Genomic DNA, 288,358 nt, shown 5'->3' with positions numbered 1-288,358 from the left:
TGATGCTAACACACCACCCAGAGAAGCCAGATGAACTACTCCTCTAGGAACACATCATTTGGACCACTCGCACATGTATCTGCCTCTGTCTCTGTTACTCTTTCATTTCACTCTACCACAGCAACACATAACAAAAGCTTGAACATCAAATTGGACTGGTATATACATCTACATATGGATAGACAAGAACAAGAGTATTAAAATAATTGGGAGAGACACAGCCAGAGCGATCCCATTCTTTAGAGGAGACAGCATGATATGGCCACTGCCATTGTCTCAGACTGAGTGGCCACATTCAGAGGCTTTGCAACATGTCTCCATAGAATGACTGATGACAGATTGGTCTGCCTTCTGCAGAAGTGAGTCCGACCACACTGGATATGAACTAGAGAACCATGCTACAACCATGCTATATGTTTAATTTGTATTTCCATTATTTCTTTTTATCTCCTAAATTGTATTATAAAGATCTCAATTGAAGATATCCAGAACCTCAACTTTATTATACAACTTATAAAAATCTTATAATCCTAGCTAATTATTTATAATTAAGATTAGTATTTGTTTCAATACAAAGAAAATAAAATTTTAGATTGGTTTATTTCTCTGCAGTGGAAATTTATTAAGCCTGTAGCTGCTCATTATCTTTTCATAGTAATAATGAACCTTGTCAACCTGCACAGCAATTGGAGGCAAATGATCAGAAATCACATACATTAGACCTTCTAGGACAGCATTCTTTTAAGTAAATGCAGCAGTAGGAGAGCCATTTTCCCATTGCACTTCACCCTCTGGGGTACTTTACCAGGATTTAGCAAGACAGACATCAAACTGTCAAAGAAAGTCCTTTGTAATTAAGCCATAGGCACTTAAGCTGCACCAGTAGGGTACCAGTCTATCTCCTGGGATAATCAAGGATGCAAGCCTTGTGCATACTTCATTACTCAGGCCCCCGGACCTGACTTTGCCTTTCAGCATTCTACAGAGGATGATTACCTTAAGCAATGAGCTTTCTCCAGATTCCATGGAGCAATGTGTAGTTCCTAAATCACCTGCCAGGAAGGAGGTGAATTCCTTTTTTCGAAGACCTGCTGGAAATCAGTCTTAGGTAATTAACCCCTTCCTCTCACTACCAAGGTTAAAAGCCAGAACTCACTTCCCTGGCACGACTGCAGGTAGATGTATCTGATTGGCCTGGTACTATTACAGGCCAAGCCAATCAGATACATCTACGGAAACTTTAAGTTGGAAACAAGCAACATGAAGACACAGCCAGGATAAGGAATCCATCTTCTTTCTGCTCAGAACAATGAGAGAAAAGTCAGGCTTTAGGAAGCAGCATGCACTTTTTGCACTCCTAGGCCTCATGTCCGCAGTGCAAGCCAGGGTCTGCCTCTCAGGGCCGCAGCCATGCTTGTGTGCTGAAGCAGAACTCACAGCACCATCTGTACAGTTTCTCTGGCTGTGCAGCTGCAAAGCCTGCATGTCTCACCTCTGAAAGATTACATAATCCACGTAATGCGCTTTACCAAATTCTTTTTCTGTTTAAGTAGCTCATCTTGTTTCCAGCCAGAATGCTAACAGACACTGAATGAGCTGCTGGCACGGCTGCAGATACCACATCTGAGATTGGTTAGATGGACAGGTTGGGTTTGCAGATAGTAAGGGTCAGCCTCTGGCATCCCATAAAACACAGTGATTAAACATTTAATTAAATTATCAAGTACAGTTACCTGAAATAAAGAGCTAATTGAAGTCTGGCTTCAGAGCACCAAGAAACCACTGCCATAGAACAGTATGAAGGACATAAAAATACAAACCCTGTGGGGTGAACTGTCTACTTCTAATTACATGAGGGAATTACACACACAAAAAATGATACTATAAGCTCAAAATCCAAACTTCTCAGCTCGAAGTATAATGAGAGAAGCAGGAACTTTCTCCATCACTAGCACAAGAGAATCTCTTATCCCATGTAGTCACAGGGGGGAGGTAAACAAATAAGTCAATTTTGTTAAATGACATCATCTCATTGTACATCCTTCCCAAGTCTCTTAGGTAAAATTCAGACCACTGACTGGCAAAAAGCAAAACCCAACAATTAAAATAGGGTCACACAAGAGGACTCAAATGACTGAGTACCCTGAGTTCCCAAACCTTGCTGAGTGCCCCTTACTGGTGAAAGCCCTTTCTCCTCCCCTTTTTCTAGACAGTGTTTCTCTGTAAAAATATTTGTCAATGCCCTGGACTAGGACCCTCGCCTTGGGGGAAAAAAAACAATTCGCATGTACCATCACCCCCATTATCTGCATGTCTAAGACCAAAGTCAAACCCTGCTTACTTACTCTGTTGGGGTGGGTGTGAGAAAGGAGAAATGTTCAATTCCAGGTAAAAAAAAATTTACCCCATGAGGAAATTCCAAATCTTGCTAATTTATATCAGTAAAATACTGGAAAATATGTGGAGGTAGATTCTGATATTATACTAAGAAAAGAAAATTATTTTAAAATAATCTAAATTTTTCATCGCAGCTACATTCAGCAGAGATTTATAAAATCTAAGTAAGCAGCTGAAAATTGGTCTAAATGTTTCCAGGTTGACTAAGTGAAAATGAATTTCATGCTAGTAAATAAAATTAAAAGAAAAATAAATTTGGGTATGCACTAGAAGAAGGAACCCAACATCTTAGGGAGTTACTAAAATTGAAGTGGATTTATTATATTGTAGCCTGATATCTGCTTCCCTGGTGTCTGCAAGAACCCCAAACCATGTCCCTTATGGGGATCCAAAAGAAGAGCCCTTCATGAAGGTACTGATAATAACATTGCCCTGAAGAGCATCAATATATCTTAAAAAGTACCAAGGTGACTATTTTCTGTTGGCTGGGAATGCATAGATATGCACCTTATGCATAGATAAGGTGCATTTAAAATGGGCTATTTCAAAAACTGATGGACACTCTGGGTGGCAAAGACGAAGTGGTGCCTTGTAAGCAGAAGAGGGAATGCGAGGTTACGCACACAAACATCAGGGTCAGTATGGTTATCAGGATGACCTGACATAGGGTAGATGTCTGATCACTGGATTCTTAGGACTTCAGGAAAGCGGCAGTTCACTTGAGTAAGTTCACAGACTGCGTACCTTTCATAAGGAAAAATGTATAATTAGAGAATATTTTACAATAGCATCAAAAGTATCTACTTCAAAGTTTCCTCCAAGAGGCCCACAGCCAATAACCAGGCTTAATGTGCACTGGGGAAAGGAACAGAGCAAGGCATTTCAGGGATTATTAGATACTAGCTTTCAGCTCACAGTCCCCAAAGGTCTTCTACTAGTGAGAATAGAATTTTTCAAAGAATAGAGTTGTGACACGAGAACATTTCAAGTGGGTCTGTGGAATGCTAATCCTATCCATTCCAGCAACAAACTATGCAAAACATCATGGCTTACTACAATATTTGCATGCTCAGAAATTTGCCTCTTGGGCAGGATTTGGCAGGGAAAACTCATCTCTACTCTATTCAGCATTAGCTGGAGGCTAATTATCTGTAGACTTCTTCACTCATATCTGGCAGTTGATGTGAGCTATTGGCGGGAACTTTAGCTGGAGCTGTCAGCCAGAGCATCTACAAGTGGCTGCTGGATGTAGTTTGACTTCCTTACAAGATGGTGGTTGTGTCCCAGCCACCACGAGCATCCCAAGGAAGAAAGCCAGGAGGAAGCTGTATCTCCTTTTCTACACATCCTTAGAAACAGTGGTGCCATTTTTGTCATATAGCACTCACGACAATCTGAATCCTTTGAAGGAACAGGGTTCTGGAAGAGCATATGGAACCAGAAATATAATTGCAGTCACTTTGGAAAAACAAACTTTCACCCCTCTTTCCATTATTTATCTGGTTCCACAGTATATGGATGTACTCAGTAACTAGAAAACATTTTATAGTTGCTCCCAAATGAATAAATATTTCTGAATGACAGACATTATAATATACTCAATCAGGTGATTTGTCTCATTGAAGCAGTTACCTTAAATCTGGACTCATCTGAGGAGCAAATAAACACTGCCCCTGCTTGCCTGCTGGCTCTTAAATATTGACCTGACAATTTTTTTTAATTTTTGCTATCCCAATAAATAGAGAATATGAGAAGCAGTTTGTTTTACAGGGTAGGCCCATAGTACATTTTCACTGTCTCACCTCTGAGCTAAGTCAACTCTCTGGCTCTCTGTGACAATTAAATATAAAAACCTTGATTTCACCATCTCACTGAACATTGTACTGTCCACTATACTGATAACATATGTCTAAGTCCTGATGAACAGAAAGAAGTCAGTACTTCAAATTTCATGGTAATACATGGGTACTAGTGGCTGAAAAAACAAGCTCAGAAAATTTCAGAGACCTGTCACCCCCGTGAAATGTCATGTGTATAGCAGTAGCCTGCGGGCAGTTAAAGAGTGGTTGCTGTGTCTTACAATACTAACCTCAAAGAAAGAGACATGACACTTGACTATTACGAAATTTTAAGGAAAAAATCTTCACAAACCATGTTCTATGTGCTGTTGACAGTCGTGTGCTCAGGGATCAGGAGTGTTAACTTGAAATGAGGTCATAGTCAGGGGTGGTTTCCCAGGTGGTCCAGACTTCTGTGGGAGCAGATCTTTCTCTTAGCCCATATGACCCAACAGATCCCCTAGTGCTCGGAGTATCTGCAGGAACTCATACTGCTGGAAATTAACCCCAATATGAAATTCACAACTCAAGCGTTAAAGAGAAAGGGTGGCTTTTTGGCTAGAAATTAGTCTTGATTGGCTTTATATTGGTCTGCATTAGGCACTGAACACCGTGCCCATAATACACCAAGGAGCACTGCAACCTGAGCTCCCTATGACACTCTGGACATTTGTATTATATGATACGTACCCATCTACATTCCATCAGCAAATATAGGTCATGTGGTCATGAGTTTACATGAATGAGGGCTTCATTTCTCAGCTGCCTACTCCTATAGCAGTGTCATCACTGCCTCAACCTTCATCGCTCCTATGACAACATGGAAAGCAGTTATTTGTGTCAACTTGATTACAGATGGAACTTTGTGAATCTGTCAACCTGATATGCTGGCTTTAGTTTAAAATAGACTGCTGTGGCTTTATAGCCACATTTGGGGTGGCCCCGGGGAACTGAGAGAAGGATAATGTTCTCAGTGGGCAAACAGTCAGGGTACACATAGAGGTCCACAAGTGGAAGAGAGTGCATGAGGAACAGTTCAAAGGCAATGACTTATTGTTTAACCAGATAGTCTAGGACAATTAAAAATATTTTTTCCGATGCAAATATTCAGCAGAAAGTTCCCAATAAAGAGGAAGCCTCAAAAATTAGGGAGAGAAGTTGTTCTAACATGGGGATGCCACTCAGTCTCTCTAGCCCAGCTCCAGTAGTATTTACTCAACAGACTCATTTAAAAAGTGGCCATGGTGGCATAAAGATACTCTGAATAAGCTCAACATACAGACTTCCCCTCACTCATGCTGACTTGGCTATCCTCACAACTGAGTGCCTTGTTTTCCAGCAACAGCTGCCGTCTCTGATCCCCTGATAGGTTCTCATTTCCCAAGGAGACCAGATAGCCACTTGGCAGCAAGTTGATTATTTTGGACCCCTTCCCCACAGCGGACTTTTCCTTATTGGTACAAGCACTTATTCTGGAACTGGATTTGACTTTTCCACCTGCCATGCTTTGCCAGGTACACCATCTGGTGTCATGCTGGATGTCTAGTTGTCAGGTTAAACCAAACAATATAACTTCAGACTAAGAAAGCTCCAGTTACAGTGAAAGAAGTAAAGCATTTGGTTGATGTTTGTGGGATTCCCTAGCCTTGTGCCCCAGAAATGATTGGCCTTATGAAATATTGAAAAGGTTTTTTTGAAGACTCAGTAATAACATCGACTGAAAGACAATAACTTTGTTAGATTTAGATGCTACTTTATAATATACTGTCCAGTTTTTGATATTGTTCTCAGCCAGTATATAAAATCCACAAAGCAAGGGAAAGAAATGAGAATGGTTCGTGTAATCTAAGAATATGATTGGTAAAACATCTATTTAAGTTGAAGAGTTAAACTTTAAAATTTATTTATTGATATCACTGCACTTAGTCACATGATCATTGATTAGGAAAAGCTGTTTCAGAAAACACAATATGATTACAGTGTGTTTAAGCTCTTTATATGCATATTCTACCTTATGGAACTCACACTTACATACATTAAACATAAAATATTTATATAAGGATAGGACTATTTTACCTGGCACATAATTACTCTATAGAAGTATACTATATCTGATAAATATATATTATTCCTGTAGAAAATAACTGCTTTATAGTAGGTTCTCAACAAATACACAAACTCATCCAGTTAATTCTCAATATTTTCTATAAATTAAAATTCAATTTGCACATGACTTAAGAACATATCTAGTGTGTTAAAATATTGTTATTCAACAATTCCTACTTTATTTCTTTTGTTGAAGTGATTTTAATCATTTCTACAGCTAACGGTCTCTAATATTAACCAAAACTTGTATTGCTATAAGCAGTAGACTACTTCAATCCATATTTTATAGAAATAAACTATATCTGATGGATATTTATTATTTCTAGTCATGACACATCTTTCTGTCCAAATCAAAACAAGTCAGCTCGAGAAACATGACAGAATTTCTTTGGAATGGAAATAAATGTTATTCTAAGGAAATAAATATATTTTATTGCCATTCCCATACAGTAACTTAAATGTGTTTACCCTCCTTAGAATTATGAAAAATCTCTACCTTGTTCCTGGGTTTTATTTTTAAGGGTTTAACCTGTGAAGTAAACAAGACTATCTTTCTCTTTGTGGCAGACCTTTTTAATCCAGGTCCTATAATAGCGAAACTGTAGGAATCTCAAATGGATATGGGCTTACATGTTTTAATGGGAACTGATCTCATGAGATAAGATTTTTGATTTCCCACTTGGCTACCAGGTAGGAAAAAGAAAACAGAAAAGGTAAAACTAAACTCTATATGTAAATTTGCATCAAGTTTTTAGACATCTACTAATTTCATGCAACAAAAACGACAGCCTGTGAATAATGCTAGTTCTTATCAGAGAAATAGATACACATATTAAAACATTTGTTTTGAAGCTCAAACACCCATTTTTGAAATGGTTCACAAAACTCCAATCTCCAAACTCCAAACTCCAAAACTTCCAAGTGACGGAAGTTTTGTTACAAAAGTAATAAAGAAAAAAAGCCATGTAAAAGTTGTTAAATTACTTAAGGATGAAATATATTCAAATTTTGTGTATTAGAGTAAAAAAGAAAAAGACATGGCATATATATAAAATTACTAGACATCCTAAACAAACTATATTTTCTTCATATAGTGTAGTAGTCATAACTCAGACAAAACTCCACTCCCATTAATAATACAAAAAAAATACTCAAATTAAATAAAAGAACCACACATCAAAAGCTCACATTCTTACTTCAAGTAAACATTTCTTTGTCACCCAAACATTCTGACATCCTCAAAATTAGAGTTATTCTGATGATGTAAATTAAATCTGTATATAACGCAACTCTACCATTTATGGATTTTTATCTCTTACTAGATAATAATCATTTATTTATTTCATTTACTGTGTCATTACACTTAATCAAAGCACTAGGAAATACTATTGAAAATGCAAGGCCTTAGCCCCTGGCTGGCATAGCTCAGTGGATTGAGCGCGGGCTGGGAACCAAAATGTCCCAGGTTTGATTCCCAGCCAGGGTGCATTCCTGGGTTGCAGGCCATAACCCCCAGCAACTGCACATTGATGATTCTCTCTCTCTCTATCTCCCTCCTTTCCCTCCCTAAAATAAATAAATAAATAAAAATCTTTAAAAAAATAGTTAAAAAAAAAAAAAAGAAAATGCAAGGCCTTTCTCAAGAAGTCTAGTGGAGAAGACAGATGTATAAACTACTAATAATAATATAAGAAAAAATAAAGTGTGTCTGCAATAAAGTTATAAGTTAAGTACTCTGAGAACTAATCAATATATTCTAATTTGATTATTAAGGAATGTTCCAAACAGGTAGCAATTTTTAAACTAAATTCTAAGACTATTCTACATTGTCATATGTCCCAAATGTCTAACACTGTTTTGTGTATGTAATAGTTACTCAGCAAATGGTTATTGAATGTATTTTTTGGAAAAAAAAATTGGAGTATATAAATATTAAGCTTTTACAAACAAAAACAAAGTCTGTCTTACCTAGTTACTAACAGCCGTGGTTAATGTGATGGAAACTGATCCCACAATGCTGTGATCGTGATACGCAAAGACTCAGGGCCACTCCTCCGTGGGACACAACTTGACCTGAAATGCCACACTTTGAGCACAGCAACGTTAGCCTTGACTCAGTGAACACAACCCTCAGATTTTAATGTCTTCCAAGCTAAGTCCATCAGAAAGCTTTATAAGAGGTGTTAACATCTATCACTGCACCAGAAAATATTGCTTTCACATGCTAAAAAAAAAAAAAGAAGAAGCAGCAGCAGCAAGTCAAAGGAATGTACTCTGGCTCTCATCATAGGGCTTTAGCAGCTCTTATGGTCTGGCAGCAGATTGCCTTTTCCCAGAGGCCCCTTGTCTTTAAACAAGCATTTTTGTAAAAGTATGACTTAAGAAATTTGGTCCAGGCAGAGACTAATGAGTAGGGTAGATAAAAAAACATCTACTCTCAAAAGCTAAATGTTCTTCACCAAGTATATGTTTTATCACCCCAGATTGTCAAAATCCCCTCACTTGACCTTTCAAAATTTCAGAAACATGAAGGGACAAAGCAATCCCTAATAATCTACCAATCTCACCGCATCTGCTGACACATCTTGGTATCCACCATTAGTGAGATGGATGATGGAAGGTGAAAATCAGTAGCTCATCTGAGAAGGATCATGTTCACTCCTCTGGTGATGGATGGCAGCTATTTCTTTGTTAGCAGCAATCCTCCTTTATTGTCATGCAAGTCCTGTAGTGGGAACCAGCCATATTTTTTTCCAGTTTACCCAAGTAAAGTGACACATTCATCCCACCCAGAACAGATTGCTGCAGGGACTACTCTATGCCCCTAAAAATTGTATTTCTCTGTGTGTTGTGGATTCTTCCTCATGCCCCTCTGGCTGAATTTAAAGACTGACTCTCCTTGAAAAAATGTAGGCAACATTTTAAATTCCTAAACTGGGAGTCAGGAGATCTGGATTCCAGTTGTGAAAGTCTCTAGCAAATTAGGTAGTTCTGTAAAAGTAATTTGGTCAGGCTGTGAATCTGTTTCCCTGTATACCTGCTTTTAAGGGCAGCCTTAAACATATAAAATTGATACCATATGTGCAGGTATAGGAAGTAAAACAAAACTAAAAGAAATATTAAACTACAGGTTGAAATAAGTCCTCCTTCAGCTTGTGAAAAGAAGAGGATATTTAAGTCAGTTTTGGAAAATAGATATCTGTGACTGGTATGAAACTATCAAAATCAACAGCTTCAAATAAAGGAATGGACAATGCTGAAGACCCAGATGATACACAAGCAGAACTTTAGGAATTGCACTTGGCCTTATCTAACTCACCTTCAATATTAAATCACTTTAATATACTTAAAATTTAATTACACCATTTTGCTTTTAATAATTCTCTTCATTCAAATATATATATAAATCCCAAAAGAGTGTGGCTGTACATTCTAACCCATACTCACTATTGTTTTGTACCTTCTCACTTTATCAAGAATAACCCACAGACTCTCCCCAAGAAAGCCATTCCTATCTAGAACTACACACAAGACATACATTTCTCTTTCTCTTCTGCCTACAGATAAGGTTCAGATCAAGGAGGCACACCTTTCTTAGTGACATAAGATATCACTCTAAGTCTCAGAGACCTCTTCCTCTTTTGTAATGAATAATTTGCAACTGGTCTGGGTGCTGAAGAAATGTATACAAGAAAATGTATACATAATAAAGATAAAGGTCTTACAGGTAACATAAAACACTGCCTAAGCAATAAAAGAAGTAGGTCACTCTAATGAGGGATCCTTGAGACTAAATGGGAAAACCAAGATTCATTAAGATTGATCATGAGGGGGAAGAAAAGTACTTATATACTAACCAAGAGATGAATCTGAAATGAATAGAACATTTTCTTTCTGTAATTCTTCATGATTTTCCCTCTTTCCCATATTTTGCTTAACTTATCATGCCTGCAGAATAGAAGTAAAATAGAAAATATCTAAAAATATGAGTCAAAGTCAATGATGTGCCAAAACCATGCCTAGTGCAAGCGGAATATAGAATTATAAGGTACTATTCCCCACCAGAAAGTAATTTATAAACTAATTTTAAGTCATTAAGCAAGAAATGACTATAAATTAAATATTAAAATCAAAATGATGCGATACGGACCTCACATGTTGCTCTATAGGCCAGGGCACTATACAGAAGAGATGTGCATTGATTTTGTGAAGAAGACAGGACGGACTGGTGCCCAAGAGATGAGGAAGATAAGGAGAGGAGGAAGAGATGGCATTTCAGGTTCAAGAACAGTCTGAACAAAAGCTGAATCTGAGTGCACAAGCCATTGTGCAGGGAATTAAAAGAGGTGAGTAGAGGCTACCATCCAAGTAGAGATAAGATTTTCATTTCATTCATATAGTATCCGGAGGATAAGACTCCAGCTAAAAGATGAGAGTTAATCTTCTACTGGGAAAATTGGCTTTTTTTTACTTTAATATCTTCATTTATAATATGGAATAGTGTCTAGCTTTCAGATATCACAAAAATAGAAATAATATGTTTAAAGCACCAAGTTCAGGGCCTACACATGGTAGGCCACAGAACTTTAGAAATTATTTTCATACCAACAGAGGCAAGAACTTCCAAAAAACTTAGAGTTGTTCACTCTTACAGAATAAACTAACTCTGAGGAATTCACTCCCCATCACTACAAATGTTCATATATAGCCTGGACCACTAGTTCTTTCCAAAAATGAGTTTTGTGCACAAATGATCTATTAAGTAAAGAAAAAATTATATTATGGTTATTTTTATTTTACTCTTTTAAATTTCTACTTTTGAATATAATCTGTAAGGTATATACTATATAAATAAGAGTATACTGTTAATTATTTTTAAAATAAATATACATATAGTAGCTAATGTTCTCAAAACTTGTTGAGTAAGAGAAGAAAGTGATACAAAACTATTTTATTGCCATGCATCAAGGATGCTAAAGAAGGAGCAGTAAACAAGGATAAGGAATGGGGTAGAAATAAATCTAGCTTGGTATAAAGGACTCAGACCATGGAAGACTTTGAAAGCTAAGCCAGCCATCTAACTTGTGTGGCTTTACATTTCCATAAGTTGGATCTTTATATGCCTCTGTTCATGATGTTTCCTCCAATTAGAATTGTTTTCTGTTATTTACCTGATAAAATGGTATCCATAATTGCATGCAAGTTGATTACTGAGCACACACCCCTCACATGCTAAACTTCTTATTATCTACACACAGCTTTAAAATCCTCCATGTCTACACACATGCCTTCTGCAACTATCTCCCTCACTTGCTAAATTTCCATAAATATTTCAAAACCAACCCCAAAGTAACTTCTTCTAGGTATTCTTCCTGATCAATTAGTCAGTTCCCTCTGTGGTATCTCTGTACCTTGTATCATAGACACTTGTATAAATTCAGCACTTCATAATTAATAAACTTACATATTTTTCTCTTTCCTTAGATTCTGGGCTGCCATAAGTAATATTGTTTTGAATTTATCTATTAACAGTGCCTGGTATAGTGCTTAGCAATCAGTATTTTTTAAATTGATCCTGTGCTAGGCATGGTATTCATAGGAGATAGATAAAAAACTCAAACAAGACATAATTGTAACATCCAGGAGGCCAGAATCCAGAGAACCAACTGAACAATGTGGTGGGCTACAGTAAAGGAAAACACTGACATCACAGGGAAGAATGCCAGGAAATGGAGCCCTGGGCAGGACATTAAAACTTCATGAACACAAGACACAGTAAGAATTTCCAACAGAAAAGATCACATAAAAAAGACTCATGAAATAATGTAAGCTTTGGGAAAATACAAAGCTCAAAATGGCTAGAGTAGCTGATGATAGTATAAAGAGATATGGTTATAAAAAGGTTGGAAAAGTGAGCAGCAGTGGATCATAAAGGGCCACCCTCAAAGAAACTCTCCATGAATAGGCAATGCTTTCCTTGAAGCAGGATGCTGTCATTTCATGCACCACAAAGTCAGATCCACTGCATCAATGTACTAATAAAGAGCATTTACTGAAGATTGTATGATTAAGTGATTACTATAGGGATTAAGATGATTAAACATATCAAACTATTTTATAAATGTTCTTTAAAAACTCCTCTAGGCAGTAAACATATTGTCACCTGAATGAAGGCACACGGATAATTTCCCTGGATCAATATGCGTATAGCAGAACTGTTGAGAGAAACCAGGGATGTTTGCTCACCCTGCCCCTTTAGGCAATTCTCTCCCCCAGGCTTTCACCTTGTGCACTGATCACCTGTTGTCTCTGTCCCCAGTCTCCCTATGACACCTTCCCCAAGTCTTCCCCTCTGTCACTCTTCCTTCCATGTAACTACCTTTTCTTCTTCCACCACCTATTGTGTGTGTCATTGTCTCTTTTATTTCAGGATGAGACAGTTAGTTCTATATTCTTTTCTTCCATTTATATCCTTATACTCAGTAACCTCTGAGCAAGGAAAGGGCCATTCTTAGTGTGTATTCTCCTTGAAAGGTAAAAAATACTGAAACAAAAAGTTTCCTAATGACAGATTCTTTTTCTGACACCTATGAGGAAAAGAAAAAAGAAAAAGGAAAAGGAGAAGAGGAAGCTCTCATTAGGACATATACAGATGAATAAGATAACATGAAAAATATTTCATGTAAATCATAATTTTAAAATTATCAAAAAAAATCAATGTTGAAAATATTTTTGCTAATGATAATATTTGGTATTGAACAGGGCATGGAAACCCCAGGCCCCAAACACTGCTGGTGGAAGAACAAAATAGTGCATGCTTTCTAGGGAATGATTTGGCAATATACGTTTTTTTAAGTCTTAAAAAAGGAGACGAATTTAAGATGGTTGTGGAACAGGTGGAAGCTACACTCACTTCTTTCCAAGACCAAACTGGAAAAAAAAATAAAATATAGAACAATCAACCCAAATAACCAACTGAGGACTAGCTGAACAAAAGTCTTAGAACTAAGGATTTACAGAAGAAGCCATATTGAAACTGGTGGGAAGGACAGAGATACACATGGGGCTAGCCCTACTCCCACTGGTAGTGGCTGAGATCCTGGAGGGACATCTCGGTTGCAAAGCTTCCCCCTGGGGAGCATGGGATCTCAACCCCACCTTGTGCCAGGCTCCCTAGGCCAAAGTGCCAGAGCAAGGAACAGGAAATCACATAACATATGGCTGTGAAAATCAGCGGGGATTCTGTCCAGGAGAGACAGTATTCTGCTAGAGACACAGGTACCCTCTTAAAAGGCCAATGCACAAAATCTCATATGCAGCTACACACCATTGGCTCTGGTTGGGGGAGGGTGAAGTAGACTAGAGTAACTTGAGGACAGATTTAGATTTGAAGCTCTGGAGAAAGCTGAAGGGACAGCCACCAAGAACCCTATGCTAAGTCATTCTCCCATACTGTAGATGGCATCTTTCTTAGGTGTAGCATTCCCTTCCTTACAGCATCAGCCTGGAGGAAAGCAATACCCCCATGCTTTGGACTCCCTATTGCCGCACTCTGTGGAGCTCACACTCTGCTGAGGAGTCAGCTGCCTGGGCAAGGGTATAGAGACCCAGAAAAATACTAAGTTAAGTGGTTCTGGGATGGGGGTCAGGGAGCTATTTTTCCCTTGCATGCCAGACTAGTGCAGAGGCCTCCCTTTACTCAAATTTTGATCTGTTTGGGCCTGATAAATTCTGCTGACTTCACTATGACAACTTTCTGAGACCCTTCCCCACCACAAAGGTCTGCAGGCATCCAGTGGGTGGCATTTAGATTTGATACGCCCTGGGACTTTTGCTGAGTGTCCTCAGGCACTGGCACTGAGGTCAAACCTGTATCAATCTGGTGAACACTACTCTCCCCTTCCCAGAGACTCACTGAGAACCTTACTTATGAAACTCAAGTACTGCCAGAGACCCTTTCAGTGACTAAGCCTCACAGGCAGCCAGCAGACAGAGGCAGGCGGAGGAGGATCTCGGGGTGCTTTGGGCCTTTTTCTGATCTGCCCCCAGACTAAATGCTACTGGAAGCCAGCCTTGGTGCACACCTTGGTCTTTCCCATGCACACCAAGGCCCAGCAGAAGTAGCCACAAACTGTGGATTGCTTTGTAAGTCCAACCATGTTGCCTAGGACCAGTCACAAGTAGTGTCTGACATTGAACTATACCACAATCCCTCTAAAAAAACCTCAGAACCAACACACCCACTGGCCAGCTTTAGATGACATCAGAGCAAGATCAGATTAGCATATCCAAAGGGAGATCTCAGCAGGTCCCAGACCCTGATGAGGTAGAGTGCTGTGTAGTCAGCACCTACATGGAAGCCTGCGTTCTGTGGTCAGGGCCAATCCTCACAGCCAGCCAGCCCGAGGGTCAAACCCACACATGAATGGACCAATAGTAATCAAGGCTCAATTATAACAGGAGGGCTCACATGACCCACACAAAGGACATTCCTGGAGCATCCAGCTCAGGTGATCAAGGAGACTGAGCCACTAGATCCCATAGGACACCCATTGCACAAGGCTACCCTAGCAAAACTGGGAGAGAGAGAAAATGTCCATAATACTTAGAAACAAACACAAAGAGGCAGCCAAAATGGGGAGACAAAGAAATGTGCCCCAAATGAAAGAACGAGAGAAATTTCCAGAGAAAGATCTAAATGAAATGGAGACAAGCAACTTACCAGGTATGAGAGTTCAAAAAAATGGTTATCAGGGTGCTCAGGGAACTTAGTGAGAACTACAACAGCATAAAAAAGGACATAGCAACTATTTTTAAGTCAGAAATGAATACACTGGAAGGAATAAAAAGTAGGTGGAATGAAGCAGAGGATCAAACCAGCAATTTGAGATGCAAGGTAGTGGAAAACACCTACTCAGAGCAGCAAAAAGAAAAAAGAATTTTAAAAAATAAAAATAGTTTAAGGGACTTTGGGACAAGATTAAATATAACAACATCCACGAGAGAGAGAGAGAGAGAGAGCGCGAGGGATTAAGAACCTACTTGAAGAAATAATAACTGAAAACTTCCCTAACCTGACAAAGGAAAAAGACACACAAGTCCACTCTCACAATAAATCTGGACTTACAGATGTCACCAACAACAGAGTATTGGTATGTGACTTCTGAGGCTAAAGCATTAGAAACATTGGAGCTTTCACCTTTCTCTCCTGGATTGCCTGCTATAGGGGAAGCTGACTGTCTTCCCTTGAAATCACTCATCTATGTAGAGAAGCCCACATGTAGAGCATCCTGGATCACAGAAAGCACCAACTTACTAGCCATGTGAGCAAACCCCCTTGGGAATGTATCTTCTAGCCACAGTCAAACCTTCAAATAAGGGCAGACCCTGCAGCCCCAGCAGCCCCACCATATGTCTAACTGTAACTGCAAGAGGTATCTGAAGAGAGGACTGATAAACAGCCCTCCCCAAGTTCTGGCCCAAAGAAACTACTGTCCATGGTGATGGTGGTTGTAATTACTAAGTTCTGTTGTGATTTGTTGTAAAATAATAGATAATGAAAACACTCTTTCGAATTCATTGTGACAGGGAGTATCTCCCTGAATCTCTGATTCTCAGAAAATCCTTAAACCTCTCAATAATCTGAACTTGCATCATTTCTGCCAGAACTTATTTAATACTCAGTCCTTTGCACTATTGTACATTAACAAAGTCTGGTTCCATTATAAAACTGAAATATCTTTCTCTCCCTGTCACACAGATATTTAAGAGCTTATTTTTTAGTTCTTGGCCATTTATGGTTTTCTGAACATATCAATCACCAATATTTAAAATGACATTCAAAGGAACAATTGATTTAAAAATAAGAAAAAAAAACAAAAGCAATTATCTAGATGAAGACAAGGAACATTATCTGCTAAACGTGTTAAGGCTTCTGAAAGGCAAGGATAAACAAATGAAATGACACTGACATACTGGAAACATTTCTATTTTTTCATTAGGTTGTGAGATTAGGAAACTCATGGAGGTGCTCCCTACTCAGGAAGCTGGTTTTAGTTCCTCTCAGCTGCTTATCATCTTCTGCTGCTCTTCTCCCAGGATCGTATCAAAACCTGTTTAAAATGTGTTACTATTTTTGTTTGATTATTTGTTTAATTAGGATATCATTTCAACCAATGAAATAGAATGGCTCAAAATTAAAGTATTTTCAACAAGATACATTATTTCTCTTTCATATAGCAAGTCTGAGTTAACAAGGCTACTCTTCTCTGCAAAAGTATTAGGGCCCAGGCAGCTTCCCTTATGTTTTAGGCATCACTGAGGTACCATCTTGTCCATATAGTCCACAGTACAGCATAGCGGGGTAGGAGGAAGGGGAGAAATTGTTCATGTAATACTTTCACATCCAACTGGGCTGGAACACAGTCACATGTACATGAATACCTCAAAAGGCTGGAAACTTGATCTCTCTCAGTATTTTATCCCTCTGCAGTATCTGTCATACATGAGAGGCTCTTCAATGGCTATATATCAGTTTTCAAAATCCCTCCTTATAATCTAGGATCAACTTCAACTCTTTTTACTCTACATCCCTTTTGACTAATAGTAAAAATCTCAATCAGCTCCCCCTCCTCTTCACTCAGCCAGGTATTGAGAATCACTACCTCAAGACAATGGCCAGTACAATCGCATTACAATTGCTGGTACCTTTCAATGATTAGAACTACACCTAGGTTATATAGATGGAATGTTGTTAGTTGATTTCTTGTGCAAGAAGTTTTTTCTTCCCACACAAATGCTTCCTAAAACAACACTGGCCATTTCATTGGCAAAGAACTTGAGTGGGTATTTTCTCCATCTGTAAGATTCACATTAAACAAAACAACTGGGGCTGTGTTATTTTTAATTTGCAAATGATGATTCAATGATCCAATTACAAATAGTGTAAGTCACTCATGATCTCATCATTCTGCTTGGGTCTGTAACTGCTATTATAATAAATATCTCTAAGAAACAGTCCCTATAGTAGAATGTGATAAAAATATAAATTCAATGCAACAAATATTAATAGCATTCACCATTCGATGGGCACCGTAATTTGGGAGCTATGAATAACCACCCCACCCCTGAAGCATTTCAACTGAAATCTGAATAAAGAGGATTTCACCAAGCAAATACAGATAATAAGGGCAATCCACTCAAGGCAGTATTTCATCAAAGGTACAGGGAAAAGAAACTCACGCATTCAAGTATGCTCAGTACAGATCCTGGAGAATGAGAGATGGGCAAGGCCTGAGGCTGGAGACAAAAACTGTCTGTATCACACCGGGGCTTTGGGGATTTTATTGCAAGCTCAACTGGAAGCCACTTAAGAATATCAGGCAGGAGACTGAAATAAGGAAAAGTTTTGTGGAAGAAATCATTCTGTCTCATGAGAACAAAACTTATGGAGGTAAAAACAGATGCTGGGCATGAAGACGGGAAACACTATATGTGGAGAAGCAACTGCAATAAACCAACCAAATGGTTAGACACAATAGTATCTTAGACCAGGGGTGTGGGAGGAGAGAGAGAAAACGTGAGTGGATCTGAACATTATTTGGCAGGCAGAATAGTTAAGACTTGCATAGCAAAAAACAAAATAACTGAAAAAAATAGATGTTGATACAGTTATTCTGTGTAGTTTTATAGGAAACTTTCATTTGTGTCTTTACTCTAAAAAATGTGTAGAGTAAGCAATATGAATCATGAAAACTGAGCTAATTGGAGCATGCCATTTTGTTTATATTAAGTGATTATAATAATGTAAATAACACAAGCAAATAAGCCTGCACGACACACCAAAAAGGGGTACCAAAAGTGTGACAAAAATACTAATTTATTTTCTTCTTTCTTTTTTCTTTGCTGGACTTTGCAAATACTCTATGATTTATCTTTTATTTATTCAATCATTCATTCAACAAATATTTATTTAACACCCTCACAATGCCCATCACACTGTTGGGCCCCGGGGATAAAGAAGCAACAATCCTAACAACCCCTGCCTCCATGAAGTTTATATTCTTGTGGGGTGGGGTAGGGGAGGGGTGTCATAAAACAACAAACAAGGTAAATAAAATATATAGGGTGGTATCTGGTTATAAAAGTAATAAGTGGTAATACCTACCTATTTAAGAACTACTAGAAGTTGAAACAAGATGGATTCATTTGCCATCTGCTCATTTCTTCATTGTCCCCTCCACCCAATAATAAAGATTTCATCCCTACTCACCGACCTCAAAGCACTCTGCTTATACAGCTGTGTCACTCACTTGGTTATGTTAGTGTTGCTAACCATACCCGCGTTCCTCTTTTCAAGCCTAGGCTTGTGAACAGACAATTTTGGAAATAATGGAGACAGTTATTGTTCTTATACTTTAGTAGTAAATAGTACAATAAAGCTGATACTGTGCATAAACACTTGATGTATGAGCAATATTCATTTATTATTAATTAGGCAACATCCCTATTTCTCAAAGAATACACGTTTATACATAGAACTTTCTATTTTGAAAATGTGCTCCCAAACATTATCTATTGAACCTCACAAACCTAATGATACTCACATCTGACTGGTTGTGAATTTTATTTGGAAGTTATCTCTGGAATGGACAGAATTTACCTGTGCATATGACCCACAAATAAATCACCCTGCCATCCATTATCATACTGCAAGCTAAGAGGCTGAGAAGCAATTGAGAATTTACTGGGGCTGTGAACGGTGAAAAGCAGATGTCAGTGAAGATAATCACAGTTGTGCTGAAGTTTTTGAATGCCTTTAGGTTTTACGGAGAATTACCTTGTGGTTAAGTAATGGGAACCATGTATATTCTCCCTGTCTTCTGATTCATACTGTGAAGATGAAGTGTCTATCTTAACTACAAATTAATGTGTGTGTGTGTGTGTTTAAGGGCAGAACAAATGTGTTCACTTAATATTCATGACCCATTTGGTAATGCATCTTAAAAATTAATAGCATGTATAACATTGTGTTTTCAATGAAAGGATTTGAACATTCTTTATAATGTGTAATGACTAAGTTTATTTTATATAATGAAAGTAATTCACCAAGTATAGTATGATTAGCTGTTAGCTGCAAAGAGTCCTCACAAATCCCTGTGCTAGTGGAATTATGATTTGGGGTAAGCTATTTCAAACCTCAATAACTTCGTTCCCTTTGGGTTATGGTAGGAATGTGGTATATTGATTTTCTCAAAACATCCAGTGCTTTTCAATGAGGCAAAAGTTTTAAGTATCTTCATGATGCAGTAATTTTAAAACTCCCCTCAAACTATAAACAATGATTTTTCTCATATAGATTAGTGACTGAAGCAATACATATTATAATGAGGAGAAGGCTCTCTGTGACAGCAAAAAGGAAATGTAATTATAGATAAAAATCGTCACCCGGAGTAATACCTTTCTCAGAGAGCCAGGAGCATGCTTCCACAGCACATGGCATTTAACCCTCGCTTTCCCAGGACACGCAAGTTTTATAAAATGTAAGTCCGTATGACATTGAGGAAGAACAAAACAGATAAGGCATGCTTCACGCAAGTGTACAGTCTTTCCACTAGACTGGGAAACAGCAATGAAGTAGTTGTCCTTTCACTTGCACCTTTATTTGGGAAGAAGAGGAAAAACAGAAACTTGCTGTTATTTATTAATCTTACCAGAGGTTTTGATCCAGTTACTGTCCAGAGCACAATAAAATGTTATTACCAGGTACAGTGTAATCACTACCTTTAATGTCTTATTTGCCCCAAGGAAGTGCTGTATTTTGAAAGAAACCCTAAAAATGCCAAGTAACATAAGTATGTTGGAAAGACAGGTTCCATAGCCATTTGTCTTGTTTCAGCCCAATCTGAACTTATATGGTGATATTTGTGTATAAAGAATAGTATGTGCAAAAATTTTATACATACTTTTTATTACTAGTAAAAAGACCTAGAAAACCAAGATGGAGAAGGGAAAGAGGGAGGAAGACTCAAGATGAGACTCCTAATACTCAAAAGGATTTATGAATTACCTGGCAATTACTCAGGTAATTCATAAATCCAGGTAATGGATTACCTGGATTCATTCCATTCATAAATCCATTACCTGGATTTATGAATTACCTGAGTGAAAAAAGGACCAGATTTCCCCATCCCCTCAATTTCATTTTTGCTCGATTATCAAAAACAAAATATTTTCTTTCTGGCAATGGATAGTACCTTCCTACTCTTCGAACATCAAGAAGTTAGCAAAGATGTTGCATAAGTCAACGTAACAAATTTGCTAAAAAAAAATCTCTTAAAGAGACAAAATAGGTCCTGGAACAGTAAGACCAGATTGGGTCCTGCTTGAATATATTACCTTGTCTTAATAAAGAATGTGACAGATAAGAGAGAGCAGAATGCCTGCAATGAAAGAAATGAAAAAGATGAGTGAACAGGCATATCTTTCATTGACCATGCAAATGCTGGCCCAGGAGCACTTAGTGTATGTGACAGAGATGCAAGCATATGTACGGGTAGATGGGCATGTATGCCCATCGTGGAGGTGCATCAATCATAAAACAATCAAAATCTGATACCATTAAATATCCTTGTTACATATTATCCCTAGTTATAAATTTATGGTCATTAAGCAAATTTTTTCAAATCTGACATCTTAAAGGAAACAATAAACTGTAGTGACTTTATAATGGCCCATTGGGCTAGGCTAAACTACACTTCCAAGAATTCTCATCTCTGTGTGTTTCCTATTTATTGTGGGCCATCCAATCCAAGATTCTTAAGGCAGATCTGAAGGATGGAATTGAAGCAGTGGCCATTTTGCTGGTTGTACATACCAGGTATCTTCTGACTCATGTTGTTGCGTGAGACTGCAGCCAGGCCTGAGACTGTCCCACCTTCCCTGGTTCTCCTTCAGCAGCAACAACTCCTCCTGGGCCAGGTGTGTATATTTAACAACATGATATAGGCTCCTTGATTTTTGCAGGAGACCCATACTATCAAAGTCAGAGCAACAAAACTGACATTTCAATCAGCCCTCAATGATTCCAGTTTGTATGCAACAGCCTGATCTTATTCTCTCCCAGGTTATATCTTCCTGTCCCAACTTCTTGTCCTGTGAACTTGAAGCTCCCACATCAGATCAGATGTAAAGACAATGAGCAGTACAGAGACTACCTAGTAGATTTTAAAATAGCATAAGGTATAATTCATGTGCATATGTATATCCCAATGATCCTGATTCTCTGACTAAACCTTGACCAATTTATATACTGTCCAAGTCAACTAACATGGATACCCAGTCTAAGAATTCATTCATTTAACCAAGAGTTATTTAGTGCCCACTATGTGTCAAATACTCGGAACACATGGAACACAGCAAGTAACAATACAGATGTCCCTTCCTTCATGGAGCTTGCATACTATCAGAAAGATTAAAATAAATTAGCATATAAATAAAAGAGCATAAAACTTTTTAGATAAGGTACTAGATAAGGAAAAAATCCCTTTTTCCTATTGCTTTTACAACAAACTTAGTGGCTTAAAACAATACAAATTTATTATCTTAAGTTTCTGGAGCCCACAATGAATCTTGGCTAAAATCAAGGTACCAGCAGAGATTTGTTCCTTCTGGAGAGTCTAGGGGAGAATCCATTTCCTCGCCTTTTCTGACTTCTAGAGACCATCTGTGTTTCCTGGTTAATGCCCCTTTGACCATCTTCGAAGTGCATTACTCCAACCTCAATTTCCATTTGCCACGTCTCCTCTTTCTGACTCTGCTTCCCTCTTTTGCAAACCCATGGGATTACATTGAGCACACTCAAATAATCCAGGATAATCTCTCCAAGTCCAGATCCATAACTTAATCACATCTGCAAAATCCCTTTTTTCCAAGTTAGGTATCATTTGCACAGGTTCCTTGGCATTGTTCAGCTTATCACAGGTAAGTGATTTTTGAAACATTTGTGTTTCAAAAATAAATAAAGGAATAAAACATAGTTTACTTTATATAGTATAGCCAGAAATATCTCCTCTTAGATAAATTTGTTTGACCAGAAACCTGAATAATAAGGAGAACAGTATGCTAATCTAGACAGAAAGACTAGGGAGTATGAAGACCCTGAGGTAGAAAAAGTTGGATGTGTTCAAGGAAGGGAAAACCCACTTTGGATAGAACATCTAAACAAGTTATAGTAGGAGCAGACATCACAGAGGTTTGAAGCCATATTTTATAAGATCTTTTGTATTAAGCAAGTTAGATTTTATTCAAAGTACAATGGGAAGCCAAGGAGGTGGAGGGTTGTGAGGAGGTTAGACAGGGAGATAGAAGACCTAATATACTTTATAAAGAGAATAAAAAAATAGACTAAAGGGGATTATAAAGAAGTTATTTCTATTCTTTGCCCTGTTTTCTGTTCCTCATAGTCCAATCATTATCTGAATTTTTTATGCTTGATTATTTATATTCTAGTGAGGTCCTCTGACTAGCAACAGTCACATTACCTAAGAGCCTGTTAGAAACACAGAATCTCATGTCATATTCATGACTGACTAAACCAGACTCTGCATTTAATATCCCCAGGTGATTCACAGGTATAATTCTGTGATGCAGTTTTAAGAAACATAGAAGTAGTCCTAGAAAGAAAAGACAGTGGCTTGGGCTAGGAAAGAGCAATGGGAATTGTGAAAAGTAATCATATTCAGGATATATGCGGAAGGTAGAATAAGAATTGCTGTCAAATTGGTTGTAGTTGAGCAGAGGGAGAGAAACATCTGCCTAGCATATAAATCTGGGGCCTGAGTAAATTAGACTTCATCATGGCTCTATTTGCTGAGAGGGAGAAGACTGAGAGAATAATAGGTTTTGTTTTTTAGGGAAGTTATAAGGTGCCTATTAAACATTCAAGTGACAATGTAAATCATTCAATTAGCCACATTACCATCGAGTCACCCCTAGGGCATGTGTGACCAAGGGCAAAACTTTATTTCAAGTGACTAGTGACAGTTAACAATGAGCAATAAGTCTATGAGTGCCTGTCAAGAAAAATGTCAAGTAAGCAGAATCTTTCCCAGGACTCTTGCTCTGTAAAGAACCAAAGATATCAGAATCTGGAATGGTCTGGTCTCATCCAGAAAAATTAGGTGGCTTAATTTCAGTGTCTCCATATCCTATACAACAAACATTGTATGAGTAAGTACAGTTGGCTTGGGTGTGGGGGTCATTCATAATTACTTTGTTTTATTCTTGTATTTAGGTCTAAGACTATTGCTGAATGATGTGAAATTCAAAGATAATGTTACAACTGGGGATACAAATTTGGAAGATATGAGGGTTTAAAGCCTGCATTCCCCCATTTAAAGTTTTGGGAGACTGGAGCCCATCATTTTGTGAGAGAAGGTAGACAGAGATATTTTTTAAAGCCAAGAAATCATTCCAGGAGGACACCGCCAGGTAGAGGCCGGAGAGAAGAAGGAGAACCATCGAAGAAGGAAGATGTACAAAGGACACATGGAGAAAGCCAAAGAGGGGTAGGATCAAGGGTAGGGGGTGGGAATGGCTGGGGTGGGGGGAGCAGTGAGGGGAAAATGGAGATAACTATACTTGAACAACAATTTTAAAAAGAAAGAAAATTAAAAAATAAAACAACTCTGCAAGTCCTTTTGCCATGAAAGGTAACACATTGACTGATTGGGGACATCAGGGCTTAGACATATCTGGAGAAGGGCATTGCTATGTTCAAAATACCAGAGGAAAATCCTCTTGCTTTTGTCCCTGAAAACGGACTTTTTAACTTTATTTCCACAAAGTATCTCTGTATTTTCAGATTTGTTTATAATTACATCAGCAAAAATAAATAATAAAATTGTGATTTACTTATTTTAAATATCTCTTTTTACAGTTCAGTCAAGTTCTCATGTTTTATTTTCCTTTTTAAGAGCTAAAATAGTAAATCTGTGTCTTTAGATGCCTATAAGCAAGTGGCAATTTCTTAGAACAGCTATAAAAATTAATATCCCTGATAAAATTTCCAAATTAAGAACCAGATACAATATTTTGGCTCAAATACAAATGGCTATGAAACTTAAGACAATTATGTTTGATGCATACATTTTTAATTCTCTCAACTGTAGTGATCCACTGGTCTGCAAAGTCTGTATAGTAAAGACCACATTTCACAGACATTCATGAACCAAAAATGTGAATCCAAATACCTACAATTAAAAGATCAGATAAAATGTAAAAGAGAGAGAGAGAGAGAAAGAAATGAGAAACAGTGACCAATGAGGTTATTTGGTGGCCCCAAGGGGGAAAAAAATGAGTCAAGCACAGCAAATGCTCTTAAGATGTTAAATAAAATGAGAATAAAGAATTTACCTTTGAATTTGACAATATGAAAGTTGCTGATGACCTTGAGTGGAACAAATCACAGAACAGATAATGACTGACCTGGGCTCAATGTTAGCAAAGGTTTTACCATTGCGGCACTCCATAGGAAAGCCTTTTTCTAAGGCAGCATTTTCAACCGGTGTGCTGCAAGAGATTCTGAAACATTCAATGCCTGACTACTTAGTCAGGGGCACTGACCTCTTTTCCCTTAGGCTGCCAAACAAAAAAATGACAGCAGCCAACACAGCAATAGCTGTCTAGCATGAATGAATCAAAATTATACCTATTTTTTGTCAGATCAGCAAAAGAAACGTTTTTTTTTTGGTGTGCCACAGAATTTTGGTAATTAGTTTATAAGTGCCATGAGACGAAAAAAGTTGGAAACCACTGACCTAAGGCAAAGATGGAACAGCTTCAGAAGTGAGGCAATGAGACTTAGATTGTGCAAACAAGCATGGGGTTTATTTCATGTCACTGAATCCAGGAAAAGATCTGTAGGCATCAGGAGTCACAAGACTAGTACAAATATCTGCATTTCACACATTTCGCAGCTGGCTAGTTAGCAAGCTGAATCTCTGCAAGTAGCTCTCAGCAAACACAAGAAGCTTAAGGAACAAATCTTGACTGAACTTCTATCCAGTTCAGCTAGGCTATTAATTTTTTAAAAGTAATGACCTTTGTACCTTCAAAGGCAATTTGAAATGAGAATTATTTTTATAATCTAGGTTTTCCTTTGGGGAAGAAGATATGCCTTCACAATGCTAGATCTTTTTGTCTTCACACTTTTCTATTTTGTTCTAGTGTGGTGATGGAAGGGAGATCCTATTTGGAGCAGGTTGAAGAGAGAATGGAAAGTGAGGAAGTAGAGACAGGAAGTATGTATATTGCTTCTTCTGAGGCATTTTGCTAGGAAAATAAACAGAAAAATTGGATGATACCTGGAGGAGAATATAAGATCTAAAGAGGGTTTTGCTAAGATGGAAGGTATTACAGTATGCCTATTGATGATGGAATAATAATGAGGGGAAACGCTGACGGAGGAGAAAGCAGAAAAATCACAGGGGCCAAGTATTTAAAGCCAGTAAGAAGGAATAGGACATGTGTGCAGGTGAAGGCTTCGGCCTCGGATGAGAGGAAGGACAGTTAAGTTGAAAATCATATTTCTCATTAACTAAAGGATTGACATTCTGTTTTTGTACCTTGGTCTCTTGTGAGTTTTGCTGACAGGAAACAGCATCATGAATCAACCCATCCAGACACGGACAAGACTGAGTTTCTAAGTCTGTACGACTGACAGCAAGATAGGGAACTGCGGCAAACGCACAGAGGAATTTGTAGGGGACCCATCTAGGAGGCCAGCTGGATTTCCTATGGTGACCCACCTTCCCTCTCTGTGAGGTAAATTCATTACCTTTAGATTTCAATTCATACAAGCATATTTCTTAAATTAGGTGTGCCTTTAGCAAATAATTATGTGCATTTTTAATTGATACACTAAATCAAATAGAATGAAAGCAGCTACTTTTCTCCACTCATACTTGTTGAGTAGGAATTTTGGAAGTGTCATGATTAGCAAAGTAAAACCAAGTGGAAAATGAAGTGACAGTAGGCTGGCTTCTATAGTTCCACAAAACTGTGTAGAAAGGGATTTCACTACCAAGCGTATTGTTGAACTTAATATATAAACCTTGTATTTAGTATCATTTTATTGCTGATTTCTGAGCTTAGTTGGTAGTTGACATATTTTTTTAAAAAGGAGTGAAGAGATCTAAGCCAGAATGTGTTAAGGAATTGCAAATCAAGGTTCTTTTTTAGTGGGACTTGAGCAAAAAAATTGTGGATGATATTGATGCTGTGGGTTATGCAAATCAGAAAAGCATGAGAAGTGAGAGTTGTATCATTTCCATGATGGACAGAAATGGCTTTAGGGTTGGCAGGCAATCTAAAAATTACTATTACTTCTCATTATATCCCTCCAAGCATTTCTGTGTGTGCAGAATAGGATTTTAAACACCTTGATCAAGGCACAGGGATCTGCCTCATCTCCTGACACTGATGACCATCTAGCAGGGCAATATTGTTGCTCTAACTGGCATCCTGATGCTGTTATGAAAGTGCAGGAGGCATTACTCAAGAACTGGATTGTGACTGAAAATAGCCAGCATAAATTTAAAAGGAAGTATCATTTTGCCACTCATGAAAATGATCAAAAACTTCACATTAGAGTTATGCCTATTAGGGATGGTATACGGTTTAAGATTCTCTCTGATATTCCAATCTCAAGATATAAATCGAATTATCTCCAGCCATCTTAGATTCATAGAGTTGTAGGGCTTTAGAAACTGTCCGGTTCTGAAATGTCCAAATGAGAAAGCGGAAGACAATTGTAATACAACCCTCCCCCTATCTCAAGGCGAATGCTGGATATGGAAATCAGTTGTCATGAGTCACAGACCATTGCTCTTTCTATCTCATAATTTTAGGGCAAAAATATGATAGGTGATTCTTCGATCTGCAAATTCAATCTCCTACAGTTTTTAAAATAATTTTGGGATAATTTATTTAAAACACTTGAAGCCTTCTGGCAATAAAGTGATACCAATCCCAAAGTATATCTGAGAAGAGGAAGGTTGACAACAATTCTCTCCAAGTTTTATTTCCTTCACCTGTAAAATATGAAAAGTAATGTCTACCACCTGCCCCCACAGGCTAGTTAAAAGGAGTAATTGGATTGTAAGTGTAAAATATTGAGTTCAGAGTTTGCTATATGGTGATCCATCAAAAAAAGGTGATTGTCATTGTCTTCATTATTCTGTATAAAAATCAAAAGGACAAGGTTTACCATAGACACAATGCCTAAAAGGAAGTTTTCAAAGATATCTATCTATTCATCTCTCATGTTTTGTGTACGAGGTTAAAATCCTGCTTATCCATCCTGACTCATCTTTTAAAGGATTCTAAGAAAGAAGATAACACTTCTTAGTGGATTATTATGACTATGTAAATAATGTTTAATTTTTATGATTATATGTAAGTGTTTTCTTCAAAAGAGATTTCTGTCATCTTAAATGACAGCAGCTGACAGCTTCTAGGGACACTATCTTAGTTAAGGATCATTGTGCAGAAATCTTTTCTCTAACTATGAAAGGGGAGAGAGGTTGTTAGGAGGCAGGCAGAAATGTATCAGAGATATCCAAAGACCTAAGGGCCTTTGTGATCTAAAGGGGTCCCCTCTTTGCCTAAGAATGCTCTCTTATTAGACAGAAAACTGTCACAGAAACATAAAAGCCATTTTAGCACTGTGTAAAGCAGTCTTAAAAAAACTTTAGTTAAGCCAGTGAAAGCAGGACACCTCTGCAGTTACAGCTGCCAATTATTTAAGAAGAGGGAAACTCAAGAAAGTTGGAATTAAGTCTCAAGCATGAAATGATAAAGTTGCAGCCAGAAGTGGGTACAGCTGTGGTTGGTTTTATGTTCTTAAGATTGAGCTTCAAGAAGCCAGAAATAAACTCTAACTTTAGTTAGTTGGAAGTAGATACCTTGATATGGGCAAGAGAGTTCTATTTAAAATTAACTGTTGCCAAGGATGCAGAAGACAAAACTCACTATGTCTCATCCTTATCAGGCATGGACACTAATAAATGAAAGGTGGCACTTGAAAAAAAAGAAATCAAACTCAGAAGAAAGACATGAACTCAAATACAAGGTAGATTAAAGATCCTAAGCACAGCTGGGAAAGAAATCTAACCAAAAGATAAGATTCAAAAAGGAGTTGTATTCCTAGGGCCATCCCTAGCTAAACTGTAATGGTGGATTATCTGAGACCCTCTACTGGATTTAGGTTATATTTGTCATCTGTTCTAAATAGGTATGATATATTACTAGTGTTATAAAAGCATAAGTGTTTTAATCACTGATAATATAACAAATATTTAGGACATGCTCAGTGCAGGCCAGATACTGTGCATGGCACCAGGGTTACAGAAGAGGCAAAAAAGCACACAATCCTTGGCTTTAGGGAACCTCAAATCCAGTGAGAGAAATGAACATGAGACAAGACATACAGCTTGTCCCAGTAAGTGCATGACAGAAGCTTATAAGGGGGATACCTGCCTTAGACAGAAGAAGTAGAGATTTTAAGCTCCAACCAGAAAGACCAGTAATAATTAGCAAATGGAAAGTAGAAAAATAAATATCGTGAGGCCAAGGGCTTCAGGTAGAAGAAAAGTCAAAATAGCTAAAGAATCAAAACAAGGACAGTGAGGCTAGTGTTGACCAAGTCAAGGGACAAGAAGAAGAATGTAGCTGGAGATGTGGACAGTGACAAGGTCATATAGGTCACAGGAGGAATTTTTAATATATCCTAAGTGCCATTGCCAGTACCATTGAATGGGTTCAGACAGAGGGAGAGATTAGAGTTACATTTCACAAAGAATAACTTGGCACAGTTCTGCATACACTGTCACAGCGTAAGACAGCATAAGACAGCAACAAGTTAGAGAACTGCCGTGGTCTCAGTGAGGCATGGTAGCTGCTCAGGTGAGAGATATGGAGACAATTGGATGTATTCAACACCTACTCTGCAGGCCTGGTGTTCAATCCGATGTAGGCTGTGCCTGAGAGTAAGGTGGGATATTTCTCTGGCTCCTAGTTCAAATACAAAGTAGTGGATGGTGCCATTCACTAAGATGAAAAACATGGTGTCACAGAGTTGGAGGAGAATTAAGGAAAGAAGAGGAAAAGTTCAAGTAGAGGCGGACTTCCTTACAGACTTTTAAAAAAGGAAAGGAAGAGAGTGGTTCCGGGGCAATATCAGAAACTTTGGGGGTGGAAAATACTTTGAAAAAGTATATCCAATTTCATAAATACGTGTAATCTTATACACACACACGCACACGCCTTTTGTTTTGGAATACAAGCCACAAATCTCAGAAGTTTTTTTGGCTAAAGGGAGCAGCATGTCCCCTCAGGGGAGTGAATCTAAACCTGCAAGGACTGATGGTTATCAGCAGGGGACATAAAATTTAAAAGATTAAGGAACTCTAAGTAGGAAGGGCTCTCGGGACCAAGCAAATAGTCAAAAACAATTATGAGGTTTAACAAAAAACAGAGGCAGTTAAAATTTGGATAACATATTGACAGAAAGCATAGGCATTCAAAGAAAGAAAAATTAAGAAAGACAATTGTCAACGATGGCATCGGGATCGGGTATACAAGCAGAAAGAGAACTTTTTGTGATTATTCAGTCTTGAAATGAGAATGTGGCAACAATGCACAAATTAGTGTAAAGCAAGGTGACATGGGGCACACTGAAGAGATGCCCCCAGAGCCATGGGAGGACAATTAAGGTCTCCCAAGGGGAGCCTCCAAGTACGGGTTCTCACCCGTCACTGAGTGAGGACGCCCTGAAAACTGGTTACAAAAATGACTGTTTGCCTTTACCAAGTTCTGTGTAAAAATAAGCCTAGGGAAGTGTGTATAGAGTATGGGTTCAATCAATCTCAACAAAACCTTTATTTGTCTTCATAAAATCCAGGCTTAAAGAATTCCTCCAACTGTTCTTTTTAAAGATGGGGACTGAGCAGATACTACCTGATTACTTCAATCAAAATGTGAGTGCCAGAAGGGGAAAATTTATATAAAGCTCATCCTTTACAGAATACTGCCTTAACAATGTTTAACGGGGTAGTCCTGTGGTGCTACCCCAATGCCTCATAAACTGTTTTAGAGCCTGATATTTCTTCAATTTCCTGTTTTCATCTGAATGCCTCCACCATGAAATCCCCTCTTTTGACCTCAGTGGAAATGGCTGTCCTTTTTTCTGTGAAATAACCTAAAGGCTTTTGCGTCTGGTCTATAAACAAGGTGGGGAAAGAGTAGGTTTACAGCTGTGAGTACAGGAAACACGGAGTTTATTCTTACATTATTATTTACTATTTTATTATTTTCCATATAAACAACTGTAAACCTACTTTTGCCTCACACTGTATATTAATTAATTTCCTGTGTCCTTTCTTCATAAGTTCCTGCCTTTAGGCCCATTAATCATATTTATTATTCTTCTCTAGTTTATCCCATGCAGCTGTGGAGTCCAAAAGCAGGCTCATTACCAAGCGTTGGTCAAGGGCGAGTCTAATGACATGGCATCCTCAGGAACCCTGAACACGTGAGGCTGACATGAAAAAGTGACATGATGGACCTCAGGAAAGCTCTTCAGGTGCTCTCTGAATCCCAGCTAAAAATCAGTATGTTCGCTAAAATTGTAAAATTTTGGCAAACAACCAAACTCCAAATCATGTACCTCGGGTTCTAAGACACCGATCACCACTTCAATCCTGTCCGTACACACATTTATTCTTGTCAAATTTCTATAAATATAAGAATTCCCAGTTGGATGGGAAAGCTAACGTCTGCAATGATCAGGGCCTGGAACCTAACGTGAAGAGGCCAAGGCAGAGTATGTGCAGTGTAAACCACAGAGGACTTCCAAGGGAGAGAGGAGAGTGTGGCCTGATTACAAAAGAGCGTGATGCTGGAACCAGACTTCTGGGTCTGAACTCTGACTCCCCGCTTACCAGTTGTTTGATGTTTGGCAAGCTCCTCAGCCTCTTAGCCTCAGGTGTGTTTTCTGTGAAATGAGGCCAGTGGTGGCACACACGTTACTGAGTTTTACAATTAACTGTGTCAAATATTTGCAAATATTCACTACATCTGAGACATAGTCATGTTATATATTCATATGTTTACACTTTCTGAATAAATAACTACAAGAATTATTTGTTGAGTTGATTAATGTAAACATTGTTAGGGGAACTTAGAACTTCTTTGCTGTCGAATCATTGGTGACATCCCAGGTGATGGTCAGCTCTCTGTAAGTGTGTGCCAATCTGTAACTAACACAGTAGCCATGCCATTGGTGTCAGGTTGGCAGTTGATATAAAGCAATTCAACATACACACTAGGTGGCTGGGGTGAAAAACAAGCACACGTGACACAGAACAAACGAAACTCCCCACCCGTGTCCTGTGAGTCAGCATTCCTATCTGCAAGAAATAGCATTCACTTAACCCATACCTTCATTGAAGTCATTTCAGTCAACTAAAAACAAAGTTGAATATCCATAAGTATTTCAAATTTCATGTTTTCCACAGAATGTTATATTTCGTACAGAAAATACAGGCTCATTACATTTTATATATGAATACTTAAAGATAAAACACTTCCCTTTTAAGCCTACAAATGATTAAAGTCAGTAGAGTACATCAAAGCAGATATTCATAATTTTCTATTAGTACTCAGCTAAAATTGACAATGTTTATTCATAGACCTTAACATTTAAAGTTAAAATTTTATTTTCTGTGTCATTTAAAAGTCATAGGAAGTGTGAACAAGGCCCGATACAAATAAGTGTATGTGTATGAGTCTGTTTATCTAAAATTCTAGAAAGCGCAAACTAATCTATAATAACAGAAATCAGGTCAGTGGTTGCCTGGGGCTGGGGCGGGGTGGGGCAGACAGTGGACTACAAAGGGTCACCGGGACACTTTAAGGTGATGAAAATGATCTGTGTCTTTATTGTGGTGGTAGTTTTAGAATATACAACTGTCAAAGCAAACAAAATTGCACAATTTAAATGTATACAGCCTATTATATATAAATTATATCTCAATAAAGTTAACATGAATAATAAATGTCACAGAAAAATGTTTAGAACCACACTCAAAATACAAATGAAAGTAATCACAAAATGTCTCTAGCTCAAGTTCAAAGTCAGTTATAGCTGACTATCTAAAATATAGATACATGTTTTTGACCAGCACAAATTAAATTAAAACCAGCATCTTAAAAGGAGTTTTAAAAATCAGGATGTTATCTAAGAGAAAATAAAAGTCTGTTTTTTTTTAATAAACCTCACACTACGGGGTCTATAACAAGGAAATGAAGAGAAGTTAGAGGTGCCTGCCTGTACAGAAATGAAATGGGCTATTGTATGCAGGGCTGTCAGGAATATTATTGTTACTGATGATTCAACCTGAAAGTTTTATGGAATCAGATGTTGAAACTCTTCACAAAACTGTTCATGGAAACAGCATAAATGATACTTGCTGAGTATTTTCCTTGTACTTCATAAAATCCTCCATCCCACATCAAAATTTTAGAATCTGCATTACAATTAATTATGCCTACAGAATGTTGGCACAGGCAAGAGGTCACAGAGAGAAGCTTTTATACCTGACATAAAACACCATCACAGGATTACAGCCTACTATCTCACTTGTTACAATTTACCACAAGCCTGATAAAATAATCAAACCACTGGATTAAAACTAAATTATTTTTCTCATTTAACTAGTACAGCCTGCTTCACAAACTCAAAGTTTAATTATGGCTATATTTCTTTACCCTCTTCCAATTCATTACTCAATTCATTATGTACCAAATAGCTATAAGGCTAGTATTTTTCACTTGGAGTTTCTCCCTCCCTCTAAATTATTCAAGAGGAAAAAAATTGGTTAGAGCACTCTAGAAGCAAGGTAAGGGGTGTGCAATCCAGAAGAACACATGGTCCCCAAGAGTCCACTGCTGCTGTTGTTTCTTGCGACCACCCTGTGTCGCACCATAGTACAACTGTTTTGCCTGTCCGGTTCATTTGCATACACACAGTTCCTTAGGGATGATCAACCCTTCTCAGGCTTGGGCTCTCAAAGGAGTTGACACGCTTATGCTCAGGCATTCCCCCCCACATCGTTCAAGTGTGTGCCTCAGTGACAGACTCAGGGGGAGCTTTCATTATTAGCTATGTTTTCTGCCCAAAGCTGCCTCCTTCATTCACTGCAAAACTCTTGTTTAGAGCCTGAAGGCATCCACCTAGAATCTGCCTCAAGCTAATTTTGCACAAGACCGTTTTATTTCTGGAGCCTCATTGTCCTTTTTTGCATCTGAGCCTTGTGCAGAGCCACTCTAGTCCAGCCTTACAGGTTTTCCTAGCATCATATCTTACCTGGGAAGGAGAGGTTGAGGTACTGACTCCTTCCTTTCCAGAAGGCCCAATGATTCTGATGCAGAATGATCCATCTCTTCTTCAAAACATTTTCATACCAGAAATTTCAAAGGAAGAATACTCTTGGGGAAAAAAGGTAAAACTAATCTTTCTAAACCCTAAGCACAAGAAAATGAGTATTCACGATCATGAATGCTGCTAGTACCCTCTGCATATCCCCTTGGAAGTCACCATTTCCAAGAACACCTGTCTTCCTTTCAACTGCAAGTACGTTTCCTGATGGCTTTCGCTGGACACTGGTGGGTACTCTGCCCCTACACCAGACAGGCCAGAAGTCCTGGGGAGTTCCATGCTCTCAGAACAGCCAAAAAATGTTATGCATGTAACCACGCAGAAACTCCACTTCTTTAATGGGACACTTTCTTCTGTCTGTGCATCCACTCCCTCCCTTAATCATTAAGCCTTAGGACATCAAATTCTGATAAATATCAAACTGTCTTAAGAACAAAGCCTCAGGTCTGTTGACCACAGAAACAGTTTCAGTCTAGCTAAAGATAATATCTCGACTTCAGTTGTGTTTTAGCTGCAGGGCCCTGAAAGCAGAATGACCCTTGGGACTGCACCCTCATGAAACTAGACAAAACAATGCCATAGCTGGCATCAGGACCTAATATAATAATCCACCAATTTTTAACAGGTGTGCCACAAGAATTTTTAAAATATGCAACACCTGATTATTTAGCCTGGGGGACTGACTTTTTTTCCCTTAGATTGTCAAATAAAAAAAGAGATAACAACCAACACAATGACACCCATCTGGTGTTAGTGAATCAAAATTATACCTATTTTTTGTCAGATTGGCAAAAAATACATATTTTTGGTGTGCCACAAAATTTTAGTAATTAGTTTATATGTGCCATGAGATCAATAAGGTTGAAAATTGCTTCACTAATCAACTACTCCCTAACCTGGCCCTGACCAATCAGTAGATCCCACAACCCCAGCTCATCATGATGAATGATTTTTCCCCCAGGTAACTTATCCCCTGGAAGCCAAAGGAGAGCTAGGTCTCTGAGAACCAGCTCGCCTGTGACTCCAGGAGTTGGAATCCTCAACTAATAAATTCTTATTTTCCTGGCTGCAAACTCCTTTTCACATTTGATTGGGCTTTGATATGAATAGGTAAATGAACTCCTTTATTCTAGTACCAGGTGGGGCTCGTTGGATACATAACACAGCTCCCTTGTCCCACAAATGGGGTACTCAAAATGTTCCCAGCATTCCACCAAAGAATTGGGCTTCCTTTGCCTATAGTGATAATTTGCTTGAGAAGTCACTTTTATTGGCTTCCCTCATTTAATACCTTCCATGGTCCCTTACCAATGTTTCCTGAGATCATCTCCCAGTGAACTACCTGCACTCAAACCCTTCTTTCAGAGTCTGCTGGTAGGAGAACATGAATTGAGACAGTCACTGGTTCAGCACAAGCAAGAGGGCCAAGGCTGAAGAGCACTCAGAGAAAGTGTTAGACATACAATCTCAGAACATGCAGGTCATTTGGAAATACAAGCACAAAAACCAAAGCAGGACATCTTAAGGAAAGCAAGGCAGGTGGTCAACAAGCTCTGGTCATCACTGGAGAAGTTAAGAGAATGGCTGAGCACAGAGGCAGCATGGAGAAAGAATTCTTTCATACACGATAAGGGCTGTTAGGACTATCCCCAGTTACCAGGCAAAAGAAAGCCCTAGGAAAGAGTGCAACAGGCTCCTTAATCCTGAATTCATGCTTTTCGGAGCAGCAGTAATGAGCTACCTTTGTAAGCAGGAGGAAGAGCTGCAGCGAGTTATATCTGAATTGCTTCTCTATATTACCAAAGTGCGCTCTCTCATATTGTCCCCAGAGACCTTTGAAAATAAATCTTTCCTGTAAGATTATACACTTAAATGGATTCTTTGTCCTAAGTATAGTCCAGGGTATTCAACAAAATTGAACCAGACATATAATCGGATGTGGCTTGAATGTTTATGTGGATACCACTGTATAAAAACAAACCAACCTCAAATAACAGCAATTTGCTATTTTGTCATTTATAGATAATTATAGGGAGTTATTTAATCCTCAGAGTCATTTTGTAAGGTAGATAAGAAGTATCATCTCGCCCATTCTTGATGTTATATATATAGCATCTATGGGTTTGTGTGGTGGTGTTAAATTACTACGTACAAACTAGGTAACTCAGAATCACTGGAATCACAGCAGAAGTCTAGCAGTAAACCCTGGCCTAAATCAGAAATGCTAATATGCCTTCAATTGATATTGACCTTCACCAATCTGAACTTCTGAAATCTGAGATACACCTCCAGCTCAGAATAATATAAAGACAACCTTATCTGGGGAATTTAAAAATAGAAAGCCTCTCCTTTTACTCCCTCCCCTTTCTCTTGAAAATATAACTTATTTTTTCAAGCACAAAAATGCAAATTATTCTTTAGAAAATTTATTCTGTTTATTTTTCTATTTTTAAATCACTAGACATGTTTGATGTGATTGTCACCAGCTAAGGACTATCACATCGATAACTATAAAAATCTGGTCATGACAATTTCATAGGTACAAAAGCAAATTAAGGCACTTGAAAACTGAGAAAAAGGTGAAATGATATTTGCTTAATGATATTTATACAATTGTTTTGGCAATCTGTAATGTAACTATTTAGATAAAATTAAGGTACAAATACCTATTAATGTCTGTGGGTTTCTTAATGAGAGTTAAAGAAAATGATTCTTAAGTGTTTAGCCTTGGTCCTGACACAGGTTGTGTTTATTAGTGTTCAGTAAAACATGGTTTTAGTATAAAATGGTTAAGCCACATAATTAAACTCATAAAGTTGAAAAAGTGGGTTTCTACAGGACTCAACGAAAAACAACTTTTTTATCCTTACCCAAGGACATTTTTTTCATTACTTTTAGAGAGATGGGGAGGGAGAGAGGGAAACATTGACACAAGAGAGAAGCATTAATTGGTTGTCTCCCATACATGCCTGGACTGAGGATCGAACCCTCAACCAAGGTATTTGCCCTGACCAGGAATCAAACCTGCAACCTTTCACTTATGGAATGACACTCCAACCAAGGGAGCCACACTGGCTCGGGCAAAAACAATTGTATTATTTTCCCTCACTCTACTTTTAAATTCAGTATTTGGACTTATACTTCGTTGTCTTTACAATAAGATCTTGGCCCAACGTCAAGTTTTTCCAATCAATCTTAGATCATTTTTAAGTCCTCTGGTCACATTTAGTCACAAAACACTCTCATACTAGTATTTAAAAAAATGTATTAATCATGTCATAGTCAAAACTCCAATCTTCACTGACAGTCAAACTCTCCCCCTCCCACAGTTTGGGTCAGCCACAGCCGGATGTCTCCAGTGGCAAACTGCCCTAATTTGGGATACCTTACTCCCCTACTTAAAGATCTCCAGCCCGGGTTTCTCAGCCAGTCTTTTGTCCAGAGGTAATCAGGTTAACATCGAGTCGTTACGGTGGGCCCTGATCCAACGTAACAAACATCTTTATAAGAAGGGAGAAATTTAGGCCTAGAGACAGACACACACACCTGGAGAACGCTGCGTACAGATGAAGGCAGAGAGAGAATGGTGCTTCACAAGTGAAAGAAAGCAAGCCAAAGATGGCCAGCAAAGTACCAGAAGCTAGAGGCGGGGCCTGGGACAGATCCTCCCCCTCCGCCTCAGAAAGAACCGACCCTGTTGACTCCTTGATCTCAGACATCCAGCCTCCGGAGCTGTGAGATAATGAGGGTCTCTTGTTTTGAGACACTCAGGTTATGGTATTTTGTAAGGGCAGCCTCATTGTTATACATATACATACTACTTTGCATATATAAACACATAAACATGTTTCACATATATATACATGTATTATATAGAGATTATGTATATAAAATAAAACAAAAATACTTTCAACTCTTGTTAAATAATTTTGTAAACAATCTAGGAATTTTCTTATTTTTAACAGAATTTTTTCAAAGTATTGTCTCAGCCAATACTTTTAAATAGTTGTAAAGGAAGAAAATCAAACTCTGGAAGAAATTTGTCATTTATGTTACTTATCACTTTCATGTCAAAGTTTTTAATTTGCTTTTAAGATAAAAGTTATGATTTGAAATGGGAGTGGCAGACATTAAAGTTTGATGACATAGAAGGTTCTCTTCCATATTGACAATCTGACACCACAAAAAGCATAAAAACCTGCACTTGAAGAACAATTCTTGAGATTCATGGGTTGAAAATTAACTAAAATTTACTCTGGGAAGCCAGGGTTCACTGCTCCATATTAACAGGAATACATCACTATTTAAAGAGATAAAATAATGGGACTGCTATTTTCAAAAAGTGACTGAGTTGAAATAATTTCTTACACCTTTATTCAAGCTTTTCCTGCTAATGTAGTGAACACCATCCAAACACAAGTGTGGAAAACAGCCAAATGAGGAATAATGAGGTTCTGGAAAGTCCAGATGGCTCTCCTTACCAAACCCCAACTTCAGATCAGGCATTCTAGAAAATCACTTACTAAGAAGCCGTCATACTTATCTTCCCTGAGGTAACATCAGTCATTTATTTTTCCTAACTTGGCACATGTTATTTTCCCAAGAAAGACACACAAAGAATTAATTTCTTACTTATTTAGATATCCACTCTAATCATGTTGAACTTTCTTAGCCAAATAGAGAAATCATTTTTCTAGTCTTAAAATAAAACAGCAGCTTCCCACACCCCCTGAAGAAAATTAATTCAGACCACAAAAGGGTTGCACTCCAGTTCAAAGGGATGTGTGAGTTAATTAGTGTGGGAAGAAAAGTCCTTTTTTGTATTCACATACCATTTGTCTTGGTTCTCCCAAACAATGACTACTTTTGTTCAGTGTTTAAAAGGAATGGGCAAATATTTCTCAGGCACATTTGGCACAGAGAAGAATAGCATTACATCTCAGAGTAATTTCTATATGTTTGATTTAATAACTTTCTCAAGACATAAGTCATAATCTGAATTCTCAACCAATCAAAACTGAAATTACAACTAAAAACTTGTTCTGATAAATCAATAGTGGAATTTAACAGAAGTCCTTCAGGTGTTTCCGACAAGACCAGCCCAGCCTCATTAAAACAATCAAGTCCTAGTGTTTCATGTTTTGTTTTGTTTTGAATATCTGTGGTCCCCAGGCACATAGAAATTAAGGAATGGAGAAAAGGCATAGAGAATAACAAACCCAAGCAAGGAAATTTGGTACATTATCTCAAAGGATTCAGCAAATTACCAGTATGAGTGCAGCATCTAATTTCCCAATAAAGTCTCAAATACACAGGGCTCCCAGGAGGCTTTGGTTTCTGAAAACTATTGGCAAAAATCAAACGTTGTAAAGTTAAGTCATTTCCATGCTAACTCATTTCAAAGTCCCTGAGAAAACAACTTTTGGGTATAACACATGAATGAAAATTAATCTTATATTACTTTGACTCTCCAGGGCAGCTCTAAACCAGGGAGAGTTAGTGGTTCCTCCTTTCCCTAGAAGCTGCCTGTGCCCATGGGGAGCACCACATGCCTATGCGCTACCCATGCTGTTTGTAAGACTCAACCCAGGATTATACCAATTCCAGACGAGTTCTTGGGGAAATCGAACATTACTTACCTCAACCACCCGAATTTCAGCTGCTCTTTACTGTAGCCAGAATAATTCTAGAGAAAATAATGTTTCCCTAATAAAAGTTAAGAAACACTTGGCTTTTTATTGCCAGTTATGCGTAACTGCTCCTACATAAAGCAAGAGAGTACAATGGCCGCTCCCAATGTTTGCCAGAATCATCTGGGGAGCTTTAAAACTCTCAGTGCTCACATCCCAGCCCCTATCAATCAAATTAGAATGTCTAGGTGTGGGGGCCAGGCATCAGAAGTTTTTAAAGATCTTTAGGTGATTCTAATGTGTAGTGAACTTTAGCAAACAATGAAGTACAATTTTGAAGGAAATAGCAGAAGCACAGACAAGGGCTAAGGGGGATAAAGGACAAAATTAGCCTATGTAGAAACCATAGGCCCAAATATTTGGATAGGTTTTCTTTTGGAAAGGAGTGTGAACATGCATTAGAAATATGATGCACACAGCTATGTCCCCCAAGCCAAGTGAAAGTTAAATGCCCTTTTATAATTCTACAGAAGTTGACCATAAATACAGAGTGCTTGGGCATACATTTTATGGCGTATCAAAATGCGACAAGAAATACAAAGGGATTGATTGGTAAATCAATAAATGAATGACCTAGAATAAATGACCTTGCACATTTTTAGTATTTAGTTCAAAAAGTTGCAGCAGCCACTTAGAACTACTGATACTGTTTGCACCTTCTCTCCTCTCCCTGTGAAGAAGGCATCCTTTGAGACCTTGGACCAGAGCACAGTTATAATCAGTAGATTAATTTCCAAATACAACCAGAGGTGATCCTAATTTTCAGAGCATATTGGCAAGAAACAGGAAGAAGAATTGCACCCAGAAAAACATGTTTCCCTCTTTGAGAACTATCTCACAAACCATCTTCCCTCTCTACAATAAAGGTATGAAGCATTGTAAGGACCAAGACCATGTAAATCAAGTAGACCAAGGGTGTCAGACTCATTTTCACCTGAGGCTACATCAGCCTTGTGGTTGCCTTCAAAGGGCTGAATGTAATTTTAGGGCTGTATAAATGTAACTACTGCTTAACAGTTAAGCGAGAGTTCACCACTGCCACCGGGTAGAAACAAGGTGGAGGGCCAGATTTGGCCTGCAAGCCTTGTGTTTGACACCTGTGAAGTAGGCTAGTCCACCATTTTATTTTGGGGTGCAATACAAAAGTAAATTTGTATTGCAGTAAAAGAAAAGAAAATGATCAAGCCATACAGAAGTAAAAGAAAATGATCAAGCCATACAGAAGAAACAGAGCTAAAACAAAAATCTCGTATAGTAGATTATCAACCTAGTTTTGCAAATTGGTTATAGAGTCATCAGAATTAGTGACCTCTCTAATGCATGCTGGTCTGCAGTGAGACAAACAAGCTCTGATGATGCCCCCTGTTAGCATCCCCTAAACCACTGGCTTTCCTCCCTAGCCTCTAGTCATACAGACAGCACCAATGAGCCTGTGCCATGGCCAGGGGCCCCTCCACTTTGGTTGCTTCTTGGATCATGTAAACACTTGACTGCTCCTAGACCCTTTTGAGTCTCATGGGGCCCATGAAATTTCCTCAGGACTTTCCGCATACATCCAACAAAATACTCAAAGGCAGGACTTTCTACCTCTCAGGCCCCAAAGAGGAAGCAGGGAATAGGTCCCTTCTACTCTTCAAACGTGTTCATTCAGTCAGTCACACGCTGTTGACAGCTTCCCTCTCTATTTGCATCTCTACGTGGTCTCCCATGTCATGGGCCGAAGATTGTTAAGGGCTCACTCTGCTTCACTTGCTCACCTGACGACCAGTCATTATGGTAAGGCTGAGAAGTGGAGTAGGTGAGCTCTGACAAGTGGGTCAGTAGGAGCATTCCAAACTTCTGGAACATATTTGAGGTCACATACTTTACAGACTCAAAACCCCTGGCATTTGGGCTCCTTTTTTACCCTACTACTTCCCTTAGGGTCAACTTTTTCATCTCCTGGGCAATGCCATAATGCTGCTGCTATACAATACAAATCAGTTTGTACAGCCCATTCTCATTTTATCATTTTTATATGATGGAGAGTAGTTTAGTTTCCTAATGAATCATGACTGGCCCCTATGCAATTCTTGGTTGATGATACTCATGATGCCAGTTTATTTTTTCATGTTATTGTTTACAAAATATACTTCTATGACCCAAAATTTGGCAAATATCAGCTATTTACTTTTTGTTATGTCTTATTTTTTTTCAACTGGCATTAAACTGACCTAATTTTTCATGTCCTTGTAGTTCTTGATCTATCTTTCAGGAAAGTCCTTTTCTTCCATAGTAAAGTCTACTGGTTTCTAAGATTTGATGTAATTTTGATTGTACTGACATAAACTTTCAAATTGCCTTTATTTTTTTAATCTCACAAGTTACTAAGCAAACATATATTGAGCACATTATATTTGCCGTAGGAGGTATCTGTCTACAGATACAAGTTTAGAAATCACCAGCATACAAATAATGATTCCTTCCATGAGACAAGAAGGTGTCACCTGAGAATAAAGTGTTGAAAGAGAAAAACCAGGTTTCAAAGTCTGATCTCCAAGCCACTGGAATGATCAGGAGATCATCAAAATGAGAACACTCTACCAAAGGACATTGAGACAGAAGGCTAACCAAAAGATAACAGTATCTTCAAGGCAAATGAGAGAAAAATTTTGAAGAAAGCTGGAGTGATCAGCTGTGGAAAATGCTGCTGATAAGTTGAGTGAAAGGAGAACTGAAACTTGATTATCAGATATGGCAATATGGTAGCACTGGTGACTTCAATAATCATAGTTTATACAAGGAAAGAGAAAAAATGAGTTTTATATGTTCTGGACATACAGAAATAGTGAAATAGTCTCTTTCCCATTCTCAACTTCTCACTTCCAATCGGTGATATACTTGATATTGAATGAAAGATACAATGCTCAGCTCTAAGGAGTCTGTTTATTAACTCAGAATGACTTGTCCGCACTCTGTGCTACAGACATTTGTATCACAATTCCATCTGAATAGGTTCATCTGATCCAAATGGCTTATGCTTTGCTACCTTCTGTTCCCAACTCCTGGCAATGCTCTTGACACTTAAGAGAACTCTACACTCCAGTAAAATGAAACATAGATAGCTCCATGCCCTACAGCCCCTCCATCAACTTCAAAGGCTGTAAGATCCCAAAGTGCAAAGGCCATAGCACCAGAGAAGACAGGTATTCTGCTTTTGTTGTCATCTAGACCATGACACTGGGACCAAAAAAGTGCTTAAATTATTATGGGAAGCCATCTGCCCTTGGTGACAAGAGGAAATTGATCTAAATAGGCTTACTTCAGAATGTGATAAATAATGTACTTCCATATCAATATAATTGGAAATTATTCCTCTAAATCAATCACATTTTGTGATGCTCCAGAACTGCATTATACAATGAGACACACCCTGTGTCACAGTCAGGAGCCAAGAATTCCAGCTCTGCCTTTACCACTAAATTACTGAATGACATTGGGCAGGTCACTGAACTGTCCTCTGGCTTCACTTCTTTATCCATAAATACATCTGTAATAATAGTTGCCCCCCCTTCTTTGTAGAATAATTGTGAAGATGCTAAAATAAAATTAATGTGAAAGATTCTATAAAAAGCATGCACTGCTATACAAACGTAAAGTGGCTATAAGATAATGATTAGATGCAAAGACATTAATTCTAGAGACAAAAGTATATAAATATTATAATCTATAAATTACTTCTTATATGCCAACAAATCCTTCAAATTATGGCAATACAAAATGAAGAAAACTCTCTAAACCAAGTTTGTATGTCTGTGGATTAAATATGTTTGTTCTAAGTTTTTGACAAGCTTCAAATGTTAAGAATATATAATGAGTTTAATATTGTAACTATGAGAAAAATTTCAAGAAAAACTCAAGATAAAGATGAAAATTTAAGATAACAGACAAAACAGATTAGAGATGGAAATTTTTGATTAAGTAAAAGCTTATATTTGGGTAATGAAGAAAAACTTGTACTATTTTAACCAACATTGATATTAGATTTTTAATTTATGAATCAGTTCTATATTATATGTTTTTTATTTTATTATACAAAGCCTTGAGGTGCTTGCATGAAAAGGTATCCCATAAATTATACTATGTAACTTTATACAGCATAGCCATTAATCACCAGCATTAAACTTCTTTTCCTTTTATTTTGGCATTGAACAAAGAAATCTTAGAAACATAAAACAGGTCAGGATAAGCTGCCATGACTATTTATTTCACTTTAAAGAGTTGCCTTGGACCAGGAAAAAAGGTGTCAGATTTATCATTTCCGACATCACTAACTATCCTAGGTTTGGGCAAGAGCTTTCTAAAACATCTCCTCCCATCCTAAGAATCTTAATTGCTGCATGAGGTTTTCAGCATTCAACTGAGAATAATTTTTAAAAATTGTTTTTAACTAAAGATTTTCACTCTTGATGTTTTGCTCTCTTGGTGTTCCGGGACACAGAAAATTACAATTCACATAATAAGAACAGACACACAATATTAATTTCTCATGGACCAGTTTTAATGGAATACCCAAGAATATCCATGTCCCTTAAGATCAAAACACGCCATTTGTGCCTTATCCATATATGAAGTGTGCTATTCTATTTCCTCACTGGTAAGGAAAGGAATGAAATTTCTGATGCTTGAATGTTTCAAGATTATTTTGATGTTACCTTTTTGATACCCCCTGGAGACAGTATTCCACATTGTAAATCCTCATTTAAGAATACATGTAACAGAAAATAACAATTGTTGGTGAGAATGTGGAGAAAAGGGGGCCCTTGTGCATTGCTGGTGGGACTGTAAAATGGTGCAGTTGCTATGGAAAAACAGTATGGCGTTTCCTAAAACAAAATAAAAAAAAAACTACCTTATGATGCAGCAATCCCACTTCTTGGTGTATACCCCCCCAAACTGAAACCAGGTTCTTGAAGAAAACAGGTATTTACACATCCACATGCATAACAGCATTATTCAAAATACCCTTGAGGTATAAGTAACCCAAATGCCCACTGACAGACAAATGGATAAACAATGCGTGGTGTATGCATACAATGAAATATTATTCAGACTTAAAAAGGAACAAACCCTGTCACATGCTACAACATGGATGAAACTTGAGGACATTGTGTGAAGTCAAATAAGCCAGTCCCCCAAAAAAGGGAAATAATATATGATTTAACTTACATGAGATAAAGCAGTCAAATTCATAAAAACAGAAAGTAGGGTAGTGATTACCAGAAGTTTGGGGAGGAAGAAATGGGAGTTACTATTTCGTGAGTAGAGTGTTTCCATTTTGCAAGGTGAAAAAGTTCTGAAGATCTGTTATACAATAATGTGAATACAGTTAACACTAAGCACTGCTGTTCTGTACACTTAAAATGGTTAATAGAGCAAATTTTATGGTATGTATATTTTACCACAATAAAAAGAATATACATAGCATCTATTTTTTATAAACATTGCTACTTCAGTCCCCAGCATTATCTTGTATGAATTTCCTAAATTTATATTAGGATCTGAAAATGAACAATAGATATAAACAATTTTTAAAATTACCCAAGAAAAGGATAGGCTTGATGAGAAAGGAATAGAAGCTGAGCTGGGGAAGGAAAAAAACTATTTGGGTGATAGATAATCTAGCAAATTTATTGTAATAGCCACTGCCTTAGGCTTTACAAAAATAGAAGTATATATATTATAGTAGCAGTGCAAAGGATAGCAACCATGTAGTTTTTATATATAATTTTAATTATTTGGTTGTGAAACTAAAATATTGTTTGTAGAGGGTTGTGTTGTAGCTTAGACAATATTTTAATGAAACATTAGTAATTTCTTGGTAGTTTATTAATTTGCATATATGTGTATATAGATATGTAAGACAATAATTTCCTGATTGTTATTTGTTATAGTACACATATATAAAATGATAAACATTTCAGAAAACAACTTTTAATTACTTTGTGAACCTTCTTCAGTTCCTTTATGGCTTGCTATATTCTTTAATAAATAAAATATTACCAAGAAAAGGATAACCCTCTAGCACTAGGGAGCCAGGACTTGATTATCATCAACCATAACTGCAGACTATCCATAAAGAATGAGAGGACTGTGACATAAAATTCCTTTTTTTGCAGAGATATTTTAGGGAAAGGAGCAGATGGGAAATTAATCTTCCTATATGAGAAAAAGCACTGAAATAGGAAGTTTATATTTTCATACAAGAAATTTTACAGTAAAAAAATAATTAACAGGTGATATAAAGATGCAATAGAGTATAAAATATAACAAAGTTTGAAGGTCTAAATATTCTTTAGACAATAAGAAGAATGGTAAGGACAGAAGTTAAAGAAACATAGTTTTTTAATTATAAATTTAAAAAATATAAGGGGAAGACTAGAGTAGGAAGTTACAAGGAAGGAAGGGAGGGAGGGAGGGAGGAAGGAAGGAAAGAAGAAAGGGAGGAAGGCTAAATCACAAGGACAAGTCCTATCAATTACCAAATCATCATAAGGTTTGCTCCATATAAACATGAAGGATATTTTGTGCTGTAAATTAAGCAATCATACATAAAATAAAAGATGTTAGAGCATGTGTAAAGATGGAAATGTCAGTGTGTGATTCCTAATAGAATTTACCCAAATCCAGTGCAAGGCATTTCTGGGACTGGGTAAGAGGTGCTGTTCTCAAGGGGATACCTAACTGCTGATGGCCATCCTTCCTGCCTGGTCCTCCAGAAGCAACCCCAGGAGATATCTGAAGTTCTCCGCAGCAAGTGATCATGCAGCTTTTGCTGGCTTCATCTTCCAGCTTGGATTCCATCCCATCCTTGCCACTGGAGAACACAGCAGGGTTCCCCAGACACTTGACTCACTTGTAAATAAAGCTGCTACTTTGGTCCTTGATGTTAATCTTATTTAAAGCATCTTAGTGAGACTACAGAACACATACACAGAGATAATGTCTTCCATAGGAAGATATGGTTACCCACAGCAATCACAACATGTTAAACTCTGATTGGATACAAATGAAACTCCATTTCTCATTTTTTCAATGTCTCTCACCTACTAGGAGCTGACAGTGATTTTGTGAATCTAGGTACCGTTTTCTCACGCGTTTTTATGACGTTTCACTCCAAGTGTCCAGATAGAAAATGGGCTTAAAATAGCTATAGTTGGAACCACCATTCTCAATCATTTGATTGTTTTATAAGTACTTACTTTTACAATTCTTTGAACAACAGAACACTAATCAGGATCAGAAACATGATTTGTCTTCTCAGGCTACACCCCTCCTCAAACATACTGAATAAATGTGGGCCTATGCCTGAATTTCTTGTTGGCCATGCCTCACTCTTGCTACATCTGGTAGAACTGCCATAGTCTAAGAATGTATCACATCATACGGCTATAGTAGGCTTCCATATTGCCACATATTTGCCCTGAGTATTCTTGAAGTTTTTCTTTTAATACCTGAGGAGTTCTGGTAACCATACTTCTACTTCGGCATGGTGGTTATAAAGGAGCAGATGCAGAAAACAAAAGGACTTTGTTTGGAGTCTTAGTTCCGTCGCTTCCTAGCTTTGTAATGTACATAGCTCTGTCTTCCCAAATTTTTAAATGAGTCCCAGTTTTCTCCTGTGCCAAACAGAGGCAGTAATACCCATTTCAAATATCTTTTGCATATTAAATGATATAATGTATATGAAGCAGTTAACAGGAATTTTAAAAATAAGTTATTGTTTTTTATTAAAAATTGAAAAATAACTATTACTCATAATGTAACTGAGGCAAAGAAACATCCCACAGTGTTTTCAAATTATTAAAAAATAATAAAATTACTTTTAAGTTTTAAATGTACTTCAAATACTTTCTTATTTTTTTCCTTTAGAATTTAGCAATTCTGATAAATTATATCAGATAATTTTGGGTAAGCCAATATATTTGACAAATTAAAGTAAAGAAATGTTTATTCACACAAATGGTTGGTTGATTAAATATTTTCCTCTACTTATTCATGAATAACTGTTGTTATCATTTTTTTAATATAAAAGCTCAATTCTTCTAATCATGTTTTTAAATGTAATGTTTCTAACTTTACATTCCCAGATACTAACAACACAGAAAAACAGTCTTGTCAACTTGTGGGAAGCAGGTGAAAACGAGAAAAATAATGTAGTGAAATTATAGAATTTCAGAACTAAAAGGTAACATAAAAATTCTAGTTTCCTTCATTAAATGTTGTATACTTTTATCTAAATGAAAGGAGATTTTATTAATGTCTTAATTTTTAAAATGACAAAATTTAGGTGATTTATTTTTAATCCCATGTAACTAATAATTTGCTAAAAAATATTTTAAAAATTATTATGGGTGAATTGTATCCCCCTCATAACACATAGGTTGGAGTCCCAAAACCCAGTACCTTAGCATGTGGCTGTTTTTGGAGACAAGGCCTTTAAAGAAATAACTAGTAAGTTAAATTTGGTTATCCCTAATTTAATATGACTAGTGTCCTTATAAGAGACAATCAGGACACAGACATGCACAGAGAGAAGATTGTGTGAAGACAGAGAGACGGCAGCATCTACAAGTCACGTAGAGAGGCCTCAGAAAAAAAATCAAGCCTGCAGGAACCTTGATCTCAGACTTCCAGCCTTCAGAATTGTGAGAAACTAGTTTTCTGTTGTTTAAGTTGGTAGCATTTTGCTATGTCAGCCCTAAAAAATTAATACAAACATACAATACTCCAATGCTCTTAATTTAATTAATTGATTAAGTTAAAATTTTGGACTTTTATGACATATTAACTCATATCAAATGTCAAGACACACACACACAGAAGTAAGACTCACAGCTTTCTGCAGTACAGCTAACCTCGGGTGCGTGTGAAATGAAAAGACTTATATAATTACTCCATATGGTGAAGGTCAAGTAAAAACAAACTATTGAAGTTTGAAACTAGTGTGATACAGATCTTGAAGCGGTACTATCCTATAACAAAGAGGTTAAAAATATATATAATTCTAGAGAGCAGTAATTCATAGCTGCAAAATTTCATATAAATTGTAAGTAATGTTTTAGGTGTTAACAAATACTAACAAAATATAAAATAAAACTAACTGAGATTAAAAGGTTGTTTCTGGACAAAATTATTCATTCCAATCAGTATGGAATTATATGTATTCTAAATACTTAATACATTAATTTTAACATCAAGCATTTACCTGAACTCCAGTTTTCATTTACACTTAAATTTTACCCATTCTATTTTGATTAAATTTTACTAATTAATGTCCTTTATTCTTTCTATCAGAGGTCACAGTTAATGTTTTAAGGAGCATCTGTGATAATGTCTGTGTCTGTTAGTTGTTGGCATCTTACAAACTAGTCAGAAGCAACAACAATATGAATATGTGCATATGCCATACTGACTGTTCTGTACATTTCAGATCTGCTCTTTCTACAGATGTGCAAAAGCTAAATGAAGAAATAAAGGTAAGCAAGCCCTGGCTGGCGTAGCTCAGTGGATTGAGCATGGGCTGGGAACCAAACATCGCAGGTTCAATTCCCAGTCAGGGCACATGCTTGGGTTGTAAGCCATGGCCCCCAGCAACCTCACATTGATGTTTCTCTCTCTCTCTCTTTCCCCCTCCCTTCCCTCTCTAAAAATAAATAAATAAAATAAAATCTTTAAAAAAAGAAATAAAGGTAAGCTTTGAACAATCTTAATTTTATCCTTATATACAGTATGTCTAAATACTGTGTAATGCAGTATAATATAATACAGTATAATATTAAAAACATTTTTAGAATTCTCTACTTCATAAAGCCATTTTCATTATTTGTGATACACACACAGGCAAATACATACTCAAAAGTTTGGAACTGGCACACTCATCCGTCCTTGCATAAATAATTTGACCTTTATCAACAAGGGCACAAAAATTCATTCTTAGACTAAGGAAATGTATGGGAGACACTTTATGAAAGAGCCAAGTCTCTGATGTTAGATCATACCTGCCATGCCTACTTCTGACACCAGTCACTACTACAATAATGCTGGTCATTCCAGACTTTTTTAATTTATAATCTTATTCTTTTGACTTTCTACACTAATTACACTTCAGTTTCTAATCTGTACTCCTATAGATAGGTAATTACTACTGTAATAATAATAAAGCAGCATATTGTATAAACTTAGTGTATGTCATTAAGGCTACAAAAGATATGGAGTCAAACCTAGCCCCACAATTTTGTTGCGAGAAGACAGAAAGAGCATGTCTCCCTTACATACTTAAGTCTCTCTCCCTTGCATGCCTCAGACTAAAAAGAATTATATGCCTAGCAGGAATGATAGAGAAAAAAAGATGTTTAAATAAGATGAATTGAGCATAGTGTTAAAAAACAAGCACCCAGAAGCCTAACTTGGAAATACTCTAAGTCAGGAACAAGGTGGGAAGATTACCAGTTGTTGGAGGAGGGAGAATAGAGAAAGAGACAATACAGAGCATAAGAGGGAAGACGGCCTTCCCCCAAGGAACCCCACAGAACTCACACACAGAGTTGAGGCAGAGTTTACCCCAGAAATCAGTGAGTGGTTCGCAATGAGGAAACCTAGCAACATAATTCATTATCTTATAAATTAAAGAAAGAATATTTTTTCTTTAATAAAGATATTTTATTACTGGATGCAAAAATGATATTTGACAAAGTTAATCAAACAATCCAATGTAAACCAAACAATAATAGAGAGAAATTAGTAGAAGGGGTTTACCAAAATACAAAAGCAAACTTAACTTTAAATAGTAAGAGTTTATTATAATCACAAACAGGAATGTCCTCTATCATCATAACGATTTGGCACTGCTTTTAAGTTTTGAAAATACAATAAAAAATTAAATATTCAGTATGAAATTTAAGAAAAATAGAATTACATTTGCTGATTATAGGAATGTGTATGTGTAAAAACTCAAAAATTATACAAGAAGGAAACTTATGAGAATAAATAAAGGAATTTGGTAAGATGGCTGCCTCAATTTAAAGATATAAAAATACTTAACTCTCTGCCTTCCCTCTTTTACTGTCTAGATGTGTAATTAGAAAGAAAAAAAAATGTATTCTTCACATCATCATGCAATACCTAGGAATATATTCAATAATTAAGGGGCAAGATTTATATAAAGAACACTAAAGATTTAATTGAAACATGTAAAGCAAAATCTCAACAAATGAAAAAATACAGTTTTTAATAGTAAGATCAGATATAAAAATATTAATTATCCTGCACTATAAGTAAATATAATAGAATTTCAAATATAACCCTGTGGGTTATTATGGAATTAGAGTCAATGATATCAACACATGTGGAAGAAGTAAATGTCAGAAATAGACAAGAAAACTAGAAAACACAAGGCTAGTCGGGGCAGGATAAATGTAACTTACCATGTATTAAAATATATTTTAAAACCATTCTAGCAAAGCAATATAATATTAACATAGTAATAGCCAAACAATTCAGGAAAACCAAAGAGAGAGCCATGGAATAAATGCCAAATACCAGTATGTGAATGCATGTGTGTGTGCTTGTGTGTATATACAGCTGACCCTGAAACAATGCAAGGGTTAGGGGTACCAACCCCCCTACACAGTTGAAAATTTTTGTATAACTTTTGATTCCTGTAAAACTTAACTATTAATAGCCTACCATTGACCATAAGCCTTACTAATAACAAAAACAGTTGATCAACACATATTTTGCAGGTTGCATTACATACTGTAAACTTACAATAAAGTAACAAAGAAAATGTCATTAGGAAAATCATAATGAAGAATACATTTATAGCACTGTACTTAATCATTGAAAAATATCCTTATATAAGTAGACCTAAGCAATCTAAACCTGTGTTGTTCAAGGATATATACATATGTATTTAATATATCACAATATTAGCATTTCAATTCAGTGAGAAATGGTTTCCAAAAAACCATCATTATGTTTAATAGAGCTAAAGGAGTAATAACCTTTTTATATGAAGAAGTGTTATCAATGGCTATAAAAGGCAAAGAAACCAATAGAACTATGGGCAATAGACCTGAATATAAAAGTCACAGAAGAAAAACCTCAAAATGCAATGTAAAAATGTCTCATTCTCTATATTAATCTAGAATTATATTAGATTACCAATAATATATTACCTGATGATCATATTGTCAAACTTTGAAACTGTAAGAAAGGAATTGCCATTAATTGAAATGAAAAGAACTATATAATGAAGAGGTTTGGCAAGAGGAGAATATCCTGAGCTGTGCCAGGAGCTCAGAGTAGACATGCAACATTTGAGGCACATGTCGGACACCAAAGCTGGTGGTGTCATTAAGTTGGCAGCTGTACATAATGGTCTGGAGTTCTACACATGGGTTTAGATGCAAACACTTATAGAGTAAGAAGAGATACAAGGATTGACCCCTCTAGAAGATGTGGTTTACAGAATCATAGATCAAAATACCAAAAGGTAAGCTTAGAGATGTAAATCAAGAGGTAAATTAGCAACACACAGTGGAATAATACGGTTATTAAAAAGAATGAGTTGGTACTATGTAATTTACTTGAGAGGAATTTCCAGGAAGTATAGTTAAGTGCAAAATCAACATGCAGAATAGTTAAATATTATGCCATTTATATGCAATGAACTATGACACCCACCCAGAAAAAAGCTATGTGTGTGCATTCACATATAAGTATGTGAGCAAGCAGCAGAAAGAAGAGAAATATGTACTAGATAGTTAACTTTAGTCACCAAGAGAATATAGGAGAAAATGGAGGGGGAAGAAGCCAAAAATTAATGTAATTTTCATATAATAATTTCATATAATTCTAAGAATTACCTGTGATTTTTCAAATTGACTTGTATGACATTGTGGTAGAGGCTGTGCTCATGCATTCCTCCATTTGCCAGGAGTGATGCCTTCTGACACGTCATGGCTGATTCTTCTCCCTGGAATGGCCCTTAGCAGAGTAAAACTGCCTCACTCCAGGTGTGATATTGTGATACCATAGGAACTGTATATTGTAATCTTTGTCTTTGGTTCCTGGCACACAGCTCCTAAAACTCTTGTAATTTCCTGAGCAATAAGAGTGTTAGAAACATCTTTTGTTCTAATATTTGGCCTTTGACCCACTTCTGACACAGAGCCCCTAAATCCCTAAAAAATTCCTGGATGTTTTTTGTGTTAATGAGGTAACTTCTGATGGGCTCCTGGATAGCTTTGGATGGAAGTTGGTCACCAGAAGTACCAAGCCATGATTAAAAGGGGAGAGGTGATGAAGACTGAGTTTATTAACAAACGGTCAATGATTTAGTCAACCACACCTACATAATGAAACCTCCACAGAAAACCTTAACCAAAGGGATCTGAAGAGCTTCCAAGTCAGTGAACACACGGAGACACTGATAAAGTCACGTAACCCGAGAAGACTCTGCTACCCTTCTCCATCTCCTGTCCTTCACATCTCTTCCATTTGTCCCTTCCTGAATCGTATATTTTAAAATAAATGCATAATAGTAATCAAAGTGTTTCCTAAGTTCTGTGAGCAATTCTGAAAAGTTATCCAACAAAAGAAGATTATTGTGGGAACCCCCAATTTATGAATGGTCTGTCAAAAATATGAAGGGCCCAGACTCACAATTGGCATCTGAAGTGTGGGGGCTGGGGACAGCCTTGTGGGGCTGAGCCATAACCTGCAGGGTATGTGCTAACTCCAGACAATTAGTGTCAGAATGAGTGGAATTATAGGACACCCAGTCAGTGTTCACCAAGAACTGGAAAATAGCTTAGTGTGGGAAAAACCCATACTTCTGGTGTCAGAAGTAGTGAAAGTAGAAAAAGAAAAAAATAGTGTTTCCTTTTACAGAATTATATTTCTTTGGGGACCCAGTGAACAGCTGATAAACGGGTAAACAGTCCCAGCCCTCCTACAGCTCCCTCCTGACTGGTTGAGTTCTTTGTGGTGACTATATGACAGTTAAATTTCCCCCACTGCCCCATCCCACTTTCCTTGCTCCTTCACGTTGTGTCTAATTAATTTCCTGCACACAAACCCCTTCTCAGAATCAGTTCCCCAGGAAACCCAACCCAGGGAACATGTGATGCTAATTATGTGAAAATAAGCATATAGTTGTTTTTGAACATATGTGTATGTTAATCAATGACAAAGAATGACATGAAATATAGCCCCTAAATATTGATGTATGCTGTAATAGAGACATAAGATTTCAGGTGACCTTTTCTTCTTCCCTATAGTTTTACCTGTTTTTTTTTCAATTTTGCAATGATCAGATATCATTTTTACAATCAGAAAGTATATATTTACTATAAAAAGTTATATAAGTAATCAATAGAATAATTAAAATCATATAGTTGCAAATTGAGAGGAGAATGAAAAAATAAGAAACTAATAACATTTAGTCATAAGGTGCTATGTAAGGATAATTAATCACAAATTGGGAATGGTATTTTTTTAAAGTTACTAAGGTAACCTCTAGACAAAGCAAACGCTAGAGTTATTAAAATTATTACTTCTGTATATAAAGTTTGGAGTATGAAATATGAGTAGTTGTAGAGCATTTTGTTTTTCATTTATGTTTTTCTGTACTGTTTAAATTTTTTAAATCATATATATTATTACTCTGGTATTGATTTCTTAATTCTGAAAAATTGCACACATTTAAAAAGACAAGAAATATTTTTTTAATTATAATAGTGATATTAGTGATATAGTAGAACTGTGGGTTACTTATGTATTTTCTGTCAGACTGCCTATAGTGTTATTTCCCATAATTCATATTAATGCATAAAATTTAAAATCAGTCTTTGGCACCTACTAACATGGAATCTTGGAGAAATTATTTAACATCCAGAAGCCATATTTTCTTCATTGAAATATGGCTACAATAATAACCACATTATGTGAGACTGAATTAAATGAGAAAATACATGTTAGTAGAGTCCTTGCTATGTAGAAATGTTTAGTAAATGATAAATTAAAATCAGGCCTGATTTTTTACTTTTCTTACCAACTGTAGTTATCCATGTAAATTTATCAATAGGTACCTTCTTCAAATCTATATCACTCCTAAATAATTATTAATACCATTTTCATTTGTAAAAGTGTCCCAATCTGGTTCATAAAGTATATGGTTCTTTACTTATCAATAATGACACTAATGTGCCCTGGCTGGTGTAGCTCAGTGGATTGAGCACGGGCCTGCAAACCAAAAGGTCACTGGTTTGATTCCCAGTCAGAACACGTGCCTGGGTTGCAGGCCAGGTCCCTGGTGGGTGGTGCACAAGAGGCAACCACACATTGATGTTTCTCTCCCTCTACTTCTCCCTCCCTTTTCCTCTCTCTAAAAATAAATAAACATAGCCCTGGCTGGTGTAGCTCAGTGGATTGAGCACAGGCTGGGAACCAAAGTGTCCCAGGTTCGATTCCCAGCCAGGGTACATTCCTGGGTTGCAGGCCATGACCCCCAGCAACCGCACATTGATGTTTCTCTCTCTCTCTTTCTCTCTCTATCTCCCTCCCTTCCCTCTCTAAAAATAAATAAATAAAATATTTTAAAAATAAAATAAAAAAAAATAAACAAAATCTTAAAAAATAATAATAACACTAATGTAAGAAAGAAAAAGAACTCAAATACTCTTTTCAATTCCATAAGGTATTTCTCTCAGCATATTACTTAGCTAATATATAGTGAATGGTAAGTGGAGATTGCCCATTATATATAATCTATATTTTACATATAAGTCATATAATCATTGCAAGTTTCAACTCAACAGCATCTTTGAGCAATCAAAGATGACATCACTATTAAAGTTGCGTAACAAAATGCATAGTCTTGGATTTGAGTTTACTGTCAACAACTCTAGAAAAGGTTAAATTGAACAGTCATGATTGTTTTTCCCATCAAAGAACATCCTGAATCGCCCTTAGTGAGAGTAATCACTCACAGGAATGTAGGATCAAATCCCATTATTTCTGTCCTCCTCACCATCACTAAATGGTTTACAACATTGTTTTGCAGCATATTTCAGCTCACTGTGATACAGAATTATAAAATGAACTTTTTTTATTATGATGAAGCCCTATGTGAACACTAGGACATTATGAATTAACTGTCTCCTCAATTTAAATAGACTGCATCTTTTGAAAGATTTTATTACCAATTTCTTATTTTAAAAGATAAGCTACATTATCTAAATACTAGGATTATACTGATTGAAGAAAGAAAATCAGAGTTTTATCTACACATTTTTAAGTGACCTGCCTGTAATGTCTAATTACCTCAGACAAAGATATTATGTTCCAACAAAGTTGTACCTGGCGGTGGCTCTGCAATGCTGATCTTAGTAATTAGGACTCAATCTTCCAGCCATTATGCGCACAACTACCAACGACCCAGAAAACTCCTGCTGACATTGGAGGAGCATAATGAATGTATAATAGGCCATTTCCAATTAATCCCCTTTTCAGAGTCTGTGTACCTCTTCTTCAAATGCTGGAATATATGCAGCATAAAGAGAATAAAATTATAAGGAGACAGTGACAGTAAATGATCAATGCGATTTAAGTGGGTCTCAAATAAGATTTACTCTGAGCAGCATTAAAGGTCCTCTGTTCCAGTCCAACATCTCTACTCATCTTTAATTTTTTAAACTCTAAAACAACTCTGCCATAACCAAGCAGATGCTCTCACTGCCCCTCAAACAAGTCAGAGTCATTTCCGAACGTTTGCAGCCAATGTTTCCTCCAACAGGAATATTTGTATTCACAATTTCTATGCATTCACTCTGTACGTTCTACTCATGCTAATCTTTCCTAACACACAGGGTCCAGCAGAAGTGAGGCCCACTTGCATGTGGTTGGTAGGGTAATAATATGGGTGTAATAATCTATAGTTGTAATTTGAACATTTCATCTAAAATGTCACATGGTGTGCTTGAGTGTGATATTGTTACAGAATTAAAGGCTTATGATTTTGTAATAAAACAGGGGCGTTATTTGTGCCAGACCCTGTATATCATAACTGACATCTCTTGCCAATCATTTCTCCAGTCACTCACAGGCTGAGCTCATCCATCCCTATTTCTGGCACTGTCACCTAGTGCCTGATACTGTCTATGGCAGGGGTGTCAAAATCATTTTCACTGGGGGCCACATCTGCCTCGCAGTTGCCTTCAAAGGGCCGAATGTAATGTTAGTTCTATATAAATGTAACTACTCCTTAACAGTTAAGCAAGAGCTCAGCACTGCTGCCGGGGAGAAACAAGGTGCCAGGCCAGGTAAAACAAGGTAGAGGGACGGACTCGGCCCTTGGGCTTTGTGTTTGCCACCTGTGTTCTATGGCGTTCTGCTCACCTGTGTGTCAACTTTTGTGCCTGAAAAAACACAACTGTGCTAGCTTTTCATCAAATTCATTTCCTTTTATTCCTTAGCTAATAGCTATACCACATTTTCCAGGCTTCTTGCAGATTTCCCCATATGACTGAGTTATAGCCAATTAAATACAAATGGAAGTGATGTCTGCCATTTTAGTTAAATAAATAAATAAATAAATAAATAAATACCTCATGCAGTTCTCTAAGTTCTCTATCCACAACCCCCAGCTTAAGTCAGATGGTCATATCAACCTTGAAAGGCAGGTATTAAAAATAGTGGAGTCACATTATGGATTCACCTTATGGAAAAATGGTGGTCACTAACCAGGAATGCCTGCTTAGATGGTTAAACAAGTGTAATATAAACTTGCATTATATTAATCCAATGGCATTTTGTAGTCTTTGCTCCAACAACTGGCATCACTCAAATTAATACAGCAACTGGAATCAAAAGTGGGGTTACCTAGTGGCCAGGCAGTAAATAGCAAAGGAATTGGTATTGGGGGTTGAAAATATAGAGACCTATGTTATACAATGACAAAATAGCAGAATCATCACCTACATAATCTGGAGTGAGTATAAATAACATGCCTATTGAGCCTGCATCTCAGGAAAAATGGTTACAAAAGAGAGTATTACTCTTCCTTTCTGCTTTTTGAAATGTGTTATCACTTATATATGTTTCATAACAATATTCACATTTTGAAGCCCTATTCCTCAATGTGGTAGCATTAGAAGACAGGGTCTTAGGGACATGGTTAAGCTTAGAAGGGGTTATGAGGGTAGAGCACTGATGATGGGATTAGTACCCTCTTAAAAAGAGTATAAGACCAGAACTCTCTCAACCATGTGAGGACACAGAAAGAAGGCAGCCATCTGCAAGCCAGAAAGAAAACCAGCGCCCTGATCTTGGACTTTCCAGCCTCTAGAACTATAAGCAATAAATGTTTGTTGTTTAAGCCAACCAATCTATGACATTCATTATAGCAGCCTAAACAGACTAAGATCCATATATAACATACAAGAGAAGGAAAAACTTAAATGGTTTGAACACAAAAAATAAAGGGAAATAGATAATCCAGAAATGTGTGGCCTTGAAGTATTGAAGCAGCTTTTATACCTCAACTATAAGAATAAAAGATTGAAAATTATTTTTTGGACAAAATAACTCACCTAGATAGTGAAGCAAAGTGTCTCAGCCTTTATTTAGCAAATCTGATTGAGAATATTTCCTTCTTATACAAGTGTATTGGGTTTCAGATGCCCCAAAGATCATCCTATTAAATACATAACTAGAGGCAAGAGGAATTGAAGCCCTCTCTCTAATGCCGCCAGGAAGACCTAGTGATCATGTCAAGATGAGTTTATTAAACTTATTGCAATACATTACAATGCCAAGTTGACTAAGTCTTAGTAGGATCTCAAAAGAAGGAAATTAGGAAATGATAGGAAAGTTTTAGGGCCTAGGCTGAGTGAGTTTAAGGCAGATTTTGTAGTGCAGAGATCTGGTTCAGAAGGGGTAGACTATGACATACTAGCTTTGAATTTATGGGCACAGTGGGGCAATGACCTTGAAGCAGTTTTGATAAGCAAGTTGTTGATCTTAATGAGCATGTTGGTTGGTTTTAGTCTTATATTCCAGGAGAAAGTATTTTCTGGAGAAAGAACTAACTTGTGCTTGGTCTCAGTACTATGTAAATAAGGAGAAGGATATATGCTTAGTTTCATCATTGTTAACTCAGAGTAAAAGAATTATGTTTACAGGCAGAGGAAAGTCTGGTTCAAGTATTTTTTTTAAGATTGTTATAAGAAATTTTGTTGGTTTTAGTTATCAATTCCCATTTTTGGTCATTCTCCAGCCTATTCTAGATCATTTTTCATCTCAGGTCAAGATCAATTCAAATGTGTATCGTTATTTGATGAGTCATGATTATTTGTTGTTTTCTTGTTGAATAATAATGTATTGGATTATTTGACAGAAAAGTGGCTATACAGGATCATTTAAGATCCTGAAGATAATACATTTGAGCACTAAAATACAAGTCAATACTAACAAAAGAATGATGATCAAAGTATATAATTCCCTTGTAATCCAAGAGCAAAGAATGCTCAAAATAAAACAAGAAAATAGGTCAAATTCCCAATGTGAAGAGCCTATATTAAATAATTTAGTTACTTGTTTGCCAGATGTTTTAGAAATAATAAAGATTCTAGAAAAGTCTGTAGGACTAAAGAGACTAATATAATACCTACACCATTCTCATCTCATGAACTTTTTAGGCAAAGAAATCCATGGCCTCAGTGGCACTGTCCTGCTCTTCTGTCAGTGTGTGAACTCTCCCGTGTAGCACACACACCCTCACTTTACAAGACACAGCATTCATAAAGCGGGAAATGAGGACACTTTAGGAAGGAAGAAATAAGCCAACAATTCCATCTAACTAGTTAAGTTTTGGGGTCTCAAATTGATACCCAGCTTTTCTTGTTTTTACTAACCTAAAGATTTCCTTTAGGTTATTTTTGGTTTATTTTTTAGAAAGGAAAAATGGCACATTAAAATGGACCCCAGGTGATTTCAGGTACTGCACTGAACATAGGCATCAGGTACTGAGATAAGACGCTTGTTCAGTTTTGCAGGTAGTAGCCAATAAACTTTCCATGCACAAATCCAATACCATGTGTTGGGAGTCACTCAGTGTTTCTTTCTGCTGAGCCCAGACACCCATGGGGGTTGTGTCATTCTTTTGTAAACTTTTAGGACCATTCAGTAATAGTGAACCTGAGTCAGTTGATGAGATTTAAATTAGGTAGACCATGAGTTAAATCCATAGTAAAACAGCATGAGGTTAAATTTGAAAAGTAAAGCCTCTTGCAGGTTTGTGAAAATGAAGTTGTGTCTTCGTGGTCTTGGGCTGTCACATTCCAAGCTCTATTTCTGTGTAAGTTTGTCACAAAGACCAACTACTATGAGAAGTTCCTAGATATTTTAACAAACACAGAATCCTCCTAACCTAGATGTGTTCTGCAAGAGTTTTAGACTTTTAGCAAACTGGTCTGTTACAATTATTTGTAAACAAAGAAGTTGCATAGTAGTTGATTCAGTCAATCAAGTCACTGCCTAATTCATTACAAAGAACTGGCACTAATAGCCAGGATCTGTTTGTTTTATCTTTTAGCCAAATCACAAGAAGATTACAGCCAGGCACTAGACACATAGCGAGGAGTTGCTGGTGATACAAAGAGCAGCATTAATGACAGGGGCTTTATGGATATTATAGTTAAAGGACAAGTAAATATTAGCAAATACAGAAACTTAAACAGGCATAGACTATATAAAACAGCTGGATAAAATAAAGAACAAGAGCATGCAGACTAATCATGATAATCTGTGGTTCTGGTCAGCTGGATCTTGTTCTGTGGTTATCAAGCAGAAACTATCTATTTCATGCTGTTGTCAACTTGATCCAAATACCTAGAAACTGTCTCTTCTCAAACATCATCTGCTGCTGGAGGCTACCTAAGGATCATCAGCTTGAGGCCTTTGGCCAGAAGTCTTCCAATGAGCTATAGATGGTTTATATCACTGACTTTGGCAAATATAAATCAAGGATCAACACCCCCCCCAATGTTTTTCCATGGCAAAAATGGCAAACAGTGGCTGATGATGTTTATTCCACAGGAATTCAAGGACTGTCAGTCTTTGACACCTCCCCAGAAAACCAAAGCTCCACATTTTAAGTTAAGCTGGACGTTGAGAAAAGGCTGTCTATACCTGGTGATGATAAGACTGAATGTAGTGCACAAATCCCATGAGGTATTTGGCCATGTATGCTTATAACAGGACAGAGTATAAGATTGAAGGTAATACTACTAAATTCAAGCATCAACCTGTTTCTAATCCACAAGAAAAAAGTCAATTATTATGAAACCTCTATCCCATTATCATTAAAATCATTGGAAATACCTTAGACAACTTTTTTGGTGCCAGGGGCCAGTTTCATGGAGGAGTGGGGAGGGAATGGAGGCCGAGCTCATGCGAGCCTCACTTGTCCACTGTGGTTGCGGTGGGGGAGGCAAGAGGCAAAGCTCAGGTGAGCTTCACTCACAGCCAGTTCCTGACAGGCCAACGATGGGTACCAGTCCACGGCCAGGGGTTGGGGACCCCTGCATTAAACCATGTCCTGTCATGGTCTAATGCTCAAAGGACTCTGAGAACTTTAACAATTTTCATTTTAGAATCCCATTTGCACTTTCCTCCTTTCTCAAAGATTGAGGGTTTGAGAGACCATGAAGCTTCTCAGTAAGTAAGAAAGCCTTGAAAATCTCTTACATGAGAGCTACAACAAAATGGGTGCTTCATCACAAGAGATCGCAGATGAAAATCAAGCAGTTCTCTCTCTATCATCACAGCTTAGCTCTCTGAATACAAAACCTCCTGAAAATAAACAAATGATTACCAAAATATGTTTAAAATTATATGAGGTGTTAGCTAAATAAAATGTGTTTGGGAATTTCCAAAGCTTCAGGTTGTTGGGTACGGTGAGGTAAGGGCCTTGATGAGCAAGCTGTGAGATGTGGGTTCTTTAGCTGACATATAGTATTATCTGTCAGGAGCAAGAATGTCCCAGAGCAAGCAACTAAGTCATTTCTGCTTGATCTCAACATTATTCAACATAGGAATAGGAAAGTAGGCTTGATCTCAATAATAATACTCTAAGGACAAGAAATTATGTGGTTTCCATTGTTCAGGAGCAAAGAAATAAAGCAAATGAATCAAATCAGAGAACTATGTCTAGGAAAAACTTTGGGAATTGATCCCTGGCATTGGAGCCTACTAGCAACAAAAAGATCAGAAGCCTACTATATTTCTAAGATAAATACATTGCCAAAAAACTTTGAGCTAGGTTTTTTAAATACCTTAATTTCTTTAAAACTTAGTGTATACCTTTGGCACAGTAAAATTGCGCTAGCCCGTAGTGATTGGAAAAGTTGTATAGCCTCCAAAAAGGATATACTCCCCAATTCCCTATTCTGTTATGATGATGAAAGATAATGGACAAGGAAGAATTCTTTATCAAAATCTAATAAATAAATTTCCTCCATGGGTCAGATTGAGGTAATTCACTATGCCTGGCACTAGAAATCATTATGTGTCTTTCCCAATATTCTATTTTGGTAACGGGTGTTTTCAGCATCCTATTGTGTCTCTGATTTACCATTGTCTATGAGACATGTAGAGCACCATGGATATGAATTAGGGGGTGTCTTAGTTTTTCTTTTTAGTTCACAGACCATCAGACAACATGGAAGCACATTTGGATCTGAAAGGAGAGATGCTGCCTAAAGAAATCCTGAAGTTGAAGCTGGGTGACTCCTTAGGTGGTCTCCTTAGGGAGCTGTAAAAGCACAATTTCTTGTCCACGTATTATACAATGTTGAGACGGTTTTATTTTTCTGTCCCCATGTTAAACAATATTGAGGCCAAAGCAAACTTAATTGAGATACTTACTCTGGGACATAGTTGTACCATAAAGTTAAGATTGTGAGGTAGCTACCAATTGGTATGGGGATATAGATAGATATACAGGGAGGGGGAAAAGAAGGTTTACAGTCGGGAGTACAAATACATGGAACATGGGGTTTATTCTTATATTATTATTTCTTAGTTATTGTATTATTTCCCATATGAACAACTGTAAACCGATGTTTGTCCTGTCCTCCATGTATAGACATAAATATTGACATAGACACAGACATGGATGCAGATGAGATATAACCAGAAAAGCAGAGTGTGGCAGAGACTAGCCAGCTGCTCACCAGACCCATTTCCTCTTCTTCGCAACCTCACAGCCAGACTACATTTCCCATCCTCGCTGAATGGTGGGAGCAGCATTGTACTTAGTATTAGCCAACGGAACACAAGCAGAACTGACGTGTGCTTGGGCCACTGTACACTTCCTACATGATCCTCCATGCTCTCTTGGCCTGTGTAGCTTGAGGTGAACAACCACAGTGATCTTGGAAATAAATCATTTGGTGAAAATGGTAAAACCACAAGATGTAAAAAGCATCAGTACCAGAATCATTACCTGAAAGAAAGCCACCTGCTGACCAGAAATAAGAATTGGATGGCCTTGTAAACTGGAAATAAACATTTACTCTGTTAAGCCACTGAAATTTAGGAAAATGTTTGTTACAACTGCTGGCACTGTCCTAATTAACAGATTAGTAAAGAACCCGTAGGGGCAGATTTAGACCCAGTGGCACCTGGCTTGACAAGCAGAACAAAAGCAGTTTCCTCCCTATACCTCTCTCAGATGTGCACCTTGTGCTGGGCTCTCTGAACAACTATACACAGTGACCCTAGTGGGGGATTAAAAAAATTAATACTTTTCCTTCAGTCTTCTCAGTTCTTCAGGCTGGGCCAATAACCAATAAAACAGAGACAGATTAACAAAAGAAAATAGAAGCTTAATACATGTGCATGGGGAGTTCACACAGATCTGGTAATTCCACGAAAATTCCAAAGACAGCAAGGCAACACTGGGTATATAAAACATTTTGGAAAAAGGAGAAAAGAGGGGGAACAGGGTCTTAGATTTCAGACATGAGAATGGGCGACGCACGAGAAGTTGAGGAAGAGCAGTAGGCACAGAGCAGGAAAATCCTTCAGAAACAATGGGACGCGGGGGGTATCCATCTAACAGGCCCACGACTAAAGCCCTCTAGTTTACCATCTTTAATTCAAATTAGACTAAGGCAGCATCTTAAAATCTTCTTCCTGAAACAGCTTTCTCTGTCTGATTTTTGTAGGTAGGAGAGTGGGAAAGGTCAAAGGTTCTGAGTCCTTTGTTTCTTAACAAACAGTTGAAAATCAGTATTCCCAAAAGCAGCTTTAGGATGGCAGAATTTCATTCCCTTCACCCTCTAGTCTTCTTCATTCACCATCTGTGGTGCAGGAGCCCCAAACCAGGGAGCTGCTCAAGTGTTCATGATATTCCAAAAAAAGCACCCAGAGGACCAGCACATGTGGGCGTGCCAGTTACTACTCACGGAGAGGGGAGTGAGATGGCGGTAGGTGGGTGCAAGAGAGACCGCACCCCCTGTGTCCTCTGTGTCCAAGGCTTGTTTAAAGGGGTCCCAGATGAAGGAGGCACTTTTCCTTTGCATGACTCTAAACTACATTACTTCAGTGTAAAGAAAAGGTCAAGAAGCAGTCGCAGGACAGGAAACCACTCCCAAAAGGTGATAAGGAGGAAGTTACAATCCATTTCCAAAACAAGACACATTCCTTCTGGCCAGGGACCTTCTGACTAGCCCTCAGTCAAGGGAGGGAGAAGGGCCACGTATTGACCCCACACCACCCCTCTTCAAATCGGCTGTTGGAGCCTACAGGACCAGGCCATCAGCGTGCAGCATGGGCCAAGGTGTGCCAAGAGTGCCCATCTCTCTTGGTAGGTCTGAGTAGCAAAGTCAAGTTCCCACTGACTTCACTGTTTTACATTTCTATTTGTATTCTGCCCAGGAAAGTACATGGTAAGAGCCCAATAATACCACTGAATTCCATTTAATTTCTCAGTGCTTACATTATGTCAACATAAGAAATGTTAAACCTGTAAGAATTTTTATGAGTTTATTTAAGCCAAACTGACAACAGCTGTTGGAAGCAAAATCTCAAAGGATTGAGAAAATGCTCCCGAGAATGGCAGTCTTGCTCCTTATTTTATTCATTACAATCAAAGGAGGAGGCCTGAGGGGATTACATAAAATTCATTGGTGGTAGAGGGATGGGAGAAAGCAGGACATTTCTAGGATTGGGTTCAGGGGTAAAATTAATACTTCTTTTACATAGATGGGTATAGGATAGTTAACAATTAACATGATAACAATAACAATGAGGGGCTTGGTCTCCTGCTCTGGTGGGAGACTGAGCTCTGAGGGGTGTGGAAAAAGGAAATTACTATCACATTCCAAACGTATGTTATCAGAGATGCAAAAAGACAGTAAAACTGGTTCAGTTAAGGTAAAGATTGACCTTTTTCAAGAGAGATATATGCCCAGGACATGACTACCTACCATGACCTACTTTTAGTCAGAAAGTTTTCATTTCAGACCATCCTATGTGGTTACTTTAGCCTCTGAGTTTGTAAGGCCACCACGCAGGCCTCTCCCAAGCCTGCCAGCTTTGGTACGTGACCCCTCTTTCATCCACACATTCAAACACAAACTGCTTCTCCTTATCAGCTTGAGGCCTCTCAAACCATCTGTCCAGCAAAGACTATGCCTCACTCAAGTTCTTCTACTTTCGGGAAAACCATGAATTCAAAAAATTCTAGTAGAGAAAAAAAAAGAACACCTTATCAGGAAAACAAGGCTTTCAAATTGTTCCTGGTGGAAATGGGGTTCTTTCAGTGACACACAAAAAAAACATTTCAGGGACCGCACATGGGAGGATGGAGCGTACTCGTGGTGGTAAGCTTTACTGAGGCTGGCGCAAACTCAAAGCACTGCCCAGAGCATGCGTCTCATCCACGGCCAGGAAGTTCAGCTTTGTCCTGCTATGGGAGAAGGCCAGCCTTGACTTCAAGCCTAGAAGAAGGGTCAGGGTCCAGAAATTCTCTGTCATTGTTTAAATCCATGCCAGTCTCTGTCCCCACCCAGCTAGCTTAGTCTCTGTTCTCAACATTACTCTGTCCTGCACTGCATTGCTGTACCCAGGTTTGCACTTGGAGCTGGTGCCTGGGCCCAGCCAGCTGTTGGCCACATTGCTGCTATGGAGAGAGTATGAGTGAACAAACTGAATGTGTGTTACCAAGAGACAGGCCTTTGTTAAACTTTGATTATATTACTATGGGCTTTCAAATTGAGCAATCTCTTTCCCAATCCTTTGGATGCTTGTGCTGGGCCCTCCCCCTAATCAATCTCATCTTATTCCCAGATTAGACTCCTCTCCATTATGGTCACTATCTTGGCTCTTACTGCGCAAGTGCCTATGAGAGTAATTTTTCCCTGCTGCTTTATTCCTCCCCCTTGTTAATCCTGGCTGATAACCAGTAAGTGGTTCTTCCTGCCCACTTCAGGGATTAGGTCCTGAGGGCAGGGGATGTGGTTCTCCCTGAAGTATCCTATGAGTGCTGTGGCTTCTCAGTGAATGAGGCTTAATGTGTGACTCCCTAGTTTATCAGGCTTGTCTAATTTCCTTTGCTGCCTCTCTTTCTCTCTTTCTTCCTCTCTTTCTTTCTTTCTCTTTCTTTCTGATTTTATTTTTTATTTTTAAAGAGAGGGGAAGGGAGGGAGGAAGAAAGGGAGAGGAACATCAATGTGAGAGAGAAATATTGATTGGTTGCCTCTCGTATACACCTCAACAGAGGACCAAACTGGCAACCCAGGCATGTGCCCTGACCAGGAATCAAACCAATGACCCTTCACTCTGCGGGGTGATGCCCATCCAGCTAAGCCACACAAGTCAGGGCTCTCTTCCTTTATTTATAACTAGCTATCTATGCTAACAAATACCTGAGCAAGTACTAAGCTGTCAAAATCCACCAAGCAGTTCAGAAAAATTCCCAATTCTTATAAGTTTTGTAATAGGTGTCCGTCTCAGGTCAGCATACTCAGGTCACGATTCCTGGAAAGTGAATGTGCATCAGGAATTTTCTACTTGTAACCACAGGAAATTCTCTATTTAAAAAATGAGTCAAAAATCCATAGATATAGGCATTTAAATTTAGGTTTAAAAGTCTGGATCCTTCATTTTTAACATATTTTCTATTACCTCATAGGTCAATAGTTTGTGAAGAATGGTACTTTAAAAGGTACCAAGCAGAACTAAAAATTTATACCATGTAACTGGCTCTGAACTAGTTGCAATAATAAGAAAATACAGCAAAACCATAGTTATAATTAGTTAGCCATTTCTGTAAAAACATATGCCTCTAGAATCAGCCAGAATCCTTTTCCACTTTTTTTGTAGTCTTCTAGCAACCAAATATCAAAAAAAAGCTATTTTAGTCACAATATTTCATCTTATTTCTAGCTTTGTGTATCAACCAGATAATATAAGTAAGCCACAACTTGTATAAGCATTCTGGGGAAGGCAACCACGGAATATCAAACTATCTATGCCTTTAAACTTTATCACATTAGCCAAGAATATTTATAAGTAGTCTGAAAGGAATTGGTTGTGTTTTTTTTTTAATGCAACAATTCACACTTCAGCATTTATGCAAATTTGGGTAATTTAAATGTATGAGATGATTAAGAAAGAATCTTTCCTTTAATTCCCCAAAAGTATGCATGTTATTTTCTCCTTATGCAAATTTCTAGGATAGTCTGTTCTTTGATTCTTTTCTTAGATCACCCCACTGCTTAAAATAAAACATTGTAAATATACACAGTAGAATCAGAATCTTGCCTATGGCTTCATATGAGACTATGTAAACTCTTGGCGAAAGTGGTATTTTAACTATTTTTGAATTGTGACATGCTTATTTGGAAAAATGGTGATGGAGAAAATATAATGGTAAATATCTATGGAAATGCATCAAGATAATTTGTCAAGTCTGATAAATGTGGTGGCCTCATCTAAACGCTTAAGTGCTTTACTGCTTTGTTCCCTTGCATCAATTAACATTTAATTTGACTTAACAACCTCACTTATCACTAGTTTTTTCATACCTGTGAAGCTTACAAATGTTAGCTTTTCAAAGCTGACAGTTTATGATTGCTTATAACCTACACAATTTCAGGCTAATGCAATAGGAGATTAATGGACCACAGGGATGAGGCAGTCATACGGCTTGTTACAAAAAGAGAAATGAACTACAATCCTGGTGAGTGCACCTTTTGAATAAATATATTTGAAAACCATCTAAACTAATGTCAAGAGGGAAAACTTCAACCTAATTATATCAACAGTGTTTCTAATGGTATACTTCGGAAGTGATTTCAGGCCCTTGTTTACGAAAAGTCTTTCGCCAAATAACATAGCTGGCATTGGAAGTGAAATGGAAATGGTGTCAAGGAAAAGTCTGCTTAAATTAACATAAAGAAAAATGATTTTAGATTCAAATTAATAAAACAGGGTCACTTTTGCTATAGGAAAAAGCAATAGATTTGAAATTATTGGTTGGTGTTTAGGAAACATATTGAGGTATTAACATAAAACAACAATTGGAGTCCTAAATTAGTTCATGCCTAAGAGGAGTCACTTAGCTGTCTTTTCAAGGATGCTCAGAGCATTTTCCATTTCTAAAGGAAATTTCTTAAATAAAGGACCAAAGTTACAAAGAAAAAAGATTCATGTATGTATTTGGATATCACCTACTTATAAATATATAAACAGCATTATTTTATAGGAAATCAATTAACTGGTATAGCCACATGTTCAGGTTTTTCTTATCCTTCACAATCTATCCAACGAATATTAGCTTTTCAATGCCTTTTCACTACCTCTCTCTCCAAAATACCTAGAGCTTTTTACCCATTCTTTCTTTGTATATTTTAACATCTATCATAATTATTTATGCACAGGTTTTCTCTCCATTATTAAACTGTAAACTGCTTTTTTCCAGGGCCAACAATATTAATTGTTTTATGAGTAACAATTGATAATATATTTTTGTTAAATGAAAGAAGAAATATATATGATATATTTGAAATATATATGAAATATATATAATTGGATATTCAAATGCATGTATGAGCACTGAGTACCAAAACTCAAAAAATGCCTATACTGAAAAAAATTTTAATTAAAAAAACATGGTTTAATTTAAATGATCTGAATAGATTTGCTTTAGCAGTTTATAGCATGTATATGCTATATAAAACATTGCACATAGTCATTCAAAAGGATAAAAGAAAGATAGTTGTTTTCAACTTAGACATGTGTTGAATGTCTATTATCAGTTGTGTAGAGTGGTGAGCACTAAAGGATCTAAAGACACATAAGACAAACTCCCCACCATCAAGGAGTATTGTTTAGTTAGAAAAGAAGTCATTGATTTATATAATTAATCAAATCCCCCTCAAAAAGGACCCTCTCCCCAAAAGTCAAACTTTAGCTCAGGGAAACTGGGAAACTTGTCATCACAGATAAAAACAATGTGCTCCTTCTGAAAGCTGTATTGTGAATACAGAAAGGCATAAAGAAAGCAGCAGTCTCGAATAGGAAATCAACTTGTAGCAGTTAAGGGTACAAATACTGGTATCAAATGACCTAGGTTCAGATTCTACCTCTGCTACTCATCAACTCTATTATCTTGAGCAAATTCCTTGTGCATTTTTTTTGCTTCCAATTTCCCATCTGTAAAATGGTATCATTATAATATTAATTAACCATTTAGCTAGGGAGCTACTAAAATTAACTCTAATAATAAATACTTTCCATAAAAGCTCCCAAAGAGTAAGTCCTTATATAGTGGTAGGTAATATTATTATCTATTAGTATTTTTTGTCATCATTTATTTGGGGAAAACAATATCTTGGGAAAGACTAGATCTTCCCAAAGAACACTAGAATTGTCCCCGAATCAAAGAAGCAGTGGCCTAGAAAAGGACGTGGCAGAGACCGTGACAAACAGGAGCCAGTGCTGGATCCGAAAGACAGCTTAGTTCCTGCCAGTTGTCTCCACTCAGCAAGACAGGCCCCGATTTGCTAGAGCTCCGCATATTTTAAGGAAAAAAATAAAAATAAAATATCTAATTTCATATAAAAGCTTCTAATTTTTACAGCAAAACCACTAATTTTTGAGTGGTTTGTGACCTCTGCCATGAAGGAAAACTGACTGCTATATTATGCTGTAGGGTTCAGGGTCCACTACTCCAAAATATGGCACCTTGGCATATTGAATATTTTAAGCTGAAGGAGTCTAAGAAAACAGCAGCAGCTTCCCATGCCCTTCTCTCTTGAGGAAGGTCATAAGACCCTCATGTGAGAGGTGCCCTCTCTGTGCCTAGAGGACAGGAGCATCCTTACCTACGTGATGAGGGGATACCAAGAGGAATCCAAACTAACAGGCCTTGCTAAGGTTCCTCTGGTTTACTGTTTACTCTACTTAACTTATATTCTTTGTCCTCTCCTATTTCTCCACCACTTTCCACTCTTCATCAAACCTAGCATCAACACACTCAGGTTTAACCATTCCTTTGGGTCTTTGTTTCCTTATGAAAGTTCCCATGCCATGTAGAACTTATATTAAATAATTTGTACATTCTTCTCATGTTAATCTGTCTTTGTCAACTTAATTTCTCAACCCAGTCAGGGATATTAGGAGAATTAAGAAAAAGGTTTTCCTCTCCTCCAGCTGCAGGAATTTTCCTGTGCCTCACACTCATTAAAATCTGCCTTTACTCCCAGAAGACTAGGATTCTCACTGGAGTTCTAGAAGTATACACCAGCTACTATTAGTAGGTGTGAACAAACAAGTAAGAATCACCAAACATGTGAGAAAAAGCAACTGATGGTACCAAACCTCACAAAGAGAAAAAGTAATTTCTAAGGGAGCTTTATTATTTCAGAAAAATTAAATATTCAATAATAATAATAAATATATTTAAAGATTTGGAAGAATTACAAAGAAAAATAGGAGGAGTAGATAGAAGAGGAGAAGGAGGAAGAGGAGTATGAAAATAAGAAGGAAAATGAGAAGAGGATTCTGCGAAAAAAATGTAATGAGAATTCTTAGAAGTTATATATCTGATTTCTAAAGTCAAGAGATCAATAGATAGATTAAATTGTAGAAAAATCTAAGCTAAAGATAAATTATTTCAGCTGAAAAAGCAAACACAGAGATAATAGTCAAACACATTATAAAAGGACAAAAAATTGGAAAATTTTAAAGTATTAGCATTATGTCTGGGAAGTTTGCAATAAAACTAATTGGAGCTCCAGAGAAAGAAGGCACAGAGAGGGAGGGAAAGAAATAGACCGTAAAAGAAAATTTCCCTGACTTAAAAATGATCAAAGACTTCATATGGAAAAGCCACATTTAAGTGAAAAGCCACAATTAAGTGAAAGAAGTTTACCTTAGACATATGAAGGGTAGCATAATATACCACCTTCAATATGTCTCTTTATCATAAGGATTATTTTCAGCTGATGGTTTTGAGAAACAGGAGATGCAGGAGAAACTCTGAAAACAGAGATTACCCTTTGGAAGGGAAATTTAATTTGTAATGGAAATCTCCATTTATGAGGAAAGGAATGACCGTCAATCATGAAAGATTCTTATCAATGGAAAAGTCACAAATTTCTATCTACATACCAAATTTTATTCTTGTTTACCACATTTTTTCCTGCTCAGCTCTCTATGACTGGCCTCTCCCACACCATTCTTTATTTTATCTTTAGCTAAAGTTGATATTTTAGCCAGAGGTCTAAACTATCTTGAAAAGCTACTCATTTTTCCCTGGGTATCTTCTATGTATACATGAGGTATACATGTTAATAAACTTCTGTTTGTATTTCTCCTGTTAATCTTTTATTAGAGGGCTCTCAGCCAAAAACCCAAAACTGTAGAGAAAAAAGTACTTGTCTTCCCCTACATATATCTTGGAGAAATTACTGAATTCAAAGGATAAAGAGAAAATTCTGATACAATGTATAAAGACAAAACAGGTTTTTCTAAAAACTGACATCACGTTTTTGTCCTGGCTGGTGTGGCTCAGTGGATTGAGTACCAGTCTGCGAACCAAAGGGTTGCAGGCTTGATTCTCAGTCAGGGCACATGCCTGAGCTGCAGGCCAGGTCCCCAGCTGACATTTAAGAGGCAACCACACATTAATGCTTCTCTCCCTCTCTTTCTCCTTCCCCTCTCTGTAAAAATAAATAAATAAAATATTTTTAAAAATAAAAATTGATATCATGTTTTTGAAGAATATTAAGAAGAAAATAGATGTCATCAAAATTCAAGTATAAGAAAAATTTTAAGACCTTTTTAGATAGTTTATTGGATATTAACTCTTGTAGAAAAATTCCTTGAAAATTTATATTAAGTATCATTCTTACCCAAAATGATAACTAAACACAAGAAAAAGTAAGACATAATTCAGGAATATAGAGATATGAAAATATTAATAATATAGTCCCATATATCCATTTATTACAACACATGGAATATAAAAGTTCAAATAGGTTGTTAAAATTTCAAGATAATCCACTGGGAAAGGAAAACAATTATAGAAAGAAGTACAAGTAGAAAAGAAAATAAGCATAACAAATAGATAAAACAAAAAATATGGGGTTTTTTTGTTTTAGAAATTACTTTTTCTCCCTTAGAAATTACCTTTTCTCTTGTGAAGTTTGGTACCATCAGTTGCTTTTCCTCAAATGTCTGGTGATTATTCGTTGTTTGTTCACATGGATGAGAGTTTTGCTTACCAATACTAGCTGGTGTATATTTCTAGAACACCGGTGAGAATCCTTCTGGGAGTACAAGCAGATTTTAATGAGTGTGAGGCACAGGAAAATTCCTGCAGCTGGAGGAGAGGAAAAACTTTTTCTTAGTTCTCCTAATGTCCCTGGCTGGGTTGGAAAATTAAGCTGACAAAGACATATTAACATGAGAAAAATGTATAAATTATTTAATATGTTTTACATGACAAAAAAGAGAATAAATGTAGAATGATCATAAACATTAAAAATGTGAATGGGTTATATTCTACCATAAAAATATTGTCACCTTTGATTCAAGCTACTTATATAAATGTAGATGGATAACAAGAGATGATAGTAAAAACCAAATTACACAGATTAAAAATAAAGAGATTTTAAAAATATAGGTATATAAGAAAAATATATCTCCAGACACATGCATAGCTCCCACCAAAAAAGGTACTGTGGTAAAATAGAATTTAATGTCTAGGAATTATTTAAAATGGTTGAAACAACTTACAAAAAATATTTTAGATAGTTACAGGAAGTCCTCCCTTCATGTCGTCAATAGGTTCTGCAACTTTAAAAGAAGGATAATGAAATCAATTTTACCATAAGCTAATTGATGTAATCAAGAGTTAAGTTCCCATGGCATTTCACCAACAAAATTGGATATATCAAAGGTTGTGACAAAACAACATTGAATGAAATAATGTTATTTGAGGACCTGTTGTAGATACCTTCATGTACCCAAAAAACTAGCATCAAAATATAAGACAGCCTACAACTATATGGAAATATTTACAAATTGGTATTCATAGTTGCAAATTTACCACATATGTCTCAAAAAAATGGTCAAAACAAGGTAACTTACAAACATGATATAAGATAAAGGATTTTTTAGTCATAAAATAGAGTGTACTATTTACATAGAAACAGAGTTTTCAATGATCAAAAAAACTCTACAATTTCAAAAGTACAAATTATAGAAAACTATAAATCATAGAAAACTATAAATTATTTGTTATTTGGTAACAAATTATAGTTACTAGAAACTAAAAACTAAAGGACAGACTGAAAGATCTATGCATTTGTAAATTTTAAAACATTCGTCTGTTTTTTTAAATCATCTCTCATTTACATATTTCAATTGCAGGGAATGCTTAGAATTTGAAAACAAAATCTATTTGACGGTGATTCTCAACACTTCGGAAACTTAAAAAAAAGGAATTAAAACCCATGCCCCAACCCTTGAGCAGCAGTATTTTTAAAAGCTTCCCCAGGTGATTCTAAAATGCAGAGGGTTTTCAGAAGCACTACGTTATGCAATGGCCTGTAGACAATCTGCCATGTGGGGTTGAGGCTTTGGGGAACGGCCAACTAGAGATCACAGATTTGGGAATTGAAAATAGGAAGTCAGATGCTAAGGGATAAATTCATCTGGCAGACCCTTTTACGGTGGGTTTTTATTGTGGCCCAGTATGGCGGGATTTTTTCCCCCTGAGTGTAACTTTAAATGTCTTTAGCTATTTTCAATGTGCCACAGGCCTCATCACTTCCTATTGCTTGCACTGATCCAATTCACATATTTAATTACTTGCTAGTAGAGGTAGTAAAAATCATGAGAGGATGTAAGTTCAGAGAAAAGGAAGAAAGCTGGAGAGTCCTACAACTACTTTAAATTAAAACAGCCTGAATGCATTCAAGCCCCTGGTTTCAGCTTCTTCGTTTCCATTGCTGAGTTGGGTTCCAGTCACTTGATCTGCTAGAATTCCGATTAACACATTATTCTTTACCTTGTGAAATGTCAACTGTGAACTTTATTCATTCAACAAATATCTGTTTAGCATCTACAGTATTTCAGGCGCTGCAATAGGCACTACAGATACAAAGGTGACAAAGCCATACTCTTTGCCTTCAAGTTGCTCAACATTCAGAAACATGTATGTGTCAAGATCATTACGAAATAGGATATTAAGTGCTTGAAAGAGCTGTAGAAAGAGTGTGATGAAAGCACGTATGGAGGCTATTTTCTCTAGCACAGGGTGAAGATCCAGGGGCTAAGCAACAATTTCTCAAATGGGATGACAAGTAAAAGTGTAAAAAGACAAACAGAATTTAGCCAGGGAGATTCCAATCAGGAAGTAACTGGATCACCAGAACTTAGTGCCAGTTAAACAGGAGTCTGAAGTAAACTCTACTTTTAAAACTTGGCTTGACTACTGCCTCCATTACTAACTTAGAAATAATAGAAAGAGAATAGAAGTAGCTTGTGGGAGAAAAGGAGATAAATTATGGACACCATGAGTTTCAAGTACATTTGAAAAATTCAAATGAAAAGAGTAGGAACTTTGATATATGGGCTGGAACTAAATTATTTAAAAGTGGCTCGGCCCACAAATATATATTAAGGACTTATCAGCATATAGATGACAACTGGAGTCACAAAAGTGAATGACACTGTGAGAAGAAAACGTGGAGGAGAGAAGCACAGAAAGGGAACCCGAGGGAACACATCGTGCCTCGCATACCAATAAAGGAGAATTTCAAGAAGAGAGTGGTCAATAATTCATACCCAGAGAAAGAGTAAAGTAAGATTAGTACTAAAATATGTCCTTTGATTTTAGCAACAACCTTGACAATAGCAGGTTTAGTTAGTGGAATATGATTATATGAATTGAATAACGAACATAAGGTATGCAAGTGTGGACAGGATTGTCAATTACTGTTCCTGTTTTGAGAGGCTTATCAAGGAGAGGAGAAAGATCAAGTAGTACCTAAAGGTTTTGATTTTGTGGTGTGTTTATTTAATATAGTCTACATGCTTGAGCATGCTTATATGCTCAGAGGAAGGTTCATTAAATAAAATAAAAGATGAGTCCAAGAAAACAGGGCGGGAATACTGAGGACGAAGATGATGTCAACAGGCATCAGATCAAGCTGGGTTCAGCCACTCCTCTAATGTAACCCTTCCAGTCTCTGAGCAAATATCACCTCATCGGCGAGAGCTTCCATGACCACCCTCGTATATAAAGTAGCAACAACATCCTTGTCCTGGTGCTCACTGTAACCCTCTTAACTTGTTTTATATTTTTCCATAGCTCTAACCACATTCACACATACTGTAAATCTGCTTGCTTTTGTTTATTGTCTGCCTGCCTCCCTTAATACTTAAACTCCATAATAAAAAGTAAATTTATTTATTTTTAATACCATATATCTGCAGTGGCTAAGCAGTGATTGGCACTTGATAGGTGCTCAAATATATAATGCTTAAACAAATAAATGCATGATTGAAAAGGATTTTTCAGAGAGTATAAGATAATTAGAGGAAAGTGCAGGCATAGCGCAGTGTCAGATAAAGAGGAAGCAAAGGAGTAGGTAACCAAAGAGCAGACCTCCATGAAGTATGAGACTCTAAGCCATGTAGAGAGATCACGGTTGTGGCCAGAGCTTAGAGCGCTCAGGTTTAAGATCTCAGAATGCATATAGTTATGGGAGAAGCCAACATCCAGACTGGGTCCCCAGAAGTGGATACTTGGAGTATGGCGACAGGGAAGCTTTTCAGGGTTCAAGGAACCAGGTTTTTATGCTACATCATTGGATGGGTTGTAGTAGCATAAGTTTCCAGGGGTAATAGCAGGAAGTACAGTGGAGAAGCAGACATCAAATGAGTACCTATCATTCCTTAGTGAACTAGGGATGTCCAGGGAATAAGTGATTGGAGCAAGGAGTGAGGTGGAGGATGGGGCAGAGAGTTTTGGGATGCAGCCACCCAAGAGAGACTGGAAACAAGGTGAGGATGGTTGGTCTGGATTTTCTAAAAAAACACAGTTACTGACGTAAACAACTAAAAGTCTAGTAAGACTAAAAGTTCTTTTTTTAATTGTGGTTTTTGTTTTTACCATGGTTTCTTTTCTTTAAGTTTCAAATAAAAGAAAAAGAATAACGTATTTTCTTGGTTCTCCTATAGAATAGAATCCAGAGGAACCTCGTGTAACAAGAAGTCTGACCCTATCTGACCCTACTTTTCACCTTTGAGTGTTGACAGCTTTTAACTTTTCTCCTGCCTTTGTGACCTTCATCTGAGCATGCTGCTCAGAAAGCATGGGTGTTTCTTTCCTTTGGCACCAGCAGGAGATTCAAACCAAGAAAGCCCCTGCCCACAGCTGCCCTCCATGCATCCCCATGCCCTGACCAAAATAAAAACCTCACACCAGTCTCCTTTTCCTTGTTCTCACAGCTGTTTTCTGACCAGCTTGGAAAACCTGCCCTTCTCTCCCCCAAAAGGCTTGTTCTGTAAATAATAAACCTCTTCATACCTGCTGTGTAGTATCCTTAGCCTTGCCATTAGATCCAAATTTCCTGTCAGGGTCCATCCTGTTTCCGCAACGTGCCCACAAGAACTCAATTACCAAGGAGAGTTTTCAGCAAAGCCCTCACTGACCTCATCAGGCAGCATTAGTCACTCCTTACCTCATGCTCTCATTTATGTTTATTTATATCTTTAGTGCTCACTACAGTCTAATATGTATTATAATTGTGCAGCTATTACTTTCATTAAGATTCTTGAGGATAAAAATTATATCTTATATTCCATAGAACTGTATGCAAGAAGCTTAATAAATATTTGATTTATTGAAATTTTCAGGAGATGCAAGGGCAGAGTGGCATCCCATTGGGGAACTGAAGTTGCAGTTTTGATCTGAAGCTTTAAAATCACCTCCTGAATGTGTTCTCTCTCTCCTGAGCTTTCAGAGTTCATGATGTAGATTAAATCATGACATACCAACAGCAAAGAACAATATAAAGATCCCTTTAAAAAGATCAATTCCTTCCAAACTGCTTCCATTCCCCTTATGGAATTACTAAACAGAAGGCTTAGTTGAAGATTGCTGAAAGTTCATTCATTTTCTGTGAGAGCTATGAGAATGCTCATAAAACCAGTTTTAAATGGGAACCCACCCATATGTTTTATGCTGTTTTTCAGGCAGTTAGCCTAATTAAGCCTTCTAGGCAGGTTAGAGTCCCCCTGTAGAAACTAAATAGAGTTTAAATACAGAATTATCTCAAAATCTATGAGCTTTTGATTGATGCCCCAGTTAACTTTGACAATTCAAGTGGCTTCCTGCTTATCTTCACTTTAAGAAGATGAATAATTATGGAAATGACCTCATTAACTCTTTGATGCCAGTCTGTGGAATTTATAGAAGTTATTATGCCTAAAGTCAAGGTCTAGAAGAGAAAAATAATCAGTCTATGAGGCACATTTTCTTCAAATTTTTTGTCTTGCTCCACTTCACTGTCATATCTGCAGACACTACCAGAGATGTTAAACTGCGTGTCCAATGACTTAAGAAGGGATTTAAAAAACAATAATCTCCATTCAGATGAACATGCCACTCACCAGTACCAGGACCCCTTACATCTCAAGATTTTTTTTTTAATTTCAGGTTGGAAATAAATGTCATCCTCTGTGCTCTCATGTCATTTCAGTCCTCAGTCACCATAATAGAACCTTTACTCTGAAAAAAGGAGTACTTTATAAGCCATCTAGAAGAACAATGTTAATACATACATGCAATTTGGGAGATAACAAAATATTTCTTAGAATTAATTTTGAATAGCCATAAAAGGAGTGACAAGGTTAGACAAGGAACTGAACCAAATAGTGCAACTGAGTTTATATAACTAACATCTTGTATGTTAGTTCATCAAGGTTAAACTGCTAAAAGTTCTCCAGATATTTTATTCATCCTTAACTCCTTATAAGTAAATATTACACTCATCTTACTTTGTTGAGAAAGGAAAGTGTATTAAGGGAGAAGATGATTTCAACTAAAACTCTCACATATCATATATGGTCCTCAATTTTCTCATTTAAGAAATAATATCAATAATAATACTACACCAGAGAGGTTCAGGACTGATTTTAATACATGTGAAAGTATTTTTAAATGGAAAATTACTGAATCAATATTTGTTATGTAGAATAATCACTAGGCAGATCTGTTTATTAAATACTCAAATCACTGAACATGCAGCTGGGGGAAAGGTAAAATCTTTGAAGTAAGATTTAGAAGATTTAGATCCTTTTAAACTTCACCCTAAGAGCAAGTCATATACCCTCTCAGAGCCTCAGCTCTAAAGAGAGGTTTGAGTATCATAAGTCCTGTGGTAGATTCAAAAATAGTCCAAATTTTTCATCTTCATGTAACCATGCCTTCCATCCTGGTAAAACTTTCCCTTTCAACGTCTAAGACTTTGGCTGTAGGACTTGATTTGGTCAACAGAATGACAAAGAAGCAATAATGTGCTAGGTCTTAGCCCAGTTCCCTAGAGGCCTTGCATGCTTCCGTTCGCTCTTTGGCACCCCCATCATCACTCTGAGAAAACACCAAGACTCGCCTGCTGAGGGATGAGCAACACGTGGAGCGGAGTCCTACGGAGCAGCTTGCCCAAGCCCAACCCATTCTAGCTCAGCCGACAGCCAGCCAACACCCGGTCCTGTGAACAAGCCCAGGCAAAATCAGCAGAGCCTGCTAGTTGACCCAGATTCATAAGCAAGAAATGATTATTGTTACTTGCCACCGAAGTTTTATGGCTGTTCATTCTACAGCAATATTGTGGAGACAGATAACTGACACAGTCACCAGCGTCCCAGGCAAAATCATAGCATTATTCTGTATCTCAAATAAAAGTACATAAGTAAAAACTGCTTTAGAAATCATAAAACTTTTCAAATGTATAATTAATAGTTACCTGGATGGTTTATCATATTAAAAGTGAGGTAAAAGAAAAGTCTACAGTTCCCCTGGCATGTATTTTATCAATATTTCATAATGCAGTTTTATAAAATTTATTCATTTATTTCTTCACGTATGAAAATTCCAGAAATATTTCAATCCTGGAATTCCAATAAAAATATAATAAAATTGCCTATAAAATAATTTTATGGGACTGTTACCTACTTTTTGGATTGGAAATAAAATGGTAATTCTAGAGAATGATGACTCCCCTCTCATGCATCCTTCAGCAAGAGTGCGTGTAATCCTTCCAGACAGTTGTCTGTCTGTTTCTTTAAAAGTCATCTGGGAACAGAGTCTGTATCTCCTTGTAAGTTAAGTCAGGTTTAACAATCCTTTCTTTCAGATATATTACCCACTCATAACTTAAATTTCATCTGCATGCATCTATGCTACAAATTTTTTTTCAATTTCAAATTAGAAACTAAAATCACTAAGTAAATTCTCACTATAATTATTTTACATATGCTTCAGGACAACCAGCTCTTTTGTCTGTAGGTTTGCAACTAACTGATTTTATTTTCATTGTGAAAACATGTATTCAAACATCTATAGATATGAATCAAGAGAGGTTTTAATATTCTATCACCTCTATAACCTCACATTTCTAGTTCTAGAGCCCATTGATGATAAGATGGAGATATGATGCTTCCAGCAACCTCGGAAGCACAGTACCTGCTCTGATAGTTAAAGTGAATGAGATTCTCTAATGGGGAAACATAATGTGCATACTCACAAAAAATTTGCTGGAATTTTTGGAGCAGTTCTGTTGGCCCAATAGCAAATCTCAAGGCCCCTGCCATAGTCACGATTCATGAACCTACTACCATCGGCGCTCAAGGACAGAGTGGCTGTCTTCTCCCTGTGCATGGACACTCCCCATGTGTTTCACTTTCAGGAATGCTTGCTGCTTCTTACTACATTAAGGGCCATTTTTCAAGGAGATGATCCAACACTTGCAATGAGAGATTTTGCTTAATGAAGGCAAGAGGAGTTAAAAAGAATATTTCTTTTCACTGCAGAGCGTGGGATCAGACAGAGTTTTAACAAAAGCATGTTAAACAACAGTGTTGAACTCAAATTGAATTGTATTTAAAATTTTATTCAACTGGTTAAATGGCTTGCTTTATGTAAAACAGAATACCCCAAAGAAATATAAGCGAGGATAATGTTCCCACCAAAATATTTAGCTTGCTTTGGGCAACAGTATAAGAATTCATAGAAGTGGTAGAATTATACTTTAATGAATCACACAGAACATCAAAATTGTTTTATCACATTAGAATTTCACTTAAGCAGAGAATTACAATTGCTGGTGTATAAAACAGGATGTTTCTCTCGACTTTGGATTGTTGGGTTTCTTTTTTTATTTTTGCTAAAATAGATAAAGCAAACTCTTCCCCACCCCATATCCTCTCCCTAAATACTGAAAGTATCTTGAATCAAACTCTGTTGTGTGCCCTATAATATCTAAAAAAATAGAAATGTCAGTTTCTACAATATTTGTCAAGCTTCAGCATTCATGTCTGCATCAGTAGCCCTTTAACCTTCTTGTAAGTTCCAAACCTATATTTTCAAATGTCTGCCTCTGCCACTGACTAAATATGTGATTGTAGAGGAGGACATTTATCTTTCTGGGCTTTGGTTTCCTCATCTGTGAAATGAAGGCAATAAATAGTGAAATAATTTTTATGACCCCATACAACTTCAGTAACCTGTGATTCTAGCACCACCTCAATGATGTGAAAGATACCTCACACCCAAGAAGACCAAAAATACAGTTAGGTATTTTATAAACCTGATCATCCTCAGTTATTTTCAATTTTGATGGCAACCAGGCATTGCTCTGTGTTTAAAAAAACTCAGTGTGATGGTTGATTTCTTGTCCTCTGACAATTCTAAGGGGCCACAGTTGTTACCAAGCCACAATGGGGTTTTGCTGCCTGCCACCATGAAAAGGCAAATTCTCGAGGCAGCGGCTGATGAGAAAGGAAAGGGTTTTTTATTCAAATGCTCAATGATCTAGGAGGACAGGGCACTCCCCCTCTCCAGGCTCATCAGGCTCATCTTTTCCACAAAACACAGGCAAAACCCAATTACTCCCAGCAAGACCAAAACCAAAGGCAGTACCCAGAATTCCCAGTCCATTTTAAAGTACTGTCCTCTGGAGCCCTAGGCAGCTAAGTGGGCTGCTGTCTGGCTTCCAGCTCCTTCCTGGAGGCTGTGTGTGGTGCAGGTGCCACCATTGGCCATGCAGCTTTTAGTAGCAAGGTCCCTGCTCCTGGGCAGTGGAGCCGGTGAAGACACTAATGAATGCTCCAGGAGGTCAGCAAGACAGAGAGGCTCCCTCCTAGAGGCCATGGAGTCGTCGGCCCACAGAGGGAACAAGCCAGTACACCGTCCATGCACAGGTCTCAAGCAGCAGCCACAAGCCCCTTGAGCTTTCTTTGTTTATATTAGTTTGAGGTGTATGTCTGGCCAGGTGCTTTTTCAGATTCCCCAATTAACTTTCCAAACTCCCACATGCTCCAGGAGGGTCTACCCCTGACCAGTCCCTTCTTTTCCCCAGGCTAGACTGACAGGCAGGCTTCTTCTATCTGGCATCTCCTCTCACTTCCATTCTGATCTCTGTGGGGCATGTGCTTGCCTTCCTCTGGTCCTGCCCCCAAACAGGTACTGGAAGGGGATAGGAAGGCTTCCCCCCCCCCACCTACTCAATTACTTTGTGAGCCTTGAGTGTGCTCAGTGTAATGCTTCCTCCTGCCACCATCCTGCTGGGGGTAGGCATCTGCCACCAGGAGCAGGACACTCTGCACTGTGGCAGCGCACCCATTAGGCTGCAGCTCGGGTTACCCACCCCAACCTAACCTAACCGGGATGCTGCAACCCTGCCTGTCGCTTCAGGCAGTGCAGGATCTCCCCCAACAGGCCAGGCTATTGGTATCATCACGTCCCTCAAATGCCACTCTCTTTTCCATCTTCTTTGGAGAAACCTACTATGTAGCGAGTGAAGGAAAGCAGAACACATGACTCTGAAACTTCCACTTGGGCATGTGGATTAAGCTGAAGACAACGAAGACCCAGCAGACTCCAGGAAAACTTTTATAATTACCTTAACTACCTAAAAGAATACAGATGGAAGCCCTGGCTCAGAAAGACAGCAATTATCAAAGTTGTTGTTGTTGTTGTTGTTGTTTGTTGTTGTTTTATCTGAATGGCCTATCTGTATGGCAGAGCAAACATCTAACTACCAAACATTTGCTCTCCTTACTGTCCTATGAGTTACCCTCCTCCCCTCAGAAGGCCCAGGTCCCTGTCCCATCCTTCACTCAGGATGGCATATAAGCCTCAACTGCCCACTTGCCCTTGTGTCTCAGGAGCCCCATGTTTTTATGGGGCTCCTGTTTGTGTGAAATTAAATCTGGTTTTCTCCTTCCTGTTACTCTGTTTTATGTCTATTTAATTATTAGACTAGCCAAAGAACCTCAAAAAGAAGAAAATTTTCTTTTTACCAACACCAGCATTGTTCAAGGTTTTAGATGTTGCCAACATAAATGTCCAAACCTATAGAAAAAATTTATGAGTTTGAGCCAAACCAACAATTGCCAGGAAGCAAGAATCTCAACAGACTGAGAAAATACTCTAGAGAATGACATTTTTGCAGTTTATTTTATATATTACAGTCAAAGGAAGAAGTATAAGGGGGGCTACATGAAATTCATTAGTGGTAGGTTAGGGAGGTAGGAGAAAGCAAACCTGGGAAATCTCTGAGATTGAATAAACAGTATAAATGAAGTAGTCCTTTTACATTGGTGGGTATTTAGATATTTAACAATGAACATTTACAGCATGTGGAGATGGTATTTGGTACAAGATAACAATGAGGGTTTCTGTGCCCTGGTGGGAGATTGAGCCCTGAAGGGTCTGGGGGTAAAGGGGGTTACTCTGACATGTCAAAGGTATGTTATTCTAGATGCACAAAGATAAAGGACAGACTCAGTTAAAGTAAAGACTGACCTTTGTCGAGGCAGATACCAATCTAAAATATGACTACCCACCATGACTCACTGTTAGGTAGAAAGTTTTCATTTCAGACCACCCTATGTGGTTACTTAGGTCTCTGAGTTTATAAGGACCAGCATGCAGGCCTCCCCTGAGCTTGTTGGGTTTAGCATGCGGCCCCTTTTTCATCCACAATATAAAGGAAAAACAACAACAACGAAGTGTTTTCTGCTTTCATCGAGCTCACATTCTAATGGGGAGACATGGATAACCAAAAAAGTAAAGATACAATACCACATACGTTATGAAATGGCCAGGGAAGAAGCAGGACTAACTATGTATATCCACTCACTGCTTCTACACTGGAAGTTCCTGTGTCCTAAAACCACCTCATTCTCCTTCCCTGCCTGTCATCACCTGACTGGGTTTGGCATCGTGTGCAATGAATGTGCATTGGATTGAACTTAAGTTTGTAGTGAAAACAACATTTTAAAAAATGCCTAAACTTTCTACTTCTGAAAAAGAAATTGGCAGTACATATTTACATGTTATTAGGAGAAAATATCTAGAAAATACTGATATTTTATACTGGCTATAAACAGGCTTTATCAGATACCATTATTATTGTTTTTAACAAATATTTATAAAGGTCTCATAATAGTTGACTCACATAAATATGATCTGGTAAAAATATTGATTTTAGAAACTATTTTAACACTTTTTAATGGAATTCAGTAAAATACTGTAATTCTGGGCCACCTGTGAAGATGTGGAGATGTTGTAATTACATCAGACTAGACATTTTTATGGGGTTTATGAAAACCAGATTCTCCTAAAAACTTAAATATTTCTATCAGATTTTAAGACAAAAATAATCAAAATTTATCTTTGCAATAAGCTAGTCAACAAAATGACAATCAAGTTCAGGAGTAACAGGAGATATTAACATAGATCATAGCAGAAAAGCAATCCACCCACATCAAGGGCTATTTATGATGAAACAAACCTTAAAAATCTTTTGGCCTAACCTTTTATTTTACAGATGAAACCTATAGAGAAGAAGTGACTTGGCAAAAGTGTCACAAAGTGTTGGCAGAGCCAGCACCAAGCCTAACTTCCAGCTGTCCCTTCAAGGAAAAAACAAAAAACTCTGCTTTTTCTCCCTCCTGACTAGACAGGAGTCTGTTGCCTCACAGAGGAAAACTATTTCAGTCCACCACATTCTAAGACTTTTCCAAAGTACATGCGTATATATTTCTGTAGTTCCCTGTCCTTGGGTACATGTATAACATTGAAGAATGACTTTCTATTATTACCTAACTGATCCGTTCAGGTGTTTAAAGGTTTTTTTGAACTACTCCTACATGGCAAGCACAGTGAACCATTTTTCTGACCAGGGCTTCATGTAGCAATCCAGCACATGTTAACTCTAAATGTTCTTTATTAGGCAGCGTTGCTAGACACTGCCTCACCAAAAAGCCAGAAAATCGGCTCGGAAGGACATAGGCCTTTTACCCCCATAATAAAACCTTGAGGAAGAACAGAGAAGCAAATGAAGTTTAATATAGATACTGGATCACAGATGAAAGAATCCAATCAAATGCTGACAAAACAAAAACATCTGAACAGGTAGGTAAGTAACAACCTCCATAAAACACCATAACCACCTGACAATTGAGCTTTCACACCAGCTCTGGGGAAATTCAACACCCCATTAAAGGGGCAGGAAGCAGAGGTCCTGAAGGAAAACTCTATAACCAGTGAAGACAGGATGATGAGACAGTTTCAGAATCATCACTACCTACATGACAAGGAAGATGTTTACACTCCTTCTTTTTCTGAGTTGTTTGCGGATTTCATAATAAGGAAATATGAGAAATCACAAAAGTAATAAGTCTCACTCCCATATTGCTATGAGAATAAAATATAGCCACTTCATAAAATTTCTCCTGTATGATACTTACCTTTCTAAAGTACCAAAGAACCTCTTCAAAAATATTATTTTGGAAAAGGTTAACTTGTGTTTGTGTTGCTGTGAGTGAAATGAGAGTTGTTCCATGCTAACAATATTACAAGGTATAAGAAATAATACCAGTGACAATATTTTCAGTCATCGGTCACAGTCACTTCATCTCCATCGGTCACTGCCATCATCATTTGCCTCATTTTCTGAAAGAGATCACCCTGGTTCCAACCCAGCCCTGCCAATGATGGAGATTTGAACGAAAATCAGATTATGGTTTTCCTGTTTACATATGAAGGCAACCAGAAGTTACCACCCCAAAACACATCACTTTGGAATGAGGATTATTTTGAGCTAAAGGAAAGTAAAACCCAGCAGATTTGGGAAAAGCTCTTTACCTCCCCTTCAACTGCCTAAATTTACATTGGTAAGGGGGTGGAGGCTATACTGGGAAGAGAGCTACTACCTATTTTTAAACTAAGAAATGTATCTGCAGGCCTGGCTGGTGTAGCTCTGTGGATTGAGGGTGGGCTTGTGAACTAAAGGGTCACCAGTTTGATTCCCAGTACAGGCACATGCCTGGGTTGTGGACCAGGTCCCCAGTAAGGGGCACACAAGAGGCAACCGCAATTGCTGTTTCTCTCCCTCTCTTGCTCCTTCCCTTCCTCTATCTCTAAAAATAAATAAATAAAAATCTTCAAAAAAAAGAAATGTATCTGCATAACAAGACAACCTTTGTTTTCCAAAATTCTCCTCTCTCACCTTCCTATGCCTGGCCTTCCTTCCTGTTGTATGCCCAGTTCCTTTCCTTAGCTCCAGGTAGTATATAAGCCTAAGTTACCAAGGCTGGGAAGCCCTTTCAGTCTCTTTTTTTTTTGGAGCTCCTGTCTATACATAATTAAATTGGTTTTTCTCCTGTTACTCTGTTTTATGTCGATTTAATTATTAGACCAGTCAAAGAACCAAGGAAAGAAGGAAAACTATTTCTTCCCTGCACACTTTGTAATGGCTCCTACTTCTCCTTAAAAGAAAGCCCGGCATTTTCCCCTGAATAGCTCAGTCCTGCCTGACCTCTCCCCTGCCTGTTTCTCTGATCCCTGTCCTTCCCCATTACTTGCCTCTCTCTGGCCACACTGGGTGGTCCACTGTTCTTCACAGGTGCAAGCTCTCTCCCATCTCAGGGAGAGGCTTTAGCCTTGCTACTCCTTCTGCCTGGAATACTTTTCCTCCCAGGGTTCTGAGCTTCTAATTCTTCTCATCTAGTCTCCAAATAAATGTCTTACCCCATCCAAGGCCACCATCTCAGCCTTCGACCACCCTTCAGTCCTTACCCTGGCTTTACTATTCACCGGGCTTCTCACCTCAGTGCACTCATCACTATCTGACATTAGACCACGTATGCATGAGTTCATGTGTTTATCACGTGTCTTTCTGCACCCTAAGGTAACCACAGACTGGAGGGACATGTCTTATTTAACACCATCTCTCCAAAATCCAGAAAAATGCCTGACTATAAATAGTTACAGAATGAATCAGTGAACAATAATAATGATTTAATAAGTATGTACTATAGACTGGCTAATTTACTTATAGTATTTCTAATTCTAAACACAAATAAACCTGCCAAAGATCATTATCATTTTCTTATCTGGAGAGCATAGAATTCAAAGAGGTTGAGTAATTTCCCTGAAGTCATACAAATAATAAGTGGTGAGCCAGGAATGAAATCCAGATCTCCCTGATTTAAAAGTTCTTTCCATTACACAACACAGCATTGAAGACACCAATAAAGTCAGTTATGATGACAGTAAATATTTATAAGGTACTCACCAAGTGCCAGACACTGTTATTAGGACTCTACATGTATCAGCTCATTTAAAGCTCAGGACAGCCCAGCAACACAGGTGCTTTTATCTCACCTCATAGACAAGGAAGCTGAGGCTCAGAGAAGGTACGTCCTTTGCCCAGAGTAACAGCTTGTCGGTGGAAGAATTAGAATTCAAGCCTAAGCCATCTGATTTAGAATCTGCATTTCTAACATCAGCCATAAAGTGAAATCAGATGTTTCCTTTGTGTCATTTCCAAAGTCAAACAGGAGAAGCACGAAGTGATGTCAATGTGTCCACGAAGGTCACACTGCCACGCTCCTGCGGCTGCACTGTGCCCACCCGGAGGGCCCAGGACCCAGAGCACACACAAGCGCTGGGAACTACCTGGAGAAGGTGGCATCCGCTGTGCTGGGAGCCAAAATGGTAAGAATAGTAAATATTTTGGAGAGCATTCCAATGTATATTTTACAAAGCACTTTAGCATAAGCTTCCTGAACTAATTCTGAGAAGGTATTCATTTTAGATAAAATTGTCATACCAACCAACCTACTCCATAACAAACTGCTCTGATTTGTGCCAAATCACTGGTGGCTGGATTGCAAACCCATTCTCCAGATGAGAAAGTTGAGAATTGAGGAAGTGAACAGGCAAATATCAACTATGTCTGCAGGACTCAAAACTAAACTAAATCATTGGTTTCAACACAGCCCATAACTGAAGTAAGACAGTTTGCAGGATAGAGCCAAAGGGACCATCCTGAAGCTGCCCTCTCTAGAAGGTCTTGCATTCACAAGATGCCTTCGGCTGGCATCTGGGGACTTGGTTTTTAAAATGTTCACTAAGTGGTGAGGTTTGACTGCTTGGCCAGCTCGCTTACACTGTTTATGCAACATTTTTTTATAGGAAACACCCTGTTTCTGTCTGAGAGTCTGCAATTTTGGTGGCTTGGGTGTCTCTGTGATTTGCCCCCAGTGAACATCCTGAGCTTGGAATCACAAACAGCCTTCCCTGGGCAGTCACAGGGCACATGTGCGGATGCATTTTTGCTGCTAGGAGAGTGTGCTGTAAGTGTGCAACCCTTCACCGGAGGGAAAGGACACGGGAAGACTGGGCATGGATTTCTCCTGACTCTGCCTGATGCGTTCTTTCCCTTATTGATCTGGCCGTGTATCCTTACTGCGCTGCTGGAATAAATCTTAACTGTGAGTGTGATGCTGAAAATCTGTGAAAACTTCTAGCAAATTGTCAAATGTGTGAATGGTCTTGGAGGTCCACAAAACAAACAGGGCAATAGGAGAGAGAGGGGAGCCCCTGGCAAGGGGAATGGAGACAAAGGGAGCGTAGAGGCGCCTCTGTGAGTGGACCAGGAAGCCAAGAGATTCACTGGGGTGACACAGGCCCTGTAATCAAAACCTAAGTTAGAGAGCCAACACTGATGACTATGGAATTCATGGATCCAAAGATCAGGACTGTGTCTCTACTGAAGAAGGGTTAGTATTTATCCACCACCAGCCAAAAGAAGAGAGGAGGTCACCTGAGCAATTGAAGTATAAACCCCAACACTTTCCAAGAGAGTTAAAATTATAGGAAAGAAATGAGCTTTCCTTGGCTAAAACTCTGCATACTCATTAGCAGCACAAAGAGGCAAATTTATTCAAATCTACCTCCCTAAAACAAATGTCATCTCTCCTAAGGGAGTAAAATGGTGTGGAACTAAATATAGGGTACACCATTAAAATTCCTTTTACAGAAAAATTTCTTGACATACTTCTTTGCACTAGATGCATTTGTAACTTGGATAGCAGCTGAGCCTCATTTTAAAAGTGATGGCTAACTGATCCTTCGGGTCTCATCCCGATAACATGCTGATAACATGCTGTGAAATCTATGCACACGCTATACAATTTATGTTTTGCAATCTCATAATAGATATCTACCTGATGGCAAATTCATTTTGGCCTTTTAATAATCAAGCTCATTTCTTATCCAAGACACACCAACTTTCTTTTAACACCTCTACTGTATTAAGCTTTTCAGAAAGAAACTGACCTCCCCACATACTTACACACATTTACATGCAGGTACACATCTCTTTCATCGGGAGAGATTTGGAATCAGAAAGCACTGAAGTAGAGTTGGCACCACCCTTACAAAACGGTTAAGAGAGAGCCAGTGAGAGCTAGAATGGGTGACTCGTGCAGGGTGAAAAAGACCTAGGAGTCCACAGCCCCCACCTCAGTATTTACAGGGGTGTTACATCACAGAGAGCGAGGCTATAGGCATGCCAGTTGGGGAAACATTTTTTCCATATTTTAGAGTACACTAGTTTTTCTTTGGGGGAAAAAAATGGATGTACAAACTGAAAACATGTGTTCTCTTCTTAGGTAGCTGGAAGGAAAAGTGAATGTAATTCAGGTCATAACACCCCCTTTACCCACAGGACTGTAGCCTGCTAGAACCCTCACCCGACCTTTGGAGTCATCGAACCCTGTGCTGTGGACCGCGTGTGTTTCCCCCGCCCACCCAAACATTCACACGTTGAACTCCTCACCTCCAATGTGATGGTATTGAGAGGTAGAGCCTTTGGGAGGTAATTAGGCCAGGAGGGTAAAATCCTCATGAATAGGATTAATGCCCATATAAAAAGAGATACAAGAACTTTCTTCCACTTTTAGCTCTCTGCCAGGTAAGGATGCAACAAAAAAAAGTGCTATGCACGAGTCAGGAAGCAGACCCTCGCCAGATACAGCATCTGCCTTGATCCTGGACTTCTTAGTCTCCAGAAATGTGGCCAGAGGCAGGGGGCCATGGGGGGAATACTGTTTAAGCCACTGATCATGGTGCTTTGTTGCCAAAGCCCGAGCTGACTAAAACACCCTGATCATAAAAGGAATATCAGAAGCTATGAGAATGTTCAAAAAGAGAAAGCCTTCTCCTTCAGTGAGAAGAAGTGAAACTCCCCATGAGAGGGCCAAGAACCAGGCTCCATGGGTCTGGACATGGGGCTCTGGAGAAAGAAGGGAGAACTGAGAAGTAGAGACATCAGAGCTGGAAGGAAATGTCCATGGCTCACATTTTTGTAAAAGGTCCGTTACCGTCAGTGTTTAGCTAGATAATGATAAGGAAACAGAGCAAAGGACATTGGACGTTGAGTTTAATAAAATGGGGAACACAAGCCTGCTTGCTGAGCCAGGAAGCTACAGCCTCATACCCTAGGGCAGGGGTGTCACACTCATTTTCACCGGGGGCCACATCAGCCTTGAGGTTGCCTTCAAAGGGCCGACTGTAATTTTAGGACTGTATAAATGTAACTACTCCTTAACTAGGGGCAAGGAGCTCAGTGCTGCCACTGGGTAGAAACAAAGTGCCAGGGCCAGATATAACAAGGTAGGGGGCCAGATTCGGCCCTTGGGCCTTGTGTTTGCCACCTGTGCCCTAGGGGATGACAGCATTGCTCTGTCAACAGGATTAACACTCCTCCCTTAGCCCCTCTGGTACCGGATTGTTGGGTGGAGGGGGACAGAGGGAAGTAATGGACCACCAAGATCTGTCAGTCTAACTTAGGAGTGTGGGCCCATCTGAAGCCCGCAAAAGTTTCAGAATTTGATTGGTTCTTTGGAGAAAGTACCTGGTCCATCCCAAACCAAACCTTCTGGGTATAACCCCAGAGGAAAAAAGAAGCTCTCTCTCTCTTGCCCACCTGCTGACCCAGTGATCAACTCGCCCGTTCATTTACATGCTGTCTTATCTGAGAACACGTGACCATGCAGGTCTAGCAGCTCCCAGGCCTGCAGCAGATGGTGTGGACTCCAAAAGGACTAAGCTCTCCAGCAGCCACATGGGCTCTGCCACCAGAGCAGCCAGGAACAAGCTAAGCTACCGTAACAGGGAGTGCAACCACTTAGCAGATGCCTGTGGCCTCCAAAAGACTAATCCATAATATGAAGCAGAAACTCCAGACACTGATTTTGTCTTGGCCTTGCGGAAGACATGGTTGGACTTTTTTCTTGGCAGGTCAGAGAGAAAGGCTTCACTGAAAACCCAGGGGACAGCTTCTATCTCCACACAAATAAACCACACCACACCACACCACAGTCTCCCTCTCACGGGTCCTCAGACAGGTCTACCTGCTGTCAAAAAGCCTCCTTCCCATTACAAATCTCCATTAATGTGAGGTAACTGGTTTTAAGGAAAACTAGTGAGTCAGGACATAAATTGGATAGAAAGGCTGAGAGTTTCCCAACCATCTTATGAAAACTTTGTAGGTGGGAAATGGAAGGATTTTCCCCCCATTGTAATTACTTGGGGTACCACTCCAGCAGCATAGATCCCCAATAACAGAAAACACACCTTCTGGAACACAGGCACAAGACAAGTCTGCTGGGATTGGAAGTTTCTAGAAATCAGAAATCATGTTTATTCATTTTAGGGTGCCGTTTCCACCCAAGGCATTGTATGCAGTAGATGCTTAACTATTTGTTATGATTCCTATGTCTACAACACTGCCATCTCTACCTCTATTTTGCTCAGTTAAAAATGTATCCACGTTGTAAACACTTAGCAAAGTTTTCTCTGAGTCTCCTGTCTATAATCAGTTTCTTTCTCCTTAGAATGCCAACTGCATTCTGTTTTCTTGGTGGTATATAACTTAATTAAGCTTGAAATAAAGTTGTGTTTATTTCATTCTCATCCTTCTTGCCACCTTACGCCATCCTTGTCTCTATACTATAAACATCTTGAATATCATATACATCTTCTATTATGGTGTAGACCAACATGCCTTACCTATAAGGAGTTCAGATTTTTTTAATTGATTTTATATTCACGCAATAAAAGCTGCAGGTTATTTTTGCTGTTTCCATTTCTCACATGACAGAGTTATCATTAAATAACATCACAATATTCATTCCCAATTTTATTTTTAAAACAAGTCATTTCTGTCACATTTATTATGCATGTTCCACAGTTGTATTATAACATTGCACATTTTTCTATTTCTTCCCACTAACTACAATCTCGTCATTTATGAACATTTTTACCATTCTGGGAAAGATCTATCTCTTTCATCCTGCACTGGATGGATATGCACATTTTATCTGCTCACCTGATGTGACACCCCAGGTTGGACTGGATACATTCTGAGGGGATCCTGGGGAGAAAGGTTGACTTGCTAGATACCTCGTTAATCCGCGTCAGCCGAAACACTTCTGACTCCTCATTTGTAATATGAGATTTTAAAAACCTTCACTATTATTTATTAAGCATCCACTATATCCAAGGAATCTAGTAAAGAGGCTACACTCTAAAAGCTTAAAAATAAGACCTCCACTTGCAATAAGGGGATGTGGTAGGAGCTCACCTGGGATTATTCCATTTCAAGTGCTTTACATATTAAAAGGTTCCAATCATATATGGGTTTAGATGCACACTTTCTAGGAAGGATAGCAAATCATTCCTAAGGGAGAAGTTGTATCCTAGCGACAGAGAAGTTGCCAGTACCAGAGAGCCTACAGCTGGAGTAGCCTAGTAACAGAGGGCAAAAGGGAGACAATAATATTAGAGGTTGGTTCAGAGTATTAAACTTTTGCAGGAAAAATAAGGCCTTTTCCTTTGCAGAAATACAAACAAGTTGTATAAGTTAAGATAAATACTCTAAACCCTCTCTTGTGTCTCCTATAAGAAGAATCTGTTTAGTTTATACTCACAATGAGTACAATAACCATCAACTCTTTAATCACGCCACAAAATTCCACCCAGAACAAATCATGATCAATTCCTAAACAGGCATATATATTTTTTTAAATCCTAATTTGTTTATTCCTGAAATGAGGCGGATTCTTTATACCTTTAGCTCGTCATATTAAATCAAGTCAAAGAGTGTCAGCTTTATTTACAAAATTGATTCATTGAAAAATCTCTCTTATAATTGATAACTTATTTGTATCTTTAGTCTTATTTCCTTTATTTCTTTCCATTTACTGAGTGAGGTATTTCTTATTTCTTGTAGAATGACTTCATTAAACCTAAGGTAATTGTTTTCATGTAGGCAGCACCAGTGTTGCAAGCGCCAGATCATTCTAATAAGCATCCATGGGGAAGTCAAAGTTTTTCAATGTACAACTCTTTTTACAGTTTCCTTTTCAACTTATAGCTTAAAGAAGATCCATTATTTTTATTGTTTCTCCCCTATTTGTTTCGTAGTCATAGAAGTAGAGCTCAAGGGGACTATGGATATCATATAATCCAATTCATTCATTTTAGAGGTAAGATAAAGAAAAGCATTTAATAGCAGGACCTGGTCCCGTGATCCCAGACCTGGGTTTTTATTTCTTTATTGCACCTCCTCCTGCTCTGTAGTGCTCCTAAGGGACAAATCTTGAGCTTTATTTCTAAGTCCCATTTGGAATGCAGCTTTCAAAGACAACAGTGACTAGAAGCCCCACATAAATCATATCTGAATGATTTGGAAAGTGCCAATGGAGTTTCACCTAGAAGGTTTACCTCTAAGTCTATACTTCATATTCAGTAGTGTTTCTTAGGCAAAAACATTTCTTACTGAGCAATTAATTAATCCTTATTATCCAAATCCTGCTCCCCAAAACTTAAAATCACACTTATCCAATAGTTTAACTTAAGTATCTGATTTCCTGTTAATTACCTCTTAAAAACACTTACCTGATTATAAAAAAATATTAAAAGTTTCAGTAAAAACTCCAGGAAAACACATACAATTTGCAAAACATAGCTTCTGATGAGATATTATTTTCTATTTTCTCAAATGTAATTTGCAGCTGTGTATAAACAACTTTCTAAATGCTATAGAAAGTCTAATTTTTCTTGTCCTTAGATAAAATTCATAGAGTATGAAGCAAACAACTAAAAGGAAATATATCTAAAAGATGCAAATTTTTATTATGTCTTTGTAATACTTTTCTCAAAATAAAGCATCTTGTGTCAAACTCACGAATTAGCATTAACTTTAAAAGGCATTGTTTACTGCTGAGTAGTAACATAGTGTTCCAGAAAGAAATAAAACCATAGTATAAAAAAAGTAAATCAAAGTTAGCATTAAAAACTATTAAAAATACTCTAAGTGATCGAAATGTTTTCTTGCCTATTTATGTCACTGTCTTTGTTTCTGAATTAAAATGAAAATAGTTTCCATTATTAAACATCTTATAAATAAAATACACACATTTACTTCTGAAACAGCATTTCAGAATAACTAGCTTTGTGGTATACATGATTAGTATACACTAAATATAATGGAAGGTAGCAGAATATGCCACCCCAAAATATGCCACTTGACATAAGAGCCATTTTGAGTTTAAGGCAATTAAAAAGTAACAGATTTTTTTTAAAAAAAACATGCTCTCTTGCCCTTCCTCTACTTGCCTATAAGCAGGACACAAAATTTATAAAGGTGTCCACCCCTCCTCTTTCTACCAGGAGGACAGTAGGTAATTGATGGAGAAAAACGTAGATCCTTATCAGCCCAGTTTTGTCACCAGAAGAACCTACATAACAAACCTTACCCACTAGCCCCATATTCTTTAGTTCGCCCACATATATGTCCTCCCGCACTTTGCCAACCTGAAACTCAGGTTCTTTCCTTTTACTTTGTCAATTCTCTAAAAATGTGTTGTTCTTTTGTTAAGATGCTGTATAAGCCCAGTCTTAGCCCCCCCTTGATTTACTCATCACCAAGCACTCCCATGTGCATGTGCAATGCACGATGTTAATCAACTTCTATTTGTTTTTCTCCTGTGAATCTGCCTTTCACCACTCTAATTTATCAAGCTCCAGCTGGAAAGCCTAAGAGGGGCAGAGGAAAAAACTGTCCTCCCCTATAATAAATTCATAAATATTTACAGAAACAAACTTAAAAATGGAGAGTTTAAGCCTCTCAAAGTCAAAGTCCATGCCTGTCATATTCACGGCTGCGTTTTCAGGGTCTGACCGAGCACCTAGCTGACACTTAGTAAGTGCTTGCTAAAAAGGTCTCAATGAATGTAAAAATATGCATAAGTCCACTAGTCAGAATCCTCAAAGAAAGACAAAAACCACACAAGGCAAGTTTAAGCAGAAATGAGATTTACTGAATGACAGTTAGCTTCCAGAACTCCCATGACACCAGGTTAGACTTCAAGCCTCTGCAGCCAGAAACAATCTCCAACCCACAGAGTGAGACTTTTCCAGGAAAGAACCCTCTGCCACATTCACTGAGTGCAAGCACTGTGGCCTGAACTGCTGACACTGGGTGGCACTGGTCCCTGAACTTATACATCAAAATTATTATTTTTTTCTTATTCTTGCCAATGCAATCAACAGCAACCAAGACACAGAGCTCACATTCTACTTTCTAACCTCTTTCCCTAGCTCAATAATCACTAAGTACATGATCTACTCCCTATGTGAGAGTTTTACCACATATTTCCTTCGCGAATATGACACTTCACCATGGTTTTAGCTTTTTTCTCCTCATCACCAATCAATGGACCAGTAAGCCAACACCACACAACTTAGGGTTTTATTATGGCAATACCTCAGTTCTGGTAACAAATTTCAATACCAGTCAAGATAGGCTAAGTCGAGCTGCAACAACCAAAACAGTTATCTAACAGTTATAAAATATAACAGTTACCTAACACAAAAAAAAGATTCATTTTTAAAAATTTTTTCTGCATGTTCAACTTAAGTCGGCCCATTTCAATCACTTTGTTTGAGGGTGCATATAATGTTCCTTCTAACCTTCAAAGTTCTACTGGCTGGTCTAATCTGACATGAGACAGATAACAGGAGAAAATAACCAAATTCATTACCTATGTACATAAAGGGGGTCCATAAGAATAGGAACCAGAAGAATCTAAGCCAATGCTTTCCACGGCTAAAATTAATTAACTAGTTAAGAAATAAGAGCACATTTTTCTCATAGAAGGAGTCACATTAGTAAAGAGTTACTTCTTAATAAGCTAAATTAAAACAAATCATTCACATTTTTCTCCCCATTATATGCACAAATGTCATCAAAATCAGTGAAAGCCACACAGATCAGAATGCAACTAATTCTAGCCCTAACTTGCTATCCCTCCCAGGGCTCATAAACCCCACAACAGTTACTCAGGAGCAGGACGACTATGTGATGAATACAGCAGCTCAAGCCAATTTCTGGATGAAGGTCCAGATCATTGTGTTCTCTGGTTTACTAGGTGGCTGAGAAACCTTAAGGTGATAGACACAAGCATAACCAGAGCCAATGAACTCCAGGGAATAATCCTAAATTCAAGGAGGAGCCACTGCACTTATAAAAAGTTTGATTCTCCCAATTATTACGTGCCCTGTATTTACTGTAGAAAATATGAAAATGTGGAAATCTATAAATAAAAACATTACCTGTGAATTCATCATCCAGAAGCAATTACTATTATTTCTTTGTCAGATTTCTCTTTGAGTGAAATTACTTACTGAAAATCTTTCATTACATACAAATTTGTTCCCTGGCTTTTTCACAGAGCATTTTCCAATGTAATTTTTAAATTTTTTGAAGTATTTCTTGATGTGCACCCTAATAGTCAGTTGCCTGGTTTTATCATACTTTTCTCTTTTTTTACCAATTGTTTATTGCTTGTTGGATGGGTGACAGTAAGTATCAGCATGGATATTGAGAACTAGGAAATTGACCTAATGAGAGGAATAAGCTCTCTTTGATGGCCTAAGGCTGAGTATTTTCACTTATGAAGCATTAATTCCAGGAAGAAAAATTGTTTTGGCTACTGTTCCCTTTACCCCATTCTCCACTTTGGATCACATTACACCAGCCCTGGGAAGCAGAAAATGGAAGGAAAACTGAAAACAGAAAGGAAAGATGGAAAGAAGAAAGATGAAAGATAGACTTCAGGAAACAAAAACACATCAATAACATGGAGACAGAAAAAGCCTTCAAAACAGTGCAGAAAGTTAAAGATGGGTTGGTCTTGACTAGTGTCTTACGATCTTAAACTTACCTGTGACCTTGAGACCCATCTTGAGGTCATGAGCCATATCTCAAATTTTATTTTAGCTCATTGTAAAAAACTCAGTACTTTACCATAGTAGTATGCACATTTTTTCTTCTGTAGTAGAATTAATTTATTTAATAATTCATGAAATATCAGTTGAACGCCCATCAGTTGAATGCCCTTTCCCCAGCACCACTCCAAGCAGGCGCTGGGAAAAGAGCGAAGAACAGAGCAAGGTCTCTGCACTCTTCGATCTCGGAGTCCAGTGTGAGTGCGAACATTTATTGACAAAGCAGATAGTCTTTTGTTTGGGCAATGGTTTGCCAATTTGATTTAAATGGCCTTTAGGTCTTGTCTGAGTAACTCGGTAGACAAGGTTGTTTTTGAGATGGGAAAGTTACAAGTTTAAGAGAGAAAAAATCCAGAGTTCTCTTTTGGACTGGTTCATTTGAGAGGCCCATGGGAAATTCAAATGGAGATACAAGTCTGGAACTCAGGAGAAGGTTAGTGCTGAAGATATAAATTTGGGAGTCATCTGCATACAGTTGCATTTAAACCCAGAGGATGAGAACAGATCTGCTAAGGAGATGGTATAGATAAAGAAGGAAAAAAATGCCAAGGCCTGAGCCTTTGAGAATGCCAAATTTAGATCTGAGGAAGAAAAAGGACTTAGCAAATAAACTTAGAGGGAAAGTCAGGGAGATGGAAGTAAGCAAGGAGTGTGTGGTATTACGGAAACCAGAGAAGGATCCCAGAGTCTTAACCCATACACATTACTTTATAATGAATGGTTATACTTTTCTAATAAAATAAAAGTTAAAAGCACAGAACCCATTTCAACTTCTTTATAACAATATTCTGTATCAATTTCAAAATGTTGCAATAAAAAAGTTAAGGAAACACCTTGTAATTTGGTTTGGGATATTTATTATTTCCTAGCTCAGGAAGAAAGCCTCAGAACAATTTCTCCAGAACTCTGTAAATCACTGGAGTAGAAGATAATAGATGCAATAAATAGAAATTATCATATAAATGCCAAGTCCTATTACTATATATAAAATAAATCCCCCATGCGACTACAAAGATATGAAAAAACAATGCATAATTTTAGCATTCTGTTTAGAAAGATCAATAGAAAAGATTGATAGCATTTTTATTGAAAGCTAGATTCCATGTGGTTGTTAGGTAAAGGGAAGCATCTTTGGGAAATGTACATTATAGAAAAAGTAAATAAATTCATGAGCTCATACCTCAAAAGTCACAGACAAAGAAGACTGGAATATGAAAACGTGCTATTTTAACAAACACCCCAGATCAATCTCATCCACTTGGAATACAATGTGAGTCACAAATATAAGCACCCTATTTCATCTCAAATCTTCTTGTAGCCACATTTTAAAAAGCTAAAAGAAATAGGCGAAATGAACTTTGCTAGTATATTTAACCCAAGATATCCAAAATATTATTTGAACAGATAATCAATATAAACATTATTAATAGGTATTTTACATTTTTATGTTAATTCTTCAAAACCCATGGCTCAAATTTACACTGATAAGCACATCTCCATTCAGACTAGCAATGTTTCAAGTATTCATTAGCCACATATAATAAGTGGCAGCCATTTAGGACAAAATAACATAGATGGTTCTGTTACTATAGGCAAATTACCTGGTTATCAATAAAGGAAAGAAGGAAAAGCAAATCAAACACTGTTGAGCCTGATGGGCTGGGGATCAGGAGCCTGTTTGCCTCACTAGGGAGGTACAGCCCCACACACTCCAGAGGACCACAGCATTGCCCCACCAGGGAACAACACTCTGCCCTCCCTCCGCGGGTACCAGATTGCTGGGGGGAGCAGTGGGAGGTAGGCACAGGCACAATAGAAGTCAAAATAGTGCAGGGAGAGCCTGACATGGAGGCCTGTCTGTCTAACCTGGGAAAAGGATCAGTTGTTTGGGAGCGGGCACATCAGAAGTCAATGAAAGCTTGGGAAATTGAATAGTTAATCTGTAAAAATGCCTGGTTTATCCAAAACCCAAGATAATATAAGCCAGCTTACCAAAAAAGAGCTCTCTCTTTCTCTCTCTCCCTCTCACTTGGGAACACGCATTTGCCCTATTCCTTCATGTGTTCTCTCCATAGTAACCATGCAGGTTTAGCAGCCACATGCCCCCACACCTAGAAGCTGTGTGGACTCCAAACACAGGCTCCCTGCAGGGGCCTAGGTGGAGGAGCACAGCCAGAAACAGCACTAAGCTACCTGAATGGGGACAGAGATTGCGAATGCCAGAACAATGAATCAGAAACTCGGACACTGGCCTTTGTTTTCAGCTTGCTGGAGACGTGGTTTTCCATGATGGGATGAGTGGAGATGCGACAAAAGCATCGCCTTCCATTTCCATCCAAATAAATCTCGCCACACCTCATCCTCCCTTGTGGATCTCCTGGAATGCTTTCCTTCCACACCACGAGGAGCCCATTTCCACCTGCAATAGTTCTGCCATGGAAGACCAACCACTGAGCTCTGATAAAAGAGACGACGGCTGCCTTTCATACATTTTTAACTCTAATACACATGCCAGGCACACAGCACACAATCAATTAATGCTTGTTTTGTTGTTGAATATCCTGAAGAAAAATCAGAATAAGAACCAATCCTTAAGAGGGTGGTTTGCAATACAGTAAATAGCAATATCACAAAGCTAAAATAAAAATGTGTCTGTTCCCACATCCACATTCCTCTGACTGCCACATTGCCCAATTATATAACTCAGAGCTCAAAAGCAGAATGGCCACTCAAAAACACCCTGAGCTGAAAAAAATTGGGATAAGAAAATGGGAAAAGGGCAAGACGAACCTATAAAGTAATTACATATATCACTAAAGATTATAATGAAAGCACGCTTGTTCACACATTATTTCAACAGCATTCTTCTCTATGGCCTCTAATTTCCAGAACACAAATCAGGCTTCCTTTTTTGTAACATGCTTCAGCTTCAAGGTTGATGACTATTTACCCAGAAAGAAAAGAAGCAAGGAATTATGATCTAAATAATCACCATTAATTATCAAACAGTCTGTTAAATCTCATTCTAACCTGGTAAATTTCTTTTTTCTTATGTTCTGGGAGGAAAAAAAAGAGGAGAACGACAAGTACCATATGATTTCACTTGTATGTGGAATTTAATGAACAAAATAACCTAATAAACAAAATAGAAACAGACTCATAGATACAGAGAACAGACAGAGCTATCAGAGAGGAGTGGAGTTCAGGGGCTGTGTAGAGAAGGTGAAGGGATTAAACAAAGAAAAAAACTCATAGATGCAGACAACAGTACGGTGATTACCAGAGGGGTGGGGGGAAGAGAGAATAAATGGGCGGGAACTCGACTCGGGGTGGTGAACACACAATGCAGTGTCCTGATGATGTGTTATATACAATTGTACATCTGAAACCTCTATAACTCTATTAACCACTGTCACCCCAATAAATTCAATAAAAATTTTTAAATTTTTAAAAATTAAAAAAGCAGCAGCATTATGCTTATATGACTTATAACAAAGAATCTCATTTTTTCCAAATATCAGCAGACACTTTTCACATCTGCCTTGAGAAAGGGAAAGACTGAAGAATAGAAGCCCAGCTGGACCCCAACTTTGTTTACGTCTATTATTGTTAATGTGTAAAATAGCAGTAATAGGGAACAATAAATTTTTCTTCATCCTGTTGACTTCAATGTACCAAGGGGGAAAACCTTGTCATTTTCCATATGGTAATCCAGTTCATGTGTTGTTTATGCTATTTGGAGATGTGAAATGCTTAAAATAACCATCTTCAAAAGTTCCATCAACATTTCCACATTCAAAGGGAGAGAAGCTTATTTTAAATTGACCTCTGCTACTTCACGGATCATGAGAAAGGAGAGAGAAAGGGGACAAGTCTCCCTCAAGGTAAACTCAGCAACACTGAGAAATCCTAGCTCTGCCTCAGTTTCCGCTCTCTCCCACCCCTCCTTCCTCACTCTGCACATACCAGAACAAGGACTGGGGGTGTGAATCTCCTCTCTCTGCTTAGCAGGAAGCTCCTAAAAAAAAGCTCATGGATAGATGAGAAATTTGCTGGGGAATCAAGGATTTCTTTATTACTGCTACCTGCTCTTCAGACTGCTTTCTTCAGCTGTTTCAGCTATGAGTCTGATTTCTAAATTTGTGCCCACACTTCTGAACTCCGTTCATGGTCCTCCTGTTCCTCTTATGCCAAATCCCAAGGCATCCATCGGTCCTGGAGGCTGGAGGCCTGCAGTGTCTTCTACACCTAGTTCTGACTTCTCTCTGTGGACTACACCCACCCCTCACAGTTCTAGTGTTTCTGGAGAAAGATCGGGACTAAGGTATGTGTGCCCTGGAATGGTCTGGAAATAGGTTCTTGTGGTGTTGCAAGGAAGGAATTTCAGGGATAATCACAAAAGACAAATTTAAGCAATGGTGGCAACATTGATAATACATTATAATAGCCTGGGATAGTGAAACAAAGCAAAGGCTTAAGATAGAAGAGGCAAAATCACAGCAACAGAAGTGAGCCTAGACTGGGTTGCATCAACTCAGGAAGAAAAGTTACAGAGACAAAAGGAGAGTCTTTAAAGCCCACTGCTTGCCTTGTTGCAAGTCTTCTGGGGACCCTTAGAGTTTAGAACAAAAGAAGGTAAGAGGAGGGTTGTTGCAAGGAGGACACACAGATCCTAGCTGCCCCTGAAGAGGCTGCTGCACTGCTTCATCCACAACCAGGTGGTTTAGCTGTAGGAGAAGTCCAGCCACTGGGGCCACAGGTCTGTAATTGTCCCCAGCCAGCCCAGGAGGAGAGCCAGGGCCCAGAGCTGCCACCCCATTACCTGGTATCTGAGGCTCCAATAGTCTAACTTAGTCTCTTTTCCCATCTGGCTTATGATGAGAGCTGCACCTGAGCCCAGGCAGCTGCCGAAAAGAGCCTGGGGCCTTTGTTAATTTTCCTTGGGTTTTCTTGGGCCTGGGAGAGTGCAAGATTTCTTTCTAACTATCCAATATCTTTCCTGGATTTTCTCAGGCTTGCATCCTTACCCCACCCAATGTTTCCCCGGATTTTCCCAGGTTCGTCTCCTCCCATTTATGGTTGTCATTGTGGCTTCTACCACCCAAGCGTCTAATGAAAGGACTTCCTCTTGCACCCTCCTCTCCCTTCCCTTGTAAGGGCAGCTGCAAAGCTGCTACTTCCTACTTAGTCAGGCTTAGTGTCTGAGTCCATTTGCTCCTTTCCTTTGTTAATAACTCCAGGAGCTATCCTAGATAACTGTAGTGTATTATATTATAAACTAGCGTGTGATAGACAGAGAGAAACCTAAGCAAGGATCCTCAGATCAAAGTCTTCTCTGTGTCCCATTGCTAAAGATGGCCCAGCAAACATTTAACAAACATTTGCTTTTTTCATCCCATGTGAATTGCCTTCCTGCTGTTTGAAGTCCCACTGCCCCCTTTCTTTCAGCTCAAGATGGCAGATAACCTTCAAGTACCCTATTTGTTTTTAAGAATACCCATATATACATATGCAGTAAGTTTAGTTATTTTTCTCCTATTAATCCATCTCATGTCAACTTGAATATTAGACCAGCTATAAGAACTTAGAAGGGTAGAAGGAAGATTATATTTCCTCCCCTACAAGCGTACATTAAACTATCACGAAAGCTGTGGAAACAAAAACAGTCCGAACAGAAAAAGCTCCTGTGCTAAAGGGCGAAGCAAGGCTAAGGGCCTGTCAGACTGAGTCAAAGCCCCGACTTTGCCTCTGCGCCCTGCTCCCAGCAAACAGGAGGCAGAGGTACACGGAGCAGCAAGATGTGCAGCAGTGGGAGCCAGAGAGCTACTTCACTTCATTTCATGGAAGATACAAAATTAGGCAGCGAGGATTTTATAGTAACTTGGTTAAATCTAGGACAATAGATAAAATTCAATATTTGATGCCTTTATTTTTCCTGAAATATATCAGCTATTGTTTCTCTATTTCCTGTCACTTCAGTACTGTTTTAAGACTTATGAAAATTAATAATATGCCCTGACTGGCATGACTCAGTGGTTGAATGCTGGCCTGCAAATCAAAGGGTCATTTGTTCAATTCCCAGTCGGGGCACATGCCTGGGTTGCAGGTCAGATTCCCAGTAGTGGGCAAGCAAGAGGCAACCACACATTGATGTTTCTCTCCCTCTCTTTCTCCTTCTTTTCCCCTCTCTAATAAATAAATAAATAGATAAATAAATAAATAAATAAATAAGCAAGGGAAGGAAGGAAAGAAGGAAGGAAGGAAGGAAGGAAGGCAGGAAGGAAGGAAGGAAGTTAATATTTTCTCTCTAAAACGAGACTTATAAAAGAGGATATATAATCTTAAAGCAGAAAATCTATTTAAAAGCTTTACTTTCTAAAATGTGGTTACATATTGAGACCAAGGTGGGACAGAAGGACTGAGGGGGTCCACTGAATGTGGTAATTATGGAATTACTAGCAACTGGGGAAGTAAATGGAAAATGTGTAAGCAGACCCAGTAACTGTTCACTCTTTCAAGAGCTCGGAAGCTTAAAAGTTGAGAGACTGCACATCTAGAAGAGGATCCCAAAGTCCTGGATGAGTTTTAAGAACATAGACACTTGGGCATAATTATGAACTCAGTGGAAGGACTCAATTAAATAATAGGTCTTAAACTATAATAAGCCTTTAAAACATCCAAAAACACAAATAATAATTGCTTATATATTTATGTATGTGGAGGAGGGGAAGTTCTCCCTCTCCCCTCTTGGTTCTTATGGCTAGTCAAATAATTAAAATAATGTAAGGCAGAGGTGAATTTTTTTTAAAGTGTTTTGTGAAAAGTCACCTCATAGGGTGATCGGATCATAAATTTCTAACTGGTCAGAACACAGTGGTTAGCCATGCCGCAGTCTTATAACTTCTTTAGTAAAAGGTTCATCTTTGCCTCAAGCAAATCCTCTCCATTGTTTTTGTTCATGTAGGTTAACACCCTTCTGAAATAAGCCACAACCACCCTCAAGGAAGCACATAATCTTGTTAACTACCCTGTAATCCAACTCCCACCTTTCTGTAATCTTTCTTAGTTCTCTCCTTAACCTCAAATGCATAAAAGAAACTGCAAACCTGTTATTCTGGGGAGCAGTTGGCATCTTGCTCCCTGGCATATATTGTCAGTCTGGTTCATATAAACTCATAAAAACTCTCTACAGGTTTGGACAGTTTTTACATCAACAAAGATTAACAGGAGGAAGTCAAATTGAATACCTATGCATGGAGAATTCACATAAGCATAAAAAAATCGACAAAATGGGATATAAATCATTCTGGACCAAAGAGAAGGAGGTAAGGTTCTGGGACTTCGAAGGGAAGTAAGGCAATTCACAAGGAGATGACAAAGTTAATATTTAGTAAATGAATATTTGCTGGGCCCTTTAGAGACAATGGGTCACATCTCTGGTCCAATGGGCCTTGCCAGGTTTCCTCCCTGTCTGTCACAACTAGTCCATATTATCCTGTGGTTATCTATGGTGGTTCTCTCCAGACAAGTCTTGTATCTTAAATTCCTCTAGGCAATTTGTGGGAAGGTCAAAGGTTCTTCCAGAGTTATTTGTTTCTTAAAAATAAACCATTTTCATTCTGAAGAAACACATTTGGAAGTGGCAAAATTTGCTTCCCTGTATGTACAAGCAAAAATTTTAACTCTAAAGCATAAACGATATGAAGGTGCGTGGGAGGAAGAAACTTTACTCCACTCTCAAGCTTTTTTGGTTCTAATAAGCAAAAGGACATCAGATAGATTAACAACAAAAAAGAATCAATTTTAATTACATACATATGTGTGGAAATTATGCATACAAGAGAAAGTCAGCAATCCTACATACATAAGAGGTTCAAAGGTAAAAGGTTAAAATTAGGTGTATATAGCATTTGAAGCAAAGGAGAAGGTAAAGAGCCTTGGGTCTTCAAAGGGCCACTGCAGGACTATAAGAAGAGCAAATGTTTAGTAATTAGAAGTTTACCCTGCCCTACAAATAGTTCATAAAAATTATTTTTGGTGATAAATCACTTTATGGATGGGCCAAGACCCCTAATTCAAATTCTAGGTAGTTTTGGTTGGCAGAATTTTCTCTTGAATCTGTAGGCTCTTGAGTGCCTTTAGCTCAAAACAACCCATATACTACAGGGTTACATCTGTGATGCTTCATTCTGACCCCTTCCCTACAAAGGCCAAATATTCTGGGGTTTTTTTAAGAGTTTATTTTTTTATTTTTAGAGAGAGGGGAAGGGAGGGAGATAGAGAGGGCAAGAAACATCAATGTGTATTTGCCTCTCATGCACCCTGCAGAGGGGACCTGACCCACAACCCAGGCATGTGCCCTGACTGGGAATCAAACCAGTGACCCTTTTGTTCTCAGGCCGGTGCTCAGTCCACAGAACTACACCAGCCAGGGCTAAATATTCTCATAAAATTATAGTGCTCCCTCCTTACACACACACAAATATCTATCTACCAGGAAATTATAAACCTCATTCTAAATCAAACTATAAAGTTTTCTAAATGAATAACAGTGGAAGCGCTACATATCAAAATCTATGAGCTATAGCTCAACACCCAGAAGAAAATAGGTGGACTAAAATAAATTAATAAAAAGTAAGAAAGATAAAAAATAAATGCACAAAGCAGAATTCAATTAGAGAAGCCAGATAACAGAAAAATCAAATAAGCATAAATAAGGTAGAAGAAAATTAACTTAAAGAAAACATCATATTTAATGGTGAAATATTAAAAGAGTCTGCATTAAATTTGGAAACACCGTTATTTAACATTATCCTGGGGATTACAGTTACTGCAAAACAAGAAAGAGAGGAAAAATATAAGACATAAATGTTGAAAAGGAAGATAAAATTGTTATTATTTGAGGATGGTGTACTTGTCTTACTACAAATGCAAGAGAGATCAAAGCTAAGGTATTAGCCTTGAATGGGAAAGCATCTCTTTAGCAGACTCACAGAGAAGGAGGTAAGAATGCGACTGCAGGAGGTTGAGGCAGTGCACCCACCATTTCTTCTGTGAATTAGATGGGCATCTCCTAAGAGGCAGGAAGCTGAGGGTGAGTATAGGACTTGGGAGTCTGTAAAAATCCAGAGTAACCATAGAGAATGGTACTGGCTGACCCAATTTCAGGAATACAGATCAACTTATATATCCTGAAAATTCAATGATGGATACATTGGACTCTATAGGATTGCTGATATTTCTAGAATATTTGTAGTGAGCCTAGAAATTTAGAAATTGGTGGGGTACAAAATATTTTGTTTGGGGGACAAAAAGATTGTGAAATGAGAGATTAAAGAAAAGGTAGAACTGATGGAGAACTATAGCAAGTGCCATAATCATTGATCTATGGTCATTATCAATCTACATGAATGCCGAGTCATCACAAGGAAGCAAAGCTCCCCATAGCTATCTTTTTCCTCTGTTCTTTTATTTTTGGCTAATCTGCAATATAGACGATCTATTGAGAATTTGCTTTAAATAATACTATTGTGTAGCTGCTAAGCTTATAAGATGTGACTTCTACACTGAGAACAAGATGGTGAATTTGCATTCTTTACATTCTATATACACACAGGAGTTCTAAATAAATGTTTATTTTTAATTAAACAAAGCATCCCTTTTATAAATGTGTAAATAGAAATGTATAAATAGAATTTTTCTGATCCTTTTTTTCTGAGGATCAGAGATAAATTTTAAAATTTACTTCCTATTATCCCTATTCTCCCAGATACAGTTGAACTGACCTTCATGCACCTTTGTGTGTCACACACACACAAGCACACACACACACACGTCCTCTCATCCCTACACGTGAAGGTTACTGATATGGCTGCTCACTGCACAATTAAATATACTCACCTTCTCCATCTGATTAGGCCATTAAAATTATTTCAGCAAGTCTAGTATATTCCCTTTCCTCGTAGCACACTGCAATACAACCCCCACCTGGTGACAAGTGTGACGATAGCAGTCATTATTTTCTATTACACTTGAAGGTCATGGCGTATGGGTGAATTCACTGGGGCAATGATTCCAAAATTTTGATGGAGGATTTATGTGCCCACATTCTCATTTTTGTTAACTAGATTCATGCATGTAACTCTTTCTGAACTCTCTGGAATCTAAACCTCAGGCACTGGTTTGCATCCAGGTAAATACCACATACAGTTTGCTATGAATTGCCCAGTTCCCAAATGGAGTGGGGACACAGGAGGAAGCAGCCTCATTGTAATGCATTCGTAATTCAGTGATCTCATGTGAAACAGTATGCTGAAAATTCGAAAGTATCATCTGTACTAGGAATGCTCAAGCTGTATTGTAAATTCAATCTCATGCTCTCTAACAGGAATTTATCCTGGAGATGAGTACAGTGTCTGCTGCCTGGCTGTGTAATTGAATGGGACAGGGTCTAACTGGAAAAAAAAAATCTGCATTTAGATAGCCACACATATATAAGAAGTCAAGATGATATCATACATTTAGAGAAAAAGTAATTTTGCATGTGCTCGGAAATGTTTAAATACTAATATCACTTATAGTTCCATATCATGAGAACAAGTTTCTCGCCTTGTTTTCAAGGCAACAGGAAAATGAAGGTCAACAGTGGTCTTTGTTAAAAAATGGCAGACTGTTAATCCCCTTGCTTTAAAGGTAACTCTATTTAGGGTACAGCTGTTAAAACTACTTCTATCATAGTTTATGAGATACAAATTTATGTGATAAACTGCATCAAGCTGACTGCTAGGAAACCTCAGTCCTCTTATTGACTGATTTTTACCTATTATGTTATAGCCTTGAAAGGAGTCACAACCTTTTGTTGTGCTTATTAATTTTACCTCCTGGGAACAAAGCTGCAAGTCAGCTATTCTTCCTCCTAAGACTAGCGGGAGAGTGGTCTATATGCTATAGATCTAAGCTTCTCTGAAAATGTTCAGAGTGACCAAACACAACCTGGCATGAGTACACGGGTTATATAACCCAATGTCAGCTGGGGTCATCAGTGAGCGCTAGAAAAGATTAGCTCAAAGCCCCATTCCACGTCCTGCAGAGCTTTGCTATTCAAAGTGCACACCGCAGACAATAGCATCAGCACCATGGGGGGGAAGGGTGGGCACAGGGGGGAGAAAAACACACCACTGTTGAATCCAAGTCTGCATGTTAACAAGCATGCCTTCAAGTTTGAGAGGCCCTGTTATGAAGCCCTCTCTAAGATCCCAGAGGACTCCCAGGGGCTGCATACTCTTAGCCACTTTCCTTCTGACTTCTTCTTAACGCTGATACTTAACATTCTCTCTTTAACCTGCAACTGTTCTTTTATCTCTCTTTAAGTTAGGAAAAGTGGAGATCAAATCCTTTTATTGATTTACACACACACACGCACACACACACGTCAAGGTCTGTAATTGTGAAGCACTGGCAATTAAGATTATTTTATCCAAGGTATTGCAATAGGGAGAACATCCATTAAAGAAGCATGTATCAAAGAAAAGGAAGAGGGCCTGGAGTTGTATGGTTTTATGAAGGTAGGTGAACAAGGGAATTATCCTCAAGTCTTCTGATTGTCATGACGCAAGAGAGAGGTGGATCTTATTTTGGAATATGCAAGGACACAGTGGTCCATTGTGTTAGGCATTTAAGGAACACAAATGGACTAGGTATTACTTAACCACTGTTGTAAAAAAATAATTGAAATTATTATGTAAAATAATTTTTTAAATAACTGAAATGATGACATGAAAATGTAGTAACCCTACACTACGGCCTGATACAGGCAGAGCGGTACCAGGACTCTAATGGAAACATCCCATGGAACAGTACGGGCATTAACAAATCTCTAGGACCTTCCCATACAGCACACGATTTCTGAAATACTTGCTTCAGTAACACTTACCCTACAAATATAACCGAGGGAAGGTTAAACATCTCTCCTGATTTGATCATGCTTCTTCCCATGCAACTCATCAATAGTAACAGATTCCTTCCCCCCACCTAAAATAATGACTGTTTCTAATACCACTCTTTTCACAACATAAAAAAACAAATTCTTGGTGATTGTTCAGGTGCCCCTCTTGGAAATCTCAGACAGTTTCAGGTGAAAAGATAACACTCAATTTAGGGACATAAAAAATCACAAGTGTCAGAGATTTGAATACTTAGTAACTGGAGCAAGGGTGCCTGAATGGCAGTACTTTGCAACTCACTTTAAAGTCAAAACAAAATATTTAAAAATAAACATGAAAATTAACATGATTGTAAAGAACGTTAACATGAAGAGTTTTTGTTTTCGTAAATAATCAAGGATATAATAAAGTCAACATGAACCCTAGGAGATTATTTTTGTGACATAAAGTCTTTGTTATCTAAGTAAACTAAACAGAAGGTAAAGAAAAATTATTTATAATTTATTATTAAGGGCAGACTTGCACCTAAAACTATTACTACACCTAAAACTAAAAATAATATTGAAGGTAAAGAAAGAAAGGCATCTGAGACACAAAAAGGCAAACCAAAATCAAAGAAAATATTGTCATTTTGACAGAATATCAAATTCCAGTTTTGCATTAGTATTTGATACTAAAACTGTTTATGAAAATCTCATAAACAAATCCATCAAACATTAATCAGCTTTGATCCCAAAACCTAAAATTCCCTTTCTGGGAACCTCTTACAACTTCCTACATCCATGCGGCTTCTCCTACACTTTCCACTTCTCATTCTAGAACAACCAGTTATGCAACTTTAAGACAAAGCTATGCTCTTTTTTATATATAACAAATACACATCCTGTATATTTTGTATACAAAGTGGCTTCTCTTTCTCAGTATTGCTCCTAATTGAGTATCATTCATGCCTATTGATTATAGGTTTCTACCACAGTAGCTTCTGTTTCACAGAGAAAACTAGGAAGTAGATAATGGGAACTGTAGGCCACACATCAGCATTTTATAGCAGTAGCCGGGGTGATGAATAAACCTCTCACAACCTTCTACAGCTCTTACAGTGTAGCTTCTCAAAATGCAAGAGTTAACATGTTTGAAAGACCCAAATACATGGGTACAGACTCTCTAACACATATAAAATGAGAGGCAAAAAAAATCAAACTTAAAATTATGCCTAGTAATTAATGTTTCAGTATTCTATCTTACTTAGGAATGAGGTAGATATCCAATGAATATTCATTAATGAACTCAACTTGGTATAAGGTCCAAAGTTTTAAATTACCGAATATCTTAGAAACTATTTTTTGAAACTTACATACTACAAAACATGGTTATTATTGCAAAAAGTTCATCAGAATAATAACTCAGTTTGCCTAAACACAAATTTACAATTTTAATGATAGGTGTTAAGTAGAAGCAATGATAGTTTATTGTATCAGTGAACTTATATAAGTAGAATAAAATTACATATTTGTGTTATACTTAATGCTGCTGTTAACTGAGAGAAGACATACCTTTTTTTACATATCTGATTTTAATCAAAATTATTAGTCTTGTTTGCCAAAGATTTACCAAAATTATGTGAACTTGAATTTTTAAAACATTCCTTAGTTTTATAAGAACACTCCTTTTCACATTGACAATATTTGAGGTTCAATTTCCCTAATTTCTGGGAGATTTAGGAGTATTCAATTTATGTAAGTACTATTTTATATCTAGGCCAATAAAACAAAACTCTTTTAAGAAATTTCATAATCTAATTTAGAGATACCATTCAGAGACAGAAAAACATTACACACCCCAATAATGAAAGGTAAAGAGCCAACCCTGGCTGGCATAGCTCAGTGGATTGAGCACGGGCTGGGAACCAAAGTGTCCCAGGTTCGATTCCCAGCCAGGGTACATTCCTGGGTTGCAGGCCAGAACCCCCAGCAACTGCACATTGATGTCTCTCTCTCTCTCGCTCTCTCTCTATCTCTCTCTCTCTCTCTCCCCCCACTTCCCTCTCTAAAAATAAATAAATAAAATCTTTAAAAAAAAAAGAAAGGTAAAGAGCCTTTCTAATCACAAACCTAAGAAAACATAACTAGAGGGAGAGAAAGCTCACAACTCCAATTTCAGCCAGGGGTCAGGCATAAACACAGAAATGCAAGACTCACAAAGGAGCTGTTGTGTTTCCAATGGGTACAACGGCTAACTGATTTGACCTCACAATTGATAAGAGACAAACAGAAAAGACTAACATATCAGACTCTGTTGTCTTTTATCCGAAAGAAATAAGACTTCCTCTTCGAACTATTGTTTACAAAGATCATCAAATATTTAAGACATAAAACCAGAAGAAAGTCGCACTAGAAATCAAGAAAGTACTCCAAAAAAAAATCAAAATCAAAACCTTATAATTCAACCAGAGAACAAGAGTCCAGAACATAGAACCAGGAGCTAGTTGTACTTGTGACTGTGGCCCCAGAGGGCTGGTCCTGAAAGAGCCCATAGAGCTCACAGAGGACTGTGAGGCTGGATGGAGCGGATGTGAATCTGCCCAGGGGGCCAATTCCACCCAAGTCAGCACAGCAAAATGACTGTTTCTGAAAGACAAAGATGCACGGGACAATTAATTACAATTGTAACTTTTGCAGGTTTCCAATCCCTTAAAGACACTTCCTCTTCCCTAAATTATATTTGTATAAAATACGATCGTATTCAGGCTATTGCAATAGGGAAAACATTCATTAATGCATAGCAGCTCAAAGAAAAGAAACAGGGTCTGGGATTTTATAAAGGCAAGAGTAATCCATGAATGCTATGAGAGTTGTGAAGAAGAATGCAGAGGGGTATATCTTGGAATATGCAAGAGCTAGCTCTTATTTGGAGGATAGCTATTTCCTGGAACACAAAAGAGTAGGTATGTCTTAGGTTACTTTCTGGTAGCACAGGGCTGGGGTAAAGTGTAACCCTGTGGCTGTGTAAAAGTGATTACAAAAGGTGTAAGGACAACAGGCATTCAGGACGCGTGCAGTCCTCTTACGACTATTGTGTTTCCCTTAGAGGGTCCTGTTTCTTATCATCTCCATTCCTTCCCAATCGAGGCAAACAAAACTGATTGGACATCCCTGCTCTTAAATGCTTTGGTCATTCTGCCGTGCCATTAGGTCCTGTACCTTTCTCCCAGCTCCACCTGACTCCATTCTGTTTTCTATCAATATCCCCACCCAGGAGAAAAACTGATTTTCCACTTTCTTATGCAGAGTAATTTAGTTTCCCATTTTTAGCACTAACAGCCAGCTCAGCTCTGGGCCTCCCTCTGCTGAGCAAAGATTTGGACAAAGCTCCAAAATTACTACTTGCCAGATCCTCAGTAAACTCTTACACAACATGGCACATTCTACCCTGTCTCGTTTGGGAAGGATAAAAAGGTTTCATTCTCCTACTTACAAGTAATAATCCCAGAAGGGAAAATCATATGAGACATAGAAGTCATGTTGGTACTTGGAGTCAGCAAATTACTGTGGGAGCCCTTCTGCTCCTCCTTTTTATGTAAGCTCCCCACCTTTCTGTACCCCTCCAACATTCCTCAGTACACTTAAGTAAACAGCATTTCCCACCCTGCACCCCACACCCTAGCCTTCTCAAATTCTGCCCCATCAGAATGTACTGAAGCCCCTTCTCTTGATACCCAGATCTTAGAAAACCATTGGCTGGAAAGGATTCTCACAAGCTAGTCCTATCAAGCATTGCTCAGAGATGATCTTGGCAGCTGCTAGAAGTGAGATAGAACAACTGCAAAAGTCTTTCCAGGTAACCTTGTCTGTGAGAGAATCACTGAACCATTGCTCCATTTCCCCTTGCCCCTGGCTTCACACATAAACTAGGTGTTCCCTGGTTGCTGCTGATACAGGGCTCTGCTTTCTGAAATGCCCTCTCTCTCTCTCTCTCTCTCTCACTCTCACTCTCTCTCTCTCTCTCTCTCTCTCTCTCTCTCCCCGCCCGTCTCTCCTGTGCAATAAGGAGCATTTTTTTCTCCTCCTGGTTTCAACCAATCCTATGGTAAACAGAGATACAGACATACTGAGATGTAGAACACTCCCACTGCCAGGGAAGACCCACAAGTGGTCCCCAAAGGGCCTGAGACTGTGCAAAATATTCAGTCAAGGGATAGGAATGGGAAGACCAATTTGGTCTTGGGTCCATAAGCTGCTCTGCAATTCAGCTTCTGAGATTCAGATCCTCTCCTACAGTTTGAAAACTCAGAATGGAAAAGGACTGATTATTTCACACCCTTAAATCCCAACATCAGCAACTCTGACCCCATTTTTCTGCACCAGTCCTCACACATTTGTTTTAACCAGCACCCTATTGAATCCTCGAAAACTTGGCCACCATCATTTAAAGAAATGCTCACTTCTCCCCTTCAGTTTGCCATTTCAGTAATGGTGTTTTCCTTATATCTCCTCTTTTCTCCAACCTTGTAGTCGTTGTTTATTAAATCTTCAGCTGACCACTCACTCACACACCCTCCCCATAGTAACCAGTCACTGTTGTAATCAATGTATATACTAAAGTGTTAATGACTGATTTGATGTAAGGTAATAGTGCTTAGAATTTTATTATAAGAGAGATGTCTTCAAGATTAAAAAAATGATGCCAGACAGTATATTATATATTCTTTGTGTATTAACTAATTTAGTGTTTTGTGTGTGAAAAAGTTATTATTTTTAAAAACTGGCGGGCAGAGAAATGAAGCAATTTCTGAAGGCCACATAGTGAGAGGCACAGCCAAGCCTGTGACACAGGTCTTCACAACTCCAAAGCCTTTTATCTCTCCCTCCAACTAAGGGGGATACATCTAGATGGAATTATTTCCATATGCATCTTTTCCTGAAGAGTGTGAATTTTTTTGCCAGGACTCACACTCACACTCTTTTGAAAATAGCTGAAAACATTTGGAAATCGGGAGATGAAGGGAGAGGAAGGAGGTAAGGGCTTTGCCAGTGGCAGCCGGCGGGGGAGCAGCCGGGCCCCCACTCGGTCTGGAGTGAGCGGCCTGAGCCCCATGCGGAAAGGAAGGTGACGGCCATACGGTTCAGTCTGAGGTGATCATGGACCTAATTCAGAGCATGTTTTCATGGGAGGGTTTAAAAAATCCCCAACCAGCCATGCCAAATAAAGTATCCAGTCGTTTTTTTTCCATCTCTAACAGCTAAGTAATTGGCCTCTGGGTTCACGAAAGAACGCAGGAAGTTAAAATTAAAACTGAGCTATAAATTCAAAAGCAGAACAATTGAATAAGGCAAGACACATGACTCACGTTAAAGTGCCTTATAATACACATGCTTTCTGCAACAGAGAATATCACATATAAAGATCTCATCAAAATCATGGGGGAAGGAAATTCTATAAATTTCTAGGAACCAAACCAAGGTGTAAAACATTGGGAAGTTCCAGGTCTCACTACCTAGTATGTTTAAATTACTTATAATGTTCATTCCATGCATTGCCTTGTCAGATTTATTTTAACAAATATAGCAAACACAAGAGTTTTCATTTGTTTACTTGTGACCCTGGTCTCTCTGTTCTCCCTCCCCTCTGGCACTGCAAATTACCAAATGTTGAATTTGTTTATGTATAGAGTTTTGCTTAGGAACCTCAGCTTTGTGGTTAGAATTTAATATATTTGTGGAAGGGTTTAATATATTTGAAGGCTAATTTCCTAGTTACTAAAATGGAACTAAAACCAGCTTATTTTTCTTTCCATAAAGTAGAAACAACATAAAAAACCCTTACTCACCACATATGTTAATATAAAGCAAGTTTTAATGTCACTTTCCTAAACATTTGAGCACTTAATTCTTTCTTTAAAATTGTTATTTATTGATTTTAGAGAGGGAGAGAGAGAAACATCAGTTTGTTGTTCTACTTATTTATGCATTCATTGGTTGATTCTTGTAGGTACCCTGACCGAAGATCAAACCCACAACCTTGGCTTCTTGGGAGGACCCTGGAACCAACTGAGCTACTAAATCAGGGCTGAGCACTTAATTCTTTAAGCCCTTTCTACAGGAGAGCAACAAGTGTGGTGTCAGTCCCAGACAGAGATTGGCACACACAGATGCGGGGGGGGGGGGGGGGGGGAGCATAAACGTCATTGTAGTAGCCTCCAGAAAGAAACAGTGAATCTTCCTGTGGGTCTGACATGAGCAGAAGGAATGAGGGTCTTTCATACCAGGCTGTCCGGACAAAGGTAGAGTTTTAAGAGAGCAGGGATTCATGGCCCATGCATCGGTAAGCTGCAAGCCCCTCCTGCTCCTCCAAAACCACCCAAGTCTCTCTTTAAGAGAGTAGGAAGTCAAAGGAAGAAATTAGAAATGCTCATTACAAGGTAACACTTTCCCAGAGAATGGCATTACAAAAGAGGGTTTTCCCACAGGACCCTATAATACAAGGAACATCACAGACGAGAGCCTCGGTGGTGAGTGGCTGGGCCGCCCAAGGTGCTCCTTAGATCCCTGCTTCTCTGTGAAAAATCTTAAATGCTTTTTTAGATGCTTACAGATGAATCACAAGAATTTTCATAATTTTACATAAAAAGTGCTTAGGCTACTTACTAATAACCAATTAATTGCTAAAACCTTATAAAGGGAAATAATAGTTTGCTAGAGGATTTTTAACTTTCCACTTACTAACTTAAAGATAGCAGGTTATTTTAAGGATATTGTTCCATAAAATGAAATAGTGCTAAAGTTAATAAGTGCTCAATATAATTGCTGTCAACAAGTTTACTGCCATTTTTTCTTTCTTTTTAAGATTTTATTTATTTATTTTTAAAGAGGGAAGGGAGAGAGAAAGAGAGAGAGAGAAACATCAGTGTGCGGTTGCTGGGGGCCATGGCCTGCAACCTAGGCATGTGCCCTGACTGGGAATCAAACCTGCGATGCCTGGTTTGCAGCCAGAGCTCAAGCCACTGAGCTATACCAGCCAGGGCTGCCATTTTTCTTTTTAGTTTTTCTCCAATGATTTGTTTTGATGAAGTTAATCATCACTGGACAGTAGTAGTTACAAGGTTGGGGGACCACAGGTCTCTTTGATGGCCCCAAAAGGGCCATGGCTTTCAAAGTTTGAGAATTATTATCCTTGAAAACAGCTAGTCATGAACTTCATTCTCTCTGTGTATAGAGGGAAAATGCCAAATTGAAAACAAAAATATAATTCTTCCATTAAAACTTTTCAACTGGGATAAATGTGTTTCCTAAGGAATTCTTTTTATCACCTAAGGAGCTCCTCTTGGCTTTCTCAGGTCAAATCCTAAATCCAAACTTTTCCTGTTTCTGGTCAGAAAATGGTCAGAATGCCTAAACATGTCCTATTCATGCTTTCTCTGAAAATGATTCTATCTAGTTCTGTGGCTTTGTGCACCATCTATGGTACTCCCAAATATTCCCAAATAACGATCTCCAGCCCTGGCCTTACCACTGAGCTCCAGATTCTTATACTCAACTTGTTGCTTGATATTTCCCTTTAAATGCTTAATATATTCCTCATATAAAACATGCTAAAAAATTTGGGCCCTATTTTTGGGGCCCTGGCTGGTGTGGCTCAGTACATTGAGTGCTGGTGTGCGAACCAAAGGGTTGCTGGTTTGATTTCCAGTCAGGGTACATACCTGGGTTGCAGGCCATGTCAAGAAGCAATCACATATTGTTTCTCTCCTCTTTCTCCCTCCCTTCCCATCTCTCTAAAAATAAATAAATAAAATCCTAATGTATATATATTTATTGGCACAATCCCCATCCCCCAACACACACATGCATGCACATGTCCCACTTCTCATTTTTCCCTGTTTTTTTTTTCATTTCATTCATTTCTTTGGCATTTCAATTCCTAATGCTAAAGATCTAGCAAGATTCCCAGATTTTAGTCTCATCAAGGCCCTCCCACGAAGTCTGTGGCTTTCCCAAAAGTTCTGGCGGTTCTAGCTCCAAAAAATAACCCAGATCTACCTGTTCTTTTTCTCCCCATTGATGCCACTCTGATCCAAGACACTGTCTGCTCTTACCAGGATTCCTATACAGCCTCCTAACTGACTCTCCAGTGTCTTACTCTGGGCACATCCTTCCTCACACCCAACACACACACACAATCCATTCTCTGTACAACCAGACACATCTTTTCAAAATGTAAATAAGATCATGTCACTCCCCTGCTTGATGCACTCCAATGACTGACATCACCCTCTTAAAAACTAACACCTTACTTATAAAATTGGACATTGAATTGATGAGGCTTAGAAGAGATTTTGAACTTGAGTTCATGCTTTAATGAGTTTAAAGTTTTAGAAACTTGAAATAGTATACATGTACTTTTTAAAAAGATTTTATTTATTTATTTTTAGAAAGAGCAGAAGGGTGAGAGAGAAACATCAGTATGTGGTTGCCACTCACACACCCCCACCAGGGACCTGGGCTGCAACCCAGGCATGTGCCCTGACTGGGAATTGAACCAGTGACCCTTTGGTTCACAGACCAGCACTGAATCCACTGAGCCACACCAGCAGGGCCATACACATATTTTTCAAGCGGGACAAACATGAATCTTTGAAAGGCAGAGGTCAGACTGGGTAGGGGAGAATAACGTTCATTCAAAGATTCTCCAGACCTGTGAATATGTTACCTCCATGACCAAAGGAACTTTGCTGATGGGATTAAATTAAGGACCTTGAGATGGTGAGATTGCCCTGGATTGCCTGGGTGAATACAATGTACTCACAAGTATCTTTATAAGGAAAAAGAAGAAGGCAAAACAGTCAGAGTCAGAGAAGGCAATGTGGCAATGAAGTCAGAGATCAGAGAGAGAAAGAGAGAGTTTGATTGAAATTTGATGATACTACACTGCTGGTTTTGAAGACAGAGGAAGGGGCCACTAGCCAAGGAATTCAGGTAACATCTAGAAGAAAAAAGAAGAAAATTAATTCGCTGGAGCCCACAGAGGGAATGCAGATGCCAATACCTTGATTTTTTTCCCAATGAGACTGATTTTGGACTCCTGAAGTTCAGAGGATAAGAAATACATTTGTTTTTCCAAATTTGTGGCAATTTGTTACAGGAGCAATAGGAAACTAATACAGGTCCTCATTAAAAAGGTTATTTTATGTGTGTGTTTGTGTTAGTTTTATACTGTTTTCTAACAAATTTGAGATTTAAGTGGCTTCCTTATTTGATGCATACCTATTCTTATTAAGTATTCTGTTAGAAAAAGATTGAATGGACAAAGAGAATAAGTATACCTTCTCAACTGTTCCAAATGAGCTTGTTCATAATTCAAAAATACTTTTTAAATTATATCATTTTAACTTACAAATTTATATAAATATTTAGTTTTTATTGTGTAATAAATCTGTGCCCATGCATATTAAAAAAGATTTAAAATCACTTATCTTCAAGAAAAAGAACTGTTTCTTATTAATATATACAAAGTAATACATATAAATTTTAGAAAATGGGTTAAGTTAATGAAAGTTGAACCACATATCATATTTAACATTCAAATTTTCCTCATACTTGATATCACTATAATTTAAAAACTCATATTTATAAATAGGAGGATAAAAATAGTAAGTTTGTTTTTTGCCCAGGCTGGTGTGGTTCAGTAGATTGAGTGCTGGCCTGTGAACCCAAAGGTTGTTGGTTCAATTCCTGGTAAGAGCACATGCCTGGGTTGCAGGCCAGGTCCCCAGCTGAAGACATGCAAGAGAAAACCAATCAATGTATCTCTCACACATTGATGATGTTTCTCTCCCTTTCTTTCTCTCTCCATTCCCTTGTATCTAAAAAATAAATAACTAAAATCTTTTTTAAATAGTAAGGGTTTTTTTTACCACTATACACTAAGTCAGCCACAAAGAAGAGAAGTTCAGGATTTGTCAAAAACTGTTTGCAGTGCAATAATAATAAATGTTTAATGAGCACATCCAAAAGAAAAGAGGGTAGCAGGGGGGACCATCCTAACAGCTTCTGCCAATTTCTATGGTGTAAATATTCCTACCATGGCTGATTTCAAGACATCGCTATAATTTCAACCAGCTTGCCAAAATTTCTGAAAACTTTACAATTGATTCTTGCAAGCTAAAAGAAGTTGTCTCCTATACACCACCAGTTATACAGCACACAATTGTTTGGCTGCCAATAGAAATATTGTACTATCTCCATCTACCAAGGAGTCAGGTAACTCAAATCCACTGGATATTCTTTTATCTCAGAAAAATACTCATGCAATGACATTTTTTTACTGAAGATGAATAATTATCTTTTACACTAATGCTTTATTTTTAACATGAATAAAATTAACCACCTATTTTTTGAATGCCTACTTTATATGAGGCATTTCATTTTATATTCATTAACTCCATTAATTCTCACTATAGCTCTAGGATCTCAAATAACTCATAGTTCCAATAACTAATTGCCCTCATCCAGTGCTCAGATCTCTTTTATTATTACAGTAAAACAGCTCTTCACAATTGTTGGTTGAGTGTATTTAGTCACATTAAATTAAATAAACAGTAGATTCACTCATTTTAGCCATTCATCCTTTAGGCTTTGTCTTAATGCCTTTCTTTTTTACTGGAAGAAAAGAAAATGTGCCTTAAATGTTAAGTTCTTTGCACGGTATGGTAAAGCAGCCCTTCCACATTACTTCTTTGATTATGAAGTTGTCCACAGAGTTAATCATTCAAATAATTATTTTCCCAAAATGTATAATTTTTGTCCCTCTCACCTCCCCTTCAACCCTGGTTTACAAGGAAAAGATCACAAGGCAGACTGTTCGAGGCAGGGTGTAAGTGACGAGGTAGCCAACGGTGCATTAGGGGCTCCTAAAACAGTTTTCCGTATATAGATGTGCTCCCTCTGTGCATGTCTGGGCAGATTTTTTTATTAAAATCTCCTTACTGAAAATGTATTTATCCATGAAGCACTTTACAAAATAACCTCTCTTCATAGGCATTGTTATAAATATAGGAAACACAGCCAAATTTTAAAAATAAGTCAAACTACTATTATCTATGCTTTTATCCATCCAAGTGAACCTCAGTCATTCCATCGGTGTTGAAACAGGCCTTTTGAGCACACTAGAATAGGCAGTGCTTCATGGGAGATAGTTTTTGTTAGCTTGGCTGCCTGGTTTTGATCCAAAATAGATTCAACCATTTCTATCACACAGAGACACCTATCACAGGAGTGTAACCTCTCAAGGTGAAAGGAAAACTGACTGTAACAATTTTTAAAACACCGTTATTATTTGGACTTTTAATTACATTCTTCTGAGCCAAGATGTTTCTCCTTTCATTAAATTCTCCTACATTTTCATAATTTGTAAATGTTACTGCAAGACCAATAAACTTATACATTTGCCACTACTGAGGGCTTTTAAACTTTTTTTAATATCTAAATAAGAGCTACCAAGGCTTAGCTTACCTGTTTTTCTATGATGATAATTCCACATTTAAATTTTTAAATATATTGTACATTTCTTAGTCTGCCACTTCTGTTCAGCAGTTATGGTTGGCCTGGTGTTGACACAGTAATTATTCTGAAGCTCATTATGAGTTTTAGAAACAATGTCAGGTCAGGTTCACCCTTGTTAAATTTTACTGTGAATTTTCTCCCATTATCTATTTTATTTTTAATGGCTTTAACCTATACTTAAAAATATTTATTTTTCATCACCAAATGTTGTCACTAGTTGAAAATTTAATCTAAACAATTATACTTTAAGAAGGTAAATGAAGAATGACTTTAAAATCACTGGATACACAGTAAGAGATAAAGATTTGGTTTATAATTCTGTCAATCAGAAATCCACACAGGGAGAGATGGACCTTTATCATAGTAATACCTACGAAGGCCAAATATGTCTGGGTACAATTGCAGCAAGAAGTTGAACTACTGTGTAGAAATTATTTTTTGCATAATCAAAAGCTTAAAACACCTGGTTCAAAAGAAGGAAAACTTCTGTTTCAGAAAAATAATGTACAGCATCTGCAGACTCCCAGGGAACTCATAACCCCCCGCTCCTGGACTCCAACAGCCAGAACACGGGCACTAGATGGGATGGTTATTTGGGCTCCCCTGCAGGCTCATGCCCTGGACTGCCCGTCTCAGGCACCCATTATTCTGGATGCTCACTCTTGCTCTTCTGTCATTTAATTTCTCTCCTGGCTATCAAAGCAACTAACAATCAGATTGGCCAACAAGGAGTACTATCCAGCACTATCTAGTGAAGAAGCAGAACAGAAACAAAGTTTCATCATGGCCAGGGCCTCCCATTTTAAACCCTCAGAAAAGTGGCAGGAATAATATAACCCACATGAATATGTCCTTCACCTAAATGTCTTTTAAATCCTTCTTTTCAATAGCACACATCCTAAAACCTTAGATGTTTATCACTCATTGCCAACCACCACCACCCAAAGAAATTTTAATACTATAGAAATATATACAATGTATCTGTTTATGTACTGTATGTATATTTACAGATAAAAGGAGTGAGTTTTTTGACTTCCTAAGAACCAACCTCCACTCCTTGGAAGTGATATATCTCCATTTAGGAATGCATTACCTAGATACATTTACCTGTTAACATTCCCATAACTGCTTTCCATTATTTCTTTATACACACACATTCATGCATGCACAGGTGCACACACAGAAATACATATGCACATATGCATAACTTTACATTAATTTAATTAAATTCAGCAAGTATATCATTTTATAATTAGCAAATTTAATGTTTTTTTCCAAGAAAAATTGACACTCCAGAAAGAACTACCATACTCATCGTGGAACATACGAACCTGGAGACAAGGCTGGCCCAGTTAGAAATGCGCCCTGCTCCATTAGACCCACTGTAAATTCGGTATCTAATTTTAAGCAAAGAATTGCCCAGGTAAATCCTCCAATATGAAATAGTTGCAAATTGTACACCTATATAATTGAATGATCAGACCATATGTACAGAATGAATAGAAGGTACCTCCATAAGTCATCATTTCCGTTCCACATTGATTGATCTGAGCCTATTATTTTTGACCAAAATTAATCAGCATAACCTGTTCATAATCAGTAAGTTACTTCAGGTCTAAAAAGTGTGGGTATTTTGTCTTGATAATTAAGGTCAAATAAATGGTGTTCCAGATGACAAATTAGAACTGGGAGTTCAATTAGGTCAGTCTTACTACGGTGCGTATACGCGAGCACCTCCTCATTGCTGATCCTGGCAGCTGAGCTCTAGTCCTAATACAAGGATTTAGTTGAGCTTTCTAGAGGTTATAAAAAGTTTATGATATACAGCTTGATAAAATTTTAAGTGTTTTCTTCAAAAATCTATTTCCAAAAAAATTTGTTTCATATATTTAGAAATGTACATAAGATTTTGTTTGAAAAAATATCTTCATGATCAAAACATATTTAAATTCACTGCCATATATTGAAAGCTATCCTGTCTTTCATAACGATTGTGGAGAGACATAGGTTAAATTGTAGGTTCCTAAAAAGAAGGTTATGTGTTTTATGCAAGATAAAATTATACAGGAAGTAGGAGACAGCACTCTTCAGTCCCAATACTCAGAAGCATTTTCCTTAGTGACCAGAGGTGGGAGTGGCCAATCCACCCAACTTCTAGCAAAGTGTGTGTTTGTTTGGTAAAACCAGAGAGAGGCAAGGGAGAGGGAGAGGTGCTAGTAACAAGAAAAGGAAAAAAATTAAATAATAATAAATTAAGCAGTATAAACTATTCATGGAAAAGGAAATGCAAATGGCTCATATTTAGTGCATATTAAAAATGTACAAAACCTCACTCATTACAACCTAAATGTGAATGAAAACTGCAATGAGATTCATTTTTTCTCTACCAGAAAGAACATACAAAAAGGTCTGAGAACACTCAGTGTTGGCATATGGATGTGGTAACAGGAATCTTTATACCTTGTAGGCAGAGGTGTAAATTGGTACCTGGTCTGTAGAGGGCAATTGGGCACATTAATCAAAAAATTTCGGGCACACAGATCCTTGAAGTGTGAAATGTGCTTTCAGGAAATTATCCTAGAGATATATGTGCACTTGTGCACAAAAACATATATACACACTAAAAAAATGTGCACACTTTTGTAACAAGAACAGCCATAAACAAGGTGTCTATTAACAAGATGCTAAATAAATTATAATTAAACATTATAGTGAAATACTATTCATTATTAAAAATAAAAGGCAGCTCTACATGTGCAATTGTGGAACAACCTCTAAAATACATAGCTAAGACTTTTTTAAAAAAGGAGTATGTAGCCTTGGCTGGTGTGGCTCAGTGAATTGAGTGCCAGCCTGCAATCCAGAAGGTCTCAGGTTCAATTCCCAGTCGGGGCACACGCCTGGGTTGTGGCCTAGGTTCCCCAGTTGGGGTCATGCAAGAGGCAACCAATTGATGTATCTCTTGCACATTGCTGTTTCTCTCCCTCTCTTTCTGCTTTCCTTCCCCTCTGTCTACAAACCAAATAATTAAAATATTTTAAAAAGGAATATGCAGAAAATAATATATATGTTGTTATCTGTCCAAAAATATGATTATAATCATATAAGATTATATGGACATAGAATATTTCTAGAAAAGCACAGCAAAAAAAAAACAGGTAGCCACGGTCGCCTCTCTGAAGGGAAACTGGAAGTCAAAGGATGACAGAGAGGCTAACTTTCACTGCACACTCCCTCGTACCCATTGAGTTTCACACCATATACATACACTGTCTGGTCAAAGATAGAGAAATAAGTATAATTTTTTAGACGATATACAGAATTTAGCACATCAAAAGTGTAATCTTCAGTGTCCAAGTAAATTACCCTCCAATAAAGTAATCAAACTAAGGGCTGGCAACCTTTTTCTATAGGTTCTGGTCTAAATATTTTTGGCTTTGTGAGCCATAATTCTCTGTCTCAACTCTGTTAACTCTTCCAAATAGAGCAAAAGCAAACACAGACAACATGTATACAAATGAGTGTGGCTACATCCCCACACGACCTGATGAAAACAGACAGTAGACTTGATCTGCAGGCCACAGTGGACAGGCCCCAGATCCAGCTCACCGTGCTCATCACCATGGATGATTTCTTCTCTCCCAGGTAAGGAAAGTCCTGCTTAGAAAAGGCAAGGTCTACGAGATGATGTTGGTTAAGATTTCACGAGCATAACTGAAATTACCCCAAAAGCAAATCACCAAACATCAATAAGTTGCTATGAATCACAATATCATATCTACTAAATATGGTATGAGAGAAGGTTTATTTTTTTCTTGAAGGAATCTGTAAATGTCATGTATTTAAATGTTAAGTAACTGAATAGAGAGAGTTAGACAGGAATAATAAACCCTTACACTTTTTAATTGCAGCACAGACAATAATTTAAGGACCCTGTTGAAAGCTAATAGCTCTAGGCTAATAAAAATATTGCATCTCAAAATAGTAAATATTGACAAATAAAACCAGGAGAATTTATGAAACTATAAATTATATCCACTCTTTTCACAAACCCTAATGCAGTATATTGAACAGATAGTAAAAGTTTTGAGTAGATCATAAAAGGTAATGGTTTGGCTTTAATAACTTGCCAGCTGCATGGACCTCAAGTGAGAATTGTTTTATTAGCACTAACCTCAGTGTTCTTGCTTATTAGTAGGTTTTGCTTAGTCATGATTTCAGTGATTCCTGTTTCCTTGTGCACTAAAACCATTGTCAAGGATTTTTGTGCCTCTCACTTGACAAGAGAAACAGTGTTTACTTTGATTTGCTTTCCTTGCAAGTTTGCAGTGTGCATTTCAACAAAGTTATCAACACCCAAGGCTGTCTGTAGGTCACATGAAAACACTTCAAACTTAGCAGAAACTTAATAATGCCCATGTTGGTGAAAATGGGAAATGGCAGACATCACTGTTACAATTTTAATAGGAATTCAGGAGAATATACGTTATTTTTATAAACAATTTAGTAGGTGGTGTGAAGGTAACTTCACAAAACAAAAAGACATCATGTCAAATATCTTAACAGATAAAGTGATAGCAGGAAACCACCAAGGTCAAAGCAGGTTCAACTGTTCAAAAGACAGTTGCTAAGAAATAGTCTATCATTACAGGGCTCTGAACACTTTTATTTGCAGCATCTTTGCCTGGCCAGTGAAAGATGACAGATGAAAGCTGTGGTACAGACAGACGTCATTTCATTCTGAATCAGGCCTTCAGCAGCACATTTCACTTTTAATCTCTTGGCCTGAAATTGGTGGTAAAGATCAAAGCATCTTTCTTTGACTCCACCATTGGGGCATCACAGTTCCGTTTAATATTACCGTAGTATTTCACCAGCAGGCAGCCAGACCTTCAAGGCTGTCAAAAACTCCACATTTTCTTACAGTAAAAGAGTTGTCTAAACCTTTTTGGAGTAAGTGTGCTCAGAATCAGGATGTGGTACGTCCGGAATTCTAAAAAACACACCAGGTACTCGTACACTTCTGTGAGATCTGCCAAGTTACATCTGTCAAGGAGCCCACCTTGGGCCCCTTGAAGGACCATGGATCTATAATTTGAAAACATGCCCACTGTAGAGCACTATGAATCCTTCTGGAAGTAAAGGGATGAACACTAAGTCTCCTCTTCAGGCCAAACTTAAAATTGCAAAAAGATTGATTCATTCAAAAAGTAAAAAACTATCTAAACATCAGAATAAACATTAAGAGAAAACAGAACACCAAACCTTCAAGAAAATACTTAAATATAGATCAATTGATTCAATCATGTAAAAGTTGTAAAAAAATGCAGATCATAAAAGAAAACTACAAAGGCAACGATAAGTTGGGGACATGAGTTACATATTATACAAATCTACATATAATAAACACATTTATATGATGGTGTGTTTTACAGAGGATGAGAGCTTTCATATAACTTCTTCACACCCAACCAAGGAACAATACAACTACTCAAATCCAGGTGTAGCTAATCAAAAAGATACTGGCCGGAACAAAGCAGACTACAGAATGATGAGTCAAGTTACATAGGTTGGTATGAGTTGATATACCCATGAGTCTACACCAAATTGTTAAAATGTTTAAAAACCTTTAAACTTCTGTCATATACTTCTGAATCATTTGATTTTTTTAATGTGCACACAGTTCTTTTAAAAACAAAATTCCTGTGCTGTAATAATGTCACTTGAAATCATGAGATACCATTGTTCATCTGATTTGTTTTCCAAATATGTAATAACCAGTTTGGGCGAAGGTTTGCAAAAATGGATGTGTTCATACATTATTTCTGCATTTTGTATGATTGTGGATAATTTTATTTTATTGTTTTTAAGATTTTATTTATTTATTTTTTAGAGAGAGGGGTAGGGAGGGAGGAAGGGAAGGAAACATCAATGTATGAGAGAGACATCAGTCTCTCTCTTGCGGGCCCCCATCTGGGGACCTGGCCCGCACTTATGCATGTCCCTGACTGGGAATTGAAACTGTGATTCTCAGTTTTGATTTGCAGGATGATGCTCAGTCCACTGAGCCACACCAGTCAGTGCTGATTATGGATATTTTTAATTTAATATTTTTATTTCTAATTTTTCTACTATAAATACATGTTTTATAATTTAATGTTTTTCTTGTTTAATTTTTTCTTTTTTATTTGAAGATTTTACTTATTTATTTTTAGACAGAGAGGAAGGGAAGGAGAAAGAGGAGAGAAATATCAATGCGTGTTTGCCTCTCACATGCCCCCCAACTGGGGATGTGGCCCATACCCCAGGCATGTGCCCTGACTGGGAATCAAACTGGCAACCCTTTGGTTCTCGGCCTACACTCAGTCCACTGAGCCACACCAGGCAAGGTTATAATTTTATTTTTAAATAAAGATATAGGAGATAATATCAACATAAGCAAAATCAACAAAAAATATATTCAAGTGCAAATATAAGAACCCTCCTGACTCTTTCTTTCCTTCTTTCTTTGATAAACAATTATTGTTTTACTATGGTGTGGGTGTCAGGAATTTCTGGCACGTTAGGTCTGCATGACACTCCTGTCCCCATGGCCTTCCTGCAGAACATTGGAGTAACACTCTGGAAAATAGGGAAAATTTTCATTACTTGACATATCACACCTTTAGCACAGCTGTCTGTGCACTCCCAGCATTTCCCAGCTTGCAGTTAGATGTGAAGCCAGTCACCTAAGACACTGCCTCCTGATACTGTTGTTGATCCCACTAGTAGGCATTGGAGAACCACTGCTCTAAAGTGACATCAAGTTTCTTTCCCTTACTCAGTGTTTGGTGCTCTTCCTCATCTGACTTACCTGGCCCACAGAAGTGGTTAATAGGCAGCAGTTCTCTTTATTGTGGTGATCAGCTGCTATTGTGGCCTTAAGTGATAAGCAAACAGTGGTCTCCATTACCTGCCACTCCGACCATGGCCTCTGGATCACAAACATTAGCCCCATCAGCAAGATTTTTAGACCTGCAGGATTTTGGCCCCACTCTACACTCCTGAAACAGAATCTGCATTTTAACCGGACCCCCAGGTTATATGTCTGCACATTGAATTATGAAAGGCCCAGGCTCCATTTCACAACTGTCTTCCCACCTCAAGCCTTACAGCTTCAGTTTGAGTCAAAAAAGAATTCATTCATTGAGTGCCTGTGGCACTTCTCATATGTTGAGGCTTTTTGCTTTCATTTTTGTTTTAATTCATGTTCGAGTCAGGAGCAGGAAAAATCAGCAAATTTTCTATGTAAAAGGTCAGTGTCTAAAAATTTTAAGATCTGTGGATCCAATAGTCTCAAAGTGCTTAATTTGGTGGCTATAGCAACAGCAAGAAAGCAGCCATAGACAATATGGGAACATGACTGTATTCTAACAAAACTTGACTTACAAAAACAGGCAGCAGGCCACTTTGGCCAACAACCCTGTATCTAGAGGCAACTCCTTTGGTGTGCTGTGTATACAAATAACCCTTAGACTTTGTGGTTTACGTTCCAGCTAAGGATTAGAAGATGATGGCATCCAGGCTATTGATGTGTGGGTGGAAACATGTACAAAGTTGTGAACATTAGAATCAAATAATTCTGGCTTTTTAAAAATACCGATACCAAGTCAGATTAAATCAGATTCTTAGGAAGGCAAGACCCTGAAATTTGCACTTTTTCTTAAAACCTCTTTCTTGTGGCTTTAATGTACAGCCAGAACCACTCCATTTCGCTGTGGACTGAGGGGTTTCCCAGCAGGTGGGACTTTTTGTGCTGTAACCAGAACCATTCCTAACCAGGCCAGATGGTCGCCCCAGGAATGGAGAAGCACAGGTGTGTAGAAAAAAAGTATAAAATTGTGTCACATATAAAACTGGGTTCTTTCCTTTATGGCCTGGAGAAATTTTGCGAACTTAATAAGACTTTTTTCTTCCATTTTAAATGGGGATAAACCTATCTGACATACAAGGAAGGTTTCATTGTGTTTCACAAAACCCAAAATATGGTAGATGCTGAACAAAAGTTCTCTGACTCAATTCATTTGAAACATAGCCAGAAGTCTTTAGGGCAATTTAAACTTAACTTGACTAAGAATAATCTTTTAAAAAGCAATTAAACTGCCAGTGAAGCTTTGAACATGATTTTTTACATTTAAAAAAAGTGTGTGAACCTATGTGGACAATGAGAGCAGAAGTGTAGACAAAAGCAGACAAGAATTTTAAATGGGGAAGAAGAACAGTAGTGGCTCATTCAGGACAGTGGAGAAAGCTGCACCTTATGTGTACAGGAGAGACCATGAAGAAGCAAGCCAATTTGCTCCTGAGAGGGTAGCGCTGGGACTCCGAGTGCCACAGAGGAATGGAGAGAGACCAAGAGTCACAACGCAGGACTGGCTGACAACTGTATAGGATCAGACAGACCTCCAGCGTGCCTCTCCATTGCATGTTGTAGATAATACCCCCATAAAATGTGACTTGCACACTCCAACTCACTTCAGATAGGAGCCTGAGGCTTTATTTTCAAGGGTCATAAAAAAGGAGTTTGATGCTCAAGGACATCAGGAAAGTAACAAGAGAAACAGGCAAGATGAAACTAGAGACTGAGAAGAAGTTTGCAAATGAATCATGGGAGTCTCCAGATGCCTTCCTGCTTTGCCCAAATCCTGCTGCCAAGTTAATCTTCCCATGAAGAAAACTAAAGAATTTGGAGGCAGAAAAGAAATGGTCTCAGAGAAAATATATAAACATATCTTTTCACACTGACCATTTGGAGCCCCCCAATAAAGTAAATTGGTTCAGTGACAAGCATCCTGCTGCGAAGGCACACCCCTCAAATATCCAAGAGGTAACACGCTACTCTGCAGTGGCTCACTCTTAAATATGAATGGTCAGCCAAGGAAGGATCACTAATAACAGAGTAAATACACCAAAATGAAAGGGATAAGCAAATAAATGAAAGTATTCACACAGACAAAACAGATATGATAGAATTAAAGTTCTAAACATAAAATATTAATAGAGTATATTAAAAATAAAAATTTTTAAAGTTTTTTAAAGATAAAACATGAATGTTAAAAAGAAAAATCAGAAAGTACTCTTGAACATTATGAGAGCAAACTGCCCAGAAAACAAGTTACACACACACACACACACACACACATCCCACACACACAATAACACACGTTCTACTTTTTAAAAAAAGGAAAATGATGATAAGTCATAGACAGTGAATCAAGGATGCGAACACTAAATTAACAGTAGTAGAAAATGGAAGAAAGGTATTAGAGGAACAAACATTGCTGAAGAAAGAAGAGATATTAGAAGAGCAAACATTGCTGAAAAATATAAAATATAAAACTAAAGGTTATGAATCTCTAGATGGAAAGACCAAGAAATTCCTCCCACAAGAAGAAAGACACCAATGTCCACCACTCTGAAACTCCCACTCATCAGAGACAAAGACACGATTCTCATTGCTGCCAGAGGTACATTTACCCAGAATCAAAATGCCATCACATTTCTTGATATACAACACTGGGTGCTAGAAAACTAGTTCTATGCCCAGCAAAATTCTCTCTCAAAAATGAAAGCAAAATAGCAATGTTTTCAGAGATGCATGAACTGAAACAATTCATTACCAACAGACCCACATTACAAAAAACATGAAAGGAATCCTTCAGGTAAAGAAAGGGAAATGACACTGGATGAAAATCTGGATCTATGCAAAAGAATGAAGTGCACAGGAAATGTTAACCATGTGGGGAGATATACAATATCTGACCTTATTACTTAAATCTGGTTTAAAGATAAACATTTAAGCAAAAAAAAATAACAATGTATGGTGGAATTTACAATAAATGTATCATTAACACATGTGATAATAGTGGCACAAAGGTCAGAAGCGGAGAAATGAAAGTATACCATGACAAGGATCTTCTGCCACACCTCAGGTGACATATGGTGACGAGGGAGGAGACTGTGATAGACTGGACTCTAATGCTAGCACCAAAATAACAAATATTTATAAAGGAGTTATAACTAATAAGTCAAAAAAAGGAGTAATGTAGAAAATACTCAATTCAAATGATGTAACAAAAAGAGGAAAAAGTTAACAAAGAACAAATGAGACAATAGCAAACAAATCATAAGATGATAGATTTCAATCTAACCATACCAATATTCACATTAAATATAAATATCACCAGTTAAAAGTCAGAGATTTTCATATTAGTTAAACAAGACAAGATCCAATATATACTACCTATATAAAATGCACTTTAAGATCAATAAAACTTACAAATTTCTAACCAGACTGATCAGGGAAAAAAAAGAGAGATAAATCACAAATTGCCAATATTACAGATGAGAGAAATGACATCACTGTAATATAGATATTAAAAGAATAACAATAGAATATAATGAATAACTTTATGCCAGTAAATTCAAAACTTACATTAAATAGGAAATTCCTTGAATGATATAAACTACCAAAGATTGCTGAGAATTAGCCATCAGCCCTAAAACTATTGAGGAAATTGAATTTTGAACTAAAATTTTTCTGATAAAGGCAACTCCAGATTCAGATTGATTTCCTGGTAAAATAATGAGCTGGAAGACATATTTTAAAAATATTTTAAAACAAAAATAACAATTCTATATAAAATTTTCCAGAAAATTGAAGAGAAGATAATAGTTTCCAATTCATTCTACAAGGCCAGCATTAACCTGATCCTAAAACCCAAGAGAGATATTACAAAAAAACTATAGACAAATATCCTTCATGAAAATAGATACAGAAATTCTAAACCAAGGTTTAGAAATTGAAATCAACAATATATAAAAAGGATAATTCATCATGACCAAATGAAATTTAGCCTAAGACTACATGGTTGGTTTAACATTTAAAATCAATCAATGTAATTCATTATAAAGGGTGGGGCAAAAGTAGGTTTACAGTTGTGAGTGCGTGAAACACAGAGTTTGTTCTTGTATTATTACTTATTAATTATTGTATTATTTTCCATATGACCAACAGTAAACCTACTTTTGCCGCACCCTGCATTAAAGAACTAAAAAAAAATCATATATACTTTAATAGACACAGAGAAAGCATTTTGCAAATTCCAACACTCATTCCTCAAAATAACCCTAGGCATACTACAAATAAAAAGAAATTTCTCAGTCTGATAAGGATGTCAATGAAAAACCTCCCATTAACACTTCTTTTTATGTTTTACATGGTTTTTTATTTGCTTCAAGTGGGGCTTGAACTTCCACTTTCCCACACTCTGGATCATTTCTGATCCCACCACAAGGAGCCCTGGCATCAGCTGACATGAGAAACTGGAAATGAAGACCCTCATCCTGCCATCTTGCTGAGGGAGTCTTCAAAATGTTATTGCGTGAGCCTGGATGAATCCCGCTCTCGGCTGTCCACCCTGCTGACTGCCTCATCTCACCTGCTTTTCGGCAGGGAGGAGCAGGAAAACGCTGTTCCCAAATTCTTTCACCTCTTTAATCACCAAGGCGGAAAACTCCACCTTGGTAATGGTCCACCTGGAAGTTATCTCCCTCTCTTCTCCTCGGTTAAAATCTTTAGCACATAAGGCAATGTGCGAGCTGATGAGGGGTCATCTCGCTGTTTGAAAGCAGCATTATGAAGTCAGTTTCTACACTAGTTAACAGTACCCTTTATATATGTGGCTCATCTCTATCATATATATATACACAGATATATACTGTAAAGACGAGGTAACAGTGGCTTCTAGAGACTGATTTTATTCAAGGTTTCCTGTGTGGTAGGCACCTGAAAGCTGTATAAAAGGGTCTTGTGTGATCCTGCTGTTAGATGGGTTCTGTTTTGCAGGACCAGGAACAGTGCTGGCAAGACAGCCCAGAGGCTGGGAGGGAATTATGCCACCTGAGTGTCTCACTATTTTCTGTCCCCTATTTTCTGTCCCTTCCTCATGCTTCTATCTGATTAGGCTAGAGACAACAACAGAAAGATACACAGAAAAAAATTAATACCTATACATAGAGAGAGATTTCTACAGAATTTCCTTTATTTGCATTTATCTTTCCTCTGGCAGGTATTGTTACCTTTTTGTTACTGATTTATGCTGCAATAAAACCTCTTCTTTCAGTCACAGCAAGAAACCAAAGCCCAACAAACAGAAAACCCCTCAAAAAAGGTAGAAAACAAAAGGTTTGAACAAAGAAAGCGAGGAGGGGGATCTAACATACTTAATAACAGATGAGTGCTCTACCCCTAAGATTACAAACAATAATACAAGGATGTCCACTCTTACTACTTCTCCGTGTAAAATTTCATGAAATCTATAAAAATGCTGTTATAACTAATAATTGACTTCAGCAAGTTGTAGGGTGCAAGATCAATATGGAAAAATCAATTGTATTTTTATAAACCAGCAGCAATTAGAAATTAAAATTTTAAAATGACACCATTTAAATAGCATTAGAGATAAATCTGTCAAAAATATGTAACACTGAAGACTACAAAACAATACAGAGAGAAATTAACTAAGATGTAATTAATGGAGAGATATACCTTGTTCAGGGTCAAAGATGAGGAGGAGCCAGCAAAAGATATGGAGAAGAATTGTCTAGAAGGTCCAATGAGAAACAAGAGAGTATGTTCCAGAGGCTAAGGGGTTATTTTTAAATATTTTATTTATTTTTAGAGAGGGGGCTAAGAAAGGCTAAGATGAGCCAAATACCTTCAATTCATGGTCCTTGAAACATAAAAATGGCCTGAAGGAGTTTATCCAAATAATTAATTCTAAATAAAGTGATAAAATATAAAACTATTTTCTAAATCAAAGGGTTTTTCAGTCCTGTGGTTCTCAACCCTCTCCTCCTACTCTTTTGATTAACTATTTTCTCAGTTTCTTCACATTTGTTTTATTTTTCTTCAGCCTTATTCATCATTCTCTTTTAATCAATCTTTCTTCTCAATGTGACTTATTTCCATTCACTTTATGAGGCTGTCAATGATACAGTCAAATTTCAATAGGCTGGCACAAAACAGAGACAAATGCAAAAACCAGAAGGAAACTCGTGCACAATAAAAGTCTTAAACAGAAAGGACCTCTTCATGCATAGATCGAACTTGTCCAACATTCATCGTTCAGCCACATGTGGACAATAAGGATGAAAATCATATAATGTTCAAATCGGAAGTGATCATCTTCCTCAGAGACACCAGTGTCAGCTTAGAAATAAAGAAAGTGAATTACGGGCTGATTAACCAATTTGCCTGATGTCATTGAGCCAACTGGAGGTTGATCTGGAATAAACCTGACTCCCAAAAGTGTAGAGAAAAGCCTTTTTTCTTTCTTTACACTAAATAATATCAGACATATTAATTTCAAGTAAAACCAAAAATAGGCAATGAATCACTTTTCCAAATCCTTGCAAGTGAAGTTAATTTTCTTGTATAAACCAAAAGTAAATATTGAATTATTTCATTCTGCTTGATGTTTTACTATGAATGCTTTAATTTTTTCCATTCTAAGGCCAAGGAGCATCTTTTGCTCATTTCAGTAGTTTCAAAATGTGAAAAGGATGTTGAAGTAACATAATTATTCAAAAATCCAGGCAAAACAATTCAAGTAATAGAAGCACCAGACTAGTATCCACTTATCAGCAAAATTTTTGCATCCAGTGGGTCATATTCCTTCATCCACTTTTGAATCATAAAATCTTTGTGTTTTCCCAAGCCTGGAAAACTTTTTAAAACATTCCTCCAGGACGAAATTGTATACAAATCAGGATGAATATCATCTTAATGCTAGAATGTGTATTTTTAAAAATAGTCTTATATAATGAGCCCTGGCTGGTGTGGCTCAGTGGATTTGGGCACGGACCTGTGAACCAAAGGGTCACCAATTCAATTCCCAGTCAGGGCACATACCTGGGCTGCGGGCCAGTCCTTAATAGGGAGTACTCAAGAGACAACCACACATTGATGCTTCACTCCCTCTCTTTCTCCCTCGGTTCCCCTCTCTAAAAATATAAATAAATAAAAATCTTAAAAATAAATTTTTTAAAAGTAGCCTTATATAATGGAATAGGATTTCTTCTTCTAAACATACACTAACTTGATAACGTACTTTATACATTTTTTCTATCTATGCCTTGTCTTTGAATCGATGAATTTTTCATGGATTTTCAGCCCTAAAAGTCTTCATAAAACATTTCTTTTTTCCCACTTTGTATCAGATGCATTTGATCCTTACACACCCATAAAAGGGAAAAGTCAGGCTTCATCTAAACGTGAAATTAATTCACATGATTATAACATATCTTGTATAGTACAGGTTGCTCTTTAACAGGATGTAAGGTAACTTTTAAAATACTATGAAATTACATAAATACTTTTAGAATTAGTAGTAAACACGATGAGACAAAAAGAAAGAAATTTAAAAATATAGAGAGAGTCAAAAAATTAGTACCCATGTAGTGAAATTGATGTGGTCACATGTGTGGCTGAGCTTTCTAGATCAGCCAAAGAGAGAGAATGGTAGGAGTAGCTATGTAACTCACGGAGCCTCTACAAAGGAAAAACACACAGCTATTCCCTATGAGCATGTGTGTCCCTAGGACTGAGACCTGAGAGATATTTCTTCTGTGAGTTATCCTGATGAGGCCCTATTTACTATGTGAACAATATCCTTAGCTATCTTACACTAAATAAAACCAAAATTTTCATGGGCTTGTTTGCTCTGATATTTCTCAGTACAAATTAATACTACATAGTTATGGTGTAGAAGACAGAGATGGAGATAAATAAGACACTTGAATTCTTCCCTCCCTAAACTTCACATATCTAAACAGTCACAAAATCATCCCAATTTCACTCTCATAATTTTTCTAACTGGCTACTCCAGCAGTTTCACCCTTATTATTTCTCACCTGATTTATTTTGTGGCTCCCTAACTGTTCTCTCCACCGCTAATTTCTCTCTCTTCCCATCCATCTAAACTACAGCTCCCATTTGGATCTTTCTGAAGCATTTTTCTGGTTATCTAACTCCTTTCCTCAAAAAGCACTTTCTCGGGAGGAAAAAAAAATAAGTTAAATTTGCTAGCTTGTTCATATGTGATCCTCCACGATTTGGTCCTAACTTGGTGGTGAGGATCTCAAACACCAACAGACGCTAGGCAGCCTACATAAATGAGCAAAGTGTCTCTGAGGCAGATCACCGAATCAGTGCTCAGATATTTAAGAATTAATGATCTCAAGATTGTTCACGGAAAAGTTAAAATATCGAGCTATACCCATTACAGTCTCGATTTTTGTTTTCAATACTTGGAAGTCATGCATTAGAGAAGTGACTTTCTTTTCCCCTTCACAGCATGTATACATACTTTAGATAGGGAACTTTCTAGCATAACATCAATTTCCTTAGCACTGAGTGCTTTATTTTCCCATGAAATGAAGGTTTGCACTCCCTCAAGCACATCCTTAAAATATCTTGACTCTGCATGCAGTGTTTAGATTGTTTTATAAACCAATTTTTAGGCCTGTGATATATTTGTGCCATTTGTCTGCAAATGTAATATTTTCAAATTGGTGTGAGTTGACCTGCATATTTTCACAATCTGAACAGTAACGTTATTTCAAATTTACCCAGTAACTATTTTACAGCCTTGGATATGTTCCTAAATTAGATTGGTTTATATTGAAATATACTTTTCAAAAGATTCATTTGTTTTAATTCAGAGATTAAGAAATCAGGTTTTCTAAAAGCCACTCCTCTAACCCGGCTTCCCCAGGGGCCCCACACAACGGTGATGCCAATATTTGCATTCATTTATCAACTGTCCCGACACACAACACACCTCCTGGGAAATTCGGGATACACCACTGACCTGCAAGGGCACTCGGCCCTAGTTCAAACTTTGGAAACAAAGGCAGAAAACTGAGAGAAAAAAATACGGTCTCCAGGATGATCCAAATACCAGACTCTCCCATCTCTCAAGCTGAAGAGTACAAAGGTAAGACTTCCCCGAATGTCACATTAAAAAGTAGGGATTTGAGCAAAGATGAAATATCATAGGAGCTAAGAAGACTTTGGTTGATATTTGAATTTCGAGTAGCTGAAGTTCAGCCTGCCATTTTCACAATTTAAGCTGCATATTTAAGAAGAAGGAAAAAAAAGCCAAGTGCTGAAAATTGAAATCCTCTCATGAACAGTCATTCTATTTGAAAAATTAGAGACTTGTCAAAGAACAGCCATAACATTTACATAAATGTAAGGACAGAGAAAATTAAATGACAAAACCTGTGAGCAGTTTTTTTTTTTTGGTCCTTCCTGCTAAGTGGAATAGGCGTACAAATGTGCTGTCATGTACTCTTCAAGTTTAAGGCTTGATATACAGAGCTGTAACTCCAAATCAAAATCTCTGTGTGAAGGAGTTAATAGGAGCTCTAATATAGCAGGCTTGTACAGTCTTTAAAAATAAACAAGATTTATCATTCGTTGATGACTATACATTTTACACGTTCTCCTGTATTTAAACTCCCAGAACTCCTTTGTACTTGGCAGTCTGTCCCACAGGTAGTCAGCGGCCAGGTTGTAAGGAAATGGGAAGAGACTACAAGTGAAGGTTCATAAAATATACATATCTATGTTAGGTATATGTTTAAATCAGATAAACATTCATTTATTCCTTTTAAAGCTGAGACTTAACCAAGAACGCCAATAGAACTTTAATTGTATTTATCTATGACCTCTTTTTCATAAACATCATATAAAACATCTGTACCCTTTAGAAGTTAAAAAGATGTTGGTGTCAGAAAGTGAAATAATCGGGTAGCAAATAAAAACAACTTTGTGATGAGTTCCTCCTGTGAAGCAATAAAAAGCCGGTGCAATGAAAGGCTAAAACCTTGGAAAGAAAATGTCAAGTTAAGAATTGCTTTGACATAAAGATAATGCACAAATAAAAGGAAAGAATACTTGGGGAGAGGAAACAATTGAAAGAAAAACAACTTATGGGCAATATAGAAGTTTCTGTACACATTTAAGGCCTAACAGAGTTGGTAAAGATTTCAGAAAATGATGAAATATCTTGTTGATTTCACAGGGGGGAGGAAAGGAAACCTCATTGAAAAATCACCATTCGGAATGCCAGGTTCAAACCAGCTCCTGACTTTTATGTTACATTGAACTTTTTATGAAAATTTGAACCTTAAGGCAATTGCCTTCTAAAAGAAGCACAGTATGCTAAACAGATCCATGCCCCACCTGAAGCTCTTCACATCCTCCTAATCCTTAGAATGGGTGAATGTTCCTCTCCTGGCAAAAGGGATTTTGCCAATGTAGTTAAATTAAGGACCTTGGGATAGACAGATATTTTTTCTGGATTATTTGAGTGATGTTCTTCACGTGGGTACTTACAAGCAGAGACTTGACCAGCTGGGGTCACAGGGATGTAACTCCAGAAGGATGGTCGGAGAGATGAACATTGCTGGTTTTGAAGGTGGAGGGAAGGATCCAGGAGCCAAGGAGCAGAGGCAAACTCTAGAAGCTGGAAAAGGCAAGAAAACAAATTTCCCCTGTGCCCCCTGTAAGGACGTGCAGCCCTGCTGATAGCATCATCTCAACCCAGCGAGACCTGTGTCAGACTTCTGACCCACAAAATTGCAAGGAAATAAACTTGTGTTATTTTAAGCCACTACATTTGTGATAACTTGTTACAGCATAAATAGAAAACTAACACAGTAAATGCTAGAACATGGATTTCAAAGCTTCGAATTTAAAAGTTTTATGTTAAAAAAAGCCAAAGCCAAAGAAAAACATGTCTCAGTTTTTCAGTTCAATGGCCTATAATATCATATATAAAATATGAGATAAAAATAGCTCTGTGGAAATAAATATCTAAAGAAACTTAAATATCTTTGGAAAAGCAGATGCCTATCTCCTCTTAGATGGAGAGAGGGCCTAGTGAAAATGTTTAACTTTGAAAAAACCTGCTTGAATTTCATTTCATGGTTAGTATATTAAATTTGATCATGTTCAGCCCTGCTTATAAATCTTCATAGTGTCCCATTTTTATGTGGAATTAAATGCAGACCCCACCCTATTGTTTATCAGGCCCTATGGGGCCCCAGCCCTGCCATCACATTTTCTACTCCTCTCCCACATCTCACCAAGCCACAGCCACACTGGCCTTTTTTTCTGATCTTTAAACATGAAAATCTTATTCCTGTTCTACCCTAGAGCCTTTGCACTGATGATCCCTTTGCCTGAAATGTGTGGAAGAGCATTGCATAAAGATCAGAAGTAGAGATTCAGCACTCAAAGACCAGGATCTAGAAAGAAACCTGCATAACATCAGAACCAGCTGGGCATAGTCAAAAGTATGCCAGTCCCATGCCCTGGCTGGTATAGCTCAGTGGATTGAGCACAGCCTATGACCCAAAGGGTCACTGGTTCGATTCTCAGTCGGGCACATGCCTGGTTTGCTGGCCAGGTCCCCAGTAGGAAGTGCGTGAGAGGCAACCACACACCGATGCTTCTCTCCCTCTCTTTCTCCCTCTCTTCCCCCGTCTCTAAAAATAAATAAAGATCTTAAAAGAAAAAGTATGCTGGTCCCAGAACTCCAACTCAACCTGCTGAACTGCCTCTGTACAGATCCCAGAATCACATTTTTAAACATGCCCAGGGAATACAGAGGGGAAGCATCACCACACTTCTGTGATGGGAGCGGAGTGGGGCACGTCTGGGCAGGCCCAGCAGAGAGAGCTGCACTCTGGGAAGACGTGCTGCCGTCTTTACACCTAACTTGCTGGTTGGTGTAAGTAAACTTGACTGTTAGAGCTAGTAATATCTTTAAGAAACCACACTATGGTACAGTGGTTAGGAGAACAGATACCTGGGTTTATAACTGCAGCTCAGCCCCTTACTAGCTGATATACTAGGGCAAGCTGTTAAACCCATTGGACCTCAATATCCTCGTCTATGACAAAGTAAAATAACAAAGAGTTGTGAGGAATAAACAGTTTAATACACACAAAATGTGTAGAACAGTGCTTGGCCAATAGTGGGTGTGCACTAAATGTTGGCCATGATTTGTAAAAGGTGCCGTTCTGGCCAGTCAGCCATGGTTTCCCTGTGACATGATCCATTTCATGCCATTTGCCAGTATTTGAAAAATGCTTTCTTAATGTCTAAACATATCTACTTTTCATCTTTCAAAGCTGTTCCATGAAATAAAATGAAAAAAAAATCTACGCTCTCATCATTGTCTTTCAAACTGCTTAATCTGTGAATGGTGTTAAACATTCAGGCCATAAAACCTTCACAGTTTTATAAAATGGTTACTGTTTCTTTGCTGATATGTACTGGATTATCTATTCAAGGCCACAGAGAAATCAGGAAATAAAATATCAGTAAGAATCTCCTTTTTTATTCTCCAGACTCCCTGCTGATTTAGCTCCCCCTCTGGTGGCTAAATGAAAAGGGCAAAGGTTACCCACAGAAACTGTCTATTAAAAAATTAATAACAGTTATTTCAAAAAATATCTAAATTCATATAGAATTTCATCCCTGGGTGTTAGGCCCTAGATCCATCAAAAATGTGAACTAGGCAGTGCTAATCCTTAGTTCTTCACCAATGTAAGAGATAGATGGATGTTCGAGCCTGAAGATTTTGGAGAGAGAGTTGTTTATCTTCACCCTGTAGAGGGGGGCATTCAACTGGTCTAGCCATGAAATGTGGGAGACCTGAAGATCAAATGTTTGGAAATTCCAGTGGCCTCCTTATTCCCATAGGAGTTGGCTAAGGGCCAGAACCCACAGATGTGCCCTCTGATGCTGGGCACTGAGGAAAGAGGGCCAGAGGGAATGTCAGTATGACACAGCTAAGCAGAAAGAGGGGGAAAGGGCTTATGAACTGTTTGGGCCTGGTCTCTCTTTCCTTTCCAGTTGTGGAAAGGATCCAGCAGGTTTTTGTGCCCAGAGGATCCTCTTTAAATGGTAAGTGGAAGCAAGAAAACGGAGGTAGTCAGCCCCATAACAAGGCAAACGAAGCACACAAGCATTGGCTATGGAATGGATTTCCTAGAAGCCTGAGGAATAAGGCAGCCAAGTATTCCACCATTAACTAAGTGCCTTATGAATAGAATAACCAAGAGTCACCTCCCAGGTCACTAGTGGTAAGATACACTCTGTACCGAAAACCAAGCTGTGCTTGCTGCACACATCATTGATATGTGGGAAGGTGAGGAAGGAGAAAGGGAGACTCAGAGAGACAGGTGGGGAGAAAGGGCAGGCGTGGAGAGAGAGAGAGAGATTCAGAGAAAGAGACAGAGAGAGAACTTTCTACTGAACAGTGTTGGGAAGCAAGCAGTGACTGAGCCAATTATACCCAAACTGGACTATCCTCGAATCTGATGGACTTAGGTCAGTGCTAGAACAACTAAGTTTTAAATTGGAAATGATTTGAATATGCAAAAATAGAACATTTCAATTTTCTGCTGATGAGCAGTAATGAAGACTCAGAAGAAAATAATTAGGCAAAAAATGTTGTACATATCTGATGTGAAACTATCGCATCTATACATATTAAACCATTAAATTCTAGTCACTCTTTCCCAAGCTAAACTTTCATTTTCCAAACAACAGAGTAAAATTTGGGGGAAATTCACATAAATCATTTTCAGTTAGATCAAATTTAATCATCAGTGGTTTTCCCCAAGAAATAAATACCTTGTTCCTTATAACCTTGGTCAAGTCATGGTTCCCATTTTCTTGAGTGTAAAGTTAGAAAATAGATGGATCTACTGGTCTAAGGCCTCTTGCAACTCAATAATTTAATGATGGGTCAAGTTCCTCTCAGGTCTTTGTTCCAAATCAAGTGCATAATTAAACCACTTTAGAAATCTGGGACTAGCTTAATTTAACTATCCCAAGGTTCGGAAATGCCCAAACACTTTCATATTTCACTGCAAGGTGTTTGTGGAATAACTTTTCCATAAATTTACCTAGGTTTGCCTGCCAGTCTTTGTTCTATCTAGATTAACTCCTGGAGCAGTCAAGGGTGCGTCCTCACCAATGGGCCTCTTAATAGAACTGAACTTTAGCACGTCATTAGCCAGCTTCTTCAGTTCAATGGAATGTTAAAGCAACATTTATCCCTCACATAGTGCTTTCCTCCTGCAAGTTAAAGTTTCCCTATGGAAAGATAAAAGGTGTTATTTATTTTGCTTAATAAAGACTTTCTAGAATAATAACATTTCCAGTATTAGCAAATTTGAAAACTTTATAAATCCCCAGAGCCGCTCTCCTTTCAGTCTGTTAAATCAGGAGATTCTAAGCCTCTTTTAAATCTCAGAGAATACGATTCCTGGTGACTTACTATAAATGCCAATGCAGCTAGGAAGTGTTAATGCATTTTGTTTGATAAGGCTTCCTTCTGAACCCCCAGCTATCGTGTTTTCCAATGTATGATTCTGTTCATACCTGGTATAGGGTTCGGAGGGGACAGGCATTAGCAATATTGTAAAACATTCTTGAAGCAATAGAAAAGCAAAAAAAGTCATCATTTCCTATGGAGATAATGTCCATGGTGCACTGACACTTTCTAATGTTTTCCATAGTATTGATTTATGGGGAAGTTACACAGGTAGTGCTTAGAACCAGCTTTCCCCATAAAAGCTCAGTGACAGAGAATAACTTTTACATCTTTCAAACTGTCCATTGTAAAAGATTTTTTCATTACGACGAAGGTGTTTAGAGGTTTCTGATGTAATGTAGAATGATAACTCCCTTGAGTCTCAGACTCCTGGAAAGAACAAACAATGAAATGGACCCTTCCCCTGAGTGAGCTCCATAATGAAATTCGTTTGACTACCCATGGCAACAAAGTGCTTCCCTGACGTGCTGGAGTTCTGTAATGTGAAATTCTGATTCTCACAAATTAAAATTTATTTATAAATATATTGCTTTGACCTTGTGCTTTCAAAACAAGAGAAGCTGTAACTCCTGTCTATTCATCACTGTTATTGCAGTTAATTCACGCAGTTTCCTATTTAACTCTTGGGGTGAGCAAACACAAAGGCAACCCTAGGAGTTTAACATTCTGGAAGACACTTTGATACAAAAACTGACTTTGGTGTGCTCACGTGTGATGAAAACATGAAAGTGGAAGGTTCAGAGACTACACCAGGGGTGCCAGGATATCTTGCAGGGGTGTCAAACTCAATTTCACCGGGGGCCACATCAGCCTTGCAGCTGCCTTCACAGGGCTGAATGTAATTTTAGGACTGTATAAATGTAACTACTCCTTAACTAGGAGCAAGGAGCTCGGCACTGCCGCTGGGTAGAAACAAGGTGCTGAGCCAGATAACACAAGGTGGAGGGCCAGATTCACCCGCCGGCCTTGTGTTTGCCACCTGTGTCTTAGAGATAGCTGTTTTAATAACTGGTCTAATAGTACCCAGTTATATTAAGAGAGTTGCTCAAATGCAATTAAAATTTGGTTTTCTTTTAAAAATACCAATTTATAATTATTTTTGCCACTAATATGCCCACTCCTAAAAGAACCTTCCAGGCTCCATAGCACCTGTTCCCTGCCTCTCAGCACCTCCTCCTGGAATAGGGCGGCCATGTGTCCTGGTTTGTCCTGGACCAAGGGGTTTCCAAGATCCTGAACTTTAATGCTCAGACAAGGAGATAAAACCCCATAAGCTGGTTGCCTTACAGATGTTTCCAGTCTTTAGTGTGCTCAAAATTACCTTTAGAGCTTGTTAAAACTCAGATTTCTGAGTCCCACAGCCAGAATGTTTTATTCACAAGATCTGTGGTACGGTGCAAGAATTCGAATGTCTAACAAATTCCCAGGTGATGTTGATGTTGCTTGTCTGAGGGCCACACTTTAAGAAGCCATTGCTATATGCCAGGACTCCAGGATATAAACCAAATTAATTTAACGGTCCATATTGATACACATAATCTTATTAGACTATCTCTAGCAAGAATTTGCATTGGAGCTCAAGGTCTTATATCAACTAACTTGGTCATGTAGAAGGGTTCTACATTTGACACTAGATACACACAGAAAAGGGACTGTAGGGGGGGATTCTCTTGGTACCTAACACATTTCCAGTTTCTGATTCCAGTCCTTCAAAAAGGCTCAGCTGTGCTTATCCCCCTCTAGTTCCACTAGGGTTTCTCATTGTCTACTGATACATTACTGTTTTGTCTTCAGCTACTGCAAGTGCTTTATGGTACATAAGACAACATAACCCTAATTAAGACTAAATGTTCCAAAGAATTGCATGCAACAAACTATTGATCAAGAAAACTATTGATCAAAGTCCAATCAAATACTATATTGGCTCTGTGCAACTTTATAGTCTTTTCCATAATTTTGTAAACTATCAGAAAACATGTTATAATCATTCATATATTGACAGAGCTTAAAAATTTGATGCATTTCTTATGTAAATGCATCCCACTAAATATGGAAAAGGCTGTAAGGAGAGAAGTAAAAGGAAAAACTACCAACTCATTTCTCATTTCTCCAAATAGAAAAATTTTAACACAATGCCTGGGCCCATTGAATCTCATAAAATAGAATTTATGAGTAAACGGTAGATTTGACCAACTGGATTTACATGTCATGGAATTTTACAGGCCAATCCCACAAAATTGAGACTATTACTTTCTTTTTTCAATGAAAAATAGAAACATGTTTTAAAGACCATTGAAGAGGGTTTTAGAAGCACAGAACCCATTGCAGCCTAGGTCATTCCTCTCCCTCTCTCTAATGACACAACAAAATTACCACCCCGGTTTTGAAGACCCTTAAGGAGAATGATTTTAAAATCTCCCCTAATAAAGTTTTTCTAAGAGGTAACAGAATTCAATACCTGGAAATATCATTATGGCTTTTCCAAATCCTTCTACTCGAATTATCGTTTGTTTCATTGAACCCAGGGAACAGGTGACCAGGATCTCTGACTGATGAAAGCATGCTGTTGAAGGCCATTGTTAATTTTGTTAATTGTTTGGTTAAATGGAATATGAAAAACTTTAACAATTTCTTTCAAATGGAACAATTTTTCAAGTTAACAATCTTTTCCATATTCCATTTGATCCTGTATGTTTGTAACTGTCTGGAACTACCTTGTGTGGTGTATTGTTTATTCAATCCAAACCTACCAGTTTCTGAATTTCTTGATTTACCATAGCACTCAGTAATCTATTCTCCTAAGTACAGTATTTTCTGTTATGGATTCCTGGTTACTTTTAGTCTTTGCATATTCAGTATCTTTCTAAAATGCTTCAACATGAGTGTGACCACTGTGTTTTTTTTTTTTCTTTTCAACCATTCTGCCTGATTCTGACCACATTTTCACGGGTTATACCACCTTCAGTTAATTCAAGCAATTTGGAATCCCTGTTCTGTCATCTACCAAACCACCTACCACGAGTCACCAAAAACCCAACATCTTTCCTATTTTCAGATAAATATATCACAATTTTCAAAGGTCTGGCCTTAGAATTGAGCCCTAACATTTGCTTTTTGACCCATGCACAAGACAGGGTGTCAGGACTCACTGATAATAATGCACAGACATGGTATTTGTTATCAGGTCCTCTTACAGTAGAGTGATTGCATTGCTTTGCCATTTACGCTGCACACTCTCCTTTAGCCCTGAATCGCTCTCTTTCAGTAGTATTTATCAACATAATCCTCATCGAGTTTCATTATGTCCTCGTTAGTCCTTCCGTGACTGTTATCTCCTCACAGCCAACTCAAGAGTAAAGGTTCTTTATGTTTTATGATCCCTGTGGGCAAATGTCATTCTTGGCTGAACACATGAAGTGCCCATAAGGTTCTAATAGTTGAAGTGCTTGAAGCACCTGCCATGCATCAAGGTTTATGATGTGGTTACCATAGCTACCAAAAACCCCATGCACTCCTGATCCCGTGGAATTTATTTTGTAAAAGAGAGAGGCAGGGAAAGAGAGCTTTGCCAGGGAATTGTCCACCTGAATTTAGTTCCCATTCAACAATTAAAATTAATCAATAAATGATTCAAAACATAAATAAAACAGAACAATAAACTCAGGGTCACTAAGATGAGCTGAAGCCAAATCAAGGCTATAGTAGCTTAAAATTTTAAGACAAAATGAGCCTATCACTTTTCCTGTATGCTGCATCATACCAGCAGATGGCCAGGTAGGCAATTTTCAAGACTTCCTAGGAGATCGCCTTTGAAAAAAAGAACTGGAGTACATACTTTTAATCAGAAGTTACTGTGGGAGCCTTCTTACTTTCCCCAAAGAAAGTTTGTTTTTAAATAACAATACTAGAGTTGTGTTTTATATGAAACCTTTTATCCAAGAAGCACATAATGCCCTATAAACACATTAATCCTCACAACCTTCCCATAAAGCACAGGGGTAGCAAACTCCCCAGATGTGCATATTGAATTTTTTAAAAAGCAGTTTAAGTTGAATCAATAGTGTATTCAGAAAGGAAGGTTAAAAAAGGTAGGCTTTGCACTGTCTTCATAATCAAAGTCCACTAGGAATTTATTAGACTGTGACAAAGTAAAAAGAAAGATGAGAACTTAAACTCTTACACATTGCCTCTTTGACTTATATTGAATGCTACCTTCCATACTTCCCACAGCATTGGGAGGGAGACCCTAACTCAATATTACTATCTTTGGCATGGTGCTACATCAGTTTACAAATAAAAACTTAATATTGCACAACCAAAAATTAACTCCCAAATAGGAAATTAGAATTTACAATTTCACTGGAGTCCTGTTTAAAAATAAATATATATTTAAATTTGAACTATTGAAACATCAAATATCTTGATCCATATTTGGGAACAATGTATCAAGAATTTTTTAAAAAGCATCCTGGCTGGTGTGGCTCAGTAGGAGTGCCAGCCTGCAAATCAAAGGGTCACTGGTTCAATTCCCAGTCTAGGGCACATGCCTAGGTTTTGGGCCAGGTCCCTGGTTAGGGGTGTGCAAGAGGCAACCACACATTGTTGTTTCTCTCCCTCTCTTTCTCCCTTCCTTCTCCTCTCTCTAAAAATAAATAAATAAAATATTTTTAAAAAAAGGATTTTTAAAATATCTATACTATACATTTTCGCCCCAGTAATTCCACTTCATGCGATTACTTCTATCCATAAGAAAGAATGTGAAATTTAACTAAAGATGTATAATATTGCTTACAGAATTGCATATGAGCAGTAAATTAAAACTTTTCAAATACATAAATAAATGAAAAGATTAAATATTATAAATTGAGTCATGTATTCATTCACTTACCACTTATTACATACCCTATGTTCCAGGAACAAGAAATGCACAAACAAAAGAGACATGTTCTAATAACCATGATCCCTGCCTTACAGTGGGTTATAGTCTAATACAGAAAGACATATAAGTACAATATGATTGTAGGTGTCCTGAAAAAGGGCGTATGGCAGAGAATCAAAGAAGGGTGTTCAATTTTACACTGGAATGATGAAAGAAAAAATTTCATAGGGCCGACCTTTAATCTAAATCTTGAAATTCAAGTAGATGTTTGGCAAACAGACTGATGATCACTAGCATTAATGAAAAGGAGGGAGAGAGGAGAGGCAGCCAGGAATACCCAAGCTGCCAATGTCCCAGGCCTGAGCTAAAGCAGCAGCTTTGGAGAAGGAGGAGAAGCCGACACAAATGATGTGACAGTGGCTCTCTCTTGATATTTTATGACTTCCTGAACAGAGGAAATGAGATGGATGAGACAAAGGAGCAAAAATGACTTCCAATATTTTGATGTGGAACTAGGAGGGTTAGCGAGGGAATCTAAGAGAAAATAAAGCCAAGAGAAGGGGAATAGCATCAGGAGTATTTAAGTGATAATGAGTGGAAAGAAGGTTGGACCTGAGGTTTGTACTTCAGAGTCATGGCCACCTGGGTTGTGGCAGGAATCACAGGTGAGGATGAGGGTTTGAAGACTGAAAGGGGAAGCAAGCACAGAGCCCTGCAGGACACCAGCACACTGTGGGGTAGCCAGAGGAAGGGTAGCCCTCAGAAAAATGTGACACAGATAAGAATAAGAAACCAGTGAGTTGAGCAAGCCAGCTGTCAATAGTGCCATTTTCCAGAGCAAGTTGTACAGACAAAAGGAAGCAGAAGTCAGAATAGGATGGTTTTAAAAGTGACTGAGAGATTGCATCCCAGAAGAAAGAAAGGTCAGGAGAGTGGGACATGGGATTACAAAAAGATGTGCTTAAGATGGAGAGACATGTACATACCTTCAGATGACAGAGACTGCAGCGATTGAGAGGAAAAGATTAAAATTATAAAGCAGAATTAAGAATAAATACTGAAATGGTGCAGCCTTTTCTAAGGTTTTAGCAAATGGCCTATTTTTGTGAGGACAAATAACTTAAGTAACACTTGCAGGGGTGTCCAACCTTGTGGCATCTCTGGGCCACACTGGAAGAAGAAGAGTTGTCGTGGGCCACACATTAAATACACTGTGACACATAATCACAAAAAAAAAATCTTGTAATGTTTTAAGTAAATTTATGATTTTGTGTTGGACTACATTCATAGCCACCCTGGGGTGTATGCAGCCCATGGGCCACAGGTTGGACACCCCTGCTTTAAAGAGTTTTTATAAAACTATAAGATACTTGACATAAGTAAATTTTTCAGAGATATAAAATTGGATGTATATAATAATTTCAACTGTGTAAAACAAAATATTTGTTTAAAAATTAAAGGGAAATATATACAAATATTAATGATGGTTGACTTTCAAAATGCCACTTTTATCTCACCCTTTTCCAATTTCATTAAAATTTTCCAGAATAAGCATGAACTAAAATTGTAATAATTGCTTAATTACTACAATTAAGCAATTAAGCAATTACTTAGAAGTAAAGAAGAGGAGGAGGAGGGAGAGAGAGAAAAGAAGGAATAAAGCAGGAGAGAGGAAGGAAAGAAGGAAGGGCTTGTGGTATGAAGACCCACCCAAACCAGCCTGCAGGAGTCACCCATCAAATCACACACCCAGAATGGGGTACAGGACCCAGGTTATGGGTACTTTAGAGACAAACTCTTTACTAGAATTTTACAGAGAAAAAATTGGATTTATGTTCGTCCTCTGTAAAAAGTGGTTTTTTTTAATGACTAAACAAAAGATGTTGCATCCTTACAAGTTAGGATATTTCCTATCTCATAAATGTTTATCTTTTCTCCAAGGTGATGGTCTACCGTGTTAATGAAAACTCTCCACCATGGGAAAGAGGAATCAGGGCTTCTGTTGTTGGAAAAGAAAAATGTGGATAGCATTAACAATTATAGGCTGAGGACGTTATTGGTCATAAAATTTACCTGAAATAAAATGTGATACTCATGAATAAAACAGACTAAAAAAACTGTTGAATTTAGGCATCTGTTCTACCTAGAAGCTTTTTTTAAACCTGCCAATATATTCACACAGTTGACATTTTACAAACCAAGAAAATTAGAAGTCATTGATCCAGTCATATCATTACATATTGATCAGTGTGTTCTAAACCAGAGGTTTCTTCTCTTTTAAAAATAGTTTTAGATCTTTTGACAGAAACAGGCCTGCACAGGATGGTCATTCCCCAGAAGGCTTCCCTTTTGAGCCTATAAATAGAGAAAGCATCCCCAGCAAAATGCAGCCAAAACAAGGCTTCTTTGCATGTGGCCCAGCCAACTGCAGCTCTGTAGCACTACTGGGTTATAAAAAATATTTCATTTTTATTATTTAGCACTGAAGCACAATGGGAACTTGGAGCTACAATCTGCATCATTTGATTTTCCTTGACAACATTTGAAGTTGGAATAGGGAGATCACATTAAATTAAGTATCTCACCATTTTCTTGCACTGTTTTTATTTTTCCTTTAAGGGAGAAAAGTTATATACTCAAATAATTGCAGCAATGTCTTTAATAGGTGAAATCACTGAAACAAAGCTGTTTATTGTTCTGATCAATGTTTTAAGTCTAGGCAGCTTTGCTGATATATAGGGGCGTTTTTTCCTATTAAGTACGGGACTTGGATATACTTTTCAAATCAATTCTGTCATGTACTAAGTCCTAAGTGGGAAAATGATGATGCAATACGCAAATGTTTACTCTCTGACTGCTGCAGGTACAGAAGAGCTCAGGTCAAGACAGAGTTATTTCAAACACATTTGGATTAAAATATAAGGCAAGACTAAAGAACATTTGTCTACAAGCAGAAATCTACTTAAATTTATCCTACTATGTAAAGAAGTCCATGACAAAGAATGCTCTGACATGCTGCATTTTGGTAGATGCTATAGTACAAAGTTAGGATTTTTAATTCTATCTGGAGGTGCTCTGCACTTTTTGAATTGACATTAAAAGATGCAAGAAAATCATTTTCCTGGGACCTGGACAGAATTTCAACTCACAGTTGAAAGATCTATAACTAAACAAATAATAAAATCTGTTGTTGAATACAGTACCCTATGTACTGTGTCTCAATATAAAAAGTGGTTTCTTTGTGCAATCAATAAGGAACATAAACCCTTTCCACTTGAGTGCCAGAAATTTGCTCAAATCCAAGTGGAAAGAAATCTATGTCTTAATAATTAAATTACTCTTACTCTACAAGAAATAATATGCTCGGTTTGAAATTGAGACAGAACTCTAGATTTGATTACTTGGAACATGAGTTGCAGGGAGAGGAAACAGAAAGCTAGTTTAAAAATATCTTTCTGATATTTTCTTAACACATGAAAATCAGTCTTAAAGTTTTACTTTTCAAGGAAATGAATAGCTAGCACAGTCTCGATAATGAGAGAATTTCTCTCTAACTCCTCACACTGTCTCCTGCAACTAACTGGATTTGCCTAATCCAGCTAATTAAATACCATGTTGATTCCTACCTTAATGTAGCCCTTTCTTTGTATGACTTTTATCTCACCTCAGCTTTCCAACCAGACCCATCACTAAGGTCCAAATTGTGTTTTCCTTCCATGATGTGTTTCTCAACAATTCAAGGCAACGTTCATTCTCACTTCTCCTGACCTCCTCCAGCAATTTCCCTTTGTACTATACACATTGGGAAATACACTGTACTACTTTATACTCTCTTACAATTAAAACACATGACAACTTTTTCACCTTGTAAGTTTGACAGCAAAGTTCCTCTTATATATGCTTTTTATAGGTGCATAATATTTTGAGTCTGCCTTTTGCAAATTTAAGCAACAAAATACAAATGATTAAAACTGATTTTGCAATAAAATTTGCTGTATTTTTATTTTAAAATAAACATACTCACTGTAAGAGATTCTGTAATCTTATGACACTGAGTGAACAACAGTTTTAAAAACTGAGTGTTTCTCTTCCCAAACCACTGGACAATAAATGACAGACAAAAACACAGAGGAATGTTATTAGTAGTAGTCCATTGGATAAATATGCTATGTAGTTAGTCACTCCCTGGTGAATATGTAGGTTGTTTCATGTTTTTTTATATGTAGGTTGTTTATTTTTTTAAAAAAAGTTCCCATGGAAATTTTTATGCCTGTGTACACTTATTTCCTAAGGACAAACTCCTAAAAGTAAACACTAAATGTAATAAAGTATGCAAATGTCTTAGTACAGTATTCAGTGCATAGTAAGAGTTCAATAAAGATTCACTGGAGTCATATAGCTGAAATTGCTGAATCAAAGTAACTGTTTATTCATTAATGTTTAAATGACCACCTATAAAAATCAAATCAATTCATATACATCCTCAGTGAACAAAGAGCCCATTTCCTCACATCTCTGTCCATTTTTAAAAATACTTGATAATTGTGGAAAATATTACCACCACTCTCCTCCCAACTACTGGGGAGGATCTCGCTGTTCCACCCTCTTGAAGTTAGCTGGTGCCACATGACTTGCTTTGGTCCATAAGTATGAGTAGAAATGACTCCTATCACTTCCAGATAGAAACACTTACAGACTGGTACAAAATGCTGCCTGCTGTGTCTTCCTCTGACACTTTATCTAAGGAAGTCAAATCTTCAGGACAGTGCTTCTGTAAGACTCAGGCTCCTGAGTTGCAGCATAGAGAACAAATGTCCAGATAGTCTCCCAGACCTGTAGAGAACTCCATCCTAAGCAAAGAATCATGTTGTACTGAGCCTCTAAGATTCAAGGATTGTCTGTTATCTCCACAAATCTAGCCAATGTTAACTGATAGAACTATCTAGAAGGGAAAAAAATCTTACCACTGGATTCCTTTAGTTACTAATATTGTTACATATCCTTTCTTATCATTTCAAATTGTGAGTGGTGGGGAACTATATATCTTTTCTAGAAGAGTGATTTTTAACCATTAATTTTAGCAACTCTGCATTAACCTATCCCTCCCCTCATTCCACACACTCAGGAACTCTGTGATACTTGAGAACAGATAAAATATCAGGGATCTTTGAGAGAGTCATGGTTTTTCTCAAAAATAAAAGCATAAAATATTAGGTTGGCCAAAAAGTCCAATTAGTTTTTTTCCATAAAATAAAAGACACATTTTTCACTTTCACCAGTAACATTATTGGTTTGGATATTTTGAGTATGTCAGCTATCTCCCACTATTCCAACTAGAAGCCACCCACTAGTGGCTTCTAGTTGGTGGAGGCCAGGGGTGCTGCTAAACATCTTCCAGTACATAACACAGCTCCACAGCAATGAATTATTTGGCCAAAATGTCAATAGTACCAAGAAACTTCGCAAACCATTTTTTATAACATACATTTTTTAAAGATTTTATTTATTTATTTTTAGAGAGGGAAGGGAGGGAGAAAGAGAGAGAGAGAGAGAAACATCAATGTGCGGTTGCTGGGGGTCATGGCCTGCAACCCAGGCATGTACCCTGACTGGGAATCGATCCTGCAACACTTTGGTTCGCAGCCCGCGCTCAATCCACTGAGCTACGCCAGCCAGGGCACAAACCATTTTTTGACATGTTTGATCAATCACAAACCTCCTCAATACACTGCACAAATCATTTTTTGCATTTCAGTCACATTCATAAATTTTTGAAATAATAAAGCATAGTATTCTGAAAATGTTGCATATTTTCTTCCATCTTCAATATTAAAATAGCTGCACAAAAAAATCACTGATTTTGATGTTTTTATTTAAATGCACACTGTATATGACAGTTGTCACAATAGAATCCAACAAAATTGTTTTGAATGAAATTGAAGACAATTAAGCACTACTAGAGCCATAGTACAGAAAAACTAAACAAACTTTTTGGTCAACCCAATATTTCATTTTTATGTTGAGACAACTATTCAAATGGCACGTTGGTAAGTTTGCATGCATCAAAATACCTTGTTCCTCACATGTGTATTCTTCACAGCATCTAGTGCTTTATTATCTAATGGGTATTCAGTAATAATTCAAACAGGATTTTCATAAGTTGAAAACTAAAAGAGATCTTCGAGGTGTTGAAGTTCAATAACCTTACTTTATAAAAGGAGGAACCCTGAGCTGCTGATGGAGGAAGTAGGGTGGCTCCCCTATCAGTCACTGTAAATGGAGCCATCGTGACTCTCCCACATCACTGTAAAGCGAGCATCCAAAACCGATGTCCAGGGTTAGAAGGAGCAAATTATGTAATGAGCTCAAAATGCTCTATTTAATTTTTAGCCCACCTTTGAATACTTAGATTCCAGTGTACAGTTTGCTAATTTTTGAAAATAAAGATAGAATAAAAAACTCAAACTTACTTTTGTTCTCTAGCCAGCTAGCCTTCCATGTGATTATAGAACTACTGGGCACACTACACCAAATCATCTCATTTTGGGAGCAATGACTAATCACAAACAGCAAGAATTAAGCCAATTAATTAGAAGTACATTTTCCGCAAGGTGATTGGTGTTACCATACCTACCAATAAACTCCACCAGCTTCAGGCACATTTTCTGAGGCCGGCTCTCACCTAGGTGTGACAGACTGAATCTTTGAACATCATCATTAAAATCAATGGGAGCTCTAACGGAGTCAGAAGTATGGAATTGGGTGCACCGGCTCTGAAACTGCTGATGTTCATTTAAGGCCACTGCTCATTCTGCGAGCAAAAAGATTTATCCCCCCTGACAGAGCAATCCAAAGAATCTATCCAGTCCAAACTATTTGGCGCTGAGATGAAAAATACAAAAAGCTGATAACTACATGTTAATGTATATTTTCTTGCACTTGTCTGCTCCCTTCTTATGTTAGAGTCACTTCTTAACCATGTTAAAAAGAGGGATTCATTACCAAGAAATAAGCCTGACATGCCCTGAATATGGACACTTAGAGAAGAGAGAACGGGGACTCACCCGAATTAGATTGTTCCTGATCTACTCCAGTTGCTAAGCAAGACACTACAGTCTGTCAAAGATTTGCAAGTCACTAGCTGTTCTGTTCCTATCTGTTCGAGGGTCTCCTTGCAGAATAAGATTAGCCGAGAGGCTGACAAGCATGTCCTTGGGGCCCAGAGAGAGACAGAGTGAGCTGAATACCTAGGAAGAATTTACATTGTATGCAATTTCAAAAAACATTTTAAAGTTTGGCATTTTTAAATTTTAAATTGTGCATAATATGAGGAAATAGCATGAATTTTCAGAGCTTGAGTCCTCTAAAGTCATGTTTCCATAACCACCAGTGATGAAGGAATAGTTTTGCCGTTTTTCTTTTTCAATCCATCATGGACTAATATAATTGCAAAGTTTAATACAAGCTATTTACTGGAAAATAATTTAAAAGAGACACATGTAAAATATAAGCCCCAATATTTCTCACTATTAAGTTTAAGCTGCATAAAATTGTTCAAACTGCTATAAAGTTTTCTAAACACTCACTCTAGTGGGTGGGGCTGGGGAAAGTGATGGCAGGAAAAATGGAGACAACTGTACTTGCACAACAAAAAACAAAAAAGAAAGAAAAAAATAAACACCCTCATTGAACACCAGTGCTGGTCAGCAGACCGCACTTGGAATACAGCAACTCTAAAGATTTAACTCGGCTCTGGTCCAGAATAATTACAGCTGTGAGTTGTTTCTTTAAACATTTTATTAGTCTGATTTCACTACCAATAGGATTTAAATCACAAATCATTAACTATAGTTCTATTTTTTCCCCAGAATGTACCCAAATAGCAAAGTCAATTTGTTAAACATGTTTGTGGCTTCTATTATCTCTTAATGCTCTTCTTCATTCAACATTTACTGCACACAGCTCTCTGTGTGGTGCACTGCTGGGGCATGGCAATAAACGGCACAGTTGTTACCCTCAAGGAGTTCTGTATCTTGTCTAGTCAACTGATAGCTCCTAACTGCATTTTGGTCTTTCTTTCCCAGGAACTTTAAAACCTCGGGCTTACCCTGCACAAAACTGAACTGAGGTCATTGTCGCCTGGTGCCATGTTAATTCCGTATCTGTTTCCTTCAAGTTTTGACTCGCCTCACTCTAATTCCCCTAACTCTGATTCTTTGACCCCACTGCCGCACATCCTGGTGGCATCCACCCAAACAGCTTAGAAGACACAACAAATCATGAATATTAGTGATTCAGGAAGACCCTGGAGGGGCCAGACATCTGCCAACTCCATCAGCCACGGCCAATCCCATTAAAACTACGTTTATGGAGCTGACTCAAATAACCGTTCATGTAATCACAGTTCTTTCTATAGGAGGCTAAGGGTTATCAAGAATCTTAAATTCTTTATGTTCTTCTAAGGGGAAAAAAGGCCCAATATTCTTTTCAGGATTAAATGTAATTTGGGACGTTACATGTGTGCTTACAAACCTCATTTTTAATGCTTTACCATAAATTTGTTAAGTTCAACAGTTAACATCTTCCTAAATCAATGTTATGTCTCTAAAGCTCTAGAAATTAAATTCCTAAAAACAAAGGGTTAAAAAAGGCTTCTAAACATACTGTCAACTTAAAGTTTGGTTTTGCTACATAAGAAACAAAAAAAACAAAAACAAATAATAATCTCTCTATTTTTAAGTCCAGTGATGCCTAAAGTCTAAAATGCAAGTGTTAGCACCATCATTTTCTAATTAACACAAAAAGAAAATGTAGACAAAAGTTGTACTGTACCTCTCATAACAACATCATCACTGCAGATATCATTTTTACCATAAATTTACCTTCAACATAGATCATTACTATGCCTTTTTTGCCTTTAAACATTTAAGTTCAAGCCAGTTATAACCTTCATTGAAATAGTTACCCCAGTTTCTTTTACCTCATGGATAAATCCACCATAAATAATCATCCTGATAATGCATTATTACCAGACATACTATATGACCTCATAAATATATCATCCATGCTTTGCATTATTTAATCTAAAGCAAGCCCTCAAATATTTTTCCGTATTGAAATTATATAAACACAGCATATATTTTATCAAGTTTGGTCCTAGGGAAGTCTAATGAGATGCAAGGGATTTTAAAGAAATGAAAAGTAAAATCCAACCAAAGCAAATGTGCTCCTTCTCTATAGGCCCAAAATGTCCGTCGACCTTTTCAAGCTAATTTAAGCAGAAATAGGGTACGTTAAAGCTTTACAGGCATAAAGAACTGGAATTTCAGAGTGGCCACTGCAAAGGTCTGGGGAACGCTCGTTCAACGTGCATAGGGAAGACACTCACTTTGTATTTCACCCCCTTCACGCTGACACTCACAATTATATCTCTTGCATAAATCTAACCCAAAAACTTCCTTGGTGTTCCACACTGCCACAAATCACACCTGTGAAAGTATACCCCCTCCCTGGGGTATACTCGTGGGTAATGATTTTTTTTCATTATAAGTTAAGACTTAAACTATAGATGAGGTCATAAGGTTCTTTCCTGTATATTCCCTCTCCAGTATCTCATTTCCATTTTTAATTTTCCTGCTATCCACAGGCTATAGTCATTCTGCATCCTTCCCACTGCTTCTCTGGATCTGATTAATCTACATCGTCTTTTTATTTATTGGTTTTTATTAATTACACTTCCCCCAGAATCTTCTGTGGGAAAACTTGACTTAACTCAGGTCAAAATTAAAATTCAAGTTTCAGTACCACTTCTACTCAATCAAAATTATACCTAATAACAATGGGTGATAGTTATTGGACACCAAGTAGATGTATCAAAAAAATTAAATTGTTTTCCAGTAGGAATATATTTCTTTTTTAAATTTTATTTTAATCATTGTTCAATACAGTTTTCTCCCTTTCTAAAATAAAATAATCTTATAGAGAAGGGTTATGATTGTTTAAATGTGACAGGCATTTTTGAAGAGAGCTCTGCTGTGTGGGGGAACCATTTTTGTTTCATGAGAGTTATTTACTCTCTGTCATCTGTGTCACAGTGTCCTCACCTCGTGTCTCCTTGTATCTGTCCATGTGCTAGCAGGCCCCTGTCACTCTACACCTTGATGTGGATTTTAGAAGAGAAAAATATGTGAAAACATTTCTTATGGGAGGAAAAAAAAAAAAACAAACCTAGATCTGCTCTTCTGGTTAACTTAGAGCTGATAATCCCAAATGTTTTATTCATGTGGTCCTTAGCCACTCCCATTAAACCGCCATCACTTCTCCAGTGGGAAGTTCTTATTCTGACAAAGTGCTAGAGAGTTACAGGGTCACTATTGTTCCTCCTCTCTATTGAAAAACTATAGCAATTTTGTTCTTGTCTCATTAGTTAGAAGCCATCACCGATGGCTTGGGTCTCTCCTGTTAGCCGTCAGCATGACCATAGGCACATTGTCTGCTTTCCAAAATAAATGAGTAAATTTATGTCCCTCTAGAGTCCAACGTTCACTTTGAAAACAGTTATATTTTATATATGTTTTTATGAACTCAAGAAAACAACACCTATAAATGCATTCATTTATCCATGAGAAAGAAAGAAATATCCTTATCTGCATATTTAGCACACTTAGTAAAGCCAAGATCAGGGCTGCCAGCAATCAAAGACCTTCTCATTGGATTATAATCTGTTGCAAAAGTCGGCCTTATCGTGTTTTTCATATTTAAGGGAGGTTCCCTTCATAGCTTAAAAAGAAATTTTGACATATTTTCTCCTGCTCTTAATTGTAGATGTATAAATGTAAATCCTTCAGAGAAATAAAAGGCATTGTTCTGGAATGTTGCAAAGTCTGCCCAACTGGCCTCACCACCTTATCTCTCGCTTTGCCTCTGTCCACCAGACTCTTTCCACAGCTTTTCTTCTCCCTCCTTGAAGGCGCTCATCAAAGTAGCACCCATCCTATCCATTTGGACCCCATCCTCAGAGCAAGAATCACATAGAAACACATTCAGGAGTCTAGAACTACTCTCTAAGCTTCACCAGTGAGATCACAGACTGAGAAAACACCTATTTCCCTCAGGCAAAACCCTAACCTTCTTCTTGAGGAAGTCCTACTCATTATTGTATCAACCCTTAAATTGTCAAGTCTAAGACTTACCATCAGCATGCCCAAATATGCAACCCAGCAGCCATTCGGATGTAAAAGGTGCCCATGATGCAAATAAACAATTAAGAAGTAAATAAAACTAGACATAAAGATGAAAAGTTAAGCCTATAGCTATGTGCTTTTTGGGGCCATTGTTCACTCTTATTTTATGAACGTCTAGGATATTAAAGTAAAGGTTAGGGTGTTTATGAAAGCATTTTTAAGTACCTGGCACTTACTTGAACTAATAAATGTATGATTTATAAGCAAAGGAAAAAAATTAAAACTAAAAGATTCCTTTTACCTTTAATGTATAACAAGAAGGAACCACAATGAAGCACCTATTCCTAGTCATTATAGAGTTTCACTTTCAAGGGAACCTCCGTTTTGTTTAAACCCAGAGATATGACTATTGGGAGTGCTATTTTGGCAACCTCACTTTGAGAAATAGGAGAAAAGTCAGGAGGCCAGCCTTAGGAGCCAGGCTAAAATTTTATATTTTTATGATAGAACTAACATAAATTTTTACCTGCCGTGTTTAATATTAATTTTGGGGTTTATTTTAGAAAACAAAAAAAGGTCAAAGGTATTACATAAAAAAAGCCACCAAACTTCAACTGTCATTTAAATGGGAAATATTTTTACAGCAATATACCTAGGCAACGACTTTTGTCTAGGGAGTATTGACATATTTTAGACATTGCAAAGATATTGGTCACATACTTTTCCCTTTTCAGAGGTATTCATTACAGTTGTATATACTTGGAAAATAGAGAAATATATCCTGCTAGTGAAGAAAGTACAAGATGGCAAGGTGGGTCTTGAACACTAACTACAATCTTGTTTGTATAGCACTAACGTGTAGTGGATCCACTTCACAAAACGTTTTAGCAGGTGCAAATGTACTTCATTTGCCAACCATGACGTCGTGATTTGTGGTATGTCACTGGGCGCAATTGGATAGAATATTAGAAGCCATGTCTAAACTAATGAGTCAATTTTAGAATACAATTTTATTATTTGTATTCAATTATTTCACGGTCATCAGATTTAAAAAACTGTAGTGAGCAGACCCCCTTATCTCATTTCATTTCACTGTAATTCTTACAAAGTCCAGTTGTATTTAATTGCTATATCTAGCTATGAAGTAGGTTCTGGTTTAACTCTGTTATTTTCCCTATATGACCAAGAGTTAGTCTATCCTGTTACTTCCCCGTCTTTTAAAAAGCAATTTACCTTTAAACTTTCACTGTAAACTTTCATTTTTAAATGAAAGAATGAACACCCTGGATACCTCTTAAGACTGCACACGTGGGGAGTTTCAGCGAAGCCAAAGGCCATCCGTTCCCCTCTCTCTCGTGCGCATGCTGCAGTGGGAGCTCACTCGTAGCTCCCCTTTTATCTTCACCACTTAGCCAAAGGCCAGGCCTCCATCAGCCCACTTACCAGTGAAGGAACAAGGCACTTAATGCAACACTGAGAAAGGCCAAGGTAATCAGGTTTTGAAAATATGAGAAGGTTTTGAGAAGCTGTCATGCTTTTCAAAAATGTTAAAATCTGCAATTCTGGGCCTTGTCTCACCAAGACATTAACAGATTTATAAATTATAATAACTGAAGGTGGGTGGGGATGCTAACTACCAGCCTTTTGCCCCGTGTGGCACCTGTGAGCTGTTCTATTCAGGAAAGCAATGCTGAGGCTACAATAAATGTTATGGAGAGTAGGTCAGCCGACCTCTCGTCCATGTATCTGAGGTCCTGTGGGCACAGCTGCATTTGGTGACTACAACAGCCTGCACTTCAGAATTTCATAGAATTGGATTTAAATCCGGCTTCTGAAATGAAACTTCTCTGATCCTCAATAAAATGTCACTGGTGTAATATCTACTTCAGAATGTTGCTGTGGGGATTAAATGAGAAAGAAAAAGACATCTAAAAACACTTAATGCATAGTAAATATTTGATCATATTTTTATTTCCAAGGTGCAAAATGCCCAGCTCACTCCCCGGGGCCTGGGGCGGGAGCTGGACGAGCGGGAAGCCACAACAGGGCACAGCACCGTGCAGCGCAACTTGGCTTGTCCCACCCGCAAGTCTAATCACAAAAGCTCACAAAACTTAAAGTCAACCAATTCACCTTTTTATTAAATAGACATCTCATGTTCAGTTCTATATAAATATCTGTTGTGAACATTTCCACAAAAGGCCCACAAGGCTCCCCAAAATCTCTCAACATCTCATAACACAGATTTCCCCATAGGCTGCAAATTCAGAAGCTATCTGCTGGCATCATAAGTTCATATCTCCCCTGGAAAGCAGATTCCACTGTCATGCCCGTCTGGGCTCATGATACAGCTGCAAGGTCTTCGAGGCTGGTCCAATAGCGTCCAATAAAGTGCAGACCTATCACCTGTCATGGTTTCCAGACACAAATAAAGGGAAGCTTCAGCATCCCTTCTCAGGTCACCTGCCATGTCCGCTCTCATGCCCTCCCTTCTCAGGTCACTCGCATGTGAGTAATTCCCAGAGGCTCTTCTCCTCTGAGGCAGATCTGAAAGCAGATTGGAACAGACTCCAAAACTCATGCTGCCTTTCCTGTCCACTCACCCTACAACCCTGATATCAGGGAAGCAGCTGTACGGGCAAGGCCAGCAGCCCACAGGGCCAGGCCCACTGCAGACCCGTCATCAGTGTGTGTTGAATGAATGAGCATCACTCATGGTCATTGGGATGAGTTCCAGCCAGCTGTGAATCATGGCCTGGCCCTTCCACCTTGTTGAAATTCTGTCAAAGGGAGACTCTAATCCAATTAGGGAATCAATATGCAAAAAAATATCAGAGCAGTTTTAGCCATGCTATTTTTGTTCAAGGTTATTATCCTGTGGCATTTTAATGCCTGCAAGTGACATAGGAACAATAGTAATGAAATGAAGTAACCTAAAATTAATGAACAGATTTATGTGACATAGCACAGGATGCACAAAGAATCTCAAAAAATAACACCACAAAATTAATTTGAAAAGTTACCTTTTTTAAAATCATAAACTAACATAAAGGACACAGAAAAGACCTTTAGAAAGGACAACTGAATGTAATATAATTTTTAAAATCTTCTTCCTGGGGACACATTTTTTAAAATAATGAAGTATAAATTAAATATATCAACACCAAAACAACTAGAACAATTTATGCCCTGATTTGAGAAAAATCAAATTTGGTCATCCTGGACCCCAGTGGGCTCCTCCATCGCTCACCGTAGGAAACACAGAATGGAGTGAGGCATGCCACGTCAGTCTCCCTGAAGGCCTCGGTCACCATCACGTGCCGTTTGAACACGGGTCCCACTAAGTGGAATCCAAAGGCCAAATAAGACACGGCACTGAGAGGTATAGAGTTCCATGACTTTCCTCATCCCAGTATGATTTGAAGGACAGTTGTCTGCTTTGCAAATTCTCAAAGTGTAGAAAGCACTAGGGTATGTGAAAACAGTCACAAACATCTAGAATGTCAGAGTGGAAAGTGACCTCGGAAGGTCGTTATTCCTGTCTTTTCATTCTATAGACAAGAAAAGTCATCAGTTATGTTTCCTCTCTGTGTACCTGTAACAAGAGACTTTTACTTTATAGCATCGATTATTGGCCTGCTAGGATGTCTGTATGTAGTATGTATAGGATAGATAGATGATATAGATAGATTGATAGATGATAATTTTTTCTATATTTAGTGTATTATAGCATCATCTACATATCTTTTCTCCCTCCAATTCTCCTTACCTCTCACAAACACACACAATACACATATACACACACCACAGACACAACACACATACATGCATGCATACACACCACCTGCACATACACACTGCACAGGCACGTGCACACACACCACACAACAAACCATTGTTTGAACTATGCTGAAGGCACTGATCATGGCATTCATATATGTGGTTCCGAACCTGTCAGGAACTCAATAAAGTGTGCTTGTGCATAAAAGTGCAGAAGGCTCAAGTGACACCCATATTTTGAATTCACAGCACTTGTAAGTCTCAGTGAGTCTTTTGAGCTTTCCTGGGACCCTGCATCCTGTCTCTGTCCAGGCTCTTATTTTGGGGGGCAGCCCTTGTTGTGGAGCCCACCTCTGAGAGTCCGGGGGAGTTTTTACTCTGGGTTTGCACCAGTTTTGCCCAGTGGCGTCTGCAAAGCCACACTGCCACCTGCTGTGGCATCTTCAAAGCAGCGGAGGAAAAGCTGCCAAATACTGTGGGATGCCTTTGTTCTTCAAAACACAAGACAAACTGCAATTAATCAACATTTATTAAAATTAATTCTAACACATTCATTAACTTTTAAGGGAACTACAAGGCACACGGCATTACCGAATGTGCACATGAAGCGTTCCCTGCAGGAAAGAGGATGATGAGAACAGGATAGGAGGCGCTGAACCTGGGGGCCTCAGCCAGGTGGCTTTCACAGAATATTCTTGATGTCCCCTTTAGTTGCATCTTTAGGAATCTTACACTGAAACCTCGCATGTTACCTGCCAAAAATATTTATCCTCTCACCGTCTGCAAATACATGTTCCCCATCCTCCCCAAACGACATTCTCAGTTTCCAAGACTCACACCTTAAGAGATATGAGATGTCATTTCAAAATGTACCCTCAAAGAACAGGACTTCCGAGGATCCGATGAGTTATGTCTTTATGCCGCCATAACCTTATCTATTGAGGAAATTGATAAATATGTGTTTAAACTTCCTATAACAGTTAGTCCGCATAGCATTCTCAATGCACTTTAGAAACAAGAACCAAACCTCAGACTTTCTCCCCTACATAAGGAATTCTATTTTTTGTAGACTCACAGAGAGAATTTTATTTCTCTTCTACTGGGAAGGAAAATATTCAAAGATTTGAACATAAAAGAATAAACGGTTGAGGCAGACAGAGCAGGAATAGAAAGAACAAGGTGGCTTTCCCGCTGGTTGGGGCTTTCTGATTTGGGAGTCTCTAGGCCTCAGAAGTTATACAACAGCTCCACTCCAGGGCTTGTTGTGGAACAGCAGGTCAGCCTTTTCCAACTTCCCCCTTGGCGTTCCCCTCGTTTTTTCACAATGCAGTGACACAAAGGGTTAAACTTACACAAAATATATTTTAGTATTAGTTTATTTTGTCTATTTTTTAAGTATGAAGAGTTTAAAGACATTACACTGAGATACCAAGCAATTACTATTTTATTCCCCAAAAGGTTGTGACTAATCTCTCAGATGGCTTGAGTCAACAATGTGCCCTTGGACAAGTTCTGGTACCCTCCCTGGGTCCCACATTTCCATCTGGGAAATGGAAAATGGATGGGTTGGTCTGTAATTCTACACCATCTAACACAGTGGTCAATAGTCACACGTGGCTATTAAAATTAATTAACATTAAAATGTAAAATTCAGTTTCTTGATTATATTAACCATATTTCAAAGGCTCAATAGCCACATGTTGGCCGTGGACACGGAACTGGACAGAACAGATATAGAACACCGGCCTCTCACAGAAAGTTCTAATGGATAGCACTGGCATAGCTAACATTCACGCTTCCTTCCAAATTGAATCCACATGCTTACAGCAAAAATATTTTAGAGACCAATTTGATCAAAGTGAGCCATACAAATAACAATTTGAAAGGCAAAACAGAGAAAAGGAAGAGGAGGAGAGAAAGGAAAAGGGAAAGGAAAGGAAAATGAGACCCGGGTTCTAGGCCGCCCGCCACATTCAGGGCTGCAATCTGATAAGCCACTCATGTTTTAATTCCAGACCTCAAACCAACTCATCTGCAAAATGAAAAGAAACCAAGTGCCTGCATCCGTAGTCAGCATTACTAACAAGGGAGGACCTAATGTGCAGCATAAATTTTCAGTGGTGACAGCTCAGGAAAGAATCTGCTGACAATTCCGTGTTCGCTCGTGGAGCACAGCCCACGCAGCAGGCTGCCTGGCTGCCTTAAGGACATTTAGGTGATTTTTCTACCATTACACACCGAAGGTGTTTCCTAACACTTTGATAGTGTGCTGGAATTACAACAATGCTGGCATAACCTGGCCTGCCGCTGTGGACCCTGGCCATGCTTTAGAGAGCAACATGCTCGGGACTGACGGCATGAAGCAGAGGTCTTGCTGATGGTGCCTGCATGTCCTCTGGTGCCACAGCAAGGCGCCTGGGCTGCACACGGCAGTGCCATAAAACTACTGGGCTCATTCTGAAACCACGCAGAGTGCTTGGCCCTGGCCAGCGCACACCTCAGACAGGAACCTGGCCAGCCCTCAAAGCCGCTGCAGGCAGCTTTCTCAAACGTCCCCTCTGGTGAGAGCAGGAGGTAGGGTGAGAGGGAAGTTGTGGCATCATCAAAATCTGGGGCGTTTCCCCCAGCCATTGCAGTCCCCCGAGAGAAACCTGCTGCAGATGTCTAGATCAGTCCGAGAAAGGGTTGGAATGTCTTCAGGTCCCCACAGCTCTGAGCATGGCCATGGCCTCTTAAAAGGTGGGGTGAGGTCAACAGTGTGGTGGTTTCTCCATATGCTATGAAGCCATCATCTGTGATGTTAGATAAAATGTGCAGAAAGTCACCAAAGAGTGATTCCCCTCCTCTAGGAATCCCTCTGAACCTTTCTGGAACACAGCCAGCCAGGCTGGACATGATGTTCACTGCCAGCCAGCCAGGCTGGATTTGGCTAATGTGCGGCATGAGTCCAGCAGGGAGACTGGGAGCCGAGTCAGGTGAAGCAAGTGGAACAGTCACAGTTGGGGAGGGCAGAAGACAGGCTTTGAAGACCCCTTAGGCACAACCTCCAGGACACCGGGTAGAACAGTCTATGAGAAGCATTCAAAGGGAGAGGGAGAGAGAGGCTTTTTCCAAGCAAAGGCAGCTGGCAAGTTGTGCTGCACCCACAAGGCAGAGCAGGGCATGGCCGCGCTCCATGTAGAACCACTGCCTTACTGGGGCCCTGCGCTGGGCAGGATGTGCTGCCACCACCCCTCAGACACGCAAACCCAGCAGAGAGTGCGTTCATTAGCACTATTAAAAGACAACAATAGCCATTCAGAGTTTTCAAAATCCTTCCCTTTGGATACCCAAGTTCTTCTAAGGATTGATGCTAATCACTTATGTTATCTGGGTATTCTTAATCTTCCACTTGGAACAAAAGGACAAGAATAGACTATTCCAATAGAAGGGATGAAGAGAGCAGAGAGAATGGCTATGAGAATAAATATGTAAATGAACTCAGACAGAACGTAAATGTGAGCAGGGCTAGGAAAGCGCTGGGATCAAGTGCCTGGGAACTCCTGTTCCAACAGCTCTGCGCTTTCTCTACGGTCACAGAATGACCCATGTCCATAGTACCAGGATCAGCACAGCTGGGCAGCAGACTGTGGAGCAAAGCCTATCCAGAACATTTTCACATCCAGTCATCAGGGACTTCGGGTATTAAATCCACACTCCAGAAAAGGACAGAGAGAAGCGTGAGCTGGGGGAATGAGTATATAGACACACATACAAAATGGAATACCCACTAAATGATGAGAATTACGCCCTGCCTCAGCAGCGATGGGAGCATGGGGATTAGAACCGTGCAAATCACAGCTGAGGATCAAGAGATGAAAGGTGTAACGACTTCGTTTGTCTAGAACACAAGCAAATTGCCCTGCCATGCCTCGGTCTTGATGTATGCAGGCAAAGCAGAGATCACATGGCTGAAATGTCATAAAAATAGCCTTTGCTCAGAGCCCTGTTTTCTAAGTCAGTGGGAAGATAATGCAGGGATGTTTCCAAAGGCTTCATCAATGGCATACACAACTGATTTTGACAGAAAATTCTCCAGCAACTCACCAGATCATTGAACTTAGTGAGATTAAAAGAGAACAGATAAACATTGATTTTATGTAGCCACTGTTCACTTGCTTTTGCTCTTCTTTTTGCTTACCAGTACTCCTTTCCTCAGCTGTCTTCCCCTTTTCTTTTCAAAAACCCTAGTTTATGTTAGAAAATACCCCTAACACTGTTCTCTTCAAGGAAAACACAAGTCAGTCTTCCACCATTATAAGGAATCTGTTGGAACTAACAGGTTGGGTAGGAAATAATCTGTTTCCACACCATCTTTTCTGTCCCCAGCTATACCCCTAGTCAGCAGTACTTAGCTGAATGGTATCTGCCCTGAAGATCATGCAAAGTTGGCTTAAGTGTGAGAAGATGGATGGGGTCGGCAAGATGACTTAGAGCAGGAAGGAATCCAGTGCAGAAAGCAGAGATCTCCAAACCCCTCTGATCTAAGTGGATCAAGAAGTGTGAGAAGGGCATCTTAAACATGGAGCATGGGATGGGGAAAACCAGCCATGATTTCTCAAACAAAGTACAGAGCCTGACTTGGGAGACAGGGCCGAGAGATGAGCATGCCACCTACATCAGTATTACTGTTGTTCCCTACCCTGACTTCCGCTTAACTCATCTAGCAGGTGGTAGTTCCAAAATAAAGATCCCTGACCTCTACCCCGGATTATTGAATGAGATCCCTCAAGAGCTCCATTACAGAGCCCTGTTCTGGATGGTGAAAAGAGAAAGGCATTTATCTTCCACAGATAAATCGCTAGGCTTGTGACAGTGACAATCTGAAATTGTTACTATTCAAGTAAAGACCAGTTTGGCAAAATGCTATGTTTTTCTTCAAAATACATTTAGGTACTAATCTGACATTTCTCTGCATGTCCTCTTTTTACACTCTTCTTTATCCCACTGTAACACGCACTCCTGGATGCGGTCCTTTCAAGTCAATCTTCATTTCTCAGCTGCTTATCCCTTCATTTTCCTTGGGCAGATAATCAGAGTACCTGTCAATCCGCTAGGCGGGAAATCATTCAGAAGAAACACTGAAAATAGAGGTGTTGTCTGCTCTCCTGAAGGATATGAAGAACAAAGGTTAAACAGCGCAATCCCTGCCGTCTAGGCATCCTGGGCTGTCTGTCTCTGACATGAATACAGTGGCTCTGAATGACGTGTGTGGAGACTTAGAGTGTGGAGCAGCACCGCCCCCAACATGGCAACTCCAGCCGCCTTTTCTTAACCATGGGGAATCTGTGCTCGTTCACAACTTGAGAGCTCTCCTCTTCAACATACAGTGAAAACCTAAGGGGAATTTAATTTTCTTCATGAGAATAAGTGCCAGCAAAGAGACGTACATATCTGCCTTGGGCTGCAAAAAGTGATCGCTCCTTTATGCTTAAACATGGTGGGCAGGGCCGGAGCGGGTGGTTGAAAGGGTTCGGAAAAGCTGAAAAAGCATTTCCTGGAATGCATTACATTCTGGTTGGAGATGTCCTCTGTGGATTTAGAATGTGACTTCACATCTGCAGGGAGGACACAGGCTCATGAATTGCACCAGTGCGAACTGCCTGACCTCAGCTTTTCCTCCTGCGCGACCTGCCCAAGGAGCAAAAGTAGGGCAGCGGCCCAGGAGCGATAACAGTGTGAACTCCCTCCACTGCAAGTTGCTCTTTCCCATTTGCCATTTGTCCTCTGCTTTCGGGGGCCTTGTAAAGACCAAGGGCCTGTCACTGAGAGTGGTTTCATCCTGCAATCTGGGGCCACATACGCCGTGAGGGCCGGGCCATTTCACAGGGTGAATCTTCTCTGAAGGCAGCTGTGCGTTGTCTGCGGCTAAATAGAGAATCCGAGGTGGGGAATACAGTTGGGAGCTTGCTGTGAAACTGCCAAGAACTCTCTTGAGCTCATTATTTGGGAAAGAACCAGAACGAAGTGAATAAAGAGCCAGGAAAATGTAGCCTGTGTCTTTACAGTACTACTCTGTACCACCTCGTCCTCCATAGGCGGCTTGCTTTACAAGTCAGTGCAGTGCCGCTTCTGTCTCTTTCTTTAGAATCTGGTTACAAGAGGTTTCATTGTTGGGTATCTTTCCCCTAAATGCAGATTGCCCAGAGAAGTTACATCAAACCCATATTCTCCACAGTTTCCTTGAATGCATTGGCCTTCAAAGGAAATTTATCTCTTCAAATATTAAGAGATGAATCAATTAATATTTGCCAAGAAATATTTACTCTGTATCATCATCAAGAATTGTGTGCGTGGGAGGGGTGAGTGTTGGAAGGAGTGTATGTGGGGGGGGGGTGTATGTGTGAGTGTGTAGGGGTGGGGGTGTGCACTCACACACTCACATGAGGGTGTGAGCTGATTATGTCCTTTCACTCTCTGCCCACCACGTGTCTAACCAAGAAACACCCAGGCTACTTTTATTTTCTGTTCCTTCCTTTAAATTCCAGTGAAAGAGTGAAAACTTATTTCCAAGTGCCAGAAGTGGATAGATTACACACAATTCAGCCCTAAGAGTCTGTCTAATCAATGTACTGGCCCGTATTTTTCACATTTTATGGGACAGCAGGGAAAATTGTTGAGAAGAGCCAATTTGCAGCTGTGTTCTTAATTACGCCTTCTTTGTGAAAGCAGGCGAATTTTTCAGCAATAGACTGCAGCTGCATTCATAAGGCAGGAAGACCCGGTGTTTACAACAGATAATTGAATGTCATAATGGTCCCAGATCCCAAGGTGGACCGAGCAGACGCCTCTCTGTGTGGCCCGGTCAAGCCACTTGACTCCTTTGTGCCTCAGTCAAGCCTGCTGCCAAAGTGTGTTCGAGCAGCAGGAGCTGACGGAAAAACAGATGCTATATGTGGGTAGAAGTGCCCTAGATAATTATATTCCCCCAAGTCACTGTCGCTTGCAAAACAGTGAAGTTCAAAAGTTCCTGCCTGCGTTGTATGTCTTTGAGCAGCTCCGCTGCCAAGCCAGAATGGTCTCTTTCATACACTGGGCAGTTTACTTTAAGGCATCTTTGAAAGGCAAGTATAAAATCCTGGTGTATCTGTACTGATGAGGACCAGGTATAGAGGGAAGACTGGCAGAGCATGAACTCAGCTGGGCAAGAAATGTAACTTTATTTTTTATTACTGAAATTAATTTCTATGGCAATCCCCACCGCCTGAATGGAAGGCAGAGGGCAGTTCACGGATTACCCCCATGTTCCCCAGGATGGCATTTAACCACTACATTGCTTATGTCATTGCAACAAGGCATTAGGGCAGCCGTTGTGTCCGAGTCACCATCTGCACGTGTCCACATACCCTAAGATGTCGTCATCCATGTCATATGTTACATGGTAGTCATTATTGAGTTGTCCCTTGTTCTCTAACACATGACACCTTATACTTCTCATGGGGCATGAAGATGATTTTGCTGTTAGAGGCCAAATGAGGCTTTTTGCCTCTCCTGGGCATTTTTTAGGCATGAGGGAATTACTCTATCCCACTATGGCTGAGGCAAGAGGAAAAACAGGGGTCCCTCTGAGGAAGCAGGAACAAGGCCTCTCTCCTCTCAGGTCCCCCAGTCAAACCTGAATTGCTGTCCTCTGCTCTACCCCTGGTCTTAAGAGGGACAGCACAGGGCCCATCTGCCCAGAACACATCTGACTCTGATATCATTTACTCTCCATCCTGTTCTCTCACTCTCTCTCTAATTCAGGAAAATGTCACCTGGGCTTAGAAAAAAGAAAACTTTTCTCAGGGTATTATCTACCTCTTGGGGCCCTTCACAGCCTGGAATTTCTCTGATTCTGCTGTAACCATCCTAACAAAGCAACTGTTTTTCTCTTGATCAGAGAAGAAGAAACAAGAAGTTAACATCTCAAACACTCCCATCCTAGCATTATGTTTATTGGTTTACCATGAATAAGTTTTTCCATTGCCTTCCTCTCAAAACGCTTCCCAGTGAAAAGACTCATGATGATGTTCACCTAGCAACTGGAGGCCTGATCCCCATCCAGTAAGCACGGGACAGGCTATACTAACTGTTAAAGTATTGAAATCATCCCATACTGGCTAGTAAATAGTGGCCATTCAAGGCCACAGGTATTGTCACTGGGCCCTCTCGGCCCCACCCTCTCTACCAGCAATCCCCTGAACCTGGCGAGGAATAAAACCCAGCATATCAGGGGGCTACAGGATTCTTGCTCCAGCACTATAACCCATGTCCACTATTGTTTGTCGGTACTTGTGCCTGACTAATTGTTGAGTGTTTTGAACTTCATTCCTGGCTATTTCCTTGAAACTTAAAGAGGGCAAGCAGGTGATTGCTCCCAAAGTTCCCCTGGCATGGGGAGGTGGATACCCAGCCTTCAAGCAGCGTGGTCCAGGCCTGTGAGTCACTGTGGAGCTGCTGGAGAGGAGCCACTAGTGATAAAACGGAAGAACCCTGCTTAGATATTGCAGCTGATGTTAATTTAACAGGCACTGGAGTTTATGTCAGAACAATCTGAGTGTAGTTTGAGCCCCCACTGGTCACAGGTCTTATGACTGAGCAAACACATAATCTCTGCATGCCCTTATCTCCATAAGAGGTGGTAGGAGCTCTTGTATCGTAAGGAACAAATAAAATACCAAAAGAAGGTAATGACATTCCTTCCTTTCTGGATAACTCGATCCAAAAAATTAGGTAGGGAAGAGCAAAATGTGACAGGGGGAGAGGGAGGGCACAGCCCCACTCGGAGTCAGGGGCTGAGTGGTGAGGTACTCAATCATGTGGTGTGGCACAGGCGGGCATGCTCCAGCAGGCGATGGTGGTGGCCCACGGAGAGGTCTGGGGCATGAGTGGAGTTGCAAAGTACATTGGTTCAGAACCAGGGGTGGGGGGGGATGATTGTATATAAGGGATTGATCATATAAAAATATATATATTAAAAATAATAGAAGCCAAGTTTTTCACTGTTGGAGAAGGGAGTTACAAAATATGGACAGACAGAAAAAAACTAGAATAAACCTTGCAATGTTAAATTAGAGTTGGAAGCAGTAGTATAACTTATGGTTTTCAATCATATGAATAGATATGGAAATATATATATACATATATATGTATGTGTATATATATATATATATATATATATATACATGCATACTTCATAGCTCTGCACAATGAGAGGCTCTGAGAGCAGGGATACCTCAAGACCACTGCGTACACCTACTACCAGATCTTGGCTTGTAAATGCCATTCTCCTCTTAAAGGAAGCAGGCTTCCTTGGAGAAATAGCTGGAGTAGAGTAAGTACAAAGTAATCCTAGGACACTGTTCCAAGAAGTTAAAAAGGGCTGAAAAAAGTGACATAGACAAGTTAAGAGAACAGAGTAGTCAGCTCAAAGGAGTCACACTGACCAAAGCTGGTTCAATTTGACCATCAAAATAAATAATGATAGTAACAGACCATAACCCATTAAATAACACAGGAATCCCTTAGACTCAACTGATATAAATGGAGAGAAAGGGAAGCTTTCTCTTATAATAGAATATCAACTAATAAATGTAGAAAATAATGGAATTTGAAAAAATACCATTTGGCAACTGCCATAGTAATAATCAGCTTAATTATTAATTAATTAAACATCAATGTATGCTAAACTAGTGGGTGATATTGAATAATAAGTAGGCTATTTACCAAGTGTCAAAGTACCTCCCCACAAAATACATAATTGTAAAGAAAAAAAGAACCATTCTACAGTGGATAAACTTGACAAGCACCGCCTCGATGAAGAGATTAAAGTGAACATCACCAGCAAAGGAACAAATAGAACTTGTGTAACTCTTGACAGGATGCAATGAAAAGAACACAGAATCGTGTCTGTGATATTCTTACAAAAAAAACACATAAACTGATGTTTTCATAAAGAAACATCAGACAAATCCAAAAACAACCTGCCTGTAATCTTGCAGCATCCAGGTCAAGGACAGACTGAGGGTTCCAGATGAAAGTAGACTAAAGGAACATGACGATTAACTGCAATGCATGATTCTGAACAAGATCTTTCTGTTGGAGAGGACACCATGAGGACAATCGGTGAAAATTAAAGGGGGTCAGAGAACTCCATGGAGGTAATACATCAACGTCGAGTGCCTGATTTTGATGATCGTATTGTGGTTATACAGAAGAATGTCCTTTTTGTGGAGAATACAAACTGAAGTTGTTTAGGATAGTAAAGCAACTTACACTGAAAAGAGTTCAAACAAAAAAGTTCCTTGATTCTTGCAGTTTTTCTATAGGTTTGAAATTATTATAAAATAAAAGAGTATTAAGCTAAAAAAGAGAAAATAAGGATATAATATATAAATAAAAGAAATAGCCTATGCATAGGAGAAGGAGAAAGTACTAGAACTGGCTTACAACAAACACAAAAAGACAAATAGCATATGGTCTCATCTGTGGAATCTAACAGAGTCAAATTTACAGGAGCAGAGAGTAGGATGGTAGTGGTTGGGAATTGCAGGGAGGAGGTATAGGAAGGGGATGGTCAAAGGATACACAGTTTGAGTTATGAAAGTCAAATAAGTTCAGGAGATATACTATGTAGCATAGAGTCTTCAGCTAACAACACTATTGTATACTTAAAATTGGTTAAAAGGGTAGATCTTGGGTTAAGTATTCTTACCACACACACAAATGATGATGATAATAATAAAGAGGGTTAGGAGGAGACTTCGGGAGGTAGCGATCGTGTCTGTGCCTGTGCTGATGGTGGCGATGGCTTTAAGGGTGTGCCTGTATCCTCCAACTCACCATGTTGTACATATTAAACATGTACACAACTTCACCTGTCAATCATACCTCAATAAAGTGATTTTAATAAAAAGAACTAAAACTGATCCATTGCTGTGTCAGATTGCAAAAGGCCTCTTGAGCATGTTGCCTGACCCAACCACATATTAAAACAAGAAGAAGATGGAGAGGGGGAGACAGAAAGAGAGAGAGAGGGAGAGAGAGAAAGATCTGGAGAGCCAAGGACCAAGAAAAGTAACTTACAACATGCACAGGACACACCACTGTATTATTTTAAACAGCTATGATAAACTTACCCAACATCATGCATTAGAAATACACATACAAATATAAATCTATATTAAAATGTGTTCTAACAATGGTTCAAATCATTATCACTATTATTCTCGACCAGAAACAAAATCAATTAAAGTGACTTTAATATCTCTCATTCCTTTAGCCAAATAAAAGCAGCAAAATTTGTCATTATGGAGTTAATTACCTTTTCATTGCAGCACTGGCAGTGACAATCTGACTTCTACTCACTTGTCCAACCTCTACGTCCAAAAGATTCCTTAATTACACACGCAGCTCATGCAAGGCAAACCCAGCCCAATTCTCACATCTATTACCACAGAAAGAACTTCAAATTACTTTCCATGGCTGAATAGAGAAACTGCCTGAAAACTGCTGACCCAAGACCTTTTCTTTTCTAATGGTAAAGAAATTGAAACAGATCCAGTAGAGTTGTCAAGGAGACAGAAAAATAAATTAACAAAGTATAATGTAGTGGTTAAGAGCACAAAGCCCAGAGCCAGACTTCCTATCTACAAATACTGGCTCTTCCGCCACGGAGCTCTGCGACCTTGAGCAAGTTATTCAACTTCTCTGTGCTTCAGGCTTCTCGTTTATCGAATAAAAATAATAGTACTATCTACTTTATAGTTATTGCAGGATTTAATGGGCTGTTTTATGCAAAGTACTTCAAACAGTAATTGGTGTGTAAGTGATCAATGAATGTCAGTCAATGTTTACATTGTTATTTATCACTTTCATACATGGTAGAACCATTGATCCCAAAACAGAGTCCTAAGAGTTGTTCAGACTCTTCCACACCTCATAGCCAAGTATCCTAACACCAAGCAGTAAAACCAAGTTATATTCTAAGCAGGCCCATTTCATTACTTTAACTGTTTTGAATAGTTGTGTCAAAGTGAAGAAACTAAGCTGGTCTAGGGGAAAAATTATACAAATTGTTAGAATGACATTCAAATTACGTTGTATATGTCTGTCTAGCTAATCTGAATAAGTCCGACTATTCTGACCAATGAAGCCATTAAAAACACTGTTCCATTTATATAGAGGTGAGCAAAAGTAGGTTTGCAGTTGTTCATATGGAAAATAATACAATTATTAATAAGTAATAATATAATAACAAACTCTGTGCTTTCTGTTGGGGACCACTTTGTGCGGTTTGGAGATTGTAGCCCTGTGAGAGCAGGCCCTGAAAGGGGATAGTAAGTCTCCCTGGAAAACCAGGTAAAAACACAGGTGGCAGACGTGACCCGACTCTAACACTGAGAGTTCCCGTGGGAGTCAGGCCTGAAATGTATGTACATTGTATCCTGTGAAGCTTGCTCTGCCTAGCATAGCCCTGTGGATATAAACCGGATGTTTAAATTCAAGGCATAAGGAGTAAACACCTTATCTCATGAAACATGTCTTAAAGACCCTCTGGTGTCAGCCTGACTAACAGACCCTGACCTATGACAGATCTCTGTGTTCCTTCAATTGTTATCTACAGATAGTACCTGTTTTTGTATGACGATAACCCTTTGACATTGATTGATAAGCTATGCACATATGCTGTATACACCTACGTGTACCATTCCCAATAAAAGCCATTTCAGAGAAGGGCTCAGGGCATTCCCCATTAGAGGGAATCACCACCCCCTTTCCTGCCAGAACAACAAGGTTGTGTCCAGGATGACTTATTTCTTATCTGCAGGACTAGGAGGAGCTCTGTGGCACAGAGTTCCTCTCACAGTTTCCCGTACTCACAATTGCACACCTACTTCTGCTCACCCCACTACACTGAAGAATAAGCAACAAGCTAGAATTCCTGGAGCACTTCAACATTGATCCCAGATACCAGTGGGAACAGTATTTTAAATTCAACATCAGATACGCTCTTCCACACTACAGAACCTGCATAGGACTTGGACAGGGACTAAAAGTAGTGACAATGGCTTTACTCTTCATATTAAAACAAGACTTCTTGCCCTAACCAACGTGGCAGCTCAGTTCGCTGGGTGGTGTCCTGCAAAGCAAAAGGTCACCAGTTCAATTTCCTGTCAGGGTCGTGAGTTCAGTCCCCAGTCAGGGGCGTGTGAGAGGCAGCCAATCAATGTTTCTCTCCTTTTTCTCCCTCCCTTACCCTCTCTCTAAAGATAAATAAATAAGATCTTAAAATAAACAATCAAATCAAGAGTGCTCTACCAGCATTGTTGTCATTATATCTTTTGTCTCTCGGGCCCCATTCAGGCCCACTAAATCAGAAACTCTAGGGATGGGACTTAGAAATCTGTGTTTTGAGAAGCCCTCTCTGATTCTAATGCACACTAAAGTTGAAAAACTTTTGCTCTCAAATGTTGTTATGAAAGGGTTCTCTGTCAAATCTTGTAAAGTATCCTTTGATGGCTAGTTTCCTCCCACAAACATCCAAAGACTCCCTTTACTCACCTTCCTTAGAACATGGTAAGTTCTTAAGATGTTTGTACCCGTTGTTCCCTCTGCCTTTAATGCTCTTCCAGTCGCTTCTTCACATCTCTCGGGTGACTTCACGATGTAAAATTGGGGCCTCCTAATATTCTTTGTCTAATACTTTTTTAAAACTAAGAATAATCCTAAAGGTAAATGAGTCTTTTTTCTATATAAAAAAAATAAGACAGAAAACCAAGAAGTCATAAAGGAAAAGATAGATTTTTCTGATTATATAAAAATTAAAGTAAATTTCTAGGAGAAAAGGATACCAAGAATAGTATTAAAGGAGGACAAATAAAAGGAGAAAAAATATATTTATAATCCATAAAGTAGGTTAAGGATCAACTATAAAGTGCACAGTTCCTACCAATTTATAACAATAGAATAATTCAGTTTTTAAAAAGTGGACCAAAGTTATGAACAGTCAAATAGGGGAAATTCAAATGACCCATAATATGTGAAAAGATGCTCAGTTTCACTAGCCATCAAGAAAAATCCAAATAAAAGCTAAATTGAGGTGCTATTTTTCACCTATAAGGCCAAAAATAATTAGGAATATAATACCCAATGCAACACATCTCAGGAGAAGTGTGAATTGCTTTGCCAATTTTGGAAAGTGATTTGAAATTACTAATTAAAAGTATAAATATAAACCTTTGTCTCAGAAATCTCCCCTCTATAAAAATAAAAGTACCAGTGAGTAAATATACATGTGTGTGTATAATATTAGTGTGTATATACACACACACAGAGTATATATGTATATATAGTATATACAAATGTGTATATAGTATAGTATAGTATATATTTGTATATACTATATATACATGTACATTTATGTATATACTATATATGTGCATGTATATATACATATATGGGCTATATATTATATGTACATACGTGTGCACATATACATCCACATGTATATACAACTTATATACCTAAGTATGTGTGTATATACATGTATGTACAATATATTTACATATGTGTGTGGTGTGTGTGCATGTGTACATACATATACATTAGTACATATGTATATAAATACATTGGTATTAATTTCACATTGCTGTGACTAATTATCAAAATCTTAGAGACTAAGAACAGCACAAACTTATTAGAACACAACTATAAGTCTAGAGGTCTGAAGTCCTAAAATCAAGTTGTCAAGAGATCTCTGTTTCCTCTGAGGGCTCCTTTCCAGCTTCTACAGGCTATTTCCTCATCCTTTCTACCTTCCAAAGGTTACCTGCTTTGCCTGGGTCAAGGCCTCTTCCTGGCATCGATTACAGCTTTGCTTCTGTTATCACATCTTTCCTGACTCTGATCCTGCTGTCTCCCTCCTATAAATACCCATGTGATTACATTTGGCCTACCTGGATAATCTGGAATATACTCCCATATTGAGCCTTAACTTAATCATGTCTGCAAAGTCCCTTTTGCCACATAAGTCAGCGTATTCAGAGGTTCAATAGATTAGGGCCTATATATCTTTCAGGGAGCATGATTATGCCTAGTACATTTACACTCTATTCAAAAATGGCAGCTGGGGCAGTCAGCTCTCCATAGAACAGAAATTAAAGTTAGATTCCAACAATATACCATCACCAAAAATAAATTCTGAGTAAATTAACAGTGAAAGTTTATTAAGAAAAAAAAGGTGAATATCTTAATGAAAACTGGTTTATAGAGCCCTGGCTGGCGTAGCTCAGTGGATTGAGCGCGAACTGGGAACCAAAGTGTCCCGGGTTCGATTCCCAGCCAGCGTACATTCCTGGGTTGCAGGCCATAACCCCCAGCAACCGCACATTGATGTTTCTCTCTCTCTCTCTCTCTCTCTCTCTCTCTCTCTCTCTCTCTCTCTCTCTCTCTCTCTCTCTCTCTCCCCCTCCTTCCCTCCCTAAAAATAAACAAATAAAACCTTTAAAAAAAAACTGCAAATCTAACAGGCATAAATAACAATAAATTTTTAAAAAAACTGGTTTATAGAAGTGGTCCTTAAACTAGACCCAAAATGACCCAGCATTTGTATTGTACTTTTGAGATCATGTCCTAGAAGAATTCTCACATATGGACAAGGAGACATAGAACATTTCATTACAGTAAGATTTATAATGGCCAGAATTTATAAACAACCTAAGTGGCCATTAATAGAGTGATAGATGAACCAAAAATAATATATCATGTGATAAAATATTTTATAGTAATTAAAAGAAAAAACTTTATATGACTAGTTCTTCAAAAGAGCATTAAATGAAAAAATTATTTTACTTTTTTGCACAAAACCCATTTATTCAAAATAGTTCAAAGTTTCTACAATAGCCAATAAAGGCCTCCACAATCGCACTGTAACTGCTTCTCTAGCCGAATCACCATGCAACCCACTGCAGCCACACTGGCCTCCTGCCTGCCCCTATGTCTGCCCCCAAAACACAGGCACACTCCCTCCTTAAAGCTTCTGTAGTAGCTCTGCTGTCTGCCTGGAGTTCTCTTCCCTATTTCCCTCATCCTCTTCTCATTTTGGTCAAATTTCTCCTAATCAACGTGTATACCCCTCAAACTAAAATTTCAGCTTAACTCACCCTAACCTCTAAAACTCCCAAATCCCTTTCCCTGTTCCACTCTGTCTCTTTTCCATGCCGATCGGGCTAACACACCTTGTGATCCAGTGTTTACTGTGTTTATTGTTTACTGGCTGTCGCTTGTCGCTCTAACATATGCTCCATGACAGCTGGGGCTTTCTTTTGTCCACAGGTGTTTCCTGAGAGGACAGTGCCCAACACATGGTGGATACTGAGTAAATATCTGTCGAATAAATGAATACAATGATATTTATTGCAGTGGAAAAAAAAAAAAAAAAAACTAGAGAAAACTGAATGCCCACAATAGGGAAACAATAAAACAAATTCTTTATTATGGAACATGAAGCTATTTAAAAGGCTTGGGTTAGATCTGTATTTGCTGATTTCAAAGAGGTTCCTGATAGAGAAGGGTAGAATAATATGTACCAGGCTTCCTACACTAGTGCCCTTGAGAAAGAGAAGAAAAACCATTTAAATAATAACAAAAAAATAATAAAGCAGAAAAAAGATTATGATATAATATTAAGTAAAATATAGATTGCAAAGTTCTATTATTATTGCATTATGTGAAGAAATAGATGGATATGATCAATAATTACAAAATAAATTAGAGAAAATGTTGATTAGGTTTCAATGAGCAATTTTTGTCTCAGATCTCTTATTTTAACAGAGTAACAGCTTTATAAGTTACTTTAATAAAGTAACATTTTAAAAGAAAGAATATAAAGAAAACTTGACCAATTATATTTTCACAAAAAACATCTAAAAATATGCATTTCCATTGAGTTCTGAAGTAGAAAAGACTCCCCGATTAATGAATCTTTTTCCGCACGCGAGCACACTCAGTCCTGGAATGTATCTCCTTCAGTCTTCCCCCAGCATCGCTAAAGAAATGAATGTTTCCCAAAATAACCCTCTGATGTGCTGCATGAATCTGCCACTTAAACCTATTTAGCCTTGGTAACAGTAAAAGAAAAATCACTGTTTTTCTCTCAATAATATTATTACTTTTTACACAAAGAGTATACTTTATAATTACTTTTGAAATTGCTTTCATGTAATTTTTTCTTATGATCCTCTTTTGAAAAAGTCATAAGTAGGTATTCTTAGCTTGATCTTACAAATGAAAAGGAAGAAGTTTGAAGAAAGTTTGAATGACTATCCAAGGTCACTTCTCTAGTTACATGGGAACAGTGCCCAGTTACCCTGATTTTACTTCAGTGTTTTCTGTTTTTGACAGTCAAAATGGCAGTCACATTCTTTCAATAGTTTTAAAATGTACTAATGAAACATTTTATCTCAAACTCTCCTGTTTTCAGCTGAGGTAATCAATCACCAATTACTTTTCCTTTGGGGTAAAAGAAAAATTGGATTGTGTAACCACCAGCTCACAGTCACTTCCTAAAAGTCCCCAGTGAATAAGGATCAGAGTATTTACAATGGTGTCTAAGTTTCAGCTTATATTCATAACCACCAAGAGAGAAGAAGCTGATGGCAAGCTAATAAAGAAAAGTTGATAACACAATACAGATGAATAAGTAGGCCAGATTAGTTCTCATGATACTAAGGAAATATTTTCACTAAGGTGTATTAAAAATGCCCAACTGCTTTCTCATATATTTTTCAGTTGAAAGAAACTGAAATAAATGCCAGTTTTTTCCTTTTTTTTCTCCCAAAGGGAATTTACAGAGAGAACAAGTCAGTGGAAAAGGTTAAGAATAAAAGATAGAAAGACAAGCCACAGCTGGTGGGGTTCAGTGGGTTGAGTGCTGGCTTGTAAACTGGAAAGTTGGTGGTTTGATTCCCAGTTAGGCACATGCCTGGGTTGTGGTCTGGATGCTGGTTGGGGACCCTGAGCCAGTGTCTGATGTTTCTCTCCCTCTTTTTCTCCCTCTACCCTCTCTCTAAAAATAAATAAATGAAGTATCTTTTTAAAAAAGAGATAGGAAAACACAAAAGGGATGAACAAGTATGATTAGGAAAAGTTTTACCCTCAGTGTAGTGTTATCCTAATTCACCTAACAGTCCTTTTGATTACTCTTCCCTTTACATGTGATTGACTTGCAGCTGATGCCTTATATTCTCACGCTCACTGGTGAAGCATGGCTGCATTTGCAAGATGAATGACTTGTCACAGAGCTACTCTCTGTGGCCACAATATAGAAGGAAGAAGCCTCCTTTCCCAGTGTTAAAGCCTTCATTGTCAATTGGCTTCATTACTACTACATGCTCCTGTGCCCACAAACTAAAGAGAAGGGATTTAAAACATTAGCAAAGATGAGAAGAGAGCCTTGGAGTACAGAGGCTGGGTACCAATGGTCATAATCTTCTACTGAGACCAAAGGGGAATGTAGCACATGTCCCAGAGCACATAGCCGACTTCTAATGCTCCTGACAGCACTAGCACATCACCTTGAGCTACTGCAACAATGGGCTCTACTCCCTCCCCCCACCAAAAAAATATTTTTCATCTGGGAAGTTAAGTTAGTGGAGTTTGTGCTAAACCTATGGGAAAAAAAGAGAGAGAGGGGTGTGGAAACTAGAGAACTGAGGCCTCCAGAAAATTGAAAATCATGCAGTGTCAGAATTTATCCCCAAGAAAATGTTATAAAAAGACTCCTACCAAACAGAGACTTTGCTGACTCCCCTGAGCATACACGCACATTCACATGTCCACACACACACATGCTCTGAAGGGCCGGGAGCTGCTTGTGGCGGTGGTGGGTTTTAGCAGGTTTGGTTTTTTTCCTAGTTTTGCTTTTTATATCAAGAGCTGGAAATTTAAAACCCCTTTAAGTTGCCCCTTACATTTTTATGAACAACATAATTAGGTGGATATATTATAAGTGTAATACAAATATATTAAGTGGCCATGAAAAAAATATAGTGGATTTTGGAGATTTATTCTGAAGGTGGTCATTGTTTTCACACCCTATGATTTTAATGGTATGGTCAAAACATCTCCAAAAAGTAATTCACTGAATAATTCCTGCAAAGATAGCCCCTATGAAAATTGTTCTGACCATTACTATGAATAAAACCAAAATAAAAACTTAATACAATCAAAAAAGATAAAGTTACTTCTCTGAAAAATGGTGCACATGAAGCAGCATGCGCTGAGACTGGGGAGACAGAGGCCACCACCCAGCTCAGGGCCCCCTGGGCGGGGCTCCATGCCCCAGGTAAGGTTCTGTCCCATCCGGAGGGTGGTGTCTTCATTTATACAATGACAGAGTAAACAAATGTAACTTCTGGAACTTCCATAGGCTAAAAATAAAATAGTGTGGTAAAAATAATCTTTAGAAATTTATAAATTTATATCACTAGTATTTATTAATAAAATTATCAAAAGATAAAAATCATTCTTAAGGTATCCTGGTTATTGAATACTGGGTGAGAAAATGAAATGAGAGCAAGGAATGTTATGAGAGTCTACACTTTTATGTCTTATCATTAGAAGATAGGAAAGGGGGATAAATGATGATGGAAGGAAACTTGACTTGGGGTGGTGAACACACAATATAATGTGCAGAGGATGAATTATAAAGTTGTACACCTGAAACCTATATAATTTTATTAACCAATGTCACCCCAACAAATTCAATAAAAAGGGGATAAAAAACTAAGACAAAGCACTCCATTTAGTGAACTAGAGTGATTCAGCACCTGCACCCCGTAGGTACGTGCAGGTGTGTGATGTGTGATCTATCCTATCAGTTCTCTTTCTCAGGAAGTCCTTGATTAATATAGTGTCTTAAAAAGCTTAAGGAAAAGTGAAGTCTTGAAATAAAAACTAATGTATTCAATATTATTACCCAGCAAAGAAACACAAATTAATACCACAATCAGGTAGCATTACACACCTATCAGAATAACTAATATAAAAAAAAATAGTGGCAGCACCGAATGTTGGCAAGGATGCAGAGAAGCAACCACCCCTACATGGCTGGTGAGAATGTAGTATGTTACAAACACTCTCCCTGACAGAGTTTGGCAGTCCTTTTCATAACTAAAAATGTACTTATTACATGATCCAGCAAGGGTACTCTTGATCATTTCCCCAAGAAAAATAAACACTTCAAGAATGTATACACAAATGTTTGTAGCAAACTACCCAGATGTCTGTCAAAAGATAAAAATTTTCATAAACTGTGGTACATCTATACCATGGAATACTATTTAGCAATAAAACGCAATGAACTACTGCATTCAATAGCTTGAATAAACCTCAAAAAATTATTCTCAGTGAAGAAAATAAATCTCAAAAGGATTCATATTGCAAGATTCCATCTCTGTAACAATAATGAAATGACATCATTACAGAGATTAGCGGTTGCCAGGGTGTTAGGAATAGGGAAGAAGATGAGTACGCCATAAGGAGGAATCATGCTACCTACTATCAAACAACACTATAAGGCCATAGTAATCAAAACAGTGTGGCACTGGCACAAAAAGAGACATGTACATCAATGGAAGAGAATAGAGAACCCAGAAAAAAAACCCACACCTTTATAGTCAGTTAGTATTTAACAGAGAAGGCAAAAACATACAATGGGCTAAAAATAGTTTATTCAATTAATGGTGTTGGAAAACTTGGACAGATATGTGCAGAAAAATGAAACTAGACCACCTTCTCACACCACACACAAGAATAAATTCAAAATGGATTAAAGACTTAAATGTTAGAAATGAAACAATAAAATCCTAGAATAAAAGATAGGCAATAAAATCTTGGACATTGCTAATAGCAATGTTTTTTCTAATGTATCTCCTCAGGCAAGGAAACAAAAGAAATAATAAACAAGTGGGACTACATCAAACTAAAAAGCATTTGCACAGCAAAGGAAACCATCAACAAAATAAAAAGACAACCCACTGAATTGGAGAACATAGTTGCCGATACATTTGGTAAAGGGTTAATATCCAAACTTTATAAAAAACCTATAAAACTCAATACCAAAAAAACAATCCAATTAAAAAATGGACACAGGACCTGAATAGCCACTTCTCCAAACAGGACATACCTATGGCCCATAAACATATGAAAAGATATTCAATGTCTACTAATCATCAGTGAAGTGCAAAGTAAAACCACAGCGAGATACCACCTCACACCTGACAGAACGACCATCATCAATAAATCAACAAACAACAAGTGTTGGCGAGGATGTGGAGAAAGGGGAATAGTTTAGTGCAGCCACCATGAAAACCAGTATGGAGATACCTTAAAAAATTAAAAATTGAATTGCCTTAATGACCAGCAATTCTACTTCTGGGAATTTATCCAAAGAAACCTGAAATACTAATCTGAAGAATATATGCACCCCTGTGTTTACTGCAACATTATTTATAATGGCCAAGATATGGAAGCAGCCCAAATGTCCATCAGTAGATGAATGTATAAAACAACTATAGTACATTTACACAATGGAATACTACTCAGCCATAAAAAAGAAGAAAGTTTTACCCATTGCAGCATAGATGGACCTGGAGAACATTATGCTAAGTGAAATAAGCCACTCATAGAAAGACAAATACCATATGATTTCACTCATATGTGGAATCTAATGAACAAACTGAGCTAAGAGGGAAAACAGACAGACTCATAGATGGAGAACAGGCTGAAGGGGAAGGGGTAGGGAGAGTGAAGGAATCAAGAAAAAAAGAAAGAGAACCCATGGGCAACAGTGAGGTCATGAAATCTTAATAATCCCTATGGATATGCAAATGTTTTTGGTTAACTATTGTTCTGTGTTTGTATGGGATATTGGCATTGGTTCAGAAAAAAATTCATGGGAATTCTCTACAAATTTCTTTGTAACCTCTTATGAATCTCTAATTATTTCAAATTAAACATTAAACTAATGAAACTCCTTTGTTTTTAAATATCAATATAAATTTTCTCTATATGGGAAATTAGACACTGTTATAAATAAATTCTTCATTCTAGAGTTTCTTTAATAAACATGCATTTTCCTGATATACCCTAAGACCAATTTTTGTCCATTTAACTTGTCAGCAATTTATTTCCCCCAATAAATGCCTGTGTAATGAAATAAAATTATTAGTTGTTGAACTTACATCTGTTAAGACTGTTTACAGGTTTGTGCAACAAAATGCAGCTGTAGAAAAGATATCAAACTTAATGAACAATAGTCATTCCACTCATACAAGTAATGAGATTCTATTATTTTAACAGTTTATGGTCCCCTTTAAGGCAAATAAGTTTTGAGACTAAGAATGCCACAGACTGTTTCACCACGAGAAATTTTTATTGGCTGAGTTGGTGCCCTTTTAATACCAAATTGATGAGCAATCATGGCAGACAATCTTATTAAGCTAGTTTGCATATTTATGAAGACCCAATAGCTTAATAAATTGTTATAGGGCAATGAAAGTTTATGGAGATCACTATAAATGTCAGAAGAGTACTCCAAAGACACAATAAAATTTAGTAATTCTCATTTAAATCCCAACCCATCTAAAAATAGAAACCAGTAGTTTTTTATCATTTTTAATTTTTATGTGTTTTCATTATATTTTTTTCATTACCATTTAACCCCATTATGCCACCTCCCCTGTGAAAACACCCCATCTCACTGATTAAAAAATCCAGTTTTCTGACAGTAGTGTTCTGTTTACCTAATATTTAGTTACATAGAAGTCCTACTATGGAACTAGGGTATATGCAATAAATTTAAGGGATTTAGGTTTAATTTCATGAAAGTTGACTACTACTCTTTAGCCGTACACATAAAAGTTGATGGATACAGAAAGAAAAGTGGAATTGTCGCCAAGACTATTAATAATGCACCACCCCAATAAAACAGCAACAACACTACCCCAGAAATTAAAACATTATACTATCACTCTGTGCTTCAGAACTAGATGATGAATCTAATCCTCTTGTTTTAAGCAGAGTATTTCTCAGCTTAGAGTTTATCTCTACTGTGATGACTATGGCTGCTCAAACTAGAATTCCATTTAAGCCTTTATGTACTATATGAACTGAAAGCAACTAATAAGTTTGTAATAATAACAGCCCTTAACAGCTAGATTCTGTAAGTTACTTGTCGGGCTCCAGCTATAGTCTGGCCCTTTTTCTCCCAGTGGCAATGTCCACCAACCTCTCCCCATCCTCTGTGGACCTCATGGACCATGTTCATGGCTGGCTGAGAATGGATGGAAAAGACAAATTTCGAAGTCATACTATATATCCCAGCCCATCACAGCCTACAGGACTATTAAAATGGTCTCTGCAGAAATTGAAGAAATCTTGCTAAAAATATCATTCTTTATAATTTTAAGTATCGTATTTTGCCATGTATAATGTGCACCCACATTTTTGGCCCAAACATTCAGAAAGAAAACTTACCTTTTAATTCAATTTTTTAATATTTATATTTAAAAATGAAACCAATTATCATATTCTAGGGTATTGTTTTGATTATGGATATCATTATTGATTTCTAGAATTACACTTTTAATACATAAGCATAAATAAAAGAATTAATAATATTTATATAGATACAGAATTAGTACTACCCATGTATAACGCACATTCTTATTTTTCCCTCAAAAATTTGGGCAAAAAAGTACACATTATACATGGCAAAATACAGTAACTCACAAACAGAGATTGCCCCTAGGAAAATTAAAATGGAATTAAAATTTCTGATTAAATAAGTTTAGGTGGAATTTTTAAATCTAAGCTTCTATATATTTTTTTTCAAATGGATTCTCTACATAGACCCAGCCGAAAGTGTTCATACATACAAGCCAAACTGCCTCAATCAAGATCTTTTTGACATAATCATATCTACCCGTCAATGGATGATGTTTGAGAGAGCTAAGAGTAGGCAGAAAAAAAATCTGGATCTAAAACAAACCAGAGGGAAAATGGACACTAGATTTTTGTGGACTTTACTTTCAGCTAAATAAATAATTTTTGAGAAGACTCAGTTTACAGTTGGTATTAGAGTGGAAGCTTTTTTCTTCCATATCAAGCTTTCTTCATGCAATCACACCACGCTCACAGAAATTAAGTGATTCCCCAAACTCACACAATTAATTAACAAAAGAATTAACAATGAAAACTTAGCATACAGTTTTCTTCCTCATTCTCTAGGCTTAATCACACATAATCACAATTCACAAATATATTTTTAAATACACTTTAAATTTTTTTTTATTTTTTATTTATTTATTTATTTTTTAAGATTTTATTCATCCATTTTTAGAGAGGGAAGGAAGGGGGGGAGAGAGAGAGAGAGAGAGATCAATGTGCGGTTGCTGGGGGTTATGGCCTGCAACCCAGGAATGTACCCTGGCTGGGAATCGAACCTGGGACACTTTAGTTCCCAGCCCGCGCTCAATCCACCGAGCTACGCCAGCCAGGGCTCGACACTTTAACTTTAAAAAAAACATTTTGAGTTAAAACACAGAAACCCATAGCATACATTATTGACTTCCCTTTTAAACGTCAGCTGCAAAACCCCATATGCTGTTATTACTGTTAGTGACTGCACTATAATCTTAAATTTCTCTTTAATTAATTCAAAGTGGGAAATCTTTGAACAGACACCTTTATAATGACTTCAATTGATTCCGAAGCCAATTAAGCCTTATTTTTAGTCTCCCACAGAGTCCAATTCTTAATACTCTTCCTTTTGTACAACTTAGCCATCTGCATGAATCCTATCTGACTTCTTAGAAACTGAGTGTGGATGCTCAGTGGAGGGAGTTCAAACACATCGCTCCCCCAGAGAACACCACATCTATGGAGGCACCTTTCACATACAGAAATGGTAGGTTGTGGATTTATTAGGAAATGTTTTGAAAAGGTGGCATTCAAGTGGCTTGCCCTAACAAAAGCGTTATGACTTAATAATTTTCTAACAGATGAAAATATAAGATCTTACAGCAGGAAGACTTTCTCTATTTTAAGAAAGGTGTCTTATGGACGAGCAATGGTCCTGTAGAAATCAAGTATCTATACAGAAATCTTCAAGTGTTTCTCAAATGGGAGCTCTCAAAACCAAAAGGAAAAAGGGGAACGGGCAGCAGATGTAACAAAGAGAGTTAATACCATTAATTTTAAAAGAGAGCTTTTAAATGTATAAGAAAACAACTTTTAAAAGAATATAAGTAGAAAAACTCAGGAAAATTATTAAATAGCACATAGGAAATGTTCAACCTTATTAGTTAGTGTTCGAAGAATGTGAGCAAGGTTGTGGTGAGAATATATTAAATGTTTGCTGTTAATGGCATCGTGAGCTGGAGACGTTCTTTCGAAAAGGAACTGAAAAATATGCATTTAGTAAGAGACATGAAAAAAATTCATGGCAGCTTGACCTAATCATCCCACTCCTGGGACTGCGTAGATGTGTTGGCAGGTACTGTGGAGTCACCAACCCATCCCCCATCCTTTCTTCCATGCCACGTGTCACAGCACTAGTCAAGGAGAGTAAGAGTAAGGCTGTTGGGTGTGTTTCTTCATTCTTATTTATTCCTCCTTTAAAGTAGCAGTTGAAACTGTAGCAGCCATCTTCTGAACAGAAAAGACCAAAAATATTGCAGAGATGTGGGCCGTGAACTCACTGAACCACCAGATCAATGCCAACGACCACCTATAACCTTCTTGCTCTGTAGGAAAAGCAAACCCTGGTTTGTTTGAGCTACTCAATGATACACAAAGGGTTGAATTCAATAGGTGAAGGAATATGCTTTTGACTATTTATTACAAGATTTTTCTATAAGAGTAAAAAAAGGAAAGCAACCAATTTTCTATCTGCTAATTGGGAGAGGTTTAGGAATAGTGATGAAAAAAATCAGATTTAAATGATCGATGTAAAGATCATGTGTGTGGTGGATTAGTTGTATTGATGACCCCAATTATTTTTTAACTTTTCTTAGACTCACACCCTTTGCCAGAAGACTTTGCAGTTACTCTCAACAAAAAGGCAAGTCAATTTTCCTGCCCCTTGATTCTGTGTCCAGCAATGGGACTAGCCTTGGACAACGGGATGTTAGCCAGCATGGCCCAGGAATCTTGAAAAGGACTCATGTGCAGCTGTGCTTGTCCTCACACCCACAACTCAGCCACCTCTATGAGAACAGCTCCAGGCTGGCCTGGTGGAGGCTGAGACATGTGGAGTGGAGCCAGGTCTCTCAGTTGTCTGAGCTGAGGCCATTCTAAACCATCTCACAGCCAGGCAACTCTCAAACACACCAGGGAGCCCGGCCAAGGTCAGCAGAGCTGCCAGATGGCCCATAGCTGCCACATGAGGAAGCCCAGATGAGATCAACTGAGCCCATCCCAGACCAGCTGAACACGACAGACTTGGGAAGTAAATGAGTGTTTACTGTTGCATGTCACAGAGGTTTTGTGGATGTTCCACAGTGCTTATGTGGCAATAAATAACCACTACGATGCAAAAAAACAAATTTTGTTAAATACCTATTGATCCATTTAATATTTGTTGCACATCTACAATATACCAGGCCTCGTGTTCAACAAAAAGAGGCAGGATACACAATTACACTACTCTACAAGGACAAAGTTGGAAACAATGTGACATTTCCAGAGAAAAGCTTGCATGAGTGCCAATACCACACATTGTCTTTATTTTGTTTGCTTGTTTTTGCTTTCCTTTAAAATGGCCTGTCAAGTGCCATGCTTGTAGGCTGGTAGCATGCCAAGCACAGAGGAGTAAATGGGAATTGAAAGAGTAGACCGAATGAAGGGCAAGAATAGTGTAGGTGTGGGTAAGGAGACATTCAGGTGACTCATCAGTCTTTGTGGTATTAAGAACACAGAAACACATGTGTAGGCTCAGGTGAAACCACTGGGGGAAATGGCGTGTTAGAAGATACGAGAGGCAGGAAGGCTGATGTGCACAGTCAGGGAGGAGAGGTGGGGGGACACGGGATAGCCAGCACCCATGAGGGCTGAGCCGAAAAGAGGCCCCCTTTCTCTCTAAAACAGCGGGGAACGGTGGAGGAGTTTTACGTGCTTTTAACTGTAGAAGGGCAGAAAGATGATAAAGCTACCACCTCAAGATCCCTATTTTCTTAAGTCACAAAGCAGCAAAATTATCTACTAAGAGCAAAGAGAGTGAGAGGAGTGGGGCGGGGCAGTGGGGGGAGGGTGGGCAAAAGGTGTTTTAAAGAAACAGTGAAGATCTGTGACAGGAGGCTGAGGTTGGGAAACCCAAATGACCCCCAAATTATGTTTAAATTGATTATTATCTGTCTTAAAGGTGAAGTTGTGTCTAAGAATTTTGGAAAGCACTTTAAACTGCCAGCAGAGGAAAACCTATATAAAAATAATACCTTCATTATTGTCTTAATTATTTGTATTTCTGAAAAGTTTCGTTTTTAAAACTCCATGTTCATTTATTCAGGATTCAGCATAAATTCAGTACAACGTGAAAATTTAAGTGTGAGATATAAAGAATTAAAATATAGACTAAAAATGCCCAGATGAGAAAAAATGTTAAGTTATCATCATGCATTCGATTTACAATTATAACTTTAATTAGAACATCTTAACTGCTCCATTACTCGATGTGTTTTTTTCCTAATTCTATTTCTGCTGCCTTAATAGTTTCTGCCCTGAACTACATTAAAAGATTCTGTAGTTTTAAATTCTTTAGTAGTCTTTTGGGAATAAAATAACCAAAAAAAAAATAGATCTAGCCAGAAATATACATAAAAGAAATAATGATGTTTTTTGTGAAAAACATGATTTAACTTCCCTCCTTCCACTGCTATCATATTGCTTTTCTTAAGCATGCTGAAAGAAGCTGATATAAGTGATTTTAAACTCATTTAAGTTTGACAACCCGGGAATTAAAAGCCTTAAGTTTCAAGAAAAGGAATGGAATGGGGTCCGAAGTTATTAACATCTATACTTTTCTTGACTTCACCAAGTTATAGCACGCCTTGAGTAAGCAGTATGGCTACTTTAATATTCATGCACGGCTGTATTTTCAGGAAAACAAAAAGTACTTGATATGAACAAACTCAGCAGTGTTTTCCCAGAGGCTCCTAACCTGCCTGGGGTCATAAGCCCCCGAAACAGGATGTACCTTTGTGCACACACGCTGAAACTCCCACACCGTGCGAGCGGACAGGTCACACAAAGCTCATCCAAGGGTCCTCTTCAAGCTCCTGTGTTTGAAGGTTCCGCTGGACCGATGAATCCCAAACCGAACACACTGCAGTTTGTCCTGTTCAGTGCTGCGTCAGCCTCACTTAGAGGGACGGTTGACTGCTGCCAAACTGACATTTCACCTTAGTCACCAAAATGTAATAGATATCAAATCACAGTGTAGAGCTGGCAGAGAGAAACGATGAAAACTAGTCCCCTGGCTCTAAGACCAATCAGCCAGAAGAAGAATTTTGAAAAAGAGGTCAAAGAAAAGATTTTTGTCAAAGGATTCCTTTGGACCAAGCCATAGTCTCAGCCCCAACTACCCCTCTTTTAACTGCTCCCTCACCTCAAGTCAGTGAGCAGGGTTTGGAGGGGCTTCCATGGGACACTCAGAGAGCCCCGTATGTGTGATTCACGTCTGCCTACTGGGAGTCAGAACGCCTGGGAGCTGACTTCCAACCTGGGAAACCCAGAGGGGCAGAAAAGTGAGCACCTCCGAGGGGAATTACTGACTAGAGCTGCTGCTCATGGGAACTGGCCTGTGCTCCCAGAAATTATCAGAAAATAGAAAGCAAAAGCGTTGTCATGTACTGGAGTTGACCGCGCACAAGAGCCAGTGTGGGATCCGCCTCAGTTCAGTCCAGTAGGGGGGAAAAGACTCAGCAACAAAAAGCTATGCTGGCGTTCAGAGATCTTGGGCTTACAGAGGGAGGCTCAAACATCCACTGACATCGCTCCTCTTCCGCCCAAGGTAATGCCAGTGCGACATCCCTGGTGATGGAATCGTGGACGGAGCTATAAAAGAACCCTAAGAGAGTAACCCTTCAGCATCCACCTCAGCCAGCTCACAACAGTTGCAGGTAAGAACCTCATTTAGTCTTCTCCCCCTCACCTCTTCTTCCTCTCTTCTCTCCTTTATTCCCTGTTAGGAATAACAGGAAGTGGTGAGCTGAAAGAATAAGTACAGAAAGAAAAGAAGGACCATAACTTTCTCCCACTGCATGAGGCCAGCTGAGGGGTAGGGGAGGAAGGGTGACAAGTTGGTTATGAAATTCTGACTCTTGTACAGGGCTGTGTCAGAAATGAGACTATCCGTGGCCTAAATCCATGTGGGCATGTCTTCTACTTGAGAAAAGTCCACTGAACCTGCCCACATTTTATAGTGGAAAAGCCTTTTGCATGAAATAAAGTTTTAGAGAGATCAGGAGAGACGAAAACAAAACTGCATGTTGCTCATGCTTCTCAAATCATTTGTTCAATCTATAGCATGAAAATATAACAGCATTTCAGAGGCTGCGAACTCTTGGCATCCATGCCTGAGAAGGGTGGAAGATGAGCTTGTTTAGTGGACAACATGAATATTTTAAGAAGGTAATGTGAATGCCTTTGGGCAAAACAGGCGCCCTCCACCTCAGCCTCTACATGGCTTCCACCCCCTCCCACCTGCCCTTCAGACTCACCTGTTCACGTCCCTGCCTAGGCCACGGACATTTGAGTTTGAGGTGGAAAGGCCTCCACCTTAGAGTTGGCAGATATGAATTTTATTTGGATTTAAGCAACTCTAAAGTCAAAATCTTGGCTCCAGTAAATATTGGCTTAGTGACCATGGACAAGATATTTAACATTCTGGAAAGGTCTTAGCTATAAAATATAGTAAATGTCTACCTCACCAGGTTACTTAAAAGTTAAATAAGAAACTGTGTGCAATTCAAGGTACCTACCTGAGTAATGGCTTAATGAAGTAATGAGTAATGGCTTAACCGAGTAAAGGGGGGAACTTCCTTCCCCCCTTTATTTTTTATTGTTAATTTTATCAGATGAGAAAATAAGGTTGCATAAATAACTGTTCATTGCATGTACTGCCAGCTTCTCTTTTAGCTGTTTTGAAGGCTTTAGCAAAATTACAGTAAGAAAAAGTTTTACCTAATTATAAATAATAATCAAAAATTGAGTTGGCCTCAATTAAAACAATTTTTCCCAAGACTCTTCAAAACATTAAAGTTAAAATATGTGGCAACAGTATAATTAAAAAGTCAAAAGCCTTGTAATTGCCTTGTTGTTGCAGTGCATATAAGTAAATGCATGAAGTTTTTAAGTTCTCTTCAAAGGACTGTGTTTACCTTTCACTTGGCTTCATCAATTTTTATTTGTTTTTTTACTGTCATATTAAGGTCCCTTTCAATGACTACTTCAATAACTTCAGCTTCAGGGTAATTAAGCTTTGTCTTTGAGTAAATCATTTTAACTGCTGGGTTTTCCAAGGAAATACCCATTCTGACTGGCATTAATAACTCACCAAGTGAAGAGTTAGAATGGTTTATTGATAGATCGAATTCTAAACAAGGGATATATTTATGTTGGCACAACTAGAAATTAAGACACAATCAAAGTAGCTCAGAAGTAAGTGCAATCCAAGCAGTTACCCAGTCCAACCCTGCTTTCAGGGTGTGAACCTCCCAATCATGTCTCTGATTGACAGATGCACCCGCCCCCACTGTGTTTGGAAACCTCCGGTAAAACAACTCACCAGGAGCATCTAATTAAATTTTATGACAGGTGTAAATTTTAGGGAGTGTTTCCTTACACTGAACTGAAATCAACTGGTTTCATTCGCAGAGACCCTTCCAGTCTCTGCCCTTTAATCCCTGCATGCAGAGCCATTGCAATTTCAGCAGCTCAGAGACCTCAGCTAAATGTCATCTAAGATGAATGTTGCCCAGTGAGTGGTGTGCTGTAGTCAAGCCAGTTGATAATTGTTTCTAATGATATCAAAATTGATCTCTTTTAAAGTGGTGTGTGTGCACATGGGGTGTGTGTGTGTGTGTGTGTGTGTGTGTTTAACTTCTCTGTGAATGAAATCTGGGAAACAGAAAGTTCCTGGTCAGTGCTGCTGAGGGATGGCATCCAATAAAATGGAGATCTCAGCCTATCAGAGAAAGATCTGTAAAAAGAGACCCTATAAGATCTCTTTTCCAATGTCACCTGAATGTTCTTCAAAATGCATAAACTGGTGCAATAGAACCTTTCTGATGTTAGCTTTCCTATGTAACAGATGCCATACTAAATGCCTTATTCTTATTTAAACCTCCCACAGAGTAGGTACTATCACGATTGCCTTTAACATCGGGGAAACAAAGATGGAGATAGAGAAAGTAATTGCCCAAGTTTACACAGCTAGGCAGTGGAGGAGGCAGGATTTTTTTTGCTATCAGTTGGATACTAGAGCCTGACCTCTTCACTTCTGTGCAATTAGTAGCTTGAAGCATCTAGTTACCCAAACCATTTAATGCACAGTTCCTAGACTATATTCTGTGTATTCTTTTTCAGAGACTGCCTGTGCAATCAGTAATGTACGTAAGTTCTTCAGTCCTGTTTTTTATAAGTTAAGCAAATGTTAAGTCTCGGTCAGCAGTGGGTGACATCAGAGAGCAGCTCAGACGGGCTTCCAGCAGTGTAGATGGTGCCTACACCAGGTAATGATTTCTTTTACATTTCTGAATCCTGGGGGAAACAATTCTGACAATTCTTTTGTCAGAAAAGCAAGCTTTTCTCAATGATGCCATCTAGAGGAAGGAGAATCTTGCCCACCCCACCCACAGCAACATGATCACCCCTCAGCACCCATGTGCAAACGACACACTCATTTATACCTGCAAGTAAATGAAAATCAAAACCAAATGCATTAAATCTGAAATAAAATCTATCATTGAGTCTATCCACTCCAGCCCAGGCAAACTAAGAAGCAAAATGACCCCAGGATTATATGAGTGGGCTAAATTAGTCAAATTTTCTCAGACCAAGTCAGTTATGCCAATAAGGAGAGATGTTGCTTCTAATGGATATGGTTGGATCAATCATTCCTCACTTCCTACTAATAGAACCCCCAACATGAGCCTCTACTGATAAAAACTTCTACTGATCCCAATAGGCTGCCGCTCCAGGAGTGGTTCCCGGGATAATCTTCACCAATCATTCTAATTCCATCCGTCTTGCCAGCAATTAGCTCAGCAACCTAGATTTAAGCCAGTGAGCACACAACAGACCATAGGTTCCCTTGGAGACCATTTCTGGCCCAGGGCTGAGCAAGAACATCCGTTCAGAACACTTAAACAAAAACTTGAAGGAAAACCAATAGTTTATTATCCTTTAATATAAAATTCAAGCTAGTAAGGTAGCTCTCCTTCCAAAGCAATCAGATCTTCCACCTTATTGATCTGCCTTTTATCATACCAGACTTCCATTTCAAGTACTAAGTCCACCAACAAACTCTCACATGGAGATTTGAGAGTAGATAGATAGATAGATAGATAGATTATAGGAACTGACTCCTAAGATTATGGCCATGTGGAGAACAAGGAACGCTAATGGTTTAATTCAGTCCAAGTCTAAAGGCCTGAGAGCCCCGGGAAGCAAAGGTAAAGTCCTATCACAAGTGCAAAAACCTGAGAAAGGGGTGGTGGACAGGGGTGTAACTGTACAAATCCTGGTCTAAGTTAAAGGCCCAAGAACCAGCAACACCAATGCCAGCTCAGGCAGAGCGACTGCAGCCCTCCTCCTTTTTGTCCTAGTCAGTCCCTAATAGATTGCATGATGCCCACCTGCCCTGGTGAGGCTGCTCTGCTTTACTCAGTCTACTGATTCAAATGCTGATCTCTTTCAGAAACACCCTCCAGATACACCCAGAAACATGAGTTTTACCAGGTAGTGGGGCATCACTTAGCCTAGTCAACCTGACACATAAAATTAACCATCACAGTAAGCAACAAGGAAAAATAGATATTGGATAAAAATTCAAATACCTGACTTATTGGGGGACAGTGATTGTCTTCTGAACATGATTAAAGAGGCATGTTTCCTTGAATGCTGCTGCGACCGTGAAGAGAAGCCAGCCTGAGAATAACGAGGCAGAGAAGAGGGAAGAACCAAGAGAGTAACAGCAAGAGAATGAGCGTCCTGGTCTCCTGATTACCAGGACCCGCACTACTTCTTGACCACCTGTCATGTGTGACAATAAGATTCCTTATTAGCTGAGTTAGGCTTACCATTACTTGCAGCTGAAAACACCCTGACTACTACAAGGGCCAAAAGACAAACAAAGGTGGAGAAGAAGGGAGAAACAACTGGACCTCAGTCACCTCATAATAATTTAATGAGTGCTTTAATTTATCTCTTTAGATATAAGATAGAACTTCTTCACTGTTTTTTTCTCTATCTCCTCAACAAACTCTTAATGGCTCCAAAAATACTGACAATTAGTTTTCTGTAGGAATGTTTTATATCATCTATATTTAAAAACAGAACTGAAGCACATAACATAACAGGATGGTCTGCCTTATGCTGAATTGTGGGTCTAAGCAAGGTACAAAGCGATACTTTTAATTAGAGGGCTTCATTGTGATCTCTAAGTCTATTGAAATTGCTCGATCGTTCCATGTTAAGTAGTGTTCACTGAAGCCACAGAAGTGTGAATAATAACCTAAAATCCTCATTGCACACTAAAAACAATACCTAATATCAGCATACAATATAAAAATGTAAGAGTAAATGGAAAATATGTTTTCATCATGCTATGCAATATCCTACAGTCACTTAAGTGGCCACACAAAATGCACTGCATTCAAGCTAGTCTAAGTTTTAATCCATAAATCTATAACCAAATTAAACTCGTAAGTTTATTCCTCAGACAGAGCCACATTTACAGTCTCGCTGCAAGGACTGATTTATATTTTTTCCACACACTGGGAAAATGACTACTCCTGTCATTTGTTACAGCAAAAATCATAGCAACTAACCACCTGGTTTTGCACAGGAAAATCAGTTGTGAGGCACACTCTTTAACCAAACAGAATGTAAAGACTCTATCAGTAGCATAGCAATTCTATGTGGCTTCATCTCCACTATAAAATATTCACCATCTCCCCCACCCCATCAACCTCCCCAAAAGATGTGTCCCAATGTGTAAAGATCCATGGGTCACTCAAATCTTTCCTGACTGACTAGTATTGCCGTGTAAGTTCTAAATTAATGAATAACTGCCCAGTTGTTTCTCACAAATGGATACCTCCAAATTACTATATTGTGAATTTCAATCTTTTCCTGTAGCAGTCTCACCCCAAGTATTGTAGATCATTGCTATGTACCACTCCTTTTTTTAATTATATTTTACTGATTACACTATTACAGTTGTCCTGATTTTTCCTCCTTTGACCCCCTCCACCCAGCACACCTGACTCCTTCAGGCAATCCTCCCGCCATTGTTCACATCCATGAGTCATGCCTGTAAGTTCTTCAGCTGCTCCATTTCCTACACTGTAGTTGACATCGCCACGGCTATTCCGTAACTACCTATTTGTACTTCTAGTCCCCTCACCTCTTCACCCATTCTCCCACATCCCCCTCCCATCTGGCAGCTATGTACCCACTTCTAATATCAACTCTTCTAGTATAGCATGAAAGAAAATCTTAAAAATTTTCTTTTTAAATGTAGCATTTTCTAATAGTTTCTGATCACAATACTTCTGATATTTCCATTTATCTGTGGGAGTTATTTTATAAAACCAGTACTACATACATGCATTACGGCAGATTGCGTTGATCAGTAAACACTCACACTACCTTTTTACTCTCACCCTTATCCCATGGAAAAAAGCATACTTTCTGGGTCTGCTCACATGACTCTTTGCAAAGCGAATTTGAGCAACTACAATTTCTATCACATCTAAGCAGAAACTTTTAATGGCATTGAAAGTTTCTACCATTTGTTGAGCTTCAGCACTTTGCCATAAAGAAAATTATCCCAAGATACTAGCTGTTCCTTCCCCTTGGGTCCCAAAATAAAACAGACTTGAACCCGTTTGCCTGGAGCCCGGTCCAGTAGAGCCAAGCAGAGCTGAGCAAACCTACAACCATCCTGTAAACACACAAGTGAGAAGTCAAGGTTGCAAGCCACTTGTTTTTATTTAATTGTTGACAATACTACAGATGTGCCCCATTCCCCCCACCTTACCCTCTTCCACCCAGCCCACCCCTCCACCCTACCTTCACCACATTGTTGTCTGGGAGTTGTTTGTTACTGCAGGAAACGCTGAGAAATATATGCCTGATACTTCTGAAAAGCATTTGGAGGATATAATAAATGTAACCTTAAATTGGCCTTTTTGAATCTGATACTTACAAGTCATTTGACCAGAAAACAGTCCATTGGTAACCAACCGCAAGGGCCATTTTCTTCTTGACACTTGACTAGGTCTATCTTTTGTCTGCTCTGACACTTTTCAGGAGAGCTGAATAACCCAAAACTGCTACACAAGTCTTTGAACACCTGCGAGTAAAGGATGGGAAATCCCTATCAAAATTCTAACATGATTATTTTAGAATGGACCCAAGTTGAACCTTGAAACTAGTTCCTTCCATTTTAATCCACCTCTCAGCTTCTTTCCCCTTAATATCATTTAGATGTGATGTTCCTGTATTCCATTATAAGAAACTTCAAGGCTAAAATAGGGACTCTGTCATGTTCATCTCTGTATGAATTGCCCCCCTGCTTACTAGTACCATCAACAGAATGGATCTCACATAAATAGGGTGAGAAATAGACAGACGAATAAATCTAGCTATCCCAGCTTGGGTTAGATTTCAGCTGCCACACTTTTGGAAGAATCTGCTTCACTGGACCCTCATCAAATGCATTCTGCATGATTTCACCCACATCCCACTTCAGTTTTCCAAATTCATCAACCTCTTTCTAACCCTGTGATGCTATTTATAGGAGCCTCTAGCAAGAATGGCCTTCCTTTTTCACCAGAGAAGTACTTCAGGACATAGTTTAATGTCAACTCCCCTGTCTTTCTTGCTAAACTGTCAGCTCCATGAGAGCAAAGACTCATCTCTCCTGTTCAAAGCTGTATCCTCAACATCTAACACAATGCCTAGTCTGAGACAGACACTCAGTAAATATTTACTATATGGATAGATAAATTAATGCAAAATCTCCCCTAGTCCCTCCAGACTGCTTTCAACCTCTCTTTTGTATAATTAACCAATGTTCTAATTAAAGAATTTACAACATTGCATAATGATTATCTATCAGCACCTGACAGTAAGTGACCAATAAATATTTGACAAGGGGAATATTTATGGCAGAAATAGATGAAGATTCTCAGATCTGTGCCTCCTTTCTGCTTTTAGTGCACACTTGAGAACAAGTTTTATAGTGAGAGATTTGCTTAAGTTGGACATCTCAGAACCACGTTTTCTTTTTTTTTAAGACTTTATTTTATTTATTTATTTTTAGGCAGAGGAGAAGGCAGAGAGAAAGAGGGAGAGAAACATCAGTGTGTGGTTGCCTCTCGTGTGCCCCCCACTGGGGACCTGGCCTGCAACCCAGGCATGTGCCCTGACTGGGAAATCAAACCAGCAACCCTTTGGTTCACAGGCCGGCACTCGATCCACTGAGCCACACCAGCCAGGGCAGAACCATGTTTTCTTAAGGATGAGCAGAGACTGCATGGATTTGACCAGGTACACATACCTCTTTTTAATTTTTTTTCATTATCTTTGGTCCCTCCTTCTTATCACATAAAATGCCTTCATTGATACTTCTCCTTTTTGTTGATGTTGTTTTATTACCCTCATTTTCAGGGTCATCTTAAATCATGCTCTTGCCTCTAAGGTGTTAGATTCCACTTCCCAATCTAACACCACTCACTAACTTTATAAGCACGCTTTGCAATCTCCTGGAAAATCATTGTTGCAATGTTGCCAGTGGTTTCTAATACAACCGCCTCCCTGGAACTTTGCACCATAAGGTTTCCAGCTGGTAGTAAGCCTCTGATGGTCGATCTTTGAAAATAGTCTTGACACCAGTGATCCAAGGTTTTTTGGTTTTTTGTTTTTCCAGAGATAAAGTTCTTTCTTTTTTAATAGTTCATTTTTCTTGTATTTTTCCATTACATTTATCCCCCATACCCAATTCCACCCCCTTTTCCCTGCAATCACCACACTGTTATCTGTGTCTCTGAGTTTTTTTCTTTTTTGCTCAATCCCTCCACCCTCCTAATTTCCCTCCCACAGAGAGCTGTCAGCCTATTCTCCATCTATGAGTCTGTCTCATATTTTTTTAATGAAGCAATCCTTTGTTGATAAATACTCTTTTCCTCTGTCCAACATTTCTTAAAGATAATTGTCCCAAACTCCAAAAAAATGACAGCATTTACAGATTTCAGAGATGTCAAAAAGTGCCTTTCATTGGGCATTCTTGTCTCCAATCTACCTCAAAAAAATGTATCATCCACATTCTCAGTTCTGAAATTCCACCCTCAGACATTCTGTTGGTTGGCTTCACTTCCTTTTAAAAGATAAATACCTAGGGACTAAAGTAACAAGCAAAGGATTTCAATCACTTATCTAAGCATTAATTTTATATTTTGGAAGCAATTTTAGTCCTACAAATCTAGAGCACCTTCAGAGAACCCTGTGTTTGAGAGTTTGGGAAACGAAGAGGAAAGAGTGAAAGGGAAGAGAGTCCTCAAGAAAACAAACCAACACACTTGTAGAAAAAGAGGATTGGATTAAAACTCAGGAGTTTGGCAAGAAGATAATCTGAAGAATTTCTATACATCGATGAGAAAAACAAACTAAAATTTGGCAAGATAAAAAAATAAAACTGGATAAGTGTCAGGATGGGCAGGGTAGGACAAGTGGGAATCTAGTTACAATTAGCATTTTGGACTACAAATATGGCCACCGTTTGGACTACAAGTAATATGGCAACTGAACTCTGACCCAGAAGAGGTGACTGACATCAGACCAGGAGCCACCAATGCTAAGTTGCTTCTTTGTTCACCAAGACAATCCTTGGCTCCTGCGGGAAGTCCAGCCATATAAAACTCCCAGCCTTTCCCTTCTCCCACGTGGTCTTTTCTTAGCCCCTTCTCCGGGCGGGGAAAACGTCGCCCGGGAGCACAAACTTCCACAATAAAGCTCACCTGCCTGTTTTCATGGCTAATTGGCTGCTTATTTCCTCGGTGGGGTCTAAGAAAACCTTACAATAAGCACTTCGCAAAAGAGGATGTACACATGGTCAATCATCATGTGAAAAGCTGTTCAACATTTTAAGCACTGGTGATGCACACAGCATCATGGATGACCTCCCAGAAAGACTGTTGGGGAGAAACCAGACATAAAAGACTATGAATTGCATCATTTCATTTATATGAAGTTCAGGAACCTGCACAATTAATCTGTGGTAATGTGTTTGTAGGGTGGAGTGATTTACTGGATGTGGGCATGTGGAAGCCTTGCCAGGTACTGGAAATTTTCCATGGCATGACCTGGTGCTGGTTTCTCGGGGACAGCCATCTGTTTCAAGTCACTGAGCTGTACATTCAACATTTGTGCTCTTTTCCACAGGTATATCATATCTCACTATTTTCTTTTCTGTTTTAAATCAAAAGCGTCTGATTGGAATGTGAATGTTACAATCTGTGGGTCTTTGGGTCAACATTTTGAGCAGTAGAATCCAGGCCTTGGATAAGAGGATCCAGGCCTCTTATCTTTCAAGAGGAGCTGACGAGGTGATTATTGAGATCTTTTCCAGACTCAGGTGAAAACTTCCGTCTGCCTTCTTTGCCCCTGACTTTGCCTGGTCAACTTCCGGTTTCCGGATAGAGCTCTTTAGTCTTCTGCTTGTCAATCCGAAGTCTCTGAAACAAGATTTAGGGTGCCACATGGTAACACCCAATTGTGAAAATGTTGTTTTTGAATATTTTGTTTACATTTTTCTCCTGCTGAGGCTAAACCTATTGAAATCAATTGCTTGCCTAGTACTCTATGGGGTAAATAAGAACATCAGTCAATTAACTTGCTGGACTAAGCATTTTCTCAATTTCCTCTATAATAGCGATGGCATTAGGTCTTTGACCATTTTTGAGACAGAAAAGATGAAACTATTGTCTTTGCTCACTCATCTGTTCCATTTGACTGTGACTTCTTTGAAGACAAGAAATTATCTCCTTCATCTTCGTTTCCCTGGCATCGATCCCAGTGTCTGGTACATAGTAGGTGCTCATTAGTTTGTTTGAATTCAAATGAATGAATAAGACCTTCACAAAACCTTTTTCCAGAAGCAATTTTAGCTTGCATTCAACATCCAAGGAGAGTGAGTGTGCCGCTTTGGCAATAGTTCTGACATTTAATAATCTGGATGTTCCAAAATTTTTGTCCCTCATTTATCCTCAGGGAAAAAAGGAAGCAGGAGAGGAACATGTTTGTGGGCCCTGCAGACACATTTCAGACTCATCGCCCCGCGAGGCAGATCAGATGAGGCAGCAGTGAGACCAAGGCCACTTGCCCGCCGCTGTCTTCTGACTACTGATATTGCCTTAATCACTCAGCTGATGCAATTTCCGGCCATTACCCTTCGCTATAGTCCACTGGGAGGTCTCATGTGTCACTGCCATTACCTTTCAGATCAGCAAAACATCTTAGGCTCTCATCCAGTGCCTTACTCAGGTGTCTAGGAAGCTCACAGTTATCATGGCAATCCAGTGGTCCTGGGTACCTCAGTAGGAAGGTGAGTCTCTGCACTTTGGCATACTACCTCTATTAACAGTGATTCTGAGGAAGGGGTGAACCTCAATCTCATTTCAAAGCAGTAGTACTTTATTTTATATATCCTTTATAAGACATTATATTTTCAATAACTCAGGTGCTCTATAGAAAGACCTTGATTAAACGCACAACTTCAATTCACCCAACACTCTCACCTCTGATACTACACTGAGCCCAGACCAGTCCTGATTTCACCTCCCCACTTATAAGCTTATCAGCTGAAAAGCTAATATACACCTGATACTGTATACAAAATATATCTCCTCTCACATTTGACCCAAATAAAGCTGGCTTTCTTATTTAACAAACAATCTGTTTAGTAGCACTTACTATATACCAAGCATGGTTCTAAGAGTTTTTGCAAATATAAACTAATTTATAACACTAGAAGTCCATTTTGTAGATGAGAAAACTGAGGCACAAATAGAGTAGGTATCTCGCCAAAGGTAACCTGGTTAGCAAATAAAATTCTAACCCAGTTCATCTGGTTTCTGAGTCTGTGCTCTTAACCACTACAGCCAGAAAACAGATTCTTTGCATCTAAATATCAGGCCCAAAGCTTCCAATAGTGTTATGACAATATTAATCAATTAACTAATTAATTCTTCCAGCCCTGACCTAGAACAAAATAGAGGGGTATGTGTGAGTGTGTGTGTGAGGTGGGTGTGTGCACCTGTGTGGATGTACGGTGAACAAGTGGTCTACAAAAGCATACCCGCTATGACTTTCTTTCACATATTATATCTCATGATTACCAGTTGGGTCTCCAGAAGCAGATGTGCAAAGAAAGTTTGAGGTACAAGATGATTATTTGGAATCTGCCTGTGGAGAGAAGGGAAAGGAGGCAGAACTGGGCAAGGAAAAACTGAACTAGAGTTCCAAGCAATGTGTGGCCCCCTTATGCCTCTGACCTCACCACCACGTCCCATAGGCCCACTGACCTTTGGCCAGGCAAGCACCAACCTTAGGGATATTCTTCTTTTGTTTCTTCTGCTTTCTCGGAGACCCATATGCCTTCCTATTTTGCCTTGTTCACATTTTGGCTCAAATATGATATTCTCAATGAGACCTTTTCTGAGCTGTATTTTAAATCCCTCTCACCCCCCACACCTATCCTGGTCCTCCCAATTCCCCTCCTTCTTAATTGTTCTCTATAGCATTTATTGCCTTCTGAAGTACTATATAATTAATAGTTTACAGATTTGTTATTCTTTCTCATCATAAGCTCTATGAAGAGAGAGGGATTTTTCTCCCTGTTGTGTTCACTAATTTATCCTCAGTACCAAGACCAGTGCCTGACACTCACTGAGCCTACATGTACGAATCATTACACACAGAGTAGGAGAGGGAGGCTTCTGCTTCCTCAGCTCCTCCTACAAGCTCAGGACAAGAGAAACACTTCCATGCACTTCCTTCCTCAGAAAGAAGGACCCTAAACATGCAAATCTCTCACGCTATCTCTACTAGATGCAATGTGATTCTTAAAATTCAAACAACAATAAATATGCTTTAACTGTAGTTCCTAAAACCACCAAGTACTCCTACTAAATTTTTGCACTGAATTCACACAGATTATACACTAGGCTGATCATAGCATCCAACTACAGTCTCTGTTATCAGCATTGGTTTCATCTCTTGTCCCGCACCACCTGCTCAGCACCAGTGGATTCTTGTTCCTCTTCTCATCTTCTTTCCCATTTGGGGTGATGGCCTTGAGAAACAAGGCCACTACTATTCTTTTCCCTTTATACCAGGTTTCACCAGTTAAGCTTCTTAGTAAACTGTGCCCTGCTCCTTTGGTTAAGGGTGGGGTTCATGGCTCCCCACCAACCACACTGGTGTCTTTGGTACATTGCATAACTGCTCTGTGCCTCCAATCACCTAACATGGTACATGTTATTTAAGGCACTTTAGACACACAAAGCTCAGTGTCTGACACATTGTTAGGACATAAGAAATTACAGTAATTATGACTTCATAATTCCAATGTGTGTGTCTCTCTCTTGACCCCCCCCCCCTTTGTCACGGGCAGACTCATTGTTCTCAATTTTTTCTTCTCCATAAGAACTTCTTCCAAGTCTTACAGCATCTTTAAACCTTCTTATAGTCTTCTTGCCTCTTTTTAAAACCTTCTTACAAGTGGAATTACAGCTATAGAATATAGTGTATCCCAGGACACAGGATAACCTATTTTAGGCCTGGATGGGAGATGAAAATGAATTGGATCCCCATTCAGAAGTAGCATCATAGCCAGATATCAAGAGACATGCTCCTGTCTCATGGCTGTTCCGAAAACCCACAGAACGGCTCAGTAGTCCCATGTCCCAGTAGAAAAAAAAAAACATGTAGGTCTTTGAAACACTAAAACATGGTATTTCGTGAAGCAGATTTCTTAGTTGTGAAATCTAAACTATTATTTTATTTACTTTGCAACAGATTGGTTTGGATGGTTTTTGTTTGCTTGTATTTAACTAAGATGAAAACCAAAAGCAAAGATGATCTGTGAGCACCACCATAAAAAGAGATCCACAACTACCACATCGGTGTGGACCCTATCAATCTGTGTTCACTAAACCCATATTTAATGTCCTGGTGCTGAGGACAAACAGACAAAAATTCCTGGCCTTGTGGAACTTACTGTCAGTGGAAAAACAGAAAATAAACAAGGTCCGTAAGTGCAATATAATACATTTGAAGGTGATGAGTGCTGTGGAGAAAAATAAAGCAGGGAAGAGGGGTGGGGCATGGGGACTGCCATTTAAAACTGAGTGTCAAAGAACACCTTATTGAAAAGGAGATATTTAAATGACCCAGTAATTCCACTGCTGGGCATATACCCTAAGAATCCAAAAACACCAATTCAAAAGAACTGATGTACCCCTATGCTCATAGTAGTGCTATTTACAATAGCTAAGTGTTGGGAACAGCCCAACTCCCCCTCAGTAAATGAGTGAATTAAAAAAATTTTGTTACATTTACACAATGGAATACTACACAGCAGAAAGAAAAAAGGAAGTCCTACGTTTTGTGACAGCATGGATGGAACTGGAGAACATTATGCTAAGTGAAGTAAGCCAGGCGGTGAAAGACAAATACCATATGAACTCACTTCTAACTGGAATCTAATTAACAAAATATACTAACAAGAAAAATAGAACCAAAGACATGGAAACAGAGAACAGACTGACAGCCGTAGGAGGGGAGGTGGGAGGTGGGGAATTGTGAAAGGAAGGGGGAGGGAATAAACAAAGAACATGTATGAATGATGCATGGACATGGACAACGAGAGGGGACTGATGGTGGGATAGAGGGGTGGGCTGGGTGAATGTGGGCAAAAGGGAAAAAATAGGGACAGCTGTAATAGAATAAACAAAAAAGATGAGAGAACAAGAAAGAGAAGAAAGAAAGAAAGAAAGAAAGAAAGAAAGAAAGAAAGAAAGAAAGAACGAAAGAAATAAAGAGAAAGAGAGAAAAGATAAAAAACAGAACAAAAGACTCACCGACATCCTCCGTGTCCGTGACAAGTAGTTCTGTGTATTTCGTGGTGATGTCTCTCGTTCTCGCTCTCTGCGCTCTCTCCCTATCCCTCCCGCTACCTCCCATCCCTCCCTCCACGCCCCCTCCCTCCCCTCCCTCCCTCCCCCTCCTCCCTCCCTTCTCCCTCCCTCCCTCCCTCCCTCCCTCCCTCCCGCCCTCCCTCCCTCCATCCCCTCCGCCCATCCCGCACCTCCCTCCCTGTCCTTCCTCCCTCCTCCCTCCCTCCCTCCCTCCCTCCCCCTCTGCTCGTCTCGTCCGCCCTGCCCTCCCTTGCTTTTCGCGAGAAAGGGTCTATCACACAAGTTACTTGTGGGAAGAGCCACTTAGGTAGAATGGTAGATGCAAAGCCTTGAGTGGAGATATGCTTGGGGAATTTGAGGAACAGCACTGAGGACAATGCCCAGAGCAAGTGTGGAGGAAATGGCAGGAGGTACAGTGAGAGGGAAGCAGGGGCCAGATCACATGGGGCCTCTCTGGTCATAGTAAGGATTCAGCTTCTACTCTGGAGGAGATGGAAGCTTCAAGAGGCTTTGAGGAGGGGAGTGTGATGATCTACCTTCCTTTTAATAGAATTGCTTTGATTCAAAGGGGCCAGAGCAGAAACAGGTGATACTGCCTTTGGAGCCAAGCAAAAGGATCCCCTGTCTTGGGCCCCATGCTTTAGGAAGTTCTACATAAAACAGACAACAACATGTAATTGTATGATAGTAGCCAGGGTGCATTTATTAGGCATCAGGGCTCAATTCCAGTACTGCAGCCTGCAGTCCAACCACGTGCTCCTACGATTGACACCTTTCAGGCCCCAGGGAAGCTCTTCTCCATGTCTCTTGCCCTATGTGCACCAAACAAAATGTGATTGCTTACAAATGGCCATTGTGACTAGTGGGCTGTACTGCTTGTAAACTTGGGAGATAGACACTGCTTCGGAGTATGGGGAGGATTTGAACATTCGATATGCTTAATTAAGAGAAGTACAAGTAATCTACTTCCTCTTGGAGAGTAGAAATGCCATGGATCACAAAGTATTACATCTCAGTTGTGCTGAACATTCATTTTCTTGCTTTTTATTGTGTTCTAGTTCATCATTCTTGAGATGCTCATGAATTGCCTAGTGTTTGTGACAGTTGCAAACTTAATAGCTAAACATATTAAATAATTCATATCTCTCCAAATTTGTATTTGTGCAGGTCCAGACTGACAACTCATGATAGATTTAGATTTTAGAATATTGTTTGAAGAGATGATGAAAATGGCAATATAGTGATCATAGTTTATAGGATGAAATTTAAATATTTTGCAGTATTGTTTACAATAGTGATAATATATCATATGCAACCCCAGTTACAATATTTGAACATGATGCAAAATTCATGGTTCATTTCCAAACCTGATTGCTAATTCATCTGAGCAGTTTCACCAAACTGAAATTAACTTTTAAAATAGAATGTTAAAATACAATGACTCAACAAAAGTGGTCTAATTCAGCAAAACTGTCCATTGAACATAAATTATGTGGACATTTTGATTTTAAAAACATATTTTGATAAAATTAAGTTTTAAAATAACATCTATAGGATAAATATATAGTAATTCATGAGTTAATGTTTTTCCCTCATTACCCACCCAAACCTCACCTGCCTGCTGATAGAACTCCCAGACATGCACAACAGTAATTCAGTCATCTTTGGTGTTTTATTTACTGTCAGTCACATAAAAACCATAGAATTTTTTTTACTTTATTAATATAAAATCATATGTTAAAGTAGGATAATCCACAATGTTATAAATAACTATTTATTAGCTTGATTTATAAATTTGAAAATTTAAATATATATAATGTTGGATCCCATTTGTATCTTAACCCTAGACACCTTTTATTTTAGGGGATCCAGTATGGAGGTTATTGCTATAAATAATCCAGGTATAAATGATGGTGGCTTGGCTGGGGTGATGGAAGCAGATTCTGGATATGTTTTGAAGAAAGAACCGAAAGGATTTCCTAACAGGTTGCATTTAAGTGTGAAAGGGAAAAATCAAATGACAGGTTTCTGGCCTGAGCAACCCCAGCAGTGGCCATTCTGTGAATTACTCAGGGAAGGATCTGGGAGGGGCAGCTGGAGGAAAATTTCAGAAGTTTGGTTTCGTTGTGTTAAGTCTGAGATGCCAGTTTGACTCTCATCAGTTTAATACTCAGGGCAGGCATCCAGGGGAGAGGTCTGGAAATTGGCAGTCACTAGGGTAGGTGTAGGTAGGGGCTGTATTCAAATCCTGGGGATGAGAGAGATCCAGTCTGTATTTGTGCACTTTCAACAAGGTGGGAGACACAATAGAGCTGAAAAAGGGAACACGGTTGTGTCACTTCCCTCTCACAGCAAAAAGTGGCAGAAAGTACCTAGAAGCCACCTTCAAAGCCACTTTAGCAGCTAAGAACTTCCTTGGGGCACATACCCTGAAAAAGTTCATAATTAACCACCAATCCTGGATCCTTAACTTCAGACTTCCTATGAGATGTTTACCACACATGGAAGACACCACTGGATGGCATATACCCTCCACGTAAGCCACTGCCCCCTTATTGGTCCTCTGCCCAGCTGCCTTTGATTCATTCCACATCTTTTGATGTGGAATGAATACACACACACACACACACACACACGAATGTCTTTGACACCCAGTCCTCAAAATGGAAAAGAAAAAATTCTAAGTGAAAGTATCACTATTTTAGTCATGTGAGTTATCTTATTCTCCCTCTGACAAATACAAACAAAGCCTCAGCTAAACAATATTGCAGCCTAAATAGAGAAAAACTGGTCACAGAAGGGGAAAATGTCAAGACTGAACTTACCCCAGCCTGCTGGGTAGTCTTCGGATAAGAAACTAATGCAGCATTTCTAAAATTAGCATTCTACACAATGCTGTTCCACAGCATCTTATTTGATGAGTCTATACTCAGAATAAAAATGGGACCCTTAGATAAAACAAAATTATATTTCTTTACTGTGAGAACCTTGGGGTACAATAATGTACCTTATGCATCTTCAAGAGGAAGATATGGAAGACAGCATTGCCAACGCACAATAACAGCTGCCAGATTTGTCCATCCAGAAGGGCAAGGCCAGAAGGCTCCCCATCACCCACTCCCTGATGTGCAAATCTGCCTAACTACATGCATTCTTGACTCCAATTCAATTTAGATTCAATACATTCATTCCTTTCCAAACGAGCCTGTTGTATTATTATATATTCAGTTATTAAATATTCACACTGCAAGTGAATTCCCAGATGCCCACCTGTTCCAACAGTGTTATCACTGAATAGTAGGAATTAATTATTATAGAGATGATGATAATAAAGTCAAAGAATTTATCCAAATTAAATGTTCTTCCATGAAGAAAGGGCTAAATGCTCAGATCAGTAATAATCTAATTTCACTTTGGAATCATTGGGGGAACATTCCATTCTTCTCAGCACAGTACTGTGAAGAATGGCTGGGTCTTCGCTATGATTCAGCTGAGCAACATTTTTATTAACTTTCTTTTTACCTTTTACCCATCACATAAGTCCATATAATACAGGTTTTTTATAAGCAAACCTTTATGTACTGATTAGTGGGAAAGACAGTTTAGCTAGTCTTTACCATTCTTTCTGAGGATTCTCCCCGAATTAAACTAACATGGCCATAGTTCCATTCCGCTGGAAGGCAACCCTCCTAACAGAATTAGAAACTTTTCAGTGATACCTGCTGGTACCCATCGTGATATGTCAGCTGGTAGCCTCGTGTTCACACAGAAAAGAATTACATGCATTTATTATATGAGATATAAAAGATATATATCTTTTATATATAAATATATATATATTTAGTAAGAATATATTTATTAATTCTAAATCTCCTTTATTTTTGGATACAAATGTTAATTACTTAAATGTCTTGAGAAATGCCATTATAATGCAAAATGAAAAAGCTATCTACTGAGTGAATAGACACCTGCCCTCAAATACAGATAGGTACCTATTTTTAAAGGTGACGTCTTAAAATAGCAATAGCAATGAACCCTAAGTGATACAATTTTTTCTGTATTTTTTATAGTGATAAAAAATAATGAAAGTTATTTTTTCAATAGCACTATTCTATGTTACCTGACATATTCCACTGACTCCAAACTACAGTGTTAAGACACAAGTTTATGGTGAAATTCTGGAAGTTTCCTCTGGGTACAAAAGGAACCCAGTAAAAATGCTGTCATCCTCGGGGCTGACATACACTCCATTCCAATCTTTGGAAACTTCCAGCCAGACTTGGTCCCCTGCACTTAACTTCAGGACGATGAGGAGAGAGGCCTGGTCTATTTCATGACCATAGAGCGTTTCTCTGGACTTGACCTGCTTCTTATTCCAGGCCACCAGGCTGATCCGAGCGGGTCGGCCACTCACCGTGACGTGGTAGGAAAATACATATGCCCCAGGAATACTGCAGTTAAATTTCCCGGTGACAGGGCTGTAATTCCCTTGGTCGTTATAGAAAACTTTGTCAAACTTGATAGGGACATTGGGAGGAGGGAAAGGCTTTGATAAAGCAGCACTGAAAGCCGACCGTGGGACTCTGGCCACCTCCCCTTTGGAGCCTTTAAGGCCCCGAGAGCCTTTCTTCCCAATAGACCCTCGGACCCCTTTGCTCCCAAGCTCACCTTTTGGCCCCACAGGTCCCATGAGACCAGGAAGACCTAACTCCCCCTTTTGTCCTTTAGCCCCTGGATCACCTCGGGCTCCAGGCAGGCCCTCTGGGCCCCTTTTGCCTTCCATCCCCATATCTCCTTTGCTACCTTTTTCTCCTTTCATCCCCACCTCCCCTTTTTCGCCCTTTCCCCCCCTCTCCCCAGAATTCCCACAGTAGCCCTTATCCCCCATCTCCCCTTTCTCTCCCTTGTCCCCAGGCTCTCCACTCAAGCCTGGTGAGCCCACAGCCCCTCGGTCTCCTTTCTCTCCTTTCATAGCATTTACAAACGTGTCCCCCTTTGAGCCTTTTTGTCCTTTCATTCCCGCCAGTCCAACGTCTCCTTTATCCCCTTTAGGACCGAGTCCACCTGAAATGGAAAATTCAAATGATGTTTAAGGACCACATAGACTATGAACAACATGCTATTATTACAGAGCTCACACAATAGGAACAAAACCTACCAACTGGGGCTGGAAACCTGGAAACCTTTTGCCCTTTCCCTCCTACTACTGAGGCGAGACCCTTACACTGAGTCGTTCACATCACACATCAGTCCCATCATGGGAAGAGCTAATGCTACTGATAGCATTATCTAGATAGCTTATATCTAGATCCCGTGTATCTAGTTTTATTTTTATTTTACTTTTAGGATAATAAAGAGTAGTAAAACAATAGTTGCCCACTTTATTCCACTATATTTGCATTTTAGACCAACCCAAGTATTCTCCTAAATCTCTGTATTGTCCAGCCAAAACCAAAACCTTTCAGGCAAAGAAGTCGAAACCCAGAATTCAGGGGTCTTTTCCCAAAGACAGCTGGAGAGAGGAACAGAGCTCAAACACCTTTACTTAGTCTCCACATTCCTAGCCCTGTACCCACACTCCAACGTAACCAGTATGCTGCATTATCAGAAGAACAATAGCAATTGATATATATTTATATTTATAAATCAGGAGGCATATCTCTTACCTCCTGATAACTTTGCATACAAACAAGAGAAAAATTAAGGGCTACACTGCACACATGATACAGTTCACACTCTACAACGGATACAGTTTATACTCCACCTGGTTCTCCCGGTTTTCCTGGGTATCCTGGAACACCACTTGTTCCTTGGTCCCCACGTTCTCCCTTAAGTCCTAAAATGATGCCAAGATTAACTTTCTTCCAATTGTATTAGTTATCATAAAACTAACATCCATTCACAGCCCTGTTACATTCCAATGCTTCCCTCACCAAAACGTGTAGAAGTAAAACAATATGATTGGGCTGGAGAACACACCACACAAATGCACAGGTGATGTATTATAGAATTGTATACCTGAAACCTATATAATTTTATTAACCAATGTCACCCAAAAATTCAATAAAAAATAATAAAGCAAAACAATATAGGAAAAGGTTACTGAGCATCATTAGGAATATTGTATTCCAGCTGATGGTAAGTCATTTAAAGGAGATTTGGGGTTAGTGCCAACCTCTCCAGACAGAGCTCAGCTATCCCTTCGGTGTTTCCACAGCTCTTCAGATCTCTCACGAAACTCACAGCACTCTGCCTTGTGTTATATATGTACGTGTTTGTGTTTTTCCTATCGTGAATTTTGAATGACAGTTAAAATGTCCTCTTCTTTACATTCCCCACAATGCCTGAGAGGTCGTGCCATGCCCCACAGAAGTCTGGCACAGAGCACAACACTGTACAGTTGGCTAAAACAAATCCTGACGAAACCCGTCTAGGAGGAGAATATACCGTCCTTGACAGAGAGCATTAAGAAAAGCCAATTTTTATTTTGTTTGGAAAACTTTTCAAGAACTCTTTGGACAAATTATAGTACTGTGAGAAATTTTATTTAAGAAGTTTTAATCAGGGTTTTCAGATATTTGCCGTATACCACAAAATGGATTTTTATACTGGACCTGGCTGCAGGCCCATCCTATTAGTGTTGCCACACTAGACTTATTGTAATTGTAAACGATAATAGCAATAATAGTAGCTAACTCTTATTGATCATCTACTCTGCACCAGGTAATGTTCCAAACTGTTAACATGACTTTTAGAATTTAATCCAACCTTCTGAATTTAATGTTAATTTTTATTTGATATCAATACAGTCTCTCATACAATGGGGGCTCATATAACAGAGCACATTTCATCAATTAGAACACTTTTAATTTAAGAAAGTTCATAGCATCTCCCTTCAAGAATGGTAAAACAGATTATTTTTGTCATCACTTTTATCACAGAAGGAACTGAAGTACAAACAAGTTCAGAAATTTAAACAGCATCAAACATGACTGCATAGTTCATTGGTTGGCATTGATTAACCAACCACGTTATTTATATATAACTAACATTTTTTGTTTCCATTTTGTCAAGAAAAAGAAAACTGTAAATCAAATTAAAAATCCTAAGAGGAGACTCCCCCAAATTTCACAAGAGCGGTGACAGGTATCCCACCCTAAGTCACCCAGCTAGCTCCTCCGTTGCCATTCCACCTACAACTCAAAACTTGGAACTAAACTCCAAGGCCATCAGGAAAATGTCTGTGCACATTTGGAGAGAAACTCACCCTGAATGAAAGTGAAGGGCCATTTCTATTCCCAGCCCTTGTCCATGCTCATATACTGACCTTCACTGCAGAGTTATTCTGGTTCTCAAGTTCATTTAAGGATTTTAGATGCTTGCACTGCATTTCCTCAATGAGGTTGTGATTAGCCAGAATACAGTCACTCAGGTCATTTATTTAAAAAAAAAAAAAAAAAAAACTTCAGATCTTAACTAAGAGTTTAGACTAAGTCTGGAAGTGAAAGGGTAGTGGAGTCGCCAAGCTATGGACTGGCTGAGTGAATTTCTACCTTTGATCCTTCATCAAAGCATATTCTTCAGAACCTTATCTTAGGATACTTCGCTGTTTTTGTCTTCTACTTCCAGAAGTCTGGCTAATGTATGAATCACTCGGGAGGTTCATCACTCATCTTTATTTCACAGAGCTTTCTGCTAATACAATGCAGCCACAAAAGGATTAAATGTTTCCAAGAATGAAAATCACATAACTGACAAGTGTGAAGTGGCTCTCTCTTACCTTAGCCTCTTTGCTGAGTAATTACCTCACTGAACGTTCCACTAGAAATGAGTCAGGCAGTTCCCGAGCCATGTGGAGGGTGATGTATAGGTGATATTAGGTCCTTTGACATGTGACACTGAGGCTAAAATATTTAACTTGATGGATAGATGATATTTGTATGAGCTGGCGGTATTCACTGAGGGACGTCTGAGTGTCCCAGTGAATCCGCAACCTTCCCTCAATCCCTTGAAGCACTTACAGAACCAGGATTTTCCAGATAGAATGCCCTCTTTACTGTTACGTCTATAGAATTAGAGAGCTTCTGAGCTAGAAAAGATCTATGAAAGATCTATAGTTACGTGACTATAAATCTTTTTTGAAAGTAAATGGTTTAAACAAATATCTAGTCTATCTCCCTCAATTTTCAGATGAGGTGAAGCGACCGGTCACTGCTACATGCTTGACAGCAGCCACCTGCATTCGGCTCCCTTCCCCCAGGGCCACTGCCCTCCGTCTGAGTGTAAGCCGAGAGCTACGTCATATTCTCCTTTGCAGACAGGCTGTCCAGCTAAATGGGGTAGGATTGCCCACTGTAGTTAGTTCTGTCCAGTATGTAATTAACTTGTATCATGAGGAAGGCACAGGGAGGGACCCTTCTGTAGGGAGGGTGCCCAGTCCCTGGGTCAGCTGCGAGGCCAATGAGAGACAGGGAAGATGTGTGTGCCCATGTGGGTGTGATATGTCACCAGGCAAGTTTAAAATTTCTCAACTGGCTATTTATAAATTAACATTTTTATATAAAATATAACTCACAATATGCTGAACCAAATTTACATTTTTTAAATTATTCCACCTGCAAGAATCTGGTATTTACTTAGCAAATTGCTGTCCTAAAAGTGATTCAGAACATCCCTTGAGTTTTGACATGAAATCTCTATAATTACCTACCTTTCTCTCCTTTCTGGCCTTTTGGACCTTGGGGTCCAATGACTCCTGGTGGCCCTGGGATCCCCACATCACCTGCCTTTCCCTCAGGACCTAGAAATGAAGTTTGAAAAGCATTAAGCTCTAAAAATATTCTCTTTCAAAATATCATAATTCAGGGGAGAATAAAAGAGTCATTTATTAAGACTAATGACTGTCAGTGTCCAAATGGTAAAACCTGGGTGAGAATAAACTATTAGAGAGTTCTGACGACAATATTTTTGTCCAATTTGCAATTTTGTACTACCTGAATAGATAAATTGGGCACATTAGTACTTGTCACTGGATCCATGGCAGTGATTTAAGGATTCAGGGAAGCAGTGCTACGTCAAACAACAAGAATTGAATGATTACCTGACCCTTAGCCTCGTGTGGACCACACTTTTCAACTGGAAGTAAAACCATAATACCTGGCACTTTTGGTTTTCCCACTCATTCATATGCATTCATCCAGGAACTACTGCTGAGGCTTCCTATAAACCAAGCACCCTACTAGGTATCAGGAATCAGCCATCAACATTCCAGGAGTCCCTAGAACAAACTGAGGGTTGCCAGAGGGGTAGGGGGAGGGATCAGCCAAAGGGAAGAGGATTGAAATTACAAACTCCCAGGTATAAAGTAAACTATGGGTATGTAATGTACAGCTAAAGACAATAGTAATATCATCACTATACACAATTACTAGACTTACATGCTGATTACTTTGTAAGGTATATGAATGTTGAATCACTGTGTTGAAACTAATACAATATTTTGTCAGCTATAATTTTTAAAAAGATTTATATAAAACTAAAAAAAAACATTCCAGCAGTCCCTACCCTCATAGAGCTGAGAGTCCATGCAAGATAAACATTGAACCAATAGCCACACAAATATAGATATCACCACCCTCTAGTTAGTGATGTAAAGAACCAAAGGATACAGCTCTAAGAAAATGGCATAAGCTAACACTCAATGAACAAATTAGGATATGAGTTATTTTCAAGTTTATTTAATGATGCTCTCATACTAGATTTCTAATTTTTTTTAAAGTTATGTTTTTGAAAACACTGATAAAGCCAAAATAAATACCTCTCTAGTTATCTCAAAAACAGGATCCTATCAGGCTCAGAGTATTTCATGAGGTAGGGAGAGCCTCCTGGCACAGCTAATTGAAACAATAAACCCAATTGCTGAGCGCTTATTCTGTTCCAGGCACCCTACCGCGTCCTTACACACATGAAGTCATTCAGTTGTCTTGATGACTCAGTACAGCTGGGATTACTCTTACCCCCATTTTACTATTTTAGAAACTCAGAGAAATAAGGAAGTTTCCCCAAGGTAGGACCATGCGAGACAACTTGCTTAGCTCCTAAGCACTGTGCTCTTTGCAGACTAAGTCACGTGAGCGCCCTCAGTAAGCTAATGACTTGGCACACCCTCAGAGTATCTGTCACACATATTTACGGGAAGGGCTGAGCTCTGAGAACAAAGCCGCTAAATCCACCAGTGAGTAGAACACAAGCCTTGATATTACAGACCCACAGCATCAGAAGACAGTTTAGCAACCATCTGTGTTTACTTGACCATGCCCTTGGGGGTGTTTACTCCCAAGCAACTTGCCAACCAGATATGATACTAAGAGAAATCCTGGTAAATATAATTTTCTCAGTCTCATTACATTTCCAATAATGTTCTTGCAACCCTGAACTCTTGGTGGCCCAGACCACTGCCCAGCTCCCTTACCCATTCATTTCAGCTCTACATAACTATTGAGCACATTTCCAGAAAGGTTCCCACAACAGGATGAAATGAATGAAAGCCTTAATGAGAATGTGTAATTCCTCATTTTATAACTTTAAACTCTTCAAGCAAAACACAATAAATATTTATGTGTAATTTTTTTCAGGGCGTAGTGAGATTGCACAGTGGCATTCTGATCTCATTGTTACCTTGAATTCTCGGCTACATGACATGTAAAAGCTGAAATATATTACAATAAAACTGAGAGTACATTCATAATGTATATATGAAAGACATCTGAAAGTTTGAAATATGTAACCATGACGTTCAATGGAGAAAATTGCTGGGCAAGGATCCAGTGTTGACTCAGAATTTCAATGAGAAGCAAACTGAATCCTGGCTTTATTCTCCACCTCAGAGGCATTCCATTTCTAATCCTAACTACAAATAGCACTCCAAAAATCCATCAGTCAGCGTACAGCCCTACCAGATAACAGAATTTCCATTTTCCCTTTTTACATTGGCCTTTAATGAAAAGATTATCCTGGTCGTGGACACGTGTAACTTGGAGAGCTGCACACCAGTGCTGGGGTTGGTAGGCCCGGCCTCCGCTCTAGCCAGCGCTGCCCAGCAGAAGTTTCTGCAGTGATGGAAATGCTATACATCTGTGCTGCCCAATAAGGTGACCACTGGTCACACGTGGCTAACAAGCCCTAGAAATATGGCTAACGTGATTAAGGAACTGATTTTTTTTATTTTATTTAATTTTAATATTTATTAATAGCCATGCACAAGGCTAGTAGCTGCCACTTTGGGCCACATGGTACCTATTTGCCTTTGACAAATGTTACGCCTAGGCCCATCGCCCTGTTCATGACAATGTAGAAACCCTTGGCGCAATTCTACCTCCAACCCACCTCTCAACTCTAAGGATGTGTAAGAGAGAAACGTGGCTTCATATATTTCCAAATACCTGACTTTCCAGCCTCGCCAGGTTCTCCTTTCTGCCCTGGTACAGATGAACAACAATCGCAGCAATTCAAAAGGAAATCAGCTGTATCCAGAGTGAAGTTTTCAAAGGGGAAGAGAGTGGCAGTGCCAAAGACGGGACCTTGGACTGAGGGGTCGGGGGTTGGCTCTGCCGTCCTGGCCACTTCTGTGAAGGGCGTTTCTTCTTCTCCCGGAGGTAGGGCACTGGATGGCTTTAGTCCCTTCAGCATCTCTTTCTCCTCGGGTTTCTTTGTAAACTTGATATATGGTGTGGTCTTTGCTATTGTGTCCATACCAGCCATCGCCAAAATAATTAAAATAGCACAAAGCCAAGAAAACATCCACATAATTGGAGCTAGAATGGGAAGAAAGAATGGGAATACATACACAAGTTACATGAGATCCAAGTGAAAAGTAATATGAGCAAGTACTTATACAAGAGAGTATATATATACATATAGGAACCGTAAGAATGAAGAGTGTATATAATATTAAGTGACATTTTATGTATTTTATATGCAAATTTGTGTTTGAATCACAACAAAATGTTTACTTAAAGCATTTATTATAAGGAACATTTGCTTCAATTCTATTCTGGTTGTTTTCCTTGTATTACATGTTCTAAAATATTGTTCTCAGTCATTCTAATTATCTTGCCAAATAGCAAACATGATCTATAATAAATGCAACATGACTTAATAGCTCATATACCCCATGGAAAACAAATATGTATAATTTCCTGACCAACCTCACTCAGATTTATAGGAATCAAATACATTTGTATTAGAGAAAGATGAAAAATATCGAGCTGAATAGTTTATTCCAGCAAACTCAATTATTTCGAGAAATATACGAGTGAACTAGTCCTTAAATCTACTAGGGATAATGATCCTGTTGTGAGAGCAATCTTTTAGACTCCATTGTGATAAATGGGGAGAGTGAATTTTAAAAAAACATAAATTTAAATATACTCTATGTTCTTAGATTCTTCACATGTCATTTAGTTCTCTAATCCTTTGTTTTATAATTTGAGGAGTTTTTTTCCTGAAAACTCATCTTTATCCTTGTATTATTTTAATGGGGTAAATAGTGGACATTCTTATTATGGCTTTTATCAATGTTTAAAGTGATATAAGTGTTCCTGTGAATCGCAAGTTTGGTTGTTCATAGTATTTCATTCCCCAGCAATTCCCAGCATTCCAGAGGCTGCTAGCAGAAGAGCCAGGGGTAAAAATTAATGCTTTTTCTTTAATTGGAAAAGGAAGTAGTAGTTAGAATAAATAGTAAAAGAGTCGAGAGAAGGGAAATAAAGATTGTAATAACCCCTGCTTATCCATAGAGCCCCTACTATGAGTAGGAGCCTCACATTCACCAATCCGATCAGTTTCCCAAACAGCTCCACCAGGTAGACGACACACTATCATTCACCTTCACGGATGAGAAAACTGGCACCAAGAGCAACTACCTTGCTCAAAATCACACACCCAGTAAGTTATAAATTCAGAACTTAAATCGAGTCTGTTTAATTTCAAAGCCTCAATACTTCCCCACAAATCATGTGGCATTTATGAGATTCAAAAACAATAAAGCCAAGGGTAGGATCAAAGGAAGAGCTACAGAGAAGACTGACATAAATCAGAACAGAAAACAGATGAACAAAGACCAAGATACAAAAATTCAAAAAGTGTTAACTTTCTTTTAACCAGTAATTATGGAAAATTAACGACGCTCAAGCCCTGAGAAATTATATGTGGTGAGCGAATCAAAGCCATGGACTCTGTCCTCAGGGACTTTGCAATCTAGTAGGAAAGACGATGCACAGCAGCAGCACAGAGGAAAGCGTGAAGGGCGGGTGGTCACACTGCGCCCCTCCAATCACAGACCCCACAGCCTCACTGCCCGCGCCCGCACAGCACTGAGCACTGAAAACGTGGTTACTTCACGTCAGCCAGCCCAACGAAGTCCCAACAAAAACCAGACAACGTAAATACTAGCTTTCTATATAAAATAATTAAAACTTCATTAGTTCATACAACTCCATTCAATGAAACATTCATTTGTTCAACAAACATTTATTTGAGCATCTGAGATGTGCCAGGTCTTGTGCTGGGTCATAGAACATAAAGAAAAGTAAAAGCTGGCCTAATCTCAAAGGATCTTGTCTGCAGTAAATCTCAAGCCAAAGCAAACATCCAATGTGAAATGTTGGTAACTTTTAATTCCTCACCACTTTGCTGTAAATTAATGGTGAGTGTTAATGTTCTAAAACATTGCTCGTGTTCTCTTAAACAAATGAGGTCATATGAAAACATACCTGTTATTAGTCTATGCATACAAATTAAGTTTTACTCCAAATGTATGTGATGGCCTCTTGATAAACCAGTCCTAAGGTGGCAAATGAGGGATGCATGTTGGGGCAGGGAGAAAAAGCAAGCTAACAATGAGAACAATGTAGGCATTGTGCAAGTGCTTTGTAATTGTTATTGCAATTACAGCATACATGAATCATGCTAAATAAGATTTACTTTGCCCATATAACAGATTATGAAACTGAGGTGCAGAGAGATTAAGTAGCTTGCATGACATCATGGCATTAGGAAGCAGTGGAGCTGGAATTAAAACCCAGATCCTTCTGACTCCCAAGTCAGCCTGTGCCCTTCCCACATGCTGCCTGGGGATTAAGGAGTGGTAAGAGATGCTGCAGAATGAACTGAGTTGAACACTTCATGGAGCTCAACTCCAGACCCTTCAGTGGAAGAAAGGACACAAGAATGTAAAATTGGTAGATGGGAAGGAGAGGGCAGATGAGAAGTCTGTCTCTGACAGTGGAGCATACTAGTGTGGGACAGACACAGTCACACAGGGAGCATAGCACGGACGACAAGAGAACGAAGGGCTAGAAAAAGGAGTGAGCAGAACTAACCACTGTTGGGATAGTGTTCAGCATCCCTGTTCGGGGTGTGCTCTGTCCTCATGTATGTTCTCCCTGCATGGCGGCTTCCTGCTTCCCAATTTAAATACAGATGTTAAAGGATAATGTAGTCACTACTTGAGGACCATCATGAGGCTCCTCAGGAATCCGTAGATGAGGAAAGCATGAAGCCCTTTGGAAATCAGTGGAGCAAATATTGACAGCAACCTGACTGACAGTGCATATATGTCATTAATTTTGAATTGAAAATGTTTTCATGTTTGGGGAAAAAAAACATGAAAACATAGACCAAAAATTCCATGACTCAAGCAAGTAAGGACTTCTTACCAAATTTTAAGCCACTAAAACAATAAGAACATAATTCAAATGCCAAGTCTGAAGTTTAATGCAGGCATAAATCTTCACAGTGAGGTTAGAAGTAAAGAACTAAAAGGAAGTTTAGGTCCCCAGTCAACCTAAACACAGTAAGCCCTTCATTCTGAAGGCTGCCTAGACTGTAAGCATTTAAAGAGCAGAAAATTAGGTCTCTTGTTTTTTGTGTTCTAAGTGAGTAACATAGTATTTGCAAATAATGTATCCCATAAATGTTTGCTAAACTAAAATGAAGTAAACAATTGCGTTATTGTCTCTAATTGTCCACCCCTACCTGTACTCACACTTTTGGATAGATGGATCTTGCACAGTCTCCCAAAAAAGAAATGAGGTCTGTCCTGCAATCCCTTGACTTGGAGTTTAGCCATGTGACTTTGGCCAGTAGAATGAAGTGGAAATGACAGGGTGCCATTAGCAAGCCTAAGTCTCCAGAGCCCTGCTTTGTTTCAACTTGCTCTCATGGACTTTGGCCATTGCCATTGGAAGGCTATGTAAGACCAAGCTTACTGGTCCAAAGAAGATAAGAGACACATGCGGCAGAGCTGTCTCAAGTAAGCCACCCTGGCCAAACACAACCTAAATGAAAGTTCCCAACAGACCCACAGACACTGGGACAAGCCTACTAAGACCAGCTGACACCAAGCTAGATCAGAAAACCCTCACCTGTCCTACAGACACTTTCCAGTTACCTACTGCTGTGTAACAAAGAACCTCAAACTCGGTGACTTAAAAGTAACCGTTTTATCATAGCTCACAGTTTTCTAGGTCAGGAGTTTGCTCCTGATCCATGAGGTTATTCTTCTGCTCCATGAAGCATCATCTAAGGTCACTCAGCAGGATTCAGCCGGTGCAAGGGCTGGTGTGGAGAGGCCTAATGACATATCCAGGGCCTTGTAAGAAATGTAAAACGCTGGGCTTACCAGTCTCATAGTCTCTCCAGCATGCCAGCCTCAAGATAGTCGAACTTCTTCAGTCATGCCTCATGGGTCCCAAAAACAATATTGCCAGAACAGGGAAGCTGCCAGTGTAGTGAGGCTGTGCCTGGGAACTGGCGCAGTAATTCTGTTGATCGCTGCAGCCACAGAAGCCAGCTGACTCCAAAGGAAAGCGCCTAGACTTCGCTTTTCAAGGGGAGGAGTAACAAATAATCCCTGACCATCTTGTACCCACCACAGACACTCAAGCTATAAATGGTAAACCTCTTACAAGTTGGCAAGGTCAGGCAGCAAAAGCTAACTGGTACCAATACTTGCAGCCTCCGGCTTAGCACTGTACTTGCTACACTGAGACAAAACTGAGTAGGCAGCCTCCAGGCAGCGCAGTCCTGTCTTTGCCCAGCAGCAAACATCCTGAGCGCTCTTCCCTCCACCCCACCCCGGGGCAGTCCGCCCCCAGAGTTCTAAGGGTTGAGCCCATTGGAAGTTCTTAAGCAGAAGCTGGGCCACCCCTTGTTCAGATGCTATTAGAAGGGATCTTGAAGATTCTTCAAATATGAATGTCCCTTCTAACCTTCAGATTCTGTAACATGGTTTTATAACAGAAGACACTTTATCAATATATAAAAATTAGCTCATACCATGAAACTCCATTCTAAACACAGGAGAGATTATATTACATTTCTTCTAATAATGTACTCTCTTCTCTCATTAAGATACTGCCTATTTGGAAGGACTTTTTTTTTTGTTAGGTTTGGGGTTTTTTTTCCCAGTAGAAGTGAGGTATTTACACCAACTTAATAGTGTACATTTGTAAGATGACTGGAAAGTTCTATGCTGAGGCTTGGGCCATGGTTAATAAAGAAATTTAATTACTGACTAGCAAGTAGCAAATACTGTAGTATAAGGACTAAAAGCCATTGGCTTTGTCGGCAGGTAGTCTTAAGCACAAAGTTCCGATCTACTTACTAGTTCTTCAATGTGGAGCAAGTTACTGTACCTTTCTAAGTCTTGGTTTCTTATTTCTAAAATAGAGATACCAGTTTCATTTTGTACAGTTGTGAAACTTAATGAGGTAATGCATGAAAAGCCCTCAGCGTAGTGCCCTTAGTAACTGTTGGCCATTATTTTTTGTGAGGATTATATCTAATGAAATTAACTAACCAGAAGTAGTATTTTCATGTGGTGACAAGTATTTCCTATTCTCTCATACTGTGCCATACGGTGCCATTTCCACCCTAGAGGGGTACCATTGCACTCCCCTACATCTCAGGGACTCAAAGCCTAAGAACTGCTTTCCCCAGAATCTCCTGCCATCTGGGGTCCAGTTTAGTTTCTGCCAGGAGAGACACTTGCACGGGACCAGAACACACTGACTTCAGCAGAACTGAAGTTCTGCGGTGTCCTCTGGCGCACCCACACGGTTGCCCACCTTGGTTCTGCCGGTGGCCATGACCACTGGTGGATGTGTCCGGCAGTTCTTACCCTGGGCATCAAGAGCAAACTCCTGCTTCTCTGAAGGCCAGAGGCCTCCCCCGCTGTGCCTCTCCCCCTTCCATCACTGTGTAAGCACCCAAGGACCCTGTTAAATCCCTCTATGCAGAGCATGCCTACAGCGGCCCCAGACTGAATCCTATTATCTTCTTCCTCTTGACTTTCACCTCCACGTTCGTCATAAACTTTCAGACTGCCTGCCTTGTTCTGTCTTACATCCAATCCTACGTTTTCTTTTTTTAAACCCAATTTCTCCTCAACCATCCACGTCTTAATCTGTTAGAAACTAGCTGTATCCAATTATGTCCTGAAAGTTTTGTCAAAATATCTTCCCACAATTTTCTGAGCCTGCAAATATATCTTCCAACCAATGTTGTATTCCAACTGCATTCTTGAGTACTGAATCCAGTATAAATATTTTAATATGCATAAAAATATAATTTTTAGGCACATGGATATGTGTGGATACATTGCTGGGCTGCAACAGTGAGGAAATATCTTACCATACGTAGGCCATTCTTTCCTCTGAGTTATAGTTACATAGAATCATAAGATGAACTTTTATATACACAGTATTCCTTTCTTAGGTGAATAGTTACTTTTAATTTTCCACATTTCATTATGACCAATAGTCCTTGCTATGTTCTTTTCTCACTCATTCATTTTTTCTTTTTTTTTTCAGTCAATAAATGTTTATTAAACACCTACTCTGTGTCAGACACCATAGTATATGCAGGAGTTATAAAATAAAATATCTGCTCTCCTAGAGTTTACATTTCAACGGGAGTAATAAATACCAGAGGGTAAAAAAATCAATATTTTAGACTGTCATGAGTGCCATGGAGGAAATAAATAGGCATTTGACAAAGAGAGACAAGGAAAGATTATTTCAGACAGGCAGCTGGAGAAAGCCTGAGGAAGTAGCACTTAAGCTGAGAGGATGGCCCGAGGAAACAGCGTGGTTGAACCAGAAGCAGCGTGTCTCGGGAGCTTCCCAGGCAGCAGGAACCAGCGCTGCCTTTTCACAGGAGAGAAGGAAGGCTGGGAGGTCTGGAATGGAACCGGTGCAGCGCGACAGGGAGGGGCTGGCACGGGCATCCGGCATCCGAGACACACCTCGTAGAGTGCTGTAGACCACCTTCAGGATTTGGGGTTTATTCTACAAGCTGTAAGAAGTCGCTGAAAGTTAAAGCAGGGGAGGGACCCTCCCCCCCACTACCACCCCAGGCTGTTTGTTACGTGAAAGGTGGTTGCAGATGGGGCAAAACAATAAGCAGTAAGAGCTCATGGGAGGGCTTAGAGTCCAGGCAATAAGAGACAAGGCCTACACCAGTTTGTTGGTGTTACCTCACAAATGGAAAGATCGACCCATTCTGGAAAGTAGTCATTACTACGCTTAATTTCTATCTGAAATCTTCGACTTGGTTAAATTAGGATTTAACTCTATATTTTGACTCTAGCAGATTTCTTAGAATGATGGTTCTAATGTATATCATTTTGAAAAAATGAGAAAAAGTATGAATCTATGAGTGGGAAAATTCCTAAACAATATGATTAAGAATTATTTTTCTTAGAAACTCAGGGTGAGGCTTAGTTATGGGTCAAGGTTTTAGGTTTAAAATATACAATGAATCAGAGATAATTTTGCACTAGGCAGAATCAGACCACCTAGACATGGGAATGTTTGCATAGAAATGGGGCTTGTTAAATTTTGTGTCCCTGTGACTTACATAATTAATTCCTAGCTTTTCTGGGTGGATTTTAGGAGCAAAGCAAGAGCTTCACCCCAACCTCTGCTGTAACAGCTGGGCGAGATGAGTGTGCCTGGTCTGAGGGGGCTTTCCTGCACTGAGGTTTGGAAGGAAAAGAGTAAGTGTTGTAAGAGACCGAAGCCCCAGTCAGGAAATGGGATGACTTCACAGCTTGTTCTGAGGACCTCAGCAGCACCCCATGACTTTCCATTTAAATAAGTAAGCAAAAGTGGCCAGGGAGAGTTCAGAGTAGCAGCCAAGAGGGATTGCTACACCACATCCATTTCAGACTCAAGGCAGAATGTCCCACAACAGGAGCGTATTAAATAAGGATGTCAGGAGGAAATAAAAAAAAATAGGGAGAGATGGTTGCTGCCACTACTTCCTTCTCCCTCCATGAGAGATGCATCGGCCAAACAACCCTCTTCTTTGTAAGGTGCCTGGTATTGAACTCTTGGTGCTACATAACCACAAGGGTGAACTGTTAGAATCTCTAATAAGCTGTTTTCTCCTGCCCCAATGCATCCAGCAAAAACAGACAGGCCTTCTAGAGCTCAGATCTTTAGCTCACTAGTAAATATCATACCATAAAAAGGAGGAGAAACATCGTAACTGCAGATTTCCATTTCCCACTCTATTTTTAAGAGCAGTTCCAGACGATTGTAACCACTCTGGTAAGCTTTGCTCATCCGCTTGTGTTGATAGATGCACCAAAAGCATCATAATTTCTATTATCCAGTGGGAGGCTATTTCTCCCAGAGTGACTAAATAAGTGAATCCATTACATTTTTATTAAGTGCAATGATTACAACATTACATTCTACCAAGTTAAATGCTTCTGGTATTTAACAAATGAGTAGTAAAATAAACACCTCCTCAGCATATTTTTGTTAAATAAAAGGGATTGACTTTGATTAACAATCTAACGCCATAAAAAATAAAGTCTGGCAGCAAATGTGGATGCTTCTCTTTTCCTCTGTGCACTTTTTCAGTTGCTTCTCTTCTCCTCCCACGCAGCCTTAAATCAAGGTAGCGTGACAGACACCACGCAGAACAATCCAAGTGGCAGGTGAGGCCCAAAGCGCCGGATTGGGCATGCAAAGCACTGCACTCAGGGGAGCTGGGAGCAATCAGGCTGGGGCTGGACGAAGTAATAACTCAGGTAACTGGTAAGTGGAAAGCAAACTCACCCACATGGATGAGTAGACAGGTAAAAGTGTACATTAAATGTAGGCATGAAAATAAACCCTGGCTCCATATTTCCCAAACCTAAAAGAAACCATTAAGGATGGGACTCTCTTTCATCTTATTTCCCCACACTGGGATTCTGAGCACGGCTGCTGTAGGGTTTCCTCGTTTTTGGGATAGAGAGAAAAGAGGTGGGAGAAGCCACCGGGTGAATGTGCCGCTGACACTGAGCCTGCGGTCAGCTTTGCAGACGTGGTATATTCCAGCGCGGTAAACGTGCAGCGGGGAACTGTGTGTGGAAGGTGGCGGAGATGGCGTGTGCGGGCATTCTACATGCTTTCTCGTCAATTATTCTGTAAAACTAAAACTACCCTAGAAAATAAAGTCTGTTCATTAAAAAAAGAAAACAGCAATGGGGTCCAAACATGATTGATTTGTTCACTTATTTTCTAATTAGTTCGTCCCGGTGGCAGTTCATAACCTATCAAAGTTGTTGCTGAAAAGCAGAATTTTAACTGAATGTTAACAAAAATCTACATGGAGCCAAACTGGGTTTCATGTTGGAAACTCTCAGAGATTTCACTGAGACATTCCTACTTCCTTAATATAAATTATTTATACAGTACACTCATTAAAATAAGTAGAACCCAGCCTAAGCAAACTGCTTCACCTTTTTGGAGACCAGCAGAGCGCAGGTTGTGGGGTGTTCCTCAGCAGGGAAGCAGAGTGGAAAGGGAGTGAAAGCGAGCTCCCTCCTGTTCTATCAGCTCCATCCAAAGTAGCAGAGGTTCCCTGGAAGGGAGGATCCAGGACAGCTTCACGATACAGAATCTAACAGATTGGAGGTCTTAACCCCCACCCAAAGACATTTTTTCATTGGTTTTTTTGAAAGAGAGAGAAAGAGAAACATCATTGTAAGAGAGAAACATCAGTGAGTTGCCTCCTCACATGCATCTCAATCAGGTTCCTGACCAGGAATCGAACCTGCAACCTTTCGGTCTAGGGGACAACACTCCAAGAAACTGAGCCACACTGAGTAGCCGGCGCAGATGAGGTTTGTAAAGAAAAGGAGTTTGTCTTACAAGCAAAATGCGTCTCTTAGAGAACCTGAGAGATAACGGAATTCTCATCAGTCACAGCTTACCTTTCATCGACAGCCTTGCTTCTCAATGCCAAAAGATGTGTCAACCCTTTTATCAGCTTTCTCACATGCTCATATGGAGGGAACTCAGATATGAAGCAAAACCACTAAAGACAAGGCAAGGAATAAATGCTTTATTATAAAAATGTTTTCGCCTACCCAGTAAGACTAAATTATTATTAAAAGTATTTCCACTTGTCTTTGCCACTTGCCAGTATTGCCACTTGTCTTTCAATTCTGCAATGTTTAAAATCTCCCTTTTCTCTCTTTCTTTTTATTCAAAGTCTTGAACTTTTTGCAGTGCTCTGGATGTCTTATAAACTAACAGCAGGAAAAAACAGAGGTTTCAGGATGCCAATAGACATTACATAGATCCCCCAAGATATTGGTCCCTGTCTTGCCCAGTGGAATCCGAACTCATTTCAGAGCTGTTTAGCATCTTAGACTAAGGGTAGAGCAGACCCTGCTGGAACATTTTAATCAGAGTCACAAGAGAAATCAATCTAGGCCTATGGGTACTGGAGTTGATTTTTACCCCATCTCCTCACCATTCCTAAGGCCGTTGTCACTGAACTGTACCTTCATCAAGAAAAGGTGAGAGATGTGGAAGGGTATGGGTCACGCTGCATTTTGGGGGGTCGTGATGATATGCTGATATGTTAGAACTTTCCTGCTTTCTCTGAGTCCATAATTTGGCATTAAACTCCAAGACCTCATCATGGATCTGGGTTCTGTTAAGTCCATAAAAGGGAGCCTGAGCCTGCCACTGAGAGCTGCATGAGACCTGGGGTGAGTCCCTTTACCACTGGGGTTCAGTGTCCTTCCATTAAAAACAAAGAGTTTGGACTAGATGAGTCAGTAAAAGCCCTTTTCTAATTCTAAAGCATTAAGACTATTGTCCCAGCAAATCCTGGCTAACCATAGCACTGCAGGATTAAATATTGTCCCATCCTTATTTTGTCACCTTGCCGCATTCCAGGACTAATCCAGGAGTCAGGTCATGGAAGTCTCTACCTGTGGCAGTGGATCTGGAAGACCCTTTAGAGGTCAAGGGCTCTTCCAGAGAGAGTTGAAAACCCCAGAAAAACAGGTGTCTCTGATAAGCATCAGGTTTGGTATCAGCCCAGAGAAAGAACAGAAGGGGGTCTGTCCCTGGAAAAACTATCAGGAGGTTACTGCTTCACATGAAAACAAGCTGCCACTTCCTCTTGCAAAGCAGTCTTGCTATTTAATACCCCAAAAGACCAAGGACACAGAATGGCATTGTATAAGCACTGTAACTCAAGCAATTAGCCAGGTAATGGTCTGTGGGGTTCATTATAGCAGAATGTCAATTAAAACACTTGGAAGGAGATTATGCAAAGCCCTTAGATTTCAAATCTTATAAACTCCCACTAAGACTAAATTATAGTAAATGTCATGTAACTACGGTAGGTATCACATAAATGAAAATAAAGTTTCTTTTCTAATATGGCCTCTTGCTTAATATCTCATAAATCCCAGAAATTGAAAAGAGCAGCCAAGTATCTTCAACCAACAATAAAGGAAATGGGATAAAGGATCTCGTGTTTTAATTGAATATTTTCTTCCCTGCCTTAGCCTAATTAAATCATATTTTGTATGTCTCCAGTTAATTGGTTTTATTTTAAGATTTAAAAATATAGCTATTAGTGTGATTTTGAATTCCTACCAATAGACTTAAGGAGGGAGAAGAGAAGAGCAATGGATGAAATGTGAATTTCAGAAGGAAATTATTTCTTAGAAAGATCTTCAGATACAAGATCTGTTTAATGACTTGCCTGACTTCATTTCCACAGAAGCATAGCATTTTCTCATTTTTTAGTGCAGATGCATTATTAGAAAAATTGACTTGTTAAAAGTAGAAAATAAATTACAGAGTTCTCTATGAAATTTCAAAAATGCAAATATCATTAGCATCCAAATATATGGCCATAATGTTTTGCCCTGAACACTGGTAGGAAGAACAGAATACATAAAAAATTGGTTTCTGTCCTAAAAATCCTCAAGTCAAGTTTAAGCTAGCAGTTCATTTTTATTCATGAATTATAAATCCTTTACGGAAGGGAGTAAAAATAAAAGGACCAATAGATCTAAAAATGTAATGTTCCAATAATCCTATCATTAGAAACTAAATGCATATTAAATTTTTATTATCATTCATAATTGCTCTGCAAAAGACCACAGGCATAACATATTTTTTACAAGCAAAATATTTTTTCTCCTTACCAAATAATTGTTATGATAGAAACCATATTTTTGATACAACTACCTAAATCATCTTTACTAAAGATTTACCATGGTATTAGAATCAAAACAATACCTGATTTTTAAGATCTTCATTGCACCTCATTTCTGAAAGGGGATTAAATGCAAGATGGGGGAAAGATAGGTTTACAGTTGTTTTTATGGAAAATACTATAATTAATAACTAATAATACAAGAATAGTCCAAACTCTGTGTTTGGACTATTCACCTGTAAGCCCACTTCTGCCCTACCATGTGCTGCATGGAACCAAATACACACAGTTCAACCCCAGCAATGCCAATATATTATCACCTCCCTTTAGAATGTAATTTTACTTATCTCACAGATATTCACAAAGTTGGTGGCTTTAAAATTAAGAATGATTCTCTACCATATACCACAAGCTTCCACATTTCAAAAATCAATACAAAAAAATAGATTCATACCAGGGAGAAAAGATTGCCTTCTATCAATGGCATGCTCTTATCATTCCTATTCATATTCTTATTTCCTGGAGGCAAATCATATCAATAGGACTTTCTAAAGCCTGTATCTTATTCCAAAAGACCAGATGGAAGATAAAATAAATCAATGTTTGCAATCATCTCCTACCTTATAGACGTTTCTTTATCAGCGATCCCTCTCCTGGAGGACACATTGGAAAATTCAATCTCACTTCCAATTAGACAAAGGTCTGTTTTATTTCTTTCCAGGTTTGCCCCTGCCCAGTGAGAGGTGAGTTTCTTATGATGGCAGGAGTGGTGACTTTTCTGAATCTGAAGAAAGACTCTGAAATCTGATGAAATGCAAATGCCTCGGGAATATTGAAGTGTTAGCTCTCCACTGGCTGGACCTTGTCTGGCTCTCCCTTAGGCTTAAGGATTTTCTTTTATCCTAATGTTACAGAACACACAAGGGGGGGGGGGGGGGGGGGGGGGGGGGGGGGCCTGGGATGATATACTATTATTAAAAGAAGGCCCCAGTCCATTATGTCCGCCGCCCTAGGAAAGACGTCTCTCAATGCCAGAGATTTGTGAAAAGGAAAGGAAATGTTTATTTAATGCTATACTAACTTAAAGTAGTGACCTAATGTCTTTATCAAAAAAAATCCTAAAGTCCCTAAAAACACCCACCAACACACAGTCCTTCCTTCCTTCCCCCTTTGCCCAGTCCAGAGTACCGTGTCTCAGGAAAGGAAATAGAAGTCCATGACTTAGGTAGTCTTCTGGTTCTTCTCAGTTAGAACTCCATCTCGACTGGGAGACCTCCCTGGATTCCCGGCATCCTCGGCTGAGTCACCAGGATCTCTGCTAAAGCCAGGTGATGGTTCCCCCTTCTAAAGCTGTGGGGGTCCCCACTCTGCCAGGCATGTGGTCCTCTCTCTCAGGGCTGCAGGAAGGGAGAGTCCCCACTCTGCCAAAACTGCATGGTTCTCTCCTCCAGGGCTGCCACGTGGTTCTCCCTCTCTCAGGCCTGCAGGAGTCTCCACTCCGTCAAGGCCGCGTGGTTTCTCTCTCAATGGCTGCCGTGTCCGTGTTTAAATCCCCCGCGCCAATCTTCTTCTGCAGCCCCATTTCCGACTCCTCCTACACTTGGGCACACTTGCCCTCAATCTGCTGTCTTCTCCAGCTTTTCTGGTCACCATCGTGGGTCTGGGCAGGTGTCACCCCATGTCATGGAGCCAATCTCCTCCCAGCTCCCACACAGGCGCTGTAACTCAGGGGACCTGCCTCCCAGGTCCCATCTTGGGGGGAAGGTCCCTTTCCATCCCCCTGGCCTTGAGCATGGCCATAGCTATTTAGCATATCTAAGTGACCAGCCAAAGGCTATAGGTATGCTAAATGACCATGCCATGGATTAGCTGCAAAGCTGCCCTGCATGTTCTTGCTCTGTGCACCCCTTCCCCCAACTCACACCTGTGGGGGAAGGGGTGAAGACACCTTAAAATCTCCTGGACACCTTGAGTTCTGGACCCAATTTCAAATGCCTATTTGGGGTCCCCCCTCTTGGCTGCACCCTGTAACACTAATACTTGAAGGGCATGGCACCGTAACATCAAACAACTGTCCTATTTAGAAGATTCTACAATTGTTTGTTTGCTTTTGAAGGCTCCTCGCTGGAATCTATTGTTTGGGCAGCATTTGAGTGTTCGGAGGCATCTGCTTCCATTGCTGAGGAAGCCCTGCCAGCAGAACAGCCACAGGGGCGACATTTCTGAACACCCCACCACACAACCCTTTCCTTTATTGAATGAGCCTGCCACCCACTGAGAAGTGGCTGGGACTTGCACATCACTGGCCAGGTTCATTGCTAAGATTTCTCTGTCATTATTAGGGGCCTAAATAAGATGTTTCCAAGAACTTATAAACTGCAAACGCCTGATTGGCCTCTTGATAGATCATTCGTTCATTCACTAGTGAGCAAGAATTCACGAGAACCTACCAAGTGGCAGACCCTCTTCCAAATGGTAGGCACAGAGCAGCAGAGAGATAGAAAAGGCCCCTAGTTTCATAAAGTTTATATCCCAATGGGAGAGACAATCAAAAATTAAAACATAATGATGTAAACAGTAAGTATCAAGTACCAAGAAGCCTTCTGCACAAATTAAAATACAGTGAAGTCTAGAGAAGGACTGAGGGGTTTCTTTACACTTGCTCCTCTGGGAAGGCCTTTCTCAGAAACCGACATTTAAGCTGCTGCGCGATCTGAATGGCAAGGGAACCGTTGAGCGAGAGGAAGTCAGGGAAGGGGAAGAGCATGCCAAGTGCAGAAACTGAGGTGGCAAGGAGACTGGAAGAGCAACACAAAAGGGAACAGAACTAAATCAAATCCCAGACAGGCAAAATGGTATGTGATTGAGTATATTAACATATCTAAGACCTATGGAAGAGGACTGATCAGCCATCAAAACACAGAAAAAGGAGCTTGTGAGTCACAAACAGAATTAGCAGCCATCTAGCCAAGCCCAAGGAGCCTGAGCCAATGGGATTTAAATGTTACAGACACATTAGCATGTTGATCCGCATTATGACTGGATGCAGCTGATTAACTTAACCAGATGCCATGAAATATTTGATTAATGCAAATCCCTTCCTTCTGATTCCACACTCACCAAGTGCTTCCTGATTCTGCGCTCGGAATGTGCTGACGTGCTGAGCATATCACTCTTAATAATTCGACATCGCGATTGCTCATGGTAAGTACAAAGTGAGTTTCTAATTATCATTTGGCTTCCCCTGTAGCGTGATGACTTGGAAAGAACACTGTGGACAGGATGACACAAGTACAACCGCCTGTGTGGTTGTATTTCTCGTCATATAATGGGCATCCTGGAAATTCTCTATCTCCTCCTTAGTGTTTCCGGGGCCCTGATTACTTTTAGACGTTGACAAATACATGTTTAATCAAGCTACTACCTAAAGCACAGGTGGCAAACACAAGGCCCTCAGGCCAAATCTGGCCTGGCACCTTGTTTCTACCAGGAAGCACCAAGCTCCTTGCCCCTAGTTAAGGAGTTGTTACATTTATACAGTCCTAAAATTACATTTGGCCCTTTGAAGACAACTGTGAGGCTGATGTGGCTGCCAGTGAAAGTGAGTTTGACACCCCTGATAAAGTATCCCAGCCCAGCCCTGGCTGGCCTTTCCTTAGCAACTACTGCCTCTTGATGCTGAGGATATACACAGTAGTCAGTCCCCTCTTATCCACGGAGGACATGTTCCCAGACCCCCAGAGGATGCCTGAAACCATGGATAGTACTTAACCCCATATACACTGTTTTTTTCCTAGGCATATATACTTATGATAAGGTTTACTTTATAAATTAGGCACAGTAAGAGATAAACAACAATAACTAATAACAAAATAGAACAATTATAGCAATATACTATAAGAAAAGTTGTGCAAATGTGGTCTCTCTCTCTCTCAAAATACCTTATCATTTTCCACTCCCCTTCTTGCAATGATGTGAGATGATACAAGGCCTAAGTGATGACAAAAAATGATGTGCTCAGAATGGCATGCAGTTTAAAACTTAGGAATTATTTCTGGAATTTTCCATTTAATAGTATTTCCAGGCCATGGTTGACAGTGGGTAACAGAAACCACAGAAAGCAAAATAGCAAATAAGGGAGGACCACCTCATGTCTGCAGCCACTGCATCTTCATCGAAAATGCCTGATGAGATCAGCTGGGTGTGGCGAAGGGAGCCGCTGCTCTGGAGAAAGCAATCAAGTGCATTGGCGTCTGAGTGTAACACGCACTCTGAGATCCCTGGCAAGCAAACATCCCTTTCCTCACCTATGAAATGGAGGAGTCAGGCTTTTTCATGGACTTGCAATTAAATAAGTAACATACAATACTGTATTTTTCCTGTAAATGCAAAAAAACATCACAGGCAACAACCCCACCGCTGCTGTCTCCTACTCCTGCTGCCCCAAAGTGAGCCTGTGAAGCTCTGTTCTCACCTATGAACCCTTCCAAACGTTTCTAAGCATTTATATCATATGTCTACATACGTATGCCTACTCATAAAAAATAGATAGTATTGTCTGTTTTATGTTTAATAAATAGTCCCACCTTATACATCTTGTTCTTCACCTGCTGTCACTAAGTGACAGATTTTTCCACACCAGGACGTGTCGCTCTCCCTTCGTCTCTTTTATTGCTGTGTAGCACCCCGTTATGTGATTACACCACCTTTTGTCCACTGTTTATCAACTGCAGGCTGCTTAGACATTTTCCAGTTTTTAACCCCTACAAATTATTGCAGTAAATGTCTAAATACAGCTTTTTTTGAGCACATAAAAGAGAATTTCTCTGGCATAACTCCAAGAGGGAGAAGCACAAAACGATTGCACCTGAGTCTGAGCTTGGGCTATCATCCCCAGACCACCCGACTGTGGACAAACCTCAGAGGAAAAGGAAGGGTGTGTGTATGCATCCAACACAACATGAAGTTGTTTTTAAAGTCAGTTTTAAAAAATCAAATGAAGCCCCCCTGAAGATATCATGGTATGAGGCCCAAGCTGATGTGGCCAAGTGCATGAACGCTCTTTTTCACGTTGACTGTTGACGGGGGATTGTGCACGATGAGATAAGTGATTTTAGCCAGGAGGGGCCTCCTTGAATGCCACTGGCTTTCCAGCCATTCAAGGTCCCAGGTAACACGGGCCCCAGGCTGCTGCCCTGACTCGCCACACCTGCAGTCATAACTTCATCAGCGACTCTGGAGTAAAATTCAACCCTGAACTGTGTGCCTCTGACTTCTAATTTGTTCCACAAAAAACTGCACTTTTCCTGTGACTGATCATGATAAGCTGAAAATTGGCATTTTTGCACTAATGCACCTTGTACATGCTAACTTTTCAGTATTGGCCATCACAGCCACTGAAAGAAGTCTTTTCATTTATTAAATTCTGAAAAAAAAGTATCAAGGTGAAATTCAAATTATGAGTGATAAAAAATCAAATATGTAAACATATTTGTATAGTGTGTGTATATATGTGTGTGTATACATACACATCATACATATATATTACATATTTACATGTAATGTGTATATTACACACATAGTACATATTTACAATATATATTGCTATGATGATGTGTATATTAAGCCAGATGACTTTATAAAATATTTTGTGTTCTTCTTTAGGGTAACATTTATTCTCAAAATCATTTATTAGGTGGAAAACAATAAAGGCCAGAATAAAAGTTCTTTTATAAAACAGCTACCTCGCCAAGCAGATTATGTTTCTGACCCTGAACTGAAGGAGCTTGTAGGCTTTCTTTCTTTCCAAGTAAATCTGCCCGGTTGGGCTTCGGTCCAGAAAGGCTCTCTGCTTTAGCTTACTTTATCTTTCCCTGACCTTCACTCGCCAGATGTGTATCTCATGTAGCAGGTCTGTACACTTGACCATGACGACTTTGATCAGACACAAAAGAGAAAGGAATTAAAGGGAAAAGCTTCCCTTATTACATGTGCAGCAGAAAGTCTTCACATTTCAGAGTCTTTTATTTTCAACAATATAATCTTTCCTTAAACTTACCTATCTAAAACATTAAAGTTTCATGGATAACAAGGAATTTTGAAAGGTCCATACAGCTTGAAATTCATTTTATTCCTTATAAATATTTAATTGCTGTGAAGTTTTGTTTCATCCTCCCTCTCATGGAAAAATCTTATAACAATTTTCATTTGTTTTCAGCTCTGGTGAAATTATGAATGACAGTAGGAAATGGCAGAGAGCTTTCTCCTATTTTATCATTTCATGTGTAAATAAAGTCAAATTTTAACAACTAGACACTTCACTATACTTGGTCATCATTCAAACTGACTACCAGAAGAAAACAAATGATCTTTTTGGTTGCTTTACACCTTTTTTAAAAAACCATTTAGTTTCTTGCCCATTGAGTCAAGCAATAAGAGACCTAATGTTCTCTCTTACTGTTTGCCTTTGTTAGTCAGACCCCAAAGCACTCCCAGGAGTGGCCTCAATGTTTTACAAGGCTTTCTCTGACAGAGCTCTTCCTAATTTCTCATACCTTTTGGGGTGACATGCGACTCAACTTGAATCCAGTAACCAATACACTCTATTCAGGGCATGTCCTTCTGACTGATGACTAAGTTTTTTTCACTGGGTGTTTTCAGCAAACTTCTTCCCCAAATAAGATTCCTCAAGCCTCGCACAAACCGATGTCTGGTGCGCCCAACTGACGATTCACTCCAGTCGTATTCAAATCCCGCTTAGACCCAAGCTTGAATCTCTGCTTTATCAATATTTTAAGTAGTAAAGTTATTAAAGGATGTTTAAACACATTTTAAAAATTTTAATAATCAAATAAGCAAAGTGTTCCATTTTAGTATTTTTAGAGTAACAAAAAAGTTCTTTTCACTACTAGTGCAATTTCAGATTCCTCTACCATTGCCAGAGGCCCCATATTTATCCCAGTGTTCTTCTGAGATGTTCCCAAGGAACTCCAGCATCGTTTACTTAATCTAAAGATTTGTTTTCCAGTTATAACTACCTGAGCCTCCTCAGACGGTAGGACAGCCCCTACAGTTTCTGCCAGTGGCAGTAGAAGTCACCCAAAGCAATGCCCAGTTCGTTACTGTCATTGCAAGTTCCTCAAGGTGCTGAGCCAAACAAGTTCAAGGACAAGCCGCACTCTGTGCCCAGAACCAGCCTCTCATACAGTGGCTCTAAGCCTGGCCAAACTACACCCAGAAACATGACTTAAAAGCAAGATCTATGCTACTGACAGACCGTCTCAAATTCTCGGTTATTCAATCTTTAACAAACCCAAATAGAGGATTAATAGTCCTGATTGAATACCTTTTAAGAAAACTATTTCTATCCCCTCTTTTAGAAGTAAAATGTGTACATCTCTGATTGACATTACTGAAGAGAGCACAATGTGCACGTTCTCGGTTTCCAGGTAACCTCAGACCTTTATCCGAGAGCAACAGGTGGTTGTTTCCTGGTCTTACAGACCTGGAATAAAAGAGTCTATTTTGAACAACTTCCTTAATAAAAATAGTAGGTTCAAAAGGGAAAGACCTCTTTACCTCTGTAAAACCAACTGCCAGCAATCCTGAAAAGAACAGTTGTCTCAGTAAATCTTCTAAAAGGTAAAGTCCCTACTGTGTGAGTACTTTTTCTTTACTCTACAAACAAATCATACTTTGTTAACTAAAGATCATTCAATTTTTTAAAAAGACTTAAAAATTGTTTTTAAGATCATTTTTAAATTTTGTAAAATTTGGTAAAGATCATAAAATTTTTAATTAAATTTTATACATGTATTTTTCATAAATGCTACTTGCGAATAATACAGAATTCAAAATATATAAAGTAGAACTCTCTTTTGTCCCATTTGCCTTTTCAGATACAAATACTCTTAGTGATATTTTATTATTTCTTCCAGAAATTGCAGAAGAATCAATTGTTTGGAAGTTTCCTGAGTCAACTTCTTAATTTTCAACTTTCTATGTGTTAATATTCTATTGTGCTCCAACTTCTGTATTTTCTTCTGGTCCCTATAATTGTTTTGATCTACTGCCTTATCATCAAGAAGGTTCTTTCACTTATCTTATTCTTCCCTAATGCAAGGTGGTGGTTATTTTGCCCCTGTTCTGCAGAGTGGGGAGGCTGTATCTTTAGTTAGATTTTGCTTGTTTATTTGTTTTCCTTATCTAATACAGAGGTGGGCAGAAGGAGGTTTACAGCTGTTCATATGGAAAATAATACAAGAACTAATAAATAATAATGCAAGCATTATTCACAACCATAAACCTACTTTTGCCCCCACCATATTGTTGGCTACCTATTCCAGGGTTTTAAATTTCCTAGGATTTTGCACTTTAGTGCCAAAAGCATGTTTAGGATATCAAGAACTGTGAAGGGTCTGAGATTTTAACCTACTTGCAAACTAACACTTAGGCTCCCACAGTCTAATGGATGCTGGCAGACACATGAGACTCCTGGGTCAGAGGCAAAGGAGAGTTTACTCCTCGTAGCAATAGCCAGGTTACCATCATTTGTCTACAAATGCCTGTTCCCCAAGCCTCAGCTCCCACAGTGTGACATCAGCAGCACAAAATGAGCCCTGACTTGTGTGGCTCAGTCAGTTGGGCATCATCCAGTGAACTGAAGATGGCCAGTTTTATCCGGTCAGGGCACATCCCTGGGTTGCGGGCCAGGCCCCCATTGGGGGCGTGCAAGAGGCAACCCATCAATGTCTCTCTTGTACGTCGATGGTCCTCTCCCTCTCTCTCCATACTCTTCTCTCTAAAAATAAATAAAGTCTTTTAAAAACAAAAAACAAAGAAGACAAAACGATACCCGCATGTGCAGTAAAATGCACTACAGGAGAGGAACCCTTGGCAAAAAGGATCACAAAATTTTTACAGTGGAAAGTGAACTTGCCTGGCTTTGGCTCCAAAAAGAGACATGTTTATTACGATGGACAATAAGCAAACCTCCCATTGCTCTGAAGGGAGACACGATCTCTGTCTCCCAAGGCTGTGTACTACACAAACATCCTTGAAAAAATAGTTCATAACAAAGGTAGTCCAATCCTGTGTTCACCAGATGTGCAGATGTGAGAGATTATAAAGAATTATTTCCAAACACTCAGTGCCTACAGGCTGCTAGGCACTAGTAGTAATCTCAGTCCCTTCATTTAGCGAGCTTTTATTGAGCACTTACTTCATTCCAGGGTCCTTGACTATTATCCATTAAAGGAAATAATGTATGTGTATGTGAAGCAATTTTTTCAGCTGTGGAAAGATAAGTGCTAGCTATTTTTCCTGTTACCATGGTTGATTTTGCATTTTAGTATTTACCCGTAGTAAGTGTTAGGTCCATTTCTAGTGCTGGTTATCTCCCTGTGTTTATGTTGGCCTTTTACCTCCACAGCTGGGGGTCAGCTGATCAGTCAGAGCACCAAAACGCCAGCGCTGTGGTTTCCTCTGCCCAGAACAGACTGGCTTCTCTCTGCTCATCGCCAACTTTCCTGGGGCTTTCAATCTCCTCCTTTCATAAAGGGATGAAGGGAGAAGCCGATTAGGCTGGAACTCAAAGATGTAAAAATTCTCATCTGTGAATTCAGAAAATACTGTACTTAAGTGCATTTTTAAAATGTTAAGCCAAAGATTGTTCCATTGGATTGCTTTCTAATTTGAGTTAATCTATTTTGCTTACCCAGAATTTGAAATAAGTTTAATTACGGCATGTTATAGAATGAATAAGAAACTACTCGTAACTGAATATTTTTAGCATATTCATGTAACAAAATTTTTAAGATGAAGAAATCAACTATTTTGTAAATTGATATATAATATATAAATAGTTTATGTAATACCAAACAAAAAAATACTTCAGGAAAAAACCCCAAAATTTCTGGGGTTTTGTTATGTTTTTGTTTATATTTCTTTTTTTATAACTTATTAAAATACAACTGACATGAGGCAAACTGCACATATTTGAAAGTGTGCAGTCTGAGGAGTTTTATCACATGGATTTTTGTCATATGTTCATGAAATCATCACCATATTCAAGATAATAAACATTCACCACCTGAGATTTTCATGTGCCCCTTTGTGATTCCTCCCTCCAAGAATGAAGAGGCAACCTGTAAAGTGGGAGAAAATAGTCACAAACCATACATCCAATAGGGGATCATAACTAAAATATATAAAGAACCCCTAAAACTCAATAGCAAAAGATAAATAAATAAATAACTCACTTTTTAAAATGGGCGAAGGACTTGAACAGACATTTCTCAAAAAAAGAGATACAAAAGTATGTGAAAAAATGTCCAACTTCACTAATCATCAGAAAAATGCAAATCAAAACCACACCACAATGAGATGTCACCTCATATCTGTTAGGATTACCTTTATTTTTTTTTAAATCAGGAAATAAGCGGTGCAGAGTATGTGGAGAAACTGGAAGCCTTGCTGAGAATGTAAAATGGGGCAACTAATATGGAAAACAGTACGTGGGTTCTTCAAAAAATTATAAAACAGAACTGCCATGTGATCCAGAAATCACACTTCAAGGTACTTATCCAAAAGAATTGGAATCAGAATTTCGAGGAGATATTTAGACATCTGTGATCACGACAGCATTATTCACAATAGCCAAGAGATGGAAGCAACCTGAGTGTGCCCCAAGTGACGAATGAGTAAGAAAATGCAGTATATACATACAGCAGAACATTATTCAAATACAAAAAAAAGAAATCCTGCTGTATTCCACAACAAGGATGCTGAACCTTGAGAACATAATTTCATTATGCTAAATGAAATAAGCCAGTAACTAGAGGGGACATGTGCTGCATGATTCCACTTACATGAGTGAGGTACCCGAAGGAGTCAAACTCAAAGAAATAGAAAGTAGGATGGCGGCTGCCAGGGGAACAGGGGGAGTGGTTGTTCAATAGGCACAGAGTTCCACTCATGCAAGATGAAAAATTTCTAGAGATCTCCTGTCCAACATTGCACTTGTAGTTAACAACACGGTGCTGTACACTTAAAAACTTGTGAAGAGAGATCTCATGTTATGTGACTTTTTATGACATTAAACATACTTAGGAGAGGCAGACAGTTATTAAATAAATATATGAAATGTCAGGTAAGGAAAAATGCTATGAGAAGAAACATGCAGGGTAAAAAGAAAGAGAGAAAAAATTGGTTATACACATCTGGGTGGATCTTTTCCTGGACTCTCCACTCTGTCCCATTGATCTACTTATCATGATGCCAATATGCCTTTCTGAAAACTTACTCTAATGAGGCATGTTTCACATACGGAAATCTCCACATATTTCACTTTAAATATCTTACTATTTTATTTCTCAATTATACCTCAATAAACCTGAAAAAACAATAATTGGAGAAGTCAGTGAAAATAAAAAAGAATGAGGAAAATCTGTACATAATTAATGTATACAACTTGATGAATTTGGAGATAAATATACATCCATGAAACCATTACCACAATCTATACAATAAACACACCTTCTATAAATTATTTTTTAAACATACCCATCACCTACAAAAAAATTCCTCCTGCTCTCTTTATTTATTGTGTGTGTATGTGATTAGAATGCTACACATAAGACCAATTCTCTTAGCACATTTTAAGTATACAATACAATTTTGTTAATCATTTGAAGACTCTAAGGTAGTCAAACTCACAGAAGCAGAGACGAGATTGGCAGTTGCCAGAGCATGGGGGTGGGGGCGGGGCACAAGAGGGTTAGTCGAAGAATACAGAGTTTCAGCAATGCAAGATAGATAAATCCTAGAGATCTACTTTTTCCCCTTTAAATGTGTTTAAGCTCTAGGATGTTGTTAATTTACTTGAAAACATGCTTTTTTGAGATTTGCTTCTAAGCTCTGTTAGGCAGGTTTAGAACAGCCTTTAACCTAGAGCAGGGCTTAGCAAACTTTTTTGGTAAAAGACCACATAGTTAATAGTTAGACTTGGTGGGTCACATAAAAGGGGGACTCAAAAAACCCTGGGATTTATTTATTTAAAAATTGTGTATTTATTCATATATATTTAAACTTCAGTCATCTTTAAGGTACTCTCCATTTGATGCAATACACTTATCAGGATATTTTTTCCATTTCTCAAAACAGTTTTTGAACACATCGATTTTGATGTCTTTCAGTGCTTCTGCCATTTTTGTTTTAGCTCTTTTCACATCAGCAAAACCTTACGCTTTGAAGAGTTTTTCCTATGGGAAACAAAACAGAAGTTGCTCGGAGTGAGACAGGGTGAATAGGGAGGGTGGGGCATGGGAGTCATGCCATTTTTGGTCAGAAACTGCTGACACTCAGAGCAGTGTGGGCAGGTATGCTTGCCAATCACCCATCATGAAATGGGCAAATGAGTTGAAAGAGTTTTAACAAGAAAAATGCACTGAAGCTGAACGCAGTCTCTCACAACAACACCAGCTGGTACACTGATACAGGCAGGTTCCTAGAACACCCTCCTTAGCAGGGGAAGCCTGTACTACAGGGAGTCTGCCCTCCAGAAGATAATTCTGGGATTTTTTGGGTCCTCCCTCATATAATCGGTTGCACAGCCTTATTTACTTTCAACTACCCTTTAAAAATGTAAAAACCAGAAACTGTCTCATAGATACCGAGAACAAACTGATGGCTGCCAGAGGGGAGGAGAGTGGCAGGATGGGTGGAAAAGATGAAGGAGAATAAAAATGACAAAATTCAAGTCAGAGAATAAATAAGTCATGATGATGTGATATCCAGCATAGGGAATACAGTCAATAACATAACAACTTTGTACAGGGAAAGGCGGGTTGCTAGCTTGTCATCATGATCACAACATAATATACATAAACGTTTTACCTGAAAGTAACATAATGTTGTATGTCAACTATACCTTAATAAAAAATAAATTTTAAAAAATGTAAAAGCCATTCCTTGCTTGTGGGTTGTACAAAAAAAGGCCAGATTTGGCCTCCATGCCATGGTTCTTTATCCTTTATAGAGGGCTAATTTGACCCTCTGCTCGATGTCCTGGGAATGAAGAGCCCTGTCCACTCTGGCTGGTAGAAACACAGACTATTTCAGACACTGTGTGCATTCCATGTACTACCTGCCTGATCTCTTCCGGATAAACATATGAGAGCCGGGTGTCCACCCCAGTAATTTACTCTTCCTGTCGTAAGCACCTGGCTTCCCCGAACTCTGCACTCAGGGCCCTCAGCTGAGGGACACTGCCCGGTTCTGCCCAGGCCCCCCTGCCTGCAGTGCAGCCCGGACACTGGCCTTGGCCTGCAGCCTGAGCAGTCACAGGCTCACCTTACTCGTTCGCTCCTCTCACACTGCACTCTCCCGCCTACCTGTGGTCCAACAAACCATTGTGTCATAGATTTGGTCTCGTTACTTAGTTGCTTAAGATAAATCTTGCCCCCATTAATCCATCATGAACAGAAATGACAGTCAAGAATATAATTTTAAAATATTTATCTGCATAAAATTAAATATTGATTTAAGCTCAAGCAAAAGTGTCACAGGTTTTTTCCTATAACCTATGCAAATCAGTTATGCTCATATATCACAGGAGCCGCAAGAAGATATTTTCTTTGGACAACACTTTTGATTCAAAATATAATATGTAAGTATAAATAAGAAAATACCTACTATTACTGGGATGATAAATATTTATTTCATTATAATATTTCCTGAGAATTAGAAAGTTGTTAAAAATTATCATTAGCTAAAAAGAGGAAACTCTACTATGTGCCTCACTTAGACATTATTACTAGAACATACTCATATTTGTTTAAAATTTCTGAAATGTGGGCTCACATCATATTTGAGAAGTAAGTAAGCTTTATTTTCAAAACAGCAATAAATAACTTTAGGGTTCTAATCAACTTGGTTTTTAGAAACAATAAAAGAGTTTCACTTATTTAAAAACTAGGACAGCAATGTTACCATTATATATTTAGAGCCTTTAAATGTAGAAAGTAAATAAACTCAACTTATATGGGTCTTTTAAGAACCATTAGGTAATTGCTCTAAATACCTCTAATGACTTCTTGCAGACTTTGTTTAGAATGGCAATTATTCCAAATGACATGTTCACCATAATTTTGTCTTCCTCTGTTTTAAAACTATTTCAACTTGTACTGATATTGCTTTCCAGCAATTAAGCTAAAAATGTGCCTTAAATATTCAACATTAGAACCTAAATTACACGAGCAATAACATCTCATCCATGAATTTCCAAGAAAAAGTTTTCTTAGCATTTAACTAACAACTTCTTCCATCAACTGAAAAAATAGTAATAGTCCTGACAAGAGTCGTCCATGAAAATGTTGCTGCTAATTTGGAATAAATTCACAGAAAACAAGACTACTTTCATTAGACAATGTTAAGGTCATTCTGTTGCTATAATCAGGTAATGCAATTTCATATCCCCATTTATCAGTGAAGCATACCTTTTTACAGAGATTAATGTAGCTCATGCTAGACCCTCTGGAAAGTAAGGATGTGTAATATGAACAGCTCCTACCTTCATGGAATTTACCATCTGGTTGTAAGGCAAAGCCTATAAACAGGAAATTAAATAATAATGCAAACAATATAAACAATTAGATTTAGTAAAAGAAAATGCCATTTATTAAAAATCTACACTGTCAGCAATTTTACACATAGTATGCCTACTCCTCTTTAAAATTCCTTAAATGGGCATGTTAAAAAGAACTCTTTAGTTGCAAATAACATCTCTCCCCTCCCCTACCTACCTATTTTCTCTCCTCTCTCCCTCTCCCTCTCCCTCTCCCTCTCCCTCTCTCTCTCTCTCTCACACACACACACACACACACACACTTTTCCTCTTCTTTCAGGTCAGCCTTATTCTCTAAAGATTATGGACTACCAAAACCTAAAACTGGTCAGAGTCATCTTAGAGTTTATATCCTTATAATCTCACATGAGACAAAAGATATCTTTTCCCTCGCAGCTTCACTTTCAAAAAAAATTGAGAGAAAAATTCTGATTCATCTGCCTTCAATCTAATGTTCATGCCCTGGGAAGATTATTGTCGCCATAGGGATTAAGAACTGTAATTGCTCCCAGCAGAGGGGTCTTTTACCACTAGGGGGCACAATAAAGCCACAGGAAAATACACTGTAAACCCAGGCGTTCTTTCCGATTCACCCAGGCTTCCTCTTTATTTCTTGCTCAAGAAACATGCAGCATGAGATCAAAGACAGCATTTGCAGGAAAAATAGAATGTGAGCCTTTTCCATGCCATTAACGGTTTGGTTTGGTTTGGTTTGGTTTGGTTTGGTTTGGTTTGGTTTCTAAAAAAAGATGTCTGTCTTAGTAAATCTCAAACAAGGATTGGCGCTCTATGATTTGTGGGCCAAACGTGACCTGCTGCCTGCCCAGTCAATCGTGTTACCGAGACAGAGTCATGCCATTGATCTCCACGTTGTCTGCATGTCCTTTCGTCCTACCACAGCAATGCTGAGAAGCTGTGACACAGACCACGTGATCCACAGAGCCTGACACGTTTGCTGTCTGACCCTTTACAAGTAAATAGTTTATAGGCTCCTGACCTCTGTGTTTGATTATATTCAGACTCACTCGTTTTGACTAGAATACTTTATGGGTATGCTATGTAAATTTTTTCTTGCATCACCTATGAGGCACATAAATACAAGATTTTTCCTGCAGTATTGACAGGATGGAATTACCTCAAAAAGTTAAACATAAATTATTGAAAAAAAACAGTGATTTCATTCCTAGGTACATAAACAAGAGAACTGAACACCTATGTCTGCAGAAATACTTGTACACAGATGCTCTTAGGAATGTTATTCGCCGTAACCAAAACAGAAACAACCCAGTGTCCATCGGCTAGTGAATGGGTGAACAAAGTGTGGTGTATTCATACAATTGAATATCATTCGACTGAAAGGAACCCCTAGAAGGACCAAAGTGCTGAGATGTACTGCAATATAGATGACCATAACAACATGGTGAGTGAAAGAAGCCTTATTATATAATTCTGGTCAATGAAATGTCCAAAAAAACAAATACATATAAAGAGAAAGTGTAGCCCTGGCTGGTATAGCTCAGTGGATTGAGTGTGGCCTGTGAACTAAAGGGTCGCTGGTTCGATTCCCAGTCAGGGCACATGCCTGGGTTACAGACCAGGTCCCCAGTAGGGAGCATGTGAGAGGCAACCACACACTGATGTTTCTCTCCCTCTCTGTCTCCCTCCCTTCCCCTTTCTCTAAATAAATAAATAAAATCTAAAAAATAAAAAATAAAGAGAAAGTATATTAGTAGTCGCCAAAGACTGGTGGGGAAAATGGGGAATTATTGCTAGTAAGTATGAGGTTTCTTTTTGAAGTGATTTTTAAAAATGTTCTAGAATTAGATAGTGGTGATAGTAACATCATTCTGTGGCTAGACTCAAAAGCACTGAAATTTACCTTTTAAAGAGTTAATTTTATTTTATGTGAATTATTTCTCAATAAAGCTGTTATCTTTTTTCAAAAGGATGAAATCAGAGGATTCAGGTAGTGTCAGCCTGAACCCCCATTATAAAATTCCTGCATCAACCTTTGTCTCATCCTTTATCATTTATACATGATCGTTGCCTAGAGGTATTCCTTCACTAGAAGTTGCAGAAGAGTGATTTTCTAATTCCACCATCCTTTCTACATCTATTATCTATCCGTATTTCTATAAAGAAGGATTTTCCCTCATGAACTATTCAGTTACGTAAATATACAATTCAGACAGGCAAGGTAGGATGAGCTTGGTTCTTTTCCTTTTCCGGTTTTTCAGAGAAATGACTGGTACTCTGGCAACCTCCAGTGGTGAGTGGTGAGATATTTGGTTTTGTTTTATTTTGCTGGCATTACACTCACTGGTTATATGTATGTGCTATGTTTCAATTCAGTGCAGTCGGTCTTTTTGATCCTTAAATTGTCCTGTGCCCTGGGACCTCCTTGCCAGTTGATGCCTATGTCCCGTGGAGCTGATTTCACTAGACTTTTATTTTTAACAGCTTTATTAAAATATAATTCACATACTCTACATTTACCTACATACAGCATACAATTCCATTGCTTCTATTACATCCACAGAACTGTGCAGCCATCACCGCAACAGATTTAGAACATTTTCATTTCCCTAAAACAAAACCCCATAACCATCAGGAGTCAGTCCCCATTCCTCCCACTCCCCATTCCACCACCTGCCCTAGGCAACTACTAACCTTTCTGTCTCTACATCTTTGCCTATAAAAGACCTTCATATAAACAGAATCACACAATATTCAGCCTTTTCAGTCTTCTTTATTTCACATTGCATGTTTTCAAGGTTCATCCCTATTGAGCATTATCAGTACTTCATTCTGTTTAATGGCGGAACAATCCACTGGGTGGCTACCCCACATTCCCTTTGTCTGTTCACCAGTTGACAGGCATTCAAGTTGGTCCAATTTGCGAATACTGTGAAACAATGCTGCTGCGAGTATTTGTGTACAGGTGTTTGTGTAGATCTGTGTTTTCAATTTTCTTGGATATATCTCTACTGCTTCTTTTTGTTCTATGATTGCTATACCTATTATATCTATATGTTACAAACCCAGCAATACATTATTCTAGTTATTACTTTATATAATTTTGTCTTTTAAAGAAGTTGAGAGAATAAAGGAGAGCAAGTATGTATCTAGAGTTCATTAAATTAATCTTCCTGCTTACCATTTCTGGTTCTTTTCCTTTGTTTCCATAGATTCATTACCATCTTGTGTCATTTTCTGACTGTAACAATAGCTCTGCTCCCACCCACTTCCGTTGTGCTATTTTTGTCAAATATATTGCATTATGTGTTATAGGATCAATAATTCAACTATATACATAGTTTCATACAGTTGCATTTAAATTGCAGTTAAGAGAAGAAATAAACATTAGTGCTGTCTTTTATAATTGCATATTTACCTTTACCACTACTTTTTGCTTTTTGGTGTGCAACTGAATTAAGGTCTGGGGTCACTCACTCTTAGCCTGAAGAACATCCTTTAGTATTTCAGATAAGGTGGATCCTAGCAACTAATTGTCTTGGTTTTTATTCATCTGGAATGTCTTTATGTCACCTTTCTTGCAGGATGCAAGATACTTAGTGGACAATATTTTTCCTTCAGTTATTTGAATGTCATCCCACTACTTCACCACCAACATTATTTTTGATGAAAAGTCACCGCTAATCTTATTAGAGTTCCCTTGTATGTGAACAGTCATTTTTCTCTCACTCCTTTCAAGATTTTTCTCTTTGTCTTTGTCTTTTGCCATTTTTACTCTCATGTGTCTGGTTGGGGGCCTCTTTGTTATCCTACTTGGAGTAGATCAACGGTTGCCTAGGGCACATATATAAATCTGTCCCTAGATACACCCCACTAAGAAGACGCAATCAAAAGACTGGTTTAAAGTTATATTACATAAGGGCTGCTGGTTCGATTCCCAGTCTAGGGCACATGCGTGGATTGCAGGCACATGAGAGGCAACCACACACTGATGTTTCTTTCCCTCTCTTTTTCCCTCCCCCCTCTAAAAATAAATAAAATGTTAAAAACTCTTTAAAAATTAAAAAAATAAAGTTATATTACATAATTCGTGTGTGATTATGCTACTAAGTTGATATGCAGCTAGATTTCTTTCCATTAATTTCCATGTTTAGGGGTTCCTTTTCATTATGTAATTTTGTTTTTAATTATGTAAACCAAAGCACCAAAATCAAAAAATATATAACAAGGTATGAGCACATTCACAAAATTCACATCAGTCCTGTCTCCTCCTCCTCCTTAGTCCCTGACTTACCCTCTAAGTAAACCATTTTTGTTTATTTTAGTTTATAAGTCCACCATTTCTTTTTGAAAATACAAGCAGTGATCTCTATATATGCATATTTCCTATTCTTATATAACAGGTAGCACATGCAAACACCACTCCTCACCTCAATCTTCTTTATTCCTTTTTACAACTACGGAACACCCCATGTGCGGCTATACGATAGTCTACTTAGTCTGTCCCTTATTGATGTACATTTTGGTGGTATTTCCTATTAGCTTTCTATTGGTTCATAATGAACTACCACAAAGTTAGTAGCTTAAAACAACAAAGGTTTATTACCTCACAGTTTCCATGGGGCAGGAGTCTGCACAGAGGTTATCTGGGTCCCTGGCTCAGCATCTCAGGAGACTGAAATCAACATGTCGGCCAAGACTGTGATCTCACAGGAAGCTTAGAGTCCTCTTCCAAGTTCACTGGTTGTTGAAAGAATTCAATTACTTGTGCTTATAAAGTGAGGTCCCCATTTTCTTGCTAATTGTCAGCTGAGACCACTCTCAGAAACCAAGACCCTCCCTCAGGCCCTTCTCATGGGACCTCCCCAGGGGTCCTCTCACACGTGGTAGCTTACGTCTACAAAGCCACCAAGAGAATCTCTCTTTAAAGGACTCACATGGTAGGTCAGACCCACTCAGCATAATCTTTCTTTTGATTAATTCAAAGTCAAGTGATTAGGGGCCTTAATTACATCTGAAAAGTTCCTTTACCTTTGTCATATAACGTAGTCTAATCCTGAAAGCGATATCCAATCATATTCACAGACTCTGTCTGCACTCAGGAGGAGGGGGTTATACAGGCACGCATGGGGGACCAGGAGGGGAGTGAGAATCTTGGGTCGATTTTAGGATTCTGCCTACCACATTTAGCATTGCCAGTAATGCCACAATGAATAGCTCTGTGCATATACTATTTTGTATTTTTACCAATGTATCATTGACACTGATTCCTAGGATTACGCAGGTGTCGTTTTGCTGCATGTGGCCACAGTTCCCTCCACAGGAGCCAGGCCATTCTGCATTCCCATGAGCAATATAGGAAGGAGCCGGTTTCCCAGCAAGCTTCATGAATAGATGATGTTGTCAAACTTTTAGGCTTTGCCAATCTGATTGGCAATAAATAGTATCTTACTGTAACTTAAATTTCATTTTTCATTATGAGGGAATTTAAGCATGTTTTCCTATGTTAAAGGAATATTTTCTGTGTGATGTATTCAGACTCTTTAGATGATGGAGTTGAGAAATAAAATTTGGCATTGGGGACAGTATGAGAGAGAAGACACTAACTTTTTGAAAAGTTCATGAAACCTATGGATCTGCACCAAAAAAAAATATTATCTAAAAATATCTGTGTCCATTTTTATGCACAATTTATTATTCTTTTGAATGTTTATCACTTTTACATGGGCAACATAGAAAAAGAAATACCTTTTATAAAAAATAATTTATCTCAATATTATATATAACTGTAATTTCTATTTTTCTTTTGACTTCTACCCCCATATTAACCCCAAGTACTGCTCAACTTTACTGTCTACCATGGAAGTCACAAAATTCACGTGCTTGCCCCCCAGGCCTCTGGACAGTTAGGGAACAGACTGGCGGAAGATCTGACCGGTTAGATGCAGCATCCCAGCGTTGCCATTTTGGACAAAGAGGCAGGAACAGTAGAGAATCTGTTATGGTGCTGGGAGCAGGGGCAGATGGTGCAGTGGTCAGTGCCTTTGGCAGCGGTGGTGAAAACGGAGGTGCCCGGGGCCCTGTGGAGGCAACACGGTGCCTCCCTGAGTTCGGTCACGTGGTGCCATCTTGGCCATGGCTCTGACTGTGTGGCCTGCCACCGTTCCTGCTGAGGTACAAGGCTAGCGCGCCAGTCCTCCTGGAAACCCTGGGAGCGATCCCATATTCTTCAAGAAAATCCTCCTCTGCTTTATCAGCCCTGACTGGCACACTGCTGTTTTTTTTCTTGCAGAAATTAATGGCAACTTCCTGAAAACGTGAAATAAATCAAAATTGTTCAAACGAAATGAAAAGTAGCTTGATGGCTGCTCAGAGATGAGAATTCTGAAGTTATCTGGCAAGAATAAGAAATTAAAATTACAGTGATCTTTAACATAACAACCTTGTCATCTTTAACATTCAACTTACTTCCATTTCTGATTTTGAGTAGGTGCTTAATCACAAAGCTGTGAATTATTATAACTCTCAAGTCAGCTGGCGGTCTCACTGCACCCTTGATCTTCAGGTGAGATTTCCTTGTGCTCGATAATTTCATAGCTCATGAAATCCAAAGCCCCACCTCAAGGTTTCTGCTTATACTGCAACAACTGGCATCTGCCCAGCCTCACTTCTAAGTTCTGACATCCTTAGAGTCTGCCTTGTCTCAGCCAACATCGAATCCATCTCAGCCCCTTCTCACACACAAGCTTTAGAGACATTAATACACTTGACTGAAACTTTTGGGGGGCAGTGGAAGAAGGAATTCGACAGAAGGGTCACATAGAACCATTTTGTCAGCTAGGTATTCTCTCTAATACACAAAGTAGTGTGGGCTCTTCTGTGAAGCTTTGGGACTCACTGATGCCTGGGCACCAAGGGCCTCCCCTTTGACCCAGGGAAAATCTTTATAATTTGTTATTTGCTGTTCTTCTACCACTTGCTTGTACTGATCCTCCCCAGCCAGCCAGAAGCAGACACTTCGCCTCGGAAAAAAAATAGAATTATAAAGACAGGCATAAAAAGCAAAGAGCATACCATGTAGCAGGGTTTTTATTGTTGGATTCCTGCTTTTCATCCACATTTTGATTTCTGTTTTACATTTACAATGGGCTGCTAAGTGGAAATAGGAAAGCCTTGAGGGAAACGGCATGGAATTAATCATAGTAAATCATTAGAAAAAAAAATGAAGAAGCGGAAAATTCCACCCCCAAGTCTCCACGGGAACTAAATGAGAGTTACCAGAGTGAGGAGGTGACAGGGAGAGAGCGTGTACTGCAGCATCACTGGAGAGGAGGCAGGAAGAAGGGCTGAATCACAAAGCGAGGAGTGGGCGGCAAGTGAAGAGCAGAGTCAGCATCAAGGGGAGTCATATCTCTGAAGTGCCGTCTGCGGCCCGATGGAAGCTAAGCTGGTGCCCACCCACCACCCACGGCCATCCCAGTGAGCCACAGACAGCTCAGGAACTCCGCCAAGAGACTATGTCACCTTTCTTCCCATTGCTAATTGGGGTGGGGCGGGGCATGCCATCTAATAGTAGGACATTTATCTGGACTCCCCCACATCCAAAATGTCTCATATGGACTTCATTCTTCAAAAGCCTAGGATATGCAGAAGTACCCCAGAAAGAGAGCTGGAGATACAGAGGGGCAAGTCACCAGGCCCAGCATTTGGGCAAAACTGGGCAGTGACAAATCCATCCCAATCACACATTTATCAAAGTGTGATTCCCAGCAAAGTGTGATTCCCAGTTTATCTCTAAGGGAAATTTGGGGGTCAATTCTTAACATTACAGCATTTTCTCTGTAGTAAATGGAATCAAAAATGCCATCCTTTGATTTGCCAGATTAAAATCATCTTCGGTTGAGCAACATCAGGATTCTCCAGGGCTTGACCATAAGTCAGGCAAGTCATCTCTTTTGTCCTCACATCAGTGATAATATCAGTATTAGTTAGGGTTCCCCGGAGAAACAGAACCCAAAGAAGGCAGACAGGGACATAGACACAGACATAGAAATACACACAAACACAGACATGACCTAGACATGGATACAGACATGACCTAGACACAGGCATGACACACACATGGACACAGGCATGAATAGACGTGCAGACATGACATAGACACACACATGACGTAGACACAGGCACACAGATGTGACATAGACACAGACACGACACAGGCACAGGCACCTACAGATGTGGATAATAAGAAACTGGCTCACATGATTATGAAGGCTGGCAAGCCCAAGGATATCCAACGATGCAGTTGCAGTCCAAAGGCTGGCAGGGTTGAGACCCAGGAAGCAAGACCCAGTGTTTCTATTTAAGTTCAAAGGCAGAAAAAAAGGGCAATATTCTAGTCAGAAGGCAGTTAGGCAGGAAGAATTCTGTCTTATTCTTCCTTTTTGTTCTATGTGGGCCTTCACTCAATTAGATGAAGCCCACCCACAGTAGGGAACACAATCTGCTTTATCCAATCTATCGACTTTAGTGTTACTCTCAACCACAAACACCCTCACAGAAACACTCAAAAGGATATTTGACCAAATATCTGTGCACACCATGCTCCAGTCAAGTTAGACACACGTCACTAACCACCACAGTATCTTCAGCGAAGTCTGAATTATTGGTGCAATCTTTAGCAGCAAGGAAGGAATTTCAAATCCAAACTCTTATTTTAAGGTTACCTAAGCAAAATAACTTTCAAACAAACTCTACCCCACTGCCAGGAATCTATATTCTGCTACCTCCTCAGCATCCTCATTTTCTGACTACAAAAGCGTGTCTTCATCCAGCATCATAAAATTCACACACTTGGCCGCCTCCAGCAGCAGCTTGGTCAAAGAGCTTGCAATTTTTCAATGGCACCATAATTGTCACTGCAGAACCTTGAATCAAAAGATTTACTCAAATATGTGACCAAAAATCTTTGCCAGGTAAGCCAGGCTATAAATGAGCTATTCCCATGCCAAAACTATTATAAAAGTGGATTTATTTTCTTTTTCTCTCAGAAAAAAAGGAAACTTCCATCTGCTATCCAACACTTCTTTCCGTATTCGCCCTTGGGAAACCAGTAGATTACATAATAGAGAAGAACTTTCTATCTGGCTCCCATTTCTTCACAAAACCTCTTGGAAAGATACTCGATACGAATGTGACACTTTTTATAGCAGTAAGCACAAATTCTTTTAGGATCTTTGACAGGATTTTGCTGCCAACGCATGCCCATGGCGAAACCAATGAGTCATGCTGACATGTCACCAGGCAGCGAAGCCCAGGGCAGTGCCAAGCACCCAGGGACTCCATCTGTACACAGGGCGTCGCGATGTTCTTCCAGGCAAAGTTTTGCTTGGCTACAAAACACTACTCCATTTTGAAGCTGTTGACAACCTCTTCAATTTCCAAGAGAGAAATGGGACTTTTTCCTTTGATAGCATCAGCTTGAGCGTAAGAGACAAGAAGCAGGAGCTGGATGCATGAAAACAAAACATTAGTTTTGTTGAAGAAACTACTGTGGCAGCTCCGTGACCAGCTGTGAAATATCAGGAGAAATGTCAACAGGTGCACAGTGAGTCACGCGATCCCCCAGGGGAAGGGCAGACTTTGGACTCCCAGGAACAAGCTGGAGCCTGGTAAAATGCCATTGCTGCAATGTTCTAAGGGGCCTGCTTAGTAAAATCCTTCTCATACTCCTTTTGATAGGTACATAATTCATCGGTATTCAGAAGAATAGACAGCATGCCTAGGGGGAAACCCATGTGGTTTAGTTATCTCCTTGGAAAAATCACTAAAAATTCTATTAAAAATAATTCCTAAATATATGCCACTCAATACTTTTGTGGAATAAACCTGGTGATGAATGTCACTGATGCTGTGATAACTCCTATCCACAGAAAACAGGATTGAGACAATACGTGTTTCTTTGGTAACTCCAGGGTGCCATCTCTCCTTGGAAATTGAAGCTTCTCATTGAAAAGATACTAGACACACATACTTTAGTCGGGAAATGTGACTGAAAACCTGTGTTCATGTTCAAGGCTGCTGGGCACAGCTTCTAACATCAGCAGTAGGAAATGCAGAAATATTTCATAGAGTTCATTTAATCATCTTCACCCCAGCTTTGATTTGCATGGAAGTACACAGTCCAATAATGGTAAACTGCCTCAGTAAAAAAAGCTGGGATGTAGGCAGTCCGTGGCCACTGTCTAGACACAAAGGGCTCTTGACACTTTCTCCTGGTTCCTCTGTGCTCTCAGGCACGGCGTGGTTTAAGCCGTGTTTCTGGAGCACAAGCAGATTGATACGCAATGCTTTAGCTGGAACCAGCCAGTTAAGTCATTAGGAAACAGATTTCTTCTGTTCTATATCATGTATCTCTAAAATGGTGTCCAGTTTGTGCTAGTAAATTGTTTTTAAGTGATTGGTTCTCTGAGACCAACAATGCATGAATTCTCCTCTTGAAGATGAATATTATTTTCCGTTCCCTCTATCTCATGGAGGAAAATGGTGCCGCGGTGGAAGTTACAGCAGGCTGGGAGCGCTGGTGAATCCTGGCCATCTGCACCTGGCTCCTTCTCAGATCGGAGCTGTTATTTAAAGCGAGTCTGGGTGAACAGGAGAGGTTTGTTTAAAACGCTTTGCTGCGCTGCGAGGCTAATGACTAGTGGGGCAGTGCTGAAAATAGGAACAGGGTTATGGGCCCCCAGACAGCTCATCAGAGAACCTGCATTAGTAAATTGGAAATCACACACCTGATAAAAAAAGGCAGCCATCGCCATTGTAGAAGGGACTCAAAGGCAAGCTCTACTCCTCAGGGAGGGCTTTAATGGCTCCTCATACTTATTCACATATGCTGTTATGTAATAGAAATAAAGAAAAAAATATTGCTTAGAAGTCACTTTGGGACAAAATTACAGATCTCTCAAAATATGTGAGAGAAGATCATGAGTAAATATACCACCGTTATGGGGTGTTAACAAATCACAAATTTGCCAGACTTTAATTAGGTAGAAGTAACAAAATTTTAAATGAAGTATCTATGTGTCTTTTTTTTTAACCTTACTAATGACCACAAAAAAGGAAAGGTGCCAGACTTCTGGCCAAGATGGGGGCATAGGTGGATACACTTTGCCTCCCTGCACAACCAAAAGAAGGACGACAACAAATTTAAAAACCAAAATTAACCAGAACTGCCAGAAAATTGAACTGTAGGGAAGTCCGACAACCAAGGAGTTAAAGAAGAAATATGCATCCAGATTGGCAGGAGGAACACAGAGGATGCACAGCAAGGTGGCGGCCAGAGGACCAGGGTGGGCAAGGTGGCAGCTCGCGGACTGGGTGGTCTCACATTTGTGTGCGGATAACCAAGAGGAACAACTGGGGAGCAAGACAGACCACACAACCCAGAGTTCCAGTACAGGGAAATAAAGCCTCAGAACCTGTGACTGTAAAAACTTATGGGGGTTGCAGTGGCAGGAGAAACTCCCAGCCTCACAGGAGAGTTTCTTAGAGAGACCCACGGGGTCCTAGAATGTACACAAAACCACCTACCTGGAAATCAGCACCAGAAGGGCCCAATTTGCTTATGGGTAGCAGGAGAAATGACTGAAAGCCGTCCAGAGCCGAGTGAGCAGCATTACTCCCTCTCCGACCCCTCCCCCACATACAGCACCATAACGCAGCAACATGGGTTGGCCCACCCTGGCGAATACCTAAGGCTCTACCCCTCACTATGTAAAAGGCATGCCAAGATAAAGAAATATGGCCCAAATGAAAGAACAGATCAAAGCTCCAAAATAGAACTAAGTGATGAAGACATAGCCAACCTATGAGATGCAGAGTTCAAAATACTGGTAATCAGGATGCTCAAAGAAATGGTTAAGTGTTGGGCACTGCTCTGTGTGGTCTCTGAGGCTATAGCCCGTGAGAGTGTTACAGAACAAAACAAGGGGGGGGGGGGCCTGGGATGATATACTATTATTGAAAGAAGGCCCCGGGTCCGTTATGTCCGCCGCCAGAGGAAAGACGTCTCTCAATGCCAGAGATTCGTGAAAAGGAAAGGAAATGTTTATTTAATGCTATACTAACTTAAAGTAGTGACCTAATGTCTTTACCAAAATCCCAAAGTCCCTTAAAACACCCACAAACACACAGTCCTTCCTTCCTTCCCCCTTTGCCCAGTCCAGAGTACCGTGTCTCAGGAAAGGAAATAGAAGTCCATGGCTTAGGTAGTCTTCTGGTTCTTCCCAGTTAGAACTCCATCTCGACTGGGAGACCTCCCTGGATTCCCGGCACCCTCGGCTGAGTCACCAGGATCTCTGCTAAAACCAGGTGGTGGTTCCCTCTTCTAAAGCTGTGGGGGTCCCCACTCTGCCAGGCTGCGTGGTTCTCTCCTCAGGGCTGCAGGAGTCTACACTCTGTCAAGTCCGAGTGCTTCTCCTCCTCCTAAAGCAGCATGGTTCTCCTTCTCAGCTAAAGAAGCGTGGTACTCCTTCCTAAAGCAGCACGGTTCTCCTCTCAGGGCTGTGCATGGCTCTCCTCCTCTGGGCTGCACATGGCTCTTCTTCTCAATGGCCGCCAAATCTGGGTTTTAAATCCCCGAGGCCAATCTTCCTCTGCAGCCTCATTTCCGACTCCTCCCACACTTGGCTTCACGTGCCAGAACTCGTATCCTTCCAGCTTTACTGGGCTGCCATCATGAGTCTGGGCAGGCATGGCCCCATGTCCTGGAGCTAATCCTCTCTGAGCTCCCACGCAGGGGCTGTAGCTCAGGGGACCCACCCTCCCCAGTCTGGGTGGGGAAGTTACTTCTGGGTGGGGAAGTTACTTCTGTTCCTCTGTCTTAGAGCTGATCACAGCTACTTAACATATCTATGCAACCAGCCAAAGGCTATAGATATGTTAAATGACCAACCCAGAGGTTAGCTGCAAAGCTGTTGCTATGCAAAACAGCTCTCAATGGCCCTGCTCCATTTGTCCCTTCCCCCAACCCACACCCTGGGGTGGGGGATGGAGACATCTTAAAATCTCCTGGACACCTTAAGTTCTGGACCCCATTTCAAATGCCTATTTGGGCCCCCCTCTTGGCTGCACCCTGTAACAAGAGCAAGCCCTGAAAGGGGCTAGTAAGCCTCCCTGGAAAACCAGGTAAAAATGCAGGTGGCAGACATGACTTGACTCTAACACTAAGGGTTCCCATGGGAATCAGGCCTGAAATGTATATCCTTTGAAGCTTGCTCTGCCTAGCATAGCCCTGTGGATATAAACCGGATGTTTAAATTCAAGGCATAAGTAGTAAACTCCTTATCTCATAAAACGTCTTAAAGACCCTCTGATGTCAGCATGACTAACAGACCCTGACCTTTGACAAATCTCTGTTCCTTCAACTGTTATCTATATAGATAATACCTGTTTTTGTATGATAGCCCTTTGACATTGATGATGCTGTATATACCTACAACATGCCATTCCAAATAAAGCCATTTGGGAGAAAGACTCAGGGCATTCTCCATTACAGGAAATTGCCACCCTCTTTCCTGCCAGAATAGCAAGATTGTGTCTTGGACAATTTATTTCTTATACACAGAAGATGGGAGGAGCATACTGCTGGACAGGGTTCCTCCCGAAGTTGAGTATAGTTGCAAAATAGAGGGAGAAATAAAGGCTATGCAAAGTGAAGTAAAGAAAAATATACAAGGAACCAACAGTGAAGGGAAGGAAACTGGGACTCAAATCAACGATTTGGACCAGAAGAAAGAAATAACATTCAACCAGAACAGAATAAAGAAACAAGAATTTAAAAAAATAAGGAGAGTTTTAGCAACCTCCTGGACAACTTTGAACGTCCCAACATCAGAATCATAGGGTGCCAGAAGCAAAATGGGAAGAGCAAGAAATGGAAAACTTATTTGACAAAATAATGAAGGAGGACTTCCCCAATCTGGCAAAGGAAATAGCCTCCCAGGAAGTCCAGAAAGCTCAGAGAGTCCCAAAGAAGTTGGACCAAAGGAAGCACATACCAAGGCACATCATAATTACATTACCCAAGATTAAAGAAAAGGAGAGAACCTTAAAGGCAGCAAGAAAAAAAGGACACAGTTACTTGCAAAGGAGTTCCCATAAGGCTGTCACCTGATTTCTCAAAAGAAACCTTGCAGGCAAGAAGGGGCTGGAAAGAAGTATTCCAGGTCATGAAAGACGAGGACCTACATCCAAGATTACTCTATCCAGCAAAGCTATCATTTAGAATGGAAAGACAGATAAAGTGCTTCCCAGATAAGATAAAACTAAAGGAGTTAATCATTACCAAGCCCTTATTGTATGAAATGTTAAAGGGACTTATCTAAGAAAAAGAAGATGATAAAAAATATGAACAGTAAAATGACAACAAACACAACTATCACAACTGAACCTAAAAAGAAAACAAAAACAAACTAAGCAAACAACTAGAATAGGAACAGATTCACAGAGATCACCGGGAGGGTTATCAGAGAGAGATGGAGGGGGAGAATTGGGGGAAAAGGTACAGGAAATAAGAAGCATAAATGGTAGGCTCAAAATAGACAGAGGGAGGTTAAGAACAGTGTGGGCAATGGAGAAGCCAAAGAACTTACATGTATGACCCATGGACATGAACTATGATGGGGAATGCAGGTGGGAGGGCGTGTACAAGGCAGAGGGGAATACAGGGGGAAAATGGGACAATTGTAACAACATAATCAACAAAATATTTTTAAAAGAAAAAGGAAAGGTGCCTACAGATGACAAAATAAATTAGAAAGTATAACTGAAGGTGAATGCAAATGAGATTTCATTTTATATTTAAAATAACAGTGTTTTGCATTTCAATAAAATTCTACCTTAAAATATAGCATATGTTAAAGAGAGAAAAGCAAGTTTTCTCTTATCTGGGGTAGTGGGGCTCAGATGTGCTCAAACGGTGACTATTCTCAAAACATTAAGTATGATAATTTGTATATCATTTTCTCATAGTCAAATGATAACATTCTATGAATTCTATCACATTATAAATGTTAACACTGTGTAAAAATGTTGTACAAATGGTGGGATTTCAATTTGATTGCTATCATAAAAATTTCAGAAATTTCCAGCCCTGGCTGGCGTAGCTCAGTGGATTGAGTGCAGGCTGCAAACCAAAGTGTCGCAGGTTCAATTCCCAGTTAGGGCACATGCCTGGGTTGCAGGCCATGACCCCCAGCAACCGCACATTGATGTTTCTCTCTATCTCCCTCCCTTCCCTCTCTAAAAATAAATAAATAAAATCTTTTTTAAAAATTAGAAATTTCAAGTAGCCCAGAGATTCTGCGCAACAAGTGAACATAAAAGAAAATAACATTTCCTACCCAGGGAAGTCCACTGGATCTGATAAAATGACTTCGGGTCACAAAATTACCAAATGTCACTAAGACTGCTCCAGAGTAGAACCTTCCCTTCATCCTTCAAGTGATGAAAAACAGGTTAAAGAATTGCAGCCAAATTCTTTAGTTTCATAGAAAGTGTTAGTTTTATTAGGGGCACTTCTCCCTGTCACTATAAGGTCAGACAATCACCACCTACTACACACACACACACACACACACACACCACACTCACACACAATCAATAGCCCCTTTGCTGAGCTCCTGGAGGGTGGACAACCACTCAGCCTGCCCCCACTGACATCCTTGCCACCCACGCTTTCTCTGCAACAACGAGTCCGTAAGTCCTGCACACTTAGAAAAGGATTGGAATGAGCGTCCTGATATGACACTTGACCGACTCCAGTCCCAGCGATTCTGAACCTGATGATGTCCATCACACAGCTGGGACCCAAGTCTTGAGCTCAGGACTTACTGCCTGCACCGCCTTGGGATCAGCACTTAGTCCTCTGGACTCAGTTTTCTCCTCTGTGGAAAAGAGAGAATCATATCAGCCTTGCACCTTGTTGAGAAGGGCTGGCACCTGGGCTTGCTGTTCAACAACCAGTTACACCTGTTAAACTCTTGGTACTTTGGGAACCAGATTCTCTCATCTTTGCTATTTGCACTTAAGTCTTCCTTGACCATTAAAAAAGTTATAAACTTTTAAAAAGAGATGATTTTGTCTTATGCCTTCGAGGTTTATTTTGCTGCTTGACACCATTTGGATTGGAAGGTTATGTTTGTTTGCTAGAGCTGCTGGAACAAAGCACCACAAACAACTGGCTTGAACGAGAAACACTTGTGCTCTCACAGTTCCGGGCCCTAAAGTCCAAGATCCGCCGTCAGCAGGGCTGGTTCCTGGGTGGGAAAGTCTCTCTTCGGGCCTCTTCCCAGCTCCCGGTGCTTTGCGGGCAATCCAGGGCGTCCCATGGTTTGCAGAAGTATTACCCCCGTCTCGCCCTTATTGTCACATGGTGTTCTCCCTGTGTGCATCTGTGTCCAAATTTCACCTTTTTATACGGACATTAGTAACATCGGATGAAAGCCCACCCCACCCCAGTAAGACCTCATCTGAACCAATTACATCGGCGAGGACCCATTTACCAAGTGAGGTCACATTCTGAGGTGGGGGGAGCAGAGCATAATTCATCCTATAACAGAAGGTTACAAGACTTTCATCATTGCTGTGAGTTTTCTGGACTATAAACTCCAAAGGAAACAAGCAGGACCTAATTATATCTTGGGTCATCAGCCTTTTACATCACAAGCCATTTTGCTCAGGGGCATGAATGTGCAATGTCATGGACATTAAAAGAAAGGATCTGACCCTCCTACAGATCAGCAGATCTTCCTAGGATATTATCTGTTTTTTTTTTTTTAAAGAAACACCACAATTCATATTTTGAACTTATTCTTCACTTCCATCTATTACAAGTAATAGTTTAGCTAAAAAACCACTTCGTTGACAAGATGGGATTTCAGAAACCCTGCAACAGGAGATATAAAAAATGTGGCACAGCTTGACCAAAACCCTCATGAGGAGCTTCGGTCAAACACGTGAACATTCTGATGTTGCTCAGAACAAGAAGCCAAACTCTGAGGTCTGGAGGTATTTTTGTCACGACAAAACTCTTTCATTGTGGTTTTCTGTGTCTTTGAAGAAGTGACCCATACGCAGAGTATTTTTTTAATGGGGGAGCACAAGGTGCACAAAAGGCTTGCAGTAAAAATAAAAGGGGCCTCCCTGCGTGCCTCCCAGCCCCCCAGGACCCCTCCGGGGAGACAGCTGATGCCACCAAGGCCTCCAGTCCCCACAATTGAAAACACTGATGCACAGAAACTCACACCAAAGGCAGCGCTGCGGACTGTCCAGCACCTGGCTTTTTTTCTCTTTACCTTGTAACGTGAAGATCCTGCCCTATCTGTAGGTGTTTCATTCGTTGTAACTGCCGCATTTATGGAGTTCCACAGTCAGGATTCCTCCTTGGTGGGAGTCTTATCCATATTAGCAGGGCAGTGTTTCAACAACTCTGTAATGTGCCCCCTCGCTGCCCCCGCCTCTGCTGAGGACCGAGAAGGCAGGTTCACGCATAAGACACAAGATCAAGTAAAAAGATACATGGACTTAGTTAAGGTCGTCAGTGGTGCCATTGTACTAAAGAAATTCTGCCAGGTGATTTCAGTTAACAAAAATTAAAAATCAGGTTTAGGGATTGTTGTTTCCCTACCCAAGCTCCCTCACTGCTCCTTTGCTAGTAATATTTACAAGTGAAAAAATTATTAATTCTAAAGCACAGTGGCTAATAGCCACAGTGACCCCATTCTGGGGCTGGAATCTATTCACAACTTTCCTGGTTTTGAACATTTTAGGTGGCTTGTAGTTCAGCTTTGCAAAACAATTCTGAAATGCTCATACTGTGGCTTTTTTTTTTTTGACAAATTGTCAAATTTCCCCCAGAAATAACTTGGACATTTGTTCTTAATATTTGGGAGCATGGGCTCCTTTGATAATCTGAAGGAACTTTCACCTTTTCTCGGAAAAAAAAGGACAAATACAAACAAAAATTTTCATAAAATTTTACAGAATGACACCGCCCCCCACCAAAAGGACCCCAGGTTAAAAATCCAGTACTAACTTTAGCTCCTACCAACAATGTAAGTGCCTCTTTTGCTCACACCTTCACTTTGTTTTCAAACTTTTTATTGATTTTATAGATGAAAATACCACCATTTTATTAATTTATTTTTATAGCTTACGAAATGTGAACACTTCAAAAAAGTTGATTAATCATTTATGCTTTTTGCACATTACTTATTTAAATCATTTATATAATTCATATTTTAAATATTAAGTTATAAGTTTTAACCCAACACTATAACAGCAGATGATAAATTAGAAATATCAATCCCTATAGGTATAAAAGAATGGATGGAGTCTTTTTTGATCTTTTGAGATTCCAAAAGTGCATGTCCCATGTTTTCCACTAGAGGGCAATGTTAGCTCATCTACAACTCTGGCTTCTACAGCTGGCAGACAGCTCAATTTATTTTCCCTGGAAAGTCTCTTTCTGAAGAACGTTTGCAAAGGCTAAAGAATTATAAATACTTCTTTTTGTATATAACACATTTCCTAATGTAAAAATGACTTTACATTTCCTGTTCAATTTGTTTCAGCGCAAGAAAATGTACAAATTGAATTTCAATAATTATCGTAATCAGTGCTTCAGATGAAAACTCTGGCTGTATTAGCTAGCGTTCATTATTGCATAGACGTAATGAGTCTATCATTAAGTCTGACTTACAGAATGGTGTGTGCAGTACCATTTATAATCGAAACTTCATAAACCATTAGTCTAAACTGAGGAAAGACAACTGACCTCTGAAAAGCATCTTAAAAGACCAAATTAATTCTTAATTCCAAATATTTTATCCCACTGGCTGACCATGTACTACAAATTGGGGTTTCTTTTATTCCATAAATATTTACTGATCACACACATTTGCAAGGCATTCTTCTGAGGTCTGTAAATACAGCAACGACGAAAACAGAAGCCCCGTCCCTCCACCTCCAGGAGCTTGCGTGCTGGAGGGGTAGAGTAGAGAGGATGGATATGCACAGTGTATGTCAGACATGCACACGAGAAGGCTTCAGGTGCTGAGGGGAGAGTAGAGCTGGGAAGGGAGGTAGGACACACCGGGGAAACGGGGGTGGCCAGGGGAGGCTTTGCACGTGATCAACATCTGAGCGGAGAGCTTAGGGAGCTCGGAAGAAAAGATCTTCCACACAGAGAGGGAACATCAAGCGCAGGGGTCCTGAGGCAGGAGTGCATCTGACTGACAAGACACAGCAAGGAAGCCAGGGTGGCTGGAGAGCAGTGAGCTAGGGGAGAGGGCAGGGGTGAGGGAGGCCGGAGGGTGGAGAGCCTTGGCAGCCAGCCTCAGGACTTGGGCTTTTACTCTGAGATGGAGAAAAGTTGGGGTTTTAAGCATAGGCAGGATACCATCTACATGCAAGAAAAGAATCACTCGGACTACCGTTTCGAGAAAAGACTGTAGAGGGAGACGGTAGAAGTAGGAAGACTAGTTAGGGAGCCATGGCTCTTAATTTGCTGAGAAAGGGCGGGAAGGTGGAGCAGAGTGAGAGCAGCAGTGGGGAAAGTTGGAGGCAGACACACCTGAGGTGCGGAGGCACTACCGGATAGGTCTCTGTGTACTGGCATTCAAAGAAGAGGTTGGGTTGGAAACATATTTCAGAGACATCGGAGATGGATTGAGATCATAAAGAGAACAAGTGTGGAAAGCGAAGAAAGGCGATCTGAAAACCGACCCCTGGGACATCTGTTTTGAAGTCAGGGCAACAAAGAGACACCAGCAGGGGGTGCTGAGACGGTGTGTCCAGGGAGGTAGGGGAAAGCCAAGAATGAGGTGTCTGGAAGTGACTGCTCACAGGAGCAGAGTGAGCGACCCATCGTCGCAAGCTGAGGGGCCAGGGCAGACCCTAATGTTGGCAGAGCGGGTCAAGGTGATGACGACCCTGACAAGAGCAGTCCTGTGGGGGGGCGAGGGGCCAGAAATCTGCCTGCAAGGATTACAGAGATGACGTGTGAAATAGGAGCCAACAAGTACTACAGTTGTTCCCAAGAATTTTGACAGAAAGGGGACCCAGAAACAAAGCAATTGCTGGAGAGTGACAGGAGGTCAAGAGATGGCTGACAAAAGATGGGCGAAGCGACAGCCTGAGGTCATGCTTTCAGCCGCAGAGAGGGAAAACTGGAGGTCGCGGGAAAGACACGAAACTTTCCTAAGGCAAAGGCGATGGGATCCACGTGACCCAGAGGCCGAGAGGTGGAAGCACTTCTGATTCAGAAAAATCAGCTCACTCTTCCTTGTGGCCCTTTATTCAGTACTTTATTGGGAAATATGCCTTATGGGGGGTGTTTACATGTTATATAAGCTAGTTCCATAACTCATTGATTAAGTTACACTACACAGCTGCTTGACCACTCAGCTCTGATGTTCAAAGACTAGCTCATTCTCCACGGCTGCCTGGACCCACATTTCACAGGGTGGGGTCCCTGTGAGTTAGTTAATGAAACTGCTTCAGAAGACATTGCCTCTCATTATCATGCAGGCTTTCTCAGAGAGAGAGAAAAAAAAAAAAAAAAAAACGAAAGCTCCCTGCAAGAACAAGCAGGGTTTTGCCCATAACACCACCTCCACTGTAAGCAGGCAAGTCCTGTCCGAGGGTTGCTTCGTGCCCTCTCTGATTCACCCAGAAAATGGACAGTTAAAAATAATTGCCAGGGGGGTCAGAACAGAGTACTGCTAAGAAATGAACAGTTTTTAAATTTTTCTAAATTGTATTAGATTTCAGAGTGACTCACTGTCCCCCTCTGACAGTATTGTCCCCGATGTCTACATGACTCACATTTTCACAGCCTTCTGTCCTCTGATCAAATGTCACCATCTCAGAGGTGTCTTCCCTGAAGACGGACTTAACCATACAGTGTGCCCCCCACCCTCTTTGTGCCCGTGGTCCAGTCCGTCCTTTGCCTTTGTTTGCCTGTGATGTTCTTCAGTGCCTTCCATGTGGGCAGCAGACGAGGCGGGCTTTGTGCACTCTTCTCCCAGCGCCCAGAACACAGCACCCAGAGAAGCTGCTTAATAAATATGCAGTAAGTCCATGAGTTGCTGTGAACCAATTCAGATGGGGAAAAAAAGGAATAAGATGTTTGAACAGGAAGGAACCATGTACTATTTGGGATATACTTACACTCAAAAAACTGTTCCTTATCTGAAATTCAAAATTAACTAGGCATCTTGTATTTCATTTCACAACTCTCCGCCTAGATGTTTTAATGTTTAGCAAAGCACAGGAGTGCTTAATCAGGGTGGTGGGGAGGGGCGTGGCACAGTGGGAAATAGATGCGGTAGAACCAGGGTCGTTCAGGTAGCTCTTAGGGCATGTGGCTGCTGAACGTTGGTTTTAGGGAACTTACATTCTGTGTGCTGTAGGGAAATATTCCTCAGTTTTTTGTTCAATAAATACCATGTGCCAGGCACTGGTCTTGCACACAAGTTATTCTATGAGGGAAAAGCTTTCCTCCATCTCACTTTTTACTTTACTTTATTGGCATCTTTCAGATTAATTGCCTTCTCAAAAATTTTATCTACTCATTCTTGCGCAGAACCATGAAGGAAGTCAGTTCTTGCTTTCTCTGCTGAAGGACGCACTCTCCTAGGGACAAGGATTGCAGGGACCAAGTCTGTCAGTCTGACTGTTTCTGCAGGGTTTCCTTGGCCCTCTTCCCAACCCCTCTGTGCTGGTGTGAGATCACAGTCTCAGAACCTGTATGGCATCTACGCATTCATCAATATGTCATTATGAAAAATGCATATAGATTTCCACTGCCATCAGCTCCCCTGGAAAATATTAGGGAGCCTTTATCCCTCAAGTTTTCAAGGGGACATTTTCAACACAGCTGCCTTTCTTTCTTGTCTAGGTCTTTTTTAAAAAAAATCTGTTTAAATAACAGCATTTCATTAACACTGGGTTACTTCGGGCTCCACAAACCACCTATTCCACACTGTGTGTCTTTCATGGAGGAAACAAGAAGATGTAACATTTAAGCAGCGTAAATTCCTTAATAATCACCCACGAGATTAATATCATTTGCAATCTCTCAGTGGAGATCTGTACTTTCGTGCTCACACTTGACAGCGAAGATAAAAAGAGTAGAAAAATCACTTAAAAGGAGGAAGAAATAACAGTCCCTAAAAAACTAGGAATGTTGCTCTCCAGCACAGCTTTGAAGAACAATTGAAATGAACAAACCAAATTGCTTGGTCAGACTTTGCTTATCCTATTGTTTTGACTTTGGGGGCAGGTATTATGAAGAAATGTACTCTCCTTACAGGAAGTGGTGGCTGCAGTTATCTGAGTCATACAAGACCCCTGTGTCTGAGAGGTCCTTTCTCTGGGGCCAGCGGGCCCACCCCCCCACCTGGCAGTTCTGACAAGGAACAAAGGGTCCACTGGTATCACAGGAAGAGAGGAAGAATCGGCTTGGAAGTGGGAAGGGGAACCTGAAGAGCAAGAACACCGCAGAGGAGTGAGGAGCCAGAGCAGCCTCCTCCAGATCCTCTTCTTAAGTCTCCATCTAGGAAAGACTGAAATGCGCACCCCACCATCACCCCCCCCCACACACACACACAGCAGCCCCTCCACCACAGGGAGCTGCCCTCCCCAGGGTCACAGGGCTGACCTTCTTCCTGCAAAAAGTTCAAACACTGCAGCATTACAATTACATGGTCTTGTCTACCGCCACCAATTTATTGTATAGTTTTACAACTTAGAAGTTACTGAAGCTGTGAGAAAACTCAAGTTATATACATTGCATCCATAGGCCCCAAAGGGTGTGGGCCAGCCCCGGATGGCAGCCTTGCAAATTTTCTCATCCTGTACCTGGCTGTGCACAGAAATCCTCTGCTTATTTATGCTCTAGAATCTCTGATATTCCTTGTGGACCCCTACCCCACTAAGAGAAAAAAATACAAATAGAATCCAATTGGCAAACTCCATTAAATAGTGTCTTTGAGTAGCTGGGGCTTTGTGAGGGGAAGGCTGAACATTTTGAACTTCTTCATTTCCTGTGCTCCGTGAATGGTGTGGGGCACCTGCCACTTGCACCTTCTCTGCCTTCCGTCTCCTATTCCTGGCCACCAGACCCCTCACCCAGCAGCTACTGTTCAAGTCGGGGCCTGAGGAACTGCCAGGTCTTCCTCAGATGGGTCTGATGAGGCCTGACCTTCAACTTCCATTTTATCTCCAGCCCAGGTTGGCCACCCTGCCTTGATTAGATTGTCACTTTGTCCCAACCACATTAATAGATAACCCCCCCCCATTAACTTCACCCATCAGTGCCTTTAGCCACCCTAGATAGTTCTCTGTAGCATTCATAGAAACTTCTAGAAAAGGACTATTCTGGGGAATCAGTCCTCACTTCGCTACTTGACCCTGTATTTGCCCACGTTGTTATGGGAAGAATCACATTGTGAGATGCCCCCTTCTCAAGAAGGAAGTAGGGCAAAAGCCATTCTTCTTTAACCTGTGCTCTCACACTACCTGAAATATTTCCACATTCAGCCCTTTTGCCTAAACGAGGCCACTCAGACCCCTTGTCCCCCCATGTGCTCCCTCTGCCCGTTACCCCTTCTGTTCGGACCAGGGCGTCCCTGGCAGGATATGGGTGATGCATATCCCCTCCCCTTCCCCGAAGCTTTTGTCATTGTGGCTCAGGCTTCAAGGTAAAAGACTAGCAGAAAAAGAAATGATCTTTGTAAAATAAAACAAAAATACATCTGTCAATATTATCCAAAATGTGCTTTGCTTACATCTGTTTTCAGAAGCAGAATTTCTGAACTCCTGTGGAGAGTTTCTTTACAGGTTGTTAGCTTCCTAATTTGCCAGCACCCCTACAGGACTGCAAAGATGCCTTTTTATTGTCTCATTGAAAAACAACAAAAACCCGAAACACACCCCCCTAACCAGTTCTCCCAGCTTTGATGTCTAATCCAAAGCAGTGAGGGGCAGGAGGCTGCGAAAAAGTCATGTGTGGAAATGTAAGCACAGGATGCAATTCAGAAAAAATGACTTGCACATTTGGGGCGAATAAAAGTATGTCTGGAGAATTCAAGGCCAGCATTATTAATGAAGTAGACTGTTTCGTAGGGTAGTGAACACACACCCGTGATGACTTCAATGATCTTCAACATCTCATAGTGAGAATACACCTGCCTGTTTCAAAAGGTGAGCACTACCCTATAAAACTTATCTTCTAAACCTAGTTTTTAAGTGGTTGCCTCACTGAATAAAGATTGATATGACTCAATTTCATTTGGGTTTCTTCAGCAATTCCATCCAAATACTGATGTAATTTTGGCACAGATAGTCATTTGCAAGGTCATGGGTAAGAGCAAAAAGACTTTCTCATTACCTGTCACTTTCAGATAGTGTATGTCTTTTTGAATATTGATTAGATCTCAGGAAAAGTTGGAGATCATTTCTAGAAACTTACTATTCAAGTCAAATAGATTCATGCACTGCTTAGTGACAGGGATACGTTCTGAGGAATGTGTCCTTGGGTGATTTCAGCATTGTGCAAAAGTCACAGCATGTATTTGCACAGACTTCGGTGGTATGGCCCACTACTGTCATTTTCTGTGCTGTGTTTCTGTATGACGGACAGTACCGTAGGTTTGTTTACACCAGCGTCACCACGAAGACAGGGGTAATCATAGCGCGAAGCCTGAAATGTGGCTTTCGTTTGAGTAATGCAAGTGCCTGACTTGGCTTGTCCAGGCCTCCCCTACCGAGAGGCCCCCATGTCCAGGAAGGCCAGTCACATGAGCAGACACAGAGCCAGGCTGCCTCGCCCCAGGGATGCACCTCTGTACTAAAGATCCTGGTTAATCTAGAGATCTGATTACTTGGGCTGCTTTTTCTTTTTTCTCTCTTCCTGTGCTTAAAATTTTCAGTTACATTTTTAATTCACCAATAGAAAGTGAGCCCTCTAAAATCTCAAGGGAAAGGATGATGATAGGGAAAGTACGAAATGGAGTCATTTTAACCAAGCTACTAAATTGCTAATATTATGAAGAGTGAGCATGAGGAACTGACTTTTTTGGTCTTAACTAACCTGGAACCTTAAACTTTTGAACGTTCTAGTCCTGCGGCAATGCCTGGACCTACATCAAATTGCAGATGACCCTCTGATTACCCACTGAAGGACACAGAATTCGACCAGGCCCCTGGTCCCATCCTCCACACCACCCGGCATCCGTCATCCAGACCATCTGACATCCGGCGGATAACCATCCTGAACCAATCCTAGGACTAAGAATTCAGGATTGATTTTGCAGTAAGAACTCTTAACTTTCCTTTCTCCCGAACACTTCTGGGTTTTGCCCAGCTGTGTTTCCAGTTTATAAACTCTAAGACCCTTGAATAAATCTTCATCCTTTATTTCTAGGTAAGGCCTCCTGACTCTTTCTGAGTAGGTTCAACACCCTTGGGTCCCACGCTCAACCCCTATAAAAGCAGAACCCCAGGCTCTCTCTTTCTCCATCTCTGTCTCTGTCTCTGTCTCTGACTCTGTCTCTGTCTCTGTCTCTGTCTCTGTCTCTGTCTCTCCCTCCCTGCCACTGGCATCTTGCAGTCGTAATAAGAACCACCAGAGCAGGTCCAGCCTTAACTTTGTTTCAGGAAGGAGAGGTGCCTGCGGGAAGCTCACTGGAATGCAGGGGAGCACCCCAGGCATTTGCAGCTAATTGTATTGCCGTGAAGAGATTGAGACAACTCAAAACAGCACGTGTTGCCCTATGACATTGTGACGGATGTGACATCATTGGGTAACAGGAGTTCCTTAGCTCCATTTCATGTTATGGGACCACCATTGTAAAAGTTGACCAAAACATTATTATACAGCGCATGACTGTAAAGGTATGTGCTCGGTGATTACCACAGGCATTATTTTTTAAAGTCACATGCAAGATAATTGTTGTTTAATTAAATTGATAAAAATTCTTGTGACATATTGTTTTTAGCAGGTTGTCTCCAATGTTTACATAATAGTTTCACTATCTTTCATGTATGACTTAGACCCACAATCAAAAAGAGTAAATCTCGCCCTAACAGGTGTGGCTCAGTTGGTTGGGCGTTGTCCTGCAAAGCGAAAGGTCACCAGTTCAATCCCCGGGCAGGGCGTATGCCTGTGTTGCAGGCTCAGTCCCTGGTCAGGGAATGTAAGAGAGGCAACTGATTGAAGTTTCTCTCTCACATTGATGCTTCTCTCCCTATCTTACTCCCTCCCTTCCCCTTTATCTAAAAATAAATAAATAAAGTCTTTAAAAAATAACGAAGAGTAGATCTCTGCTTTGGTATTACTGTAGTTTTAAGGGAAAAAGAAAGAGTTATGGAGAAGTGAGATGTGCTGAAAAACACAGCTGTGAAGAAGCTCTGGGGAAACCAGGTGCCAGTAGGAGTAATAAACCAAGAATCTCAGGTCTAAGTGAGCTCCTTAGTTACACTTCCCTGAAATGTAACATAATTATTAATCAGGATATAAAAGGTCACCGAGAAAACCACAGCTTTTTAGGAACTGCAGTCTATTCAGTCCCTTTCTAAAAAATTTTCAAAATCTACTTTTGTATAACAAAGAAAAATGAACATCTCTCTGTAAACTCCGGCAGTTCTTTGTTGGTGTGCAGATTAATATACTTACCGTGAGCAAACCCCTGTGTGTGCTTATCCACCCCGCCACACACACACCACACACCACGTTATAAACGGGCAAGAACTGTATCAATATATTTTTTAATTTTCCACAATTCCTATTCCAGTTTTTATAATCATGAGTGCTTAGTGAATGTTGTTCATGTTGAACTGATGTTTGCTTTAATGGTTTAAAATTTCAGCTCAAGGGAGAATTTCTGAGTAAGATCTCTGAAAGACTCCATGATTTTATGGTACACTGGCATAGTGTGCAGACTAAATTTTATCTTTTCATCAGTTCTGTTATTATACCTAGGTTCAGCAGAGTTTTGCAAATAAGTCAGTCTGGTAAATTTCCAGGACTGTAGGTTGCCTATTCAAAACCTAAAAGCTGTGCAGACAAAAGGTGTATCAAAGAGACTGATGGCATGGGGCCTCTGATTGAATTAGAGCTGGGTAAGCTTTATTGCATCCTTTTTAATTTCTCAACACAGAAGGCTCAGTACAGAAAAGTTGACTTTAATTGTGTTATATCAGCTTCCAGAAAGCATGGCTGTCATTCCAAATTCTACTACTTTTCCCCCTAGAACAGTTTCCTTCAATTAAAGAGATAAGTGTTTGGTTTGTGTGGGGTTTTGTTTTCTGTTTTGTTTGTTTCTGTTTTCTACCAAGCTTGGCTCAAAATTAAAGACTTAGAAAAAACAATGCACATGCATGAGAGGAAGACAAATCAAAACTGCTTTGATAAAAGCAGAGTACCAAGAAGAGAAGAGGGGGTGGGGAGGAAGCAAAGAAGTGAGTAAAAGATACTTCAATGAAAAGGAAAAACAAAAATAGATGAGAAGTGAGTTTCTGTGAATTCAAAGACCTTATCTCGGCAGGGCCAGGACTATACCTCTTGACTTAGTCACCCAAAAGCACTTATCACACTGCCTCGCCCTTGTAGGTCTCAGAAAACATTAGTCACGCCTCTCACAATTAAGCGTACCCAAAAATCACTCAGGACCTCATGAACATGCAGATTCTAATCCGGGGTGTCTAGAATGTGTCCTATGAATCTGCATTTCTCCCAGACTTCCAGGCGATGCTGATGCATAGTAAAGTGTTACTTGACACACAAACATCCAGAATGAGTTCCTCACCCTTGGCACTCTCGACATTTTGGAGTGGATGATTCTTTGTTGTGGGGGACTGTCCTGTGCATTGTAAGATGTTTCACAGCGTCCCTGTCCTCTACCCACTAGATGCCAGTAGGAAATATCTTAATTATGACAATCAAAAAATGTCTCCAGATGCTGCTAAATGTCCCTGGGAGACAAAATCACCCCAAGTGAGAATCACTGAAATACGAAATGTGTTGGGGATGTCATAGGAGGAAAGGCTGCTAGATAAAATGTACGTGAGCAGCCTTATGTCTTTCACTTCTGTGCCAGCCCTGACCCTCGTCCAACCTTGGCCTTCCTTTAAAAATAACAGGGCCGGGGGGAGGACAGTGGTGAAAGCCTTCATGCCAACACCTCAGATGAAAACATTACAACTCGGCCAAGTGCAGCCTGGCCTCCCTCCAGGGGAACCTGCCATCCAAGAACCAACCCCTCCATTCGCTGCCAAGCTGGCAGGATCTGAAAATAGTCCTAGCATCTAGAAGAAATAAATTTTTGTGTCTATTCTTAGGGTTTACATAAAGGCTATTTAGTAGATTTTTACTTTATCAGCAATGTTCAGTCACACACACTCATGAGCATGTCATTTTAATATAACTTATACCAGGGGTCCCCAGCCCCTCAGCCACGGACAGGCATCGGTCCATGCCTGTTAGGAAGTGGACACACAGCAGGAGGCAAGCTTGAATGTAATGCACTTCAATCATCCCGAAACCATCTCCCACCACCCTGTCCATGGAAAAATAATCTTCCAAAAACCCGTCCCTGGTGCCAAAAAGGTTGGGGACCACCAATCTATATGATATATATCTCAGAGATGCCTTCCTTCCTTGTATTTGCTGGGGAGCCGGAAAATCTCCCCCACCTTTCTTCAGTGTTTATGGCTAAACTAAAAATAATGAACTTGACACAATACTAGGTCAACAGGAGAAAAACCAACGGAATACAGGCACATGGGAAAATCAACACACAATGCTCAGATCCTAAAATGAAGTTCAAAGAAATGATCAAAGGAGGCAGCGTTTTATAGTTTGTAGACAGAGAAGCAATAACTATGTGAGAAATTGAGAGGACAGAGAGTTAGTGCTTGCTAGAAAGTAACCTCAGCAAGGCTGGGGCTGAGGTGGAAACTTAGTGAAGGGGCTACCAGGTCTGTTTATACAGGCTGACTCCGGATGTTTTAACCCTTGTGATACGGTTGTCTGCCGGCCCGGGAGCAGGAGGGGGTTTGCTGGACGTAGGGCGACAGAGGATGGTCACAGTGCTGCCCCTGTTGCTGCTGCTCCAGTGATTTGGATTCAAAATAATATGCCATTGAGGGATATCTTGGGGTGGCCTGCCCTGGGTCTTGGTGTATTTTAGGGAACAAATAGCAAATAGTGTTAGAATGGTTCAGAAACATAGATTTCTCTCCCACCCTGACAAATACAAGTATTTCAGAAACACAGGAGGTTGTAGGATATATTCTAGTTTTTCCTTCCTGTCAAAGGGCCAGTAAAACCATCTTTTATCATTTCAGTGTTGTCGTTGTTGTGTCTTCTCCACTGAACTTCCAAATTAAATTCTGTTCCAAAGTGTTTTCTTTTACTTTCTTTACTCTGTACTGTTTAATTACTTTGAATAAATTCAGTTGAATATTAATTAGTTTCTACTAATTAACAAACTGGTGGGAAACAGAGAGTAAGACAGTGTCTTTCACCTCAACGAAGTAAAATATCTACTTAGTTACGGTAAGACAGACACAAATAAGGCAACTAGTGAACAATACAAAGGGTTCTAAGATTCCCTGATGCTCGAACTATGTCCAGCACATAGAAGACTCCCAAATATTCATGAACCATTAACGCCCCACTTTCCAAATGTCACCAAAGATGACAGCTGGAGCCCTGGATGGTGCGGCTCGGTTGGTTGGAGCATCGTCCCAGGGCAGAGAAGTTGTGGTTTCCATTCCCAGTTGGGGCACATACCTAGGTTATGGGTTCAGTCCCTGGCTGGGGTACATACAATCCCCAGTCTGGGAGGGTACAAGAGACAACCAATCGATATTTCTCTCTCACATTGATGCTTCTCTTTCTCCCTTCCTCTCTTTCTAAAAGCAATGAAAAAAATGCCCTCAAGTGAACATTTTTTCAAACAAGTAAATAAAAGAGGACAGATGGAGACCCATGAGCAGTCCTCCTTGTCGAGGAAGGCCGCGCAGTGAGAACTGCAAGAGCTCCCTGCAAACCTCTGCACTGGGACGCCAAACTCTGGCCCGGCTTTTAGCAGCATAAGGCTGGGTCCCTAAGATGACTCTGATCTCCATGCAAATGTCCACCTGACAAAGCCCACCTGCCAGGAAAATTTACTGCTGTTCTATCCAACACATGCAAAGAGACCTGACCTCCCTTTCTTAGAGCATTTACTAAAAAGGGGTGACAACTGTGAATCCTTCCTCTCTCCCTCTGAAATGTTATATGTGTCTCCTACAACTCAGGGGCCTCTTTCTCAAGGACCTGTGAGCCATCCCTTTGGAATGTCACCCATTGGGAAGGATAAGACGAGGGCCTCTCTGCGAGAGGATAGAATCCCAACTTTTCTCACTGCCACGGAGCACTCACAGCTGGCCTCATCTCTTTTCCTGACCAACTCGTTGTCATTTTCTTCCTGAGTCCCCACTCTCTCCCCATTCTTACTGGACAAGAGGGCAGAATGTTCCTGTCATCAGTCAGTGTGCCTCCTTCCAGTCCATTTCTGAGACATCAGTCAGTGCCCCCTAGTCCAGCTTGTCATTGCCTGCCTGCTCTTATTGACTTGTTGAGTCTCTCTCCATCCAGCGACAGCACCTGGGGAATGTGCTCCTAGGGGCAGACCAGTGGTACACAGCTGCAGGAGTCTAGTATCTGAAGTAGCCCCCATTGTCTCCAGCTCCCCAGAGTGCTCAGACCTGTGGCTCATACCAGGAGCCCCTGTCAGCTGAGGAAAGAGTGAAGTAAAATGGAGTCACTATTGGCATGCTGCTTAAAAATACTAAAGTCAAGTATGCTGAGGCATAAGGAAACAATTCTACTCTTGCTTTAACTTGTTTGGGAACTTAAACTTTTCAACTCTCCAGTTATGACGGGATCCATATCTATATCTATATTTATATCTATATATCTCACATATCTAGACCACCAGACAAAACACATCTGGAAGGTGTTTATCTCACACCAACCCGAACACTAAGAAGGCAGGACTGATTCTTCTCAAGAGTGTACTTGTTGCTATAAGAGCTCTCCACTTATCTTTCTTCTTCAGAACACTCTGGATATGTCCAGTTTGCAAACCCTAAGGGCCTTGAGTAAACCTTGGTCATTCATTTGGTTGCCATGACAAATTAACTGAAATCCCTGCTCCTCTCAGCTGTGGTTGGGAGGGAAGGCCTTCTGTGGTGGGAGAAGATGAAAACACTGCTCTCCGCGCTTCCTCCGTCCCCTTTCATCCTGCATCCACAGGATCAGAGAGGTCAGAACTCGAGATGGCCTTGAGCTCCTTTAGTGCATCTCCTCAGGAGAGTAAGACCAGGGGTCGCTCCGCCTACTACCGTCACCACCTGCTGCTTTTACCTCTGCAGGCAGACTCTGCACCAGGAATTCTTTCAAGTGCTTCAAAAATGACACTATTCTTCCTCCCATTTTTTTTAACAGAGGAAGACAGTTAGGCTCAAGAAAATTAACAGTCATGCCTGAGGTTATGCAGCTAGCTAACAAGGGGCAGAGCCGGTGGAATTCAAATTGCTTAAAAAAAAAGTTAACCAAATTTCCAAATACTTCACATATATGAAATTTAAAGGAAGCCATTGTGTTATCCCTCAAGTTCAGAAAAAAATGAGACCACCACCCCATTTTGTTAGATACATTATGTAAAAATGTGCCCAAAATGATCAGTTCCGAAGATGTAGGTGCAAAGGGCTATGGCATATAATTAGAAATCATACAAAGTATTCTGTGGACTTACCCATAATCACATTTCCCTTAAATTTGGCAAAATTTCAGTAACAGCTGATTTATTATACAAAAAAAAAGGATAGGATAACATGTTAATTTGGTAAAGAATTGTGCAAATATTGAAAGCTCCATAAGGGGGCAACATGGGGCTGTTACATAGGTGAGTCATTTCCAAAAAAGCTTGATTCCTCTCTTTAACCTCAAACATTTCTAGAGCCCCAGCTCACTCCAAAAATAATATTCTATGAATTTATTTTAAGAATAATTGCCAGGAATGCCAAGGTCTGCGAAACTGTCACAGTGACAATCAGCTAAATATGAAAATCCAGGAGTGTAAGAATTAAAGGTAGAACGTGGGCCGGTTTCTTGCCCTCTTTGGATCTTAGTTTCTTGCCCTCTTTGTCAACAGGACTAACTAATATCACATGCATTGCTTACTACAGAAGGCAGTTGTGAATTTCTAATGTAATGCTATGCCTGCACATGTAAGATTTGATGAAAAATTATTAACTAAAATAGATTGTGTCACTACACGTTCGAATCCAAAATCCTCAAAACCACATGTGCCCAGAAGCAGAAAAGCAGAAAAGCAGAGAGAACGCCCTGCAACATGAGGCCCCAGAACCCTGATGTGGCAGGAAACTGTGGCCTCAGGTAACACCCCGCCTCAACTACAAATCTCCCCTGGCAGGGATGAGGGGCCACGTGGACACATCGCTCAACACCACTGGAGCCTGGGGGGCCAAGCTCCATCAGGGATGGGGTAATCTCCCGTGGGTCTCGAGAAACTTGGTAGCCTAGATCCACACTCAGGGCCAGCAATAACAGATACATCCTAGATAAAAATTACACATTTTAAAATCCCTCTGATGTAATAAACTTTTTGAAGATGATTTTACAGGCTTTTGTGAAAATGGTGTGCCAAGTAGGTCGTCTAATGATTTACTTGCCTGCTCTTCAGTTCCAAGATAGAATCTTTAGGTGTCATTAAATCATTGCGCTCCCTGGCACTACCACTTGATATGAATGGTTCAGCTATGAGTACCTTGCTTTGTTCTGTTTGTATTTAAGAACAACTAACTTTGTATTCTGTCTTAGAGTTTATGATTTTGTGAAAGTATACCACTTTACAGTTTAGGATTTTGTATATATGTTTATGTCCAGAATTAATTCTGTAAGCATTTTGAAATTCCATCACTTGAGGTTCTTTATTTATAAGAGGGCAGATTTTTTCACCAGCCTCAAAATGCAAATACTAAAAACCAACTTGGAGAGTCTCACCAAGTCCCCTAGTGACCTGATGTGACTCATCAACAGGGGACACTGAAGAAGTGACGGGATGAGACCAGGTATTTAGCCTCAACCATAAAATGAATTTTCAAAGGGGGACCTGGTGTGATAAAATCTTTTTAGCATTTTTCACAGATGGTAAATAATCTAGAGACACGGCAGGAAATGATCTCACTCCAGAAAATTCATCAGCTGAGGAGGAAGAATATGTAACCCTTAGTCAGAGTCACCTTAGAATCATAACAGGCCCAACCCTTGTGGAAAACAAAACAAAACAAACAAAACAAAAAAAGAAAACAGTGCGTGTTCAACCTGGGTTCATCCATCTACTGAGTCAATATTTGTACCTTCAAAAGTTTTAGGTATCAAGTGTACATATTTGCTTTGAAAAGAATGGCACTGGAACAGATCCTATCACTAACAGCAAACATTTGACATCTCCCGACTTTTGTTCTACCACGCATGAAAATTTCTCAAGAGAATTTTAATTCTTATAACTTTAAGTGTTCTTATTATTGCAGTGAAAAACCCGTAGGTAAAAACGAAAGAATCACTATGCCTCTAGGTCCCCCGCTCCTTCACAAAGCTTTCTCTGAATTCCATTCTGAGGGCCAACCTGGCAAAGAGCAAAATGAAGTTCTCAGGAAGCAATAGAGAAGGCACAGTGGAAGGGGGAAAGAGAGAAGGTGAGGGGAAATGTTCTATTTGTATTTTAAAAAGTGCCATAACAGGTCCTGGCTGGTGTAGCTCAGTGGATTGAGCGAGCGCAGGCTGCGAACCAAAGCATCTCAGGTTCAATTCCCAGTCAGGGCACATGCCTGGGTTATGGGCCAGGTCCCCAGTGGGGGCCACATGAGAGGCAACCACACATTGATGTCTCTCTCTCTCTCTTTCTCCCTACCTTCACCTCTCCAAAAATAAATAAATAAAATCTTTTTAAAAATAAATAAATAAATAAATAAAGCCATAACAGTGGTGTTTTGACAGAAAAGAGCTAAGTTTGGGGCACCAGAAATAAAAGCGTAGAGTATAATAAATATAAATGTGCCCTGGCTGGTGTAGCTCAGTGGATTGAGCTCGGACTGCAAACCAAAGGGTCACTGGTTCGATTCCCAGTCAGGGCACATGCCTGGGTTGCGGGCCAGGTCCCCAGTGGGGGCCACGTGGGAGGCAACCACACAGTGATGTTTCCCTTTTTCTCTTTCTCCCTACATTCCCCTCTTTAAAAATAAATAAATAAAAATCTTTTTAAAAAATAAAAAAATAAATATAAATGCTATTTGGGAGAGAATTAAAAGAATGTAATCAGGGCTGTCTCAGATGCAAGTTTTGTCTTTGGAATCAACAGACCCTTTCACGAGGCTCCTTCATGTGCAGCTACAGGAAGTCTTAGCATCATCTACAACCTTCTTTTCTTCCAATCCACCTACACACACATACACAACATGCACACGAAAACAATGGCCAAATTTCCTCAAACACTGGAGTATCTTAACTTAATGCTTATTAAAATTTTCAGATTAGGGGGTTTTTTTTGCATGTAGATGAGGATTTAGCCACCAGCAATCACTGCTAAACCAGTCTTTGCCCTAAAAGGGCATCAATCTCCAAATTGAGAAAGCTGGCCATCAGCCTGCTTTATGACTCTCAGCTCTCAACCTACAGACCTGTGTGCCAGTTTTCACTAGGGTTTCTACACACCTGTTCCCTCTCCCTGACATTAGTTTAAACGCTTCTCAGTATTTCTCATCATGTGCCAGTCTGTAAACCTGCTGTTGTACCACACCAGAGAACACCGGGGTAGCCCACAGTGATCCGACACTTCCAGGAAGTGCATCTTCACATAAAATGTGTCTTCAGCACCAGCTCTCCCCACCTGCCCATCACCTTCCGTCCTTCCCTCCTTTTTTCACGTCCCCTGTCCCCATGTCTCAGTATCAGGGATAGCCCTCCATATCCACATCCTGCATGCTGCCCTCTCCTGCCCTAAGACCCCATGGGGAAGCTGACACTGGATTCACTGGTGGGCATCTCCACAGGGGTATTTGCTGTGTTGGAGAATAAATTCCAAGATGTGCAAGACACATCCCCTGTCCTTGAGCTGATTACCATCAAGTGTCAAAGGTAATCTCACAATTTAACCCACTGTTCTCACACCATTTCCTCAGGCATGAAGAAATGCTGTAAAACAACTAGATTGTCAAGAACAGGTTTTATGTCTATGGCTTTGTAGATAAGCCCAAAGGTAGGTTAGAGGAGAAAAGGAAGTTTTTCAATACCAAGGAAAGAAGTTCAACTGGATTCAATGGGTCAGAGCCATCAACAAAGGTTCGGGGGCAGGGGTAACGCATGTGATGTGTGAGTTAGTAATACTATCCTGAGGACAGCCTGCAGGAATACTTGGAGGGAAAGGGTCTGAAAGCAGAAAGACCGACTGGAAGTCTAGTATAACTCTCCAACAGGGAAACCACCAGAGTCTGAGGCAGAGAAGGGGAGAAGAAATTAAGAAATATGAGAGACCTTGAAAAGAAATAAGCCGCAGGAACAGGACATAGAATGGATAAATGTAGTAAAGGCAAGACTCCAACCCCTGCTTCCAGGGACAGAGGAAGTACCATGACCAGAAATCTGTGAGTTCTTGTAAATCTTTCCCCAAGACACAGAAAACTTCTGATTCCCCCAAACAGAAATCACAGTGACCTGAGATGTAAATCCTCCTTTCCCCAGTTTTTCACTCGACAAACATTTATTTAGTACATCCTATGTGCTAGGGCATTAAGCCAGAAATCAATAATATACAGATGCCCTAGGCGTTCTCATCAACCAGTCCCATGCCTTACAGGTAATTATTTTGGTTTCCTTATCTGTAAAATATAGAACTACCACTCAATTTTCATTTATGATTTTCCCCATAGCCAATTATTGTGCAACTATCATTATTGAAATGCACGCTCTCCTTGAGCTATCTCTAGGCGCCACTAAAGTGTGAATAATTTATTATGCTCCCTTTTCTAGCCTACATTGTCAAGGAGAATACACAGCTTAAAGAGCACCATTTCAAGTGGAATTTCAGACCTCACACAGGACCAGAGGCCAGGGTCCTTCCCAGGACTCAGCAAGAAAGGCACCCTTTGGTGCTGTTGCTCAGATGGAACCCTGGTTCTGGGCCATGCCCGTGGGAGTGAGTAGTCCATGCTGTACTTGGAGCCACAAGTCCCAGGGCGCAATTCAGGAACACCTATTGTACTTGAAGATTTACGGTAATTTGTTGATTTGAAATGGCTTATATTAAAACACACCAACACAGTGTGCAGTCGGATATAAATGTTGGACACATTTTTAAATTTAAACAGGGAACTAAAGATAAACTCAGTGATGGGCTGTTTGGGAGCATGTAAAAGAGACTGAGGGCGAAGGGAGAGGAAGGTAAGTAACAATGACTTTTGGACGCGTTCCAGGAGCTTCAGTGAGTTAGTCCCCACACAGGTGCAGGTGAATCCGGTCTCAGCCAGGAGTCCCAGGCCCGGTGCCTGATTCCACCCTGCCCTTCCTCAGCAGACCTGGGCAGCCACATGGGCACTTAGCAGTCAAGGTTGGCCCCAGGGAGCATGAGACTCCTTCAGCTCCAAGAGGGGAGAATAGCCAGCTGACCGTGGGCGTAGCTTAGTTTGTAACTTTAAAATATTGAGATATATGGCATATGGACTGCTTTCATATTGGTGAATCAGATCAAGTGTTCTTAATCATAATCAGTTTCCAAGAAACATCAAGTCAGGAAAACATGTAAAAAACATGTAAAAGCAAAGCCCAGTGATGCAACCTGCAAAAAAAACAGAATATAGAAACTCGACAAGACAACAAATTGGAAGGTGGGTGGAGGTGGGGAAGGAAGGCTATAGAAACCACAGATTACGAGCAACCTTAGATTTGATTCAAACATCTACACTGTGCAGCTCTTGCTTGTAATGAAGGGGACTGACTAGATATTTGACAAATCTGAGGAATAATTGTTAATTTTTTAAACATGTGATAGCAGTATTGAAATTATATTTTTAAAATAACCTTTACCTTTTAGCAGTATACAACGAAATACTAATGAATGACATGGTATGAAGTGTGGGATTTGCTTCAGAATAATCTTTGGCAAGGAAAGAAAAAGATTAGATAGAGATAAAACAAGATTGCCAGGAACTGACCCTTGTTAAGGCTGAGCATGGGGTATGAGGGCTCATGATACTATTATCTCTAGTTTTCCATAGTTCTTTCCCCCTTCCTTCTTTCTTCCCTCCCTTCTCTCCTCCCTCCCTTCCTTCCTCCCTCCCCCTCTTCCTTTCTTCCTTCCTTTTAGCTGTATCTATACACTAGACCAGAAGAAAAATAGGAATAATTTGTGGAAATAAATGCAATGCATTCAGACATTTGAGGCATTTAATTTTTTAAGCCAAATGTTTTCCCCATGTTAAATAAGAATATTACTTATATCAAAACATTTACTATATTGAGAGAGTGTATGAGAAAAAGCAATTCTGAATCCAGAATGAGCTTTAATTTAAATCTCACCTTGCCAGCTGAGCGACCTTGAACAAATCATTCAACCTTGCAGAACCTCACTGGAAGTTTTCTCACTTGTCGAACCATCCTAAAACAGTTTTGTTGTGCTTTGTGGTGAAGATTAGCAAGAATGGTTGAAAAGTTCCAGGAATATGACAGGTTCTCAGTACATGGAAGTCACAACAGTTCATTATAGACATTGTTATTCTTATTATTTCTACAAAGATTTCCATTTTTTGAGAAAAAAAACGACTATAATTCTTGTCTTTAAAGATTTCACATTTTGCCATTTTATTAAGATTTTATAGCATTTACTATTATGGAAAACTCCTTCTTCTCATCTTATTCTTTTACCAGTTTGTGACTGAATATTTTCTTTTTTATTTACTCTTCATTGTATTTTTTCCATTACCATTTAGTCCCCATATACCCCCCTCCTCTGGGCAATCACCGCACTGTGTCCATGTCCATGAGTCCTTTTTCCTTTTTGCTCAGTCCTTCCACCCCCTAATTTCCCCCGACCCCAGCTAGCTGTCATCTGCTCTCCATCCGTGAGTCTGTCTCTGTTTTGCTTCTTAGTTCAGTTTGTTCATTAGATTCCACATGTAAATGAAATCATATGGAATTTGTCTTTCTCTGACTGGCTTATGTCACGTAGCATAATATCCCATGTCTATCCATACTGTTACGAAGGGTAAAATTTTCTTCTTCTTTTATGGCCAAGTAGAATCCCAATGTATAAATGCCCCATAGTTGTTTTATCCACTCATCTATTGATGGACACTTGGGCTGCTTCCATATCTTGATGACTATAAATAACACTGAAATGAACATAGGGGTGCTTATGTTTTTTTAAATTAGTATTTTGGTTTTCTTGGATATAATCCCAGAAGTGGAAACACTGGGTCAAAAGGCAGATCCATTTTTAATTTTTTGAGGTGTCTCCATACTGCTTTCCACAGCGGCTGTACCAGTCTGCATTCCCACCAACAGTGCAAGAGTTCCCCTTTCTCCACATCCTTGCCAGCACTTGTTGTTTGTTGATATATTGATTATAACCATTCTGACAAATGTGAGATCGTTTCTCATTGTGGTGTTAATTTGCATTTCTCTGATGATTAGTGACACTGAGCATCTTTTCATATATCTATTGACCATTTGTATGTCCTCATTGGAGAAGTGTCTATTCAGGTCCTTTGCCCATTTTTTAACTGGGTTGTTTGTGTTTTGTGTTGAGTTTTGTAAGTACTTTATGAATTTTGAATATTAACCCCTTATCAGATAGATCGGTCATTATGTTCTCTCATTTTGTGGGTTGTCTTTTTATCTATTTGATGATTTCCTTTGCTATACAAAAACTTTTTAGTTTGATGTAGTCTCATTTGTTTGTTTGTTTTTGTTTCCCTTGCTAAGGGAGATATAGCAGACAAAAAATTTCTATTATATGCCCGAAATTTTGCTGCCTATGTTTTCTTCTAGGATATTTATGATTTCTTGTGTAACATTTAAGTCTTTGATCCACTTTGAAATTATTCTTCTGTGTGGTATAAGTGGTCCAGTTTCAATTTTCTGTACACATCTGTCTAGTTTTTACAACACCAATTATTGAATAAACTATCTTTAGCCCATCGTATGTGATTGCTTTCTCTGTAGAATAGGAGTTGACTACAAAGGTGTGGGTTTATCTGGGCTCTCTATTCTGTTCCATTGATCTTTGTGTCTGTTTTTATGCTACTACCAGGCTGTTTTGATTACTATGGCCTTGTAGTACAGTTTGATATTAGGTACCGTGATTCCTTCAACTTTGTTCTTTCTCAGGATCACTGTTACTATGCAGGGCCTTTTGTAGTCCCATATAAACATTTTTAAATATATTTAATGATTATACTATTACAGCTGTCCCATTTTTTCCTCCCCTTTATTCAACTCCACCATGCACTCCCCCTCCCACCATCATTCCTCCCCCCTTAGTTCATGTCCATGTGTCATGTATACAAGTTCTTTGGCTTCTCCATTTCCTATACTGCTCTTACCCTCCCCCTGTCTATTTTATACCTACCATTTATGCTTCTTATTTCCTGTACCTTTCCCCCCATTCTCCCTCTCCCCACTGATAACCCTCCATGTGATGTCCATTTCTGTGATTCTGTTTCTGTTCTAGTTTTTTGCTTAGTTTTTGTTTTTGTTTTTTATAGGTTCAGTTGTTGAGAGTTTTGAGTTTGTTGTCATTTTACTATTCATATTTTTATCATCTTATTTTTCTTAGATAAGTCCCTTTAACATTTCATATAATAAAAACTTGGTGATGACGAGCTCCTTTAGTTTTACCTTACCTGGGAAGCACTTAATCTACCCTTCCATTCTAAATGATAGCTTTACTGGATAGAGTAATCTTAGATGTAGGTCCTTGCTTTTTATGACTTTGAATACTCTTTCTCGCCCCTTCTTGCCTGCAGAGTCTCTTTTGAGAAATCAGCTGACAGTCTTATGGGAACTCCTTTGCAAGTAACTGTCTCCTTTTCTCTTGCTGCTTTTAAGATTCTCTCCTTCTCTTTAATCTCAGGTAAAGTAATTATGATGTGCCTTGGTGTGTTCTTCCTTGGGTCCGACTTCTTTGGGACTCTGAGCTTCCTGAACTTCCTGCAAGTCTAGTCCCTTTGCCAGATTGGGGAAGTCCTCCTTCATTATTTTTTCAAATAAGCTTTCAATTTCTTGCTCTTCCTCTTCTCCTTCTGGCACCCCTATGATACAGATGTTGGAATGTTTAAAGTTGTCCTGGAGGTTCGTACACTTCTGCTCACTCTTTAGAATTCTTGTTTCTTCATTCTGTTCTGGTTGAATATTTATTTCTTCCTTCTGCTCAAAACCATTGATTTGAGTCCCTGTTTCCTTGCATACACTGTTGGTTCCCTGCACATTTCTCTTCACTTCACTTTGCATAGCCTTCACTTCTTCCTCTATTTTGCAACCATACTCAACCATTTGTGTGAGCATTCTGATTACCAGTGTTTTGAACTCTGCATCTAATAGGTTGGCTATCTCTTCATAGCTTAGTTTTATTTTTGGAGCTTTGACCTGTCCTTGCATTTGGGCCATATTTCTTTGTCTCGGCATAAGTCTTTGTTACATAATGAGGCAGAGCCTTAGGTATTTGCCAGGGTAGGAAAACCCTGCCCTGACACCACAACCCTCACAGCTTTTTACAGCCAAAGGTTTAGAGGCTTTTTTCCCATGCTGGAATTCTGGGTTGCATGGTCTGTCTCACTCCCCAGGTATCCCTCCTGGTTTATCTAAAGACAAATGTGGGACCACCAGCTGCCACCTTGCCACACTTCCTCTCCACCCCAGCTTCCCATTTCTGCCCCTCCTACCAGTCTGGATGAATGTTTCTTCTTTAACTCCTTGCTTGTTGATGTCCATGCAGTTCAATTTTCTGGCAGTTTTGGATGTTTCTGCTTTTGAATTTATTCTTATTCTTCTTTTGGTTGTGCAAGGAGACAAAGTGTATTTACCTATTCTTCCATCTTGGCTAGAAGTCTTGAAAAATGGTTCCATAAAAATTTTTGAAATATTTGTTCTCATTCTGTGAAGTATATCACTGGAATATGATAGGAATTGCACTGAATCTACAGACTGATTTTGGTAGTATAGACATTTTAATGATGTTAATTCTTTCTGCCCATGAACATGGTATATGCTTCACTTATTTGTATTTTCTTCAATTTATTTCTTCAGTGTCTTATCATTTTATGAGTACAGGTATTTTACAGTCTTGGTTAGGTATATTCCCAGGTATTTTATTCTTTTTGTAGAAATTGTGAATGGCATTGTTATTTAATTTCCCTTTCTCTTATTTTGTTATTGGCATATAAAAAATGTTCTGGGTATTATTTTTGTATCTTGCTACTTTGTTGAATTCATTTATTAAATCTAGTAGTTTCTTGTTGCAATCTTTGGGGTTCTCTGTGTATAGTCTCATGTCATCTGCATATAAAGACATTGTTCCTTCTTCCTTTCCAATTTTGATGTCATTTATTTCTTTTTCTTATCTTATTGCTTTGGCTAAAACTTCTAGTGCTATGTTGAAAGCAGACATCCCTGTCTTTTTCCCAATCTTAAGAGGAATGCTTATAGTTTTTGCTTTTTGAGTATAATGCTGGCAGTGAGTTTGTCACATATGGCCTTTATTTTGTTTAGGTATGTTCTCTCTATTTCTACTTTAGTGAGAGTTTTTTTCATAAATCAGTTCTGGATTTTACCAAAAGCTTTTTCTGCATCAATTGATATGATCATGTGGTTTTTATCCCTAATTTTGTTGAGCCTTTTCTTGTTTTGTTTTGTTTAGTTTTGTTTTTTGAGATAGGCATGTAATGCTATGCATTTCCCTGTTAGGACTGCTTTCCTTATGTGCCCCAGATTTTGTGTTGTTGTGTCTTCATTTTCTTTGTTTCAAGAAGTCTTTTGATTTCTTCCTTGATCTCATTTTTACCCCATTCACTGTTTAATAACATGTTATTTAGCTGCCATATCTCTGCATGTTTTTCAGTGGTTTTTTTTTTGTGATTGATTTCTAGTTTCATAGAATTGTGGTCAGAGGAGATGTCTGATATGACTTCAATCTTGTTAAATTTATTGAGACTTGTTTTTTTGTCCTAACATGTGTCCTTACCCTAACCCTATCCTAGAAAACATTCTATGTGCACTTAAAAAGTATGTATATTCTACTGCTTTGGGGTAAACTCTCTGAAAGTATAAATTAAATCTATTTGACCTAGTGTTCGTTTAAAGCTGCTGGCTCCTTGTTGATTTTCTTCCTGGAAAATTAACTACCTTTATGTCCTCTTGCTGGATTGTTCCCTTTGTCATTCTGTAGTGTCCTTCTTTGTCTCTTACTATAGACTTGGTTTTAAAGTCTATTTTGTCAGGTATAGGTACTGCTACCCCAGGTTTTTATCTTTTGCATTTGCACGAAATATCTTTTTCCTACCCTTTACTTTTAGTTGGTGTGTATCTTTCAATCTCAGATGGGTCTCTTGGTGGCAGCATATATATGAGCCTGGTATTTTTATCCATTCAACTACCCTCTGTCTTTTGGTCAGAAGATTTAAGCCATTTACCTTTAAGGTGATTATTGATAGATACATATATAGTGCCATTTTATTGTTAGACTGTTTTCCTCTGGTTTTTTTTCTTTCTCTTCTTCTTCCTAAAGAAAGCCCTTTAACATTTGTTGCAGTATTGGTTTGCTGTTAACAAACTCCATTAGCCTTTTCTTGTCTGGGAAGCTCCTTATTTCACCTTCAATGTTAAATGATAGCCTTGCTGGGAAAATTATCCTTGGTTGTAGTTCCTTGCTTTTCATCACCTTGAATATTTCACACCACTCCCTTCTGGACTGAAATGTTTTGATGAGTAATCAGATGACAGTCTAATTGGTACTCCCTTGTAGGTAACTCCCTGCTTTTCTGTTATGGCTTTCAGGATTCTATCCTTATCTTTAAGACTTATCATTTTAATTATGATGTGTCTCAGTGTAGCCACTGTGAGTCCAACTTGTTTGGGAATGTCTGAGCTTCCTGGATTTGCATGACTTTTTCCTTCACCAGATTAGGCAAGTTTTCAGTCATTGTTTCTTCAAATAGGTTTTCAACCCCCTGCTTGCTTTCTTCTCCTTCTGGTATTCCCATGATGAACATTTTGTTACACTTCATGTTGCCTGAAATGTTTCTTAAGCTCTCCTCGTTTCTTTTCTTTTTTCCTTTTGCTGCTCTGCCAGGGTGTTTTTTCTACCTAGTCTTCCAAAACACCGATTCTATCCTCTGTTTCATCTAACCTACTGTTTATTCCTTCCAGGGTATTATTTATTCAGATACCCCATTCTTTATTTCTGACTTATCCTTTTTTATAATTTCTATTTTTTCATGCTGTTGAGTATTTTTATAATCATTACTCTAAACTCTCTATCTGATAAATTATGTTCCTCCATGTCATTACTTTTTCTGGAAATTTCTCTTGTTCTTTCATTTGGGGTCTGTTTCTTTGTATTCCCATTTAGCTGCTTTGTATTTTCGGCCTTAGTTGTTAAACTAATCATCTGGTAAACTAATGAGTTGTTAATCTATTCAAGCTGTCATCAGCAGCCTAGCTTAAGCACGGGGGCAGGGGGACAGAATAATTCCTGGGGTTGGGTGTATTACTTTCCCTCAGGTTGATGCCATTCAGAGAGGAGTGCTCTGCCTGAGAGATGGCTCCTGTGATATGGGGAATGACTCAGCACAGGGATCCTCAAAGCTGTTCCTTCAGTTTTCTCCCCAGAGCCACCAACCCCAGACTCTCCTCATGTGTCTCTAGACCGCTCTACCCTCCCTTTGCCAGTGCCCAGGGTAAGTGGCTGCAAGTGAAATTTTGTGCTTTGGCCCTTTAAGAGGGTCTCTGTGTCTCCAGCCATCTCTCTCTGGCAGACAGAAACCCTGCTACTTTTCATAGCTGAATATTACCTGGGTTTCTTTCCGTCTCTGGTGTTGTAGGCTGGGGAGCCCAGCTTGGGGTTTAGACCCCACTCTTCTCAGGGAAATCCCCCACCACTGAGATATTATTGCTCTGGCACTTCAGCTGCTGCCTTTGGGAGCCCAGCCAGCCCTCTTACATCTCCTCCACACTCCTTACTAATCATGTGTGATGAAGTGGTTTCTTCTGTCCATCTGTAGTTACAGCTTCTCTCCAGCTAGTATTCATTTGGTTATGCTGGTTAATTTTTCCACAATTTAGCTGTAATTCCAGATTGGTCCTGGGAGGAGGTTAGCACAGCTTCCACTTATTCATCTGCCATCTTGGACCCCAATTATCTGAATATTTTCTGTGTGTATATTTCTCCATGAGAGTAAACATACCAGTTGGCATACGCAAAATCCGTCAACTTTTAGAGTTTAACAATGTAATGTAAGGGTCCTCCACAACCAGCACCACCTCAGCTTCCTTCCCTCCTGAAACATGGAGAGGTGTCATCTCCCATGTAAGCCCCACCGTCCACTGGGGATCTGTTCCCTGCCCCTCTATCTCCTCAAGGAATTCACTCCAGCCAGTCCCTCCTCACATGCATCTTCAATTTCTAACCTCAGTACTAGATCATTCCCCTGGGCATGAACTATACTGCAACATCACCTATTTATAAAATCTCTCCCT

At 39.1% G+C, this 288,358-nt stretch overlaps 1 protein-coding gene across 1 annotated transcript; it reads right to left on the bottom strand.

The window, feature by feature from the left end:
* Positions 1-209,191: 209,191 nt before the first annotated feature.
* OTOL1 (otolin 1) lies at positions 209,192-217,155 on the bottom strand. The gene is made up of 4 exons (XM_028505274.2): positions 216,788-217,155; positions 214,057-214,146; positions 211,111-211,182; positions 209,192-210,410 (listed from the first exon to the last, which is right to left on the bottom strand). The coding sequence occupies exons 1-4, from the start codon at positions 217,149-217,151 to the stop codon at positions 209,512-209,514; spliced, it is 1,425 nt and encodes a 474-aa protein (XP_028361075.1). The 5' UTR covers positions 217,152-217,155; the 3' UTR covers positions 209,192-209,511.
* Positions 217,156-288,358: the final 71,203 nt, after the last annotated feature.

The sequence above is a fragment of the Phyllostomus discolor genome, chromosome 2, assembly GCF_004126475.2.
Source record: "Phyllostomus discolor isolate MPI-MPIP mPhyDis1 chromosome 2, mPhyDis1.pri.v3, whole genome shotgun sequence".
Classification (NCBI taxonomy): Eukaryota; Metazoa; Chordata; class Mammalia; order Chiroptera; family Phyllostomidae; genus Phyllostomus; species Phyllostomus discolor.
The sequence above is the reverse complement of the archived record's forward strand: the minus strand, read 5'-3'. Positions and strand labels throughout refer to the sequence as shown.

What these genes read in the sequence shown, in the direction of transcription:
- OTOL1 (XM_028505274.2), bottom strand. Translation starts at nt 217,151, where the DNA reads ATGTGGATGTTTTCTTGGCTTTGTGCTATTTTAATTATTTTGGCGATG. An exon ending in TGGCGAGGCTGGAAAGTCAG is followed by an intron (nt 214,147 to 216,787) that starts GTATTTGGAAAT and finishes CTTCATTTCTAG; the next exon opens with GTCCTGAGGGAAAGGCAGGT. An exon ending in AGGCCAGAAAGGAGAGAAAG is followed by an intron (nt 211,183 to 214,056) that starts GTAGGTAATTAT and finishes GCATCATTTTAG; the next exon opens with GACTTAAGGGAGAACGTGGG.